Here is a 286,016-nt window from a genome sequence, read left to right on the forward strand (position 1 = left end):
TGAATGGTGAAGGGACAAGTTAATTGGAGTGTGAGATACAGGGTTTAAGATCCCTCTACAGGGGGGTCTAGAGAGGTAAGATGGAGGAATTGGGGCGTGCCCTTCTCCTTCTTCTTCTTCCTCTAGGCCTCCATCTTCTGTGGTGGAGTTGGCACTCCAGGATTGGACCTTACTAGGGGAACACTGGTTAATAAGGGTAGAGGGTATTGGAGAAAAATGATAAATATTGTATACGTAACTCCAAGTATAAAGATAGACGACCGCCCCAGGGGCTCTCAGTGTGTGCCCATGGCTGACTGCTGAGCAGAACTCTGTCAGGCCAAGAGAAAATCTTTTAGATAAGCATTTAATAAACACTGAGACCGAGGACAAATCTGAAGCTTCCTCTCGTCCTTTCGAACCCGGGGGCCCAAGGCCATCTTTGGGCTTTTCCCAGACCATCTAAACAGCACCCAAAATCCGACAGCACCTGACCTCCAATCAAGGTGTTAGACAGTGATCTCCACCACTGGAGAGTGAACAAGGAATCGATTCACAAGACTTTGGGAGGGGCTAGAGGTGTAAAAGACAGAATATCCATTTTGTAGATGAGCACACAGTGACTGAATTTTTGCTCCCAGCATTGTATCCTTTTCTTTATTCAGTTTCTGTTGTATTTTCATGAGGTCTCAATAAACAATTTAAATTTTTGAAAGTAAAAATAATTTCTCTCATGGGTTGGGGAATTTGGGGCAAGGTTGTCCACACTGGGTCAGCTCCTAGGTACAACTTCACTGACCTGGCCAGACCTCCTTAGGAGAGACCCTGGATCAACATCAATCACAGGATGATGCAATCACCTCTTTTATAGTAAGAACAGCAATAAAAGACACCCTTTAAGATAGGATTGCATATTTCTCAGAAGCTCCTTGAAATATTTCTCCATAACTGTAAAAGGAAAACTTCCTGATGAACTGCTCCAGACCAGAGAGAAATCAAGGCAGGGCCATGGTTTGTCAGGACTTGCTTGATCCTAATGAGCCCTGTGGTGCATTTGGAGCTGAGCCCTGGAATCCTGGGCCTGACGGGAGATCGCACAAACCTTTCCAGGAGTCAAAGTCAGTGGAAAATCCCAAAGTGTCTCAAGGCACCAATGGGTCTCACTGAGATCCATCCCAACACAGGCTCCTCATGGACTCCTTGGAGGAGAGAAGTGGAGACCAGGACGGCAAAAAAATTTCTGAGAGACTCAGTGTAGAAAGGAAATTCCAAAGTACCCTAAAAACCGTGAGTATCTCAAAGTATTAATGAGCACCACTGAGTGTCAGTACAGAGCTCTCAAGGGACTTGTTAAAGCAGATAATTGGGGCCATGATTGCAGAAAACTCTCAGAGAGTCTGTATCAAAAGGGAAACACCAAGTACCTTAAAATAACTGAAGTACTCTGAAGCATTAATGAGCCCCACTGAGTGTTGTTACTGACAAAGCCTCTCAAGGGACTTATTACAGCAGATAATTGGAGGCCATGATTGCACAAACCTCTCAGAGACTCCAAGGCAAAAGCCAAACTCAAAGTCCTTTGAAAAACCTGCAGTCCCTGCAGGGAGCATTCAGGAGCCCCCAGCGCCATTGCTGAGCAAGGCTCCCCAGGGACTCCTTCCAGCAGATCCCTGAGGCCACTGGGATGTGGGCTAGGGGGGGATGCTGAGGGCAGGACAAGGGGCTGACAGTGCCCAGCCTGGCTGGGGCTGTGCCAGGAGGCCCCAGGGCCTCAGGACAAGGTGTCTCCTCACAGCCCTTGGTGGCACAGACCCTGCTGTGCCCCAGGGCACCAAGACTTGGCTTCTCTTTTTCCCCACCTGTCATCACTGCCTCCAGTTCTCTGCTCTGCTTGGGGCCTGGGGACACTTTCTCAGTTGTGTCCCTCACTGGGACCCATTACAAGTCCAAGAAACTTTGGAGTTGGATTCTGACTTGGAGTTCTGGAGAGGTTTCTTCAGCTCCCTCTCAGGGACTGATGTTCAAGGCCTGAGCACAAAGCCCCAGAGGCTCATTACAGTCCTTGTGCTGTGTCTGTGCTGCTGAGCTGGGCTGGGCTCCTGGCACAGAGGCAGCTCCTGGTAACCAAGAAGAGCTTCAAAAGCACATTTCTCTTGATGAGCAGTTCTTCTGCCAGCCCAGCAGGGCTGGGGCACTGCCTGCAGCCAGCCCAGGCACAGCACAGAGGCACAGAGAGCTTCAATCAGTCAGGGCTGGAAAGATGCTGAGAAGTGCCTGGGGCAGAATCACTGCCAGCCCTTGGCACAGGAACCTCTGGCTGCAGGACAATGCAGCTGCAGCTGCTGGAGCCATGTCCTATAGCTGGAACATCCCAATGCCTACAGACCCTGTGAGTACATTCTCTGATTGTCTCTTGTGCAGAGCAGGCAGGGGTGCCCAGGGCTGTCCTGCAGAGCAGGGTCCTGCAGCCCAGGGCGCTGTGCTGGGGCAGGGACTCTGCTGCCTGCCAGGGACAGCTCTCAGCCAGCCCTGGCAGCTGCTTCCAGCACTGGGGGACAAGATCTGGGTGGGAGGAGACAGCTGGTAAGGCTTGGACGTGTTCTCCTTGTGTGGAGAGGATGCTGCATTGTTCAGGACTGCTTCAAGGATGGCATTTAAGGCCACAGCACTTCCAACTAGATTACACAGGGAGCATATTGAAACAGGGGCTGCATAAAAGGGAAAATCCTGCTTTTTTATCTACTGCTCTGAGTTAGAAATTGAACATACATATTCATCTCTCATTTCAGGTTGTGAAATATAAAAATAATCTCCCAATCTGAGTAAACCAGGCAGCAACAGCAATCAACACAGGACCCCCTAGAGGCTGCATCAGTGTCACTTTTTCTGCCTCCTCAGGGTCACTCTGACGTTACCATCAGAGCCTGCAGAGCCAGAGCTGCCCCTGGGCAGTGCCAGAGGTGGGAGGGGTCTGCAGGGCAGAGCTGAGCCCCCAGGCCTGGGCTGGGCCCTGGCAGCACTGGCAGGGCCCAGCCCTGGGTACAGGGAAGCAGCTGCTGGCAGGGACAGCTCCAGGCAGCAGAGCCCTGGGCAGGCAGAAGGGGGGAAAGTTCCCCCAAGGCTGTGCTGGGATATTTCAAGTCCTCTCCAAACCCACCTATTGTTGTCTTATATATTACAACAGTTCAATTATCATTATATGTTGTCTCAGAGATTAAGAGTTCTGTTGTCTTACATTGTCTTGTATATCAAGAGTTCTCTTATCATTATTGTGCAAGGATTTCATACCCTCAGAGTTTCATACCTCCTCTAAGCACTGACTGTTCTTGGTCCTTGCAGCAACCATCGGACTCCAGTCACTTCTCTTTTATACCACTAGTTCTTATTGGTTACAGGTGTTGCCTGTTATCATCCAGCCTGTTTCTCATCTTTAGTAGTAGGGTGCAGCTGCAACTTGTTGGGGGAAGAGATTACATTCTACATTACCCATACTGTGTCCTCCTACAACCTATTCCATGATTGCTTTTCTTACAGATCCCCATGCCAAGGCACAGCAAATGTCCAGCAGCAGCTCCATCAGGCACTTCCTCCTGCTGGCATTGGCAGACACACAGCAGCTGCAGCTCCTGCACTTCTGCCTCTTGCTGGGCATCTCCCTGGCTGCCCTCCTGGGCAACGGCCTCATCATCAGCGCCGTAGCCTGCGGCCACCACCTGCACACACCCATGTTCTTCTTCCTGCTCAACCTGGCCCTCACTGACCTGGGCTCCATCTGCACCACTGTCCCCAAAGCCATGCACAATTTCCTCTGGGACGCCAGGGATATCTCCTACTCAGGATGTGCTGCTCAGGTATTTTTCTTTATGTTTTTCATTTCAGCAGATTTTTACCTTCTGACCATCATGTGCTAAGACCGCTACGTGTCCATCTGCAAACCCCTGCACTACGGGACCCTCCTGGGCAGCAGAGCTTGTGCCCACATGGCAGCAGCTGCCTGGGCCAGTGCCTTTCTAACTGCTCTCATGCACACAGCCAATACATTTTCCCTGCCCCTGTGCCATGGCAATGCCCTGGGCCAGTTCTTCTGTGAAATCCCCCAGATCCTCAAGCTCTCCTGCTCACACTCCAACCTCAGGGAACTGGGGCTTCTTGCTGTTAGTGTGTGTTTAAATTTTGGTTGTTTTGTGTTTATTATTTTCTCCTATGTGGAGATCTTCAGGGCTGTGCTGAGGATCCCCTCTGAGCAGGGACGGCACAAAGCCTTTTCCACCTGCCTCCCTCACCTGGCTGTGGTCTCCCTGTTCATCAGCACTGGCTTTTTTGCCCACCTGAAGCCCCCCTCCATGTCCTCCGCATCCCTGGATCTGGCCCTGTCAGTCCTGTACTCGGTGGTGACTCCAGCCCTGAACCCCCTCATCTACAGCCTGAGGAACCAGGAGCTCAAGGCTGCTGTGAGGGGACTAATGGCTGGATGCTTTCAGAAACATTAAACTGCTGCCAAATTTCTGAAAATCACTTCTAATAAAAGTCATCTTTGATACTTCTTGTTTGTTTAATTGTGAAGGGAGGGGTTCCCTTTATTTTAATTTTTTTATCTTGTCCACATAGAAATGTCATTGTTTGTGCCATTTCTCATTTTGTTTCTCTCCGCCTTCCCTGTGGTCCAAGACTATGTCAATGAGTGGTTGCGCTCTCAGTGGCATTAAAGGAACTAAAGGATCTCCCAGCAAAGTTTTCTGCAGAGATGCACTTTGGCTGCCTTCTCTGGAGCTGCAGCAGCAATGTCTGTGTGCAGAGCAGGGGGCAGATCAGTGCTGGCACAGCAGCTCTGCTCCTGGAGGCCACACCATTCCTCATCCAGGACAGGAGCCATTGGCCTTCTTGGCCACCTGGGCACACTGCTGCCTCCTGTCCAACCTGCTGTCCATCAGTCCCTGCAGGTCCCTTTCTGCCTGGCTGCTGTCCAGCAACTCTGTCCCCAGCCTGTAGCGCTGCAGGGATTGTTGTGGTCAAAGTGCAGGACCCAGCACTTGGACTTGTTAAACCTCACCTTGATGGATTTGGACCCTGGATCCAGCCTGTTCCATGAGGCCCCAGAGCGTCCCAATGGTTTCCACATTTCTATGAGGTCTCCCAGTGTCACAATGTCCTTTTGTTTCCATGGGACCCCTTGGTGCCACCAAGTCCCTTGGGTCCTTGGGCCCCACAGTGTCACAATGGTGCCGTGGTTCCCCCAGGCCCTGCAGTGTCACAATCCGTGGTTCCATGAGGTCTGGCAGTGCAGCAATGCTCTCATTGCTTCCACAGTGTCACAATGGCCTCTTGGTCCCAACAGCCACCATGGTGTCAAGCATGTTTCCTTCATTCCAGGAGTCCCTGAGGAGCAGAACTGGCCCCTTGGTTCCATGGGACCCTGCAGTGTCACAATGGCCCCATCTGACACCAGGTCCTGCTCTGTCACAACGCTCTGCATGGTTCCACAAGGCCCTGTGGGGTCACAGTGGCCTCTTGGTTCCATGAGGCCTCAGAGTGCCACAAGGAATTCCTTGGCACTGCAGTGTCACAATGGAGTTCTGGTGACACATGATCCTGCACTGTCACCAGGGACCCTTGGTTCCATGGGGCACCATAGGGTCACAATTGTTCCCTCAGTTCCCAGAGTCCTTACAATGGAGCAATGGTCTCTTGATTCCATTGTCCCCAGGCTCTCCCCAGGGTCTCCTTGGTTCTGCAGTGGCACGATGGCCCCTTGGTTCCACAAGGCCCTGCAGAGTCACAGTGGCCTCTGTGGTTCCACCAGTACCCATACTTTCACAATGGACTACTTGCTTCCATTCAGCCCCACAGTGTCACTATGGCCCCTTGGCTCTGTGCTGCCATGTCGTACACAGTGTCACCATGGTCCTCTTAGTGCCATCAGGCCCCACAGTGTCACAATGGCCCCTTGCTTCCCCAGGGCCCTGCAGTGTCACAATCATCAGAGAATCAACCAGGCTGGAAAAGACCTTGGAGAGCATCAAGGCCAACCTGGGACCCAACACCACCTTGTCACCCAGACCATGGCACTCAGTGCCACATCCAGTCTTTCCTTAAACACTTCCAGGGATGGTGACTCATCCACCTCCCTGAGCAGCCCTTTCCAATGCCCAATCACCCTTAGTGTGAAGAATATTTCTTAATGTCCAGCCTAAATATCCCCTGGTGCAGCTGAAGGCTGTGTCCTGCTGTCCTGTCCCAGTTCCCTGGGAAAAGAGCTGGACCCCCACATGGCTGCACACTCCTGTCAGGGAGTTGTAGAGAGTGATGAGGTCTCCCCTGAGCCTCCTCTTCTCCAGGATAAACAATCCCAGCTCCCTCAGCCACTCCTCACAGGACTTGTGCTCTAGAGCCCGCCCCAGCCTTGTTGCCCTTCTCTGAAGATGCTGCAGCCTGTCCATGTCCTTCTGAAATTGGGGGGCCCAGAAGTGGACACAGCACTCGAGGTGCTGCCCAACCAGTGCCCAGCACAGGGGAAGAATCACAGCCCTGGTCCTGCTGGCGACACCATTCCTGATCCATAGGAGAGCCAGGGGTTGGATGAGGGAAATGGTGGGGAGGGAGTGGGGACAAAGTGTGATTGATTGTCAGCTGTGAAGGGTCTTGATTTTCATATCTGTTCAGACTGCATTAGAAGGAATTGGGGGTCAATATCAATTGGACATTGCTGATAACCTTCTATAACAGGAAAAGAAAACAGGACAAAACAGTTCTCTCTGCATTGTTTCCAATACAATATATTCACATTAAATAAACTACTGAAATCTCTTCAATTAACCAGCGAAGAATTGAACATTTAAATTATTCCCAGGGGGTTTTTTTGCTCAAGTATTGTGAACACATATATATGAGCCTTTTTCAGTGAATTCCTGAGCTGAATAGCTCCAGAAAGAATAGGCCTCTGGAATAGTAAAATTCATCAGCAACCTCCAAGAGGCTGAGGATTCAGCCCCATCAGAGCAGCAATGAACAGAAATGGGCACAGCTTTGTGACTGTCCAGCTTTGGCATGGGCCCTGGGCCTGGAGCAGGAGCAGCTCTTGAGGGCCCCAAGGCCACAGCTCTTGTGCTGCCCTGGGCAGATGGGATGGCACCAGGGGCTGCAGAGCTCTCAGCACCTCAGCCCGAGGGCAGCCAGGGAGCCTCCTTTGGCCTTGGCCAAGCGCCTTCCCCCATGGCAAGGGCTGAGTCCTGTGGCAGTTGCAGCTGCTGCTGTGCCCTTGTCAGGGGCTGAGGCCATGGGGCCAGTGGCCAGAGCAGCCTGGCCTGAGCAGAGCTGTGGAGCCAGAGCCGGCTGGGCTGGGGAAAGGCCCTTGGTACTGCCCAGAGCTCAGGCAGCTGGCAGAGCTTGCAGGGAGCTGGGCTCAGAGAGCCTGGCCAAGAAACCATCAGTGTCCATCTCAGCCTGGCTGAGCGTGCAGGGGCAGGACTCAGGCCAGGCCTTGTGGGGCAGAGCCACCACCTGTGCAAGGCATTGCAAACAGGCAAGTGGCCCAGAGAGGAGGCTGCTCTGTGCCCTTGGGGGCATGGACAGAGCAGGGAGGGGGCCGAGGACATTTGTCAGCGCCAGTCTCTGTGCCCAGGCCTTTGCAGCCCTAGCTGCTGAGCCCAGCTTCTGCCTGGGCTGAGTTTGGCTGTGGCCCAGCTCCATCCTCCTGTGGGGCTCAGGGCCTGTTCCCGGCCATGGCCAGCCCTGGCCGGCCTCTCTGCTGGCCCAGAGGCCGGCAGAGCCCAGGGCAGAGCTGTCTGTGCAGCCCCACAGGTGCCACAGGCTCTGCAGGAGCTGGCAGTGGCTTCCCAGCAGGGAGGCCATGGGGCACAGCGCCCCAAGGCTGCCGTGGGCACCACGGCACAGGAGCCGTTCCCAGCCGCAGTGCTCCTGGCCTGGGCTGGGCCTGCACAGGGGCTGGGCCACCATGGCTGGGCCGGCACAGGGCCACAAAGGGGCCACGCAGCCACTGCCGGGGCTGACAGCAAGGCCAGGCACACACAAGCAATTTCTGAGCATGGCCTGCACTGGCCAGACCTGACTGAGCCAAAGGCAGAGCTCAGCTGCCCTTGGGGGCTGCAGGAACAGTCCAGAGCCCAAAGAGCCTCCATGGCTGTGCTGGAGACTAAGGCTGCAGGAGGGAAATGCAGGGCTGCTGCGCGATGAGGAGGGCATTGAATTCCAGCACACACCTCAACTCTCTGATGATCCTGGCACCATGCTGGGCCCTGTTTCAGACTGGAGCAGAGCAGATGTTGATGGGACAGGAGCCCTGCACGGCTGGCTGGGACCTGCAGCTTGCAAGGTGCTCTGCTCTCCCTCAGGTGCTCTTGGAGAGATCCAATCCCAGCTGGGCACCTGAGGGCACAAGTGGCACTGCCTGTTCATGGGCACACAGCTGATGTCTGCCTGGACAGGGGCACAGGTTTTAGTGCCTGTTAGTTTCATAATATACAAGAAAATCTTTATTATATGGGTCATTTGAGTACTTTTAAGAAATTACAGAATTTTCTGACTAGGAATGGGGATATCCTGAAGATCTACTACATTCTTATGCTGATGGCAGAAGAAATAATGATCTTCCTTTCTGCCTTTGCCACCAACATTTAGTCTAATATTTCATTATCTTCTTCCTTTGGGTGTTTCCAGCTCTCCTGTTTAAATGGCCATGTCTAAGGATGTCTCTTCATTTAGAGCAGCTGGATCTATGTCCTTGCTGCTGCTCCCAGATTTCCTTCTGCAGCTGTTCTCTGATCATTCCAATGCATCTCCCTTAACAGGCTTCATGCTTTGAGCATCAGGGAGTTGCCCAATCTTTCAGAAGTTTAAATAACTCCTTAGTCAGCACCTTTGTTGTAGTTTTATTTTTTATATTACCTCTTTTTTCGTCTGTGCCAAAATCCTTCCTGTATGGCAATCACTTGTGGATGGTGGACATGTCAGATGTTGCTGACATGTTACAAGCAGCTCAGAGAAGTGTTTTGATGTTTATTAAAATTTATCATGTTCACATTTTTTATGTTGGCCATGAAGAGAATCCTTTCTGTGCCTCTGAGTCTCAGCAGTTGCTGGTCCCTCAAAGGACACAAACCAGATGAGTTGTGGTTCCCACTACAGTGGATGCACTTGGACTTCCCTCCATAGCCAGAGCAGTGCTCCCTTGTCCCACAAAGTCCCTGGCAAAGGAGGGATGAAGGAAAAAAGACAGGCTGTGGGGATCAGAGGCAGGGCAGAGCCAGGGAGAAGAATGACTTTTGCATTTGATGGAGCTGTGCCTCCCCTTGGGTTTGTTAGATGACAATGAATGAACATCCCTCTGTGTCTCGGGCAGCTCCTTCTCCAAGGAAAGCAGGTGGGAGTTGGAGCCAAGGAGCTGAAAGCTGCAGGTGCAGCCTGGGCTGGAGGCAGCTCAGATTTGCACAAGGCTGCTCTGAGTGCCAGGGCTTGGATGGGGGGAATGGTGGGGTGGGGGTAGGGAACGAGTCTGATTGATTGTCAGCCATGAAGAATCTTGATTTTCATATCTATTCAAACTGCATGAGGAGGTACTTGGATTCAGTGTCAATTGGAGATTGCACATAGCAATGAATTAACAGGAAAACAAAACTAAACAGGACCAAAAAAATCTTTTCTGGCTGTCTTTTTAAATATCATGTATTCACTTTGAATACACTACTGAGATCTAATTAAATGCAAAGGATTTGAAAATTAAAATCAAATTATTCCCAGAGGCTTGACTTGTTCAGTTGTTCTGAATGTTAATGAGCCCTGGGACACTGAATTCCTGCACTGAAGAGCTGAAGGCTGAACAAGCCTCTGGAGCAGGAAAATTCAGCAGCAGCCTCCAAGTTGCTGAGGATGTCAGCAGCCCCCACTGAGGCCATCCCTGCCCAGAGACCGTGGGGGAATGGGCAGACAAGGAGAGCGTCCCTGGGGCTGGGGCAGCACAACTCAGAGGCACCAGGGGCTCCAGCTGGGCAATGGAGTGTGGAATGTGGCTGGGAAAGCCCTGCCTGGGCTGTGCCAAGCAGGACATACAAGCCCTGACTCCCATCTCCCAGACAACTCTCACAAAGAGAGATTTAAAAGGAATTCCGATTGTTTGTGTACTCTGAGTTGGACTCCCTGGAAAATAACAACAAGAGATTCTCAGGCACTCAAAACAACCAAACAGCTTTTACTGGCAACTTTAGAAAATCAGAGAAACTTTGGCAAAATATTTATTACAATATTGTAGTGGTTTTGGTTTGTTAATTTAAGATTTTTCTAATCTTGAGATTTCTTAACTAATGTATTGATGAGTGTTGTGGGTTTTAGTGTCAATTAATTATTTCTGTATTTATTTTATTGTGAGACAGGATTACGAGAAAGGTAAAGTAGTCTTAAAATTTTAAAAGGGTATAAAGAAAATTTTATTAAAAATAAATTAAAAAAAGAAGAAAGTAGTAAGGAATTAAAATAAACTCTTTAGTACACTTTTTTTCTTCCAAATTTTTCTGACAATGTGAAGTAACTAAATTTAAAATTTCTAGTTAGTTTACTCTTTCCAGAATAGCCTTTTTTTTAGAATACTTTGAGAGAGAAGTTTTTCATGTTAAACTTATGGAGTATTTTTACAGGAGGAAAAAACAGTTTTTTTGTGGTTATTAATTTTGTCATGAATACAGTTGTCTGGGGAACTTGGGTATTGTGAAGTTCCTTTTATTGCTATAAGCCATTTTACTGCTTGTTGATGGGCCATGCTGACTTATGAGGTATTGTTTTAAAGATGAGTTTTTTAAAGGTAAAAGGTTTTATTATTTACTTTTAAAATTATTTTTATCTTCCAGAATAGAGTTCTTCTCTTGAAGGTATTGGATTATGGGTTTTTTTTTTTTACTTTTTAAACTTTTAATAAAATTACAGTAATTTTAACATTTGTTTATTTTAGTATGTAGGGTTTTTTTTAATAATTATTTGAATATTTTTTTATAATTTTATGTGCTATAAAAAAGAGGGTTTTTTCATACTTTATAGGAGGATTTAAGATTTAGGAATAAGGTATTTTTTCTTTTTTGTTTTTATTTGGGATTGCATTTCTTTTTTACTGACTTTGAGGAGTGTTTTTTAATATGTTTGCATTTTGTTTTTTCTTTTACTCAATGGAGGATTGATGTATTGAAAGGATTAACACCTGACCTGCCAGTAACTTGTGGTGGGAGTTGGTTTTGGGTTGTGTTAGGATTGGTTTTATGGTTGGGGTTTTGGGGGTATTTTTGTGTTTAATTTTAGTTGTAGGGTTATTTTTTATGCGTTACAGGTTTTAGGGGTTTTTGATTTGAGTTGTCTTGGGAGGGGGGGGACAACGACTTGATGATAAGATTTTAATAGCTGTGGCTGGCTTTGTTCTGTTTGGGGTTTTGTAGCCACTTTTGTTTTCCTGTTTGGTAGTTGTTGGGGTTTGGTTTGGTTAGAATGGATCTGATGGGGAGGGGCAGCCTGGGGAGGGGGGAGGGGCTCAGCCCATGCCAGGGCTGCTTGGTTTGGTTTGGTTTGGTCTGGTTTGGTTTGGTTTGGTTTGGTTTGGTTTGGTTGAGATGGGGCCTTGGGCAGGGGCCCACTGCTTCTTTGTTGACTGGAAAAGAAAGAGGAGGTTCCTGGGCTTTTTCATCTTTAACATTTGTGTTTCACAGAAATGTGTTCAGTCTCTTAGTGGTTTAACAGATTGTCAGTTACACAAAAAGTTTTGTATTACTTTTTAAAATTCTTCTCATGTCAAACGATGACAGATATTCAGTCAACAAAAAACACTTCTCAAAGCGTTGACTTGGCCCATTCAACCTCACAAACTCTAAGTCTGTTCAACTTTAAGTTAATCAAAATTTGCAGGAGCACAGAAACTGAAGAAAAAGACATAGAAAGCAAGAAAGACATAAAAGATACAGAGAAGAACACACAGCTACCAACTCCTGGATTCCAGCAGTGTTCAGATGGAAATTCCAAGAGGAGGCAGGGTCAAGATGTGTGCTTGCCTTGTGGTCAGCTTTAAATACCCCTTGGTCTCCCTGGGCCCTTCCCCCAGGTGGGACTTGGGCTCATTTGGTCCCTCAGGAGCTGGGCTGGGGGCTGCAGAGGTGGCTGTGGAGCATTGCCTGTGCTGTGCCAGGGACTGGCAGACACTGCTGGGCTGGGATAGAGGCTCTGGGGGGACTGGGGTTCCAGGGCAGGGCAAGGCTGGACCTGCCTTTTCATCCCCCACACATGAAATGTTTTCAGCCAACAGTCTCCTCCAGTCTCTCACAAAAGGCAATGTTGGAGGTCAAATCCCAATTCTGGCCATGGGCACCTGGAGGAGAAGACAGTTCTTTTCCATAGCAAGGAAATCACAGAGCCCCCGTGTTTCAATAGCAGATGAGAAGAGACCCTCAACATGCCATGGTCAGCTGGACCAGTGAGGGGGAAGAGGAGGTCAAACCAGCCAGACCTGTTCCACGTTCCCTTAGTTTTATGGTGCCCTATAGTGTCACAACGACACCTTGGTTCCATGAGGCCTTGCAGTGTCACAATGGTCTGTTGTTCCCCAGGCCCCACAATGTCATGCAGCTCCTCTGTTACATGAGGCCTGCAATGTCACAATGGACCTTTGGACCCTGGAGGTTTGCAGTGCTACAATGATCTCCTTTGGCTCCACAGTGTCACAATGGACCATTGATGACAGGAAGCCCCTCTCTGTCACAATAGACCTTTGGTTCCATGCAGCCCTGCAGTGTCACAAAGGCCTCTTGGTTTCACAAGGCCCCACAGTATCACAATGGTCCTCTTGGTTCTGTGGGGACCTCCAGGGTCACAGTGGTCTCACTGGTTCCATGAGGCCTCACAGTGTCACAATGCTTTGCTTGTTCCATGGGGCCTCATAGTGTCACAATGATCTCCATGATTCCATGAGGCCCAGCAATGTCACAGAGCTCTCCATGATTCCATGGTGCCCCACAGTGTGACAAAGGTCCCTTGGTTCCATGAGGCTGTGATGTATCTTAATAGTCTGTCCATGGTTCCATGAGGCCTTGCAATGTCACAATGGACCTTTGGCTCCATGGGGTCTCACAGTGTCACAATGGTCTCTTGGTTTCACGACACCCCAAAGTGTCACAATGGTCTCCACAGTCCTCTGCAGCTCATCACAAACATTGTCTGCTCCAGCCACTGCTGCTGCCCAACCAGCTCCTGGTTTCTGTAGGAGCAGCCCTGGGAACTGTTTTTGTTCCCTCAGTGGCACAACATCCCTGTTCTCACCCTGCCAAAGAAAGCTGTTGATGCCAAGTGCGGCCAGGATGAACCATTGCTGGGACTGAAGCCCCTCTCTTGGAGCCCTGCAAACAGCGCTCCAAAAGGAGCCCTTGGAGCTCTCCTGGGCCATGACTCCCTCTGAGTGGGGCCTCTCCCTGCCGGGAACTCTCCCGTTTGCTGCACTTGGGGATCCTGAACAACGACGGAGCCTGGGCCAATCCCCACACTCCTCCAGGTTCAATCCTTCACCCACTGGGGAGATGCCAAAGGATCCACAGGGAGCATTTTCTGCCCTCAGGGGAATTTCTCCCAGGTGCCTTGCACTGACTCTTTGTGTGCACACAGGAGTGCCTGTGCTGGGGAAATGTGGCAGAAATGCTGCTCTCTGAGGGGTTTGAGTGCCTTGGATAGCTGAGTCAGTCAGATATCCAGATAGCTGTAAGTAATGTAAAGTCATGAGGTCTAAGCTAACTTCAATTCTATTAAGAGTTGTTCTTTTGCAAAATTTTTATGTTTAATTTAAGTTGTTAGCTAAATTAAATATTGTTAGGTGTTATTCCTCTGTTGCTAAGTCATAGGCTATAAGTAAAGTTAAATACTGTTTAGTGCTGTTGTTTTGCTAAACTTTGATGTTTAAGGTATCGGTTACATTTAAGGTGTAAGTTAAGTCCTGTTAAGCGTGAGGCCTGTTAAGCTTTAGGCTATATTCCTTTTATCTCTGCCCTCACTGTGCATGTGTCATACACACACAGGGACAGTTCTCAGTTCATTTCTGGTTTGATTGCCTGGATTTTGTTTGGTGTTGTTGCTTTGTTTCCTTGGTGTGCCTCAAGTTTCCAGTCAGGAGCAGAGTGACTCTTGCCAAGGAACTTTGTGCTGCTGTCCCTTAATATTAAATCTGGTTTTTGCTGACCCCTTGCCATAGATTTTTTCAGCGCTCTCAAGGCCTCATTGGTAATAGGGTGAAGGAGCCCTGGCCCAGGCTCTGGCCCTGGGGGACACGGGGATGCTGCCAGGGGGTCCCTGTCCCCCTGTGCCACCCCCAGGGCCCTGTCCCCCCATCCCTGTGTCAGGTTCTGGGGTCGATCTCGTGGAACATCCTCTGGGGGAGGCTGCGGGGCCGGGGGCGGGGGGACCTGGGGGGACAGGGGACCCTGCTGTGCACGAGCAGGGTTGGACTGCTCTGGGGGGAGCTGTGAGGGGGGCCAGGGCAGAGTGACCTCCCCAGTGATGACCTCACACAGCCCCCGTGATGTCACACAGCCCCTGGGATGTCACACTGCCCTTTGAGGTCACAATGCCCCTGTGATGTCACACTGCCCCTTTGATATCACACAGCCATCTCTGTGATGTCACACTGCCCCTGTGATGTCACAGGGCCAACTCTATGTCACCCTGTGATTTCATACAGCAATGCTGTGACATCACAGAAGACTGATGTCACAAAGTCATCCTGTGATGTCACAATCTGTTCTGTGATGTCATAGCCTCCTCTATGATGTTACACAGTCACCAGGTAATGTCACAACCCACTCTCTGATGCCTCAGAGCCACCCTCTATGATGGCACACTCTGCTCTATAGCCTCACACTCTGGTCTGTGATGTCACAGCCAGCTCTGTGATGTCACAGAACCCTCAAGAACCCTCAAGAACTCAGTTCCATTGAAACACTGAAGTTTCTTGTACTTTGAAGAGATCCCTGTCAGGGACACGACTGAGAAAGTGTCCCCAGGCCCCAGGCACAGCAGAGAACTGGAGGAAGTGACAACAGGTGGGGACAAAGAGAAGCCAAGTCTTGGTGCCCTGGGGCACAGCAGGGTCTGTGCCACCAAGGGCTGTGAGGAGACACCTTGTCCTGAGGCCCTGGGGCCTCCTGGCACAGCCCCAGCCAGGCTGGGCACTGGCAGCCCCTTGTCCTGCCCTCAGCATCCTCCCCTAGCCCACATCCCAGGGGCCTCAATTAATGCTTTGAGACACTTCAATGTGTTGAAGGTACTTTGGATTTTCCTTCCCACACTGAGTGTCTGAGAGGTTTCTGTGCCATCCTGGCCACCAATTCTTTCCTCCAAGGAGTCCATGAGGAGCCTGTGTTGGAGAGGGACCTCAGTGGGAGCCATGAATGCCTGGAGACACTCTGGGTGTTTCCTCTGCCTTTGACCTCTGGCAAGGTTTGTGCAATCTCCTCCCAGGCCCTGATGTTCAAGGGCTCAGCTCCAAATGCACAGTGAGGCTCATGAGGATCAAGCAAGTCCTGACAAACCCTGGCTCTGCCTTGATTTCCCTCTGCTCCAGTGTAGTTCATTAGGAGGTTTTCCTTTGACAGTTATGGAGAAATAGTTCCAAGACCTTCCAGGAAATATGTAGTCCTATTTTAAAGGGTGTCTTTTATTGCTGTTCCTATTACACAAGAGATGATTGCAGCATTCAGTGACTGATATTGATGCAGGGACTCTCCTAAGGAGGTCTGGCCTGCTCACAGAAGCTGTGTCTTGAGCTCGGAGCCAGTGTAGACAAACTTGCTCCACATTCCTCAAGCCCATCGTGTCCCTCCTCACTCACCTGGGACCTGCTTTGCTTGAAGAACTGGCTGCACACAGCCAAAGAGGGATTTTTCTTCATTTCTTTTTGAAGCAATCTAAAACTCCTGAGTTTCCCCACTGCAAACAGACATCCTCCTCAAGTGTGTGCCAAGCCCAAGGTGCCACCCAGAGCACTCCAGACCTGTCCCGGGCCAGCTGTGAGGGTGCATCATCATCCCAACATGCAATGGTGCCATTGCAAGGGACTGTTCCACGGACACTTCAGGGACGCCAATGCCGTGTCTGGGTGCCATGGCAACCCCCATCAGTTCAGGTTTCCTTGGAAACCAGCTCAAGGAGCCATTTCTGCAGCCAGGTTCCATGGCCACTTGCCTGCAGAGCTGTTGCTGCCCTCGGTTGCCATGGCAACCCTGGGACAAAGCGGTGCCAGGGCTGTTCCAGGTACAATTGCAGTGACACTCGTTGGTGCCACCAGGTGCCATGGCAATGGCCATGAGGAACCATTCCTTGGTTTGGTGCCATGGCAACCAATGCCCGGCCCCCTTGTGATGGTTGGTGGCCATTGAAAGCTGTCCTGGGCCCTTGCTCAGGGCTGGTGTCACTGCCAAGAGCCAGAGGGGATCCCTTGCTGGGGGCTGTGCCATGGCCACCTGCCCTGTGCCGCGCTGGCCGCTCAGGCACCAGGAACCAGCAGCCAACAGCACTGCCAGGGCCAAAGGCCAGGTCAGCCAGACAGAAAGGGGCAGGGCTGGGCACTGTTTCCATGGCAACTGGCACTGGGGGGGACACCTGGGTCACCTGGCCTGGCAGTTGCCATGGAAACCCCTGGCAGGGACTGAGGGCACAGCCCCTGGCACTGAGACACTGCTGGGCCGGGTGCTGAGCACAGGGCTGAGCACGCAGAGATGGTTTTGTTCTTGCTGAGCTGCAGTACAGCCAAGGCCTGTCCTGCCCCTTGTCCAGCCACGCTGGGGAGGGGCTGGGGCTGCGGGGCAGCTGGGCAGGGGACACAGCCAGGACAGGGGACCCCAATTGACCCCGGGGTACCCCAGACCAGAGCACATCAGGCTCAGGGTATGAAGGGGGGAACAGGGAGGAAGGGGGGAATTTTGGAGGGAGGGTTTTTGCCTTCCCAGGGAACACTTAGGCAAGAGGGGGCCCTGTTTCACCAGTGGGCAGGGTCACTACCAAAGACACAGACACCAACTTAAGGAACTGTGTCATTTATATAGGGCACAGCTGCCAAGATTTACAAAAGGATAAGCTCAGCAAAGCACATCATCATTAGCAAAGAATTACAAAAGAAGCTCAGCAATCCATCATAACCCATCATCACATTTTGATGACCAATCCATTGGTGAAACACCAGAGGTGTTTGTGGCAGACAAAGATTCTGGCTGACTATCAAGGTACACCTTACAGACATCAGCTGTACTTTAGTGACACTGTTCTTCATTCTTTTTTCTCAATCTCATTCCAATTAGGAACAAGAATTCTGTTGTGCATGGAGCTGCCACCATGTTAATTCCAGAATAATGCCCCAGGGCCCTTTGCTGTTCAGCTTTACCAAGCTGTCTGTGGCTAACAAGGCTTGGGGGCCCCTTTCCCCTCTGGCTGGAAGGGGCCGGGTCCCAGTCCCTGAGGGGCACCCAGGCTCCTGAATGGAATTCCTGTGCAAGTCCCTCAGTGTAACGGCAAACAGGAAGGTCTGGTCTGGCAGGATGTGTAAAACAATATCCTGTCAGATCTACTTGTTCTCACACAGAATCCTTGGCTGCAGGGACACATTCCCATTGTTCCTGCCCAAGTTTCAGGACTCAGAGTTGTCTTTCCTAGGAGCTGCTCCTTCAGCTGCCTCGGGAGGGCCTTTTGGCCTCCGGACCCACACTCTGGCTCCATTATTAGGGCTACTGGATCCAAACCCTTTATCTCCACAAACGGTGGTGACTGGAGCTGGATCTCCTGTTTTCACAATTGTTCTTAAAACTGCAATATCGATAATTGTGCTACCCTGTCATGGGGTTGAATAATCCAATCTTGTTCATTATTGTTTAACAGAATTACTGTAATTTCTCCTGGATATTCTGCATCAATTCCTCCTGCCATGACAGGAACACTTTGCAAGGCCAAGCTCCAAGGGAGCAGTTACCAAAGCAAAGTGTCCTGAAGGAATCTGAATTCCTGTTTCAGTATTGACAGCTCTCATTTGCTTTGAATTTCTCCTAATGAATTCCAGTGCATGAAGGCCCAGCCCTGCAGCCTCTGGGCTGGCCCTGCCAGGGGCCATCACAGCCAGAACAATTTCCCAGGCAGCCCAATTCTCACTGCCAATGGTTGGATTTGCAAATTGGGGGCAGCCGTGCACAGCCAGGGGGTTTCATTTCCCCCGTGGGCCATTGTGAAGGGCATGGAGCACATCTGGGAGATGGGTTCTCCGTGGACAAAGGTTCCCATCTCCTCATCTTTCCAACTGCTCTTTTAACAACCCCTTCACCCTTCCAACCAATCCTGCAGCTTGTGCATAGTCTAGTACATGAAAAACCCTGCAGGAAAAATCACTGTATTTTTCACAGGAACAGACAAAACACTCTGCATCACAGTATCAGCACACCCTGTAGAAATAGCCAATTTCCTCCCTTCCTCCTTTTTCCATTGTATACAATCTCACAAAGTTGACCACTGACATTAGGGTCCTGGCCAATCCTGTTCTGTAGGGTATTTCGTGTTACATCCCTGAGTAGCCAAAGATACCAAATTAGTATTGTCAGCACTATTTCACATTATTATTATATGTACATATTTATATATAAATACAGATATAGACATGTAGATATAGACATATATACATAAAAATCTATAAATATAAACATGAAGGTCTTATTATACTATAAATATGTATATAGTTATTTATTATATTGATATTTCACTTGCACAAGGGCATCTGAGCTCAAGATGAAAACCTTCTTTTGTTGCTCCATGTGGGAGCATTCCAACAATGATTGTTCCTTCTGAAGGTGCTGTTTCCTATGTACTCTCAACAAATTCATCTTTGTCTGCCCAAATCCACAAGGTCTTTTCCTTTTCCATTTGCAACTTTTGGATGCATTTGAAGCCATCCAGGGGTGCAGCTCCTTTTACCCAACAGTCTCACTGCTCACACGGGGCTCCAACCTCAGCCCACTCCAGAGCCAGGGAACTCCAGGGAAGGGCTTCCCAGCTAGGAATTTCTGATGGGACTGATTCCTCACACTGACACTGAACAAGTGACATTTTGTTGGGATCTGGCCAGACTGTGCCAGTTTTGTTTTGCCAGTGGGCAGGGTCAGCACCAAAGACACAGACACCAACTGAAGGGATCAGGGTCATTTCCTGCAGTCCAGAGCAGCAAAGAATCACAAAAGGAGCAGCTCAGCAATGCACCCAACCATCCCCACCAAAGATTGCCTGCAGAGATTAACAAAGATCCAGCAGCATTTACCCTCAGCCTTTACCATCCCCCGGACCCACACAGCAGCTGGGGAAGCTGTCACAGCCAAGGGCTGCAGAGCCACTCCTGGGCACTGGGAATTCCTGCAGGTGCCTCCAGCCCCGGGAGAGGCTCCAACCCCGCTGGGAGAGGGCCCAGCTCTGACAGTGCTGAATGAACAAACTGACAGCACTGCTAGTGTGGCAACATCTGCTTTCATCCTCCTCTTGGGTCTCTCTCAAAGCCTGGCCAGGGCTCAAGGAGGAACCAAGGGAGCTGACTTTGACCATACAGCCCCAAACAAGGCCAGATGTCAGATTTCATGGCCTTGTCTGGTTTCTAAATACACAAAGGTCAATCCATGTCTCACTAAGGAGTGGCTACATCTATCACAGGGCTGATGACCATGCATATGTCATCAGGGAGCAGATACAAAGATAACGTTTGCTTGGAAGGTTCATCCAGAGGCCACCTTTGGCTCAGGGCCTGCTGTCCAGGTCCCACTCAGGGCTGGTGTCCAGGCCTTGGCACTTCAGGGACGTGGTTTAGTGCTGGGCTTGGCACTGCTGGGTGAGCGGCTGTACTGGGTGAGCTCAGAGGGATTTTCCAACAGAAAGGATTCTGTGATTCCATGATTATATCCACTGCATTCAGCTGGGGCTATTTTAGCAGCATTACTTTGCTCCAAAAGTTCCCTCTTGCCCAGCTCCTGTGGCCTGAGGCTTCAGCTCCTTCAGCTCCTGGTGCTGACCTGCTCATGCTGAACGAGACGAATCAGAGAGAAGAACACAGTCCATGCAATTCCTTCTGGGACATGGAGAGGGGAGGCTGTGCAAACAGGAGCATTGTTTGGTGTGGCCTCCTCTCTGCCCTTCACGCCTTTCAGCGCTTTGAACCAGCCAAGAGCTTTCTCCAAGAGTGCAATGGAGCAGCTGCTCCTGCTCCGAGGCCTGGCTCTCTCCAGTCTCTGCCCTTGCCTGGTTCTGTCCCTCTTGCTGTGCCCTCTGTTTCCCCAGGGCTCGCTGGCTGCTGCCCAGGACTGTGGCACTGGCACAGATCCAGTGCTCCAGAGCCTCCTTTCTGTGCCCTTGGAGCTGCCTGGGCACAGCAGCCTTTTCCATCTGGAAGCTCCCCATGGACAGGGAGTGCCCAGCTCCGTTCCCTGCACAGCCTCCAGGAGCCCAGGGCTGCCATCTCCAGTCCCTGCTGGCACTGGGGGCTCCAAGGTGCCTCAGGCTGCTGTGACACCGCTGCACATGGGAGGGAAGAGGGGCAGGGGCTGTGCTCAAAGTCAGCTCCATCTGCTGCTGCTGCTGCTGCTGCTGCTGCTGCTGCTGCTGCTGTGGGGTCATTTGTGCAGCCCTGTCTGCCCAGAGTCAGGGATCAGATCCTGCCAATCTCTTCCAGCCCTGGCTGCTCAGAGTTTGGGCCTTGGAGCCTCAGGTGGCCAAAGGCAGCTGCTGCTGCTCCCTCTGTGTGCCCGTGTTCAGAAGTGCTGCTCCATCAGTCTGTGCCCAGCAACGGGGAAAAGCCTCAGCCCTGCAGGGCCAGGAGCTGCCGGGCTCTGCCTGCGCAGCTCAGCCAGCAGGAAGGGAGCTGCTCCACACGGGAACCAGGAGCAAAGGACATTCCTTTGATAGGACATGTTTTCTATTTAAAGGAAAAAAAAGGAAAAAGGAAAAAAAATAGGTAAATTGTAAAAGATAGGAATAAAATCCAGGTGTTAGTGAAAAAACAAAACATAAAGGCAAAGTTAAATTCTTTGCATTAAGAGGTAAATGATCTTTTTAAAAAGAGAAATCAGGTATTTACATTGTAAATGTGCTGATGGCATGCATCCATTTTACTGACCTCAGCAGCCTTTTAAAAGATTTTGGGCTTTGTTTCCAAACATTCGAAATTTGTATTTTAAATTGTGCTCGAAGCAAGAAGAAATTGCTTTGTGCCCTTCCAGCTCCAAGCAGGACTGGGAATGGAAACTCTGTCAAACCCCAAATCCTTCAGAAGATGACCTTCCTTCTCAGCCTGAAAATGAGCTGCACATTCCCTTTGAAACTGTCAGGGATTTCTTAGAGACACAAAGTCCCACTTACGGCTTTTTGCTCTGGTTTGGAAGTGCAGAAGGGCAATTCTCCATCCACCAGCTCCAGACTGCACTGCCTCAGGAGCACGGCCCACTTGCCAGCTTTGGCCCACTTGTGGCACTTCTAGAGGAGGAAGAAAGTGCAATTGCACAATTCCAGCCAATCAAGAAGGAAGAATGGGACAGACAAAACACCCTGTGCAGATCCAGGCGTTCAGCTGGGACTGTGGAGAGTTTGGGTCCTTGCCAGTTGGATGTGTGTCCCCAGCTGCAATCTCTGGGCCTGCAGCAGAGTCTCACTCACCTGCCAAAGCAGAAAGCTCAGGCGCTGTGCTCGCAATGGGCTCGTCTGATGCAGAGCTGTGACAGCAATGTCAGGGCAGAGCCAGCCCAGCTGGGCCCAGGGCTGAGCCCAGCAGAGCCCTGGCAGAGCCCAGAGCAGCCTCAGCACCCGCAGAGCCCGGCTGCAAGGAGAGAAAGCAGAAACCACCCGTCAGCTGAGGGCTCCTGTGCCCTTGTGCCAAGGCATGCGGTGCCCAGGCCATGCTGGCTGTGCCCAGAGCTGTGCCCATCCCTGCTGCCTTTGGCAGCAGAGCAGGAGGGCAGCACATGTGCCCAGCCTGCAGCCAGCCACGGCACATCCAGCCCTCAGCAGCTGCCCAGAGCAGGATGCTCCTGTGCTCGCTGCCATCTCCCAAAAGCTCTGATCCCACCCTGCCAAGCACACAGGAACCCACCTCACACCAGCCACAGCTGGAAGAAAAGCTGCTCCCAAACCACGGCCTCAGCCTTCTCCAAGGGCATGGCCCATCCACGCCACAGCTGCTCCCAAGCACTTCCCCATCCACACTGGACCACCTTGAATGCTTCCTCTGGAAAAATAAACAACACATTATTGAAAAGAGATTAGATGCAAAAAGGGAAAACAAGAAAAACGGTAACACCTCTTATCTGTGTCAGGGCCTTGAGGAAGGCCCAACCCCCACATGCCAGGGAAAAACCCAGCCATGGGTGAGGGAAGCCCACACTTTCTCTCTTCCCCTCTGCACTGCCGCCAAAAATCACAGTGACCCCAAAGCAAACAAGGGCAGTGAAGCAGCCCAAGCCCTTCCTTGCCTGCACAGCAAAGCAGCTGTGCTCAGGTTCTGGAGTCCCACCTCTGCTCCCACCATAGGGGTTTGTTTGTGTTGGCCTGGCTGCCCCAGCCCCAGCCCCAGCCCGGGGCACGGTGGGTGCTGGGGGCTTTTGGGAGGGCCAGGAGCCCACTCCCATTTCGTACCCACCCCAGCCCATGCCCCAGCCCTGCCAAAAGCAGCTGGGCAGCCACTGAAGAATGAGTTGCATCTGCCCCAGCAAAGGGGGAACCTTTGGTTCCCAGCCAGGCTGGGCAATGCCCAAATCTGAGAGCATCCCCCTGCCTGTGGACTCATCTGCAAATTCACTGTGGAGCCTGGCTTTGAAGAAGGTGCCAGAATCAAAGTCCATCATCTTCAGCTGGCCAGGCTGAGGAAGAGCTTGTCATCCTTGGTGTCCTCCTCACTCTCTCCAGCAGCAGCAGCCCCACCCGGTACAGCTTCTCCAGGGGCTTCTTCTCCTTCCCTGGGGGCAGACCAGGCTCTCAGGGCTCTGCCCAGGGCCCCAGCTGTCAGGGAACCAGGACAAGCAAAACCAGCTTGGATGGCGGCCACCAGTGCTGGGAAAAGCAGCTCAGCTCCAGCCCAAGGGCTGCGTGTTCCCATCCCATGACCCCGGTGCAGTGACACTGGCAGCACAAAAAGGGCTGGGTTCCTTTGCTTCTCATTGCCAAGGCATGTGTGGAGCTGGAACTTACCAGGGCCCTGGATCAAAGTATGCCTGTGGCTCTCTCCCTTCTTCTAGGGCAGATGAATATCCTGTATCCAAGGATGACAGAACAGCTCTTCTAATGAGGGCCTTTCCAAGTCCAGCATGGATAAACACCGCCTGATCAGATCTTGGCACTCTGGGCAGAGAAACCAGAAACCACCACTTAGTTGGAGAAGGCTCCTATTGGCTTTGCCCCACCATTCCCATGCACAGGCCATGCTGGATGTGCTCAAAGCTGGGCCTAAACTTTCCCATCCATTCCCTGTTTTGGAGGAGAGCAGGACATTTGCCACCTCCTCAGCAGCTGCCAGTGCAGGATGCCCACGAGCCTGCTGCTGTCTCCCAGCACTGGGATTCCCCCCGTGCCCAGAGATGAGGATCCACCTTGAGAGAGCCGTTCTGGCAGCGAGAGCTGATGGTCCCAGCTGATGTTCTGGCACCTCCTGAAAGGGTGCTCCCCACAGACCATCTGGTGCAGCAGGATGCCCAGGGACCAGATGGTAGCTGGCTTGCCATAGTACCAGCCAAAGTGGGTCCATTCCGGGGGGCTGTATGACCGTGTTCCTATGGAATACAGATGGAGTTCATCAGGGGGATGAGGCTGTTCCCAGAGCCTGGCCCCAGCATCCCTAGGCATGTGGGGGCTGCCCCAGTGGCACACAGGGTGAGCATTGCCCTCTCACCAGCACCTGGGACTTGTGTACAGACTTGGGGTTGGAAAAGAAGCCACTGGTGTTTCAAGAGGGCAGTGGAAGCCCTGGCAAGGCCTGACCATAACAAGGAAGAACCTACCCAGTGCTGGGAAAAACCATGCTCTCATCCTCCCTGCCTGCATTGCCCCAAAAAACATTATGAACCCCAACAGACCAGGTGAGTGGAGCAGTCCAAGCCCTTTCTCACCTGCACACCAAACCGGCTGGGCACAGGTTCTGGTTCTCCCTCTCTGCTACCCCCACCCACGGGTATTTTTGTTGGGCTGGCTGCCCCAGCACCAGTTCTGGGCAGAGTGGGGGGCAAAGGCTGCCAGCAGGGCTGGAAGATGGCTACCCACTCAGCCCTGAGTTTCAAAAGAAACTCGCTGAAGACTCAGTGACATGAAGGGCCGCAAAAGAGAGAATCCCTGCTGCCACAGTCAGCTTGGGCTGGGAGATGTTGGGTCATGAGATGCTGGGCCCAGGAGCCCTGCGTGGGCTCACCTGCAAAGTGCGTGTAGACTGTGTCCTGCAGGTAGGTGCCACAGCCAAAGTCAATCAATTTGGCCTGCCCGGTGGCCAGATCAACCAGGATGTTCCCTGGTTTGATGTCACGGTGCAGGACCCCGCAGCTGGTGCAGTGCCGCACGGCCTCCAGCACCTGGCGGAACAGCTCCCGTGCCTCCTCCTCGGGCAGGAACCGCCGTGCCCGAATGAAACGATGCAGGTCCTGACACCGCTCTGGCCGCTCCAGCACCATCAAGATGTCCTTGGGGAGCTCAAGCCACTCCAGCAGCTGGACCACACCGGGGAAGCCAGTGGACACCTTGGCCAGCAGCACAATCTCCAGGGGTGCGCTGGTGCCATCGGGCTGCGGGAGGAGCACGATGCCGTCAGTGGAGCCGATGCCGTGCCGGGGCTCATGAAGCCCTCAGCCAGCCCGGGATGCTCTGCGCCCTGCGCTGGCCCCACGCCCGCTCTCCCTCGGGGCGTCCTGGCGGCTCCCACCGTGCCGGGCCTCGGCTCATTCCCGCCCGGCACGGTCTGGCTGCTGCCGCTGGCCCTGCTCACTCACCAGCTTGCCCCAGTGCAGGACGCGGTTCCGTGGCACCCTTTTGATGGCCACCTGCAAATCAAGGGGAGCAGAGGGCTCAGCTCACCGCCTTCCCTGCCCAGCCCCATTCTCTGCCCTCCTCCTCCTCCTCCTCCGCCCCCTCCCCTCGTCCGCCGCTCACCGGGGCGCCGTCCGAGAGCCGCGTGGCCGCGAAGACGCTGCCGAAGCCGCCGCGCCCCAGCAGCGAACCCAGCCTGTACTGCTCCTGCAGGCCCTGCTGAGTCTGCCCTGCGGGCGGGACACGGCGGTCAGCGCTCGGCCCGGGGCCAGCAACGGCCCCCGAGCGCCTCTCAAGCGCCCCGGGCCGGCCATGCCCAGGCGTTCGCTCCCGGGAACGCGGCACGGGAGGCTCGGGGCTGGCGGCCGCGCTGCCGAGAGGCGGAGCTCGGGCCGGGGAAGCCGCAGCGGAAGCGGCCGGAGCGGCCGCGCCGCGTGTGTCCTCCGCGGGTCCCGGGAGGAGCCGGGGCCGGGGCCGGGGCCGGGGCCGGGGTGGGGACTGGACCCTGCCTCGGGGCCGGGGCCGGGCTCGGGCCAGGCGGAGCCGAAGGGCGGCGATGCCGCCCCCGCACCAGGCACTGATGCCCGCCCAGCAGCGCCACCGCCAGTACGGCCAGAGCCGGGCGGAGGCGAGACCGCGGCGGGACGGCCGGGGCCGGGCACGGGGCAGCCCCGCCCGGGGCCGGGGGCGGGCCGGGGGCATGGCCCAGCCCGGCAGGGGAGAGGGAGGCGGGGAGAGGAGAGGGACGCCGGGCAAGGGACCCCGAGAGAAGGGCGCCCGACAGCGGGAGAGAGAGAGAAGAATGAGAATGAGAGTGAGAATGAGAATGAGAATGAGAATGAGAAGCAGTGTTTAGGGTCTGTGGTCTTTTTTCTGCCGACGCTGTTGCTGCTGCTGCCGCTGCTGCCGCCGCTGCCGCCGCTGCAACTGAGGCACCGGGGCCGTTCGTCCCCGTGTCCGTTCCCCGCTCGCCCCACGAGCCCCACGTTCGAGCCCCGCGCGCCCTGGGGACAGCCCCTCCGTCTGCCCAAACACGGGAACCTTCCAGCGCTGAGCCCAGATGCAGAGCCCTGACTCCTGCGCACTGGCACAGCGATCCCCTCGCTTGCTGCTGTGCATTGTCCTTGCTGAGGGTCAAACACTGTCGGGCCACCTTCCCTTGGGGTAGGATTCCTACCTGAGCCCAGCACTGCACTTACATGTCCAGTGTTGCTTTCCAGTAAAAAGAGGAGAAGGAAAACTGTGTGTGGCTCATGGTATTTTAGAACGCCTAAAAATCCCTAAGTCACTGATCTTAGAGGTGAGGTACATCTGGAATTACTGGGATGCAGCATGGAAAAGGGGAGCATAGAAATAAATAGAGGAAAACATCTTGGATTGTTTCTTCCATTTTCATTTCACTTTTGGAAAGCTGTTTCAGTTTTCCAGGAATCTTCTCCTGTCTGCTCTTCCCAAGAATTTCTCATGGAGAACAAGGTCAAGCTTCTGTCACAAGATTTGCCACCAGGAAATTATGCCACTGGTGAAGTTTTCATTGTGACTGTTTGTGCTGGCTTAGGGCAAATTTTGGGAGGAAATCTCCAAAAGGAATACATCTAGAAAGCAAGTTCAAGCAGCCCCTACCCCTACTAGTTCAGGAAAAGACTTCCCTCGAGAAAAGTGAAAAAAACCTCAGTTTATTAAACAAGTAAAGTATTCACAAGCATGAAAAATGAATAATATTAAATAAAACCTTGGACAGTGCTGAAGAGATGGAAAATTCAGAAAGTCCTTGTTGTGGGTTGTAGTTGGCTCACTCGGTCTCTTCTAAGTCCCTCTGGTGCTGGAATGCAGCGTCCCAGAGCTCGGGGGGCCACAGGTGTGAGCTGCAAGTGTTTGTCTGGGTTTTCAGTCCAGAGCAGGTTTAAACAGTTCCAAGGAAAAGGAAAGTCACAGTCCGAGGAACTTCTCTTCCTAAGCTAGCTAAAACCAAATTGCTAGACCTGGGCTGTGAAGGCATCGGGAAATTTCCAAATCTGTGCACTGGCAGTCTAGGCAAACAATAGATCTGGATGGTGCTGGAGTCAGAACCTTGAAATTTCCAAATTTTAGATTTCTGTGCCAGCAAATCACTGGACTTGGGCTGTGCGGGCACCAGGAAATTTCCAAATCTGGGTACTGGGGCAGCAAACACAAGATATGGGAGGTGCCAGACCCAGTAGCAGGAAGTTGCCGGGTTTTGGATTTCTGTGCCAGCAAATTGCTGCACTTGAGCTGTGCCAGAATAGGGAAATTTTCAGGTCAAGGCACTGGCAGTTCCAGCAAACCCCACATTTCAGGAAGGATTGGATCTGGACCCTTCCCTTCCCTTCCCTTCCCTTCCCTTCCCTTCCCTTCCCTTCCCTTCCCTTCCCTTCCCTTCCTCCACAAGGTGCCAGAGGGGCCAGACAGCAGCCAGGCAGAAAGGGACCTGCAGGGACTGATGGACAGCAGGCTGGGCATGAGGCAGCAGTGTGCCCAGCTGGCCAAGAAGGCCAATGGCTCCTGGCCTGGCTCAGGAATGGTGTGGCCAGCAGGAGCAGGGCAGGAATTCTTCCCCTGTGCTCAGCAATGCTTGGGCAGCACCTCAAGTGCTGTTTGCAGTTCTGGTGCCCCCAATTTAGGAAAGACATGGAGGGGCTGGAGCGTGTCCAGAGAAGGGCAACAAGGCTGGGGAGGGGTCAGGAGCACAAGTGCTGTAAGGAGTTGCTGAGGAAGCTGAGGTTGTTTATCCTGGAGAAGAGGAGGCTCAGGGGAGACAAGGCAGTGTCAGGGCACAGGCTGGACTTGATGATCTCCATGGCCTGTTCCAGCCTTGCTGATTCTGGGATTCTCTGGAACCACCCTTGGAGCAGTTGCAGGATGAGCCCTGGGCCCCCTCTTGAGAAGCTGCAGCAGCCCAGGTCCCTCAGCTTCTCCTGCCAGCCCCAAAGCCCATCCTGTCAGTCCTGCAGAGCCTCTGCACTCCTCCTCACTGCCCAGAACAGGGAGCCCCAGAGCCAGACACAGCAGCCCAGATGTGCCCCCCTGGCCTGGGGTGCCTCTGGCAAGGGAGCAGCACCAGGCACTGCAGGAGCCTGCAGACAATTCCTGCAGCACTTGTAGGATGATTCTGCTCCCCAAGGGATGTTCCCATGGGGCCAAGTCAGGAACTGCAATGGGGAGTGGAGCCAGAGAGGAAAGGGCAAACAGGGATGGGCTGTTTGCAGGGGAGGGAAGAGGGGTGGGCAATAGGAAGAAATTTGCAGCAGGAAGAGGAAAGAAAGCAAAGGTGAAGCCAAGGAAATGCTCATGGCAGTTTGGGGGTGGCTGCCAGGCAGCCCTGGCTCTGAGCAACAGCGTCTGCAGTGGGACAGGAAACTCCCACCTGATGGGAACAAACTTTCTGGCTGACTGCAGAGGCCAGGACAAAGCTGAGGTTTCCCTGGTGTCCCTCAACCCTTGCTGGCCCCAGGGGCTGATGGCATTTGTGCTCCCTCACGTTCATGTCCCCACACCAAGAGCATGGGGGTGCTCCTGCCTGTTGTGTGCAATGCAAACAGGGGCTGCTGAGCCAGTGCTGCCGTGTCTGTGCCTGCAAGGATGGGGCACCTGTGTGAGCTGGGGGAGAGGCCAGGGCTGCAGAGGGGGGATGTTGTTGGCAGCTCCATGTGGACGCTCTGGGACGCTGCCCTGGGCTGTGCAGCGCACTGGGGATGGATCAGCCTCTGCTCTGCTGCTCCTTCCCATCTCCCCCAGGGCCCTTGCAGGGCCCCAGCCATGCTGTTTGCTCCCAGCCTGCCCACGGCCAGCCTGGGGCTGCTCACGGGGTTTTCTGTGCTGACCATTGGCCTGGCTGTGTTCTTGAGAAAGCCTGGGCAAGGAGCCTGGAGCCCCCAGGGCCTGGCCTGAGGCGTCAGCACTGCCCCAGCAGTGCCCATGGCCTGTCCCTGCTGCAGCCGCGGCACTGCCACACCCAGGACTGTGCCCGGCCCCAAGAGCACTCAGGCCCTGCAGCAACATTAGGGCCACCAGGGCAGCCAAGGGAATCTAGATAGCCCTGGCAGCTTTTGTCTGGGAGGTACCATTGGAAAACTGTATAAGGAATTTTGGAGGCGGATTCTCAATTTTGGCCATGGATGTCTGGACTTGAAAGTGTTTTTTTCAATGGGAAGAAAAGAACGGGCCCCCAGTGTTTTGAAGGCAGATGAGGAGTGGCCCCCAAGAGGCCAAGGCCAGCCAGAGCAGTCTGTCCTGGCAGGTTTCATATGGGAATAATCCTTGGATATAATCAAATTCGGAGGTGGAATCCCAATTTCAGCGTTGAACCCCTGGAGAAGGACAGTTCTTTCCCACAGGAAGGAATGCACAGAACTCCGGGGTTTCAGGGGTTGATAAGAAGCAACTCTCAACATGCCAAGGCCAGCTGGACCAGTCAAGCAGCCCCCAGGAGGCGCAGCCACCCAGACCTGTTCCATGTTCTTGGATCCTTGGGGCCCTGCAGCATCAAAATTGCCCCTTGGTTCCATAAGGCCCTGTAGGATCACCACAGATCTTGCTTTCCATGAGGCCCAGTGATATAACAATGGTCTCCTTGGCTCTGCAGTGGCACAATGGCCCCTTGCTTTCCAAGTGGCCTTGCAGTGTCCAAATGGTTTCCTTCTTGCCATGGGACTGCACAATGCCACAATGGCCCCTTGCTTCCATGAGGTCACAGAGTCTCCAAATGGCCCCTTGGTTCTATTGGGTTCCCCAGGATCACAGTGGCCCCTTGGTTCCAGCAGGCCTGGATGTGTTACACTGGCCCCTTGCTTCCATGGGGACCCACAGTGTCCCAATGGCCCCCTGCTCCCATGAGGCCCTGGGATGTCACAATGGTCTCATCGCTTCCACAAGGCCTTGCTGTTCCACAATGCCCTTGAAGTGTCACAATAGTCCCAGTGGGTTCCCCTGCTGGTTCACAGTGGCCTCCTTTGTTCTGTAGTGTAACAACGGTATCCTTGGTTCCATGGTCAGAATGGCCCCGTGGTCTCATGGAGCCCCCACAGCCCCTTATGGAGCTCCACAGCCCCTTATGGAGCTCCAAAGCCCCTTATGGAGCCCCACAGTGTCACTTTGATCCCCTTGAGTCCATAAGGCCCTGCCATGCTACAAGGACCCCTTGGTTATACAAGGCCCTGCAGTGTCACAATGGCCCCTTGGTACCAGTGGTCCTGAAGTGTCCTAATGGTCTCCATGGTTCGATGACACCCCACAATGTCACAATGGACTTTTGGTTCCATGAGCTTTCCTACTGCCAACAACAGTCTCCTTGGTTCCACAGTGTCACAATGGACCCTTTGCTCCATGAGGTTCAGTAGTGTAACATGGATGCCTTGATTCCATGAGGTTGTGCAGTGTCACAATGATCTCCTTGGTTCTGGGGCCCTGCTGTGGCTGCTGTGTAACAATGGATCTGTAGTACCATGAGGTTCCATAGTGCCACCATGGTGCCTTTGGTTCCACAAGGCCTTGTTGGGCCACAAAGGCCCCTTGGTTCCATGAGGCTCTGTACTGTCAACAATGATTTCCTTGGTACTGCAGTCACAGAGGATTCTTGGTTCCATGAGGGGCCTGGCCTCCCACAGCCCCTCACAGACCCTTATGGCCCCTCATGCCCCCTCACAGCCCCTCATGGCTCCCTCACAGTTCCCCATGGCCCCTCACAGCTCCCCATGGCCCCTCATGGCCCTTCACAGCCTCCCATAGCTCATGGCCCCTCACAGTTCCCCAAGATCCCTCACAGCCTCTCACTGTGGATGCCCTGGAAGAGAGAGAGAGAAACAGCAAGTGTTTCTCACAGCAGCATGTGAGAATTTTTAGGGTATGGTAGGGATGTGATAACTTGTTAAGTATAAACAATCTGCAGGTGGTGTTGTTCTACTTCGTCTTTCTGTTTCTCTATAAAAACCGCACAGTTCTCTTGAATAAAACCTTCTTTCACTCTCTCTACACAACTGCCTCCTACCTGTTCCTGTGACATTCTCGACGAGTGACACCTCACAGCCCCTCATGGCCCCTCAAAACCCCTTCACAATTCCCCATGGCCCCTCACAGCCCCTCATGGCCCCTCACAACTCCTCACAGTTCCCCTTGGCCCCTCGCGGCCCCTCACGGCCCCTCACAGCCCCTCACAGTCCCTCATGGCCCCTCACAGCCCCAGACGCGGGGCTCCTCCCAAAGGAGAAGGTGTCGGGCCCTGATTGCTGTTCTTTCATTTCAATCCTTTCACAGCCATGAGTGCACAAAGGCTGAAATGGGGTTTCCCTTGGGGTTAATTGCGGGCTGAAGCTCTGTGCTGGCGCTGGCCCCAGCGCCACCATCCCTGCAGCCACCAGGCCTTTGCTGTCCCCCCGTGTCCGTTCCCTGTCCCCGAGTCCCACCCGGCTCTGGCAGCAGCAGCAGCCGCAGTGCAGGGGGCGCCGGCCCGGCCCAGCCGGGGCTCCCGGCCAGGAGCAGCAGCAGTGCTGGCCCCTTCCCGCCTGCTCCTTCCTCTGCTCCCAAGGGCTTTTTCCAGCTCAATTCTGGAGCAGAGCAGCAATCACCCACACACAGCCCTGACTGCTCAGGGCTCGCCTGTGCTGCCCTGAGCCAGCCCTCAGAGCAAGAAAGGATTGGGTTCCAGCACTGTTTCCAGCTCTGACTCACCCTGAGGTGACAGGAGGAGGCTGCTGGTGCCTCTGCCTTGGGAATTGCAGATCATGGCTGCTCTTGGCCCTCTTCTTCTTGCAACCTGAATTTTATCCATAAAAATGCAAGTGCCTCTTTCAGTTGGTGCTACCTACGGTGCTTTCATGACAGTGAAGTCAGTATTTTTGTCACAGACATAAAGATCAGCAGATACTGGAATGCTCACCAGCCCCTGAACACTAAGATGAGGGGAATTAAAGCTTCACAGGCCGCATTTGCAGGGCTCAAACAGAGCCCTGTTGCTGGCACTGTTGAAATAGAATAAGCTGACAGTGGCTGCCACAGAATTTGCCTCCGCAGTGTGGAGTTAAATTAAAAAATCAACCAGGAGAAGCAGAAACCAGAACTTCTAAACTCGCTTCATTGTTCCTTCCCAGCAGCAGGAAACACAGATGCCCAGAGGTGTTTTGCACTGCTGCTGCCCCCAGTTTGAGCCCAGGCTCTGCCCAGGCCCAGCGGGAACCTGAGCCCAGCCCAGGCAGCTCAGCGCACGCGGGGCCAGGCCCAGAGCCCTGGGCACAGCTGCCCATTGCGGGGCAGCGGTGCAGATGGAATGTCCTGTGGCCCAAACCTCCTGCTCCTGCCACACAGCTCCAGCGCTCTCCCCCTCCTCCTCCTCTCCCAACACGGCACAAATTCCAGCTCGGAGGAGGCTTCCCCAGACAGCGCTCCGGCTCCTGTTCCAGTTGAATGTCCCTGCAGAGAAACAGGGCATCTTTCAGCCACTTCCACAAGCTCAGGCTTCGCACTTCATGGGGAATCTGGGATGCAAATGGCCTTGTTAAGAAAGCCAAAGGCCAAGGGAATGGATTATAGATTGCTGAAAAAAAAGTCACCCATCTTCCAGGCAAAGTTTACCAAGGCATTTCCTGCATTTCTTCTTTTCAGATTCTTTCAGTTGGCTGATCTGGGAAGTCCAGCTTGTACTGGTGCTTATCATGAACTGTTATGAATTGTGCTCTTGATTTACGCACCAAGACACCAAATGTGGAATCATCTATATGGAACTGTTATGAATGATCAATCAAAAGCCAAATTATAAAAAATCTGAAAAGATTTCTTTATCTTTTTCCGCTACTAAAATATGGTCTTCAAAACCACCACAGCCAAAGAGACAGTGTCGAGCCGGGGTTGGTGCTGGGTGAACCTGGATCCCACCTCTATTGCATCGGACCCTCCACCATTCACGAGAGCCGCTTCTTGCAGGGATGCTTTATACAGTTTATTATGCCTGAGCAAAGAAGTCCCAGTTTCTTTTGTAACTCTGCATATTCATAGTTGGTTCTTTCACTGTGCAGAGCTGGACAATCGCCATTTCCTTGTTGATAGCCAGCACTGATCAGATTCAGGGAAGTCACGTATTCACACGTATCTTTCTGGCGACTTTGTCTATCTTAATCGATGTTATCAACAGGGCAATGATCACTCTTGGGTGTCTTCCAATGACATGACCACGATGTCTCGGGATAATGGTGATCATCACACTGGGTGTGTCTATTCTTGGGCTAAAGTGCCGATCGTTATCTGGCCACCTTCAGGAATTTTGGAATTTGAATAGACGCCTGCCTCTCAGGCTGCTTGTGGTCAGAGACTTGTTTGGATTTTGCAATCTTTATGAAATACACGCTTTTATAGCATGAATTATTTCCCAACATATATTACAACATCACTACAATCTCACAGAAGAAGGCAATCATACCGGTCAGTGTATAGTCAAATTGCCCCCTAATTCTCATAAAGTCCATCAACTCTGCACACCCTTACTTTGTATTTTTGTTTCTCAGTCTTCACAGAACTGAGAGCTGCAAGAAAAAGAGAAAGAAATATGAACAGGTATCCCTTAGGTAAGGGAAATACTGGACTGTCAGGAACTAAAAATAGTTGATAGCATCTGTATCAGGCAATTTTTTTTACCCTCTACCAGTGTCCATTTCAGGCATCCTGTTAACATGACCTAGGATTTTGCAGCTAAATGCAATGGGCTGCAATTTGAGAGGCCTACAAGAAAAAAAACTTATCAGACTTTTTTCCCCCCCGAGTGACAGGTGCAAATTACAAAATGAAAGGGCCTACAGAAATTTAAAATTTTCTAATTTTAGAAAAATACAGTATTAGCATCAGATTCCAAGGGCATAGAGATATAGGAGCAGCAAGAAAATGCTCCCAGAAATGTTTTCTAGCCTGAAGAGAAAAGCTAGCCACAGGAACAAGAGACAGCCACTTCTTTTAAAATGTGTGAATTACTGAATGCAAGAGCCATTGGCCCTTTCAGCTTCTGTTTTTAACAAAAAGTAAGCTATTAACTTGTGTTTATGAAGACTTTAGATGGACTTCAATGTTTTTGAGACAGCTTCTGAGCAAAATACAAAGAAACTACATTACATATTCGTAAATGCAGCATCTAGAATAACAACTACATAGTCCTATCTCATAGTTAAATGTTCAGTTTTTCATAAATTGTGATTAAGACCATGAAATGCAGCACCTAATCCAGTTAAATCCCACCTACACCTCAGATTTGCTTGTGTAACTAATATTTTCCACTCCACTCCCTATCCCTTCTCTCACCACAGTCGTCAAGCTCTCAGCCAGGCACAAGCCAACTTCTCAGCTCAACTGCTGTTAGCAATTACCAAGCACCTGTTGGTAATTGCCTGAGCACCTGCCCCACCCACAGCAGCTGTAGGTCCCTGGCTGCTGGGAGAACAGGTCTGAAGTGCAGACCTGAACACCACCACCCCCCACAAAAAAAAAATAAAAAATTAAAACTTTTCTAAATAATTTGAGACTAGTAAAAGATCAGGACATGGAGGGACTTGTTTATCCCCTTTAGGCCAATCAAGAAAAGGTTTATAGCCTTCTCTGGAAAGGGAAGACTGGGGGGTTTTTCTTGAAGCAGAAGCATGTTTTATCAGCCCAGTTTCCTTCCTCATTTGTTCCTGCTGCCCAGGAGGCCATTCACTAGGCATAGATATAAATATCTCTGTCTGAAAACACATCTACAGGAGTGCATGACTTACACTGGTGTGATTTAAAACATAGTTTTTATTGTACAAAAATGCAAAAATCTGTTCTAGGAGAGGCACATCTTGTGGAGCTGTAAGGACCCTGACAGCACATCTGCTACCAAAGCAACAACTCCTGCTCTGCAGTGGCTTAAGCGGGCTGAGATGGAAGTGTTTCTTCATAAATGCATAAACCACAACAAAGTAGTGGTGACAAGCCTTTTTTCCAAGTCTGACTGAAGGTTTGGGAAGCAGGTCTGCCGGCAGAGGGCATAAGAAGCAGGACAGGTTTGCCTACTGTGCGCCTACAATTTCTACACCATCATATCACTACTCGGTCACTGAGCAAGCTGACAGTGTATGACACGTTATCCATCCTGCATAGAAAGTCACAGAGAGAAGAAGAGAGGAAGAAAACACGGAAGATGACAATGCAAAAAAAGTTGAAGAAATGTGGCAAGGATTGAGCATTAAGGGACAGAAATAAGAAGAGACCATACCCTTGAACTGTAAAGTCCTGTCAGGAAACTGCAAGTACTTGCATATTTGAGTTCACCACCTGGACTTGCATGCTTCTCCACATTACCATTATTTCAAAAATTTTGCTTCCTGGACAAGCTGCCAGGTCTCCAGTACCAGTCCTAGCTCCCTTCCAGCAGTCTGCATCTGAGCAGGGAGTTGAAAATAGATCAGGGATTACCTTTTACACTGTAAGCATTCAAGACAGCCAAAGAACGTTGAGGAAAAAGGCCATACTGAGTGCCCAGGACAAAGAGATCTTTAGAAATTGGAAGAAGGAAGTATTGATTGAGGGTCACAGTTATGTTGAGGTTTAGCCTTTCAAAGGTTTGTTGCTTTTCTACTGAAAACTGCAGGTGAGAAAGCCTAGGCAGAAAAGGGAAGGAGAAGCTGTGTGAACAAACCCATAGCTGTACACAAGGACAGAAGCAGATTTCTTCTTCACCAGGCTGAAGAGAGTGGTTTTATTATTCGAAAAACAAAAGCCAAACTACCCCGAGTCAAATATATATTCTCCCACTACATTTAGATATTACAACAATAAAAATGCACTGTAAAACTACTGCAGTAAATTAGTCAGTTAGGAACAATAAACAGGGCACATGTTAATAGTATCCATATCTATCTTTGGAAAGATGAGCAATTACAATCTCATCCCAGCTCATGCTCAGTATTTACTACAATCTCAAGTAACAATAAAGTCAAACACAACAGATGACTGATGTTCCTACCTTCTGCTTTCCAAACAGAGTTTTAAAAGATAGTTTATTGCAAAATCAGTCTCAAGTATGTTCAAGGCCTTGGGAGCTCTCTAAGTTTAATTAATATCACACATATAGAACCCATTTTAATATTTGTGTAAAGCCAATATTATAATATTATAATTTGTATTTAACCATCTATCTGTAATATTGCTGAAAGAAGGCACACTTTTCTAAATATCTACTGGCTTTGGTAACTGCTAAAGGTAATGTAGATTGGGCTGTACTACTGTTTACTCATCTTTCTGTTGCACAGAAATCTTGGATACTTTAGTACATACATCTGTAATTCTGACATTTTCTGAAATTAAAGTGAGAGGAGAAATGGGCTAAATTCAGGTACCTTAAGTTACATATCAACATTTGCAGACATAAATCAAATACATAAGGAAAACTTTTCTATGGGAAGAATGCCAGAGCAAATTAAAATATGTATTGATAAGAATAATCAACACAGTAGAAATTAAGAGCATCTGCACCATAGGAGAGAGTGTATAAAATCACACTCTGCATCAAGAGAACATAATCGGTATTTCTTCACAGCCTTCTGCCTTTGCATGCCCCTCTGCAAAGTGCAAGGGGCCTCAAGGACTGAAGGAAACAAAGGGAGTCAAATGGAGACACTTGCACCTGTCTCACTGGGGCTCCTGGGGAAGCAGTTTCCTTGGGAATCAAGCCCCTCTCTGCCAAGGGCACTTCCCCAGATGTGTACATTTCATGGGGAAAACCAACACACCCTTAAGTGCATGGTGTGGAGGTTCAGGGGACATCACAACATAACCAATATGATCCAGTGAAGCTAAATTTATTATTCCTAAAAAGACTCTATTTATAATAAATCTTTACTGCCCATGTGTCTCTAGCTAATACATGAATAGTTAATCCTATCTGTTCACACATCTAAAATAGAATGCTGATTGGATCATCTAATTTTTTACGCATCTTGCTGGGGTTGTCTGGCCCACCCATGGCTCACTTTTCCAAGCCTGCTGACAAACTAGCTGAGTCCTGATGACTCTTCTTCTTGTGTCTTTTTCAGGGATGTACCAAGCTCATTTCTGAATATGTCCATAAATAATGCTTTGTGAAGGTGTTCATTGTCCATTATTACAAGCAGGCTGGATTGGGCATTGGCTGAATATGGCCATTGTCTAGCAAAAACTCGTCCATTCTGTCTCTGAGCCAGCATTTGAGCCAGTTAAACAAAATCCTCCCTCTCACGCTGTAAAGAATGTGGAATTAGAGTTGGAATGTGACCCTGAAATAGAAGCAGCTCAGAAACTCCAGTAAAAAAAGTTATTCCAGAAGCTATTGTAGAAGGGACTTTTCTCTCCAATGATGTAGAAGCTTTTCCTGTAGTAACTAATGCTGCAAGTAGAGTTTGAGAACCTTTCAATTGGAAGATTTTAGAAAAATTGAGAGCTGCAATTTCACAATTTAGTTGAAAATCCCAACTTGTACAGTCACTTCTGCAGTATATTTTTCCATCTAACACATTAATTCCAGCTGATATGCGTACCCTAAAAAGACTTATAAGACCAACCTATCAGCAGGAGATGTTTCATAAAAGCTGGGAGGAAAAGTGTGCTCAAGAAGCAGCAAGACCTAGAGTGCAAGGTGATCCTCTGTATGGTTTAACAGCACAACAGTTACTTGGCAAGGGGCCCTGGGCTACTGTCACTGCCCAGGCTAAGAGCATTGATCAAGTCTTACAGATGAGCCAACAACTAACATATAATGCTCTTCTTGCACTTCCAGATAAGTTACACACCATGTCTTTTACACAGATTTGTCAAAGAAGAATGAAGACTTTGATAAATTTGTAGACAAATTGCATGAAGCTATCTATAATCATTCTGATTTAAATTCCGACACAAAGATAGAATTAGACTTTGGGACCAATTTGGGACAATATGGACTTTGGGATCATTACTCCATTCCAAATGGCTTTCCCTTCAGTCACAAGAGGCTTCCATCTCTTCCAAAAACTGCCTGCTGAAACTGTTCTGCTCCCTTGCAAATCAGTTCACTACTCCAGCATAACCCTTGAAGCACAGACAGACGACTCTTCAACTAATTATAGTAGAAAAGAGGGTATTTATTGCAGCCCTGATCACATGTGAACTAGTTTCCAAAGACATGTGCAAGGAGTTGCAGACTCCTGCTCTCTCTTTCTACAGAAAAGGTTTTACAATAGGTTTCTAAGGACCCATAATACATAATTATTACCTGCCTGTTTCGCATTTTTATCAGCTGACTATCTACTACAGCTGTGCAATTGTACTCCCTTAACTGGGTCGGTGGGATTTTGAAATGAGGGAGTGGTTTTATGGGAGGAAGAAAGCTGTCTTCCTCATGGTGAACTCTTCTCCCATTGCCAGCTGGCAAGACCTTTGGACCTGCTGCTCACAGTCCAAGCCTCTCCTGACTGTTCAATTATTCTTAAGGCAAGGTATTTCTATGGTTTCTGCTTCTTCACAATTGCTTCCTCTATCCCTGTCACTCCTAGCTTTATGTTCCTAATATATTTGGTACTCTTTAACTACAGGACGTGATTTCTGCTAGCTGTATTACTAACTTAGCTTCTTGCCTCATTTGAAGATCTTAACTAAAATATGCAATCTTCTACTATCCCAATTCTATTCCCAGCTGGCCCCTCAACTCATCTGCACTTTTCAATTATCCTCATTACATTTTCAGCTAACCCCTTGACTCACCTCAGGCACATCCCCGACTGCCTCTCTCCCAGCAGCTCAGAGCTGCATTGCACAGCGCTTGCTGCGTGCCAGAGAGCACAAAGCAGGCTGGCCTGGTGGGCCTGAAAATTTCTGCCAAACATTGTGCATCTCACACCTTTGCTCAGGCTCAGTGCAGAACTGCAGGATTGCAGGTGCTTCCTCCCAGAGCTGCGTGAGGCGCTGGCTCCTGCAGATGTGCCCTGCCAAGCTGTCCCTGCCTCACGCTGGCCTCGCTTCCCTGGCGCAAGTGCCGAGCCTGAAGGAGCTGCCCTGTGCTCCAGCCTGCCGAGCAGCCCGGCTCCCTGCCCCGGTGCCCAGAGTGCTGCACACACTGCTGGCCTTTGCCAGGGGTTGCAGGGCAGCCGGCAGAAGAGGAGGAATCCTCAGCCAACCCAGCGGCCCACGGCTGCCCTTGGCCTTTCCCTGCTCCTGGGCACACTCCAGATGGCCAATGCCTCCAGGCCGGGCTGTGCCCAGCACGGATGCGCTTCCCCTCAGCAGCAGCCAGCTGCCACCTGGGCTCTGAGAGTGGAGGATTCGCCCGCTCCCAGCAAGAGGCACCCAGGGCCCGGCTGCTGCCTCTTGCTGGGAGCGGGCGAATCCTCCACTCTCAGAGCCGGCAGCTACAAGGGCCTCCTTCCAGCCTGCCTCTGCCGGGGCTCAGGCTGCTCCGGCCTCTGCCAGGGCTCTGCTGGGGCTCCAGCCCGGGCAAGGCCGGGCCCGCTCTCACCTCACAGGCGCTGACAGCTCTGCACCACAGGAGACCTTCCCGAGCACCCTCTCTGATCTTTCTGCTTTCTCACTTGAGCAAGGCTTTCCTCCAGCCAAAGAGATTATTGCATTTAGGGATACAAATCGAAGTGGCAGGAACCCCAATGCTCTCCAGTCACAGCTGAAGGCCTGCATCTGCACAAGATGTTTGGGCTGCCTCATTCTTCCTTTGGTTTTGCCTTCAAATGCCATTGCCCTTTCTGCCTCAACTAGAAATACCACAGCTGCGCCATAACCAGCCAGTGGGTCATATTCCAAAGGCAGTGTGGTCTGGAGAGGATGAATGAAGAAGAACCCTCCTCACTTACGAAAGCATACAAAAGAATCCATATGTGTGACTTAGCACCAATAAAAAACAATTGGTAATTCAGAAGGAAATGTTGAATTTTCTGAAGGGGTCAGAAGGAGGAGAATCTTCCAAATGAGTTGATGTTTCAGAAACTTTATTAATTACAACTCTAATCTATAATTCTATGCTACAAATCTGTTCAGCAACCCTACTCTACAATCCTACTCTAAATTGGTAACAGAGATAACATCTTGACATGATTGCTATGTTCTCGTCTCCTAGGGTTAGGGTTAGGCTAAGGCTTAGGCTTAGGCTTAGGTTTAGGTTTAGGTTTGGGTTTAGGCTTAGGTTTAGGCTTAGGCTTAGGTTTAGGCCGAGGCTTAGACTTAGGGTTGAGGTTAGGGTAAGTTTAGGGATAGGGTAAGGGTTACAGATAGGGACAGGGTTAGGGTTTGGGTTAGCATTTAAGGTTAGGGTTAGGGGTTAGGGTTAGGGTTTAGGGTTAGGGTTATTCGTCTTCTTCACTGAGTTGATGAGTTGTGCCAAGATGAATGTTGGCTTGGCTGAAGTTACAAATGGATGCTGTCCACCGGAAAAAAAAATACAACAAAGAACAGTGAACCATTACTTTCCAACCTCAGTGCTTCAGGGACTCAATCAGGATACATCAAGTTCCTGGAAAGACCCAGAAAGAGGAGCAATGGGACCATCTGCTCCCCAGTCATCTCCAGTGTGCAAGACCTTGCCATCACAGGCAAACCTGGCCCAGAATCCCACTCATCTGTTTATTGTGATTTCTTCATCATGCTGGGATTTTTGCCCTGCCAGTGCTCTAGAAATGGCGCTTTCTGTCCCTGGGTTTTCTTCCTTTCAGGAAACTCCAGTGACTCACACAGGCCCCTGCCTTTGAAAGACAGGCACTGTGCTGATTGCCACAGACACAGAAAGCAGTGTCTACTGTTCCATGCCCTGCCCCTCATGTGCTGGATGGCACCTTCCTTCCCAGCAGAGCCAGCCTAGAGGCACTGGGCCCTGCAGTTCCCTCTCTGCCACACAACCTGGCAGTAACCCCGGCGCGGTTCCCGTCTGCTTGAGCGTGCCAGGCAGCAGATGGGGCTGGGACAAGTCCCTCCCAGCTGTCCCTGTTTGCATGGCAGAAACCTCTGAGGGTGGGCTGGGGGGCACAAACCAGGGCCCCTCAGAGGCTCACAGTGAGCCCCCCACAGCCCCTCCTGCCCAAATCTCTGACTCCTAGGCTGGGACTGGCTTCCTTGGGTTCCTCCACCACCATTTCATGTCTCTGTACCCCGCATTGCTCTACTTCAATTCTTTTGCCTTTAGATAAAACTGAACACCCCACCAAATCACAAAAGAGGGCAAAGAAACAGTCAGAGGACAGAGCACCTCTCCTCACAGGAAATGCAGAGGGAGCTGGAGTTATTCAGTTTTGTGAAGGACAGGCCCCAGGGAGACTTTATTGCCACTTTCCAAGACTTCAGAGTGGCTTTGAAGAAAGTGGGGGACATCTTTTTTAACAGGACCAGTTACAATAGGATATGGACAAATATTTCTAAACACAAAGGGCATCTAATCAGAGTAGGTCTAAGGAAGAACGTGTTTACTCAGAGCATGGTGCAACCCTGGCACAGCTTGCCCCAAGAGCTTCTAGGAGCCCCATCCCTGCAACCATTCCAGCTCCGGTGGGAAAGGGCTCTGAGCAACCTGATCTCTTTAAAGATGTCTCTGCTCATTGCAGGACACTTGCACCACAGGACCTTTACAGGACCCTGCCAGCCCAGCCCAGTCGAGGATTCCTCACCATTTTCATTTGAAGAGCACCAAGAGTGGAGGTGAGGAGGAAGGGGGCTCATCTGCTGCCTTGGACTTGAGTGGAAGAGGAGCCCATCCCTCAGAGCCTGTTTCACCTGCAGCCCCTTCACAATTTACCTGCAGGAGCTCCTTGGCAGACCAGCGCCGCTCCTCTTCTGTCTGCAGGCAGCAGCTCAGGAAGTCACGCAGCAAAGCCGAGAGGAGCTTGGGCTGCCGCAGCTGTGGAGTCCCTACTGTGGCTATCAGGTGTGTAGCCTGGAGAAAAAGGAGACACCAGGCTCCACCTCCTGCTTTCACATCTCTAAGGCTCTCCCAGATCCCTTTGTTTAACCTCTGTTCTTCAGTTGCAGTTTCTGCCCTGGCAGAGACCCAGAGATGACTTTCCTTTACCAACCAAAAACCCAAACCCCGATGCAGCCACAGCTTTTCCACCATCCCTCAGATCTTGCCTTGGCAGCTGATTTCATTGCCTGACCTAGTTAGTGGGAACTACATCAGCAAAAGGACATTTGCTTCTCTGAGGATTCATGCCAGCTTGAGATGGCTTTTGGAAGAGGGACTTTGCTATACTAACTAATTTCAAGGGTTAGTACATGAAGGGCATCTCTGCAGTGCTTTTTGGTCCTTTAAGCACACGTGCCCTACAACAAAACTCATCAAGCTTTTTGTACTGTTCTTGAAAACAATGGTAATTGTAAGAAAAGAAAGGAAATCCATCAGTTAATACCCAGGTAGGGAAGCAAACATTTACAATCTCCTCTTCAACACAGACACATTAAGATGCCTGCACAAATGTATTGGGATGAAAATGCCTGCTTGGGCACACAGGAGCCACCTGCAGTTCTGTCTCTCAGCAGTCTGAAAATTTCAGCTTCCCATTTTTGCAGCAAAAGAAAAATTGTCTACGTCAGAAGAAGGAGAGGCTCCATCCCTATGGCCACCCTCTGCTCATTTGGCTACTCAAGTCAATGCAAAAATGGTTGGCCCATCCCAGAAAGTACCAGGAATCACTGGGAGGTTTTGGCAGGCTCTCCGCATCACCAGGCTCTGGCTTGGTGACGTGGAGAATGTGCCTTGGGCTAGGAGAGAAACACGGTCACTGAGTGTTTCAGCAGCACTGCACAAGAAGCAGAAGAGACTCTGTGGTCTTTACACCCTCATGCCCAGGTTTCCCAGTGAGAAGAAACTGCACACAGGGTTAGGTTCCTCTCTAAAGACCACGGTTTTAGAAACTTTGTTGGGTTTGGGTTTCCTTCCTTCATTTCTGGAAAGATAACAACACTCTTATGATGCTCTTTTCCTGTTATTAAGGCATCTACACAGACAAAAGAACTGGAACCACTAACCCAAATGAAAGTGTTGCCTGAGAACACTTTGTTTGTTTGGAGTTTGTTTGCATGTGGTAAGGCTTGAATTCCCCCATTGATGCAACCAAAAGTACAGCAGATGCTGATGTATTGCAGGGACATTTGTAGGAGGGGACCTTGGTGGAAGTAATTCCAGCAGATGGCAATGGGATTTTGTCCAGTGGCACACAGGACATGGGACAGGTGCGAAAGACAGTGGGATCAGTGAGTATTTGCTCCTTACCGTGCCAGAACTTTCACTCAAGTAAGGAGGTTCTTGTTCTATCATTTCAATTCCCACAATTCCCAAAGACCATATGTCCACTTTGGGGCCATATGGTTGACCTGTCACTACTTCTGGCGCCATCCACCAAGGAGTCCCAGTTACCGAGCACCGTCTGCTCTGCTCAGGGGTGAGCTGAGTAGCGAGGCCAAAATCAGCTAAGGAGAAAACAAAATACTGGTTTTATCTGAATTCTGTGCAATTAGGAAAGCAAGCAAAAGAATTCCCCAGTAGAAGTTTGAAATTGTGCTGTTGAATCTCCTGGCATTGGTGACTTTAAAAATCCCCCCATTTTTTTCACTGCCTCTAGCAGTGGCTTTTGTTCTTTGGAAACTTTGGACTTGTAACTCCCTCCCTCTGGAAGGGACACACACAGAGCAAGGCCACTCTTGACTGCTTGTGGCTCCTTATACCTCTGTGCACGTTCCAACTGTGCCTTCAGCTCGCAGCAGGGGTCCCTGCACTGCCACCAGCACCATTTTTGGGGAGATGGCAGTCACTCCAAGAAGCCCCACACCCACATCCCTGGAATGCTGCACCTGACCAAGAATATACTGACCCAGTTTGACAGAACCGTCGGTTTTGAGAAGGATGTTGTCACTCTTCACATCTCGATGGATCACATTGTTTGAATGAAGAAAATCCAGTCCTTGCAGGCACTGAGTGAGAAAACAGAAACAGAAGGGCAAAAATGAGTGATGTGATTTCATCACACAAGAAAGGAAACAAAGAATCTGAAAGATTCCCTCTCCAGGGGAATGGGGAGTAATGACAGAACAGTAATGGCCACTGAGAGGAAGAGCTTGCTGCTCCAACACCTGCAGAGCAGGACCTTTCTGAGGAAAGGCACGTCAGCTTTTGAAAGAGCAACAGCACCTGCTGTTGTAGGCTGTCCCCTGCCAACCAGCCAGGATGACTCCTGCTGCAGTGCATGTGCTCAGAAGCAAAGAGCATTCTGGCTGCACTCCTATCCTTTTCAGCTGAGGACTGAGAGAAACGAGTCTCTCTCTTTTTTCTTTGCTGTTTGTTTCAAATCCTGCCACCAGCACCTTTGCTTTTACAGGCAAGGAATGCAGTGAAGACAGACTCCAGGCAAACATTTAGAGAGGCAAAGTGGAGAACAGCAAATACAAATACAAGAGACAGAGTGAGAATACAACAGCAGGAGATAAGAGTACTGGCACTGAGTACAGGGAGTGCAGGGGCACTGGCAGGCCTTTCACTTGAGATGCTTTTACTTGCCCATAGCATACCAGCAACACAGAAACAAAGCTTGGCACAAGAAACCTCTCCTGTTCTGAGCCCCTGTTTCCCAGACAATCCTGCCCAAGCCCTTGGAAACACAGCTGGGATTGCTGACCTCCCGACTGATGGCTGCTGTCTCATCTTCAGACAGGCAGGTCTGGCTGACGATATCGCTCAGGACACCTCCATCCATGTACTCTATAACCAGCAAGAGTTCCTCGCCCAGAAGGTAGCTGAAAGAAGGAAACAAGGGCATGGAGATGAACATGCATGGCTACATTGATTTTTTGCTTCCAGGTTTCTTATTTCCAGATGCCTTTGTGACAAGGACAGAATCAAAGGAATAGATATTCCCTCTTGGCTGTGCATTGTTTGCAATCTGTGCAGTCTCAAAGAGAAAGACCCATCTGTGGAAAAGGAGATGTCTTAGATGGGCAGCAAATGAAAAGTGCAGTTTAGAAACAGCCCAGATAAAAAACCTGTCAGGCATGGTGTTTCTGGAAATAAGCACCTAGTCTTCCTGGCCTACATAGCAATGGCAGGGAGGGGCAACAATCCAAGCGAAATCAACTTTAGGATGGTTCATCTGCACTTAAGAAACTTTAAAAAATCAATCCCAAATAAATGTGGACGCAGTGAACTTTGAGGCTATTGAGTTAGGAAGATACAGCTGATCCAGGTATTGAATATTTTGGAGTAATTATCAAACTAGGTGTGCCAGGGAAGACTCATGCAGACAAGATGCACTCTCTTCTCATCCATTGGAGATGAGTAGAGAAATATGAATAAATAAAAATTAACAGCTTTACTTGCTGCCACGAACCAAAGTGGGTGTTTAACCTCTCATGTTTGCTTTATGTAAACACACATCCATGGGATAAGACCATGACCTCTCACCTGTCTAAATAATTCACAACATTGGGACTCCTATACCTCTTCATGATCAATATTTCATTAAAGGTTAGCTCCTTCCTCCTCACTCCTTGAAGATTTATTTTTTTTATTGCCACCTAAAATGACATTGAAAATCAGTAACTTGGGAGGTTGGTGGCACGAGACCACAAGGCACGTGGAGGGAGTGATTTTGCAATGACACGGCTGAGCTGTGCCAAACTGCCTTGTGATTAGGCACTGCAGTAATTAGGAACTGACATTCCAACAGCCCATTTCTCTGCTCCCTTGGGAGCCAGTTACAGGACACGTGGGGCCACTGACATTTTGCCTTGACCACTTGGTAACAGCAGTGTCTCAGTTATCACCCACAAACCTCTGACCGCACTCTCTGCTGCTTTGTTTGGCACTCAGAAGAAGTAATCCATGCCTTAATACTCTGTGGATACATCTTGGGATATGGGCAAGGCTTAGGGCTTTCAGGGACGCCTTGCAGATCTTTCCCTATGTGCAGTTTCCAAGTGCAGCACTGCAGGTGGCCAAGGAACTACCAGTAACTTTCAGACGGGTTTGCCAGCAGCCAGAAATGAGAATTCAGGACTCTGAAGCTGTAGCCCCAAAGAGCAGTGAGGTGCTTGAAGGCACCGCCTTTGTTTTAGCAATGGAGAGCGAGTGAGCGCGTCCTTCTCTGAAAGGAATCGCTGCCCTCCGTGCCTTCCTTCCGGCAGCTGAGGAGGACAAAGTCCCAAATGTGTTTTGTGGGCTGGCACCAGTCTGTGCTTCTTGTGCCTTTTCAGCACAGCTCTGCCCAAAGCTCCAGCCACAGCTCACACTAGAGGGGAAAGCCCTCGAGTGCAGCAGAGCCTGCAGGGGCTGTTGACATTTACCTCTCCTCCTGTGGAAGTGTCAAGTGCTCTGTAAACATCTCCATACCCCCTAGAAACAAAACAGAAGCAGAGAAAGGGGAAGCTGTTTAGACCTTGCAGTGAAAGCCAGCCCACACAGGAAATCTCTGCTGGAAGTGTCAAAACCTGCAGGATGCAGGAGGGCTCTGCCAGAAGGCAGATGATGCATTTTCCTCTCAAGTGCATGGGCACTGGGCCTGTTCCTGAAGCACTGGGGTTCAATTTCTAAAGGGAGGTTAGTATTTCCTCTTGGGTTTCACTGTCTAAACGGTGTGGTTCCTATCCTGACCACAGAGTGTTTCCTTCCTCAAACCAGGGGAAAGAATTGTTCCTGGGAACTGTTATCTCACAGCTTTGATAGGGCGTAGGTTGCTCTTTCAGGCAAGCAAGTTTCTTCTCTTTTCATTAGTGTGCCAGTATGATTTTGAGACATACAAAAAACGCTAAAGAAATTGACACAGAGCTGTTCCACACTTGAGAGACAAGGAGACCTTCCAGGTCCTGTTCCTTGATGCAGGCAAGACCTCGGTAGCAAGGCATCTCTGACAATGCCTTCTGAGCCCACTCACAAATTCTGAGCAGCATTGAGAGATGGGACAATCTATCCCCAGTGTGTGAACATTTTTGCAGCTGGCCTGACTTCACGCTGGATAGACATTCCACCAGAAAACCACCTGGCCCATGGTTGTACAGGAGTAACTGCTGTTGGACTCACCCGCTGCCAATATAATTCAGATGTGTGTATTTCATCAGGGGATTTTCAGTGGGGTTCACCGTTCTCCCTGAGGGAAACAAGATGCAAGATGCTGACTTTAAAGCAGAGATCCCAGCTTCCAGGAGATACAAAAGGTAGCCCCAGCGCCTGGAGCTCTGAGCCCTTTGTGGTTGGCTGGGTAAAAACAACCACAACCAGGCAGACAGCCATGCAGCACAGGTGGCCAGCACAGAGAGTGATTTGTACAGTCTTTTGAAGAGTTCTCTTGACAGGAAACAAAGCACAGGGACCTGCAATCCCAGGAGAGGAGGACATCTTCCCCACCTTTCAGCAATTTGCAAAAGGAACGCCTTCCCATTTGTAAACCAGAGCACCTCAAGCTGTAACTGATTCTGACGGGGCTTTCAGCATCAGGACCCTGACCTGTTTATGAGCAGGCTGAGCTCCAAGATGCCCCTCTCCCAGCTAAGGAAGGCTCCAGCCTCTGCAGTCCCTCCAGCCCTCAGGGACAGGGCAGCAACCACAACAAGGCTGGCAAAGCCCAAGCATGAGCACTGACAGGCACTGATGGGAAGAAGCCAGAGTGAGCCTGGGCCCCGGACAAGCTGTTGCCCCCATTCAGGACACACCAGGATGGGCTTTGAGATCAGCCACACCGAGGCGCAGATCAGTGCCCTTTTTGTCCCAGCAGGTGATGGCAGACACAGCATCCACTGGGCTCTGGTCTCAGCCCCACCAGGTCTTATCTGAGAGCACAGCACTGGCAGCTGTTACGGGCAAGAAGCAGATTCATTGGGTTGTGCTGCAGAATCACAAAGGGCTTGATGTGTTTTCCTAGAGCAGGGCCTGGGCCAATGGGTAGGATTCTAACAGTCATGGGAAAGAGTGGGAATCAGGTATGGAAAAGTGCCATGGATCTGAGGAATATACCATGGCTGAGCTGGAGGCTCTCTCCTGAGAAAGGCCTGCAGTACAGTTTTATCTGATCACGCCACTTGGATGTGTCTCCTGGACACATCTTGATAAGCATAAAACTAGAAGATTAAATAAACGTTGTTATCAAAGTCTCTGTTTTTTCTTTGGGGGCACATAGAAAATACCTCGTGCTCTCTATTTGTCCTGTAACCTGATGTTCTTTCAAAGTAGTTCTTATTGACAAAAAGATAGCATTCTCTTATTGACAAAAATATAGCATTCTCATGAAAATAAACTGCAGATGTAATAGTGGTAACAGTAACAGTCATAAAAATGACATCAGTAAGACATGGGGTAGAAGGGCTCCTTCAGGATAGAGAAAAACACAACAAAGAACCCCCACCAAAAATGAACAACACAAAAGCAATCCCACCCCCCCTCCCCCCAAAAAAGATTCCCCAACCAAAAAGACAAAACTCCAAAGCCAGTCCATTTCTCTGAAGTTTTTTTGCTCTGATGACTGGTTGGAAGTCAGGAGTCTAAGGAGAATTTAGGAAGCTAAAAATTCTATTCAGTTTGGCCACTAGCACATAGGACTTGCCTAGATCATTTGCTAGGTCACAGCCTTCTGCTGATCCAAGAACAATCCCTGCTTCAGCCTTTAGCAGAGAGGGAAGCTCAGGCAAACCCAAGCCAGTCCCAGGTGCCCTCAGAGGCAGCAGGAACACCCAGAGCTCTCTCGCTGCCTCGGAGCACAGCACTTCCCTGGGGAATCCTAAATGGCCCTGTGACACCAAACTCAGGAGGAGCATTTGGTACAGCTCTGCTGACACCCGCACACAATTCACTGTACCTCAGATAAGAAACACCCCAGACGTACGTACCCAGCAGCTCCAGGTACTCCTCCTCAATCTCCTGTTCCCAGGATCTGCCTGAGCTTGAGTTCCCAGGTTTCACAGAAGGGTTTCCTCGAGGTGATGCTGCTGCGGCAGCAGGTTCAGAGCCCAGGATGTGCTGAACCTGGAGCATTTCTGGTGGGCACTGTTCCTGTGCCTCACTCCTAACTTGGGGTCCTTCATTGCCACACATTCCCTGCAAGTCTTCGCAGGCTGCTCGGTGAGATGTCAACACTTGCACCTCAAGTCAAACAGAACAAAGCAGTCAAACACTACAGCTTGTTCCTGTCAGCCAGGAGTCATCGAGTGTGAGGAAAGGCAAAGAACAGATTGACAGGGGATACAATAGCTTGTTTCAATCCTCCATCTGGGTCACCAAGTTCCACTGTAAAAACACCTCAAGAAAAAAGGAGAGCAGGAACAGGCCAGCAGGAATCAATTTGAATGACTGCTGGCCAAAAGGCCAAAGGACAAGTTTCACTGTCCAGGGCAGCAGCTGAGATTCAGCACACCAGGAAATGTCCTTCAGAGTGACTGTGATACACACACTACAGCAGCATGGCACTCAGAGGCATGGCCCCACTCCCTGCTGCTCTGCACTGGAAAGGCAAGAAGGGCAGAAACCACCAGATTGGTGACTGCAGTGGCTGCATCCCTCTTTCACTCACTAGGTTTTGCAGAGACTGATGGAAGCGATTAAGTTTCTCTCTGATGATTTTCATTTCTTCCTCCAGCTGCTTGTGCCTTGCCTTGGTCATACTGTGAGCTATCTGAAGCTCTGCATCCAGCTGTTCCTTCATGTTCTCTAACAAACAAAAGAGAGGACATTTCATGAGTGGAGTGGCTGCCACTCTTTCATTCACCTGGTTTTGTTGATCGCCCCTCTGCTGATGGAGATTCTCCTGTTGAATTCTTCCCATGTCTTTCTTGTTCTTTCTCTTCACTGCCATGATGTCACTCTGAGCTTCGGGCAGCTCTGCTTGTCGCTCTGCATTGATGTTCTGTACACACAAAAGCAGAGCAATAACTGGGAGCTGCCGTAAGGCTCAGCTTTTTTCCTCTTTTAGCCTCAAAATCACATTTATTCAGCCATTTCTTTCTGCTTCCCTCCCCACATCACCCTCCATGGCAAACCTCCTGTCCCAGGGCTAATCTCTGCAGGTTGCAAGGCTCTGTCCTTCCAGTGCCTGTGGGACTCCTGGCCTCCTCAGTCCCAAGAGCTCTGGTTTATGCCCCTCTTCCTGCCCTTCCCTCTGTCCCCTGGCCAGTCAGGCTCACCTGGCCATTCTCCTGTGGCTCTTCCACCTGCTGCCTGAGCTGCTCTTCCTGCCCTCGGGCAGGGAACAGCTCTCCCTGAGTCTGGCATGGCATCTCAGATGAGGCAGTGTGCTCCTGCTCTTTCTCTAGAAGCACCTGCACAGAAAGCAAGAGAAGATGGGTTTCAACTTCCCATATGCCCTTTGTGGGCCAAGACTCACAGACTGCTGGGCTCACACGTTCCCAAAGCACTGTACTGCTGCTCTCCTGGGTCGTTCTCTGCCCGAGGGGAGGCACAGATTCCAAAGTGACCCTGGCCCTACAGTCAGGGGCCATCTGGGACTGAAGCTCCAACAACCTCTCAGCCAGCTGACAGGGAAGGGGTGGCATTTCTCAAGGGTCTGGTGAGGGCCTCCCTCTGCTTCTGCCATGTCCTGTTTGTCTTTCAGTAGTGACTGACACCCCGCCCTGTCCCACAGCTCCATCCTGGCTCTGCAGGGGCTTCCTGGGTGAGCTCCCTCCTTGTGAGAGACACTTCTGGAGTTCACCTTCTCTTCAGGCCTGCACCAGCTTTGTGACTTCCTGACATCCACATTCTTGTTAGAAAACTGGGTCATTCAGGAGATGAGGATGCGTGCAAAGATCTCTGATGGAAGTCAGAGAACCTCTATGGCCACCTCAGTATATGGAGGAGGACCAAGGTGTTTCTTCTCCCTCTTTTGTCAACTGAGAGTTCTGACCAGCAGCAACAGAGTTTCTCATAAGGCCCCATTAACGAATGTACTTACACAGCCCTGGGGATGCCAGTGAAGGAAACCATGTGTCATGTATGGCATGTATGAGCAAAGTCACCAGACCCCAGCTACAGCATGGGATAGTTCCACTCCCTTAGGACATGCAAAAATTTAAAGGATAAAAAGAAGGCTTCAGGGCACAAGAGGCTGGAGTAGAAAAACAGGAGGGGAAAAAACAACCATCTCTGGAGGGGGAAACATCTCTGCCTGCTCACGATCAGTCAATGGAACTTGTCTCTACCCCTCTCCTGAAGGGATGCCTTTAGGTGAGCTTTGCATCTTCCACTGCTTTGGAGCAGAACCAGGAAGATTCAAATAGATAGATAGATAGATAGATATCACTTTTATAATCTCTCTTTACTGTGCTGTGGTATTTACATTCTTTGAACACAGAGAGATATAATTCCCTCTCCTAGGTTTTTTTTAAGGGAAGGTAGTGACAAACTTAGAGAAGAAGAGAAAACAATTATTATCTCTACTGGCTGTTCTTGTTGTTTAGTACATGTAGAATGTGTTATAGTGATTGTTTACTGAAAGTGATTTGTTAATTGGATTTTAGCGATAGTTGTTTAGCTTGACTAGCTAATTAGATAAAAGCTGTGTCATGACTTTCTGGGGACAGTCACGAGTTTTTCTTTAGTAGCTTTATAGTATAATATCTCTTTAGTATAGTTTTAATACAGTACTAGTGTAATATAACATAGCTTAAAAAAGCATTTGTTTAACATTTTAAATCATAGAGTCAAAGCACATTATTCACCACGTGGGGGTCACCCTGAATCAACACTGTCCTTTCTGTCACTACACACATCAACACTCGGTAGCAGTGCCCCGATCAGCAGCCATCCTGAACTTGCTCTCCTGTTGCTTCAGTAACCCACACACTTGGGGAATCTGGAGCATATGGGTCCTTATGAAATGCAATCAGACCCAGAGCACTGCACTGGGAACTGCACTCTTTGTGCATCTGTGCTCGGGCAAGTTCTTCTCTTGCCCTTGGCCACAGTGATGGTGCTGAAGTGGCTGGAATCAGAAATACAGCCCAGCCCCTCCCAGCTCCTCTAATCCCTGAGCACCAGCTGGAATGCAAGGGCATTGATTTCCTGCTCAATTCCCAAACACAACACACACTGATTCCCTGGGCTGCCAAAAGACACAGGAGCCGTTACCGTGAAAGTGATGTGTTTCTGCCAGTGCTGGAAAAGGGCAGGAAAGATGGAGAAAAAGCTCCCTGGAGAAGGAGAAATTACAGGCTAGAAGGCTTCTCCTTCTAGCAAACAAACAAACAAATAAACAAACAAAATATGAAAGTGTTACCTACTCCAGTGTCTAAAGCACTTGGATACAGTGAAGGGATGTTTGGCAGGGAAGCAGCCCTTGTGCTGAGCATTGGCTCTATGGATCTAAGGCAGGGATCTATGGAAGTCTGCCTGAAGGTCCCTCAGGAGCCCCCATTCTCCAGGCTAAAGCTCCCTCAGCACCTCCTCACTGGCCTTGTGCTGCCCCCCCTTGCCCAGCTCCCCTGTCCTTCTGTGCACACGCTGCAGCCCCTCCATGACTTTCTGCTTCCCAGGGCCCACAGCTGCACACAGCACTCCAGCTGTGGCCGCAGCACAGCCCAGCACAGGCCACGCTCACTGCCCTGCTCCTGCTGCCCCACTGCTGCTGGCACAGCCACCGTGCCCTTGGCCTTCTTGGCCGCCTGGCCACACGCTGCCTCATCTGCAGCTGCTCACGGCCGCCAGCCCTGCGTCCTTTGGGCCCACGCAGTTCCCCAGCCACAAAGGTGCCCATGGCACTTCCGATACAGCAGGCACCATTGCAAAATGGCCTTCCTTTTCTACCACCTCATGTTCCAAGTAGATATCATAAAATTTGATAGGAATAGGATTCTAAGTCACTCTGTTTAAATTAAAATTATCTAATTCAACTGTACAGCAAAACGGTCTTAATTCAATTTTTCCTATCTGCTGTCTGCAAGCATTGTTCTCTTTTCAAAACTAGGTTTTAGTTCTTCAAACTCTGAGAAAGAAAATTTAAAAATATCTATAGCTGCCTTTGTTACTTTTGTTTCAGGCATGGAAATGGATTTCTTTCAGCCTTCCTTGCATGCTCTCTACACTCTACTGCTACTGGCCAAGCTCCCAGCTTGCTCTACAATTCCTAAACACCAGGAACATGAAATGTTCCTTTCTCACTCACCTCAGGATCTTTAGCACTGCTGAATACACGCTTCAGGTGACCTGTAGTGGGAAGGGAAAATGAACCAGCTGCTGTCAGAAAACTGCCTGGCCCTCTGAATCCAACAGAACAAGTCAACCCAAACAGGTACGATTTCCCGTTTCACAACATCCCTCCAGGAGACACATTCCATTCACACAGCCAGCAAGGGATCAGGACAATATTCTTGGCTGTTCCTACACTTCAGCCTGTTTAGCCAGTAAATGAATACAAAGATGATCAAGAAAATGCAAATTGTCCTTTAACACTCAATGCTCCTGTTCTACCAAAGACATAAAACAGCTTCTGAAATCCTCTCCTTCAGGTACTCTTTTTTTTTTTCCAATCAGATACATGCACTAATTCTCAATAACTTGCAGGAAACAGTTGCCCAGAAAAGCTTCCCAAAATTCCCCTGAGCTGTGGCAGTTCTGTTGTGGAAGAGCACAGCAGCACCTCTAGGGTTTAGGAGCAGACACTCACTGCTTTAGAGTTTGCACTTCCTTTCAAAGGAAATAACTATTTTTGCACTCAGTAAAAGGTTATTAAGTTAGACAGTCAAATCCTTTAATGACAAAATTTAAAAAGAAATAAGCTTTCTCTGAATTCTGGGAACAACTGCAGAGTTTTTAGAAGGCCTTCCCTGAAGCTCTGCCAGTCTGCATTTTCAAAGGTGTCTTGCTTGTCCCAGCAACCTGAGTAAATGACAGACTCTGCTGCCACAGACTCCCCTGTGGAGGGAACGGATGCCCTACAGGTTCCCCTGTAAATGCTGCTCCTGTGGCTACAGACACCCCCTTTTTAGCTGAACCTCTTGACGGGAGCTTTACCAAACCACTGGCACTCTAATGCTCTTTCTGTTTCAAAATCAGAAACTCAGCCACCAAGAAAGAGCAGGAAGACATCCAAAAGCCAGGTTAGGATACACCCTTATCGAAGTAGAATGGAAAACTCTACTTACGTGCAAAGTGTGCAACGTAATATGCGGAAAAACAAACACCATAGGCAGCAAAAGCTGCTGTGGCCAGATGGTGGATCATTGTCCCAGTGCTGCGCAACTTTTCTCCAACACTAGAAAAACAAGTGCCCTGTCAGAGTGCAACTGCCCACTGACCAATGCTCAAACCAGGAGGGTTCTCCTGATGCGAGCAAGGCCTTGGGCTGCTCTGACACTCAGGCCTTCCATGCACCAAGACAACCTTCTGATGCCACTATGACGATGTGGCAACCATGCCCTGACATCACAAAGCAAACGCTCCATGTTGGTCTGTGAATTTATGCAAAGCAATAACCAACCTTCCCTACAGCAAACACAAAAGAGCCTGGGAAGTTCTCATCTGTCACCAAGCAGCACAAAATCCCCTCATGGGCCAAACCCTGTTGTTCAGGGGATCCAAGAGGAACTCCAAGAGTGCCCCAAGCACCTACAGCCTGTAGCCCAGCTGAGCACTCAGATGGGCCTCAAGCAAAGGAAAACAGGCCAAGAAAATGGTCCACAGCATTGCACATGTGAGAAATGACTCTCACTTTTAAAGGTTTAGTAAACCTTAACAAAGGACTGACTAAGGAAAAATTGCAGCATTGGGAGTCTCTGTGACTAGCAGCCATATGCTCATCTACAAAAAGGATGCTCTGCCTTTTATACCCCTAGCTCCTCCAAAAGTTTTGTCAGTCAACTCTTTCTCTGCTGCCCATTGGTGGAGATTACTTTCTTGCATCCTGACTGGAGGTCAGGTGTTGTTACACCCTGCCTGCTGGTCACAAGCCAGCCCTCCTCAAATGCCCTGACTACCAAGGCTATTACAAGGGGGACGGGAAAGAGGACTATGGGAGGATATATTACAATACCATCATTACACATTTGAACATCCACATAACATCTGCTTCTTAATTGTCAGAGCCAACCATTATTGAAGTGAAGGGGAGAACGACCATCCTGGTAATGCATCGAACTCCAACTTTATTGATCAATCAATCACCTTAAATAACAGTGCTAACGAACGCCATGAATATTCTGTAATCCAATGTCATGATAGGCTAACAGAGAAACTTCTAGCCACTCCCTTTGTTTTAGAATACCTACAATTGTTTATCAAAAACAGAAACCAAAACAGAAACCAGAAACCAAAACTTCTGCATCTGTTCTCAGGATGGCAGGCCTTCCCAGAGACGGTGTTCTGCTTGTTATGGGAAGACAGCCTGAGAACTTTATTGTTTATAAAGAGAGTCTAATTGTTTATGCAAATCAGAAGGCTGAGAACTGTTAGAAACTGCTTTTACTTTTCCCCTATACTTTTCTCTCAATTGTATGTCTCATGGCCTTTTCTTTAAGTCATTCTCCGACAAACCATTGCATTACTCACCCAGAACACACAGAACCAGGAGAGAAGCCACTGTTGGCATCACAGTTGAAATGCTTCCTAACAAATCTCCCCACATATTTGCACCTTTATTGGACATACCCAGGGCTCCGGTGTGGGTACATCTCTGCCTTTCTTTCCCTTTGGCAGCAGTCGAACTGGCAGCATCTGCCCGCCAGCAGCAGCTGCTCCAAGCTGGGAACGCCACTGGCGGTGCTGATTTCCAGAGGCTTCTGTGTGCCAGGGGAAGCCAAGGCTGGAGCGGGTTGAACGGCGCTGGCGCTGCTGCTGCTGTGTGCCAGAGAGCCCCGGCTGGGCAGGGCACGCTGCCCACTGCGCTGCGGGCTCCTTCTCCTGCCACAGCTGGGCACACCTGGCAACAAGGCATGACAACTTGTGGGCAAGCCAAGGGGTTTCTGGGGCTGCACTGCTCTGCACACACCCAGCACACCTGCAGCACAGAATTTTAACCCTCAAACAGGTAAACAAAAGGGAAACAGGTGGAAAAGATTTCATTTCAACCATTCTTTATGCTTCAATAGGAATGACCAAAATGAAAGTTACCAAGAAGGGCCCGATCCACACTGCCAGCTCAGTGTGAGAAAAGAGGCATTACTTTATTTCAGTGCTGGTTGTGTGAGGAATCACTTCCCTGAAACATGCACACCCACGTGTTAGTATCCATGGAACTAAGACATTACTTTCATTACTTTTATTCATTACTTTGCTCAAACTCACATGCTAAACATTCTCCCAAAGTATTTGACATGTTAAAATCACTTCACCAAAATTACTGACATCTAGAGTAGGGGTCTCTTGAGGGTCTCTGGTGGTCATGTGGTGAACAACCCATTCCTCAAATTCTCCTCCCATGGTTAAGAGCCTTCTTCTCCTTGAATGCATTGCAGCTACCTCCTCAGTAGGCCCACTGTCTTTATTCTCAAGGCTGAGACATCCACTTGCACACATTAACCATTGGTGTGAGGGAAGGTACAACTAAGCACTGCGTGGTAAAGCTTAAAAAATTCACAATTTGTTGCACATCAACACTTCCCCAATATCTCTCATTCCTTCTCTGGGAACCAAACACAAGCATTTTGTGATCCCTGAGCCCAAGGCCACCTCCAGCCCTCCTGTCACCCAGCAGCCCTTCTCTCCTCACAAACAGCAGGCCCAGCAGTGCCTTCCCTCACTGGCTCAGTCACCAGCTGTGTCAGGAGTTCTCTGTCACACACTCCAGGAACATCCTGGACTGTTTGCTCTCCGCTGCACTCTGTTGCCAGCAGACATCCCCACCCTCTTCCATGCCCCTTGCAGAACCCTGCACCTGCTGTCCATGGGCACCTGGCAAGGGGAGGCACTCACGGCAGAGATGCACCAGCTGCACTGGGCAGGAACCAAAACCCTCTGGCGGCACAGCTGCTGGCCTGGGTCTGGCACAGCTCTGCACGCCCCACTCCTCATGGGCTCTGGGCTGGAAATGCAATTGCACTTTCTGCCTCATGGAGAAATACCAGGGCTGCACAAACCACGGCCAGCAGGCCACATCCCAAAGGCACTGCAGCATGGAGCTGAGAAGGGAGAACACCCTTCCCCAATTCCTAACCATACCAAAACCACCATCATTGGGACTTTTAATCTTCTGAATGTAGAGTTGATTCACTGGGTGACAAGGGAATCTTCCAATGGAGTTGAAGTTTGGTAGAGTTTTTATTCTGAGTCCTACTCAGACTGTTGATTTGAAAATTTTTTTTAAATATTTTTTAAAAGGCTGTGCAGTCATATGGTTTTGTTCTAATACCAAAATGGCTAAGTGAAATGTACTGGCATTTTAATTACATCCAAACTGATTAGTCTGTAAAAGCTTTCCTGCAGAATAGCCACTGAACAAGAAATGAAAATCTGTGGACTGTTGACTTTGCAAATTTCTGCTAAACTTATCAGAAAATGAGGAGTTTTTAGTTAGATCATAGAGTAAATAAATTCCTATGGATTACTTGATTTGGATAAACCTGTTGATTTCAAATTAAAACTGCCAGCACATACTAAGTGGAAATCTGAATACTCCCTTCTATGAACTCTGAATTATTAGATAGTCATTGTTTGCTATATTAACAAAAATTAATATTCTGGCTATTTTTTTTACTTACAGCCAGCTCTTCAACATTCTTTGTAACACTAGAAAGAGAGTTTGTAGCAATGTGAACCATGGGTTGGTGGGGCATTGCAGAAGGCTCCTATGCCAGCACTAAATGTTCACATTTACCATAGCATCACTTCTTGCCTTTAATTCCAAGCTACAGCTCAGTTCCTGCAGTATAGATTCACACTTGTAGTCTGTATTTGCAGCTGGTTCTTACTTTCCTCTCCAGAAAAAAATCATGCTTGGATCTCAAATCAAAATAAAACGAGGAGAGAGTCAGGTTCTGGATAGGTATAGCAAGAACTAAGAGAGTTTTTTGCAAATATGTTGAAAAGTTGTTTGTACATGCTGCAAAAATGGCAGATTAAAGACTTGCACTCTAACTTGCAAGCTGAGGTTTTCCTTTTCTTTCTGGAATCATTTCTTGAGGCCAGACACTGAACCCAATGAGTAAGAGAATCAAAATCACCGGAGTAGTTTGGAGAATATTGTAAATCATTCTGTCATGATGCTTTTTGCCTACAAGTTTTGGCCATCATCCGATTGGAGTAATTAGGGGAGATGGAAGCCATCACACTGTGCCTGTGCACACAATTCCTTCCCAGGAGTAATCCATGAAGCAATGCTGACACATCCACACCAGCAGCTGCTGCCACACAGTCATGAAGCAGAGAATATGTATTTCTGCTACACCTGGACAGCTGAAGATGCCTCTGCTGAGCTAATTTTAGTGACTGCCCACCACAGATGAGACCTTGTGGTCAGTCTCCAACAAGTCAGGGCAGTTAATATTCTGCCTAAATGAAGTAAGTCTAGCAATACATAGACCATGGAGCCTGAGGAAAGCCAGCAGCTGTGGGAGATTTAATTTGTTTCCGTATCTTTCTTTTTACTAATTTATTGCAGTCAATTATTTAAAGAATGGAAACTTTTGGCATACCATTGGCTGGAAGGTTGGTCAGTCTTCCATTCATGACTCCTCTGAAAGCATCACCCCAGTGTTTTTATCAGTAGCTCTTCCATCATCATGGCTCACACAGCATTTCCTGCAGCTCTTCCTGGAGTCAGGGAAAGGCACCAGGAGAAGGGGGAGAAAGCTGTGTGCAGAGACTGTGTCAGCTGAAGAGACATTTGTTTCCTCAGTGTCCTGGGGTGACGTTATGATGCTTGTATCCCCATTCATCTGTTCTGTGCCTTTAAGACTTGCTCTGAAGTGTGGAAGTTTTGTTTGGGTTTCTCTTATCAGGGACACAGAGACGGGCAGTACATAGGGCTGTTTTAGCTTCTTGCTTTCAGCTTGCTGCTTTGCTTGCTCTCTTTTCTGCTCTCGCTTCTGCTCTGCTTTGGCCTCTGCTTATAAGCTAGTTCTAGCTAAACAGTCCTCATTCCTTCCTGGACTGTTTCCCCTCTCCTGTTTCTGTGACCATCTTGAACCTGCTCCGGACTGGGACTCGGGAACATCGAAGGTTTGGCTGCAGCAGCTGCCCCAGCGCCGGAGGGACTGAGAACAGAGCAACCACCCCCGAAAGAGACTTTCTGATTTTGTCATCTTTCTCAGAGTAGTGTCATTGGGTATTGTTCATTTTGTGTGCTGGGGGGTGTTGTGCCTGAAATAAACAGGTTCTTTCCACCTCTCTCCAGGGAATTTTTTCCCGAACCGGTTGGGGGGAGGGGCCGTGTGGGTTTGCTTCCTGGAGGGGCCCTCCTTTGCAGATTCTTTAACAAATTTGCCCTAAACCAGGATAAAATATTGGTGCCCAAACGTGGGGCTTGAGAGAGAGTGGAAAAACCCTGTTTTGACTGCATTTTGGTTGCTATTACTCTGCATTCGTTTAAATCAGCTAATAGCCATGCTTTTTGAATTCATAATGTTTATTGGGGTGAAGGTTTGCATGCATTTCTGGTCCCTAGGGCTTTCTGAGATTTTAATACCCCTCTGGTCCCTAGGTTTATTTTCTTATCCAGAAATAGCTTTTATATTGCCCCTAATACGTAGTTTTTACATCAGAGGGGCAGTGACCAGAGTAGCTATCCTGCTGGGCTTGGTGGCAATGATGTGCAAGAAGTTTATAAACATGCCAGGGTCTGCTCCAGGTATGAATGGTTCATGGCTATGGTTATGCATCCAGTTTGTTGCAGGAGGAGCAGGAGGGAATGAGGTTTTTCAGCCTCTGCTTTCCTTCTTCTCCTATGAATCAGTTGCATCACTAGTGAAGGATGTTCAGTTTCCCCTCAATGTTACAGAAACCATCTTCCTGGTATTCAATCTGGTAACCTACCTCTATACAACCTGCTGCTTCTCTAGAATGAGGGCTGAGATTTCTAGACGGGCTGATGAGACCCCTGACTCAGGAGTAAACCCCAGTGTGGAAAACCCTAAGTGGTGTGGGAAATGGGAGGATATGGGCCAAATCCTGAAGGAATTCTCTGACCCTATAGTCTGGGATTTTCCCCATGAACAAATTCAGAACCCAGATGAGGTGGAGAAATATCTGAAAGAGAAGTACCAGGATGAGCCTAAGGAGAGGAAGGTAATTGCAGTGAGCTGGGCCCTGGCATATGCTTATCGCACACTGCTAGATACTGTCGGGCAGCAGACAGAGGCAGGGGGGCAGGGAGATAAATCAGCAACTGTCCCAGTGACTCAGGCTGCAGCTAACACTCCAGGCTCGAAGCCAGCAGCTAAACCCATGGCTGTTGCTACCAGCACTAGAAGTAGGAAATGCACGGACAAGACCAATCAACCAGTGGATGATGATGATGATGATGATGAAGGAGAAGGAACCTCAATGCCTTCTGACATAAAATCAGGAGTCAAAGCAGCAGGTGCAAGATCAGATGCGAGTATTGAGTCTTTTTCCCTGAAGGACCTTCGTGGCCTATGGAAGGACTACACTTGAAGGTCTGATGAATCCATAATTAGTTGGCTTGTCCGTCTCTGGGATGCTTCGGGCGAGGCTACAATTCTGGATGGCACTGAAGCCAGGCATTTGGGATCCCTGTCACAGGATCCTGTCATAGACCAAGGAATGATGAGGGGGGCTAACCCTCACAGCCTCTGGGAACGGGTCCTAAGAAGTGTAGCAGAAAGATACCTGTGTGCAGACGATCTCTATATGCAGCAAACTCAGTGGAAGACAATAGAGCAAGGGATCCAACACCTGAGAGAAATGGCAGTGGCAGAGATTATCTTCTCAGATGATGTAACAACTAGGAACCCAGACTTAGTACCATGCACGTCTGTGATGTGGCAGAAACTTGTACGACTTGGGCCACATGAATATGCTTCTGCCTTAGCCATCATGAAGAGGGATGAGAGGGGTGAGACGGTGCTTGACATGGCAAGGAAGCTCCGAGCATATGCAGATGCTGTACATGGCCCCACAAGCCAGAATCGCAGCGGTAGAAACACATCTGCAGAATTTAGAGGATAAGATAGAGGAGAACCATAAGAAGCTTAGAGAGAAGATTAAAGAAGACCTTCTCCAAATTTCAGCAGTACAGATCCGAGGTTCTGGTCTCCAAGGCAGACGTTTCCCAGATGGTGAGAGAAGGTACACCCCACGAGCTGAGCTGTGGTTTTACCTGCGTGATTGTGGGGAAAACATGAGAAGGTGGGATAGGAAACCTACTGCTGTTCTGGCATGACGGGTGCGTGAACTGAAGGAAGCCACCAGGAGGAAAGCAGCTCCAGTTGCCCGTAGCCGACCGGCCAGGTATGATGATGATGACATGTCTGATCCCCTCGAAGGAACATCCAAAACATACGCCCAGGGAAAGAAGGATAACCAGGCTTAGAGGGGCCCTGCCTCTAGCCAGGTAGAGGCCAGGGAAAATCGTGTTTTCTGGTCTGTGTGGATTTGTTGGCCTGGCACATCGGAACCACAAGAGTACAAAGCTTTGGTCGATACTGGTGCGCAATGCACATTAATCCCATCAAGACATGTGGGGACAGAGTCTGTTTCTATAGAGACAGAGGGCATTCAGCAATTGAACACCTTGCCTGGGTTGTCTGAGAAGCCATCTGCAGTAGGATGCCTGACAGGAGAAGAGCGACGAGTACCAATTGCCACCTCAACAGTTCATCAACGACAGTATAGAACCACTCGAGATCTGTGATCCCCCTCCATAAGATGATCCGAGAGCTGGAGAGCCAAGGGGTGGTCAGCAAGACCCACTCACCCTTCAACAGCCGCATTTGGCCTGTGCGAAAATCTGACGGGGAATGGAGATTGACTGTAGACTACCGTGCCTTGAATGAAGTGACTCCACCACTGAGTGCTGCCGTGCCAGACATATTAGAGCTCCAGTACGAGCTTGAGTCCAAGGCAGCAAGGTGGTATGCCACTATAGACATTGCCAATGCATTTTTCTCCATTCCTCTGGCAGCAGAATGCAGGCCTCAGTTTGCTTTCACATGGAGGGGCGTGCAGTACACCTGGAACCGACTGCCCCAGGGGTGGAAGCACAGCCCCACCATCTGCCATGGACTGATCCAGGCTGCACTAGAAAGGGGAGAGGAGCCAGAACATCTGCAGTATCTTGATGACATCATTGTGTGGGGGAACACAGTTGCGGAAGTGTTCGAGAAAGGGAAGGAAATCATCCAGATCCTCCTGGGAGCTGGTTTCGCCGTTAAAAAGAGCAAAGTAAAGGGACCAGCTCGTGAGATTCAGTTCCTGGGAGTGAAGTGGCAAGATGGACAGCATCAGATTCCCACAGATGTCATCAACAAGATCACAACAATGTCTCCACCCACCAATAAGAAAGAGACACAAGCTTTCTTGGATGCAATAGGTTTTTGGAGGATGCATATTCCTGAGTACAGTCAGATCATGAGCCCTCTTTACCTGGTCACCCGCAAGAAGAACAATTTCCAGTGGGGCCCTGAGCAGCAACAAGCCTTTGTCCAGATCAAACAGGAGATTGCTCATGCAGTAGCCCTTGGCCCAGTCAGGACAGGACCAGAGGCAAAGAACATGCTCTACTCTGCAGCCGGGAACCATGGCTTGTCCTGGAGTCTTTGGCAGAAGGTGCCTGAGGAGACTCAGGGTCGACCACTGGGATTTTGGAGTCGAAGCTACAGAGGGTCTGAAGCCAACTACACTCCAACAGAGAAGGAAATCTTGGCTGCCTATGAAGGAGTCCAGGCTGCCTCGGAGGTAATAGGCACTGAAGCACAACTCCTCCTGGCACCCCGACTACCAGTGCTGGGGTGGATGTTCAAAGGCAAGGTTCCTTCCACTCACCATGCCACCAGTGCTACATGGAGCAAGTGGATTGCTGTTATCACTCAACACGCCTGTATAGGTAAACTGAATCGCCCTGGGATTTTGGAGATAATTACAAATTGCCCCAAAGGTGAGAATTTTGGTGTCATACATGGAGAGGAACAAGAACCAGTGACACGGGCTGAAGAGGCTCCTCCCTATAACCAACTGTCCCCAGAGGAAACACGCTACGCTCTTTTCACTGACGGTTCCTGTCACATCGTAGGGATGAACCGGAAGTGGAGAGCAGCCGTATGGAGCCCCACACGATGGGTTGCACAAGCTACCAAAGGAGAAGGTGGATCAAGCCAACTTGCAGAACTCAAAGCTGTTCAACTGGCCCTAGACATTGCTGAGAGAGAGAAGTGGCCAAAGCTCTACCTCTACACTGATTCATGGATGGTAGCCAATGCTCTGTGGGGATGGCTGGAGAGGTGGAAAAAGGCTAACTGGCAACGTAGAGGGAAACCAATTTGGGCTGCTGATGAGTGGAAAGACATTGCTACCAGGGTAGGGAGGCTACCTGTGAAAGTCCGCCATGTAGATGCCCACGCACCCAAGAGTAGGGCCAATGAGGAGCACCAAAACAATGAGCAGGTAGACCAAGCTGCAAAGATAGGGGTGTCCAAAATAGACCTAGACTGGGAACATAAGGGAGAGTTATTCCCAGCTCAATGGGCCCATGATGCCTCAGGCCACCAGGGCAGAGATGCCACCTATAAGTGCGCATGAGACCAAGGGGTGGATCTAACCATGGACAGTATTTCTCAGGTTATCCATGACTGTGAGACGTGTGCTGCCATCAAGCAGGCCAAGCGAGTGAAGCCCCTGTGGTACGGTGGGCGGTGGTCCAAGTACAAGTATGGGGAGGCCTGGCAGATTGACTCCATCACACTGCCCCAGACACGCCAGGGCAAGCGCTATGTGCTGACCATGGTGGAAGCCACCACTGGATGGTTGGAAACCCACCCTGTGTCTCATGCTACAGCCTGGAACACCATCCTGGGCCTTGAAAAGCAAGTTCTGTGGAGACATGGCACCTCTGAGAGGATCGAGTCAGACAACGGGACTCATTTCAAGAACAGCCTTATCAACACCTGGGCCAGGGAACATGGCATTGAGTGGGTGTACCATATCCCCTACCATGCACCAGCTGCAGGAAAAGTGGAGAGGTACAATGGACTACTAAAAACCCAGTTGAAAGCTTTGGGTGGGGGATCTTTCAAAAATTGGGAGCAGCATTTAGCAAAGGCCACCTGGTTAGTTAACACCCGAGGTTCCACCAACCGAGCAGGTCCTGCCCAGTCTGAGTCCCTGAATGTAATAGAAGGAGACAAAGTCCCAGTGGTACATATCAGAGGTTTGTTAGGGAAGACTGTGTGGATCAATTCTGCCTCGAGTACAGACAAACCCATTTTTGAGGTTGTCTTTGCTCAGGGACCAGGTTGCACGTGGTGGATAATGCAAAGAGATGGAACAACACGATGTGCACCTCAGGGAGATCTGATCGTGGGGTAAGAATGATGTGCAGTATCACTGTTCATTGGATGTTACTGCCATTGTCTGTACATTAAACCATACAGACATGAGATTGAAGGAAATGTGTAAGTGTTGAAGGTCTGGGCAAGTGGAAGAAGGAGAAGGAAATGCGTAAGTGTCGAAGGTCTGAGCAAGTGAAAGATGGAGCTTTAAGTGACTAAAGTGAAAAGGGGGAATCCTGCAGCTCTGTAGTATAGGGCCTGGATTCAGTGGTCCAGTGTGGGGATGTGATGAAGTCATGATGGGTATTGTTTGTAAATTTTGGGGGAACAGATGGAAATTTTGTATGAATAATGCATGATGTGTGGTAGTATGTTGATGATATGGGGATAAGGGGTGGAATGTCCTGGGGTGACGTTATGATGCTTGTATCCCCATTCATCTGTTCTGTGCCTTTAAGACCGGCTTTGAAGAGTGGAAGTTTTGTTTGGGTTTCTCTTATCAGGGACACAGAGACGGACAGTACCTAGGGCTGTTTTAGCTTCTTGCTTTCAGCTTGCTGCTTTGCTTGCTCTCTTTTCTGCTCTCGCTTCTGCTCTGCTTTGGCCTCTGCTTATAAGCTAGTTCTAGCTAAAGAGTCCAAATTCCTTCCTGGACTGTTTCTCCTCTCCTGTTTCTGTGACCATCTCAAACCTGCTCCAGACTGGGACCTGGGAACACTGAGGGTTTGCACCGTTTGGCCTGCAGCAGCTGCCCAGTGCCGGAGGGACTGAGAACAGAGCAACCCCCCCCGAAAGAGACTTTCTGATTTTGTCATCTTTCTCAGAGCGGTGTCATCTGGTATTGTTCATTTTGTGTGCTGGGGGGTGCTGTGTCTGTCAAATAAACAGGTTCTTTCCACCTCTCTCCGAGGAATTCTTCCCGAACCAGTTGGGGAGGAGGGCCCGTGTGGGTTTGCTTCCTGGAGGGGCCCTCCTTTGCAGATTCTTTAACAAATTTGCCCTAAACCAGGACACCAGCACAGCCATTTGCCCAGGCAGCCCAGAGCAGTGGTCACAGCGCCAAGGCTGACAGAGCTCAAGAAGAGTTTGGACAATGATCTCAAGCACATGGGGTGACTCTAAGGGTTTCCTGCACATGGCCAGGAGCTGGACTCGATGACCCTGATGGGTCCCTTCCAACTCAGCATATTCCATGATTCTATGACCCTTATTCACACCGTGAGGTAATTTCATATTCCCTTTAGTTTCCACTCTTGTGTGGTTTCACCTTTACAGCCAGACACAAAACGGTTTTCCTGATTTGGGAGGTGAAATGAAGATCATTACCTTGTGTCCTTGTGGCAGTCCTGAGCAAGCTTCCCTGCCACGTGTGGCAGCCTCTCAGCCCTGGGTGTGCCTGCGAGCTGGGTGACTCCAATTCTCTCCATCAGGGACAGGAGGAGCTGGGCCGCACACTCGCGCACCGGGGCGGGGCGGCTGCTGGGGAGGAGAGAGCAAACCCTGGGCACAGGGACAAGGAGCAGCAGCAGCGCCGGCTTTGGCCAGAGCTGCTCCCTGCCCTTGCTGGGGGAAGGAGCCTGGGCTGTCCCTGCACCTTCAGACACCTGCAGAAGGTTCTGTCCTCAGCTAAACACAAAGGTAGCATTGTACACAAGGCCTGCCTGCACGGAAGAGGGAGAATTCAGTCTCCCTGCTCTGATACTCAGTTTCTTTCACAGTATTTACTCGGAGAAAGATTAAAGAAATAGATGACAAATGAATAATTTAGAAATTAAGGACAATTGATGCTGACCCATCAGAGGGCACCCAGTACACAGAGCTGCAGCAGGATTGAGGCTCTTTCCACCCATTTACCCCCAAATCTGCAGAACTTTGGAAAACAACAAATGCAGGGAAAACGCATTGTGGCTGGTGAAGTTGCAGAATATACAGCAATGCAGCCTGTTTCTTCTGTGGGGCTTGGCAACAGATCCATCTGAATCTTTTACCCTATTGCAAAGCTGAGGAAAGGGTGGCAGGCAGTTTAGGCAGGCTGTCCTGTTCTAGAGAGCGTCTCTTGGGAACTATCAGGCCCAGCACCAACATTTAAGGCAGCATTTGCTCCAACTGTCCCATGGCAGTCAGCCTGTGAAGGTGCCTGTAAAGTGATTCATCATCTCAAGGCTAACATGAAACATCAGTTGGAATAGAAAGTAGAGCTCTAAGGCCAGCACAGTCATACAAGACTCCTTTGGCAGGAGCTGCACCTGCTCACCCAGCAGATTGTCCCCCATGTGCTCCACGCCCCAGCAAGGACCCTCTTCATTTCTTAAGGTAATGGCATCATAAGGAGACATGGTTTTCCCAGGGCCTCTGTGGTTAGCGCTGTGAAATACCAAACACTGCTCACAGCTGCAATTGCAATTGACCCTCTGCCCACAAAAGCACAAGGCTCTATCCTTGGCCTTTGCAGGCACTTTCCCTTCCCCACTGATCACCACATCTAGGAAAATCTGACAGACTGGGAGAACTCCAGGAAGCAGCAGGAAGCTGAGTCAGAGGAGCTTTAGTTTGGACATCAGGAAAAAGGGTTTTTCACCCAGAGGGTGGTTGGGCACTGGAACAGGCTCCCCAGGGCAGTGGTCACAGCACCAAGCCTGACAGGGTTGAAGGAGCATTTGGACAACAATCTCAGGCACTTGGTGTGACCCTTGGGCTGTTCTGGGCAAGGCCAGGAGCTGGACTTGATGGTCCTGATGGGCCCCTTCCAACTCCCCATATTCTACACTTCTGTGATTCTGAGAACTAATGGGCTGAAATAGGTGACAAGAGGAGAGAAGTGAGGCTGGTCACAGAATCAAGTCACTGAGTTCACAGAAGATGCAGGATACAGGACCCTTCCCTCCCACCATTCCCATTCTCCGTCTCATCCCTTCTCCCTCCCACACACACGAAGGTGAAGAATATCACTAAAAGAAGAAGAACCTACTTGACTCCCATGTCCATGAGAGCAGTCATTGCTCGTGTAGGAGTCACATTCTTCACCAGGATCCCCAGGCTCTGACTGGCTGCTTTCTGAACAAATTCTGGGGAGCTGGACACCATCTGAAGGACCAGAGCAAGCAACCTCATCCACCTCAGAGTCCATGTCCTTCTTCAAGGTCACAAAGACCTCTCCCAGAGTGACAATGGCAGAGCAGGACACCTTGGAACGGAGGTTGGTCACCTGGGGAAACCATGAGGGGAAACATAAGAATCACCTTGGAAAGAAAACCAGTTGCCTTCAACAGAAGTCCCAGGAAATGACAACACATCCCACTGGGTCCAGAGGAACATACAAGTACAGGAAGAGCAGGAGAGCACAAGCACAGAAAGGCACTTACTCTGGCACCAATTTCTGGCCTCAGACCTGCTCACTGCAGGCCTAAAATAAAAATTTCATTAAGTGTTCGACTTAACCCTTCTAAAATGTCCACAGCTTTGATTTTAGGCCCTTTTACTAGAAAATTAAAGCAAGAGCAGCTTTCAAATCCTAAAGGCACAAGTCATAAAGATAAATGAGTCAGATGCTCCTGTTCAAAAAAGCAACACCAGCAGTTGAAGCACTCAGCCAGGAAACAGAAAACACAGGCTCAGGTCTACAGAATAATTTGCAGTGTTCAATTACAGCTTGGGCAGAGATTGGGACTCTGGCAAATAACGTCATTAGTGTCTCAGTTTCTGCATTTGCACATTGCATTATAAAGGCACCACACTCAAAGATGAGAGTCAGATGCCCGACCTGCCAGTAAATACAGCTGCATGTACCCACAGATCCTACAGATAGCTGACAGACATTAGAAATCTCAGGTCTAAAACCAGAAATGAAGGCTGACCCTGAGCACACATGGAGATGAGCAAGCACATACCTACTGTACACACTATGTATGAAGTATGGGGGACAATTCCAAACAATGTTCTCACCTCGCTGGTAACTGCCAAGCAAACCTCACCAAGTCTACAAAGCAGGAGCTCTGAATGGGACCCAGCCAGGTGTTGGATGGTGAAGAGTCCCTTCTCCTTTAGCTCCCTAAAAGGCAGACGATTGATTTTTCTCTCCACCAAGGCAGCACCCTCTGAAATGACCAGGCTGGCAGCTCAGTGAACAATGGGAGGTGCTTTTCAAGGAGTGCTTAATGAAATTGTGGAACGCGTTGCCCCAGGATGCTGTGGCTGTCAAAAGCATTCACAAACCCAAGAGGCAAAGAGAGGGGTTTCAGAGTGGCCTTTTGAGAAGACAGCCTTTCTGAAATCTCTGGCACATGAGGCCCCTCTGTCACTGCTTCCTAGGAGCTGTGAGACCGGGCCCTGCTGCTGTTTGTTGTCACCTCCCTGTACCTGTCCCTGAGACACAGTGCCACCGGGCTGTTATTGGGGCATTTTCCTTCTTTGCCAGCCCCAGCAGGCATTCAGCAGGGAGAGTCTGCACTGCCACTCTGGAGCTGAGTTTCCACTCTATGATCTCGGCCTCTCTGTCACCTCCTCCACTCCCCCTCACACATTCCCCAAAAAAGCAGCAGGATGTCTGCTGGGACCCTCTCAGCCTGCAGGAAGGCCAGGTGGGTCCTGGCCTCTCCTGACTCACAGCACAGCTTTCTTTCATCCCAGCATGGAAATATAAAAACTGTACTATCACATCACACAGAGGGCCAGGAGCTTTTTATTTTGGCTGCAAGTGTCCACAGGGCATTGGGGAAGAGGAGAAAAGGAGTGTTTTGCAGCAAGCAACCCGGCTACTCAGGCAGGATGGTAGGGAAAGTGTCTGGAAGCTGCTTTTTTGGACTTGGGTTGTTCTGCTGCAGCTTCTGACAGAGCTGATGGGCAGATCCCAGAGCTGTGGAGAGTTCCTGGGAAATTTGTCCTTGGATATATCTACGAATGCTCTCCCAGCCATGAGCTGCCATCTGTGTCCTGTCCATATGTTACTGCCTTGACTGTTGAGTGTCTGAGGTGCCTCTTGAGGCTGCTATGGACCTCCTTCACCAAGGAATGGGTTGTGACACCACATCCCTTTCTGCTTCTGTTTGGGCACTGACAGAGCCTGGAGCACTCTGGCTCGAGCTTGGGCTCTGGCCAAGCAAGATTGCAAATGAGAGCAGCTCATGGTCCTCAGCTCTTCCCTGCTGCTGCGACAGACAGACATGGCCATGGGGACAGAATGGAGCTGCCCCATCTGCCAGGGCACTAAGAAGGATGTGAATTTTTCTCTGCCCTGTCACCACCAGTTCTGCCTGGGCTGCATCCTGCAGTGGGCAAAGAGAAATCCATCGTGCCCACTCTGCAGAAGAATGATAGAAGCTGTCATGTTTTCTGAGTAGGATGAACAGGACTACACACAATGTGCCATCAGCTCCCCCAAACAATTGCTAGAGTCCAGCAGGGACAGAGCCTTGCTGAAAACAGCCCCCAAGACCCTGTGATGGCTGTTCCATCTTCCCCACAGGGAACACTGTCCCCAGCTGAGCAGGGGGCTGCAGGACCAGAGCCTGTGCATGGCCTCCTGCCCAAGGTGTGGGCCGAATTTTTCAAATAACAATGTCATCTGCTGGACCAAAGGTGGCCCTGGCTGCACCAGAAGCTGGAGGGAATATGCCAGCACCAGAGATGGCTGGTTAAGGAATTCATAGAGCAGCATCCTGCACGCCCTCTGTGCCTATGGTCAAGTTGCCAAAATCTTGGTGCCAGTACTGCAGCTTCTCCTCTGGAGCAGTCTGAATTGCTGCTAGCATAGCCCAGGGTAAAGAAGCAAAAAGGACCTTTGCTTAATCTCCACAGATGTTTTATTCAGCTGTGCAGGGAGATGTTCAGGTCCCAGCATCCACACACAGAGGGTCTCACTTTGTCTCCACAGGGGCCTGGGGGCTGACCCTGATCTCGGGGCAGTACAAAGATAAGGGGGCCGATCAGGAATAGGGAAGGTGTGGCTCAGGAACACAGGAACAGACACAGGAACAGGGGAAGTAGCCAATGGGGTCTAACAGCTTTTTGAGGGAAGTTTCTTGTGTCTCCATGGACCAGGCAATGCCCCCCCAGGGTTTCCCCGTGTTTTATATTATTAGGAAAGCTTCTCTGAAGGATCAACTGAATCAACACAAAATGACAAAAACAATCAAAAGCACTCATAAGACAATTGTTCAAAATGGAAACAATTCTGAGTTCCCAATGTGCCAACAGATTTCTTGGAGTGTCTTAGATCTGGCAGGAGGGATGCAGGGTTTTCTTAGCACAGTTTATCAGGAAGCTGAGTCACACATACTGAACCTCTGGTCCATGGTCTCCTCACTGCCATCGTGCAGCAAGGAGGCCCAGAGGCTGCTGTGCTGTGGTCCTGTCAGGGATGAACACAGCGGCTCTGTGGCCAGTGCCAGCTCCAGCTCCAGCAGCTCACAAGAGGAGACTCCTTCCAGAAGCTCTGCTGGCTCCAGTGTGGCAGACCAGCAGAGCCCACTGGAAGCCCCCCTCCATTGCAGCCACCCCCATCTGCGCCCATCATCACTGCAGAGCAGGAGCTGCCCCAGAGGAGCCGCAGCAGGAGCTCATGGCAGTGGCAGGTCCCTGTGCCCAGGGCAGAGCCACAGAACCTCTGCTCCTGCCTGGGACAGGGGCTGCTCACCCTGGTGTCCCACCAAGAGGAGGGATCCTGGGCCCCAAACTCTGCCCAGCCCTGCAAAAGGCCACCCCGCCAGCAGTGCCAGCAAGGTTCCTGCAGCCATTCAGCCAAATCAGAGGAAAGAAATGTCTCTTCAGCTGACACAGCCTCTGCACACAGCTTTCTCCCCCTTCTCCTGGTGCCTTTCCCTGACTCCAGCAAGAGCTGCAGGAAATGCTGTGTGAGCCATGATGATGGAAGAGCTACTGATAAAAACACTGGGGTGATGCTTTCAGAGGAGCCATGAATGGAAGACTGACCAACCTTCCAGCCAATGGTATGCCAAAAGTTTCCATTCTTTAACTAATTGACTGCAATAAATTAGTAAAAAGAAAGATACAGAAACAAATTAAATCTCCCACAGCTGCTGGCTTTCCTCAGGCCCCATGGCCTATGTATTGCTAGACTTACTTCATTTAGGCAGAATATTAACTGCCCTGACTTGCTGGAGACTGACCACAAGGTCTAGTCTGTGGTGGGCAGTCACTAAAATTCGCTCAGCAGAGGCATCTTCAGCTGTCCAAGTGTGGCAGAAATACAAATTATCTGCTTCATGACTGTGTGGCAGCAGCTGCTGGTGTGGATTTGTCAGCGTTGCTTCATGGATTACTCCTGGGAAGGAATTGTGTGCACAGGCACAGTGTGATGGCTTCCATCTCCTCTAATTACTCCAATCGGATGATGGCCAGAACTTGTAGGCAAAAAGCATCATGACAGAATGATTTACAATACTCTCCAAACTACTCCTGTGGTTTCGATTTTCTTACTGATTAGGTTCAGTGTCTGGCCTCAAGAAATCAGTCCAGAAAGAACAGGCAAAGCTCAGCTTGCAAGTTAGAGTGCAAGTCTTTAATCTGCCGTTTTTGCAGCATGTACAAACAACTTTACAACATATTTGCGAAAAAATGTCTTAGTTCTTGCTATACCTATCCAGAACCTGACTCTCTCCTTGTTTTATTTTGATTTGAGATCCAAGCATGATTTTTTTCTGGAGAGGAAAGTAAGAACCAGCTGCAAATACAGACTACAAGTGTGAATCTATACTGCAGGAACTGAGCTGTAGCTTGGAATTAAAGGCAAGAAGTGATGCCATGGTAAATGTGAACATTTAGTGCTGGCATAGGAGCCTTCTGCAATGCTCCACCAACCCATGGTTCACATTGCTACAAACTCTCTTTCCGATGTTACAAAGAGTGTTGAAGAGCTGGCTGTAAGTAAAAAAAATAGCCAGAATGATAATTTTTGTTAACAAGGCAAACAACGACTATCTAATAATTCAGAGCTCATAGAAGTGAGTATTCAGATTTCCACTTAGTATGTGCTGGCAGTTTTAATTTGAAATTAACAGGTTTATCCAAATCAAGTAATCCATAGGAATTTATTTGCTCTATGGTCTAACTAAAAATGCCTCATTGTCTGATAAGTTTAGTAGAAATTTGCAAAGTCAACAGCCCACAGATTTTCATTTCTTGTTCAGTGGCTATTCTGCAGGAAAGCTTTTACAGACTAATCAGTTTGGATGTAATTAAAATGCCAGTACATTTCATCTAGCCATTTTAGTATTAGAACAAAACCATATGACTGCACAGCCTTTTAAAAAAATATTTTGAAATAAATTTTCAAATCAACAGTCTGAGTAGGACTCAGAAAAAATACTCTACCAAACTTCAACTCTATTGGAAGCTTCCCTTGTCACCCTGTGAATCAACTCTACATTCAGAAGATTAAAAGTCCCAATGATGGTGGTTTTGGTATGGTTAGGAATTGGGGAAGGGTCTTCTTCCTTCTCAATCCATGCTGCAGTGCCTTTGGGATGTGGCCTGATGGCCGTTGTTTGTGCAGCCCTGGTATTTCTCCATGAGGCAGAAAGTGCAATTGCATTTCCAGCCCAGAGCCCGTGAGGAGTGGGGCGTGCAGAGCTGTGCCAGACCCAGGCCAGCAGCTGTGCCGCCAGAGGGTTTTGGTTCCTGCCCAGGGCAGCTGGTGCATCTCTGCCGTGAGTGCCTCCCCTTCCAGGTGCCCATGGACAGCAGGTGCAGGGTTCTGCAAGGGGCATGGAACAGGGTGGGGATGTCTGCTGGCAACAGAGTGCAGCGGAGAGCAAACAGTCCAGGATGTTCCTGGAGTGTGTGACAGAGAACTCCTGACACAGCTGGTGGCTGAGCCAGTGAGGGAAGGCACTGCTGGGCCTGCTGTTTGTGAGGCGAGAAGGGCTGCTGGGTGACAGGAGGGCTGGAGGTGGCCTTGGGCTCAGGGATCACAAAATGCTTGTGTTTGGTTCCCAGAGAAGGAACGAGAGATATTGGGGAAGTGTTGACGTGCAACAAATTGTGAATTTTTTAAGCTTTTACAGGCAGTGCTTAGTCGTACCTTCTCTCACAGCAGTGGTTAATGTGTGCAAGTGGATGTCTTAGCCTTGAGAATAAAGACAGTGGGCCTACTGAGGAGGTAGCTGCAATGCATTCAAGGAGAAGGCTCTTAACCATGGAAGTAGAATTTGAGCAATGGGATATTCACCATATGACACCCAGAGACCCTCAAGAGACCCCTACTCATAATGTAAGTAATTTTGGGGAAGGGATTTAAACATGTCAAATACTTTCTGAGAATGTTTAGCCTGTGAGTTTGAGCAAAGTAATGAATAAAAGTAATGAAAGTAATGTCTTAATTCCATGGATACTAACACGTGGGTGTGCATGTTTCAGGAAAGTGATTCCCACGCACCCAGCACTGAAATAAAGTAATGCCTCTTTTCTCACACTGAGCTGGCAGTGTGGATCGGGCCCTTCTTGGTAACTTTCATTTTGGTCATTCCTATTGAAGCATAAAGAATGGTTGAAATGAAATCTTTTCCACCTGTTTCCCTCTGGTTTACCTGTTTGAGGGTTAAGATTCTGTGCTGCAGGTGTGCTGGGTGTGTGCAGAGCAGTGCAGGCCCAGACACCCCTTGGCTTGCCCACAAGTTGTCATGCCTTGTTGCCAGGTGTGCCCAGCTGTGGCAGGAGAAGGAGTCCGCAGCGCAGTGGGCACCGTGCTCTGCCCAGCCGGGGCTCTCTGGCACAGAGCAGCAGCAGCGCCAGCACCGTTCATCCCGCTCCTGCCTTGGCTTCCCCTGGCACACAGAAGCCTCTGGAAATCAGCACCACCAGTGGCGTTCCCAGCTTGGAGCAGCTGCTGCTGGCGGGCAGATGCTGCCAGTTCGACTGCTGCCACAGGGGAAGAAAGGCAGAGATGTACCCGCACCGGAGCCCTGGGCATGTCCAATAAAGGTGTAAATTTGTGGGGAGATTTGTTAGGAAGGATTTCAGCTGTGATGCCAACAGTGGCTTCTCTCCTGGTTCTGTGTGTTCTGGACGAGTAATGCAATGGTTGGCTCTGACAATTAAGAAGTAGATGTTATGTGGATGTTCAAATGTGTAGTGATGGTATTGTAATATATCCTCCCATAGTCCTCTTTCCCATCCCCCTTGTAATAGCCTTGGTAGTCAGGGCATTTGGGGAGGGCTGGCTCGTGACCAGCAGGCAGGGTGTAACAACACCTGACCTCCAGTCAGGATGCAAGAAAGTAATCTCCACCAATGGACAGCAGAGAAAGAGTTGACTGACAAAACTTTTGGAGGATCTAAGGGTATAAAAGGCAGAGCATCCTTTTTGTAGATAAGCACATGGCTGCTAGTAACAGAGACTCCCAATGCTGCAATTTTCCTTATTCAGTCATTTGTTAAGGTTTACTAAACCTCTAAAATGTTAAAAGTGAGAGTCATTTCTCACATGTGCAATGCTGTGGGCCATTTTCTTAGTCTGGTTTCCTTTGCTTGTGTCCCATCTGAGTGCTCAGCTGGGGTACAGGCTGTAGGTGCTTGGGGCACTCCTGGAGTTCCTCTTGGATCCCCTGAACAACAAGGTTTGGCCCATGAGGGGATTTTGTGCTGCTTGGTGACAGATGAGAACTTCCCAGGCTCTTTTGTGTTTGCTGTAGGAAAGGTTGGTTATTGCTTTGCATAAATTCACAGACCAACATGGAGCGTTTGCTTTGTGATGTCAGGGCATGGTTGCCACATCGTCATAGTGGCATCAGAAGGTTGTCTTGGTGCACGGAAGGCCTGAGTGTCAGAGCAGCCCAAGGCCTTGCTCGCATCAGGAGAACCCTCCTGGTTTGAGCATTGGTCAGTGGGCAGCTGCACTCTGACAGGGCACTTGTTTTTCTAGTGTTGGAGAAAAGTTGCGCAGCACTGGGACAATGATCCACCATCTGGCCTATGGTGTTTGTTTTTCCGCATATTACGTTGCACACTTTGCACGTAAGTAGAGTTTTCCATTCTACTTCGATAAGGGTGTATCCTAACCTGGCTTTTGGATGTCTTCCTGCTCTTTCTTGGTGGCTGAGTTTCTGATTTTGAAACAGAAAGAGCATTAGAGTGCCAGTGGTTTGGTAAAGCTCCCGTCAAGAGGTTCAGCTAAAAAGGGGGTGTCTGTAGCCACAGGAGCAGCATTTACAGGGGAACCTGCAGGGCATCCGTTCCCTCCACAGGGGAGTCTGTGGCAGCAGAGTCTGTCATTTACTCAGGTTGCTGGGACAAGCAAGACACCTTTGAAAATGCAGACTGGCAGAGCTTCAGGGAAGGCCTTCTAAAAACTCTGCAGTTGTTCCCAGAATTCGGAGAAAGCTTATTTCTTTTTAAATTTTGTCATGAAAGGATTTGACTGTCTAACTTAATAACCTTTTACTGAGTGCAAAAATAGTTATTCCCTTTGAAAGGAAGTGCAAACTCTAAAGCAGTGAGTGTCTGCTCCTGAACCCTAGAGGTGCTGCTGTGCTCTTCCACAACAGAACTGCCACAGCTCAGGGGAATTTTGGGAAGCTTTTCTGGGCAACTGTTTCCTGCAAGTTATTGAGAATTAGTGCATGTATCTGATTGGAAAAAAAAAAGAGTACCTGAAGGAGAGGATTTCAGAAGCTGTTTTATGTCTTTGGTAGAACAGGAGCATTGAGTGTTAAAGGACAATTTGCATTTTCTTGATCATCTTTGTATTCATTTACTGGCTAAACAGGCTGAAGTGTAGGAACAGCCAAGAATATTGTCCTGATCCCTTGCTGGCTGTGTGAATGGAATGTGTCTCCTGGAGGGATGTTGTGAAACGGGAAATCGTACCTGTTTGGGTTGACTTGTTCTGTTGGATTCAGAGGGCCAGGCAGTTTTCTGACAGCAGCTGGTTCATTTTCCCTTCCCACTACAGGTCACCTGAAGCGTGTATTCAGCAGTGCTAAAGATCCTGAGGTGAGTGAGAAAGGAACATTTCATGTTCCTGGTGTTGAGGAATTGTAGAGCAAGCTGGGAGCTTGGCCAGTAGCAGTAGAGTGTAGAGGGCCAGCTAGGAAGGCTGAAAGAAATCCATTTCCATGCCTGAAACAAAAGTAACAAAGGCAGCTATAGATATTTTTAAATTTCCGTCTCAGAGTTTGAAGAACTAAAACCTAGTTTTGAAAAGAGAACAATGCTTGCAGACAGCAGATAGGAAAAATTGAATTAAGACCGTTTTGCTGTACAGTTGAATTAGATAATTTTAATTTAAACAGAGTGACTTAGAATCCTATTCCTATCAAATTTTATGATATCTACTTGGAACATGAGGTGGTAGAAAAGGAAGGCCATTTTGCAATGGTGCCTGCTGTATCTGAAGTGCAATGGGCACCTTTGTGGCTGGGGAGCTGCGTGGGCCAAAAGGACGCAGGGCTGGCGGCCGTGAGCAGCTGCAGATGAGGCAGCGTGGGGCCAGGGGGCCAAGAAGGCCAAGGGCACGGTGGCTGTGCCGGCAGCAGGGGGGCAGCAGGAGCAGGGCAGTGAGCGTGGCCTGTGCTGGGCAGCGCTGCGGCCACAGCTGGAGTGCTGTGTGCAGCTGTGGGCCCTGGGAAGCAGAAAGTCATGGAGGGGCTGCAGCGTGTGCACAGAAGGACAGGGGAGCTGGGCAAGGGGGTGCAGCACAAGGCCAGTGAGGAGGTGCTGAGGGAGCTTTAGCCTGGACAATGGGGGCTCCTGAGGGACCTTCAGGCAGACTTCCATAGATCCCTGCCTTAGATCCATAGAGCCAATGCTCAGCACAAGGGCTGCTTCCCTGCCAAACATCTCTTCACTGCATCCAAGTGCTTTAGACACTGGAGTAGGTAACACTTTCATATTTTGTTTGTTTATTTGTTTGTTTGTTTGCTAGAAGGAGAAGCCTTCTAGCCTGTAATTTCTCCTTCTCCAGGGAGCTTTTTCTCCATCTTTCCTGCCCTTTTCCAGCACTGGCAGAAACACATCACTTTCACGGTAACGGCTCCCGTGTCTTTTGGCAGCCCAGGGAATCAGTGTGTGTTGTGTTTGGGAATTGAGCAGGAAATCAATGCCCTTGCATTCCAGCTGGTGCTCAGGGATTAGAGGAGCTGGGAGGGGCTGGGCTGTATTTCTGATTCCAGCCACTTCAGCACCATCACTGTGGCCAAGGGCAAGAGAAGAACTTGCCCGAGCACAGATGCACGAAGAGTGCAGTTGACAGTGCAGTGCTCTGGGTCTGGTTGCATTTCATAAGGACCCATATGCTCCAGATTCCCCAAGTGTGTGGGTTACTGAAGCAACAGGACAGCAAGTTCAGGATGGCTGCTGATCGGGGCACTGCTACCGAGTGCTGATGTGTGTAGTGACAGAAATGACAGTGTTGATTCAGGGTGAACCCCACGTGGTGAATAATGTGCTTTGACTCTATGATTTAAAATGTTAAACAAATGCTTTTTTAAGCTATGTTATATTACACTAGTACTGTATTAAAACTATACTAAAGAGATACTACACTAAAAAGCTACTAAAGGAAAACTCGTGGCTGTCTCCAGACAGTCACAACACATCTTTTTTCTAATTAGCTAATCAAGCTAAACAACTATCACTAAAATCCAATTAACAAATCACTTTCAGTAAACAATCACTAGAACACATTCTACATGTACTAAACAACAAGAACAGCCAGTAGAGATAATAATTGCTTTCTCTTGTTCTTTAAGTTTCTCACTACCTTCTCTTAAAAAAAAAAACCTAGGAGAGAGAATTATATCTCTCTGTGTTCAAAGAATGTAAATACCACAGCACAGAAAAGAGAGATTATAAAAGTGATATCTCTCTATCTATCTATCTATTTGAATCTTCCTGGTTCTGCTCCAAAGCAGTGGAAGATGCAAAGCTCACCTAAAGGCATCCCTTCAGGAGAGGGGTAGAGACAAGTTCCATTGACTGATCCTGAGCAGGCAGAGATGTTTCCCCCTCCAGAGATGGTTATTTTTTCCCCTCCTGTTTTTCTACTCCAGCCTCTTGTGCCCTGAAGCCTTCTTTTTATCCTTTAAAGTTTTGCATGTCGTAAGGGAGTGGAACTATCCCATGCTGTAGCTGGGGTCTGGTGACTTTGCTCATACATGCATTACATGACACATGGTTTCCTTCACTGGCATCCCCAGGGCTGTGTAAGTGCATTCGTTAATGGGGCCTTATGAGAAACTCTGTTGCTGCTGGTCAGAATTCTCAGTTGACAAAAGAGGCAGAAGAAACACCTTGGTCCTCCTCCATATACTGAGATGGCCGTAGAGGTTCTCTGACTTCCATCAGAGATCTTTGCATGCATCCTCATCTCCTGAATGACCCGGTTTTCTAGCAAGAGTGTAGATGTCAGGAAGGAGGAATGCTGGTGCAGGCCTGAAGAGAAGGTGAACTCCAGAAGTGTCTCTCACAAGGAGTGAGCTCACCCAGGAAGCCCCTGCAGAGCCAGGATGGAGCTGTGGGACAGGGCGGGGTGTCAGTCACTACTGAAAGACAAACAGGACATGGCAGAAGCAGAGGGAGGCCCTCACCAGACCCTTGAGAAATGCCACCCCTTCCCTGTCAGCTGCCTGAGAGGCTGTTGGAGCTTCAGTCCCAGATGGCCCCTGACTGTATGGCCAGGGTCACTTTGGAATCTGTGCCTCCCCTTGGGCAGAGAACGACCCAGGAGAGCAGCAGCACAGTGCTTTGGGAACGTGTGAGCCCAGCAGCCTTTGAGGCTTGGCCCACAAAGGGCGTATGGGAAGTTGAAACCCATCTTGTCTTGCTTTCTGTGCAGGTGCTTCTAGAGAAAGAGCAGGAGCACACTGCCTTATCTGAGATGCCATGCCAGACTCAGGGAGAGCTGTTCCCTGCCCGAGAGCAGGAAGAGCAGCTCAGGCAGCAGGTGGAAGAGCCACAGGAGAATGGCCAGGTGAGCCTGACTGGCCAGGGGACAGAGGGAAGGGCAGGGAGAGGGGCATAAACCAGAGCTCCTGGGACTGAGGAGGCCAGGAGTCCCACAGGCACTGGAAGGACAGAGCCTTGCAATCTGCAGAGATCAGCACCAGGACAGGATGGTTACAGTGGAAGCAGAGCTGGATAGGGAAGCAGAAAGAAGGGGCTGAATAAATGTGATTTTGAGGCTAAAAGAGGGAAAAGCTGAGCTTGATGGCAGCTCTCAGTCACTGGCTCTGCTTTTGTGTGTACAGAACATCAAGGCAGAGCCACAAGCAGAGCTGCCTGAAGCTCAGAGTGCCATCATGGCAGCGAAGAGGAGGAATGAAGACATCCAAGAGGAGAAGAATCTCCCTATGCAGAGGGGCAATCAACAAAAACAGGTGAATGAAGGAATGGCAGCCACTCTACTCATGAAAGTGAGTCCTTTCCGTTGTTCTTTACAGAGAATTGATGAACAGATGCAGACAGAGCTGCAGGAAACTGAGGCTAGGACCAAGGCAAGGAAGAAGAGGCTAGACGAAAAAATTAAAATGATCAAAGAGAAAATTAATCACCTCCTTCAGGAGCAAAAGGCTCTAGAAAAGCAAGTGAGTGAAATAGCAATAGGCACTGCAGTCACCCAAGGGGTGGTTTCTGCCCTCCTTGCCTTTCCAGTGCAGAGCAGCAGCAGGGGGTGGGTGATGCCTCTGAGTGCCATCCTGATGAGGCCTCTGTCAGAGCTGCTCTCAAGGACACTTCCTGCTCTGCTGGATCTCAGCTGATGCTCTAGACAGTAGCATTACTCCTCTGGCCATTTAGCCAGCAGTCATCTGAATGAACTCCTGCTGGCTTCTTCCAGGTGGCCTTGTTTCTTGAGGTGTTTTTGCAGGTGAACATGGTCACTCACATAGATTTGGAATATGAGCTACAAGCTGTCTGTATCCCTTGTGAATGCTCCTGTCCTTTTCTTTACTTTCTTCCCAGTCGATGACTCCTGGCTGACGGGGACAAGCTGTAGTCTCTGACTGCTTTGTTCTGTTTGACTTGAGGTGGAAGTGTCGCCATCCTACCTGGCAGCCTGCAGAGAGTTCCAGCAAATGACGGGAAACCAAGAGCCCCGAGGCTGGCATGAGACCCAGGCACTGAGCCATCCAGAGATGCTGCAGGATAAGCACATCCCGAGGAAGGTGCAGAAAAAGAGAATTTCATGGCAGGAGGTAGAACATTAGAATGAGGAGCTGCAAATGTATCTGCAGACCTAGGAGGGGGAAAGGAGTCTTTGAGAGAAGTGGAGCGATCGTTGCTGCAGTCGTCCTTTAGAACAAGAAACTGGCTATGAACTAATGTAAAACCAGCCTTTGGTTTTGACCATTTGGTTTCACAAGTGGACATCCAAAGCAATCCAGTTGAAGAGCTCTGCATGTGGCTGACAGCAGCTTCCTAAGGGCTTGTATTTCAAATGGCAATCTCTCTTGCATTTCAGGGCAATCTCTGCCACACCTTCCTGACATCAACTCATTTCTTGTCTCAGATCTACACTGACTCTGACACTGAAGCTTCTGCAGAAGCAGCAGCGCCGTTCCAAGGAGCCTTTGCTCCCCAGCTGAAGAAGTGGAGCCTGAGCCCTTGGTTCACCTCCCGTGCTGACCCAGCTGCTGCTCAGCAACAGGAGATGGCGGGTGACTCCCTGGAGCAGCAGAGTACGTCTGGTATCTTTCTTATCTGAGGGACAGTGTGTTGTGTGCACGTGTCAGCATAGCTGTACCAAAGGATTCTGATCAGTTTAGTGTCACAGAAGTGCTGGCATTGCTCCGAGACAGCAAGAGAGAGCTCTGGGTGTTCCTGCTGCCTCTGAGGGCAGCTTAGACTGGCTGGAGTTTGCCTGGGCTTCCCTCTCTGCCAAAGGCAGAAGCAGGAATTGTTCCTGGATCAGCAGAAGGCTGTGACTGCTTGAGTCCTAGCCACTGGCAGAAGCCCTGCTGAGATCAGTCTCTAGGAGAACACATCAAGCCCTTTGTGATTCTGCAGCACAACCCAATGAATCTGCTTCTTGCCTGTAACAGCTGCCAGTGCTGTGCTCTCAGATAAGACCTGGTGTGGCTGATCTCAAAGCCCATCCTGTTGTGTCCTGAATGGGGGCAACAGCTTGTCCGGGGCTCAGGCTCACTCTGGCTTCTTCCCATCAGTGCCTGTCAGTGCTCATGCTTGGGCTTTGCCAGCCTTGTTGTGCTAACTGCCCTGTCCCTGAGGGCTGTGGGAATGCAGAGGCTGGAGCCTTCCTTAGCTGGGAGGGTCCCGCTGCTGCCCGGCTGCTGCAGCGCGGAGCTGCCTGAGGCCGCAGCCCCTTCTCTGGGCCGGCTTCTGCCTTGCATGGCCTGGACTCACAGGAGGGTCAGCATCTCCTCTGGGCAGCTCTCTGTGTCACAGGGGTGCCTGAGGAGCACTGCTGTCCTCTGTGCCCGTGCCCGCCGTGCCGAGTTGGGAAGATGGGGACGTGTGCGGTGCCAAGAGGGTGAGTGCAATGGGAGCGACTGATCCGCACGGTCAGGGTGAAGAGAAGCGGCGCGGTTCTTCACGCGGGGCACGGGCAAGGACGTCTTTGAGCTCAGTCTGCTCATAAAGGGTGAGGGTTCTGATGCTGAAAGCCCCATGGGGATTGGTTCTAGCATGAGCTGCTCTGCTTTACAAACACAACGGCATTCTTCTGGCAAACTGCTGCAAGGTGGAAAAGATGGGAACACTTGGCAATATTCCTCCTGTTCTGAACTTCACATCTGTTCAGAGGAATTGATTCTAGATGTCCAGGTGCATTTAATCTTAGCAAGTAGGAAACCTTTTATAAATCGCACAGTGTTTATTCCCAAGAAAACAAAGGCACTGTTAGTTCCAGCTCTCTTTAATGTTTCTAGATGACAAACTTACTTGCCTAGGTAGGTATTCTCTTCTGATCTCAGTCTCCTCTGAATGTATCTCCCTGTGCTTCCCTGTGTGCCTGCTGTCTAGAGGTCTCTCACTTCAAAGGATGCTGGAAATCAGTCTCTGTGCCAGCCACTTGTGCTGTGGGCCTGCTATTCTTTTCTTGTTGTTCCAGTTGCTGCTCCTGTTGTTGTTAGCCAGCTGTCCACCAAGGGAGGGCTCAGAGCTCCAGACAGTGGGGCTGCCTTTTGTATCTCCTAGAAGGTGGGATCTCTGCTTTAAAGTGAACATCTTGCATTTTGTTTCCCTCAGGGACAATGGTGAAGATGGAAAATCCTATTGTAAAATACATTGAACTGGAAAATCTTGGCAGTGGGTGAGTCCAAGCAATGTTAATTGTACAAAATTATGCATCAGGTGTTTTGCTGGCGCAATAGGTATCAAATGTAAAGTCAGACAAGCTGCAAATGTGTTCAGGCACTGGGCTTAGATTGTCAATGCTGATTAGAATTTCTAAGTGTGCTCAGAAGGCATTGTCAAAGACATCTCCACGCTTCCAGTGTCCTGCAGGTCTGCGGCATTTACAGCACAGATCTCCTGTGTGGGCTGACTTTCACTGCAAGATCTAAATGGCTTCTCCTTTCTCTGCTTCTGTTTTGTTTCTAGGACTTTTGGAGATGTTTGTAAAGCACTTGACACTGCCACAGGAGGAGAGGTAAATGTCAACAGCCTCTGCAGACTCTGCTGCACTCGAGGGCTTTCCCCTCTGGTGTGAGCTGTGGCTGGAGCTTTGGGCAGAGCTGTGCTGAAAAGGCACAAGAAGCACAGACTGGTGCCAGCCCACAGAACACATCTGGGACTTTGTCCTCCTCAGCTGCCGGAAGGAAGGCACGGAGGGCAGCGGTTCCTTTCAGAGAAGGACGCGCTCACTCGCTCTCCATTGCTAAAACAAAGGCGGTGCCTTAGAGCACATCACTGCTCTTTGGGGCTACAGCTTCAGAGTCCTGAATTCTCATTTCTGGCTGCCGGCAAATCCATCTGAAAGTTACTGGTAGTTCCTTGGCCACCTGCAGTGCTGCACTTGGAAACTGCACATAGGGAGAGATCTGCAGGGCGTCCCTGAAAGCCCTACGCCCTGCCCATATCCCAAGATGTATCCACAGAGCATTAAGGCATGGATTACTTCTTCTGAGTCCCAAACAAAGCAGCAGAGAGTGTGGTCAGAGGTTTGTGGGTGATAATTGAGACACCGCTGTTACCAAGTGGTCAAGGCAAAATGTCAGTGCCCCCACATGCTGAATCGGCATTCTAGAGGAAACTCCTTTTGGAGGGCTCCTTTTGGGAGCATTTCTGGTGGGCACTGTTCCTGTGCCTCACTCCTAACTTGGGGTCCTTCATTGCCACACATTCCCTGCAAGTCTTCGCAGGCTGCCCGGTGAGATGTCAACACTTGCACCTCAAGTCAAACAGAACAAAGCAGTCAGACACTACAGCTTGTCCCTGTCAGCCAGGAGTCATCGGCTGTGAGGAAAGGCAAAGAACAGATTGACAGGGGATACAACAGCTTGTTTAAATCCTCCATCTGGGTCACCAAGTTCCACTGTAAAAACACCTCAAGAAAAAAGGAGAGCAGGAACAGACCAGCAGGAATCAATTTGGATGACTGCTGGCCAAAAGGCCAAAGGACAAGTTTCACTGTCCAGGGCAGCAGCTGAGATTCAGCACACCAGGAAATGTCCTTCAGAGTGACTGTGATACACACACTACAGCAGGATGGCACTCAGAGGCATGGCCCCACTCCCTGCTGCTCTGCACTGGAAAGGCAAGAAGGGCAGAAACCACCAGATTGGTGACTGCAGTGGCTGCATCCTTCTTTCACTCACTAGGTTTTGCAGAGACTGATGGAAGCGATTAAATTACTCTCTGATGATTTTCATTTCTTCTTCCAGCTGCTTATGCCTTGCCTTGGTCATACTGTGAGCTATCTGAAGCTCTGCATCCAGCTGTTCCTTCATGTTCTCTAACAAACAAAAGAGAGGACATTTCATGAGTGGAGTGGCTGCCACTCTTTCATTCACCTGGTTTTGTTGATCGCCCCTCTGCTGATGGAGATTCTCCTCTTGAATTCTTCCCATGTCTTCCTTGTTCTTTCTCTTCACTGCCATGATGTCACTCTGAGCTTCGGGCAGCTCTGCTTGTCGCTCTGCATTGATGTTCTGTACACACAAAAGCAGAGCAAGTGACTGGGAGCTGCCATCAGGCTCAGCTTTTTTCCTCTTTTAGCCTCAAAATCACATTTATTCAGCCCCTTCTTTCTGCTTCCCTCTCCACATCAGCCTCCATTGCAAACCTCCTGTCCCAGGGCTGATCTTTGCAGATTGCAAGGCTCTGTCCTTCCAGTGCCTGTGGGACTCCTGGCCTCCTCAGTCCCAAGAGCTCTGGTTTATGCCCCTCTTCCTGCCCTTCCCTCTGTCCCCTGGCCAGTCAGGCGTACCTGGCCATTCTCCTGTGGCTCTTCCACCTGCTGCCTGTGCTGCTCTTCCTGCCCTCGGGCAGGGAACAGCTCTCCCTGAGTCTGGCATGGCATCTCAGATAAGGCAGTGTGCTCCTGCTCTTTCTCTAGAAGCACCTGCACAGAAAGCAAGACAAGATGGGTTTCAACTTCCCATACGCCCTTTGTGGGCCAAGCCTCAAAGGCTGCTGGGCTCACACGTTCCCAAAGCACTGTGCTGCTGCTCTCCTGGGTCGTTCTCTGCCCAAGGGGAGGCACAGATTCCAAAGTGACCCTGGCCATACAGTCAGGGGCCATCTGGGACTGAAGCTCCAACAGCCTCTCAGGCAGCTGACAGGGAAGGGGTGGCATTTCTCAAGGGTCTGGTGAGAGCCTCCCTCTGCTTCTGCCATGTCCTGTTTGTCTTTCAGTAGTGACTGACACCCCGCCCTGTCCCACAGCTCCATCCTGGCTCTGCAGGGGCTTCCTGGGTGAGCTCCCTCCTTGTGAGAGACACTTCTGGAGTTCACCTTCTCTTCAGGCCTGCACCAGCATTCCTCCTTCCTGACATCTACACTCTTGCTAGAAAACTGGGTCATTCAGGAGATGAGGATGCGTGCAAAGATCTCTGATGGAAGTCAGAGAACCTCTATGGCCACCTCAGTATATGGAGGAGGACCAAGGTGTTTCTTCTGCCTCTTTTGTCAACTGAGAATTCTGACCAGCAGCAACAGAGTTTCTCATAAGGCCCCATTAACGAATGCACTTACACAGCCCTGGGGATGCCAGTGAAGGAAACCATGTGTCATGTAATGCATGTATGAGCAAAGTCATCAGACCCCAGCTACAGCATGGGATAGTTCCACTCCCTTAGGACATGCAAAAATTTAAAGGATAAAAAGAAGGCTTCAGGGCACAAGAAGCTGGAGGAGGAAAACAGGAGGGGAAAAAACAACCATCTCTGGAGGGGGGAAACATCTCTGCCTGCTCAGGATCAGTCAATGGAACTTGTCTCTACGCCTCTCCTGAAGGGATGCCTTTAGGTGAGATTTGCATCTTCCACTGCTTTGGAGCAGAGCCAGGAAGATTCAAATAGATAGAGAGATAGATCTCACTTTTATAATCTCTCTTTACTGTACTGTGGTATTTACATTCTTTGTACACAAAGAGATATAGTTCTCTCTCCTAGGTTTTTTTTTTAAGAGAAGGTAGTGAGAAACTTAAAGAACAAGAGAAAGCAATTATTATCTCTACTTGCTGTTCTTGTTGTTTAGTACATGTAGAATGCGTTCTAGTGATTGTTTACTGAAAGTGATTTGTTAATTGGATTTTAGTGATAGTTGTTTAGCTTGATTAGCTAATTAGAAAAAAGATGTGTTGTGACTGTCTGGAGACAGCCACGAGTTTTCCTTTAGTAGCTTTTTAGTGTAGTATCTCTTTAGTATAGTTTTAATACAGTACTAGTGTAATATAACATAGCTTAAAAAAGCATTTGTTTAACATTCTAAATCATAGAGTCAAAGCACATTATTCACCACGTGGGGTTCACCCTGAATCAACACTGTCATTTCTGTCACTACACACATCAACACTCGGTAGCAGTGCCCCGATCAGCAGCCATCCTGAATTTGCTCTCCTGTTGCTTCAGTAACCCACACTCTTGGGAAATCTGGAGTGTGTGGGTCCTTATGGAATGCAACCAGACCCAGAGCATTGCACTGGGAACTGCACTCTTCGTGCATCTGTGCTCGGGCAAGTTCTTCTCTTGCCCTTGGCTACACTGATGGTGCTGAAGTGGCTGGAATCAGAAATACAGCCCAGCCCATCCCAGCTCCTCTAATCCCTGAGCACCAGCTGGAATGCAAGGGCATTGATTTCCTGCTCAATTCCCAAACACAGCACACACTGATTCCCTGGGCTGCCAAAAGACACGGGAGCTGTTACCCTGAAAGTGATGTGTTTCTGCCAGTGCTGGAAAAGGTCAGGAAAGATTGAGAAAAAGCTCCCTGGAGAAGGAGAAATTACAGGCTAGAAGGCTTCTCCTTCTAGCAAACAAACAAACAAATAAACAAACAAAATATGAAAGTGTTACCTACTCCAGTGTCTAAAGCACTTGGATGCAGTGAAGAGATGTTTGGCAGGGAAGCAGCCCTTGTGCTGAGCATTGGCTCTATGGATCTAAGGCAGGGATCTATGGAAGTCTGCCTGAAGGTCCCTCAGGAGCCCCCATTGTCCAGGCTAAAGCTCCCTCAGCACCTCCTCACTGGCCTTGTGCTGCACCCCCTTGCCCAGCTCCCCTGTCCTTCTGTGCACACGCTGCAGCCCCTCCATGACTTTCTGCTTCCCAGGGCCCACAGCTGCACACAGCACTCCAGCTGTGGCCGCAGCGCTGCCCAGCACAGGGCCACGCTCACTGCCCTGCTCCTGCTGCCCCACTGCTGCTGGCACAGCCACCGTGCCCTTGGCCTTCTTGGCCCCCTGGCCACACGCTGCCTCATCTTCAGCTGCTCACGGCCGCCAGCCCTGCGTCCTTTTGGCCCACGCAGCTCCCCAGCCACAAAGGTGCCCATTGCACTTCAGATACTGCAGGCACCATTGCAAGATGGCCTTCCTGTTCTACCACCTCATGTTCCAAGCAGATATCATAAAGTTTGATAAGAATAGGAGTCTAAGTCACTCTGTTTAAATTAAAATTATATAATTCAACTGTAGAGGAAATTGCTCTTAATTAAATTTTCCCTATCTGCTGTCAGCAAGCATCATTCTCGTTTCAATACTTGGTTTTTAATTCTTTAAACTCTGAGAAGGAAATTTAAAAATATCTATCACTGCCGTTATTATTTTTGTTACAGGCAGGAATATGGATTTTCAGCCTTCCTAGCTGGCCCTGTACAGTCTACTGCTACTGGCCAAGCTCACATCTTCCTCTACAATTCTTAAACACCAGGAACATGACATGTTCCTTTCTCACTCACCTCAGGATCTTCAGCACTGCTAAATGCATGCTTCAGTTGTCCTGTAGTGGGAAGGGAAAATGAACCAGATGCTGTCAGAAAACTGCCTGGGCTGCTGAATCCCACAGAACAAGTCAACCCAAACAGAGATGATTTCCTGTTTCACAACATCCCTCCCGGAGACACATTTCATTCACACAGCCAGCAAGAGATCAGGACAATATTCTTGGCTGTGCCCACACTGCAGCCAGTTTAGCCAGTAAATGAATTCAAATATGATCAAGAAAATGCAAAGTGTTTTTCTTTAACACTCAATGCTCCTGTTCTACCAAAAACATAAGACAGCTTCTGAAATTTTCTCCTTCAGGTACTCTTTTTTTTTATCACTCAGTGTCATGCACTCGTTCTGATTAACTTGCAGCAAACAGTTGCCCAGAAAAGCTTCCCCACAGTCCCCCTGCAGATGATGGAGTTCTATTGCTGAAGAGCACAGCAGCACTTCCATTCAAAGGGAACAACTATTTTAGCACTCAGTAAAAGGTCAAGTTAGTAAAATCCTTTCATGACAAAATTTAAAATGAAATAAGCTTTCTCTGAATTCTGGGGAAAACTGCAGAGTTTTTGGAAGGCTTTAAAGAAGGTCTGCCAGTCTACATTTTTAAAGGTGTCTTGCTTGTCCCAGCAACCTGAGTAAATGACAGACTCTGATGCCACAGACTCTCCTGTGGAGGGAACAGAAGCCCTGCAGGTTCCCCTGCAATTGCTGCCCCTGTGGCTACACACACCCCCTTTTTAGCTGAACCTCTTGACAGGAGCTTTACCAAACCACTGGCATCCTAATGCTCTTTCTCCTACAAAATCAGAAACGCAGCCACCAAGAAAGAGCAGGAAGAAATACAAAAGCCAGATTAGGGTACACCCTAACCTAATTAGAATGGAAAACTCTACTTACGTGCGAAATTTGTAAAATAATAAATGGAATAGCCAATGCCATATGCAGCAAAAGCTGCAGTGGCCAGATGATTAATTATTGGCATTTCTGCAATTTTTCGAGAAGCTCAAAAAAACAAGCCTCTTGTCAGTGGGCAGCTGCCTACTGACAGATGCTTTGACCAGGAAGGTTCTCCTGATCTGAGCAAGGCCTAGGGCTGCTCTGACACTTAGGCCTTCCGTGCACCAAGGCAACCTTCTGATGCCACTATGACGACATGGCAACCATGCCGTGACATCACAAAGGGACAGCTCTGTGTTGGTCTGTGAGTTTATGCACAGCAAAACCCACCTTCCCTACAGCAAACACAGAAGAGCCTGGGAAATTCTCATCTGTCACAAAGCAGCAAAAATTCCCCTCATGGGCCAAACCCTGTTGTTCAGGGGATCCAAGAGGAACTTCAGGAGTGCCCCAAGCACCTACAGCCTGTACCCCAGTTGAGCACTCAGATGGGACACAAACAAAGGAAACCAGACCAAGACAATGGCCCACAGCATTGCATATGTGAGAAATGACTCTCACTTTTAACATTTTAAAGGTTTAGTAAACCTTAACAAAGGACTGAATAAGGAAAAGTTGCAGCATTGGGACTCTCTGTGACTAGCAGCCACGTGCTCATCTACAAAAAGGATGCTCTGCCTTTTATACCCTTAGCTCCTCCAAAAGTTTTGTCAGTCAACTCTTTCTCTGCTGTCCATTGGTGGACATTACTTTCTTGCATCCTGACTGGAGGTCAGGTGTTGTTACACCCTGCCTGATGGTCACGAGCCAGCCCTCCCCAAATGCCCTGACTACCAAGGCTATTACAAGGGGGACGGGAAAGAGGACTATGGGAAGATATATTACAATACCATCACTACACATTTGAACATCCACATAACATCTACTTCTTAATTGTCAGAGCCAACCATTGCATTACTTGTCTAGAACACACAGAACCAGGAGAGAAGCCACTGTTGGCATCACAGCTGAAATCCTTCCTAACAAATCTCCCCACATATTTGCACCTTTATTGGACATGCCCAGGGCTCCGGTGTGGGTACATCTCTGCCTTTCTTCCCCTTTGGCAGCAGTTGAACTGGCAGCATCTGCCCACCAGCAGCAGCTGCTCCAAGCTGGGAACGCCACTGGCGGTGCTGATTTCCAGAGGCTTCTGTGTGCAGGGGAAGCCAAGGCAGGAGCGGGTTGAACGGTGCTGGCGCTGCTGCTGCTCTGTGCCAGAGAGCCCCGGCTGGGCAGGGCACGGTGCCCACTGCGCTGCGGGCTCCTTCTCCTGCCACAGCTGGGCACACCTGGCAACAAGGCATGACAACTTGTGGGCAAGCCAAGGGGTTTCTGGGGCTGCACTGCTCTGCACACACCCAGCACACCTGCAGCACAGAATTTTAACCCTCAAACAGGTGAACCAAAGGGAAACAGCTGGAAAGACTTCATTTTGACCATTCTTACCTGCTCAACAGAAGTCTTCAAAATGAACGTTACCAAGCAGGGCCCAATCCCTGCTGCCAGGTCAGGGTTAGAAAAGAGGCAATCCTTGATCTCAGCACTGGGTGTTTGGGGAGTCACTTCCCCAACACGTGCACACCCAGGAATCTCAGTTACTAGTTTGTATCCATGGATCTAAGACATATTCAATACTTTGCTGAAACTCACAGGCTAAATATTCCCCCAAATTATTTGATCTACTCATTGATACCTTTTGACTTATTGATACTTAAATCACTTCACCGAATTTACTGACATGAGAAGAGGAGTGTCCTTTAGTCCCTGCCAGTCTTTGACACAGGTTCAGGAGGAGACCCATGCACAAAATAACCCAGGACAAAACTGGGATTGCAAAGCAAATTCATTCTATTTGTTGCAGTAGCAAATCATACATACCAAGCCCTGGATTCCTAAAAATCTGCTGAGCAGGAGAAGGAGGTGGAGCGTGGTACTCGGCAGCAGGGACAGGTAGGCAGTGCACTTTCAGGACATCCCCTGGATCAAAACGCTGTGCATCTCATCCTTCTCACCCTTCCAGCTCAGAACCAGGCCTTGTATCTCCTGCTCAGGAGTGGAATTTCCCAGTTCCAGCATCGGCTCACACATGGCTGGTGTGTGAGATGAGGCCAATGAATCCAGGATTTAAAAGAACTGGAAGAGTTAAAATTTTAGCAAGATTTGGTTAGGCAGAAAGAGTATAGCAAGAAGAGTAGAAATAATAAGGGATAGTTAATTTCTAGCAGATAAGTTAGTTAAGGCTAGGGTAATATATCACTTGCCTGTCTTTACTATGTTTAACGAAGCAGGATGGGATGCGGATTTCTTTGTGACAAAGAAGAGGACCGTAGCCTGCACCTGGGCCCGAAATTTCAGCTTTAACCAAGGGGTGCGAAAGCCTGCCAACAGGTCATAAGGAAAGAGGTCAAATTGAGGAAGACGTCTTGGCTTCATCAGAAGGAGACCATTCCCTTCTTTAAAACCCACCAACCCACGTGATGTGAAAGAATCTGCAAATGTGAAGGAACTTTGGACTCAGTTATAATACATATTAATACAAAGGGGGTAGGTGGGGTTACGTAATGAATATGTATTAGTCGTTTTGGGAATTATATGAATATGTAGGACTTTTCTAGATAAGTAGAGTGGCAGTGATTCTTCACACGTCTTTAAGAGACAACTCCTCGTGTGCCTGGCGCTGTAATAAACACACCACCTTCTACCTTTAATTGTGGTGAGTTCTATTCCACACCTCATTTGGTGACCGCGGCAGGAACGCTTCTCTGCTCCAGCGAGAACAACCGGGCTCTGGACGTCTCTGGGCACTGCCAGGACATTCCTTTCCTGGAGGCACCTCCGCTCTCGGCTGTTCCTCGTGGGGAACAGACAAGACTGCTGGGACTGTGGAGAAAGGGAACGTTTAACTCTGTATAAAGCAACCCGTAAGGTGTATGCAGGGGAAGGGCTGTTCACAAGTCACACAGAGACGTCCTGTGCACCACTTACGCCTGTACAGTTTGGGTTTGGGTCTGGCTGCTGGCAGAAAGGATTTGCTGTGTCAATAAGGACCTGCTAGCAATTCTGGGGGTGAATTGAGCAAATCCTGTTTCATTGCTGCTATTTTTCCTGTGTGTTGTAATTGTGCTTCTGTTTTCAGTGTGTTAATGCTTGAGGAAGATGATGTGGGTGGATGCTGATGTGGTGGATGGTGTGTATTGTGTTGAGAAAAGTCAGCATTCTGTCCCCTCATAAAGACATGCTCCTTTCCCGTTGAGCCTGTGTGTGTGGACTTTCTAGTTTCAGGGGTCGGTGCTCCCTGTGACACCTGGTGCTTGGGTATACAGGGGGGTTGAGTGGTTTTTCTCCCACATTGTGGTCATTTGGGACTGCACGGTTGTGTTTGGGGAGATTTTAGGATTTTGTTTGCAACAAGTGCAGCAATTTATGCAGAAAACTTCAGTGTGGTGATTTATTATGTCAAACTAAGGTAGTTCCTTTCTACCGCCCCCCTCCCCCAGGGTTTAAAGTCTCCTGCCATGAAGTGGACGCTCTCTTTCCTCTTCTGGACATCCTCTTTCCTCTCTTGGACACTCCCTTTCTCTCCTGGAGTTGTTCTCCATTAAAGATGTGGGACTTTGGTCCCGGGAAGAGAGAGCACCTCTCGTCTTTTGCTTTTGTCCTTGTCAGTGTCACTGGGCCCAGAGCTCGCCAAACTGATCCCCCACGAGATGAAAACTGACAAATGGCCCCATATACACAGCTCAAAAATTGGCCACATTTTTGATGGACTGGGGTGCTTGCCACACTTTTGGAATTCCCTATTCCCACACAGGCCAGGCAATTGTTGAAAGGACGCACCACACTCTAAACATATTCTAGATCAACAAAAGGGGGAGTGGCCCAAGCAACAACCCAGATGAGGTTGAGCAAAGCTTTAGATGTCTTTATGTTTTTAATAGCTCATTTGCAGGAACTAATCCTCCAATTTTTAGGCACTTTTCAAACAGCACACAGGAAAAATTGAAAGAAAATCCTTCTGTTTTGATCAGAAACCTTGAGTTAGGACAAATTGAAGGAACATTTTCACTAATCACTTGGGGCAAAGGGTATGCTTGTATTTGCAAAGGTGTCGGACCTATGTGGGTCCCCGCGAAGGGCGTGAAACCATCTCAAACACAAGAGCGCAGCGACAATTCCACCAGCAGGGAAATGAGCACGCAGACGTGAGCCACACAGAGAAGCTACGGTGCATGCCTGACGTTCCCTGTTCAACCTGTGAAAGCTACAAATCTTAAGTTTGATGTTGATTTTTGGACTGTGAAAATGGTTTGTCTCATAGAGCTGTTTCAGGAAAAAGCGTGGTGTCCATTGTGTTAAAAGAATTCTAAGATATCCAAATTTGTAAAAATTGAAGGTTAGAGGGACAGTTTAGTGCCCTATAGTTGGCCAGTCCCTGAACAAGTGCTAAAAAATTTTCTTGACAACTGAAATAGATGGGCAAGCTTCATCCTCAAAACAGCTGAGCAGTAACATGGAGTTTGATCAAAGGATATACTGGCACTTGTTGGTTTTGCTTGCTTGCTTCTGCTGTGCATACATGCCTGTAGATCAACAAAAAAATGAATGTTTGCCTTGCTTTAGCCAAGTCAGCAGGCTCAGACACCATGTGTTTGACCAATTTGAGCCCAGACAAATCCTTTGCAACCTGTTTGGTCGGTGTGCCTGTGCCAGCCAAGGAGTAGCCAATACCCAATCATGACAAATATTGGTGTGAGGCTGCCAACGAGACCAATCCCATAACCAGCTGGCATCACTGGGCCCCTGATCTTCTTAAAGCACCATCTGAACCTCAAGAATTGGAATTCTTGGTTCATTGGTGATGGAATTTTGTGCTGAGTTTCAGTACCAGGGAGATCCACAGTTAAATGTTACTCCCCATCATCCTGAGGACAGATACTCAAGTTTGTGGTGCAATTGTACTACCCCAGTGCCCCCTAAGGGTGAAACTGCTGACAAGTAGATGACCTAGATGAGTCCCCATGACAATTAGCAACAAAATATTGGCTCATTTGTGGAGATAGAGCCTGGCAGGACATTCCCTCAAAAATTAAAGGTGGCCCATGTAGCATCAGGCAACTCACTGTGATAGCACCTATCGTTAAAAAAGCCATCAAGAGAAAACACAGAGAAAAAAGATTTGCCCATCATTATAAAGAAAACTGTAATAGCAATTTCAGACCCTAGGGCCCTGCAAAATGAGGTACATCGAATTTATTTCTACATCAACTTGCCTCAGGCGAGGCACTGAAACCAATATACCGATTGGGTTGTTGGCAGAAGAAAGAAGACAGTGCTACTTCCATTGCAATTAGTGACATGATGACTGATGTTAGTGCTGTCAGACATGCAACCTTACAGAACAGAGCAGCAATTGATTTCCTTAGCAGCCATTCCATGTGTTCAGTGTCACCTCCATGTTCTACACTGTCAATGTCAGCTTTGTCAGCTTTGGGACTGTGTTTGAGAAGTCAAATTTTTCTGACTGTTGAAGGGCTTTGGGGCCCAGAGTTCTTGTTAGGAACAAGGGATTAAGTGTGTGAGCCATGGAGATGTTGGACCAGGTGTTTTGTGTAAGTGGTGAGAATGGTTTCTTCCTTTCTGTTTCTCTTTCAAGAGGAATATTAATGTTGCCCCTGAGTCCTCAGGAGGGGAGCCTGTGGACTGAGCTGCAGCAGAGGGAGCTTTGCCTGGCACCGAGAGCTGTGGGAACAGTTCCCAGGAGCCCGAGGAGCTTGGTAAGGACAGAGCCCCCACTGGTTTAGAGAGGGGTGAGATGGCCGCTCTGAGCCTGCCTCTGGCAGTGAGGGAGATGAGAAGGGTTGAGTTCCTCTCTGCAGGCTTGGTGCTTCCTGGTGCCTTTAGTTCAAATCCTGCACTGGCACAACCTGCCTGAGCCCTGCCCTCCATGCTTCTCCAGAGGCTCTGGCACTGAGTCCTCTGAGGGAATCCACAAAATTAGAGGGTTTTGGGAAAGCTGCAAAAGGCAGGTCTCAGATACAGTAGAACTGTTATTAGAGCCAAGCAGCAGCCATGAGATAGGTCAGCAGAAAAATTATTTAAACTGCAGAAAAGCAAAGAAAAATAGAACAATGGTCTGTGCATTAATGCTGGTCTAGAATAACTCTCTAAGCTACAGAAAAGTTTATCTAGCAAGATATTAGGAAGGTTGAAGCTTAATAATGGAGCTCAGTGCGTTGTGTTTTAAGGCTTACACGTAGGTATTGTATTCGAAATAAGCAAGCATTGTTTTAACCAATGGAACATGTGCTTATGGTGATTGGATAGAACTACTGTCAATAAGCTTTTGCTTTGTGTGATTGGTCAAAAAATTTATAAAGTAAGTTGTAACATTAAGTTCTTTGTCTGCTGCCTGGGATGTGAGCTGCTGGCATCTTCCCATTGTCATAACCATGTAATGAGACTGATGCTGGAAAACAAACAGCTCGAGGCGCGTGCCTCAGCAGACCCGGCCCATTCGTGATTTCTACATAGCCCCCTGCCAGCGTCAAATGGCATGGCTTGATTTGCAGGGCAGACAGTCTTAAACATCTGCAATATCCTATCAGAGTCCTAGTTTGGCTTCATTCAAAGAAAGAGGAGAGTGCACCTAATACTGACCACTTGTTAGGCAGTATCTTCCACCTTGCCCTTGTACCCCTACAGAGAGGCTGTCTGCAAAATGCCCAGAACACCATCCAAATCTGCAGCAAGTACAGGAAAATCAGGCAGAGAATCTTTCTGTTTTCAAGGTCCCCCTTCCTAGGTGACTTGACCCTTTCTACCTGATTCTCACTTGAGATCTACCCATGATAGAGCACTGCAGGAAAACACTTTAAAGGGTCATTAACCAGGACCTGCTTGGAAAGCAAGGGTAGAAACTCTTTCCCTCCCTGATAGGATGCGGGCTGGCAACTGCTGCTCTGAAGATGTGCAGCTGCTCCTCTCTGGAGAGGCCATGGAAAGGCTGTGATGGTCTACGGGAACCAGAGGAACGATGAGCTCAGGTTGGCATTTAAGCTTCATGGGAACAAGCAGAATGAAGAGCTCACAGTGGAGATGAAATTTGCCTGTGCCTGGCTCCTCCGAGGAAACCCCAAGAAGTCCAGATGAAGCAAACACCTTCTCCCAAGAACCTAGGAAAACCTCAGAGTCCTGAGCACCTGCACTTAGCCTGGAAGGGCGTGGAGGCAGCTCTAAATGCTCAGGTGAGGCAGCACTGAGGTCCTGGTATGAGAGCGCTGTGTAGCAGTGAGGGAAGGAAAAGGGAAGCAAAGGGAAGGCTGGGTCACTATTGGTCTTTGGGTGTGTTTCCCTTGGCAGCAACTGTACTGTCAGGGAAAACAAAAGCTCCCTGAATGGTTAAAACTGAAAATCAGGGACAAAGTTGACTCTAACTTTGTAACTTTGACTCTAACTAGTCAAAGTTACAAAGTGGTGTGTTCATTACGCTGGCGGGGAGCACAGGGGGGGGTCATTCCTGAAATGCGTGACCACTGGCCGGGCTCGGCTCGGCACAGCACAGCACAGCAGGATCCCGCAGGACAGGGAAGGGCAAGGCAGGCACGGAAGGGCAGGGCAGGGCACTGGGGGCAGTGACAGGCTCTCTCCCCACGCTGCATCCCATGCCTGGGTAACCATCGGGGACAGAGAGGAAGGACATTGCTCTGTCTTGGCTGAGGAAAGGATGAAAAGGGTGAGTTAGAAAACATTAATTTGGACTCCTTTTCAGCAGACTAGCTGGTTTTATCTCACCATGTCTGCCTGTCTTTGGCAGAGTTGGCACATTGCTCATGAATTGGAGTCAGCTACGGCAGCAGGAATGGGAAGCAATTTTGTCAGCATTGATATCAAAGCCAAAGTGCTGCCCCATGGATGGATGGTGCTTTCTTCAGGGGATTTCGGGCCTAGAGTTGTAGCAAACTCACACTGGTGTCTTCCCAAGCAGCGTTGCCTTTTTCTTTCCTCAGGAATCACCTCTTCTTTTTCTTCCCCCCAATCTGGGGAGAGTTCCCATGCAAATGTCCCCTGCAGCCAACTCCTGTCACTGTAGACTGACAAAGGAGATCTTGCAGTGGGAGAGACTCCCTAGAGCTGCTGTGGAGAGCTGAAGGGGGAAGCTTTGTCCCTTAGTCTTGAAGTCTTGTTGGGGAGTTGCTTGTGCTCTGGGGGGCGGACACCAGTGGTGTTTATCCAAGCCTTGCAGGTTCATTCCTGAGCTTGCTGACACACCACAGAGACTTTGGGGTTGTCGTACTGGCAAACAAATTTCAGTCTGGGCACTTCTTGAAATGCTTCAATTATTCTTTTTTTGCTTTTCTGCAGAAATGTTGTCATCATCTATTCCTTCAAGAGAATCTTTTCCTACTTTTTGGGGAATTCCTTTTGCTGCCCTCCCAGACCAGGCCAATTCCCAGGGCTCCTTCCCAAAGTGAGGTGCAGCCCATGGCCTCCACTCTCCAGCTGGAACAGAAGGAAGCACAGAGTTTGTGGTTGTGGGAGAGGAGCTTCTCTTTCCTGCCTGCTTTCCCTTTGGGACAGGTTGGTGTGTGCTCATTTGATAAAGGCAGGTTTAAACTCTGAAGCAGTTTTGTTTCAAACTGCTCCCTTCTCCAGCTCTTCTGTGGGTATCCTTGGATAAAAGGCCTTTTGGTGGGAGCTCCCAATGGCAGGTTAAGAAAGGAGGTTGATATTTCAGGGTTGTGACTGCTGAAAGCAGCTGGTTTCTGGAGGTGTCCAGAGCTGGGAGTGGCTCCTTTTCTCACCTGCCTGCAGCAAAGGAAGTTGCAAAGTGGGAATTTCATTTGTGGAGATGGCCACCAGGGGTGTTTTCCCAGAGATGGGCTGGCAGAGAGGCAGGTCTTGTGCTAAACTGGCTGTGTGTTTGTTTTGATGGTGGGGAGGGTCAGAGATGCAGACACACCAGCTGAACGAACAGTGTGATTTACTGTAATGCCAAAGTGTAAAAAAGAGTCAGGAAAGGATAAGCTAAGCAATGCACCTCAGCATTATTACAAAAGGGTGCCTCTGGTGATTAAGGAAGATCCGTCACCAGGTAGCCCAATGGTTTCCCCTTCATCCAGAGCTGCACATCAGCTGGGGGAAGCTGTCCCAGCCCAGCCCTGCAGAGCCACGGCCGGGAACCGGGAAATCCTGCGGTGCCTCCACCTTTGGCGGCCACGAGGCTCCCGAGAGCGCTGTGAGAGTAGCCCGGCTCCGACAGTGCTGGACGAGCAATGTGCCAGAGCTTCTGCTGGGGGCACAGCTGGTGTCATTCTCCTCTTGGTTTTCTCCCCGAGCCTGCCCAGGGCTCAAGGAGGAACCAAGGCCATGTGTGGCCTTGTCCACTTTCCTCATGCCGAAAGGTGAAGACGTCTTTCACCAGTGAATGCATGCAACAATCCTTTTGATAGTAACACTTGGTTAAGGAGCAGATACGTAGAATATTGGGTTGGGAAGGTCACCTAGAGGGCAGCTTTGGCTCAGGTCCTGTTGTTGAGGCTTCAGTCAGGGTCTGTTGTTCAGGCCTTGGTCCTTCAGTATTTTGTGGTGCAAATCACACCTGTGCAGAGCCGCAAACAACCAGGTCTATCATTAGCACATGTGAGACAGGGAACAGGGTTAGCCCTGCAAGGCCAGGCTAGGGCCAAGAGCAGAAGGCCAGCACCCTGCTTTTGCCCCCAGGCAGCCCTGCAGAGCAAGCAGCCCCTCCTGCCCAGGGGCTGAGGTGCCCGAAGCTGCCTCCCCGCTGTGCAGCTCTGCAGAGCCCGCGGGGCGCAGGGTCCTGGGCAGCCAGGGCAGCCCGGCTGCCTTGGGGCACAAGGAGTGCCCCAGAGAGAAGCTGCTGCCCTTTGCTTTGGAACTGTTGCTCAGAGTCTTGTCAATAATCCACAGTGTCTGATGTGTTTTCCTTTCCTCTCCCAAGTTTAACACAGCTTTTTGAGAAAATTGACTGATGTAGCTGCTGCTGGTGGTGGTGATAGTACTTTTGTCTGCAGGTGAGGGCAGGTGATTTGAACCAAGGACGGAGTCCATTGTTAACACCCCAGCTTTGCCAAGTCAAGAAAACCATTCACAATTGGGCTACCAGTGCTGAGCAGTTTTCCTAGGTTTTGGAAAGCTACCACCTTAAGAAACCCAACAGATTTTCCTCCAGGAGGATACCAGCAGTACCATGATGCCAATGTTTTCCACCCCTTTTCTGTGTCATTTTTAGAGTTCCGCAGTGCCCAGCAGGAATGAAATGACCTGTGATAATGTGGTTTGAGAGCTCTGTGTTGTTCATTGCCACATGAGTGTTCATGACAAGCTGGACACCCCACTCGTGGCTCTGTGGAGTTAAATTCATCCCAGTTCTGTGCAAACAGCAGCCCCGAGATGCTGAGAAGGGCAGGCACAGTGGGTGGGTGTGCGTGCAGAGCTGAATGCTCTGTGGGCAGATGGTTTTGCACTGTTGTAAATCTTCACTTTCCCAAGCTGAAAGGCTATTTCAAATATGTATCTTAAATGAAAATATATATAAAAAAATAAAATTGTCCAAAAATACATGTGCAATAAATTTCATGCATATTATGTATTATATATTTTTATTAATATAATATAATGTAATGTAATATAATATAATATAATATAATATAATATAATATAATATGATGAATATATGAGATCATTTTTGAAGCCATTGCTTGTGGGGGATATTAGATTATCTCTTAGTGTATGTACATTTTTGCTTTCTGCTACTGCTGATCCTAGCAGCAACTCCCTGTCAGTTCTTCCATGTCACTTCACACAAAGGGATTCCATCATTTCAGTGCCTGTGAGAGCTTGGCACTGAAATGCCAAGTTGATTCCCAACTTTCCAGCCTCCTTCTGGATTTTGGGGCATCTCAGCACTTGTGTCCATGGCCCTTCCTTCATCCCCAGCCTGCAGCAGTCACAGTCACTGCTGCCTCCCCCTTGCTGCAGCTCATTTGCCAAAGTGCTGCCAAAGGCAGCAGAGCTGGCTCAGGATCCCTGCTGGCTTCTGCTCTCTGGGATGAGATTCAGGGGGACACTTGGAGCACTTTTCTAAAGAGCTGCCCATGGGATGAGGGATTTGTCCTCCTGGGTGGCTCCTGCTTGGATTCTGTGCTCATGGAGCCCCGGAGTTTTCTCAGCAGCCTCTGCAGTGAGTTCTGAGCCAACGTGGGGCTCTGCTGCCAGCCCAAATCTGCGCTTCCCCTGCCCAGCCTGAGTGCAGGTGGGGCATGTGCTGGGCATGGCCGGAGATCTGCATGGCCAAAATCCTCCAGCATTTACATCTGCCCATGGCTTTGTGTAGCACAAATCTACACTTACTTCAGTTGAAACATTGCATTTATTGCAGATAGTTACACCCGCACTACTAATGTACAAATACACAAACATTAACTTAAGTGTAAAAATGAAATTTATTTTAAATTGCAACACCTGTGCTACCGATATAGAAACACAGAAATATGAATTTATGAATAAAATTTATTCTTAGAATTGTGCTATATAAATATATACAGATATCAACTTCGTTAAAAAAAATTTTTTGCAACCCTCTGCAACAACTCACAAATATTGAAGTTACTGAATTGAAGTTTAACAATTAAATTCATTACTTATTACTACAAATGTACAGCCCATATACAAATACAGAAACAGCAATATCCCTCTGTAAAGGAACTCAGATCCAGAACTAAATAAATAGAATTTTAGAACTATACAACTCCATACATAATAAATAGAAGTAAATACATATATAGGCATTACAATATAGACATGGAAACATGTATCTTTGTCCCGTTCTCGGCTGTTTTTGATGGCCTGGAAAGGCTCGGGATGGCCTTGGGACAGCCTGCGCTCCAAAGGATGAAAAGAGTCTTCAGGTTTTTTCTCAGTCTTCAGTGTTTATTAGTTTTTATCTACAAGATTTTCTCCCGGCCCGACAGAGGTCCGCACAGCACGTCGGCCACGAGCACACTGAGTGCCCTCGGGGCGGTCAGTTATCTTTATACCCAAAACTACGTATAAGATATTTACCTATTTTCCCCAATACCTTTCACCCTTATTGACAAGTGCACTTTTAGTAAGAACCAATCCCAAAGTGCCACCACCACCACAGAAGATGGAGGCCAAGAAGAAGAAGAAGGACAGGACACGCCCTAATTCCTCCATCTTGTTTCTCTAGACCCCCCTGTACTGAAATTCTAAAACCTGTGTTTCACACTATAATTAACCCATCCCTTCACCATTTATCCCCGTGAGATCCTCCCATCCTCATACAGGTGTCGTCTCCTGTGCAGGATCAAAGTCCAGCCACCAGACACTTCTGGCAACATTCCAGGACCTCTGAGCCCCCCAAGGGTTATCTTGGTGACTCTGCACATCAGGACTGATGTGCTGAGATCCCACATATCTTGGTAGGTATTCTTGGTGTTATATCTTGCTAATTCTGCCCTTGGAGGAATTATTCAGTTCTGCAGTCCTTATTACACGCCCTTTTCTAAAAGACTTTTATACTGTTTTCCCTCTCTCTATGTGTTCAACAAGGTTTTCTTTCTAAGAATATTAATCACAATATCCCAAAGGATTAAAAAATGCTTAGGTATTTTTCCCTAAGTATTTACTAAAGAAAAATAATAATAATTTAAAAAAACTGTATGCATGCTGGATGTAAAATACAAACAGAAATAAACTTGAGAGTTCTCCCAAAAACCCTTAAGAAAAAAACCCATGTATTCTATAAAACCCAGAGTATTCATCTACAGTATACAAAAATGGGCATGTTCTAGAAGAGAAAATTTGTGCAATGGTTCTGCACATAATTATATGCTTTCAAGCTGTTTGCCCTTCAGGGGCAGTGCCATTCTTTGAACTGTAATGCTCTGAGCATGTTCTGCTCACCATGGCAGCTTTCTGCTCTGCCCTGGTACAGATCATCCTCCCAGCATAGGGGCAGTGCAGCCAGCACAACTCGCAGCACCTTCTCACACAGCAGGAACCTGAAGGAGACAGATGGCTTTCACCAGCTGCTGCGGGTTCTAATAGTGCCAGCTCTCAGCTGCTGAAAGCCTGAATTTCTGTGTTGCAGTGTGGTAGTTTATTGAGCCAAATGTTGTTATATAGTGGTATGTTCAAGTGTTCCCCGAGTTATTACAGTTAGTTTCTCCCCTGTGTTATCCCCTCCTACCCAAGTGTCTTTTAAGGAATTCCCTCCCTCCTCACCAGATTTTTCCCTGTCTGTCAAGACAACCCGGCCCCTTTGCCCCATCCATCAGCCCAAACCCTACCCTTTGTTCCAGAAAGTTCCCTGTCCCTCACCCTAAGATCCAATCGCTATCCCAACGCTCTCTCTTCCCCTTGTTCTGATTTGTTGTAGCCCTCAAAACCACACCCCAAGAGCCGCTTATTGGTTACTATATGGTGTCCACCCCGTGTTTTGAAAGATTTTAAAAACCCGTGCACAGGGGGGCTGGGGATTCTCTGAACGTTTGTTCCTTTTTGTAATTCTCTGCTGTGAACCTTCCCCCTGCCTGTCCTGATGAATTTGCTGCGCTTTACACCGCAGAAGAGCCTCCTCTGCTTCCTCCACTCGGTCCTCCAGGGGTCTCTACTGCTGGCATTTGGCCTAGAGGTTCTGGCTCAGGCAAAACCCTAACCTAGCCAGATCCCCACTCCTGCCGTTGTCCCTGGAGCATCACAGAGCTAGTCAGGGCTGCAGAGGGCATTGACAGTGACCCATGGCCTGGCATGTCACAGCCCCCAGAGCCACGCCTGCCAGGCCACAAGCCCAGCCCTGGTCCCCACTGCCGGCCTCAGGGGCTCCTGGGCATCCTCACCCTGAGTGCAAAGGCAGTCTCAGGAGCACCCCAGGGCGCTCTGGATCCAGGCTGCAGACACCCTAAAGCCAGCACTGAAAGGGACATGGATGGGGACTGCAGCTGGATCTTGCAGTGCTCACCAGCCCTGACTGCTCTCTAAGTGAACCCAAACCTCATTTGCAGCACCTTGAGCACATTGACCCTGCTTGCCCGTCCTGGAATGTGGTGTTCTCACATCATACACCAGCCCTTTGCAGGGAGTGACCAGCTCCCAGCTGCTCTGCTACCCTGGCCTTACTTTCTGTTTGCCAGCAATGAACTTAACGGATACACTCCTGAGAAACCTAGCACAACATTTGCTTCTCAGGAGCTCTTTGGCAAAAAAACTCCCTTAATCCCTAGTTTTGCACAGAGAAGGAGGTCCTGACAAAGCATAAGGCACAGGCAGGGCTCTGGCATATGAATTCCTGAGCCACAGGATTCCACCCATTGTTGTTCTTAGCTACTTTGCTGATATTTTAGAGCCAGTTCTGGACAAGCGCTACTGCTGACAGGATAGGAGGATAGGAAAATTTGGAGAAAAAAAGGTGCAGGAGACAACCAAAAAAAACCAAGGGGGAAAACCCTTAGAAATACAGAGCACAACAGAAGTCCTTGGAGATGGTTCAATAGAAAATGCCACCAGCAGTGAGCAGAGCCCGAGGTTGCTCACTGCCACCCCAGAGGCTCCTCAGTCCCCTGCTGGTTTGTGTCTGATGCAGCCCTGCCTGGAAAGGGCTCCAGGCTCTGGAGTTCCCAGCTTGCTCCAGGCTACATTCTTAGCAGCACTGAAAGAAGATGGGAAACAAAGAGCCATTTTCTGTGCTGCCTGCAAACTCTTCTCCTTCAGTGCCACTGCCAGAGATCATCCCTCTGTCAGCTTGGCACTGTGCCTGCTACATCATCGTCCCTGTCCCTTGCATCAGCTCCTGCACATCATCAGCACTCGCTGTCCCACATCATGAACAGAGAGAGCTGTGTCAGAAGAGCAAGGAGTGCATTTTCTTGGCCTTTCTAACAGACACAAGAAGCATGAGTCCAAATAACTTTGTTGTTTGTTCCTGCCCTCCTTTTCGATAACTCTTTTCTGCTTTAATGCAAAAGCCTCTTTTCACACATGGATGGAATGATCTGGAATTGGCAGTTGCTTCAGGCTGTCAGGCACCATGGGAGTTTTCTCTTGTCTCTGATAAGGATTTGGTGAATTTTCCATTGGTCACTTGGTGGTGTCACCATGGGCTGAGCTCAGCGGCCGACTCTGCTGTCCCCAGGGGATGCATTGGGACGCCAAGCCCCTCATGGCTGGGATTCGGGGGAGGGCGGGCTCGGAGCGCCCAGAGCCTGGGCCCGTGAGGAGGTGCTGCTGGCGCTGGCTGTGGTCAGCCCGCTGTGCCGAGCAGCCGCGGCCATGGAGACACAGGCGGGAGCTGTGGCCGAGGCCGGCAGGCGGCCCGGGCCGGCTCGCAGCTGCGAGGACGCCGGCAGCCTGTGCCCTGAGGCCGAGGACGTGGCGGGCGGTTTGCGGGCAGGGCTTTTCCGAGCCGGCCGCAATGTGCTGCCTCCCGTGTGGGCCCGGCTGCGGCAGAGGCAGGCGGGAGCGCGGCGGGGCCGGCAGCGGCGGGCAGAGGCCGCAGAGAGCAGCAGCCCGGCCGGGCCCGCTGCGGAGCGGCATGGAGCTGCCGGGCAGCCCTCGGCCGTGTCTGTGCGCACAGAGCAGGAGCAGAGGCCGGAGCAGAGGCAGGAGCCGCGGCAGGAGCCGGCCATAGCGGCAGCTCGCCGTGCCCGGGGCCGCAGCCGCAGCTCTCCCCTTCCGGCCACAGCAGCAGCCGCTCTCCTCCGAGGCTCCGGCGCTTCCCGAAGACGAGGGGCCCGGCCCCCAGCACGCCCTGGCGCCCCGCAGCCAGAGGAGCCACCGGCGCCGGAAAGGGCAGCGCAGAGGGCGCAGGGTGAGGAGGAGGACATGAGGCTCGTTCTGGGCCGGGCTGTGGCAGCAGTGCCCTGTCAGCCTTCACCTTGAGCCCTTTGCTTCTTTTCCATGAGCCTTGATCCCCGTCTATGGCCAAGGGCCCCCACAGCCCTTTGCAGGGCTGCAGGAAAAGCTGCCTCAGTCACAGAATCACAGAATCCCTGGCTTGGAAGACAGACACTTTCAAGATGATCGAGTCCAAACTATGGCCTAATACCTCAACTAAAGCACGGCACCGAGTGCCACATCCAGTCTTCTTTCAAAGGCTTGCAGGGATGGTGAGTCCACCAGCTCGCTGCAGGGGTCTGTCCCGGGAAGAACCAAGATAACACTGGGGCATTCTACCCCCCGGGGCTTGGAGCTCTGGAAGTTTGTCTTTCTGCTTAGGCAAAGGCCATGGAAAAGGACTGGGAAAAGTAGTCACAAATCTAGTAGCCTACAGAGCTCTAAATTGATGTGCAAGGAATACAGAAAAGACAGAAAAGAAAAAAGGCAAAACTCAAATGGCATCAGCAAAGTCTTGGGCATGAACACGTAGCTGCAAAGGGTCTTCTCAGCCCTATTTCTTTGTATTTCTGGGAACCAGAGGAATCCTGCTTGAGCCTCTGGGGAGATGGGTTTGGGAGGTAAAAGTTCATGTCTTTTTCTCCTTGGGGCAGCTCCTGTTCCTAGCGTCAGCTGAGCCTCTCTCCAGCCTGATGCCTGTTCTGATTGTTGCAGCAAAACAACTGATGGCAGACAGAAGGCACTGACACTTGCAGAGACGTGACTTTTTCCAGTGCCAGCTGGGAGTGGGAGTCAGAAGAAAAACTCCCGAAAGCACAACTCCATTGGAAGATTGCCTTCCTTTTTGTTGCGTAAAGAAGCTCTAGATCCACTTGTGAATTGTTAGTTGTTTGTTAAGGACGGGAAGTTTTCTTTCCTGATTTTTTTCATGTGGTTTGGAAGTGGATGAGGCTCTTGTTCATTCACAAACTCCAGACCAAAGTGCCTTTGGAAGATGGCCCACGTGGCAGTTTTTGCCCAGCCATGGTACTTGTGGATAGAAGAGAGCAAGGGCAATGGTATTTGCAGCCAAAACCCAGCAAAGCTTGGCTCAGCCAAAACATCCTGGCGAGATAGAGGCCTCCAGCTGTTCCTAGAAATCAGCAGAGTTCCAGCCAAATGGTTGTGTAGCACTAAGTGCAATCTCTTTGCCTGGCTCAGAGCCTTGCTCAGCTGAAGAACCAGAAAGATCAGCAAGGAGCTCCCAAAGGCCCCTCAAATAATTTTGATTTTGCTCATCTTGTGTAAGTTTGCAACTGAATGTGTGTTTGCAGTTGAGCTAATGAGAGAAAAAAAAGTAAATAGAGGCTTTACGGTGGGGCCCTGACATTGCACAAGAGGAATCACCGGTGTGCATTTCATTGGAGCTCTCTCAATCCTATAAAAGTATTGTAGCCCTGATTTAAAATAGGCCGATATGAACCAATTTGGAGAGACAGAGACTAAAATGGCTTATGGGGGTTTTTTTAAGAGTGAGAAAAACTACCCAAAAGGTGTTGTTTTGTGGCATTTTAAAATATACTACCACAAAATTACCAACTGCAATAAATCAAGAGTTTAAAATGAAGTGTTTAGGTATATGAATAATTAAAACCACAAAAATGTGCAGATATGAATGCATGTTTTCATAAAAATCATGAAAGTATAGACCAAAAAATACATGCCCTGAACTACAATGCAAAGGCAGGTAGAACTGTACTTGAATGATTTCTTTTTAGATTGCTGGAGTTTTTTCCTTGTGAGGAGGAGCTAGGGTATTGCTGAAGAAAAGTGGCACCAGCAGGATGGGGCAGCGTGCTGTGCTCCATGCAGAGGCTGCCAGGGGCTGCCCGAAGAGCGCCCTGCTGCAGCCAGAGCCCTCCTGGCCTGGGGCCCGGGAGCAAAGGGCCAGGGCAGGCGCCTCTTCCTCGTCCTGACCCTGCCACCGCTCCCTGCTGCTGCTGCTGCTGCTGCTGCTGCTGAGGTAAAGAGAAGATCCTCCTAAGGCCCCATGAACAAATGCACTTACGCAGCCCTGGGGATGCCAGTGAAGGAAACCGTGTGTCACATAAAGCATGTGTGACCAGAGTCACCAACACCACCTAAACATGGAATTGTTGCACCTCTCTAGGACAGGCAGAAATTTAAAGAATTAACTGGGGACTTGAAGGCAGAAGAGGCCGGAGGAGGAAAACAACTCTGATGGAAAAAAACGACCATATCTGAAGGGGGAAACATCTCTGCCCGCTCAGAATTGGTCGAGGGAGCATGCCTCTAATCCTCTCCTGAAAGGGATGCTTTAGGTGAGCTTTGCATCTCCAACTGCCTTGGACCAGAGCCAGGAAGATTCAATTATGTAAATGTTACATAGATAGATAGATAGATAGATAGATACATACATACATACATACATACATAGACAGACAGATCTCATTACTGAAATCTCTCTTTACTGTCCTCTCTATTGCTACACACATCAGAACTTGGTAGCCAGTGCCCCACTCAACTACAATCCTGAGATTGCTCTCCTGTTGCTTCAAAAAAGCACACTCTTGGAGAATCTGGAGCATGTAGGTCCTTATGGAATGCAATCAGACACTCAGAGCATTGCACTGGGAACTGCACTCTTTGTGCATCTGTGCTGAGGCAAGTTCTTCTCTTGGACTCGACCACACTGATGGTGCTAAAGTGGCTGGAATCAGAAATGCAGCCCAGCCCACCCCAGCTCCTCTGATCCCTGAGCGCCAGGTGGAATGCAAGGGCATTGATTTCCTGCTCAATTCCCAAACACAACACACACTGATTCCCTGGGCTGCCAAAAGACACGGGAGCCATTAACCTTGAAAGTGATGTGTTTCTGCCAGTGCTGGAAAAGGGCAGCAAAAACTGAGAAAAAGCTCCCAGGAGAAAGAGAAATTACACAAGGCTTCTCCTTCGAGCAAACAAACAATTAAACAAAATATGAAAGTGTTACCTACTCCAGTGTCTAAAGTACTTGGATGCAGTGAAGAGATGTTTGGCAGGGAAGCAGCCCTTGTGCTGAGCATTGGCTCTATGGATCTAAGGCAGGGATCTATGGAAGTCTGCCTGAAGGTCCCTCAGGAGCCCCCATTGTCCAGGTTAAAGCTCCCTCAGCCCCTCCTCACTGGCCCTGTGCTGCACCCCCTTGCCCAGCTCCCCTGTCCTTCTGTGCACACGCTGCAGCCCCTCCATGACTTTCTGCTTCCCAGGGCCCACAGCTGCACACAGCACTCCAGCTGTGGCCGCAGCGCTGCCCAGCACAGGCCACGCTCGCTGCCCTGCTCCTGCTGCCCCACTGCTGCTGGCACAGCCACCGTGCCCTTGGCCTTCTTGGCCCCCTGGCCCCACGCTGCCTCATCTTCAGCTGCTCACGGCCGCCAGCCCTGTGTCCTTTGGGCCCACACAGCTCCCCAGCCACAAAGGTGCCCATTTCACTTCAGGTACAGCAGGCACCATTGCAAGACGGTCTTCCTGTTCTACAACGACATCTTCTAAGTAGATATCATAAAGTGTGATAAGAATAGAATTGTAAGGCACTCTGACTAAATCAAAATGGTCTAATTCAACTGTACAGGAAATTGCTCTTAAGTAAATATTCCACCCTATCTGCCGTCAGCAAGCAAGGTTCTCTCTGCAAAACTGGATTTGTAGTTCTTTAAAGCTCTGAGATGGAAATTTTAAAATATCCACCTATGCCTTTGTTATTTTCATTGCATGCATGAAAACTGATTTTCTTTCAGCCTTCCTTGCTGGCCCTCTACACTCTATTGCTACTGACCAAGCTCTCAGCTTCCTCTACAATTCTTAAGCACCAGGAACATGAAATGTTCCTTTCTCACTCACCTCAGGGTCAGCACTGCTGAATGCACACTTCAGGTGACCTGTAGTGGGCAGGGAAAATCAACCAGATGGTGTGAGAAAACTGCTTGGGCTGCTGAATCCAACAGAAAAGTCAACCCAAACAGAGAAGATTTCCCATTTTGTAACATCCCTCCAGGAGACACCTTTCATTCACACAGCCAGCAAGGGGTCAGGACAATATTCTTGCTTGTGCCTACACTTCAACCTGTTTAGCCAGTAAATGAATACAAACATGACCAAGAAAATCCAAATTGTTCTTTAACACTCAATGCTCCTGTTCTAGAAAACACATAAAATGGCTTTTTAAATCCACTCCTTCAGGTCTTTTTTTTGGGTTTTTTTTGTTTGGTTTTTTTTTTTTTTTTTTAAATCAGTTGCATGCACTAATTCTCTTTAATTTGCTGGAAATGCTTGCCCAGAAATGCTTCCTCAAAATCCCCTCTGAGCTGTGGCGGACACTCACTGCTTTAGAGTTTACATTTCCTTGCAAAGAGAATCACTAGTTAAGCACTTGGTAAAGGGTCAAGTTAGAGAGTTAAATCCTTTCATGACAAAATTTAAAAAGAAATAAGCTTTCCCTGAGTTCTGGGAACAACTGCAGAGATTTTAAAAGGCATTCCAAGAAGGTCTGCCAGTCTGCATTTTCAAAGCTGTCTTGCTTGTCCCAGCAACCTGAGGAAATGACAGACTCTGTTGCCACAGACTCTCCCGTGGAGGGAACGGAAGCCCTGCAGGTTCCCCTGCAAATGCTGCCCCTGTGGCTACAGACACCCCCTTTTTAGCTGAACCTCTTGGCAGGAGCTTTACCAAACCACTGGCATCCTAATGCTCTTTCTCCTACAAAATCAGAAACTCAGCCACCAAGAAAGAGCAGGAAGACATAGAAAAGCCAGGTTAGGATATACCCTAACCTAAGTAGAATGGAAAACTCTACTTACGTGCAAAGTGGGTAACATAACACGCGGAAAAAGAAATGCCATAAGCAGCAAAAGCTGCCCTGGCCAGATAGTGAAACATTGTTATTTTTGAAAGTTAGGTAAATAGATGAAACAATGCTCTTGTCAGTGGGCAGCTACCCACTGACAAAGGTGCCAATCAGGAAAGTTCTCCTGAATCTGAGCCAGCACTAGGGCTGCTCTGACACTCAGGCCTTCTGTGCACCAAGGCAACCTTCTGATGCCACTATGACGATGTGGCAACCATGCCCTGACATCACAAAGCAAATGCTCCATGTTGGTCTGTGAATTTATGCCAAGCAATAACCAACCTTCCCTACAGCAAACACAGAAGAGCCTGGGAAGTTTTCCTCTGTCACAAAGCAGCACAAATTCCCCTCATGGGCCAAACCCTGTTGTTCAGGGGATCCAAGAGGAGCTCCAAGAGTGCCCCAAGCACCTACAGCCTGTACCCCAGCTGAGCACTCAGATGGGATACAAGCAAAGGAAACCAGACCAAGAAAATGGTCCACAGCCCAGGGCTCCTGTGGATGTACATCTCTGCCTTTCTTTCCCTTTGGAAGCAGTCAAACTGGCAACTTGAGGGGAAACCAAGGGCTTTGTGGGGGCTGCATTGCTCTGCACACACCCAGGCCACCCGTGGCACAGAGCTTTGGTGCCTAAAAGGATAAACCAGCTGGAAAATGTTTCATTTTGACCTTTCTTACCTGCTAACAGAAGTTGCCAAAATGAAAGTTTCCAAGCAGGGCCTGATCCCTGTTGCCAGCTCTGGGCTAGAAAGGAGGCATTACTTTGTTTCAGTGGTGGGTGCATAGGGAATCACTTCCCTAAGCCCTGCACACCCAGCAATCTCACCTACCCGTTTTGTATCCATGGAACTAAGACATATTCAATACTTTGCTGAAACTCATAGGCTAAACATTACCTCAAATTTATTGACATATTTCAATCACTTCTCAGAATTTACTGACATGAGAATAGGAGTGTCCTGTAGGTCCCTGCTGGTCGTTGCCACAGGTTCAGGAGGCGATCCATGCACAAAAGAACCTAAGACACAACTGGGCTTGCAAAGCAAATTTATTCCATTAGTTGCAGTAGCAAATAATACATACCAACCCCTGGATTCCCAAAAATCCGCTGAGCAGGAGAAGGAGATGGAGCGTGGTGCTCGGCAGCAGGGGCAGTTAGGCAGTGCACTTCCAGGACATCCTCTGGATCAAAACGCTGTGCATCATATCCTTCTCACCCTTCCAGCTCAGAACCAGGCCTTGTATCTCCTGCTAAGGATGTGGAATTTTCCCAGTTACAGCACCAGCTCACACATGGCTGGCGTGTGAGATGATGGCTCAGGATGACTCCATGACTCCCTGCCACCGACGGCTCCATTGTTCCCCTTTCACAGCTTGACTGCCCACCGATTGACCAATACATTGTTTCTCTTTCAAGGGTCAAGGTCCCCCATGTTAAACAAGACACTTTCCTTCACTGTCTTGTCAACCTGCTCAAACATGGATCAAATATGGCAGGGCTTCGGGCCCGTCTCTGGTTCCTGACACAGTTGTTTGGGAAATATTCCCATTCCTCAAATTCTCCTTTGGTGGTCAAGAGCCTCCTAAAAACACTTTCTTCCCTTTGAATGCATTCCAGCTATGTTCTTAGCAGGGGCACTCTCCTTATTCTCAAGGCCAAGATCGCCAGTTGCACACAGTAAGCACTGCAGTGGGGGAATACAGGCTTCAGCACTCCTGTTAAAGCTAAAAGAATTCAAAAGACTAAGCCCTGTTTGTTACACGCCTCTTCTTCCTATTCTGGGAATCAAACACAAGCGTTTCATCAATACACCCTGCAAGTGCTCTTGCTGAGTGAAGCCACATTGCTGTGTCAATAAAGCAGCTGGGACTCAGTTTCTTCATGCAGGGAAAGCCAATTCTTCATTCACATAACTCATTTTTACACGGTTTTCACAGATCTTGTGTTCAGTCCAGCTGGCTGGTAGTTTCCTTGCCACACAATTTATTGCTTAGAAGGTGTATTAGTGTGTACATGCAAAGACTCACTCTTTTTAAGACTCACTCTTACTCAGGTGATTACATTTTTTTTCGTGGATGCTCATGGGAGAGATTTCTTGTTTATTAGAGATGCAAACAGTTTTCTTAGCACAATAGCTTGTTGTGCTAACTGCACTCATGACTGTTCCCATGGGAAGTTTGCTGGCTGCACGTAGAAGATGTAACAGGCTATCTGGGAATTTACTATAGCAAGGCCTGATTTTATAAGGCCTTTCTTTTCTAATAACCCTACCTGTGTGGAACACATTATGACTTTCTTTCAGAAATTAATGAAGAAAACACAAATTGCCTGCTCAAACCCTTCTGCCCCCTTCCAAATCAGTTCACTCCTCAAGCACAAACCTCAGGCACATCCCCGACTGCCTCTCTCCCAGCAACTCAGAGCTGCATTGCACAGTGCATGCTGTGCGCCACAAAGCACAAAGCAGGCTGGCCTGGTGGGCCTGAATATTTCTGCCAATCACTCTGCATCTCACACCTTTGCTCTGGCTCAGTGCAGAACTGCAGGATTGCAGGCGCTTCCTCCCAGAGCTGCGTGAGGCGCTGGCTCCTGCAGATGTGCCCTGCCAAGCTGTCCCTGCCTCACGCTGGCCTCACTTCCCTGGCACAAGTGCCGGCCCTGAAGGAGCTGCCCTGTGCTCCAGCCTGCCGAGCAGCCCAGCTCCCTGCCCCGGTGCCCAGAGTGCTGCACACACTGCTGGCCTTTGCCAGGAGTTGCAGGGCAGCCAGCAGAAGAGGAGGAATCCTCAGCCAACTCAGCGGCCCGCAGCTGCCCTTGGCCTTTCCCTGCTCCTGGGCACACTCCAGACGGCCAATGCCTCCAGGCCGGGCTGTGCCCAGCACGGATGCGCTTCCCCTCAGCAGCAGCCAGCTGCCACCTGGGCTCTGAGAGCGGAGGATTTGCCCGCTCCCAGCAAGAGGCACCCAGGGCCTGGCTGCTGCCTCTTGCAGCTCCAAGGGCCTCCTTCCAGCCTGCCTCTGCCAGGGCTCAGGCTGCTCCGGCCTCTGCCGGGGCTCTGCTGGGGCTCCAGCCCGGGCAAGGCCGGGCCCGCTCTCGCCTGACAGGCGCTGACAGCTCCGCACCACAGGAGACCTTCCCGAGCATCCTCTCTGATCTTTCTGCTTTCTCACTTGAGCAAGGCTTTCCTCCAGCCAAAGAGATTATTGCATTTAGGGATACAAATCCAAGTGGCAGGAACCCCAATGCTCTGCAGTCACAGCTGAAGGCCTGAACCTGCACAAGATGTTTGGGCTGCCTCATTCTTCCTTTGGTTTTGCCTTCAAATGCCATTGCCCTTACTGCCTCAACTAGAAATATCACAGCTGTGCCATAACCAGCCAGTGGGTCATATTCCAAAGGCAGTGTGGTCTGGAGAGGATGAATGAAGAGGAGCCCTCCTCACTTATGAAACCATACAAAAGAAGCCATATGTGTGACTTAGCACCCATAAAAAACAATTGGTAATTCAGAAGGAAATGTTGAATTTTCTGAAGGGGTCAGAAGGAGGAGAATCTTCCAATTGAGTTGATGTTTCAGAAACTTTATTAATTTCAACTCTAATCTATAATTCTATGCTACAAATCTGTTCAGCAACCCTACTCTACAATCCTACTCTAAATTGGTAACAGAGATAACATCTTGACATGATTGCTATGTTCTCGTCTCCTAGGGTTAGGCTTAGGCTTAGGCTTAGGCTTAGGCTTAGGCTTAGCTTTAGGTTTAGGCCTAGGCTTAGACTTAGGGTTGGGGTTAGGGTAAGGGTTACAGATAGGGACAGGGTTAGGGCTTTGGGTTTGGGTTAGCATTTAAGGTTAGGGTTAGGGTTTAGGGTTAGGGTTTAGAGTTAGGGTTATTCGTCTTCTTCACTGAGTTGATGAGTTGTGCCAGGATGAATGGTGGCTTGGCTGAAGTTACAAATGGATGCTGTCCACCGGAAAAAAAAATGCAACAAAGAACAGTGAACCATTACTTTCCAAGCTCATTGCTTCAGGGACTCAATCAGGATACATCAAGTTCCTGGAAAGACCCAGAAAGAGGAGCAATGGGACCATCTGCTCCCCAGTCATCTCCAGTGTGCAAGACCTTGCCATCACAGGCAATCCTGGCCCAGAATCCCACTCATCTGTTTATTGTGATTTCTTCATCATGCTGGGGTTTTTGCCCTGCCAGTGCTCTAGAAATGGCACTTTCTGTCCCTAGGTTTTCTTCCTTTCAGGAAACTCCAATGACTCACACAGGCCCCTGCCTTTGAAAGACAGGCACTGTGCTGATTCCCACAGGGACAGAAAGCAGTGTCTACCTTTCTATGCCCTGGCCCTCGTGTGCTGGATGGCACCTTCCTTCCCAGCAGGGCCAGCCCAGTGGCACTGGGCCCTGCAGTTCCCTCTCTGCCACACAACCTGGCAGTAACCCTGGCGCATTTCCCGTCTGCTTGAGTGTGCCAGGCAGCAGATGGGGCTGGGACAAGTCCCTCCCAGCTGTCACTGTTTGCGTGGCAGAAACGTCTAAGGGTGGGCTGGGGGGCACAAACCAGGGCCCCTCAGAGGCTCACAGTGAGCCCCCCACAGCCCCTCCTGCCCACAGCCAAATCTCTGACCCCTAGGCTGGGACTGGCTTCCTTGGGTTCCTCCACCACCATTTCATGTCTCTGTACCCCGCATTGCTCTACTTCAATTCTTTTGCCATTAGATAAAACTGAACACCCCACCAAATCACAAAAGAGGGCAACAGAAACAGACAGAGGACTGTCGCAGACATTTTTTCACAGAAATCCTTTCTTTCAGATTTCTGCATTTTCTGGGAGGCCAGAGGCCTCAGAAGACAAGGTAAACAATTATTATCAGATGCTGTAGAATGTAACAGGGGTTTCTTGATTGACTCATTTTCTATGTTTATAATTAAGGGCCAATCACCAGTGCAAGCTAGGGGACTGAGTCCCTGGACACAACTTTGTTTTAGATTCTTTCTTTTCTGTTCTTAGCTTAGCAGCATCTGCAAACTTCTCTCTTTATTCTATTTAGTATAGTCATAATGTATTTTATATCATATATCAATAAATCCAACCTTCTGATCAAGAAACAAGATTCATCGTCTCTCTCACCAGCAGTGACCCCCCCCAGGGCGCAGTAACAGAGGACAGAGCATCTCTCCTCTCAAGAAATGCACAGGGAGCTGGAGTTATTCAGTTTTGTGAAGAACAGGCCCCGGGTAGACTTTATTGCCACTTTCCAAGACTTCAGAGTGGCTTTGAAGAAAGTGGGGGACATCTTTTTTAACAGGGCCAGTTACAATAGGATATGGACAAATATTTTTAAACACAAAGGGCATCTAATCAGAGTAGATCTAAGGAATAAGTTGTTTCTCGGAGTATGGTGCAACCCTGGCACAGCTTGCCCCAAGAGCTTGTAGGAGCCCCATCCCTGCAACCATTCTGGCTCTGGTGGCAAAGGGCTCTGAGCAACCTGATCTCTTTAAAGAGGTCCCTGCTCATTGCAGGACACTTGCACCGCAGGACCTTTATAGGGCCTGCCAGCCCAGCCCAGTCGAGGATTCCTCACCATTTTCATTTGAAGAGCACCAAGAGTGGAGGTGAGGAGGAAGGGGGCTCATCTGCTGCCTTGGACTTGAGTGGAAGAGGAGCCCATCCCTCAGAGCCTGTTTCACCTGCAGCCCCTTCACATTTTACCTGCAGGAGCTCCTTGGCAGACCAGCGCTGCTCCTCGTCTGTCTGCAGGCAGCAGCTCAGGAAGTCACGCAGCAAAGCTGAGAGGAGCTTGGGCTGCCGCAGCTGTGGAGTCCCTACTGTGGCTATCAGGTGTGTAGCCTGGAGAAAAAGGAGACACCAGGCTCCACCTCCTGCTTTCACATCTCTAAGGCTCTCCCAGATCCCTTTGTTTAACCTCTGTTCTGCAGTGGCAGTTTCTGCCCTGGCAGAGACCCAGAGATAACTTTCCTTTACCAACCAAAAACCCAAACCCCGATGCAGCCACAGCTTTTCCACCATCCCTCAGATCTTGCCTTGGCAGCTGATTTCATTGCCTGACCGAGTTAGTGGGAACTACATCAGCAAAAGGACATTTGCATCTCTGAGGATTCATGCCAGCTTCAGAGGCTTTTTGGAAGAGGGACTTTGCTATACTAACTAATTTCAAGGGTTAGTACATGAAGGGCATCTCTGCAGTGCTTTTTGGTCCTTTAAGTGCACGTGCCCTAGAACAAAACTCATCAGGCTTTTTGTGCTGTTCTTGAAAACAATGGTAATTGGAAGAAAAGAAAGGAAATCCATCAGTTAATACCCAGGTAGGGAAGCAAACATTTACAATCTCCTCTTCAACACAGACACATTAAGATGCCTGCACAAATGTATTGGGATGAAAATGCCTGCTTGGGCACACAGGAGCCACCTGCAGCTCTGTCTCTCAGCAGTCTGAAAATTTCAGCTTCCCATTTTTGCAGCAAAAGAAAAATTGTCTAGGTCAGAAGGAGGAGAGGCTCCATCCCTATGGCCACCCTCTAGTCATTTGGGTACTCAAGTCAATGCATGAATGGTAGGCCCATCCCAGAAAGTGCCAGGAATCACTGGGAGGTTTTGGCAGGCTCTCTACATCACCAGGCTCTGGCTTGGTGATGTGCAGAATGTTGCTTGGGCTAGGAGAGAAACACGGTCACTGAGTGTTTCAACAGCACTGCACAAGAAGCAGAAGAGACTCTGTGGCCTTTACACCCTCATGCCTATGTTTCCCAATAAGAAGAAACTGCACACAGGGTTAGGTTCCTCTCTAAAGACCACGGTTTTAGAAACTTTGTTGGGTTTGGGTTTGGGTTTCCTTCCTTCATTTCTGGAAAGATAACAACACTCTTAAGATGCTCTTTTCCTGTTATTAAGGCCATCTACACAGACAAAAGAACTGGAACCACTAACCCAAATGAAAGTGTTGCCTGAGAACATTTTGTTTGTTTGGAGTTTGTTTGCATGTGGTAAGGCTTGAATTCCCCCATTGATGCAACCAAAAGTCCAGCAGATGCTGATGTGTTGCAGGGACATTTGTAGGAGGGGACCTTGGTGGAAGTAGTTCCAGCAGATGGCAATGGGATTTTGTCCAGTGGCACACAGGACATGGGACAGGTGAGAAAGACAGTGGGATCAGTGAGTATTTGCTCCTTACCGTGCCAGAACTTTCACTCAAGTAAGGAGGTTCTTGTTCTATCATTTCAATTCCCACAATTCCAAAAGACCATATGTCCACTTTGGGGCCATATGGTTGACCTGTCACCACTTCAGGCGCCATCCACCAAGGAGTCCCGGTTAGCGAGCACCGTCTGCTCTGCTCAGGGGTGAGCTGAGTAGCGAGGCCAAAATCAGCTGAGGAGAAAACAAAATACTGGTTTTATCTGAATTCTGTGCAATTAGGAAAGCAAGCAAAAGAATTCCCCAGTGGAAGTTTGAAATTGTGCTGTTGAATCTCCTGGCATTGGTGACTTTAAAAATCCCCCCATTTTTTACACTGCCTCTAGCAGTGGCTTTTGTTCTTTGGAAACTTTGGACTTGTAACTCCCTCCCTCTGGAAGGGACACACACAGAGCAAGGCCACTCTTGACTGCTTGTGGCTCCTTATACCTCTGTGCACGTTCCAACTGTGCCCTCAGCTCGCAGCAGGGGTCCTTGCACTGCCACCAGCACCATTTTTGGGGAGCTGGCAGTCACTCCAAGCAGCCCCACACCCACATCCCTGGAACGCTGCACCTGACCAAGAATATACTGACCCAGTTTGACAGAACCGTCGGTTTTGAGAAGGATGTTGTCACTCTTCACGTCTTGATGGATCACATTGTTTGAATGAAGAAAATCCAGTCCTTGCAGGCACTGAGCGAGAAAACAGAAACAGAAGGGCAAAAATGAGTGATGTGATTTCATCACACAAGAAAGGAAACAAAGAATCTGAAAGATTCCCTCTCCAGGGGAATGGGGAGTAATGGCAGAACAGTAATGGCCACTGAGAGGAAGAGCTTGCTGCTCCAACACCTGCAGAGCAGGACCTTTCTGAGGAAAGGCACGTCAGCTTTTGAAAGGGCAACAGCACCTGCTGTTGTAGGCTGTCCCCTGCCAACCAGCCAGGATGACTCCTGCTGCAGTGCATGTGCTCAGAAGCAAAGAGCATTCTGGCTGCACTCCTATCCTTTTTAGCTGAGGACTGAGAGAAACGAGTCTCTCTCTTTTTTCTTTGCTGTTTGTTTCAAATCCTGCCACCAGCACCTTTGCTTTTACAGGCAAGGAATGCAGTGAAGACAGACTCCAGGCAAACATTTAGAGAGGCAAAGTGGAGGACAGCAAATACAAATACAAGAGACAGAGCGAGAATACAACAGCAGGAGATAAAAGTACTGGCACTGAGTACAGGGAGTGCAGGGGCACTGGCAGGCCTTTCACTTGAGATGCTTTTACTTGCCCATAGCATACCAGCAACACAGAAACAAAGCTTGGCACAGGAAACCTCTCCTGTTCTGAGCCCCTGTTTCCCAGACAATGCTGCCCAAGCCCTTGGAAACACAGATGGGATTGCTGACCTCCCGACTGATGGCTGCTGTCTCATCTTCAGACAGGCAGGTCTGGCTGACGATATCGCTCAGGACACCTCCATCCATGTACTCTATAACCAGCAAGAGTTCCTCGCCCAGAAGGTAGCTGAAAGAAGGAAACAAGGGGGTAGAGATGAACATGCATGGCTACATTGATTTTTGCTTCCAGGTTTCTTATTTCCAGATGCCTTTGTGACAAGGACAGAATCAAAGGAATAGATATTCCCTCTTGGCTGTGCATTGTTTGCAATCTGTGCAGTCTCAGAGAGAAAGACACATCTTTCTCTCTGAGAAAGGAGATGTCTTAGATGGGCAGCAAATGAAAAGTGCAGTTTAGAAACAGCCCAGATAAAAAACCTGTCAGGCATGGTGTTTCTGGAAATAAGCACCTAGTCTTCCTGGCATGCATAGCAATGGCAGGGAGGGGCAACAATCCAAGGGTAATCCACTTTAGGATGGTTCATCTGCACTTAAGAAACTTTAAAAAATCAATCCCAAATAAATGTGGAGGCAGTGAACTTTGAGGCTATTGAGTTAGGAAGATACAGCTGATCCTGGTATTAAATAATTTTGGAGTAATTATCAAACTAGGTGTGCCAGGGAAGACTCATGCAGACAAGATGCACTCTCTTCTCATCCATTGGAGATGAGTAGAGAAATATGAATAAATAAAAATTAACAGCTTTACTTGCTGCCACTGACCAAAGTGGGTTTTTAACCTCTCATGTTTGCTTTATGTAAACACACATCCATGGGATAAGACCATGGCCTCTCACCTGTCTAAATAATTCACAACCTTGGGACTCCTATACCTCTTCATGATCATTATTTCATTAAAGGTTAGCTCCTTCCTCCTCACTCCTTGAAGATTTATGTTTTTAATTGCCACCTAAAATGACATTGAAAATCAGTAACTTGGGAGGTTGGTGGCACGAGACCACAAGGCACGTGGAGCGAGTGATTTTGCAATGACACCGCTGAGCTGTGCCAAACTGCCTTGAGATTAGGCACTGCAGTAATTAGGAACTGACATTCCAAAAGCCCATTTCTCTGCTCCCTTGGGAGCCAGTTACAGGACACGTGGGGCCACTGACATTTTGCCTTGACCACTTGGTAACAGCAGTGTCTCAGTTATCGCCCACAAACCTCTGACCACACTCTCTGCTGCTTTGTTTGGGACTCAGAAGAAGTAATCCATGCCTTAATACTCTATGGATACATCTTGGGATATGGGCAGGGCTTTGGGCTTTCAGGGACGCCTTGCGGATCTCTCCCTACGTGCAGTTCCCAAGTGCAGCACTGCAGGTGGCTAAGGAACTATCAGTAACTTTCAGATGGATTTGCTGGCAGCCAGAAATGAGAATTCAGGACTCTGAAGCTGTAGCCCCAAAGAGCAGTGAGGTGCTCAAAGGCACCACCATTGTTTTAGCAATGGAGAGCGAGTGAGCGCGTACTTCTCTGAAAGTAACCGCTGCCCTCCGTGCCTTCCTTCTGGCAGCTGAGGAGGACAAAGTCCCAAATGTGTTCTGTGGGCTGGCACCAGTCTGTGCTTCTTGTGCCTTTTCAGCACAGCTCTGCCCAAAGCTCCAGCCACAGCTCACACCAGAGGGGAAAGCCCTCGAGTGCAGCAGAGCCTGCAGGGGCTGTTGACATTTATCTCTCCTCCTGTGGCAGTGTCGAGTGCTCTGTAAACATCTCCATACCCCCTAGAAACAAAACAGAAGCAGAGAAAGGAGAAGCCATTTAGACCTTGCAGTGAAAGCCAGCCCACACAGGAAATCTCTGCTGGAAGTGTCAAAACCTGCAGGATGCAGGAGGGCTCTGCCAGAAGGCAGATGATGCATTTTCCTCTCAAGTGCGTGGGCACTGGGCCTGTTCCTGAAGCACTGGGGTTCAACTTCTAAAGGGAGGTTAGTCTTTCCTCTTGGGTTTCACTGTCTAAACGGTGTGATTCCTATCCTGACCACAGAGTGTTTCCTTCCTCAAACCAGGGGAAAGAATTGCTCCTGGGAACTGTTATCTCACAGCTTTGATAGGGCATAGGTTGCTCTTTCAGGCAAGCAAGTTTCTTCTCTTTTCATTAGTGTGCCAGTATGATTTTGAGACATACAAAAAATGCTAAAGAAATTAAGACAGAGCTGTCCCACACTTGAGAGACAAGGAGACCTTCCAGGTCCCGTTCCTTGATGCAGGCAAGACCTCGGTAGCAAGGCATCTCTGACAATGCCTTCTGAGCCCACTCACAAATTCTGAGCAGCATTGAGAGATGGGACAATCTAGCCCCAGTGTGTGAACATCTTTGCAGCTGGCCTGACTTCACACTGGATAGACATTCCACCCCAAAACCACCTGGCCCATGGTTGTACAGGAGTAACTGCTGTTGGACTCACCCGCTGCCAATATAATTCAGATGCGTGTATTTCTGTCGTGGTTTGACCGGAAATGGGACATCTGGGATATGTTGTTTTGCTGTGATTACCAATGGGTAATTGGAATTTAAGATGGGCACTTAGTTTGACCAGTGGGACATTTGGATCCACCTCTTGAGACTACGAACTCAAGGGGTTAAAAGCAGGGCTCTTGGCCTTCGGAGCCCTCTTGGGATTTCCGGCGTGAAGAAGTCTCTCCCCCGGCCCAGTTGCTGGCTGGGCTGGGGGAGGGGAAAGCCACGTGGCCCATCTACGGTAGGCCCGGGTTCGGAGGAAGGGTGGCAGACCCTTGAGCGACCAGTTTATTCCCCCCCCCCCCAGAGAATGCAGCCCGTGCTCGAACTGTATATCTTGAAACTTGATATCATGTGCCGGTAGGCAGCACGGCTGGGAGGAGAAAGGGGGGGGCAGCGGGCAGTCCGGCCGCCTGGGAGAGCTTTTAACCCTTTGGGGAATGTAGGCTTCGCAGAACATTACCTTTCCTGGTAAAGGGACAGGAGTGGAAGATGAAGGAAGAAAATCAGGCCAGTAAGGAGGGTCTGGCAAAGGGAGAAGAGAGATGTTGAAGGAATGGAGGAAGATGGAGTGGCAGTTTTTGCTGGACTCTTTTTTGTTGTATTTCCATGGACTGTTTCCTGGTGATGCAGAGGCTGTATCGCAGGGGGAAGCGGAGGCTCGGCGTCAAGAGAGTTTGGTTTTGAGACCCCTCGGCCCCAGGGGGTATAGAAGACATGGGGGGGGGACAGAGGTCCCAGGGATGTGACTGTACTCTACTTGGAACGAGACGAGGCATTCTTAAAAGGCCCTGAAGGCAGGCCCCTGCCCCATCCCATGCCAGGTGGTGAGAGCACCTCGGCATGGAAAGGAGATGTCACGAGATAGCAAGATACCGGGCGGATTGCTGATTGTGACAAGAAGTCCGTGGCACAAGGAAGGACTCCGTCTATCCCTTATGAGCTGAAGATTTGATTTTTTTTTCCAAAGGGTGGTGCCAGACCGAGTGTGGATAATTTTTGGGAAATGTAAATGTGTTTGGGAATTTGGTGGGAGGAGGATAAGGAAGTGTTTCTGTGTAGTTTTCATTCTCCTTGTTTTTTTCCTCTGTGTGTGTGTGTAGTTTAGTAATATTGTGTGTAGTTTAGTTAAAAAACTTCCCTTTATGTATAAGTTGGAGCCTGCTTTGCTTATTTCCTGGCCACATCTCACAGCAGATATCAGGTAAAGGGTATATTTATGGGGGCTCTGGCTTTGCCAGGCCTAAACCATAACATTTCTTGGTTCCCTGACCGGGAATCGAATTTTAAGAGAGTGATGGGATGAAGCTGTGAGATGGGACCAAAGAGGAATAAGAACAAAGCATGTATTAAGTGGTTTTTTTTTTTTCTGTGTAGAAATGTTTTGTAATTTATTTAATAGTTTTAGTGTTTGTAGTCTCAAGAGGCGAAGGGTGGAATGTCGTGGTTTGACCGGAAATGGGACATCTGGGATATGTTGTTTTGCTGTGATTACCAATGGGTAATTGGAATTTAAGATGGGCACTTAGTTTGACCAGTGGGACATTTGGATCCACCTCTTGAGACTACGAACTCAAGGGGTTAAAAGCAGGGCTCTTGGCCTTCGGAGCCCTCTTGGGATTTCCGGCGTGAAGAAGTCTCTCCCCCGGCCCAGTTGCTGGCTGGGCTGGGGGAGGGGAAAGCCACGTGGCCCATCTACGGTAGGCCCGGGTTCAGAGGAAGGGTGGCAGACCCTTGAGCGACCAGTTTATTCCCCCCCCCCCCAGAGAATGCAGCCCGTGCTCGAACTGTATATCTTGAAACTTGATATCATGTGCCGGTAGGCAGCACGGCTGGGAGGAGAAAGGGGGGGGCAGCGGGCAGTCCGGCCGCCTGGGAGAGCTTTTAACCCTTTGGGGAATGTAGGCTTCGCAGAACATTACCTTTCCTGGGAAAGGGACAGGAGTGGAAGATGAAGGAAGAAAATCAGGCCAGTAAGGAGGGTCTGGCAAAGGGAGAAGAGAGATGTTGAAGGAATGGAGGAAGATGGAGTGGCAGTTTTTGCTGGACTCTTTTTTGTTGTATTTCCATGGACTGTTTCCTGGTGATGCAGAGGCTGTATCGCAGGGGGAAGCGGAGGCTCGGCGTCAAGAGAGTTTGGTTTTGAGACCCCTCGGCCCCAGGGGGTATAGAAGACATGGGGGGGGGACAGAGGTCCCAGGGATGTGACTGTACTCTACTTGGAACGAGACGAGGCATTCTTAAAAGGCCCTGAAGGCAGGCCCCTGCCCCATCCCATGCCAGGTGGTGAGAGCACCTCGGCATGGAAAGGAGATGTCACGAGATAGCAAGATACCGGGCGGATTGCTGATTGTGACAAGAAGTCCGTGGCACAAGGAAGGACTCCGTCTATCCCTTATGAGCTGAAGATTTGATTTTTTTTTCCAAAGGGTGGTGCCAGACTGAGTGTGGATAATTTTTGGGAAATGTAAATGTGTTTGGGAATTTGGTGGGAGGAGGATAAGGAAGTGTTTCTGTGTAGTTTTCATTCTCCTTGTTTTTTTCCTGTGTGTGTGTGTGTAGTTTAGTAATATTGTGTGTAGTTTAGTTAATAAACTTCCCTTTATGTTTAAGTTGGAGCCTGCTTTGCTTATTTCCTGGCCACATCTCACAGCAGATATCAGGTAAAGGGTATATTTATGGGGGCTCTGGCTTTGCCAGGCCTAAACCATAACAATTTCATATGGGGATTTTCAGTAGGGTTCACCATTCTCCCTGAGGGAAACAAAATGCAAGATGCTGACTTTAAAGCAGAGATCCCAGCTTCCAGGAGATACAAAAGGTAGTCCCAGCACCTGGAGCTCTGAGCCCTTTGTGGTCGGCGGGGTAACAACGACCACAACCAGGCAGGCAGACAGCTCTGCAGCAAAAGTGGCCAGCACAGAGACTGATTTGTACAGTCTTTTGAAGAGTTCTCTTGACAGGAAACAAAGCAGAGGGACCTGCAATCCCAGGAGAGGAGGACATCTTCCCCACCTTTCAGCAGTTTGCCAAAGGAATGCCTTCCCATTTGTAAACCAGAGCACCTCAAGCTGTAACTGATTCTGATGGGGCTTTCAGCATCAGGACCCTGACCTGTTTATGAGCAGGCTGAGCTCCAAGATGCCCCTCTCCCAGCTAAGGAAGGCTCCAGCCTCTGCAGTGCCTCCAGCCCTCAGGGACAGGGCAGCTAGCACAACAAGGCTGGCAAAGCCCAAGCATGAGCACTGACAGGCACTGATGGGAAGAAGCCAGAGTGAGCCTGGGCCCTGGACAAGCTGTTGCCCCCACTCAGGACACAACAGGATGGGCTTTGAGATCAGCCACACCGAGGCGCAGATCAGTGCCCTTTTTGTCCCAGCAGGTGATGGCAGACACAGAATTCACTGGGCTCTGGTCTCAGCCCCACCAGGTCTTATCTGAGAGCACAGCACTGGCAGCTGTTACGGGCAAGAAGCAGATTCATTGGGTTGTGCTGCAGAATCACAAAGGGCTTGATGTGTTTTCCTAGAGCAGGGCCTGGGCCAATGGGTAGCATTCTAACAGTCATGGGAAAGAGTGGGAATCAGGTATGGAAAAGTGCCATGGATCTGAGGGATATACCATGGCTGAGCTGGAGGCTCTCTCCTGAGAAATGCCTGCAGTACAGTTTTATCTGATCATGCCACTTGGATGTGTCTCCTGGACACATCTTGACAAGCATAAAACTAGAAGATTAAATAAAGGTTGTTATCAAAGTCTCTGTTTTTTCTTTGGGGCACATGGAAAATACCTCGTGCTCTCTATTTGTCCTGTAACCTGATGTTCTTTCAAAGTAGTTCTTATTGACAAAAGATAGCATTCTCTTATTGACAAAAACATAGCATTCTCATGCAAATAAACTGCAGATGTAGTAGTGGTAACAGTAACAGTCATAAAAATGACATCAGTAAGATGTGGGGTAGAAGGGCTCCCTCAGGATGGAGAAAAACACAACAAAAAATCCCCACCAAAAATGAACAACACAAAAGCAATCCCACCCCCCCTCCCCCCAAAAAAGAATCCCCAACCAAAAAGACAAAACTCCAAAGCCAGTCCATTTCTGTGAAGTTTTTTTGCTCTGATGACTGGTTGGAAGTCAGGAGTCTAAGGAGAATTTAGGAAGCTAAAAATTCTGTTCAGTTTGGCCACTAGCACACAGGACTTGCCTAGATCATTTGCTAGGTCACAGCCTTCTGCTGATCCAAGAACAATCCCTGCTTCAGCCTTTAGCAGAGAGAGAAGCTCAGGCAAACCCAAGCCAGTCCCATGTGCCCTCAGAGGCAGCAGGAACACCCAGAGCTCTCTCACTGCCTCGTAGCACAGCACTTCCCTGGGGAGTCCTAAATGGCCCTGTGACACCAAGCTCAGGAGGAGCATTTGGTACAGCTCTGCTGACACCCGCACACAATTCACTCTCCCTCAGATAAGAAACACACCAGACCTACCCAGCAGCTCCAGGTACTCCTCCTCAATCTCCTGTTCCCAGGATCTGCCCGAGCTTGAGTTCCCAGGTTTCACAGAAGGGTTTCCTCGAGGTGATGCTGCTGCAGCAGCAGGTTCAGAGCCCAGGATGTGCTGGTCCTGGAGCATTTCTGGTGGGCGCTGTTCCTATGCCTCACTCCTAGCTTGGGGTCCTTCATTGCCACACATTCCCTGCAAGTCTTTGCAGGCTGCCCGGTGAGACATCAACACTTGCACCTCAAGTCAAAAAGAACAAAGCAGTCAGACACTACAGCTTGTCCCTGTCAGCCAGGAGTCATCGGCTGTGAGGAAAGGCAAAGAACAGATTGACAGGGGATACAACAGCTTGTTTAAATCCTCCATCTGGGTCACCAAGTTCCACTGTAAAAACACCTCAAGAAAAAAGGAGAGCAGGAACAGGCCAGCAGGAATCAATTTGGATGACTGCTGGCCAAAAGGCCAAAGGACAAGTTTCACTGTCCAGGGCAGCAGCTGAGATTCAGCACACCAGGAAATGTCCTTCAGAGTGACTGTGATACACACACTACGGCAGCATGGCACTCAGAGGCATGGCCCCACTCCCTGCTGCTCTGCACTGGAAAGGCAAGAAGGGCAGAAACCACCAGATTAGTGACTGCAGTGGCTGCATCCCTCTTTCACTCACTTGGTTTTGCAGAGACTGATGGAAGCGATTAAATTACTCTCTGATGATTTTCATTTCTTCTTCCAGCTGCTTATGCCTTGCCTTGGTCATACTGTGAGCTATCTGAAGCTCTGCATCCAGCTGTTCCTTCATGTTCTCTAACAAACAAAAGAGAGGACATTTCATGAGTGGAGTGGCTGCCACTCTTTCATTCACCTGGTTTTGTTGATCGCCCCTCTGCTGATGGAGATTCTCCTCTTGAATTCTTCCCATGTCTTCCTTGTTCTTTCTCTTCACTGCCATGATGTCACTCTGAGCTTCGGGCAGCTCTGCTTGTGGCTCTGCCTTGATGTTCTGTACACACAAAAGCAGAGCAAGTGACTGGGAGCTGCCATCAGGCTCAGCTTTTTTCCTCTTTTAGCCTCAAAATCACATTTATTCAGCCCCTTCTTTCTGCTTCCCTCTCCACATCAGCCTCCATTGCAAACCTCCTGTCCCAGGGCTGATCTTTGCAGATTGCAAGGCTCTGTTCTTTCAGTGCCTGTGGGACTCCTGGCCTCCTCAGTCCCAGGAGCTCTGGTTTATGACCCTCTTCCTGCCCTTCCCTCTGTCCCCTGGCCAGTCAGGCGTACCTGGCCATTCTCCTGTGACTCTTCCACCTGCTGCCTGAGCTGCTCTTCCTGCCCTCGGGCAGGGAACAGCTCTCCCTGAGTCTGGCATGGCATCTCAGATAAGGCAGTGTGCTCCTGCTCTTTCTCTAGAAGCACCTGCACAGAAAGCAAGACAAGATGGGTTTCAACTTCCCATACGCCCTTTGTGGGCCAAGCCTCAAAGGCTGCTGGGCTCACACGTTCCCAAAGCACTGTGCTGCTGCTCTCCTGGGTCGTTCTCTGCCCAAGGGGAGGCACAGATTCCAAAGTGACCCTGGCCCTACAGTCAGGGGCCATCTGGGACTGAAGCTCCAACAGCCTCTCAGGCAGCTGACAGGGAAGGTGTGGCATTTCTCAAGGGTCTGGTGAGAGCCTCCCTCTGCTTCTGCCATGTCCTGTTTGTCTTTCAGTAGTGACTGACACCCCGCCCTGTCCCACAGCTCCATCCTGGCTCTGCAGGGGCTTCCTGGGTGAGCTCACTCCTTGTGAGAGACACTTCTGGAGTTCACCTTCTCTTCAGGCCTGCACCAGCTTTGTGACTTTCTGACATCCACATTCTTGTTAGAAAACTGGGTCATTCAGGAGATGAGGATGCGTGCAAAGATCTCTGATGGAAGTCAGAGAACCTCTATGGCCACCTCAGTATATGGAGGAGGACCAAGGTGTTTCTTCTGCCTCTTTTGTCAACTGAGAATTCTGACCAGCAGCAACAGAGTTTCTCATAAGGCCCCATTAACGAATGCACTTACACAGCCCTGGGGATGCCAGTGAAGGAAACCATGTGTCATGTAATGCATGTATGAGCAAAGTCACCAGACCCCAGCTACAGCATGGGATAGTTCCACTCCCTTACGACATGCAAAAATTTAAAGGATAAAAAGAAGGCTTCAGGGCACAAGAGGCTGGAGTAGGAAAACAGGAGGGGAAAAAACAACCATCTCTGGAGGGGGAAACATCTCTCTCTGCCTGCTCAGGATCAGTCAATGGAACTTGTCTCTACCCCTCTCCTGAAGGGATGCCTTTAGGTGAGCTTTGCATCTTCTACTGCTTTAGAGCAGAGCCAGGAAGATTCAAATAGATAGAGAGATAGATCTCACTTTTATAATCTCTCTTTACTGTACTGTGGTATTTACATTCTTTGTACACAAAGAGATATAGTTCTCTCTCCTAGGCTTTTTTTTTTTTAAGAGAAGGTAGGGAGAAAGTTAAAGAACAAGAGAAAGCAATTATTATCTCTACTGGCTGTTCTTGTTGTTTAGTACATGTAGAATGCGTTCTAGTGATTGTTTACTGAAAGTGATTTGTTAATTGGATTTTAGTGATAGTTGTTTAGCTTGATTAGCTAATTAGATAAAAGATGTGTTGTGACTGTCTGGAGACAGCGACGAGTTTTTCTTTAGTAGCTTTATAGTATAGTATCTCTTTAGTATAGTTTTAATACAGTACTAGTGTAATATAACATAGCTTAAAAAAGCATTTGTTTAACATTCTAGATCATAGAGTCAAAGCACATTATTCACCACGTGGGGTTCACCCTGAATCAACACTGTCATTTCTGTCACTACACACATCAGCACTCGGTAGCAGTGCCCCGATCAGCAGCCATCCTGAACTTGCTGTCCTGTTGCTTCAGTAACCCACACTCTTGGGGAATCTGCAGCGTGTGAGTCCTTATGGAATGCAACCAGACCCAGAGCATTGCACTGGGAACTGCACTCTTCGTGCATCTGTGCTCGGGCAAGTTCTTCTCTTGCCCTTGGCTACACTGATGGTGCTGAAGTGGCTGGAATCAGAAATACAGCCCAGCCCATCCCAGCTCCTCTAATCCCTGAGCACCAGCTGGAATGCAAGGGCATTGATTTCCTGCTCAATTCCCAAACACAACACACACTGATTCCCTGGGCTGCCAAAAGACACGGGAGCCGTTACCCTGAAAGTGATGTGTTTCTGCCAGTGCTGGAAAAGGGCAGGAAAGATGGAGGAAAAGCTCCCTGGAGAAGGAGAAATTACAGGCTAGAAGGCTTCTCCTTCTAGCAAACAAACAAACAAATAAACAAACAAAATATGAAAGTGTTACCTACTCCAGTGTCTAAAGCACTTGGATGCAGTGAAGAGATGTTTGGCAGGGAAGCAGCCCTTGTGCTGAGCATTGGCTCTATGGATCTAAGGCAGGGATCTATGGAAGTCTGCCTGAAGGTCCCTCAGGAGCCCCCATTGTCCAGGCTAAAGCTCCCTCAGCACCTCCTCCCTGGCCCTGTGCTGCACCCCCTTGCCCAGCTCCCCTGTCCTTCTGTGCACACGCTGCAGCCCCTCCATGACTTTCTGCTTCCCAGGGCCCACAGCTGCACACAGCACTCCAGCTGTGGCCGCAGCGCTGCCCAGCACAGGCCACGCTCACTGCCCTGCTCCTGCTGCCCCGCTGCTGCCGGCACAGCCACCGTGCCCTTGGCCTTCTTGGCCCCCTGGCCCCACGCTGCCTCATCTTCAGCTGCTCACGGCCCCCAGCCCTGCGTCCTTTTGGCCCACGCAGCTCCCCAGCCACAAAGGTGCCCATTGCACTTCAGATAATGCAGGCACCATTGCAAGATGGCCTTCCTGTTCTACCACCTCATGTTCCAAGTAGATATCATAAAATTTGATAGGAATAGGATTCTAAGTCACTCTGTTTAAATTAAAATTATCTAATTCAACTGTAAAGCAAAACGGTCTTAATTAAATTTTTCCTATCTGCTGTCTGCAAGCATTGTTCTCTTTTCAAAACTAGGTTTTAGTTCTTCAAACTCTGAGAAGGAAATTTAAATATATCTATAGCTGCCTTTGTTACTTTTGTTTCAGGCATGGAAATGGATTTCTTTCAGCCTTCCTAGCTGGCCCTCTACACTCTACTGCTACTGGCCAAGCTCCCAGCTTGCTCTACATTTCCTCAACACCAAGAACACGAAATGTTCCTTTCTCACTCACCTCAGGATCTTTAGCACTGCTGAATACATGCTTCAGGTGACCTGTAGTGGGAAGGGAAAATGAACCAGCTGCTGTCAGAAAACTGCCTGGCCCTCTGAATCCAACAGAACAAGTCAACCCAAACAGGTACGATTTCCCGTTTCACAACATCCCTCCAGGAGACACATTTTATTCACACAGCCAGCAAGGGATCAGGACAATATTCTTGGCTGTTCCTAAGCTTCAGCCTGTTTAGCCAGTAAATGAATACAAAGATGATCAAGAAAATGCAAATTGTTCTTTAACACTCAATGCTCCTGTTCTACCAAACACATAAAACAGCTTCTGAAATCCTCTCCTTCAGGTACTCTTTTTTTTTTTCCAATCAGATACATGCAGTAATTCTCATTAACTTGCAGGAAACAGTTGCCCAGAAAAGCTTCCCAAAATTCCCCTGAGCTGTGGCAGTTCTGTTGTGGAAGAGCACAGCAGCACCTCTAGGGTTCAGGAGCAGACACTCACTGCTTTAGAGTTTGCACTTGCTTTCAAAGGGAATAACTATTTTTGCACTCAGTAAGTTAGACAGTCAAATCCTTTCATGACAAAATTTAAAAAGAAAGAAGCTTTCTCTGAATTCTGGGAACAACTGCAGAGTTTTTAGAAGGCCTTCCCTGAAGCTCTGCCAGTCTACATTTTCAAAGCTGTCTTGCTTGTCCCAGCAACCTGAGTAAATGACAGACTCTGCTGCCACACACTCCCCTGCGGAGGGAACGGATGCCCTGCAGGTTCCCCTGTAAATGCTGCTCCTGTGGCTACAGACACCCCCTTTTTAGCGGAACCTCTTGACAGGAGCTTTACCAAACCACTGGCACTCTAATGCTCTTTCTGTTTCAAAATCAGAAACTCAGCCACCAAGAAAGAGCAGGAAGACATACAAAAGCCAGGTTAGGATACACCCTTACCGAAGTAGAATGGAAAACTCCACTTACAAACAAAGTGTGCAACGTAATATGCGGAAAAACAAACACCATAGGCAGCAAAAGCTGCTGTGGCCAGATGGTGGATCATTGTCCCAGTGCTGTGCAAGTTTTCTCCAACACTAGAAAAACAAGTGCCCTGTCAGAGTGCAGCTGCCCACTGACCAATGCTCAAACCAGGAGGGTTCTCCTGATGCGAGCAAGGCCTAGGGCTGCTCTGACACTCAGGCCTTCCGTGCACCAAGACAACCTTCTGATGCCACTATGACGATGTGGCAACCATGCCCTGACATCACAAAGCAAATGCTCCATGTTGGTCTGTGAATTTATGCAAAGCAATAACCAACCTTCCCTAGAGCAAACACAAAAGAGCCTGGGAAGTTCTTCTTTGTCACAAAGCAGCAAAAAATCCCCTCATGGGCCAAACCCTGTTGTTCAGGGATCCAAGAGGAACTCCAAGAGTGCCCCAAGGACCTACAGCCTGTACCCCAGCTGAGCACTCAGATGGGACACAAGCAAAGGAAGCCAGACTAAGAAAATGGCCCACAGCATTGCACATGTGAGAAATGACTCTCACTTTTACCATTTTAAAGGTTTAGTAAACCTTAACAAAGGACTGACTAAGGAAAACTTGTAGCATTGGGAGTCTCTGTGACTAGCAGCCATGTGCTTATCTACAAAAAGGACGCTCTGCCTTTTATACCCTTAGCTCCTCCAAAAGTTTTGTCAGTCAACTCTTTCTCTGCTGTCCATTGGTGGACATTACTTTCTTGCATCCTGACTGGAGGTCAGGTATTGCTACACCCTGCCTGATGGTCACGAGCCAGCCCTCCCCAAACGCCCTGACTACCAAGGCTATTACAAGGGGGACAGGAAAGAGGACTATGGGAAGATATATTACAATACCATCACTACACATTTGAACATCCACATAACATCTACTTCTTAATTGTCAGAGCCAACCATTGCATTACTTGTCTAGAACAAACAGAACCAGGAGAGAAGCCACTGTTGGCATCACAGCTGAAATGCTTACTAACAAATCTCCCCACATATTTGCACCTTTATTGGACATGCCCAGGGCTCCGGTGTGGGTACATCTCTGCCTTTCTTCCCCTTTGGCAGCAGTTGAACTGGCAGCATCTGCCCACCAGCAGCAGCTGCTCCAAGCTGGGAACGCCACTGGCGGTGCTGATTTCCAGAGGCTTCTGTGTGCAGGGGAAGCCAAGGCAGGAGCGGGTTGAACGGTGCTGGCGCTGCTGCTGCTCTGTGCCAGAGAGCCCCGGCTGGGCAGGGCACGGTGCCCACTGCGCTGCGGGCTCCTTCTCCTGCCACAGCTGGGCACACCTGGCAACAAGGCATGACAACTTGTGGGCAAGCCAAGGGGTTTCTGGGGCTGCACTGCTCTGCACACACCCAGCACACCTGCAGCACAGAATTTTAACCCTCAAACAGGTAAACCAAAGGGAAACAGCTAGAAAAGATTTCATTTCAACCATTCTTACCTGCTCAACAGAAGTCTTCAAAATGAACGTTACCAAGCAGGGCCCAATCCCTGCTGCCAGCTCAGGGTTAGAAGAGAGGCAATACTTGATCTCAGCACTGGGTGTGTGGGGAATCACTTCCCTAACATGTGCACACCCAGCAATCTCACTTACTAGTCTGTATCCATGGATCTAAGACATATTCAATACTTTGCTGAAACTCACAGGCTAAATATTCCCCCAAATTATTTGATTTACTGATTGATACCTTTTGACTTATTGATACTTAAATCACTTCTCTGAATTTACTGACATGAGAATAGGAGTGTCCTTTAGTCCCTGCCAATCTTTGACACAGGTTCAGGAGGAGACCCATGCACAAAATAACCCAGGACAAAACCGAGATTGCAAAGCAAATTCATTCTATTTGTTGCAGTAGCAAATCATACATACCAAGCCCTGGATTCCTAAAAATCTGCTGAGCAGGAGAAGGAGGTGGAGCGTGGTGCTCAGCAGCAGGGGCAGGTAGGTAGTGCACTTTCAGGACATCCCCTGGATCAAAACGCTGTGCATCTCATCCTTCTCACCCTTCCAGCTCAGAACCAGGCCTTGTATCTCCTGCTCAGGAGTGGAATTTCCCAGTTACAGCATCGGCTCACACATGGCTGGTGTGTGAGATGAGGCCAATGAATCCAGGATTTAAAAGAACTGGAAGAGTTAAAATTTTAGCAAGGTTTAGTTAGGCAGAAAGAGTATAGCAAGAAGAGTAGAATAAATAAGGGATAGTTAATTTTTAGCAGATAAGATAGTCAAGGCTAGGGCTATATATTACTTGCCTGTCTTTACTATGTTTAAAGAAGCGGGATGGGATGCGGATTTCTTTGTGACAAAGAAGAGGACCGTAGCCTGCACTTGGGCCCCGAAATTTCAGCTACAGCCAAGGGGTGCGAAAGCCTGCCAACAGGTCATAAGGAAAGAGGTCAAATTGAGGAAGACATCTTGGCTTCATCAGAAGGAGACCATTCCCTGCTTTAAAACCCACCAACCCACGTGATGTGAAAGAATCCGCAAATATGAAGGAACTTTGGACTCAATTATAATACATATTAATACAAAGGGGGTAGGTGGGGTTACGTAATGAATATGTATTAGTCGTTTTGGGAATTATATGAATATGTAGGACTTTTTTTAGATACGTAGAGCGGCAGTGATTCTTCACACATGTCTTTAAGAGACATCTCCTCGTGTGCCTGGCGCTGTAATAAACACACCACCTTCTACCTTTAACTGTGGTGAGTTCTATTCCACACCTCATTTGGTGACCGCGGCAGGAACGCTTCTCTGCTCCAGCGAGAACAACCGGGCTCTGGACGTCTCTGGGCACTGCCAGGACATTCCTTTCCTGGAGGCACCTCCGCTCTCGGCTGTTCCTCGTGGGGAACAGACAAGACTGCTGGGACTGTGGAGAAAGGGAACGTTTAACTCTGTATAAAGTAACCCGTAAGGTGTATGCAGGGGAAGGGCTGTTCACAAGTCACACAGAGACGTCCTGTGCACCACTTACGCCTGTACAGTTTGGGTTTGGGTCTGGCTGCTGGCAGAAAGGATTTGCTGTGTCAATAAGGACCTGCTAGCAATTCTGGGGGTGAATTGAGCAAATCCTGTTTCATTGCTGCTATTTTTCCTGTGTGTTGTAATTGTGCTTCTGTTTTCAGTGTGTTAATGCTTGAGGAAGATGATGTGGGTGGATGCTGATGTGATGGATGGTGTGTTGTGTTGAGAAAAGTCAGCATTCTGTCCCCTCATAAAGATATACTCCTTTCCCGGTGAGCCTGTGTGTGTGGACTTTCTAGTTTCAGGGGTTGGTGCTCCCTGTGACACCTGGTGCTTGGGTATACAGGGGGGTTGAGTGGTTTTTCTCCCACATTGTGGTCATTTGGGACTGCACGGTTGTGTTTGGGGAGATTTTAGGATTTTGTTTGCAACAAGTGCAGCAATTTATGCAGAAAACTTCAGTGTGGTGATTTATTATGTTGAATTATGGTAGTTCCTTTCTACCCACCCTCCTCCCCCAGGGTTTCAAATCCCCTGCCATGAGGTGGACACTCTCTATCCTCCTCTGGACATCTTCTTTCCTCTCCTGGACACTCCCTCTCTCTCCTGGAGTTGTTCTCCATTAAAGATGTGGGACTTTGGTCCTGGGAAGAGAGAGCACCTCTCGTCTTTTGCTTTTGTCCTTGTCAGTGTCACTGGGCCCAGAGCTCGCCAAACTGATCCCCCACAAGATGAAAACTGACAAATGGCCCCATATACACAGCTCAAAATTTGGCCACATTTTTGATGGACTGGGGTGTCCGCCACATTTTGGAATTCCCTATTCCCACACAGGTCAGGCAATTGTTGAAAGGACACACCACACTCTAAACTCATTCTAGATCAACAAAAGGGGGAGTGTCTCAAGCAACAACCCAGATGAGGTTGAGCAAAGCTTAATATGTTTTTATGTTTTTAATAGCTCATTTGCAGGACCTAATCCTCCAATTTTTAGGCACTTTTCAAACAGCACACAGGAAAAATTGAAAGAAAATCCTTCGATTTTGATCAGAAACCTTGAGTAAGGACAAATTGAAGGACCATTTCCGTTAATCACTTGGGGCAAAGGGTATGTTGCATTTGCACAGGTGCCGGACCTAAGATGGTCCCTGTCAAGGACGTGAAACCGTCTCATACACAAGAGCGCAGCAACAATTCCACCAGCAGGGAAATGAGCACGCAGACGTGAGCCGCATGGAAAAGCTACGGTGCATGCCACCTGTTCCCTGTTCAACCTGTGAAAGCTACAAATCTTGAGTTTGGTGTTGATTTTTGGACTGTGAAAATGGTTTGTATCATAGAGCTCCTCAGCAAAAGCGTGGTGTCCATTGTGTTCAAAAGAATTCTAAGATATCCAAATTTGTAAAAATTGAAGGTTAGAGGGACAGTTTAGTGCCCTATAGTTGGCCAGTCCCTGAATAAGTGCTAAAAAATTTTCTTGAGAACTGAAATAGATGGGGAAGCTTTTGCCAAAAAATAGCGGAGCCAGAACATGGAGCTTGATCAAATGATATACAGGCGCTTGTTGGTTTTGCTTGCTTGCTTTTGCATGCATACATGCCTGTAGATCAACCAAAAATGAATGTTTGCCTTGCTTTAGCCAAGTCAGCAGGCTCAGACACCATGTGTTTGACCAATTTGAGCCCAGACAAATCCTTTGCAACCCTTTTGGTCGGTGTGCCTGTGCCAGCCAAGGAGTAGCCAATACCCAATCGTGACAAATATTGGTGTGAGGCTGCCAACGAGACCAATCCCATAACCAGCTGGCATCACTGGGCCCCTGATCTTCTTAAAGCACCTTGTGAACCTCAAGAATTGGAATTCTTGGTTCATTGGTGATGGAATTTTGTGCTGAGTTTCAGTACCAGGGAGATCCACAGTTAAATGTTACTCCCCATCATCCTGAGGACAGATACTCAAGTTTGTGGTGCAATTGTACTACCCCAGTGCCCCCTAAGGGTGAAACTGCTGACAAGTAGATGACCTAGATGAGTCCCCATGACAATTAGCAACAAAATATTGGCTCATTTGTGGAGATAGAGCCTGGCAGGACATTCCCTCAAAAATTAAAGGTGGCCCATGTAGCATCAGGCAACTCACTGTGATAGCACCTATCGTTAAAAAAGCCATCAAGAGAAAACACAGAGAAAAAAGATTTGCCCATCATTATAAAAAAAACCCCCTGTAATAGCAATTTCAGACCCTAGGGCCCTGCAAAATGAGGTACATCAACTTTATTTCTACATCAACTTGCCTCGGGCGAGGCATTGAAACCATTATACCGACTGGGTTGTTGGCAGAAGAAAGAAGACAGTGCTACTTCCATTGCAATTAGTGACATGATGACTGATGTTAGTGCTGTCAGACATGCAACCTTACAGAACAGAGCAGCAATTGATTTTCTTTCACAGGCACATGGGCTTGGTTTTGAGGAATTTGAAGGATTGCATTGCATGAACCTGTCTGATCACTCTGAATCCATCCACAAAAGCATACAAAAGCTGAAAGATTTGACAGTCCAATTAAAGAAGATGGTGGGTCATGGTTAGATCATTTGTTCCAAGGATGGAGCTTTGCACCTTTGCTAAGGGAACTTTGTAGAATAGGTCTCTATATGTATTGGGTGTTTTGGTAGTGATAGTAATAGTAATGCCTTGCATATGTCGGTGTGTGTGACAAATGATGGACAAAACTATCAAAGAAGTTTTTATCACACAAGACAGAGAGGTAGGAAATGGATTCACAGAGAGTTCTTGAAATGGATGATGGTATAGACATGGAGGAAGGTTTTGAATTAAAACTTCGGAACAGGCGAGACTTTTTTTGGACAACGACTTGTAATTGCTATCAGACATGACTTATGCCCTTTGAACTGACTTGACTTCCACAGCATTAAAATTGCTGTGTTGCAATACAGCAAGGCTTAATGTGAGCAAAAAGGATGCTTTAAGCAAGAAATAAGCAGGTATACTATAGTAAAGCTATGAAATGCAAGGTAGTTAATAAACAACATGGTTACAAAGTCTTTTTAGTTGTACCCAGAGGGGGAATTGTGGGAATCCTTCAAATCAGAGGGTTTTGGGACAGCTGCAAAAGGCAGGCCTCAGAGACAACAGAACTGCAGTTAAGCTACGCAGCAGCCATAAGATTTGTCAGCAGAAAACTTATATAAGAAGTAGAAAAGTAAGGACAAATAGAACAATGGTCTGTGTATTAATACTTGGCTAGAATGACTCCCTAAGCTTCAAAAAAATATCTCTAGCAAGATATTAGGAACTTCTAAGCTTAATAATGGAGCTCGGTGCATTGTGTTTTAAGGTTTACAAGCAGGTTTTGTATTCAAAATAAGCAAGCAGTGTTTTAACCAAAGGTACGTGTGCTTATAGTGGTTGGGTAGAACTACTGTCAATATGCTTCTGCTTTGTGTGATTGGTCAAAAAACTTTTCAAGTAAGTTGTATCATTAAGTCCATTGCCCACTGCCAGAGATGTGAGCTGCTGGCATCTTCCCATTGTCATAACCATGGAATGAGACTGATGCTGGAAAACAAACAGCTCGAGGCGCGTTCCTCAGCAGCCCCGTCATGATCATGATTTTTACAGAGACCCCCTGCCAGCAATAGTATATAGGTGTTAAATTACAGATATGATAAATTAATATGTATTATTTCATTCATTTTGATATCTTTTCATTCCATATAGATTTATATCTTTTCATATAGATTTGTTTTCTTCCTCCAGCTTGGGAGTGTGATGATTTACAACAGTTCAATACCTTCTGCCCACAGAGCAGTCAGCCTCTGGGTGTGTGCATGCACACCCACCCACTGTGCCTGCTCTTCTCAGCATCTCGGGGCTGCTGTTTGCACAGAATTGGGATAAATTTAACTTGACAGAGCCACGAGTGGGCTGTCCAGCTTGTCATGAACACTCATGTGGCAACGAACAACACAAAGCTCTCAAATCACATTATCACAGGTCGTTTCATTCCTGCTGGGTACTGAGGAACTCTTAAAAGACACAGAAAAGGGGTGGAAAACATTGGAATCATGCTACAGCTGGTATCCTCCTGGAGGAAAATCTGTTGGGTTTCTTAAGGTGGTAGCTTTCCAAAACCTAGGAAAACAGCTCAGTTGTGGTAGCCCAATTGTGAATGGCTTTCTTGACTTGGCAAAGCTGGGGTGTTAACAATGGACTCTGTCCTTGGTCCAAATCACCTGCCCTCACCTGCAGACAAAAGCACCACCAGCAGCAGCTACATCAGTCAGTTTTCTCAAAAAGCTGTGTTAAACTTGGGAGAGGAAAGGAAAACACATCAGACACTGTGGATTATTGACAAGACTCTGAGCAACAGTTCCAAAGCAAAGGGCAGCAGCTTCTCTCTGGGCCACTCCTTGTGCCCCAAGGCAGCTGGGCTGCCCTGGCTGCCCAGGACCCTGCGCCCCGCAGGCTCTGCAGAGCTGCACAGCGGGGAGGCAGCTTCGGGCACCTCAGCCCCTGGGCAGGAGGGGCTGCTTGCTCTGCAGGGCTGCCTGTGGGCAAAAGCAGGGTGCTGGCCTTCTGCTCTTGGCCCCAGCCTGGCCTTGCAGGGCTAATCCTGTTCCCTGTCTCAAATGTGCTAATGATAGACCTGGTTGTTTGCAGCTCTGCACAGGTGTGATTTGCACCACAAAATACTGAAGGGCTAAGGCCTGAACCACAGACCCTGACTGAAGCCTCAACAACAGGACCTGAGCCAAAGCTGCCCTCTAGGTGACCTTCCCAACCCAATATTCTACGTATCTGCTCCTTAACCAAGTGTTACTATCAAAAGGATTGTTGCATGCATTCACTGGTGAAAGACGTCTTCACCTTTCTGCATGAGGAAAATGGACAAGGCCACACCTGGCCTTGGTTCCTCCTTGAGCCCTGGGCAGGCTCGGGGAGAAAACCAAGAGGAGAATGACACCAGCTGTGCCCCCAGCAGAAGCTCTGGCACATTGCTCGTCCAGCACTGTCGGAGCCGGGCTACTCTCACAGCGCACTCAGGAGCCTTGTGGCCACCAAAGGTGGAGGCACCGCAGGATTTCCCGGTTCCCGACCGTGGATCTGCAGGGCTGGGCTGGGACAGCTTCCCCCCGGTGATGTGCAGCTCTGGATGAAGGGGAAACCATTGGGCTACCTGGTGACGGATCTTCCTTAATCACCAGAGGCACCCTTTTGTAATAATGCTGAGGTGCATTGCTTAGCTTATCCTTTCCTGACTCTTTTTTACATTTTGGCATTACAGTAAATCACACTGTTCGTTCAGCTGGTGTGTCTGCATCTCTGACCCTCTCCACCATCAAAACAAACACACAGCCATTTTAGCAAGAGACCTGCCTCTCTGCCAGCCCATCTCTTGGCAAACACCCCTGGTGGCCATCTCCACAAATGAAATTCCTACTTTGCAACTTCCTTTTCTGCAGGCAGGAGACAAAATGAGCCATTCCCAGTTCTGGACAGCTCCAGAAACCAGCTGCTTTCAGCAGTCACAACCCTGAAATATCAACCTCCTTCCTTAACCTGCCATTGGGAGCTCCCACCAAGAGGCCTTTTGTCCAAGGATACCCACAGAAGAGCTGGAGAAGGGAGCAGTTTGAAACAAAACTGCTTCAGAGTTTAAACCTGCCTTTATCAAATGAGCACACACCAACCTGTCCCAAAGGGAAAGCAGGCAGGAAAGAGAAGCTCCTCTCCCACAACCGCAAACTCCGTGCTTCCTTCTGTTCCAGCTGGAGAGTGGAGGCCATGGGCTGCACCTCACTTTGGGAAGGAGCCCTGGGAATTGGCCTGGTCTGGGAGGGCAGCAAAAGGAATTCCCCAAAAAGTAGGAAAAGATTCTCTTGAAGGAATAGATGATGACAACATTTCTGCAGAAAAGCAAAAAAAGAATAATTGAAGCATTTCAAGAAGTGCCCAGACTGAAATTTGTTTGCCAGTACGACAACCCCAAAGTCTCTGTGGTGTGTCAGCAAGCTCAGGAATGAACCTGCAAGGCTTGGATAAACACCACTGGTGTCCGCCCCCCAGAGCACAAGCAACTCCCCAACAAGACTTCAAGACTAAGGGACAAAGCTTCCCCCTTCAGCTCTCCACAGCAGCTCTAGGGAGTCTCTCCCACTGCAAGATCTCCTTTGTCAGTCTACAGTGACAGGAGTTGGCTGCAGGGGACATTTGCATGGGAACTCTCCCCAGATTGGGGGGAAGAAAAAGAAGAGGTGATTCCTGAGGAAAGAAAAAGGCAACGCTGCTTGGGAAGACACCAGTGTGAGTTTGCTACAACTCTAGGCCCGAAATCCCCTGAAGAAAGCACCATCCATCCATGGGGCAGCACTTTGGCTTTGATATCAATGCTGACAAAATTGCTTCCCATTCCTGCTGCCGTAGCTGACTCCAATTCATGAGCAATGTGCCAACTCTGCCAAAGACAGGCAGACATGGTGAGATAAAACCAGCTAGTCTGCTGAAAAGGAGTCCAAATTAATGTTTTCTAACTCACCCTTTTCATCCTTTCCTCAGCCAAGACAGAGCAATGTCCTTCCTCTCTGTCCCCGATGGTTACCCAGGCATGGGATGCAGCGTGGGGAGAGAGCCTGTCACTGCCCCCAGTGCCCTGCCCTGCCCTTCCGTGCCTGCCTTGCCCTTCCCTGTCCTGCGGGATCCTGCTGTGCTGTGCTGTGCCGAGCCGAGCCCGGCCAGTGGTCACGCATTTCAGGAATGACCCCCCCCTGTGCTCCCCGCCAGCGTAATGAACACACCACTTTGTAACTTTGACTAGTTAGAGAGTCTTTGTCCCTGATTTTCAGTTTTAACCATTCAGGGAGCTTTTGTTTCCCCTGACAGTACAGTTGCTGCCAAGGGAAACACACCCAAAGACCAATAGTGACCCAGCCTTCCCTTTGCTTCCCTTTTCCTTCCCTCACTGCTACACAGCGCTCTCATACCAGGACCTCAGTGCTGCCTCACCTGAGCATTTAGAGCTGCCTCCACGCCCTTCCAGGCTAAGTGCAGGTGCTCAGGACTCTGAGGTTTTCCTAGGTTCTTGGGAGAAGGTGTTTGCTTCATCTGGACTTCTTGGGGTTTCCTCGGAGGAGCCAGGCACAGGCAAATTTCATCTCCACTGTGAGCTCTTCATTCTGCTTGTTCCCATGAAGCTTAAATGCCAACCTGAGCTCATCGTTCCTCTGGTTCCCGTAGACCATCACAGCCTTTCCATGGCCTCTCCAGAGAGGAGCAGCTGCACATCTTCAGAGCAGCAGTTGCCAGCCCGCATCCTATCAGGGAGGGAAAGAGTTTCTACCCTTGCTTTCCAAGCAGGTCCTGGTTAATGACCCTTTAAAGTGTTTTCCTGCAGTGCTCTATCATGGGTAGATCTCAAGTGAGAATCAGGTAGAAAGGGTCAAGTCACCTAGGAAGGGGGACCTTGAAAACAGAAAGATTCTCTGCCTGATTTTCCTGTACTTGCTGCAGATTTGGATGGTGTTCTGGGCATTTTGCAGACAGCCTCTCTGTAGGGGTACAAGGGCAAGGTGGAAGATACTGCCTAACAAGTGGTCAGTATTAGGTGCACTCTCCTCTTTCTTTGAATGAAGCCAAACTAGGACTCTGATAGGATATTGCAGATGTTTAAGACTGTCTGCCCTGCAAATCAAGCCATGCCATTTGACGCTGGCAGGGGGCTATGTAGAAATCACGAATGGGCCGGGTCTGCTGAGGCACGCGCCTCGAGCTGTTTGTTTTCCAGCATCAGTCTCATTACATGGTTATGACAATGGGAAGATGCCAGCAGCTCACATCCCAGGCAGCAGACAAAGAACTTAATGTTACAACTTACTTTATAAATTTTTTGACCAATCACACAAAGCAAAAGCTTATTGACAGTAGTTCTATCCAATCACCATAAGCACATGTTCCATTGGTTAAAACAATGCTTGCTTATTTCGAATACAATACCTACGTGTAAGCCTTAAAACACAACGCACTGAGCTCCATTATTAAGCTTCAACCTTCCTAATATCTTGCTAGATAAACTTTTCTGTAGCTTAGAGAGTTATTCTAGACCAGCATTAATGCACAGACCATTGTTCTATTTTTCTTTGCTTTTCTGCAGTTTAAATAATTTTTCTGCTGACCTATCTCATGGCTGCTGCTTGGCTCTAATAACAGTTCTACTGTATCTGAGACCTGCCTTTTGCAACTTTCCCAAAACCCTCTAATTTTGTGGATTCCCTCAGAGGACTCAGTGCCAGAGCCTCTGGAGAAGCATGGAGGGCAGGGCTCAGGCAGGTTGTGCCAGTGCAGGATTTGAACTAAAGGCACCAGGAAGCACCAAGCCTGCAGAGAGGAACTCAACCCTTCTCATCTCCCTCACTGCCAGAGGCAGGCTCAGAGCGGCCATCTCACCCCTCTCTAAACCAGTGGGGGCTCTGTCCTTACCAAGCTCCTCGGGCTCCTGGGAACTGTTCCCACAGCTCTCGGTGCCAGGCAAAGCTCCCTCTGCTGCAGCTCAGTCCACAGGCTCCCCTCCTGAGGACTCAGGGGCAACATTAATATTCCTCTTGAAAGAGAAACAGAAAGGAAGAAACCATTCTCACCACTTACACAAAACACCTGGTCCAACATCTCCATGGCTCACACACTTAATCCCTTGTTCCTAACAAGAACTCTGGGCCCCAAAGCCCTTCAACAGTCAGAAAAATTTGACTTCTTAAACACAGTCCAAAGACTGTCAAGTTGACAGTGAGTGTTGAACATGGGGATGACACTGAACACATGGAATGGCTGCTAAGGAAATCAATTGCTGCTCTGTTCTGTAAGGTTGCATGTCTGACAGCACTAACATCAGTCATCATGTCACTAATTGCAATGGAAGTAGCACTGTCTTCTTTCTTCTGCCAACAACCCAATCGGTATATTGGTTTCAGTGCCTCGCCTGAGGCAAGTTGATGTAGAAATAAATTCGATGTACCTCATTTTGCAGGGCCCTAGGGTCTGAAATTGCTATTACAGTTTTCTTTATAATGATGGGCAAATCTTTTTTCTCTGTGTTTTCTCTTGATGGCTTTTTAACGATAGGTGCTATCACAGTGAATTGAATGATGCTACATGGGCCACCTTTAATTTTTGAGGGAATGTCCTGCCAGGCTCTATCTCCACAAATGAGCCAATATTTTGTTGCTAATTGTCATGGGGACTCATCTAGGTCATCTACTCGTCAGCAGTTTCACCCTTAGGGGGCACTGGGGTAGTACAATTGCACCACAAACTTGAGTATCTGTCCTCAGGATGATGGGGAGTAACATTTAACTGTGGATCTCTCTGGTACTGAAACTCAGCACAAAATTCCATCACCAATGAACCAAGAATTCCAATTCTTGAGGTTCACAAGGTGCTTTAAGAAGATCAGGGGCCCAGTGATGTCAGCTGGTTATGGGATTGGTCTCGTTGGCAGCCTCACACCAATATTTGTCATGATTGGGTATTGGCTACTCCTTGGCTGGCACAGGCACACCGACCAAAAGGGTTGCAAAGGATTTATCTGGGCTCAAATTGGTCAAACACATGGTGTCTGAGCCTGCTGACTTGGCTAAAGCAAGGCAAACATTCATTTTTGGTTGATCTACAGGCATGTATGCATGCAAAAGCAAGCAAGCAAAACCAACAAGCGCCTGTATATCATTTGATCAAGCTCCATGTTCCTGCTCAGCTGTTTTTTGGCAAAAGCTTCCACATCTATTTCAGTTCTCAAGCAAATCTTTTAGCATTTGTTCAGGGACTGGCCAACTATAGGGCACTAAACTGTCCCTCTAACCTTCAATTTTTACAAATTTGGATATCTTAGAATTCTTTTGAACATAATGGACACCACGCTTTTGCTGAAAGAGCTCTATGACACAAACCATTTTCACAGTCCAAAAATCAACATCAAACTCAAGATTTGTAGCTTTCACAGGCTGAACTGGGAACAGGTGGCATGCACCGTAGCTTCTCCATGCAGCTCACGTCTGCATGCTCATTTCCCTGCTGGTGGAATTGTCATTTCACTCTTGTGTATGAGACGGTTTCACGTCCTTCACAGGGACCATCTTAGGTCCGGCACCTGTGCAAATGCAACATACCCTTTGCCCCAAGTGATTAGCAGAAATGGTCCTTCAATTTGTCCTAACTCAAGGTTTCTGATCAAAATCGAAGGATTTTCTTTCAATTTTGCCTGTGTGCTGTTTGAAAAGTGCCTAAAAATTGGAGGATTAGGTCCTGCAAATGAGCTATTCAAAACATAAAAACATATAAAGCTTTGCTCAGCCTCATCTGGGTTGTTGCTTGAGCCACTCCCCCTTTTGTTGATCTAGAATGAGTTTAGAGTGTGGTGCGTCCTTTCAACAATTGCCTGACCTGTGTGGGAATAGGGAATTCCAAAATGTGGCGGACACCCCAGTCCATCAAAAATGTGGCCAATTTTTGAGCTGTGTATATGGGGCCATTTGACAGTTTTCATCTCATGGGGGATCAGTTTGGTGGGCTCTGGGACCAGTGACACTGACAAGGACAAAAGCAAAAGACGAGAGGCGCTCTCTCTTCCTGGGACCAAAGTCCCACAGCTTTAATGGAGAACAACTCCAGGAGAGAAAGGGAGTGTCCAGGAGAGGAAAGAAGATGTCCAGAGGAGGATAGAGAGTGTCCACCTCATGGCAGGGGATTTGAAACCCTGGGGGAGGAGGGTGGGTAGAAAGGAACTACCATAATTCAACATAATAAATCACCACACTGAAGTTTTCTGCATAAATTGCTGCACTTGTTGCAAACAAAATCCTAAAATCTCCCCAAACACAACCGTGCAGTTCCAAATGACCACAATGTGGGAGAAAAATCACTCAACCCCCCTGTATACCCAAGCACTAGGTGTCACAGGGAGCACCAACCCCTGCAACTAGAAAGTCCACACACACAGGCTCACTGGGAAAGGAGTATACCTTTATGAGGGGACAGAGTGCTCACTTTTCTCAACACAACACACACCATCCACCACATCAGCATCCACCCACATCATCTTCCTCAAACATTCACACACTGAAAACACAACCACAATTAGAACACACAGGAAAAATAGCAGCAATGAAACAGGATTTGCTCAATTCACCCCCAGAATTGCTAGCAGGTCCTTATTGACACAGCAAATCCTTTCTGCCAGCAGCCAGACCCAAACCCAAACTGTACAGGCGTACGTTGTGCACAGAACATCTCTGTGTGACTTGTGAACAGGCCTTCCCCTGCGCACGCCTTACGGGTTACTTTACACAGAGTTAAATGTTCCCTTTCTCCACAGTCCCAGCAGTCTTGTCTGTTCCCCACGAGGAACAGCCAAGAGCGGAGGTGCCTCCAGGAAAGGAATGTCCTGGCAGCACCCAGAGACGTCCAGAGCCCGGTTGTTCTTGCTGGAGCAGAGAAGCGTCCCTGCCGCGGTCACCAAATGAGGTGTGGAATAGAACTCACCACAGTTAAAGGTAGAAGGTGGTATGTTTATTACAGCGCAAGGCACACGAGGAGTTGTCTCCTAAAGACATGTGTGAAGAATCACTGCCGCTCTACTTATCTAAAAAAGTGCTACATATTCATATAATTCCCAAAATGACTAATACATATTAATTAGGTAACCCCACCTCCCCCCTTTGTATTAAAATGTATTATAATTGAGTCCAAAGTTCCCTCATATTTGCAGATTCTTTCACATCACATGGGTTGGTGGGTTTTAAAGCAGGGAATGGTCTCCTTCTCATGAAGCCAAGATGTCTTCCTCAATTTGGTCACATTCATTTTGAAGACTTCTGTTGAGCAGGTAAAAATGGTCAAAATGAAATCTTTCCCAGCTGTTTCCCTTTGGTTTACCTGTTTGAGGGCTAAAATTCTGTGCTGCAGGTGTGCTGGGTGTGTGCAGAGCAGTGCAGCCCCAGAAACCCCTTGGCTTGCCCACAAGTTGTCATGCCTTGTTGCCAGGTGTGCCCAGCTGTGGCAGGAGAAGGAGCCCGCAGCACAGTGGGCACCATGCCCTGCCCAGCCGGGGCTCTCTGGCACAGAGCAGCAGCAGCGCCAGCACCGTTCAACCCGCTCCTGCCTTGGCTTCCCCTGGCGCACAGAAGCCTCTGGAAATCAGCACCGCCAGTGGCGTTCCCAGCTTGGAGCAGCTGCTGCTGGTGGGCAGATGCTGCCAGTTCAACTGCTGCCAAAGGGAAAGAAAGGCAGAGATGTACCCGCACCGGAGCCCTGGGCATGTCCAATAAAGGTGCAAATATGTGGGGAGATTTGTTAGTAAGCATTTCAGCTGTGATGCCAACAGTGGCTTCTCTCCTGGTTCTGTGTGTTCTAGACGAGTAATGCAATGGTTGGCTCTGACAATTAAGAAGTAGATGTTATGTGGATGTTCAAATATGTAGTGATGGTATTGTAATATATCCTCCCATAGTCCTCTTTCCCGTCCCCCTTGTAATAGCCTTGGTAGTCAGGGCATTTGGGGAGGGCTGGCTCGTGACCAGCAGGCAGGGTGTAACAACACCTGACCTCCAGTCAGGATGCAAGAAAGTAATCTCCACCAATGGACAGCAGAGAAAGAGTTGACTGACAAAACTTTTGGAGGAGCTAAGGGTATAAAAGGCAGAGCATCCTTTTTGTAGATGAGCACGTGGCTGCTAGTCACAGAGAGTCCCAATGCTGCAACTTTTCCTTATTCAGTCCTTTGTTAAGGTTTACTAAACCTTTAAAATTTTAAAAGTGAGAGTCATTTCTCATATGTGCAATGCTGTGGGCCATTGTCTTGGTCTGGTTTCCTTTGTTTGTGTCCCATCTGAGTGCTTAACTGGGGTACAGGCTGTAGGTGCTTGGGGCACTCCTGAAGTTCCTCTTGGATCCCCTGAACAACAGGGTTTGGCCCATGAGGGGAATTTTTGCTGCTTTGTGACAGATGAGAATTTCCCAGGCTCTTTTGTGTTTGCTGTAGGGAAGGTGGGTTTTGCTGTGCATAAACTCATAGACCAACACAGAACTGTCCCTTTGTGATGTCAGGGCATGGTTGCCACGTCGTCATAGTGGCGTCAGAAGGTTGCCTTGGTGCACGGAAGGCCTGAGTGTCAGAGCAGCCCTAGGCCTTGCTCAGATCAGGAGAACCTTCCTGGTCAAAGCATCTGTCAGTAGGCAGCTGCCCACTGATAAGAGGCTTGTTTTTTAAGCTTTTAGAAAAATTGCAGAAATGCTAATTATTAACCATCTGGCCACTGCAGCTTTTGCTGCATATGGCATCGCCTATTCCATTTATTATTTTACAAATTTCACGTAAGTAGAGTTTTCCATTCTAATTAGGTTAGGGTGTACCCTAACCTGGCTTTTGTATGTCTTCCTGCTCTTTCTTGGTGGCTGAGTTTCTGATTTTGTAGGAGAAAGAGCATTAGGATGCCAGTGGTTTGGTAAAGCTCCTGTCAAGAGGTTCAGCTAAAAAGGGGGTGTGTGTAGCCACAGGGGCAGCAATTGCAGGGGAACCTGCAGGGCTTCTGTTCCCTCCACAGGAGAGTCTGTGGCAGCAGAGTCTGTCATTTACTCAGGTTGCTGGGACAAGCAAGACACCTTTAAAAATGTAGACTGGCAGACCTTCTTTAAAGCCTTGCAAAAGCTCTGCAGTTTTTCCCAGAATTCAGAGAAAGCTTATTTCATTTTAAATTTTGTCATGAAAGGATTTTACTAACTTGACCTTTTACTGAGTGCTAAAATAGTTGTTCCCTTTGAATGGAAGTGCTGCTGTGCTCTTCAGCAATAGAACTCCATCATCTGCAGGGGGACTGTGGGGAAGCTTTTCTGGGCAACTGTTTGCTGCAAGTTAATCAGAACGAGTGCATGACACTGAGTGATAAAAAAAAAGAGTACCTGAAGGAGAAAATTTCAGAAACTGTCTTATGTGTTTGGTAGAACAGGAGCATTGAGTGTTAAAGAAAAACACTTTGCATTTTCTTGATCATATTTGAATTCATTTACTGGCTAAACTGGCTGCAGTGTGGGCACAGCCAAGAATATTGTCCAGATCTCTTGCTGGCTGTGTGAATGAAATGTGTCTCCGGGAGGGATGTTGTGAAACAGGAAATCATCTCTGTTTGGGTTGACTTGTTCTGTGGGATTCAGCAGCCCAGGCAGTTTTCTGACAGCGTCTGGTTAATTTTCCCTTCCCACTACAGGACAACTGAAGCATGTATTCAGCAGTGCTGAAGATCCTGAGGTGAGTGAGAAAGGAACATTTCATGTTCCTGGTGTTTAAGAATTGTAGAGGAAGATGTGAGCTTGCCCAGTAGCAGTAGAGTGTAGAGGGCCAGCTAGGAAGGCTGAAAGAAAATCCATATTCCTGCCTGTAACAAAAATAATAACGGCAGCGATAGATATTTTTAAATTTCCTTCTCAGAGTTTAAAGAATTAAAAACCTAATTTTGAAAAGAGAATGATGCTTGCTGACAGCAGATAGGGAAAATTTAATTAAGAGCAATTTCCTCTACAGTTGAATTATATAATTTTAATTTAAACAGAGTGACTTAGACTCCTATTCTTATCAAACTTTATGATATCTGCTTGGAACATGAGGTGGTAGAACAGGAAGGCCATCTTGCAATGGTGCCTGCAGTATCTGAAGTGCAATGGGCACCTTTGTGGCTGGGGAGCTGCGTGGGCCAAAAGGACGCAGGGCTGGCGGCCGTGAGCAGCTGAAGATGAGGCAGCTTTGTCTCCCTGGCCGCGGCTGCTCAGGACAGCTCCTCACGGGCCCAGGCTCTGGGCGCTCCGAGCCCGCCCTCCCCCGAATCCCAGCCATGAGGGGTTTGGCGTCCCAATGCATCCCCTGCGGACAGCAGAGTCGGCCGCTGAGCTCAGCCCATGGTGACACCACCTAGTGACCAATGGAAAATTCACCAAATCCTCATCAGAGACAAGAGAAAACTCCCATGGTGCCTGACTGTCGGATTTGGGGCTGTTTAGATGGTCTGGAAAAGCCCAAAGATGGCCTTGGGCCCCCGGGTTCGAAAGGACGAGAGGAAACTTCTGATCTGTTCTCAGTCTCGGTGTTTATTAATTGCTTATCTAAAAGATTTTCTCTTGGCCTGACAGAGTTCTGCTCAGCAGTCAGCCATGGGCACACACTCCAATTAACTTATCCCTTCACCATTCACCCCAGTTCTGAGAGGCTGAGATCCCACATCTCCCCCTTCTGTTTGCACCAAAAGACCTTTTTCGCTTTTATGTGAAAACCCCCCAAAGTCCTTAGTTTCTTTTTATTTCTCTTCCGGGTTGTTTTTCGCAGCCCAAGTCTCGACTTCTGTCTGAGTACTCGTCTCTTTGTTTCTCGGATCAGCGTTCTCGTGCTCTTGCGTTCGGAATGGCTTCACATGCCGCGCCGACACCCACTTAAGACCTCGATCTGTGGAAATACAAGCGAAACCCTTGCCCCAAGTGATTAGTTTGAAAGGACCCTCTATTTGTCCTGTCTCTGGGTTTCTGATCAAAACTAAAGGATTTTCCCTTAGCTTTGCCTGTGTGTTGTTTAGAAAATGTCTCACGATCAGTGGATCAGGTTCCGAGGATGGATAATCCCTTTGTCGTGTTAACATTGTCTTCTTTGAAGTGCTTTTCTCTTTATATATTGTTGGAAAAAATTGCTGCATTGTTGCAGTCTCGCCACAAGATGGCGCTGTGGCTCCGCCGAGCCGACCCGGCATGTCATGCACTTCTGCCCTCCTGCCACTAGGTGGCGCTGTCACCGGCCTCCCTGGCTCGGTTGACGGAGCAAGCTCGACTGCCCCACTTCCTCTTCCTGCTCGGCGTCTCCCGTGAAGGGAAGGGACTGGGACTCCGAGGGTTTGAACCAAAGGCACCAGGTCTGGAGACGGTGTGGAGCCCCGGGACGTAGAATCCCTAACACGGCCCCTCCTCACCCGCGACGTCACAGGGGACCGGGCTCGGTGCCCCCGCGCCCTACTTTCTGCGCATGCATGCTCTCCGAGCCGCTCCCTGTGTCCCCCAAGCTGACGTCATCGTCTCCCCCCTCTCCCACCTCCGAGGTCCCCGCCCCTCGGTCTGTCCCTGAGTCCACCTCCTCCTCCTCTGATGTTGTGTTCACCTTTCCCTCCGGCTCTCCAGCTCGCGTCGCTATCCGAGCCGATCTCTGCACCAGGTCTGACGTCACAACCGCGCGCCTCCTGCGTCTCACCACGGTGGCCCTCTGAGGCTGTACATTTTCCCTCAGTCCGCCTCCCGCGTTCGCCGCCCCCGCGCTGGTATGTGGGTCTACACCCCGGTTTTTGCGAGTTTCGCCCTCCGCGCGCGTCTCCTCATCTTCATCCGCGCTGCCCGCGTTTGCCGCCGCCGCCGCTTCGCCGCTTTGCCCGCCGCGAACAGGCGCCCCCCCCGATCCCTTATCTTCCTGCTCCCCCCCTTCCGCTCCTGACTCCTCCACACTCTCTGGAGTTTCAGGACGCCCTTGGGGTTTGTTTCATTTTTTGATCAGTGGGTTTAATATTTTTTCCTGCTCTCTTTTTTCGAGAGCCCTTTCCCCCTGGCTTTTTAAAGCCAGAGCTAATTTTTTCCCGGAGCTCTGCCGCTCCGCCCCCTCCTCTGAGGGTACCGCAGCTTCTCGCTGCTTTTCCAGTCTTTTAGACTGCACTGAGATACCTTGTAACATGATTCTTGCCGGTGAGAGTAGCTTTAACGCTGTCTCATCTTTTTCGTTGCTAAAATATATAAATGCCTATTAATTTCTTGCCAAAACCCCACTTCGAACAACAAACATGTCTCTGCAAGTGGATAATTAAGCCTTGCCCATAGTAACAGCTGTTTTAATTCTTTCTTTGGGATCCCTTCTGTATATAATTCTGCCACACTTTGTAAGGTGGATAAGATTTCCCGTTGTTCTTGGGAGAGTGTGGCCCCCATGATCTTATTTTGGCCTTCTTACCGAATCTGTCGTCAGAGTGGTCTGAAGGCTCCTGTTCTCCGTCCAGCAGATCACAAGAGATGGGTCCAGAGGCGCCTTTCTGGTCCCAGTCCAGGCCGCTCTGCTACGAACTGTCTTCGGCAGAAGCTGAGAGATGGGATTCTCAGTGACTGCTGATTTTTGCAGTTCCTCCTGGCCGGTTTTTTCTTTTTCTTCTTTCTTTCTTCAGGCTTCTCTCCTCAGGAGTTATCAGTGCTGTCCTCTTGGCTCTTCAGCTCTTCAGGGCTTTTCCCCCCCCGAAAGGTTTGGTGGGAGATAGCCCACCCAGGGACGCCAGTTGTCGGATTTGGGGCTGTTTAGATGGTCTGGAAAAGCCCAAAGATGGCCTTGGGCCCCCGGGTTCGAAAGGACGAGAGGAAACTTCCGATCTGTTCTCAGTCTCGGTGTTTATTAATTGCTTATCTAAAAGATTTTCTCTTGGCCTGACAGAGTTCTGCTCAGCAGTCAGCCATGGGCACACACTCCAATTAACTTATCCCTTCACCATTCACCCCAGTTCTGAGAGGCTGAGATCCCACACCTGACAGCCTGAAGCAACTGCCAATTCCAGATCATTCCATCCATGTAGGAAAAGAGGCTTTTGCATTAAAGCAGAAAAGAGTTATCAAAAAGGAGGGCAGGAACAAACAACAAAGTTATTTGGACTCATGCTTCTTGTGTCTGTTAGAAAGGCCAAGAAAATGCACTCCTTGCTCTTCTGACACAGCTCTCTCTGTTCATGATGTGGGACAGCGAGTGCTGATCATGTCCAGGAGCTGATGCAAGGGACAGGGACAAGGATGCAGCAGGCACAGTGCCAAGCTGACAGAGGGATGATCTCTGGCAGTGGCACTGAAAAAGAGTTTGCAGGCAGCACAGAAAATGGCTCTTTGTTTCCCCTCTTCTTTCAGTGCTGCTAAGAATGTAGCCTGGAGCAAGCTGGGAACACCAGAGCATGGAGCCCTTTCCAGGCAGGGCTGCATCAGACACAAACCAGCAGGGGACTGAGGAGCCCCTGGGGTGGCAGTGAGCAACCTCGGGCTCTGCTCACTGCTGGTGGCATTTTCTATTGAACCATCTCCAAGGACTTCTGTTGTGCTCTGTATTTCTAAGGGTTTTTCCCCTTGGTTTTTTTTTTTTTTTTTTTTTGTTGTTGTCTCTTGCACCTTTTTTTCTCCAAATTTTCCTATCCTGTCAGCAGCAGCCCTTGTCCAGAACTGGCTCTAAAATATCAGCAAACTACCTAGGAACAACAATGGGTGGAATCCTGCAGCTCAGGAATTCATATGCCAGAGCCCTGCCTGTGCCTCATGCTTTGTCAGGACCTCCTTCCCTGTGCAAAACAAGGGACTGTTGGAGTTTTTTTGCCGAAGAGCTCCTGAGAAGCAAATGTGCTAGGTTTCTCAGGAGTGTATCCGTTAAGTTCATTGCTGGCAAACAGAAAGTAAGGCCAGGGTAGCAGAGCAGCTGGGAGCTGGTCACTCCCTGCAAAGGGCTGGTGTAGGATGTGGGAACACCACGTTCCAGGAGGGGCGAGCAGGGTCAATGTGCTCAAGGTGCTGCCAATGAGGTTTGGGTTCACTTAGAGAGTAGTAAGGAGTGGTGAGCACTGCAAGATCCAGCTGCAGTCCCCATCCATGTCCCTTTCAGTGCTGGCTTTAGGGTGTCTGCAGCCTGGATCCAGAGCACCCTGGGGGGCTCCTGAGGCTGCCTTTGCACTCAGGGTGAGGATGTCCAGGAGCCCCTGAGGCCGGCAGTGGGGACCAGGGCTGGGGCTTGTGGCCTGGCAGGTGTGGCTCTGGGGGCTGTGACATGCCAGGGCATGGGTCACTGTCACTGCCCTCCGCAGCCCTGGCTAGCTCTGTGATGCTCCAGGGACAACGGCAGGAGTGGGGATCTGGCTAGGTTAGGGTTTTGCCTGAGCCAGAACCTCTAGGCCAAATGCCGAGCAGAGACCCTTGGAGGACCGAGTGGAGGAAGCACAGGAGGCTCTTCTGCGGTGTAAAGTGCAGCAAGTTCGTCAGGAGAGGCAGGGGGAAGGTTCTACAAGTCAGAATTCCCAAAGGGAACACATGTTCAGAGAAGCCCCAGCACCCCTGTGCACTGGTTTTTAAAATCTTTCAAAACAGGGCGTGGTCACCATATAGTAACCAATAAGCGACTCTTGGGGTGTGGTTTTGAGGGCTACAACAAATCAGAACAAGGGGAGGAGAGAGCGTTGGGATAGGGATTGGATCTTAGGGTGAGGGACAGGGAACTTTCTGGAACAAAGGGTAGGGTTTGGGCTGATGGGTGGGGCAAAGGGGCCGGGTTATCTTGACAGACAGGGAAAAATCTGGTGAAGAGGGAGGAAATTCCTTGAGAGACACTTGGGTAGGAGGGCATAACACAGGGGAGAAACTAACTGTAATAACTCGGGGAACACTTGAACATACCACTATATAACAGAACATTTGACTCAATAAACTACCACACTGCAACACAGAAATTCAGGCTTTCAGCAGCTGAGAGGTGGCACTATTAGAACCCGCAGCAGCTGGTGAAAGCCATCTCTCTCCTTCAGGTTTTCTTGCTGTGTGGGAAGGTGCTGCGAGTTGTGGTGGCTGCACTCCCCCTTTGCTGGGAGGATGATCTGTACCAGGGCAGAGCAGAAAGCTGCCATGGTGAGCAGAACATGCTCAGAGCATTACAGTTCAGAGAATGGCACTGCCCCTGAAGGGCAAAAAGCTTGAAAGCATAGAATTCTGTGCAGAACCATTGCACAAATTTTCTCTTCTAGAACATGCCCATTTTTGTATACTGTAGATGAATACTTCAGGTTTTATAGAATGCATGGGGTTTTTTCTTAAGGTTTTTGGGAGAACTCTCAAGTTTATTTCTGTTTGTATTTTACATCCAGCACGCATACAGGTTTTTTTTTAATTATTATTATTTTTCTTCAGTAAATACTTAGGGAAAAATACCTAAGCATTTTTTAATCCTTTGGGATATTGAGATTAATATTCTTAGAAAGAAAACCTTGTTGAACAAGTGTGAAAACACAGACAGAGGGAAAACAATATAAAAGTCTTTTAGAACAGGGCGTGTAATAAGGACTGCAGAACTGAGTAATTCCTCCAAGGGCAGAATTAGCAAGATATATTACCAAGAGTAACTGCCAAGATACTTCCTTAAGCCAAAGGAAATGTGACCTGCAGCCGTACAAAGTACAGCCAAAGCAAATGAAAACCTTTGGAAAAGAGGGAATTTTGCCAGTGACATCAGTCTGTGATAAATAGGTATGATTTGTGCTGATAAATATTGAAACAGGAATCAATATTGATACAGTAATTAATATTTGAGAATAATAAAATAGTTTAAAGTTTTAATGCCAAAGAAGAGAGGGAGAGGAGGGGCTCCACCCGCCCTTCCCAGCAGATGTTCTCAAGGACCACAGGAAAGAAGCTGAAGATACAGTTGCTAAAAATGACCAAGAACCGGGTTGGATCCCAGAAAATGCTAATTATAAGGGATTTATTGCCTTGATATGTAGATGCAGTGATACGTTAGTCTTGGCTTACATTGTACTGGCTTGGTGCGCATGTGTAACCCAAAGGTGAATTAAAGGACAATGAAGAAGACTACAGAGCCTTCATCAGTGACGACCTCCAAAGACTTGTGCGACCACCAAACCGAGTGGTGGCACATGCATGGTAAAGGTGGTAATGAAGGCGGAGATAGAGATATGACGAACCAAAAATGGGAGGAGATGGAATTGACACATAGCATATAAGGGGTGACTTTCACTTGGCAAGCTTGTACGTGAAGTGGCAAGGGTCATTGAACCCCGCACTCTGTACCCCACAGTTGTTTTTGCTTATGTGCTATTATTTGAACCAAATTATCCCTTATTTTAATCAAACTATATTGTATCCAATTTTATATATTTTTTTATTTTAACTATTCAAATATCAACTACTTTTAATATTGTTTGGGGTTTTTTTATGATGGGATAATTGGGCAAACATAACAGCTTCACAGTTAGAGCTGTACATATGTTCTGATCTTTAGATACAGTTTTGAATTAACGTGTTTTGATTCTGTCTTTAAGTTTTGATGACATATTTTTAATTCTATTTTTTTTTTTTTGATGATGAAAAAAAGTAAATAAATAAACAAAATTGAAAAAAACAAAAGGAGAATGTGAGACCAGGACCTGCTAGCCTAGAGATTATGGGAGTGCAGCTCACTCAATGTGCCAGCGTCTCACCACATCCTTTCCGCATTGGGCCTCTCCTCCTCCTCTTTGGCCATGTTTTCTTTGTGTCATTTGTGCTGCTCTTTGTTACTTGGCATTACAACAGAGTCACCTGTTGACCTGTTTGAGAGACAATGGATCCAAAAGTTCCTGTATAGTCAAAGGTGTGTTCTGTGCTCACCAAAGGCCTGAGCAAAGCAACCAAGAGAAGTGTGCCCAAATCCCAAAGCTTTGCTCCTTTGCAATCTCCCACAGATCTGGCTCACAGGTGTCTTCAATCACAATTCCATAGGTAAGAAGAGGTCATGTATTTCACTGGGAAAAGATGCACTGCTTTGGAAAAGCCACCTGTATGTATATTACTGGGGACAGCAGTGCAGCTGTGTTGTTTGCACCTTGTTTGCAGAAGGATGAGTGCACTGGGAGGCCAATAACAAGTGACAAGGGTTCCTCCAATCTGCACTGCAGCCTGGGTGCCATTCAGCCCAGAGCTAGGGGATCATTTGTTCCCACGGACCAGTGCTTGCCAGTGGAATGAATTCCTGCACAGCTGGAAGAAGCAATTCTGGATTCAGCTCCAGCTATTGGTGGGCTGCATGATCATTGACAATGATGCACTTCCAGAAATTATTCTGCAGTTTCCTTTCATAGTCATTTGAAACTTTTAAACTTCACATTTCAATTTGCTTTGCCTTAGGGAAAAACACTTCTGGGCCCAGTGCAAACTGTAACCTTTTGAGAGCCAAGTCCTCATGGTTGCCAGCTTCTGTTGTCACACAATGTCACCTGGCTGCATGTGTCTGCTTAGCTCTGGGCCTAGTCCCGGCCTAGTAAAGCCCAGGCAGGGTGGCACATTGCAAGGAAAACTGGTCCGTGAGCTTATGGGGTTGTCATCAGCAGCAGAGTGAATGTGCCCTCTGGGGATTCCTCTGGAGACAAATTTAGTGACCTACTCCATGCCACAATATTACCTTAGATCTTTCTGCAATATTCTAGAAAAGGCTGTGAAACATCACATCTCCTTGCACAGCCACTGTTTGAAGAGGGGCATTTTTGTCCCTCCTCAAAGTCATTGCTCTTGCACACCAGAAGCATGAACATCCACCAACAGGAATGATGCATGGTCCTGCTGCTGCTGCTGCTTCAGAGGACTGGGCAGTGCAGACCTGGGTGTTACCAATATGAGCACATAATTAGCATTTCATGCTCCTTCAAGCTGTCCAGATCCCAGGGCTTTTTTGTTTCAAAGCAGCCACTGCACCATCTCTAGGGAAGAACAGGAAATGGGAAACAGCCACTGCCAGCCTTGCAAGGGTGTAGGGGAAAATCTAAAGTGCCTGCATAAAAAGATGAATGGGAAGAGTGTAATTGCCAAAGCAAATGCTTTGTTAGGATAGCAGGAGCAGTTCTTTACTGCATGCTTGCATGAAGATCATTTGGGATCTCCTTTTGGTGTCTCATGCAGAAAAGGAGCTCTTAATAATACCACACTACTTAAACCAGATTGGGATGCAGCTCTGTAGTGGTTCACAATGAAGCAGACTGCCTGCTGTGCCACTGCCAGGCCTGGTGAGCCTGCGAGGGACTGTAGTGTATCCCATGCCTGTTTTGCCTCCAAGCAAAGCTTGATTTTCCTTATTAGTGTGGAGTAAATACAAGAGTAATAAAATGGGCAATTTAACTGGCCACTTTGGAGGATATGCTCATGCTTTCACACATCAGTCTTGCACCTCATACTCTCAAGGCTTCATACTCATCATGAAATATTTTAACAAAAAAACCTCAGCTCCCATGTTACATCTGAATAAAATTGCACAAGATCATAAAGAATTCTGCTGTCAGGAACAAGACAAGAGCCTTCCAACACTCACTTGCAGCTGTCCTGGATTGCTGCAGCCCTTTGTGAAAAGCTGCAGCAGACAGAGTGTTTGGAGTTGGTTTGGGCCTTTATGAAAGATCTGTGGAGCAGTGTGCAGGGCTCTCCTGGCAGGAAACTGTTTGTCCAAGCCCAGGGACACGGTGCCGGCAGGAGCGGAGCGGCCCCGCTCCCAGCCCGAGAGTCTGTGAGCTGAGCCACGCCGGGGAGAAAAGGCAGCGAGGGGCTCCAGCCCAGCTGCTTCACTGCCCTGCCTGCTCCATGGAGCTCTGCCATGGGAGAAAGCCGACGCTGGACGAGCCCCCGAGCTTCCATCAGCTGCTGGAACTGCTCCGTGACAGCTCCTGTTCTTCCCAAGAGAGCCCGGCACTTTCTTGTAACGCGTGTCATTGGGGGATTCTGTTTGGTAATAAACTGTTGGGGGTTTTCTACTGTCATCTATTAGTAATAATTTCCTATTGCTGGAAAGGGATTGTTGGAACACTTTAGAGGAGATGACTTATTGCACAATATCCTCTTTGAAGTTGTCTCAAACTGTGGGAGACAGATGGCTTCACACAGGAGCATCCCCAAGGCTGCTGAGGGGAAGGCACAGAGGAAGACAAACCCAGTATTTCTGAGGGAACTCCTTGACACCAAACCAACCTGAGTTGTCAAACAGCAGACCTGATGTTTCGAGACATGGGCCACAGGGGAAACCTTTCAGTGTGTTTGGTCCAGGCTGGGTTATGCTCAGGCCAAAGGTGTGTCAGTGTGTTGGATAATACTCTTTTCTTGACCTAGAGATGGGGCAACTGAGAGGTGTTTTAATAACTTTTCTTCCATTTTCAGTCTCATGAGAAGGGTGAGACAATACAGATGTTATAATTCACGCCATCAAAGTTAAGAAGCCAACTATTTCCTAATTACAGTATTTCTTGGTCTATGAGCTTTTTGCCATGCCATGTTGTAGATGCCTTAAAGCCAATTATTTAAAACTACCTCTTGTGTGTCCCACTACAATGCATCTTTCATAGCTCTGTTTTTCCAAAGTCTTATTTGCAAGGCCATATTTTGAAACTTTTTTCCAGCTCCATTTCTCTCTCAACAATATCTGTCCTATTCCATGGCATTTTTAAGTTAGCGTTTCCTGTCTCAAGGGTTATATACAGATGCATACTTTGTGGGCCTTCTATTAGGCCCTAAAAGCTTTCTACAAATCCATTTCCTACATCAGTGCACTTGGCTCCTTCTCTCCTCATTGTGCCTGGCAAGCACAGGAGCCCAGAGCTCCTGCAGAACCCATCACAGCACTCAGTAGGAGCAAACTTGTGTCCAGTCCTCACCTGGAGCTGTGGTGCCCAGCATTCCACCACACTCAAATGAGGAACTGTTCCTGCTCTTTCAGAAGGAGCTAAGGAGCTTTGACCTTCAGATCAATTGTCTGCAGGCTCCTGCAGTGCCTGGTGGTGCTCCCTTGCCAGAGGCACCCCAGGCCAGGGGGGCACATCTGGGCTGCTGTGTCTGCCTCTGGGGCTCCCTGTTCTGGGCAGTGAGGAGGAGCTGCAGAGGCTCTGCAGGACTGACAGGATGGGCTTTGGGGCTGGCAGGAGAAGCTGAGGGACCTGGGCTGCTGAAGCTTCTGAAGAGGAGGCCCAGGGCTCATCCTGCGACTGCTCCAAGGGTGCTTTCATGGAATCCCAGAATCAGCAAGGGTGGAACAGGCCATGGAGATCATCAAGTCCAACCTGTGCCCTGACACCGCCTTGTCTCCCCTGAGCCTCCTCTCCTCCAGGATAAACAACCCCAGCTCCCTCAGCTGCTCCTCACAGGACTTGTGCTCCTGACCCATCCCCAGCCTTGTTGCCTTTCTCTGGACACGCTCCAGCCCCTCCATGTCCTCCTTAATTGGGGGCACCAGAACTGCAAACAGCACTCAAGGTGCTGCCCAAGCAGTGCTGAGCACAGGGGAAGAATCCCTGCCCTGCTCCTGCTGGCCACACCATTCCTGAGCCAGGCCAGGAGCCATTGGCCTTCTTGCCCACCTGGGCACACTGCTGGCTCATGTCCAGCCTGCTGTCCATCAGTCCCTGCAGGTCCCTTTCTGCCTGGCTGCTCTCCAGCCCCTCTGGCACCTTGTTGAGGGTGGGAGGCAGGGAGGGAATGGGTCCAGATCCAATCCTTCCTGAAATGTGGTGTTTGCTGGCACTGCCAATTCCCAAATCTTGATATTTCCCTATTCTGGTACAGTCCAAGTGCAGCAATTTGCTGGCAAAGAAAGTCAAAACCAAGCAAAGACCTGGTACCTACTGCAACTCAATCTCAGGTTTGCTGACACCGCCAGTACCCAGATCAGGACTGTTTCAGATGCCTGCACAGCCTAATTCCAGCAGTTTGCTGGCACAGAAAATTAGCATCTGGAAATTTCTCAGTGCCGGCACATTCCTCACCCAGATCTGGTGTGTGCTGGCACTGTCAGTGCCCACATCTGGCAATTTCCCTCTTCTGGCACCACCCATGTCCAGCAATTTGCTGGCAAAGAAAGCTAAAACCTGGCAATTTCCCCTTGCCAGTACCGCCCAATCTGGAGTTTGCTGGCAGCAGGACCCTAGGAAAGAAGGAAGGAAAGAAGGAAAGAAAAGAGGAAGGCATCCAGATCCAGTCCTTCCTGGAGCCTGGAGCCTGAAATGGGCTGTTTGCTGGCACTGCCAGTGCCCAGATCTGGAAATTTCCCTATTCTGGCACAGCCCAAGGGCAGCAATTTGCTGGCACAGAAATCCAAAACCTGTGGCAGCTTCCTGCTACTGGGTCTGGCTCCACCCACATCTTGTTTTTCATGTAACCAGAACCCAGATTTGGAAATTTCCCTGTGTCAGCAGAGCCCAAATCCAGCAGATTTCTGTCGCTGGCAACGACACCACCCAGATCTGGTGTTTGCTGGCAGCGCCAGGGCCCAGATCTGAAAACTTCCTGGTGCTGGCACAGCCCAAGTCCAGTGATTTGCTGGCACAGAAAGCCAAAGTTTGGAAATGTGCAGGTTCTGGCTCCAGCACCATCCAGCTCTGGTGTTTGCTGGGACCGCCAGTGCCCAGATTTGGAAATTTCCCGATGCCTTCACAGCCCAGGTCTAGCAATTTGGTTTTAGCTAGCTTAGGAAGAGAAGTTTCTTTGGACTGTGACTTTCCTTTTTCTTGGAACTGTTTAAACCTGCTCTGGACTCAAAACCCAGAAAAACACCGGCAGCTCACACCTGTGGCCCACCGAGTTCTGGGACGCTGCATTCCAGAACCAGAGGGACTTAGAAGAGACCGAGTGAGCCAACTGCAACCCACAAAAAGGACTTCCTGAATTTGCCATCTCTTCAGCACTGTCAGAGGTTTTATTTAATATTATTCATTTTTCATGCTTGTGAATACTTTACTTGTTAAAAAAACTGGTTTTTTTTCACTTTTCTCCAGGGAAGTATTTTCCTGAACTAGTAGGGGGAGGGGCTGCTTGAACTTGCTTTCTAGACAGACCCCTTTAGGAGGTTTCCTCTCCAAATTTGCCCTAAGCCAGCACTAACAGTCATCATGAAAACTGCACCAGTGGCCTAATTTCCTGGTGGCAAATCTTGTGACAGAAGCTTGACCTCGTTCTCCATGAGAGATTCTTGGGAAGAGCAGACAGGAGAAGATTCCTGGAAAACTGAAACAGCTTTACAGAAGTGAAATGAAAAATGAAAGAAACAATCCAAGATATTTCCCTCTATTTGTTTCTATGCTCTCCTTTTCCATGTTGCATCCCAGTAATTCCAGATGCACCTCACCTCTAGGATCGATGACTTAGTGATTTTTAGACACTCTAAAATACCATGAGCCACACACAATGTTTTCCTTCCCCTGTTTTTACAGGAAAGCAACACTGGAGATGTAAGTGCAGTGCTTGGGTCAGGTAGGAATCCTACCCCAAGGGAAGGTGGCCCGACAGTGTTTGACCCTCAGCAAGGACAATGCACAGCAGCAGGCGAGGGGATCGCTGTGCCAGTGCGCAGGAGTCAGGGCTCTGCATCCGGGCTCAAGGCTGCAAAGTTCCCGTGTTTGGGCAGACGGAGGGGCTGTCCCCGGGGCGTGCGGGGCTCGAACGTGGGGCTCGTGGGGCGAGCGGGGAACGGACACGGGGACGAACGGCCCCGGTGCTTCAGTTGCAGCGGCGACAGCAGCAGCGGCAGCAGCAGCGGCGACAGCAGCAGCAAAGAGATAGTTTTAAGCACTCTTTCTATTTCTCTTTTTCTTTCTCTTTCTCTCCTTTTCCCGCTGTCGGGCACCCTTCTCTCGGGGTCCCTTGCCCGGCGTCCCTCTCCTCTCCCCGCCTCCCTCTCCCCTGCCGGGCCGGGCCATGCTCCCGGCCCGCCCCCGGCCCCGGGCGGGGCTGCCCCGTGCCCGGCCCCGACCGTCCCGCCGCGGTCTCGCCTCCGCTTGGCTCTGGCCGTACTGGCGGTGGCGCTGCTGGGCGGGAATCAGTGGCTGGTGCGGGGGCGGCATCGCCGCCCTTCGGCTCCGCCTGGCCCGAGCCCGGCCCCGGCCCCGACCCAGGGTCCAGTCCCGACCCAGGGTCCAGTCCCGGCCCCGGCCCCGGCCCCGGCCCCGGCTCCGGCTCCTCCCGGGGCCCGCAGAGGACACACGCGGCGCGGCCGCTCCCGCCGCCTCCGCTGCGGCTTCCCTGGCCCGAGCTCCGCCTCTCGGCAGCGCGGCCGCCAGCCTCGAGCCTCCCGTGCCGCGTTCCCGGAAGCGAACGCCTGGGCATGGCCGGCCCAGGGCGGGTGAGGGGCGCTCGGGGGCCGTTGCTGGCCCCGGGCCGAGCGCTGACCGCCGCGTCCCGCCCGCAGGTGAGGCGCAGGAGGCCCTGCAGGAGCGGCACCGGCTGCGTTCGGTGCTGGGGCGCCAGAGAGCCTCGAGAGTGCCCAAGCTGGCCACTGTGGAGGAGGAGGAGGAGGAGGAAGAAGGCCCTGGAGCTGCTCCAGCACAGGAGAATGAAGAGGCGGTGCCGTTCCATCCACCGCAGGAAGGTGAGTGGCAGAGCTGGGCTGCAGGACTGGAGCCTGCAGCCAACTTGGCTCCATCCCATCCCATCCCCTGGGGAAATGCCCAAGGACAGGACGGAAGAGGGGCCGGGCAGACATCCCGCAGGGGCCGTGCTCCATCCCCTGGGCCATCCCGGGGCTCTCTCTGCCTGGGGAGCGCAGGGCTGGGCTGTGTTCTCCGGCCTCTCCCGCAGCCCCTCAGCTCTGGCTGCGCTCGCTCTTTGCCAGATGCAGCCCTGGAGCACACAGAGCAGCAGGAGCGCAGACGTGGCCGCTTCCGCAGCACAGCACAGGTACCTGCAGCCATCCCCACCTGGGCTGGGCCTACTGTCCCTGCTCAGCCCAGCCCCCTGTGTGCAGCATTCCGTGCAACATCCCCGGCTTCTTGCCCTTCTGCTACAGCTTGTTTGCGACTTCATCAGGAGCATTTGGCAGGAAGAGACCAGCACCATGGGCACTGGGCTCAGAGCACACTCAAAGCTCCTCAATCATGAGACCAGTGCCGCCCTGCTGGATTTGCTCCTGAAGAAGGGTGTTGCCAGGCCAGAACAAGTAAGCAGCCTGGGGCCAGGCTTCAATTCCGCCATGAGTCCCGTGCCTTCCCCAGCCACGCCTGGTGGTCCCTGGGAGCCTTTGAGGCCCTGGCAGTGCGCTGGGAAGGGAAGGACTTCCCTGGGGACATTGTTCCCTCTGGCAGCTTTCCAAGTCTCCCCGTGCCTTCTCCAGGTGCCCGCCATGGTGAGGTACATTCACCGCTGGCTCATGGCCAATGATTCTGCCGAGCACAGGCTGGACAAGGCCCTGCTGAATCTCACCGCAGCACACCCGGGTGACGCAGTCGTGACGCTCCTGCGTGTGGCCCCGTCCTGTGACAGGTATGGGGCCCACCTGCCGAGAAGGCTCAGGCCTTCCCAGCCCATCAGCCTGTACCACCTGTCCCAGGTGTCTGAGCAACAGAGAGTTCCAGGGCCCTCTGGCTGCTCCTTTTCCCAGCCCTGGCACGTCAGCCCCCGAGCCTGCTGCCATGCTGCCTTGCTGCCCCTAAGGGCCCTGTCTCCACAGGGCTGGGCTGCCTGGCTGCTGCTGGCCAGGGCCAGTGGACAGAGGCAGAGCCCGTGGTCAGCCGTGCCCCTAGGGATGCCCAGGCCATGGTGCCGTGTCTGAGACCCCCCCTGAGACAGAGCTCTAACCCTACAGAGCTGCTTTGACCATGTGGAAGACCATCATGTGCTCGCTCAGGACTGCAGAGCCAGTGCAGCTGATACTCCTGGATGTGCTGGGGAGCTGGCCAGAGCACAGCATGTGCACCTCTGACAGGGACAAAACGGGTGTCTTTGTCCTGGCTGTGAGTTTCTGACACTGGCCTTTGCTGGCCCCAAGGCTCCCTCTCCAGCAGCTCTCCTTCCTCCTTCCCCCACTGCATCTCCCTGCCTCAGGCGCTGATCTGAAACCGTGCCCAGGGGCAGCTTCAGGCCCACCAGGCTCCGTGCTCCCCCTGCCAAGGTCTCTCGGGGCCTCTCCCTGCTAAGCTTGGGCCCTGCCACACGGACCCCTCGGCACTGAGTGCTGTCTCGGGGGGCTTTGTCCCTTGCAGGCAACCGTGGTGATGTGGAAGATCCTTCAGGAGGCCCCTGTCCCACGTATAGTGGCGCCGCATTTCCCCCACCTGTTTGTGCATCTGCTCTTCCAAGTGTTCTTCAGCACAGAAGAGATGCCAGAGGAGGTTGATACCTTCTGGAAGCAATGCCAGGAAGAGCACGGCCTTGTCACCAGCCCCAACAGGTGCTCCATCCCACTCCTCCTGTCCCTGCCACGTGGCCTGCGAAGGAGCCAGTGCTCCCAGTGTGACCTGGGCTTTGCTGTGCACACAGGTTTGCAGTGCAGACCCTGAAGTCCCTGCTCTGCCTTCTCCAGTGTGAGCAGGTGGTGGTGTCAATGGAAGGCAAGCGTGGCTGGGACACGCTGCTCTGCGTTGATACCCATCACTCTGCCGTGGCTCTGCTAGCCAGGTGAGACACCCCCTTCTCCCCATTGCTCCTGGCATTTGTGCCCTGTGCCCGGGCTGTCCCACACAGTCCTCATGGCTGTGGGTCAAAGGGACGAGCGACAGCCAAGCAGACTGGAAAAGGCTGGAAAAGGGGGAGCCAGATGTGGCCCAGGAGCGGCCACATCTCAAAGGGCCCAGGTCCCCTGGCAGTGGGTGGTGGGGAAGGACAAGAACCATGTGAGTCAGTGCTGGGAGAGGCTTCCCCCCCCGGCTCAAGGTCTTAGTGACACTTTCCACCTTCCAGGGAGATGTGCCATGCATCCAGGCCCTTGTGTAAAAGGATCTTATGCTGCCTCCTTGAGATGCTCAGCATAGAGATGCCATACTGGGATTTCCCTGCCCTGGCATTCCTTGTGGAGGTGAGCCTGATGGCCAGCGCTGCCTGGCTGAGCTGCCTCCCAGCTCTCTGCCCTCTCGTCGCCGCAGCCGCCTGGGACGGTGCCCGTGCCCTGCGCTGCTGCCTGGGCCCAGCCCCGTGCGGCTCCAGGCTCCTGCCGGCCGGCTCCCCCGTCACTGCCCTGTGCCTTGCAGGTCCTCGAGTGCCTGGACTTGAGGGAATGCAGGGACAGCATCATGGATCTTGTCTTGTCATGGCACCTGCAGAGGGACCGCGCAGACATTGGCAGCCAGCTGCTCAGGGCCCTCCTCCCGCTCAGGGACCATTCCCCACTGGTGAGAAGGGGGCAGTGGCTGAAGCCGTGCAGGCGGTGTGGGGCTGGGCAACGCAGTCGCTTGGCCTTGCCTGGCCTTCGGGCGCTGTGGCAGCTGCTCCCAGCTCTCCTGCCTCCCGCTTCAGCTGCCCCAGTGCTTCAGGACAGGCCTTTGGCCTCTGGGCCCTGCGGCAGCAGGGTGGCCTTTCACAAAGTCGTGTTCCACACAGGCCGAAAGAATGTGGAGCCTGACCGAAAGGCTCGTGGAGCTCCTGCGGGTCAGGATGACCACCATGCTACTGGGTTATCTGTTCCTGGATAATGGTGCCCGCATACCCAGTCCCATTGCCCTGCATTTGGCTAAGGTGTTCCTGCCACTCATTGACCACGTAAGGCTCTGTGCCCCCAGCCACAGCCACTGGCTGCTGCCTGGACACTTGGGGCCCTGTGCAGATGCAGACCTGTGCCAATGTGGGCCAGAACCAGCTGATGCTGAGCTCTTGCTGCCTTCCTGTTCTACAGGGTGATAGCCAGGTGCAGCAGCTCTCCATGATTGTCTTTCACACCTTGATTTCTGCTGTAGAAGAAGAAGGAAAAAAGCCCCTGATGACACAAGTGTGGCAGAGCCTGCTCCCACTGCTCTTCCACTGCCATGATGAGAATCTGCGTGTGGCACAGGTGAGGACTCGTGGGCTGCTGCTGTCCCCCTGGCAGGGGGCTCGGCTGCTTCCTGCCCTGCACCTGCTGGACCGCAGCCTCCTCCAGGCTGCGGCTCCTGTGCCCTGGGCTGTGGGGCCATGTCCGCATCTCTGCTGCTCTCCAGACTTCTCGGGAGACGCTGCTTTGTGCAGTCAAGTTCCTGAAAAGGAAAGATCTTGAAAAAACTGTGAAGAAACAGAAACTCTTGAAGTTCACTGAGCTCCTGGTAAGGAGGGCCTGCATGCCCCAGCCTCAGGCTGGAGAAGGCCCCTGAGGGTGGTGCTCAGTGTGCAGGGCTGGCAACTGTGCCCCTGCCCGCTGCTGCAGCCAGAGGCCCCGCGGGCTCTTCTCCAGGCTCCCATGGGCCCGAGCCAGGTGCCCATGGAGCCCCGGCCCGGCGGGGCTGCGGGGCGGGCCGGCACCAGGGCTCCCCGGCAGCAGCCGGCCCTCCGCCCCCTCCCCTCGGGAGCCCTTGGCCAGCGGCTGCTGGCCACGCCTCAGGGCTGTGCAGGCAGGGGAGGCCGGCGCTGGGCGCAGGCAGCGCCCGGCCTAGGGGCTGAGCCCGCACCAACCCTTCCTTCCTGCCGCTCTCTGCAGCTGGCAGAGGACAGGAGCCGAGTGGCCAAGCACCTGCGCCGGGCCCTGCGCTACGTGGAGAGCCAACAGGAGCCCCTGCGAGAGGCGGCCGTCGGGTTCATGGGTGAGTCCCGAGGCCGGGCTGCCCCTCCCCTCCCCGGCCCGCCGCAGCTTGGCCCCAGCCCCACCTGCTGCCCCGGCAGCGCCAGCCGTGCCCTGGGGCGCCGTGGAGCCCCGCCTGGGCTGGGCATTACTGCTGCTGCCCTCTGGCAGCCGTGCCCTGGGGCGGCAGCGTGCGGCAAGGGCCCAGGCTGAGCCCTGCCCGGCCAGCAGCCCGTGTGGCCACAGCGCCGGCAGCGCCGCTGGCAGGGAGCTGTGCCGCTGGCGCCGTGACAGGCTCTGTGTTCACAGGCATGGCCGGGCGGCGCCTGAGGGGGCAGCAGCAAGAGCTGCAGCTGATCTGCAGTGGTGAGTGAGGGCAGCGGGCTGACAGCGGGGGCTGCCGAGGGGAGCTGCAAGCCCTGCTCCAGCTGTGGAAGGCTCTGCTCCCGTGGGCAGAGCACACGGAGCTTTCAGGGCCCCGTGGGCCATTCGTGGCCAGCAGCTTCGGGCTGATCCCCTTGCTCCCTGCTCCCTCCTGGCCATGGCAAGAGCCGGCTGGGGTGGCCCTTGCAGGGGGCTCTCCTCGGCTCCCCACAGATCCGGCTCTGACCGTGCCTCTGTTCCTCTCTCTTGCAGCCCTGGAACGCCTGACGGAGGACAGGAGCAGTGCCGTGTCGCACCTGGCACTTGAAACACTGCATGTCCTGGGGGAAATACAGCGTGGGCGATATTCCACCATCCAGAGGATGCAAGATCAGCTGCACAGGGCATGGAGGACTCGGCCTCGTCTGTCGGGGCTTGGCTGGCTGTGCTGCCGGAAGACTTAGGAGAAGAGCTGATCCTGGAGGCTGGGGCAACCTGAGCCAGGGGTAATTTTCCTTTTCTTTAATATTTTTCTGTTCTTCTTTTCATTGTTTTATCTATATTGAAAATAAATAAATTATAGGTTATATATAATTATATATATTATTATAGATTATAGATTACTGTAAATAATTATAGAATGTATTATGATACACAGACTGCCAGGAGCTTTTCTTTGCTGCCCAGGGTCTGCAGGACAAGAGGCAGGAAAGGGTGAAAAGGGAGCTTGTGCTCAGCAGCACAGCAGGCTGAGGGGTCCTGAGGTGCTGCAGGGGGAAAAGGGTGCTTGTGCTCAGCCAGCTGCCCAGGTGTGCAGTGTTGCAGGGAAAATGGCCAGAAGCCCCTTGGCCTTTGGTGGTTCTGCTGAAGCCTTTGTGCTGCCCACAGAGCAGCTGGGCAGGGGCCGGGGCTGCGGGGATCCCTGCCAGAGCGGTGCCTGGAGATGGCCTCAAGCCTTGTGCCAGGCAGGAAGCGCCATCCGTGTCCTCCTGGCCACATGCTGCTGGCTGCATTGCTGAGGACTCCCAGGCGCCTCTGGATGGGGCTGCTCCGGAGCTGCTGTGGGGCTGCGGCGCTGCTGCCGGGCAGCTTGGCCAGGCTGGGGGAGACCCTGAGGGGCTGGGGCGCTGGCAAGCCCTGGGCAATGGGCTGTCAGAGGCCATAAGCAGCCCCCCAGCAGCTGCCTTGATCCTGACAGAGTTGACTTGCAAGAGGGATCCCGGGCACTGTGTAACTAACATCACTGGTGCTGTGGGAAACCCAAATGCAGGGAAATCTCAGACCTTTGGTCTTGTCAGCAAAGCTTAGAATTAAGCACAGGATTTGATCTGAGACCTTGGAAAAGGCTTCCAAACTTAGGTGCTAGAAGTGAGAATGCAGATTTCTAGTTTATAGCAGAGACACGGGGAGGAATGTTGAAGTGGAGGAAAGTTTAGAGTTTTAGAGTCCAAGATCTAGAAAAAATAAAAGTAGTTACAATGGAAAACAAGAAGCTTAGGATGCAGTGCTGTAGGTTTGTGTGTCATAACATGATTGGCTAAGGAAGCTTACACTGTAGCATGAGTCCCTAAGACGAAATATTGAAGGGTTGGCTCCAAACCACAAATATCTTTGTTGGCCGTGTCTTCTTGGCCAAGAAATCCTTCAAAGCTCTTGTAACTACAAGTCTTGCGGCCCTGTGAACCATGCGGTGGAGATGTGAGCCAAACTCACCCTTCCTGTCTGTGTAGAAGTGAAGAAAATGCAATGGCATCATGTAAAATACTCAGAGGTCCGCTCTCTAGCTCGTTCCAAACTCCTTCAACTCCTGCAGAGTGGGATTTAGCTACAAAGAGATGACAAGGACCCTTAGTGCTGCCTCTTTGACTCCAGAGCAGTTGCTTTAGAATCTTTCACATAAGCCTGTGTAGTCATGTGCCAGAAATGGATCATTTGAAGAAACTTTCCCAAGTGACTTGCATGGAGGTTTGTTTGAAGGGTATTTGAGGAGAAAGGCTCCCAGCAGAGGTCTGGCTTTGGCCTAGCTGTGTCCCCTGCTGATTATGAAGTGTGCCATCAGCTGCAGGGCTTTCTGGGCTAAAAATGTCATCAAGTCACTTGGACTTGCTCGTTATGGCCTCTAAAAGCTGGACCCAATTTTGGGGCAAATTTGGAGACCGCATCTATGGGTGGATGGAGCACCTAGGATTTTCCCAATTGCTGGGAATGGCTCTCCAGGTCCCTGGAGTATCCATCCCATCTGGTTTTGTTTGTCCTGGTTCCCTGACAGCTGGGGCCCTGGGCAGAGCCCTGAGAGCCTGGTCTGCCCCCAGGGAAGGAGAAGGAGCCCCTGGAGAAGCTGTACCAGGTGGGGATGCTGCTGCTGCTGCTGCTGCTGCTGCTGCTGCTGCTGCTGGAGACAGCGAGGATGACATCAAGGAAGACAAGCTCTTCCTCAGCCTGGCCACGGGAGGCTGAAGGTGATGGACTTTGATTCTGGCACCTTCTTCAAAGCCAAAGTCCACAGAGAATTTGCAGATGAGTCCCCAGCCAGGGAAATTCTGCTAGATTTGGGCATGGCCCAGCCTGGTGGGGAACCAAAGGCTCCCCCTTTGCTGGGGCAGATGCAACTCATTCTTCAGTGGCTGCCCAGCTGCTTTTGGCAGGGCTGGGGCATGGGCTGGGGTGGGTACGAAATGGGAGTGGACTCCTGGCCCTGCCAAAAGCCCCCAGCACCCACCGTGCCCCGGGCTGGGGCTGGGGCAGCCAGCCTGACACAAACAAAGCCCCATGGTGGGAGCAGAGGTGGGACTCCAGAACCCGTGCTGGGGCTGCTTTGCTGTGCAGGCAAGGAAAGGCTTGGGCTGCTCCACTGCCCTTGTTTGCTTTGGGGTCACCATGATTTTGGGGGGCAGTGCAGGGGGGAAGAGAGAAAGTGTGGGCTTCCCACAGCCATGGCTGGGTTTTTCCCTGGCGTGCAGGGGTTTGGCCTTCCTCAAGGCCCTGACAGAGATAAGAGCTTTTACCCTTTTTCTTGTTTTCCCTTTTTGCATCTAATCTCTTTTCAATAATGTGTTGTTGGTTTTAGCAGAGGAAATGTTCCAGGTGATCCAGTCTGGATGGGGAAGTGCTGGGGAGCAGTTGTGGCATGGATGGGCCATGCCCTTGGAGAAGGCTGAGGCCATGGTTTGGGAGCAGCTTTTCTTGCAGCCGTGGCTGGCGTGAGGTGGGTCCCTGTGTACTTGGCAGGGTGGGATCAGAGCTTTTGGGAGCTGGCAGCGAGCACAGGAGCATCCTGCTCTGGGCAGCTGCTGAGGGCTGGATGTGCCATGGCTGGCTGCAGGCTGGGCACATGTGCTGCCCTCCTGCTCTGCTGCCAAAGGCAGCAGGAATGGGCAGCTCTGGGCACAGCCAGCATGGCCTGGGCACCGCAGGCCTTGGCACAAGGGCACAGGAGCCCTCAGCTGACGGGTGGTTTCTGCTTTCTCTCCTTGCAGCCGGGCTCTGCGGGTGCTGAGGCTGCTCTGGGCTCTGCCAGGGCTCTGCTGGGCTCAGCCCTGGGCCCAGCTGGGCTGGCTCTGCCCTCACATTGCTCTGACAGCTCTGCATCAGACGAGCTCGTTGCGAGCGCAGCGCCTGAGCTTTCTGCTTTGGCCGGTGAGTGAGACTCTGCTGCAGGCCCAGAGATTGCAGCTGGGGACACACATCCAACTGGCAAGGACCCAAACTCTCCACAGTCCCAGCTGAATGCCTGGATCTGTACAGGGTGTTTTGTGTGTCCCGTTCTTCCTTCTTGATTGGCTGGAATTGTGCAATTGCACTTTCTTCCTCCTCTAGAAGTGCCACGAGTGGGCCAAAGCTGGCGAGTGGGCGATGTTCCTGAGGCAGTGCAGTCTGGAGCTGGTGGATGGAGAATTGCCCTTCTGCACTTCCAAACCCGAGCAAAAAGCCGTAAGTGAGACTTTATGTCTCTAAGAAATCCCTGACAGTTTCAAAAGGAATGTGCAGCTCATTCCCAGGCTGAGAAGGAAGGTGATCTTCTAAAGGATTTGGGCTTTGACAGAGTTTCCATTCCCAGTCCTGCTTGGAGCTGGAAGGGCACAAAGCAATTTCCTCTTGCTTCGACCACAATTTCAAATACCAATATTGGAAACAAAGCCCAAAATCTTTTAAGAGGCTTTTGAGGTCACAAAGATGGATCCCCGCCATCAGCACATTTACAATGTAAATAACTGAGTTGTCTTTTTAAAAAGATCATTTACCTCTTAATGCAAAGAATGTAATTTGGCATTTATGTTTTGTTTTTTTCATTCACTGTATGGGTTTTTTTTCACTAACACTTGGATTTTATTCTTATCTTTTACAATTTTTTTTTCTTTTTTCCTTTTTTTTCCTTTAAATAGAAAACATGTCCTATCAAAGGAATGTCCTTTGCTCCTGGTTCCCGTGTGGAGCAGCTCCCTTCCTGCTGGCTGAGCTACTCAGGCAGAGCCCGGCAGCTCCTGGCCCTGCAGGGCTGAGGCTTTTCCCCATTGCTGGGCACAGACTGATGGAGCAGCACTGCTGAACACGGGCACACAGAGGGACCAGCAGCAGCTGCCTTTGGCCACCTGAGGCTCCAAGGCCCAAACTCTGAGCAGCCAGGGCTGGAAGAGACTGGCAGTATCTGATCCCTGACTCTGGGCCAGGGCTGCACAAATGACCCCACAGCAGCAGCAGCAGCAGCCGCAGCAGCACATGGAGCTGACTTTGAGCACAGCCCCTGCCCCTCTTCCCTCCCGTGTGCAGCGGTGTCACAGCAGCCTGAGGCACCTGGGAGCCCCCAGTGCCAGCAGGGACTGGAGATGGCAGCCTTGGGCTCCTGGAGGCTGTGCAAGGAACGGAGCTGGGCACTCCCTGTCCATGGGGAGCTTCCAGATGGAAAAGGCTGCTGTGCCCAGGCAGCTCCAAGGGCACAGAAAGGAGGCTCTGGAGCACTGGATCTGTGCCAGTGCCACAGTCCTGGGCAGCAGCCAGCGAGCCCTGGGGGAACAGAGGGCACAGCACGAGGGACAGAACCAGGCAAGGGCAGAGACTGGAGAGAGCCCGGCCCGGGAGCAGGAACAGCTGCTCCATTGCACTCTTGGAGAAAGCTCTTGGCTGGTTCAAAGCGCTGAAAGGCGTGAAGGGCAGAGGAGGAGGCCACAGCAAACAATGCTCCTGTTTGCACAGCCTTCCCTCTCCGTGTCCCAGAAGGAATTGCATGGACTGTGTTCTTCTCTCTGATTCGTCTCATTCAGCATGAGCAGGTCAGCACCAGGAGCTGAAGGAGCTGAAGCCTCAGGCCACAGGAGCTGGGCAAGAGGGAACTTTTGGAGCAAAGTAATGCTGCTAAAATAGCCCCAGCTGAATGCAGTGGATAGAATCATGGAATCACAGAATCGTTTCTGTTGGAAAAGCCCTCTGAGCTCACCCAGTGCAGCCGCTCACCCAGCAGTGCCAAGCCCAGCACTAAACCACGTCCCTGAAGTGCCAAGGCCTGGACACCAGCCCTGAGTGAGGCCTGGACAGCAGGCCCTGAGCCAAAGGTGGCCTCTGGATGAACCTTCCAAGCAAGCGTTATCTTTGTATCTGCTCCCTGATGAAATATGCATGGTCATTAGCACTGAGATAGATGTAGCCACTCATTAGTGAGACATGGATTGACCTTTGTGTATTTAGAAGCCAGACAAGGCCATGAAATCTGACATCTGGCCTTGTTTGGGGCTGTATGGTCAAAGTCAGCTCCCTTGGTTCCTCCTTGATCCCTTGCCAGGCTTTGGGAGGGACCCAAGAGGAGGATGAAAGCAGATGTTGCCACACTAGCAGTGCTGTCAGTTTGTTCCTTCAGCACTGTCAGAGCTGGGCCCTCTCCCAGCGGGGTTGGAGCCTCACCTGGGGCTGGAGGCACCTGCAGGAATTCCCAGTGCCCAGGAGTGGCTCTGCAGCCCTTGGCTGTGACAGCTTCCCCAGCTGCTGTGTGGGTCTGGGGGATGGTAAAGGCTGAGGGTAAATGCTGCTGGATCTTTGTTAATCACTGCAGGCAATCTTTGGTGGGGATGGTTGGGTGCATTGCTGAGCTGCTCCTTTTGTGATTCTTTGCTGCTCTGAACTGCAGTGAATGATACTGATTCCTTCAGTTGGAGTCTGTGTCTCTGGTGCTGACTTTGGCCACTGGTAAAACAAAACTGGCACAGTCTGGCCAGATCCCAACAAAATGTCACTTGTTCAGTGTCAGTGTGAGGAATCAGTCCCATCAGAAATTCCTAGCTGGGAAGCCCTTCCCTGGAGTTCCCTTGCTCTGGAGTGGGCTGAGGTTGGAGCCCCGTGTGAGCAGTGAGACTGTTGGGTAAAAGAAGCTGCACCCCTGGATGGCTTCAAATGCATCCAAAAATTGTATATGGAAAAGGAAAAGACCTTGTGGATTTGGGCAGACAAAGATGAATTTGTTGAGAGTACATAGGAAACAGCACCTTCAGAAGGAACAATCATTGTTGGAATGCTCCCACATGGAGCAACAAAAGAAGGTTTTCATCTTGAGCTCAGATGCCCTTGTGCAAGTGAAATATCAATATAACAAATAACTATATACATATTTATAGTATAATAAGACCTTCCTGTTTATATTTATAGATTTTTATGTATATATGTCTATATCTACATGTCTATATCTGTATTTATATATAAATATGTACATATAATAATAATGTGAAATAGTGCTGACAATACTAATTTGGTATCTTTGGCTGCTCAGGGATGTAACACTAAATACCCTACTGAACAGGATTGGCCAGGACCCTAATGTCACTGGTCAACTTTGTGAGATTGTATACAATGGAAAAAGGAGGAAGGGAGGAAATTGGTGATTTTTACAGGGTGTGCTGATACTGTGATGCAGAGTGCTTTGCCTGTTCCTGTGAAAAATACAGTGATTTTTCCTGCAGGGTTTTTCATGTACCAGACTATGCACAAGCTGCAGGATTGGTTGAAAGGGTGAAGGGGTTCTTAAAAGAGCAGTTGGAAAGATGAGGAAATGGGAACCTTTGCCCAAGGACAACCCATCTCCCAGATGTGCTCCATGCCCTTCACAATGGCCCATGGGGGAAATGAAACTCCCTGGCTGTGCACGGCTGCCCCCAGTTTGCAAATCCAGCCATGGGCAGTGAGACTTGGGCTGCTTGGGAAATTGTTCTGGCTGTGATGGCCCCTGGCAGGGCCAGCCCAGAGGCTGCAGGGCTGGGCCTTCATGCATTGGAATTAATTAGGATAAATTCAAAGCAAATGAGAGCTATCAATTCTGAAACAGGAATTCAGATTCCTTCAGGACACTTTGCTTTGGTAACTGCTCCCTTGGAGCTTGGCCTTGCAAAGTGGTCCTGTCATGGCAGGAGGAAATGATGCAGAATATCAAGGAGAAATTACAGTAATTCTGTAAACAATAATGAACAAGATTGGATTATTCAACCCTGTGACAGGGTAGCACAATTATTGATCTTGCAATTTTAAGAACGATTGTGAAAAAGGGAGATCCAGCTCCAGTCACCACCGTTTGTGGAGATAAAGGGTTTGGATCCAGCAGCCCTAATAATGGAGCCAGAGTGTGGGTCCAGAGGCCAAATGGCCCTCCCGAGGCAGCTGAAGGAACAGCTCCTAGGAAAGACAACTCTGAGTCCTGAAACCTGGGCAGGAACAATGGGAATGTGCCCCTGCAGCCAAGGATTCTGTGTGAGAACAAGGAGATTTGCCAGGATATTGTTTTACACATCCTGCCAATCCAGATCTTCTCTGTTTGCCCCAAGGGCACCTGTGGAAAATGCTCTGATCCACTGGGCTCCATGTGAAGGCTGCTATGACACTGAGGGACTTGCACAGGAATTCCATCCAGGAGCCTGGGTGCCCCTCAGGGACTGGGACCCGGCCCCTTCCAGCCAGAGGGGAAAGGGTCCCCCAAGCCTTGTTAGACACAGACAGCATGGTAAAGCTGAACAGCAAAGGGCCCTGGGGCATTATTCTGGAATTAAAAAGGTGCCAGCTCCATGCACAACAGAATTCTTGTTCCTAATTCGAATGATTGAGAAAAAAGAATGAAGAACGGTGTCACTAAATTACTACTGATGTCTGTAAGGTGTACCTTGATAGTCAGCCAGAATCTTTGTCTGCCACAAACACCTCTAGTGTTTCACCAAGGGATTGGTCATCAAAATGTAATGATGGGTTTTGATGGATTGCTGAGCTTCTTTTGTAATTCTCTGCTAATGATAATGTGCTTTGCTGAGCTTATCCTTTTGTAAATCTTTGCAGCTGTGCATGATATAAATGACACAATTCCTTCAGTTGGTGTCTGTGTCTTTGGTAGTGACCCTGCCCACTGGTGAAACAGGGCCCCCTCTTGCCTAGGTATTCCCTGGAAAAGCAAAAACCCTCACTCCAAAATTCCCCCCTCCCTCCCTTTTTTCCCCCCTTCATACACTGTGCATGATGTGCTCTGGTCTGGGCTATGCCCGGGGTCAGTTGGGGTCCCCTGTCCTGGCTGTGTCCCCTGCCCAGCTCCCCGCAGCCCCAGCCCCTCCCCAGCGTGGCTGACGAGGGGCAGGACAGGCCTTGGCTGTGCTGCAGCTCAGCAAGAACAAAACCATCTCTGCGTGCTCAGCGCTGTGCTCAGCACCCGGCCCAGCAGTGTCTCAGTGCCAGGGGCTGTGCCCTCAGTGCCTGCCAGGGGTTTCCATGGCAACTGCCAGGCCAGGTGACCCAGGTGTCCTCCCAGTGCTGGTTGCCATGGAAACAGTGCCCAGCCCTGCCCCTTTCTGTCTGGCTGACCTGGCCTTTGGCCCTGGCAGTGCCGTTGGCTGCTGGTTCCTGGTGCCTGAGCGGCCAGCATGGCACAGGGCAGGTGGCCATGGCACAGCCCCCAGCAAGGGATCCCCTCTGGCTCTGCGCACTGACACCAGCCCTGAGCAAGGGGCTAGGGCAGCTTTCCATGGCCACCAACCATCACAAGGGCTCCGGGCATTGGTTGCCATGGCACCAAACCAAGGAACGGGTCCCCGTGGCCGTTGCCATGGCACCTGGTGGCACCAACGAGTGTCACTGCAATTGTACCTGGAACAGCCCTGGCACCGCTTTGTCCTGAGGGTTGCTATGGCAGCTGAGGGCAGCAACAGCTGGGGCTCTGCAAGGGCCCTGGGGGAGACAGAAAGGAGCAGCAGAGCAGGGGCTGATCCATCCCCAGAGCACTGGACAGCCCAGGGCAGCGTCCCAGAGCGTCCACATGGAGCTGGCAACAACATCCCCTCTCTGCAGCCCTGGCCTCTCCCCCAGCTCACACAGATGCCCCATCCTTGCAGGCACAGACACGGCAGCACTGGCTCAGCAGCCCCTGTTTGCATTGCACAGAGCAGGGGGAGCACCCCCATGCTGTTGCTGTGGGGACATGAACCTGAGGGAGCACAAATGCCATCAGCCCCTGGGGCCAGCAAGGGCTGGGGAACACCAGGGAAACCACTCAGCTTTGTCCTGGCCTCTGCAGTCAGCCAGAAAGTTTGTTCCCATCAGCTGGGAGTTTCCTGTGCCACTGCAGATGCTGTTGCTCAGAGCCAGGGCTGCCTGACAGCCACCCCCAAACTGCCCTGAGCATTTTCTAGGCTTCACCTTTGCTTTCTTTCCTCTACCTGATACAAATTTCTTCCCATTGCCCACCCCTGTTCCCTCCCCTGCCGACAGCCCATCCGTGTTTGCCCTTTCCTTTCTGACCCAACTCCCCACTGCAGTTCCTGACTTGGCACCACGGGAACGTCCCTTGGGGAGCAGGATCATCCTACAAGTGCTGCAGGAATTGTCTGCAGGCTCCTGCAGTGCCTCATGCTGCTCCCTTGCAGGGGGGCACATCTGGGCTGCTGTGTCTGCCTCTGGGGCTCCCTGTTCTGGGCAGTGAGGAGGAGCTGCAGAGGCTCTGCAGGACTGACAGGATGGGCTTTGGGGCTGGCAGGAGAAGCTGAGGGACCTGGGCTGCTGAAGCTTCTGAAGAGGAGGCCCAGGGCTCATCCTGCGACTGCTCCAAGGGTGCTTTCATGGAATCCCAGAATCAGCAAGGGTAGAACAGGCCATGGAGATCATCAAGTCCAACCTGTGCCCTGACACCGCCTTGTCTCCCCTGAGCCTCCTCTCCTCCAGGATAAACAACCCCAGCTCCCTCAGCTGCTCCTCACAGGACTTGTGCTCCTGACCCATCCCCAGCCTTGTTGCCTTTCTCTGGACACGCTCCAGCCCCTCCATGTCCTCCTTAATTGGGGGCACCAGAACTGCAAACAGCACTCAAGGTGCTGCCCAAGCAGTGCTGAGCACAGGGGAAGAATCCCTGCCCTGCTCCTGCTGGCCACACCATTCCTGAGCCAGGCCAGGAGCCATTGGCCTTCTTGCCCACCTGGGCACACTGCTGGCTCATGTCCAGCCTGCTGTCCATCAGTCCCTGCAGGTCCCTTTCTGCCTGGCTGCTTTCCCAGCCTGGAGAGCTGCAGGGTTTGTTGTGGGCAAAGTGCAGGACCTGGCATTTGGACTTGTTAAACCTCAGCTTGCTGGATTTGGCCCCTGGATCCAGCCTATCCAGGGCCCTCTGCAGAGCCCTCCTACCTCCAGCAGATCCACACTCACACCTAGCTTGGTGTCATCTGCAAATTTAGTGATTATCTATTCTTTTTCACATATGTGATAATCATTTCCTCAAAATCATTAACATATTTCCCCTCCCCTCATGCATGTGTTCTTCTCTCCTGGAGGTCTCTCTGGTGGTCCCTGGTGCTCGTGGATCCCAATGTTCCCATGGGCCTGGCTGAGCTGGCAGGACACTGAGGCTGGTGAGCTTCCAGTTCCCCTTCCAACACAATGGGCATTGTGTGGTTTTCATAGGCCTGGGGCTGTGGAGAACAAGCTCCAGGTGTGAGCTCAGCTGGTGGAGACAATTTATCATCTGGTAACATGAGGTCACAGAGTGGGCTGTGACATCACAGAGTGGGTTATGTGAGGTCCTTGAGCAGCTATGGCATTATAGACTGCCTCTGTGACATCAGAGAGCCAGGTGAGTGACATTAGAGAATGGGCTGTGACATCACAGAGCAGGCTGTGACATCACAGAGGGGCTGTGTGACATCTCAGCAGGGCTCTGTCAGGTCACTGGGTTGGTCACTCTGCCCCAGATCCCCCTCACAGTTTCTCCCAACAAGTCCAATGCTGTTCATGCCCAGCAGGGTCCCTGTCCCCCGGGATCCCCCCGGCCCACCTGGAGCCACAGCCTCCACCAAAGGATGTTCCACAGGATCCACCCCAGATCCTGACATGGGGACAAGGGGCCAGGCATGTGTGACCAGGACATCAAGCACGGGGATTATCCAGGTCACTGTGGCCTGGGTTGGATTGCCCAGGGCAGGAAAGATGTCTGGCAGCTGGAGCAGGGTCTGGGAAGGGCCTCCAAGGTGGGGCTGGAGCGCTTGGGCTGTGAGCAGAGGCTGAGGGAGCTGGGCTGGTCCAGCCTGGAGCAGGGAAGGCTGAGGGGCTCCTCATCCCAGCCTGGCAGTGCCAGCGAGGAGGGGATGGAGAACACAGAGCCAGGCTCTTCACCGGGGGGCTGGTGGGAGACAAAAGCCAATGGGTGGAAGGGGAAAGAGGGGAGATCAGCCAGGGCATGAGGAGATGAAATGAGTCAGGCTGATTTTAGCATTTCCTCACCACCAAGAGCAGCCTGATCCCCTTCTCCATCCACCACTGACAGCTTTTCAAAACAGGAATTGTTCAAGCTGTTTTTCCCCCACTCCAGGACGAGCATCCTGATACAAAAACTTAATTGTGTTTATATCTATCACAGAACGATGTTTGTCTGAAATTACTTTTGCTATGGAAATCACTTTTGGATGTTGGACTCATCAGATGCTGTGGGGACCATGCACATAGCTCAGGGAAGAGTGTGATTTTTATTAAATTGTGTCCTGTTCAACTATGGTCTGTTGGCCATGAAGAGAAACTTTCTGTGCCTCTGAGTGTCACAAGCTCCTGACCCTCAAAGGACACAAACCTGATGAGTTGTGGTTCCCACTCCATTCATGGCACTTGGACCTCCCTCCATCCCCAGAGCAGAGCTCCCTTGTCCCAAAAGTCCCTGGCAATGCAGGGATGAAAGAAACAGGACAGGCTGTGGGAATCAGGGGCAGGGCAGAGCCAGGGAAATGAATGAGTTTTGTGTTTGACAAAGCTGTGCCTTCCCTTGGCTTTGTTGGCTGACAAGAAATGAACATCCCTCTGTGTCTCGGGCAGCTCCTTCTCCAAGGAAAGCAGGTGGGAGTTGGAGCCAAGGAGCTGAAAGCTGCAGGTGCAGCCTGGGCTGGAGGCAGCTCACATTTGCACAAGGCTGCTCTGAGTGCCAGGGCTTGGATAGGGGAAATGGTGGGGTGGGGGTAGGAACAGAGTCTGATTGATGGTCACCCATGAAGGGTCTTGATTTTCATGTCTATTCAAATTGCATGAGGAGGTACTTGGATTCAGTGTCAATTGGAGATTGCGCATAATAGTTTATTAATGGGAAAAAACCTACACAGCGCCCAAAAAAATGGTTTTTTCACTGTTTTTTATATAGAATATATTCAGTTTGAATGCACTACTAAAATTTGCAAATTATTTGAAAACTTAAACAATTCCCAGAGGATTGGCTTTTTCAGGTGTTCTGAATGTTAATGAGCCCTGGGACACTGAATTCCTGCACTGAAGAGCTGAAGGCTGAACAAGCCTCTGGAGCAGGAAAATTCAGCAGCAGCCTCCAAGGTGCTGAGGATGTCAGCAGCCCCCACTGAGGCCATCCCTGCCCAGAGACCGTGGGGGAATGGGCAGACAAGGAGAGCGTCCCTGGGGCTGGGGCAGCACAACTCAGAGGCACCAGCGGCTCCAGCTGGGAAATGGAGTGTGGAATGTGGCTGGGAAAGCCCTGCCTGGGCTGTGCCAAGCAGGACAGACAAGCCCTGACTGCCATCCCCCAAACAATTCTTTCAAGGAGACATTTAAAGGAATTACAATTGTTTGTGTACTCTGAGTTGGACTCCCTGGAAAATACCAACAAGAGGTCCTCAGGTGCTCAAATCAACCAAACAGCCTCTACTGGCAACTTTAGAAATTCAGTGAAACTTCGGCAAAATGTTTATTATGACATTGTAGTGGTTTTGGTTTGTTAATTTATGATTTTTCTAATTGTGAGATTTCCTAATTAATGTATTGATGAGTGTGGTGGGTTTTATAGTCAGATAATTATTTATGTATTAATTTTATTGTGAGATTGGATTATGAGAAAGGTAAAGTATTCAAAAAAATTTAAAAGGGTATAAAGGAAAATTTTATTAAAAATAAATTTAAAAGAGAAAGGACTAATACCTCACCTGCCACTAACTTGTGGTGGAAGTTGTGGTTGGGTTGTGTTAGGATTGGTTTTATGGTTTGTTTTTGGGTTTTTCTGTGTTTAATTTTAGTTGTAGGGTTATTTTGGATGGGTTACAGGTTGTATAGGTTTGAATGGTGTTGGGGGAAGGGGACTTGATGGTAAGTTTTAATAGGTGTGGCTAACTTTGTTCTGGTTAGGGTTCTGTAGACAGTTTTGTTTTCCTGTTTAGTAGTTGTTGGGGTTTGGTTTGGTAAGAATGGGGCCAATGCTGGGGCGGGGGGCAGCCTGGGGGGGGTGGGGGGAAGGGGCTCAGCCCACGGCAGGGTGGTTTGGTTTGGTTTGGTTTGGTTTGGTTTGGTTTGGTTTGGTTGAGATGGGGGCCAGGGCCAGGGCCTGCTGCTTCATTGTTGACTGGAAAAGAAAGAGGAGGTTCCTGAGTTTTTTGTCTTTAACATATGTGTTTCACAGAAATGTGTTCAGTATCTTAGTGGTTTAACAGATTGTCAGTTACACAAAAAGTTTTGTATGACCTTTTAAAATTCTTCTAATGTCAAACTACAACAGACATTCAATCAACAAAAAACACTTCTCAGAGCATTGACTTGGCCCATTCGACTTCACAAACTCTAAGCCTGTTCAATTTAATGCAAATCAAAATTTGCAGGAGCACAGAAACAGAAGACACAGAAAGAGAGAAAGACAAAAAAGATACAGAGAGGCACACACACAGCTACCAACTCCTGGATTCCAGCACTGTTCACATGGGAATTCCAAGAGGAGGTACGGCCAAGATGTGTGCTTGCCTTGTGGTCAGCCTTAAATACCCCTTCTCCCAGCTGGGCCTTGGGCTCATTTGGTCCCTCAGGAGCTGGGCTGGGGGCTGCAGAGGTGGCTGTGGAGCATTGCCTGTGCTGTGCCAGGGACAACAGCCTGCAGGGACAGAGGCACAGGGCAGGGACACCGTGGGACAGCCTGGGCTGCACAGGGTACAGGCATGTGCAGCAGCTGCAAGACAGCCCTGACAGAGCCAACTGGGGCAGCACTGTGGCCATGGCTGCTGGGCCTGGGCCTGAGGCCACGAGGTGACAAGGGACCCTTGCAGGGCTGGGGCCTCATTGCCTCCTTGTCCCTGCTCAGCAGCCTGGCAGGGGCCGCCCCATGCTCCTGCCCTTGCCATTGCACATCCCCACATGCCAGTGCCCATCCCGGCAAGAGCCCTGAGCAAGGAGGGAGGGACAGGATCTGCTGGGCCAGGGGCTGGGGCTCAGGCCTTGGTCCTTTGCATTCCTGACACACATCTGGTGTGCTCAGCACAGAGACACCTTTGCCTTGGTTGTCCCCAGCTCTCATCACTGCCTCCAGTGTTCTGCATTCCCTGGAACCTGAGGACAATTTCTCAGTTGTGGCCCTGAGCGTGATCTCTTCAAAGTGCAATAAACTTCAGCATTTTGATGAAACTGAGTTCTTGAGTGTTTTGTGACATCACTGAGGGAGTTGCGACATTGCAGAGCTGGCTGTGACATCACAGAGTAGGATGTGAGGCCATAGAGCAGACTCTGCCATAATAAAGCGTGAATCTGTGGCATCAGAGATTGGTTTGTGACATAATCAGGTGGCTGTGTAACATCATAGAGCAGGCTGTGACCTCACAGAACAGACTGTGACATCACAGAAAAGACAGTGACATCACATGGTGACTTTATGACATCACAGTGTCTTCTGTGATATCACAGAGATGGCTGTATCACATCACAGGGTGACATCTCAGATGACTGTGTGTGCAGAAATGGCAACATGACAGGGGTCACACAGACATTCCCTTGTTAGCTGACCAGGGGCTGGGAAAATACCGAACACAGCTAGTTTGAGCTTTTGCACCTGCAAGATAGTGTGTCCTTGGGCCTGGCTGAGTGTGATAACAAGGAGACAGAGAGATGTGGGAAAAGGGAATGTAGGTCTAAAAGAATGAGGAAGAGTTGGTGGTATAGCTTAACCAATGGGTTGCTTGGCTTGCAGAATACTCATGAGGCTTATTACTTGTGTATATAAAAGTTTGATGCTTTTGCTAAAGAAACGGAGCTTCCTGATCTCATATTGAGTGTCCAAGTCTTCCCGCACCTGACAGTTTCCATGGCAACCATCACCAGCCCCCTGTTGCTATGGTCAGTTTCCATGGCAACCATCACCAGCCCCCTGTTGCTATGGTCAGTCCCTTGGCAGCTCCATGGAGACCCCATGCCAGGGGTGGTTGCCATGGACACCAGCTCAGGCCTGCAGCCACAGCCTGTTGCCATGGCAACCATTGGCAGCCCCATCCCCAGGCTCATGGGATCCCAGAACCACAGAATTGGCTGAGCTGGGAGGGACCCATCAGGATCCTCCAGTCCAGCTGCTGGCCCTGCACAGGACACCCCAACAATGCCAGCCTGGGCCCGGCAGCGCTGTCCAAACGCTACTGCAGCTCAGAGAGCCCTGGAGCTGGGACCCTTCCCTGGGGAGCCTGGGCAGGGCCCCAGCAGCCTCTGGGCAAAAACCTTTTCCTGACATCCAACCTGAGCCTGCCCCGACTCAGCTGCAGCCGTTCCCTCCACTCCCGTCCCTGGGCACCAGAGGGAAGAGGTTCCCACAGCCCCAGCCAGGGACTCGCTCCCAAGGCTGTTGCCATGGCCACCAGGGCTGGGACCAGCTGGGATGCTCGGTTTCCATGGGCCGGGGTTCAGGAATGGGATACCCCAATTTCCTGCTCTTGCTAAAACCATGCTGCCCTTGCTGCCCTCCTGCCTCCCATTGAAAGCACAAAAGGCAAAGATCCTAAGCTGGGATAAGAACCATTTATTGGGAACAGCAATGAGATAAGGAACAAACAGGAACAAAAACAATATTGATAACAGAAGGGATAAGTAAAACTATTTGCAGAGAAAACTAAAACATCAACAATTGGCTCTTCACGGCAATGTATTTCTTCCTGTCTGCAAAGGACACCCTTCTCCCTGGGGTGAGAAAGAGTCCCTTTCCTGCCCTTGGCAATGACCTGAGGTAGGAGTGAATGTCATGACAGGGCCATGGCCAGACCCTCATGTTCTTCCATCCCACATCATGTCATTGGCAGGGGCAGGAAAAGGTACAGGTGTCTTCCTAGCATGGATCACAGGGAACATGGATCACCAGGGCTCTTTCCAATATGGGTCCTCCAATGAGGGATGATGCCGGAGCTGGGCATGAAGCTCTTCTGCTGTTGGGGCACTGATAGAACGTCTCTTACCAGTGCTTCCATTGGTGACTGGTCAAGGCAGAGCTCTGGGTGAAACTCATCCCACACTGGGGACACTCAGAGGGCCTCTTCCCTGTGTGGATGCGCTGGTGCCTGATGAGGGTGAACTTATGCTTGAATCCCTTCCCACAGTCCGGGCAGCGGAAGGGCCTCCCCTCTGTGTGAATCCGCTCATGCAGACGGCGATTTGAGCTGGTCTGAAACCTCTTCCCACACGTGGGGCACTCGTAGGGCCTCTCCCCAGTGTGGATGCGTTGGTGCCTGATGAGGTGGGACTTGCGCATGAAGCCCTTCCCACACTCAGGGCAGCAGAAAGGCCTCTCCCCATTGTGAATAAGCTGGTGCCTGAGGAGATCGGAGCTGGTCCGAAAGCTCTTCTGGCACTCGGGACACTCGTAGGGCCTCTCCCCGGTGTGGATGCGTTGGTGGGTCACAAGGGTGGACCTGTAACTGAAGCCCTTCCCACATTCCCCACACTCGTAGGCCCATTCCCTGGTGTGGATCATCTGGTGGCTGATCAGGGTGCTGCTCTGCCTGAAGCTCTTCCCACACTCTGAGCGCTTGTGGGGCTTCTCCCGATCATGAAGCTGCTCACGAACCACCAGCTCTGTGCTCTGGCTGAAGCTCTGTTCACCTTCCTGACTCAGGGTGGGTCTTTCCTCCTCAGCGCACCCTGGGCTGGGTTTTGAGCCTCTCTTCCTGTGGAATCTCCGGAGATTATCCTCCCCATTGAATTCCTGTGTCATGGAGCTGCTCAAAACGGCCTCTTCCACGAGGTTCTTCTGTGGGGATTTGTCCTTGCTGGTCTCCATCCTCAGCTCCTTCTCTGGGGGAGGAAGCACAAGGAGAGGATGGGATTTGCCCCCATGCCAGAGGGAAAGGGAAGGAGATCCCCTCAGTGCATCCCCGGAAGGACGGCTTTGGCAGCAGGATTGTCCTGTAGCTGGGGGCCGTGCTGGGCTGGGAGATGGAGCAGGAGAGAGGGGGAAAGGGGCACTGACTTCCTCCTCACCTCCCTGGGTGTCCTGGGGCATCTTCCTTGTCCTTGCAGTCTCTCCCTCCATCTGGCTAAGTTTTAGGAATGGGAAATTCTGTTTTGGGAAGAAAACAAGAAATAAGCACACTAAATTTTGTACCGGATTGAAGGCAAACCAGGGGGAGAGTCTAAGTCAGAATTCCAATTAAAAAAAAAAATTTAGATCAAGGCAATGATACAGAAACACTGCCTTAAACTGACAGAGTCAGGATATAACCTGACACCCTGTTGGTCAGCATGGTGGCAGCAGTCCCATTAAATGGTGGCTGCAGTCCTGTTGGAGTGATCAACGTGATTCTGTCCAAGAATTGATGCTGTAGAAGGGTCTGGTCTTCCTCTGAAGGTCCACTGGTGGTTATGGAGCTCTTGTCCTCTGGGAACCCAGTAGGCAAGGTGCTGCTGGTGTTGCCAGCCTCATCTTATATCCAGGTAGGAATTCTTGGATCCTCCCCCTGGGCGGAGCACCCCACAATGGGATGATGGAATTTTATCAGTCCTGCAGTGACACTCAATGGCCCATCAGCAGAAGATGTCTCCCCTGGAGGGCGTTATCAGTGCTGAGTCATGGAAGAGATAAAGAACACTGCCCCACCTGCTTATAGCAGTTGATGAAGGTGGGGATTGAAAACATGCATTTGGTTACATCTTGCATGGCAACCTGAAGCAGTGGGGTAATCCCTGCTCGGGGGGTGAACACCACCCCCCTTATCCAAACTGGCTCAGGTGTAAAACCCCCACCCCGGGAAGGGCACACACACAGGGGACAATGTCACACTTGGCCCTGCTCCATGTGAGGTCTCTGTCCCTTGTCACTCCCTTACTCTCCCCCCTTTTCTCATTCTTTCCAACTCTCTCTCTACCTCACATTTACTGTTCAATAAAATCCACCTTGGATTTGGTCTTGTTAGTATCTTAATTGGGGCAGAGGAATTTCTCCAACAATTTTCTTAAGCAGATTGCAACATTATTTTGCCATAGTGTGTTCAGGGCACCGTTGTCTGACCCCAAGTGCCTTTGACAACAGCATGGCTCCCTCCTCTGAGGAGGTTATGGTTCTTTCTGGAGGAACTCTTGGAAACTTGGACACAGCTTCCTCTGAGCACCTTATGGGAGAACTGATGAGGAAAATGGCTGTTAGAGGTGGCCAGTGAAAAAGAAAATATTTTGTTGTCCTTCCTTGAAAAGTTTGTTAAAATCACTGGAGGAAAGGGAGGAAATGCTACCAGCCAGACTGACAAGGTTCATTCACCCCACGATGAGGAACACAAGGCTGCGAAAGTCCCACAAGAACCCCCACTCAAGTAGCTAAATTCCAGGATAACTTCTGAATTCACAGGCTTGGGTGGGGGCTTTGCCAAATGTGAGAATCATTTTTCTCTTCATCCCTGTCAGCTTTGTGACAGCTACACAGAGCTTTCCCTTCCTTTTCATAATCTGTATTGGGCAGAATTTCTACTTTGCTCTTATTGGAACCTACCAGCAGCTGAGCTGGAGCTGTGCAGGAACTGATCAAACTTGGAATTGCCACAAAATTGCTTCTATTTTTGGTTTATTCATGTTTGCAATTTATTTGTGTTTTCATCACATATGACTTGTGGGAAAAACAAGTATTCATCAAAGCGATTTATGCAGAGTCAGGTTTGATTTCTGCCAAGTTTATTTTGTCCAGTGCCCAGAGGAATCTCCCATCCTGTCTGCAGCTGCTCCCACAGGGATGTGAGGGCTGATCGCAGAGCCCCAGAGGTTACAGTCAGGGCTGCCCTCAGGGAATGCTCACCTGGTATTGAGGGGCAGCGTGGGAGCACCTGGATCTTGGAGCACCCAGCCGTCCCTCATGTTTGGATGTGCCTGAGGAGGGCTGGGATGATGCCAAGGACATTCTGCAGTGACATCCCCTCTGTCCCGCTCTGGGTGAGCTCAGTCCCAAACCTGACCCTGATCCTGGTCTCAATCTCACTCCATGTTTAGACACACTCACAGTTCTGTATTTAATTTCATCCCAGTGCCAGACTTGTCTAGCCCCAGACCCAATCCCAACCCCAGCCCTAAAGCCAATCCCATGCGTAGTCTTAACCCCAATCCCAGCTCTAATCCAAATCTCGGCCCCAACTCCAACCCCAGCCCCAATTCTAGCCCCTTCCTAAATCCTCAACCCCAAACCAAATCCCAGGTTCAGCCCTTCTGGGGCTTTGGGGGTGTCTCTGTCCCTCTGACCCCGATGATGTTTGGGTGGGGTCACACCAGTGCTGAGAGGGACAGAGACTGCCCTGACTTCCCCAGGTGTGAGAAGGTGGGAGAGCCCCCCCAGCCCTGAGCACCCTCAGCGGTGAGAGAGACACAGAGCCCCTGGTCCCCAGCCCTGCACAGGCATTGCCTGGGGCCAGAGGGATGGAGACCCCCCAAGTATCCCCCAGGGTGAAGGGACAGAGAGCTCCAAGCATTCCCTGGGCTGAGAGAGACAGAGACTGCCCCGAGAACCCTTTTCAAGGAAGGACAACAAAATATTTTCTTTTTCACTGGTCAGTCAGAACAGCCATTTTCTTCATCATTTCTCCCATAAGTTCCCCAGGAGGAAGGAGGGACTGTTTCCAAGTCCTTCCAAGTTTCCAAGAGTTCTTCCAGAAAGAACCATAACCTCCTCAGAGAAGGGAACCATGCTGTGGTCAAAGGCACTTGGAGTCAGAGAACAGTGCCTAAACTCACTGTGCCAAAACAATGTCACAATCTGGTTAAGAAAATTGTTACAGAGATTCCTCTGCCCCAATTAAGGTGCTAACGAGACCAAATCCAAAATGGATTTTATTGAACAGTAAATGTGAGGTAGAGAGAAAGATGGAAAGAAAGACAGAAGGGGGAGAGAGCAAGGGACAGAGACCTCCTCTGGATGGAGCCAAGTGTGGCATTGTCCCCTGTGTGTGTGCCCTTCCCGGGGTGGGGGTTTTACACCTGAGCCTGTTTGGGTAAGGGGAGGGTTATTCACCCCCCGAGCAGGGGTTACCCCACTGTTTCAGGTTGCCATGCAAGATGTAACCAAATGCATGTTTTCAATCCCCATCTTCATCAACTGCTATAAAAAGGCAGGGCAGTGTTCTTTATCTCTTCCATGACTCACCCCTGATAACGCCCTCCAGGGGAGACATCTTCTGCTAATGGGCCATTGAGTGTCACTGCAGGACTGATAAAATTCCATCATCCCATTGTGGGGTGCTCCGCCCAGGGGGAGGATCCAAGAATTCCTACCTGGATATAAGATGAGGCTGGCAACACCAGCAGCACCTTGCCTACTGGGTTCCCAGAGGACAAGAGCTCCATAACCACCAGTGGACCTTCAGAGGAAGACCAGACCCTTCTACAGCATCAATTCTTGGACAGAATCACGTTGATCACTCCAACAGGACTGCAGCCACCATTTAATGGGACTGCTGCCACCATGCTGACCAACAGGGTGTCAGGTTATATCCTGACTCTGTCAGTTTAAGGCAGTGTTTCTGTATCATTGCCCTGATGTAAATTTTCTTCTTAAATTGTAACTCTGACTTAGACTCTCCCCCTGGTTTGCCTTCAAACCAGAACAAAAGACAATGTGCGCACCCTTTGTTTTCTTCCCAGAACAGGATTTCCCATTCCCAAATCTTGATTGGATGGAGGAGGAGGCTTTGAGGAAAAGGAAGGAGCCTTGGGATACCCAGGCAGGTGAGGAGGAAGTCAGTGCCCCTTTCCCCCTCTCTCCTGCTCCATCTCCCAGCCCAGCACAGATCCCGGAACAAAAGACAATGTGCGCACCCTTTGTTTTCTTCCCAGAACAGGATTTCCCATTCCCAAACATTGATTGGATGGAGGAGGAGGCTGAGAGGAAGAGGAAGGAGCCTTGGGATACCCAGGCAGGTGAGGAGGAAGTCAGTGCCCCTTTCTCCCTCTCTCCTGCTCCATCTCCCAGCCCAGCGCAGCCCGCGGCTGCAGGACAACCTTGGTGCCAAGACCGTCCTGCCGGGGATGCACTGGGGGAATCTCCTTCCCCTTCCTTCTGGAATGGAGGCAAATCCCATCTTCTCCTTGCCCTTCCTTCCCCAAACAAAAAGCTGATGATGGAGACCAGGGAGGAAAAATCTCCTTGGCAGAACCTCATGGAAGAGGCTGTTTTGAGTGACTCCATAGTGCAGAATTCTAATGGGGAGGAAAATCCCCAGAGATCTTGCAGGAAGAGGGGCTCCAAACCCTGCCCAGGCTGCTCTGAGGAGGAAAGACTTACCCAGAGCCACGAAGGTGGACAGAGCTTCAGCAAGTTCTTGGAGCTGATGGCCCAGGAGCAGCTTCATGATGGGGAGAAGCCTCACAAGTGCTTGGAGTGTGGGAAGAGCTTCAGGCAGAGCAGCAGCCTGATCTGCCACCAGATGATCCACACCGGGGAATGGCCCTACGAGTGTGGAGAATGTGGGAAGGGCTTCAGCTACAGATCCAACCTTGTGACCCACCAACGCATCCACACTGGGGAGAGGCCCTACGAGTGTCCTGAGTGTGGGAAGAGGTTTTGGACCAGCTACCATCTCCTCCTGCACCAGCGGATTCACACCAAGGAGAGGCCTTTCCTCTGCCCTTACTGTGGGAAGGGCTTCATGCAAAAGTCCAACCTCATCAGACACCGGCGCATCCACACTGGGGAGAGGCCCTACAAGTGTCCCCAGTGTGGGAAGAGCTTCGCCCGGAGCTCTCACTTGACCAGTCACCAAAGGAGGCACTAGTAAAGTAATCTCTGCCAATGCCCCAAGTGCAGGATGAGCTTCGTGCACTGCTCCAGCTTCAACCCCCATGGAGGACCCATGTTAAGCAGAGCCCTGGTGATCCATATTCCCCATGATCCAGTCTGGGAAAACACTTGTACCTTTTCCTGCCCCTGCCAATGGACATGATGTGGCTCTGAAAAAAACACATGAGGGTCATGGCATGACCATGTCATTATATTCTCTCCCACCTCAGGAAATTGCCTGGGGCAGGAAAGGGACTCTCTCTCTCTCTCTGTCTCTCTCTCTCTCCTGAGAAGAAGGGTGTCCTTTCCAGGCAGTGGAAAATTGTGTCCAGGAATAGACAGTCTGTTATGTTGTAGTTTTCCCTTTATTTAATCCCTTCTGTTACCAGTATTATTTCTGTTCTTCTTTGTTCCTTATCTTGCTGCTGTTCCAAATAAATTGTTCTTATCCCAGCCTGGGATCTTTGCCTTTTGTGCTTTCCATTGGGGGTGGGAGGGCAGCGAGGGCAGCGTGGTTTTAGCAGGAGCAGGAAATTGGGGAATCCCATTCCTGAACCTCAGCCCATGGAAACCGAACATCCCAGCTGGTCCCAGCCCTGGTGGCCATGGCAACAGCCTTGGGAGCGGGTCCCTGCCTGGGGCTGTGGGAACCTCTTCCCTTGGGTGCCCAGGGACAGGAGTGGAGGGAACGGCTGCAGCTGAATTGGGGCAGGCTCAGGTTGGATGTCAGGAAAAGGTTTTTGCCCAGAGGCTGCTGAGGCCCTGCCCAGGCTCCCCAGGGAAGGGTCCCAGCTCCAGGGCTCTCGGAGCTGCAGCAGCGTTTGGACAGCGCTGCCAGGCCCAGCCTGGCATTGTTGGGGTGTCCTGTGCAGGGCCAGCAGTTGGACTGGAGGATCCTGATGGGTCCTTCCCAGCTCAGCCAATTCTGTGGTTCTGGGATCCCATGAGCCTGGGGATGGGGCTGCCAATGGTTGCCATGCAACAGCTCTGGCTGCAGGGCTGAGCTGGTGTCCATGGCAACCACCCCTGGCATGGGGTCTCTATGGAGCTGCCAAGGGACTGACCATAGCAACACGGGGCTGGTGATGGTTGCCTGCTAAGGATCAGATTTTTCACAGGCCCTCAGAGGGGTTCCATGGGGACTTTCCAAGAGTCTCCAGGCTGTTCCAGAGCTGGAATGTCACAGGCACAGACAGGGGTTCCATGGAGACCTCCCAGGGCTTTTTGGAGATGGTAAAGAGCCGTGGGGTCAGAGGCAGTCAAAGCCATTCCATAGTGACATCCCAGGGCACCTTAGGCGGCAAAGGCACTGGTCTGTCACAGGCACTCACAGCGTCTCCACGGTGACATCCCAGGAGTCCCCAGGCTGCCAAAGAGCCGGGATGCCCCAGACACTCACAGGGGTTCCTGTCATGGGCACAGTGGGAGCTTCAGGCAAAAGCTTTATTTCTTTATTGGAGAAACTCCTGCTGAGTCATGAGGTGAAGAAATGACACCCAGTAGCCATCATGGTTCCTCAAACCCCTGAAGAGCCCCTAGACTTCTGAAATTCCTTTTAAGAGAGGAGACTGGGAGTGGCTGGATCCAATCCCAGCCCCAGAATTTGTCAAAGGTATAAAAGATTGAACAGGTGGAATTCAAATTTTACACAATTTGTCCTGCAGAATCAATGATAGAATACCCGAATAATTTATATAAATATGTCTCTAGCTTATTCTCATCATGATCAGATGGAAAGATCACTAGCACAGTTATTTATTCCACAGATCAGGAGCTATAACAATTATTAGAATATCGTGCCGTGGGCAATTTTGAAGTCAACAGGGCCTTGCTGGAATTGCTGCAGCCCATTGCAGGCAGAGCCTCCTGCTCCAGCAGGAACTGCCTTTCCTGTGCCATGAGCAGGGCAGGTCCCGCTGCAGGAAAAGCCCCAGGCCAGCCCCAGCACAGGGAAGGGCTCGGACACAAGGGCAGAGTGCTATGCTGGGAGCTGGGCCAGGGAGAGCCTGAGGCACCAAAGGCACATTGGCAGTAGCAGCTGCTTGCAGGCCATGGCTGGAAGCCTCCCTTGGCAGCCCGGCCTGGTGGCCACCACTGCAGAGCTGCTGCCTCAGGGCTCATTCCTGGCTGGGCTCTGAAAAGCCACTTCTGCTCCAGGAGCCTGACTGGAAAGCCATTGGCCCCAGCACCTTGGGGACAAGATATTAATGACAAAACTCTTCATGCCAGCAGAGACAAGGCAGGGGCAGAGGAAAGGGCAGAGCCAGGCCCAGGGGACAGGGCTGCCATGGTGATGGCTATGAGGTCACTGCCCCTGCAGCAGCCTGGCTGCCCTCAGCAGACATTCTGGCCAGAAGCGTTGTGGGGGCACCCAGGACATCAGAGAACCACAAAACAGGAATTCTGTCCAAGGGGATGAGAGGGTTCCCTTGGGTCAGGCTGCACAAAGCTCCTGCTCTTGGACAATTCCTGTGATGGGGCTTCCAATTCTCTGGAAAAACGGTTGCCATTTTGTGCCACTCTCATAATTGTAAAATATTTCTTCTTTCTAGCAAATGTAAATCCACCCTCATTCAATTTAGAGATATTGAGCCTGTCACTGCAAGATTTGCGAGTAAATGCCTTTGACTACATTTTTCCATTTTCACAGACTTTGGAGAGGAACCAAAAATCTCCCAAGATGGGATTTGGAGGCCTCATCACATAACCAGCAGGGATGGGCTGATGGCTCTGGGGTTGTTCCAGATTGAAGGCAAGATGTATTCTATTACCATCTGTATGGCAGTTGTCTTGTCAAGTGGGCAGTTTTCCTTATCTCTCTCTCTGACTGATCACAATCACTTCTCCCTTGGGAGGGGCATCTGCTGATAATGGGCTATTGAATGTCACTGCATGACTGATAAGAACTCTAATATCTGACTGTGAGATGCTCCGCCCAGAGGGAGGAGCCAAGCATTGCTACCCAGATATAATCTGGAGATTCTGGAATACCAGAACAGCTTTCTCCACTGGATTCCCCAGAGGAACAGCAGCTGCCTTTTCTCCCACTGGATCTTCAGAGGAAGAATACATCCTTTTCTACAGGACCTCCTGCTCCAACAGAACCACACCTGACACTCCAGGAGGACTGCAGCCACATTTCTAATTGGACTGCTACCAACATCCTGACCCACAGGGTGTCAGGTTGAGTTGTGACTCTGTCAATGTTGTTCTAGTGTACTGCATTGTTTATTTGTTTAATTTTCTTCCCTAGTAAAGAACTGTTATTTCCTGCTCCCATATCTGTGCCTGAGAGCTCCCTCAATTTCAAAATTATAACAATTTGGAGGGAGGGGGTTTACATTTTCCATTTCAGGGGTAGCTCCTGCCTTGATTAGCTGACACCTGTCTTTTCAAACATTAACAAGGGGAAAGTTTCAAAGCCTCAGTTATAAAGCAAACAAAGTTTGGAGGAACAAATAAAATATGAATTGGGGATGTTCTATTAGTTCCAGAAGCAGGGTGAAATTTATTAGGAAAGGATTTACAGGTGCATTTTGACATTCTCTGGAGTGCTCCCAGAGAAAGGGAAAATGGTAGTTAAGCTTCTCCAATTAACGGAAGAAAATGAGGAGAAAACTCAAGAGATGGTTTGGGCAAAACCAAAAAACTGAGGTAAATTGAACATGAAACCTATAGTAATAAAAATAACTAATGAGCATCATCCAGTTCAGCTATGACAATATCTACTCTCCCTGGAGGGGAGACGAGGACTACAGCCGCTGATCCAGGACCTACTTGAGGACAGGACCTTAGAACCATGTATGTCCCCCCATAATACACCCATATTACCAGTAAAGAAGTCAAATGGGACTTACAGGTTTGTCTAAGATTTGAGAGAAGTGAACAAAAAACCAGTGAATTGATACCCAGTAGTGCCTAATCCCTATACACACCTAAGTAACATGCCAGTGGTTTAGCATGATAGACCTAAAAGATGCTTTTTGGGCATACCCACTGGCAGAGAAAAGTGGGTAGTCTTTGCTTTTGAATGGGAGGACCCTGATTCTGGGAGGAAGCAACAGCTTCGGTGGACTGGGTTACCCCAAGGGTTTTCTGAATCCCCAAACCTCTTTGGTCAAGCGCTAGGAGAAGTAACGCAACTCTTCTCCATTAAACCTGAGATAAAGTTCATCCAATATGTAAATTATTTGCTTTTCTCAGGACAGGAAGAAAAAGAAGTTTGGGAATCCACCATAATGTTGTTAAATTTTCTGGGGGGCCAAGGACTTCAGGTATCAAAAGGGAAACTCGAATTTGTAGAAAGAGAAGTAATATACCCAGGATTTGTGATATACCCAGCTCCAAGGGAGCTGGCGGCTGAACCCTGAGAGAATTACAGGGATAGTCTCACTCCCACCAAAAACTAAGAGAGAAGTCAGAAGGTTTTTAGGCCTGTTGGGATATTGTAGGCTATGGATTGGAGGATACACGCAGGCCATCTGGTTCTTGTATGAAAAGTTAATTGAAGAGATTAGGTGGGAAAAAGACGATGAACAAAAGTTTGAAGCTTTGAAGCAAAAATTAGTTAGTGCACCAGCCCTGAGTCTTCTTGCCTTAGACAAACCCTTCTATCTGTCTGTGGATATAGAAAAAGAGGTAACACATGGAGTGTTAGCCCAGGACTGAGGAGGATCCAGGAAGCCACTGGCCTATGTATCATAATTACTAGAGCCTGTCAGCCAGGGGTGGCCAACCTGCATTCAGGTGTGGCAGTGACTGCCCTACTCATAGCAGAAAGCAAAAAATTAACCTTTTGGGGGAAAATTGAAGATATATGTCCCAGACTCAGTAACAAGTATCCTGAGCCAAAAGGCTGACAAATGGCTCACTGATTCCCAAATGCTAAAGTATGAAGCCATCTTAATAGATAATGGTTTAGAGCTAATTGTGAGTAACCAACTCAACCCTGCCCCGTTTTTGTATGGAGAACCAGATGAGGCACTAATACATAATTGCCTAGAGGTTATAAACTATCAAACTAGAGTAAGAGAGGACGTAACAGATCAACCACTCCAAGGTGGAAAACGATTGTACATCAATGGATCTTCACAGGTAATAAAGGGGCACAGGTTATCAGGGTACGCTATAGTGCATGAAGGGTTGGTAGCCATAGAAAAGATAAAGTTACTTTCCAACTGGTCAGCCCAGGCATTGAGTTGTATGCCCTAAAACAAGCTCTGGATATATTAGCATAGAAAAGGGGAACAATATATACAGACTGAAAATGCACTTTTGGAATAGTGCATATATTTGGAAAAATTTGGGAAGGGAGGGGGCTATTAAATTCAAAGGGAAAGGGACTGATTCACAAAAAATTTGTCTGAGAAGAGTTAGAAACCGTCCAATTGCCAGAGAAGTAGTGGGGGTATATGTTGAAGGACATCAAAAAGGGGAGCAAGGGAACAATTTAGCCAATTTAGAAGCTAAAAATGCCACTGAATCAGCGACAGAAAAACTAATAATAGTGTTAACACCCATGAGAGAAATGCAAAAAGTCCCTGTATTCAGTGGGACAGAAGAGGAAGAATTTCTCAAAATAGAAGCAAAGAAAGATAAAGGGAAGTGGAGATTAGCAGATGGGAAGCAAATATTGAATAAACCCTTTTCCAGGAAAATGCTAGAAGGCATACATGGAACAACACACTGGAGTACCCAAGTGCTAAGTGATCAATTTTTAAGGGATTTGGGATGCAAAGGAATTTTCAGAATAGCTAAGCAAGTAACTGAACAGTGTGTGATATGTCAACAAGTTAATAAAAAATAATGAGGGAAACACCCAGAGGAGAGCAAGAATTAGCCTTATGGCCCTTCCAAAACATCCAAGTAGCCTTTACTGAGCTTCCCCAGGTACAACAGTGGAAGTTTTTGCCAGCGATAGTAGATCACGTGACTCATTGGGTAGAGGTGGTACCCACTATGAAATTCAATGCCAATGTTGTGAGTAAAACACTTCTAGAATCAATCATTCCCTGATATGGGATGGCAAACAAGATTGATTCAGACTGAGGAACTCATTTCACATCAAAGATATTGCAGAAAGTTGTTCAGTCCCTAGGAGTAAAATGGGAATTACACACTCCATGGCATCCACAGAGTTCCAGTCAGGTTGAGAAAATGAATCAAACTCTTAAAAGAGCTCTAGCTAAGCTAATAATTTAAACCCAAATGTCAAGGATAAAATGTCTCCCTTTGGCCTTATTAAGAATTAGAACTCAACCCCAGTCAGATCTGAGGGTGTCACCCTATGAAATGATGTTTGGGTTACCCTTCCTGACCTCACCCCAGAAGGCTGCCACCTATGAGGAAGGGGAAGCCAATGCCAAGAAATAAGTGATGTCTATAGCACAAACCTTATAAAGGCTAAGATATAGAGGGGCAATTCCTCAAACTACCACCCTGGATTTCAGAATCCATAATCTTAATCCTGGGAATTGGGTGATGATTAAGCCATGGAGAGATCAGCCTCTAACTCCTCAGTGGGAAGGTCCCTTTCAGGTACTGCTCACCACTGAATCAGCCGTGCAAACTGCAGAGCGGGGATGGACTCATGCCAACAGAGTCAAAGGCCCAGGAGAGGAACCCAAAGAGTGGACTATAACATCCAGGCTGGGTGAAACAAGATTGACTCTCAAGCAGAGATTTACCAGCATCTGTTGAGGAGAAGTACACAAGGGACTGTCAAAGGCAGTGGGACAGCTTCCTTAAGAAAATAAGACAAAGGAAGGAGGGCATGACCAAGTTGGCCCCTTTGCTTGCTACCAAGAAGGCTCCATAGACCTGCTGTGGGTAGGAACCCCATAGGCATGGTAAGGTAGGGACAAAAGGCCATACCAGACCTCTATCATTCCTCAGTTGTCTTTTAATTCAACAGAAATTGGAAGGCAAGACTGAGTTGGCCTCTGTACTCACCCCTAAGAAACACCAACTATGGGTATCAGGCACATATGCATTGTAGATGGGAGTCAAAGCCATACTGGACCTCTGTGATGCCCTTTTGTTCATTCCAAATAAGTGTGTCTAAGGAAAACCTGAGGTTTTTTCTGCTGTTCCCACTGTCCTTGCCCACATCAACAGATGCTGGTATGACTCATTCAAGAGAGACAGAAAATTTTTTACCTAACTGTTCGCACAAAATGACTTATAGAAAAAGAAAATGGGGGCTTGTTATAGATGTGTAATTCCATGGTTGATTTTCACAGTTAAGGGGTGAATATTAAATATATATGTTAAGAGAAGTTTTGTAGATGTATAGTTATCCTTCCCCTCCCCCTTGCATTGTTATCACAGGATGGCCTCAGTAGTTGGGGCATTTAGGAGGGTCAGCTTCTTACTGTTGCAGCACCTGACCTCCAATCAAGGTGTTAGACAGTGATCTCCACCACTGGAGAGTGAACAAGGAATCGATTCACAAGACTTTGGGAGGGGCTAGAGGTGTAAAAGACAGAATATCCATTTTGTAGATGAGCACACAGTGACTGAATTTTTGCTCCCAGCATTGTATCCTTTTCTTTATTCAGTTTTTGTTGTATTTTCATGAGGTCTCAATAAACAATTTAAATTTTTGAAAGTAAAAATAATTTCTCTCATGGGTTGGGGAATTTGGGGCAAGGTTGTCCACACTGGGTCAGCTCCTAGGTACAACTTCACTGACCTGGCCAGACCTCCTTAGGAGAGACCCTGGATCAACATCAATCAAAGGATGATGCAATCACCTCTTTTATAGTAAGAACAGCAATAAAAGACACCCTTTAAGATAGGATTGCATATTTCTCAGAAGCTCCTTGAAATATTTCTCCATAACTGTAAAAGGAAATCTTCCTGATGAACTGCTCCAGACCAGAGAGAAATCAAGGCAGAGCCATGGTTTGTCAGGACTTGCTTGATCCTAATGAGCCCTGTGGTGCATTTGGAGCTGAGCCCTGGAACCCTGGGCCTGACGGGAGATCGCACAAACCTTTCCAGGAGTCAAAGTCAGTGGAAAACCCCAAAGTGTCTCAAGGCACCAATGGGTCTCACTGAGATCCATCCTAACACAGGCTCCTCATGGACTCCTTGGAGGAGAGAATTGGAGACCAGGATGGCAAAAAAATTTCTGAGAGACTCAGTGTAGAAAGGAAATTCCAAAGTACCCTAAAAACCGTGAGTACCTCAAAGTATTAATGAGCACCACTGAGTGTCAGTACAGAGCTCTCAAGGGACTCGTTAAAGCAGATAATTGGGGCCATGGTTGCACAAAAATCTAATGGAGTCTTTATCAAAATGGAAACACCAAGTACCAAAAATAACTGAAGTACTCTGAAGCATTAATGAGCCCCACTGAGTGTTGTTACTGACAAAGCCTCTCAAGGGACTTATTACAGCAGATAATTGGAGGCCATGATTGCACAAACCTCTCAGAGACTCCAAGGCAAAAGCCAAACTCAAAGTCCTTTGAAAAACCTGCAGTCCCTGCAGGGAGCATTAAGGAGCCCCCGGAGCCATTCCTGAGCAAGGCTCCCCAGGGACTCCTTCCAGCAGATCCTTGAGGCCACTGGGATGTGGGCTAAGGGGGGGATGCTGAGGGCAGGACAAGGGGCTGCCAGTGCCCAGCCTGGCTGGGGCTGTGCCAGGAGGCCCCAGGGCCTCAGGACAAGGTGTCTCCTCACAGCCCTTGGTGGCACAGACCCTGCTGTGCCCCAGGGCACCAAGACTTGGCTTCTCTTTTTCCCCACCTGTCATCACTGCCTCCAGTTCTCTGCTCTGCTTGGGACCTGGGGACACTTTTTCAGTTGTGTCCCTCACTGGGACCCATTACAAGTCCAAGAAACTTTGGAGTTGGGTTCTGACTTGGAGTTCTGGAGAGGTTTCTTCAGCTCCCTCTCAGGGACTGATGTTCAGGGCCTGAGCACAAAGCCCCACAGGCTCATTACAGTCCTTGTGCTGTGTCTGTGCTGCTGAGCTGGGCTGGGCTCCTGGCACAGAGGCAGCTCCCGGTAACCAAGAAGAGCTTCAAAAGCACATTTCTCTTGATGAGCAGCTCTTCTGCCAGCCCAGCAGGGCTGGGGCACTGCCTGCAGCCACCCCAGGCACAGCACAGAGGCAGAGAGAGCTTCAATCAGTCAGGGCTGGGAAGGTGCTGAGAAGTGCCTGGGGCAGAATCGCTGCCAGCCCCTGGCACAGGAACCTCTGGCTGCAGGACAATGCAGCTGCAGCACCTGGAGCCATGTCCTAAAGCTGGAACATCCCAATGCCTACAGACCCTGTGAGTACATTCTCTGATTGTCTCTTGTGCAGAGCAGCCAGGGGTGCCCAGGGCTGTCCTGCAGAGCAGGGTCCTGCAGCCCAGGGTGCTGTGCTGGGACAGAGATTCTGCTGCCTGCCAGGGACTGCTCTCAGCCAGCCCTGGCAGCTGCTCCTGGCACTGGGGGACAAGATCTGGGTGGGAGGAGACAGCTGGTAAGGCTTGGACGTGTTCTCCTTGTGTGGTGAGGATGCTGCATTGTTCAGGACTGCTTCAAGGATGGCATTTAAGGCCACAGCACTTCCAACTAGATTACACAGGGAGCATATTGAAACAGGGGCTGCATAAAAGGGAAAATCCTGCTTTTTTATCTACTGCTCTGAGTTAGAAATTGAACATACATATTCATCTCTCATTTCAGGTTGTGAAATATAAAAATAATCTCCCAATCTGAGTAAACCAGGCAGCAACAGCAATCAACACAGGACCCCCTAGAGGCTGCATCAGTGTCACTTTTTCTGCCTCCTCAGGGTCACTCTGACATTACCATCGGAGCCTGCAGAGCCAGAGCTGCTCCTGGGCAGTGCCAGAGGTGGGAGGGGTCTGCAGGGCAGAGCTGAGCCCCCAGGGCTGGGCTGGGCCCTGGCAGCACTGGCAGGGCCCAGCTCTGGGCACAGGGAAGCAGCTGCTGGCATGGACAGCTCCAGGCAGCAGAGCCCTGGGCAGGCAGAAGGGGGGAAAGTTCCCCCAAGGCTGTGCTGGGATATTTCAAGTCCTCTCCAAACCCACCTATTGTTGTCTTATATATTACAACAGTTCAATTATCATTATATGTTGTCTCAGAGATTAAGAGTTCTGTTGTCTTACATTGTCTTGTATATCAAGAGTTCTCTTATCATTATTGTGCAAGGATTTCATACCCTCAGAGTTTCATACCTCCTCTAAGCACTGACTGTTCTTGGTCCTTGCAGCAACCATCGGACTCCAGTCACTTCTCTTTTATACCACTAGTTCTTATTGGTTACAGGTGTTGCCTGTTATCATCCAGCCTGTTTCTCATCTTTAGTAGTAGGGTGCAGCTGCAACTTGTTGGGGGAAGAGATTACATTCTACATTACCCATACTGTGTCCTCCTACAACCTATTCCATGATTGCTTTTCTTACAGATCCCCATGCCAAGGCACAGCAAATGTCCAACAGCAGCTCCATCAGCCACTTCCTCCTGCTGGCATTGGCAGACACGCGGCAGCTGCAGCTCCTGCACTTCTGCCTCTTGCTTGGCATCTCCCTGGCTGCCCTCCTGGGCAACGGCCTCATCATCAGCGCCATAGCCTGCGGCCACCACCTGCACACGCCCATGTTCTTCTTCCTGCTCAACCTGGCCCTCACTGACCTGGGCTCCATCTGCACCACTGTCCCCAAAGCCATGCACAATTTCCTCTGGGACGCCAGGGATATCTCCTACTCAGGATGTGCTGCTCAGGTATTTTTCTTTATGTTTTTCATTTCAGCAGATTTTTACCTTCTGACCATCATGTGCTACGACCGCTACGTGTCCATCTGCAAACCCCTGCACTACGGGACCCTCCTGGGCAGCAGAGCTTGTGCCCACATGGCAGCAGCTGCCTGGGCCAGTGCCTTTCTAACTGCTCTCATGCACACAGCCAATACATTTTCCCTGCCCCTGTGCCATGGCAATGCCCTGGGCCAGTTCTTCTGTGAAATCCCACAGATCCTCAAGCTCTCCTGCTCACACTCCAACCTCAGGGAACTGGGGCTTCTTGCTGTTAGTGTGTGTTTAAATTTTGGTTGTTTTGTGTTTATTATTTTCTCCTATGTGGAGATCTTCAGGGCTGTGCTGAGGATCCCCTCTGAGCAGGGACGGCACAAAGCCTTTTCCACCTGCCTCCCTCACCTGGCTGTGGTCTCCCTGTTCATCAGCACTGGCTTTTTTGCCTACCTGAAGCCCCCCTCCATGTCCTCCCCATCCCCGGATCTGGCCCTGTCAGTTCTGTACTCGGTGGTGACTCCAGCCCTGAACCCCCTCATCTACAGCCTGAGGAATCAGGAGCTCAAGGCTGCTGTGAGGACACTAATGGCTGGATGCTTTCAGAAACATTAAACTGCTGCCAAATTTCTGAAAATCACTTGTAATAAAAGTCATCTTTGATACTTCTTGTTTGTTTAATTGTGGAGGGAGGGGTTCCCTTTATTTTAATTTTTTTATCTTGTCCACATAGAAATGTCATTGTTTGTGCCATTTCTCATTTTGTTTCTCTCCGCCTTCCCTGTGGTCCAAGACTATGTCAATGAGTGGTTGCGCTCTCAGTGGCATTAAAGGAACTAAAGGATCTCCCAGCAAAGTTTTCTGCAGAGATGCACTTTGGCTGCCTTCTCTGGAGCTGCAGCAGCAATGTCTGTGTGCAGAGCAGGGGGCAGATCAGTGCTGGCACAGCAGCTCTGCTCCTGGAGGCCACACCATTCCTCATCCAGGACAGGAGCCATTGGCCTTCTTGGCCACCTGGGCACACTGCTGCCTCCTGTCCAACCTGCTGTCCATCAGTCCCTGCAGGTCTCTTTCTGCCTGGCTGCTGTCCAGCAACTCTGTCCTCAGCCTGTAGCGCTGCAGGGATTGTTGTGGTCAAAGTGCAGGACCCAGCACTTGGACTTGTTAAACCTCACCTTGATGGATTTGGACCCTGGATCCAGCCTGTTCCATGAGGCCTCAGAGCGTCCCAATGGTTTACACATTTCTATGAGGTCTCCCAGTGTCACAATGTCCCTTTGTTTCCATGGGACCCCTTGGTGCCACCAAGTCCCTTGGGTCCTTGGGCCCCACAGTGTCACAATGGTGCCGTGGTTCCCCCAGGCCCTGCAGTGTCACAATCTGTGGTTCCATGAGGTCTGGCAGTGCAGCAATGCTCTCATTGCTTCCACAGTGTCACAATGGCCTCTTGGTCCCAACAGCCACCATGGTGTCAAGCATGTTTCCTTCATTCCAGGAGTCCCTGAGGAGCAGAACTGGCCCCTTGGTTCCATGGGACCCTGCAGTGTCACAATGGCCCCATCTGACACCAGGTCCTGCTCTGTCACAACGCTCTGCATGGTTCCACAAGGCCCTGTGGGGTCACAGTGGCCCCTTGGTTCCATGAGGCCTCAGAGTGCCACAAGGAATTCCTTGGCACTGCAGTGTCACAATGGAGTTCTGGTGACACATGATCCTGCACTGTCACCAGGGACCCTTGGTTCCATGGGGCACCATAGGGTCACAATTGTTCCCTCAGTTCCCAGAGTCCTTACAATGGAGCAATGGTCTCTTGATTCCATTGTCCCCAGGCTCTCCCCAGGGTCTCCTTGGTTCTGCAATGGCACAATGGCCCCTTGGTTACACAAGGCCCTGCAGAGTCACAGTGGCCTCTGTGGTTCCACCAGTACCCATACTGTCACAATGGACTCCTTGCTTCCATTCAGCCCCACAGTGTCACTATGGCCCCTTGGCTCTGTGCTGCCATGTCGTACACAGTGTCACCATGGTCCTCTTAGTGCCATCAGGCCCCACAGTGTCACAATGGCCCCTTGCTTCCCCAGGGCCCTGCAGTGTCACAATCATCAGAGAATCAACCAGGCTGGAAAAGACCTTGGAGAGCATCAAGGCCAACCTGGGACCCAACACCACCTTGTCACCCAGACCATGGCACTCAGTGCCACATCCAGTCTTTCCTTAAACACTTCCAGGGATGGTGACTCATCCACCTCCCTGAGCAGCCCTTTCCAATGCCCAATCACCCTTAGTGTGAAGAATATTTCTTGATGTCCAGCCTAAATATCCCCTGGTGCAGTTGAAGGCTGTGTCCTGCTGTCCTGTCCCAGTTCCCTGGGAAAAGAGCTGGACCCTCACATGGCTGCACACTCCTGTCAGGGAGTTGTAGAGAGTGATGAGGTCTCCCCTGAGCCTCCTCTTCTCCAGGATAAACAATCCCAGCTCCCTCAGCCACTCCTCACAGGATTGTGCTCTAGAGCCCGCCCCAGCCTTGTTGCCCTTCTCTGAAGATGCTGCAGCCTCTCCATGTCCTTCCGAAATTGGGGGGCCCAGAAGTGGACACAGCACTCGAGGTGCTGCCCAACCAGTGCCCAGCACAGGGGAAGAATCACAGCCCTGGTCCTGCTGGCGACACCATTCCTGATCCATAGGAGAGCCAGGGATTGGATGAGGGAAATGGTGGGGAGGGAGTGGGGACAAAGTGTGATTGATTGTCAGCTGTGAAGGGTCTTGATTTTCATATCTGTTCAGACTGCATTAGAAGGAATTGGGGGTCAATATCAATTGGACATTGCTGATAACCTTCTATAACAGGAAAAGAAAACAGGACAAAACAGTTCTCTCTGCATTGTTTTCAATACAATATATGCACATTAAATAAACTACTGAAATCTCTTCAATTAACCAGCGAAGAATTGAACATTTAAATTATTCCCAAGGTTTTTTTTTTGCTCAGGTATTGTGAACACATATATATGAGCATTTTTCAGTGAATTCCTGAGCTGAATAGCTCCAGAAAGAATAGGCCTCTGGAATAGTAAAATTCATCAGCAGCCTCCAAGAGGCTGAGGATTTAGCCCCATCAGAGCAGCAATGAACAGAAATGGGCACAGCTTTGTGACTGTCCAGCTTTGGCATGGGCCCTGGGCCTGGAGCAGGAGCAGCTCTTGAGGGCCCCAAGGCCACGGCTCCTGTGCTGCCCTGGGCAGATGGGATGGCACCAGGGGCTGCAGAGCTCTCAGAACCTCAGGCAGAGGGCAGCTAGGGAGCCTCCTTTGGCCTTGGTCAAGCGCCTTCCCCCATGGCTAGGGCTGAGTCCTGTGGCAGCTGCAGCTGCTGCTGTGCCCTTGTCAGGGGCTGAGGCCATGGGGCCAGTGCCCAGAGCAGCCTGGCCTGAGCAGAGCTGTGGAGCCAGAGCCGGCTGGGCTGGGGAAAGGCCCTTGGTACTGCCCAGAGCTCAGGCAGCTGGCAGAGCTTGCAGGGAGCTGAGCTGGGCTCAGAGAGCCTGGCCAAGAAACCATCAGTGTTCATCTCAGCCTGGCTGAGCGTGCAGGGGCAGGACTCAGGCCAGGCCTTGTGAGGCAGGGCCAGCACCTGTGCAAGGCATTGAAAACAGGCAAGTGGCCCAGAGAGGAGGCTGCTCGGTGCCCTTGGGGGCATGGACAGAGCAGGGAGGGGGCCGAGGACATTTGTCAGCGCCAGTCTCTGTGCCCAGGCCTTTGCAGCCCTGGCTGCTGAGCCCAGCTTCTGCCTGGGCTGAGTTTGGCTGTGGCCCAGCTCCATCCTCCTGTGGGGCTCAGGGCCTGTTCCCGGCCATGGCCAGCCCTGGCCGGCCTCTCTGCTGGCCCAGAGGCCGGCAGAGCCCAGGGCAGAGCTGTCTGTGCAGCCCCACAGGTGCCACAGGCTCTGCAGGAGCTGGCAGAGGCTGCCCAGCAGGGAGGCCATGGGGCACAGCGCCCCAAGGCTGCCGTGGGCACCACGGCACAGGAGCCATTCCCATCCGCAATGCTCCTGGCCTGGGCTGGGCCTGCACAGGGGCTGGGCCACCATGGCTGGGCCAGCACAGGGCCACAAAGGGGCCACGTAGCCGCTGCTGGGGCTGACAGCAAGGCCAGGCACACACAAGCAATTGCTGAGCATGGCCTGCGCTGGCCAGACCTGACTGAGCCAAAGGCAGAGCTCAGCTGCCCCTGGGGGCTGCAGGAACAGTGCAGAGCCCAAAGAGCTTCCATGGCTGTGCTGGAGACTAAGGCTGCAGGAGGGAAATGCAGGGCTGCTGCGCAATGAGGAGGGCATTGAATTCCAGCACACACCTCAACTCTCTGATGATCCTGGCACCATGCTGGGCCCTGTTTCAGACTGGAGCAGAGCAGATGTTTATGGGACAGGAGCCCTGCATGGCTGGCTAGGACCTGCAGCTTGCAAGGTGCTCTGCTCTCCCTCAGGTGCTCTTGGAGAGATCCAATCCCAGCTGGGCACCTGAGGGCACAAGTGGCACTGCCTGTTCATGGGCACACAACTGATGTCTGCCTGGACAGGGGCACAGGTTTTAGTGCCTATTAGTTTCATAATATACAAGAAAATCTTTATTATATGGGTCATTTGAGTACTTTTAAGAAATTACAGAATTTTCTGACTAGGAATGGGGATATCCTGAAGATCTACTACATTCTTATGCTGATGGCAGAAGAAATAATGATCTTCCTTTCTGCCTTTGCCACCAACATTTAGTCTAATATTTCATTATCTTCTTCCTTTGGGTGTTTCCAGCTCTCCTGTTTAAATGGCCATGTCTAAGGATGTCTCTTCATTTAGAGCAGCTGGATCTATGTCCTTGCTGCTGCTCCCAGATTTCCTTCTGCAGCTGTTCTCTGATCATTCCAATGCATCTCCCTTAACAGGCTTCATGCTTTGAGCATCAGGGAGTTGCCCAATCTTTCAGAAGTTTAAATAACTCCTTAGTCAGCACCTTTGTTGTAGTTTTATTTTTTATATTACCTCTTTTTTCGTCTGTGCCAAAATCCTTCCTGTATGGCAATCACTTGTGGATGGTGGACATGTCAGATGTTGCTGACATGTTACAAGCAGCTCAGAGAAGTGTTTTGATGTTTATTAAAATTTATCATGTTCGCATTTTTTATGTTGGCCATGAAGAGAATCCTTTCTGTGCCTCTGAGTCTCAGCAGTTCCTGGTCCCTCAAAGGACACAAACCAGATGAGTTGTGGTTCCCACTACAGTGGATGCACTTGGACTTCCCTCCATAGCCAGAGCAGTGCTCCCTTGTCCCACAAAGTCCCTGGCAAAGGAGGGATGAAGGAAACAAGACAGGCTGTGGGGATCAGAGGCAGGGCAGAGCCAGGGAGAAGAATGACTTTTGCATTTGATGGAGCTGTGCCTCCCCTTGGGTTTGTTAGATGACAATGAATGAACATCCCTCTGTGTCTCGGGCAGCTCCTTCTCCAAGGAAAGCAGGTGGGAGTTGGAGCCAAGGAGCTGAAAGCTGCAGGTGCAGCCTGGGCTGGAGGCAGCTCAGATTTGCACAAGGCTGCTCTGAGTGCCAGGGCTTGGATGGGGGGAATGGTGGGGTGGGGGTAGGGACAGAGTCTGATTGATTGTCAGCCATGAAGAATCTTGATTTTCATATCTATTCAAACTGCATGAGGAGGTACTTGGATTCAGTATCAATTGGAGATTGCACATAGCAATGAATTAACAGGAAAACAAAACTAAACAGGACCAAAAAAATGTTTTCTGGCTGTCTTTATAATATCATGTATTCACTTTGAATACACTACTGAGATCTAATTAAATGCAAAGGATTTGAAAATTAAAATCAAATTGTTCCCAGAGGCTTGGCTTGTTCAGGTGTTCTGAATGTTAATGAGCCCTGGGACACTGAATTCCTGCACGGAAGAGCTGAAGGCTGAACAAGCCTCTGGAGCAGGAAAATTCAGCAGCAGCCTCCAAGTTGCTGAGGATGTCAGCAGCCCCCACTGAGGCCACACCTGCCCAGAGACCGTGGGGGAATGGGCAGACAAGGAGAGCGTCCCTGGGGCTGGGGCAGCACAACTCAGAGGCACCAGGGGCTCCAGCTGGGAAATGGAGTGTGGAATGTGGCTGGGAAAGCCCTGCCTGGGCTGTGCCAAGCAGGACATACAAGCCCTGACTCCCATCTCCCAGACAACTCTCTCGAAGAGAGATTTAAAAGGAATTACAATTGTTTGTGTCCTCTGAGTTGGACTCCCTGGAAAATAACAACAAGAGATTCTCAGGCACTCAAAACAACCAAACAGCTTTTACTGGCAACTTTAGAAAACCAGAGAAACTTTGGCAAAATATTTATTACAATATTGTAGTGGTTTTGGTTTGTTAATTTAAGATTTTTCTAATCTTGAGATTTCTTAACTAATGTATTGATGAGTATTGTGGGTTTTAGTGTCAATTAATTATTTCTGTATTTATTTTATTGTGAGACAGGATTACGAGAAAGGTAAAGTAGTCTTAAAATTTTAAAAGGGTATAAAGAAAATTTTATTAAAAATAAATTAAAAAAGAAGAAAGTAGTAAGGAATTAAAATAAACTCTTTAGTACACTTTTTTTCTTCCAAATTTTTCTGACAATGTGAAGTAACTAAATTTAAAATTTCTAGTTAGTTTACTCTTTCCAGAATTGTCTTTTTTTTAGAACACTTTGGGAGAGAAGTTTTTCATGTTAAACTTATGGAGTTTTTTTACAGGAGGAAAAAATAGTTTTTTTGTGGTTCTTAATTTTGTCATGAATACAGTTGTCTGGGGAACTTGGGTATTGTGAAGTTCCTTTTATTGCTATAAGCCATTTTACTGCTTGTTGATGGGCCATGCTGACTTATGAGGTATTGTTTTGAAGATGAGTTTTTTAAAGGTAAAAGGTTTTATTATTTACTTTTAAAATTATTTTTATCTTCCGGAATAGGAGTTCTTCTCTTGAAGGTATTGGATTATGGGTTTTTTTCTTTTACTTTTTAAACTTTTAATAAAATTACAGTAATTTTAACATTTGTTTATTTTAGTATGTAGGTTTTTGTTTGATAATTATTTGAATATTTTTTTATAATTTTCTGTGCTATAAAAAAGAGGGTTTTTTCATACTTTATAGGAGGATTTAAGATTTAAGAATAAGGTATTTTTTCTTTTTTGTTTTTATTTGGGATTGCATTTCTTTTTTACTGACTTTGAGGAGTGTTTTTTAATATGTTTGCATTTTTTTTTTTCTTTTACTCAATGGAGGATTGATGTATTGAAAGGATTGACACCTGACCTGCCAGTAACTTGTGGTGGGAGTTGGTTTTGGGTTGTGTTAGGATTGGTTTTATGGTTGGGGTTTTGGGGTTTTTTTTGTGTTTAATTTTAGTTGTAGGGTTATTTTTTATGCGTTACAGGTTTTAGGGGTTTTTGGTTTGAGTTGTGTTGGGAGGGGGGAGACAACGACTTGATGATAAGATTTTAATAGCTGTGGCTGGCTTTGTTCTGTTTGGGGTTTTGTAGCCACTTTTGTTTTCCTGTTTGGTAGTTGTTGGGGTTTGGTTTGGTTAGAATGGATCTGATGGGGAGGGGCAGCCTGGGGAGGGGGCAGGGGCTCAGCCCATGCCAGGGCTGCTTGGTTTGGTTTGGTTTGGTTTGGTTTGGTTTGGTTTGGTTTGGTTTGGTTGAGATGGGGCCTTGGGCAGGGGCCCACTGCTTCTTTGTTGACTGGAAAAGAAAGAGGAGGTTCCTGGGCTTTTTCATCTTTAACATTTGTGTTTCACAGAAATGTGTTCAGTCTCTTAGTGGTTTAACAGATTGTCAGTTACACAAAAAGTTTTGTATTACTTTTTAAAATTCTTCTCATGTCAAACGATGACAGATATTCAGTCAACAAAAAACACTTCTCAAAGTGTTGACTTGGCCCATTCAACCTCACAAACTCTAAGTCTGTTCAATTTTAAGTTAATCAAAATTTGCAGGAGCACAGAAACTGAAGAAAAAGACATAGAAAGCAAGAAAGACATAAAAGATACAGAGAAGAACACACAGCTACCAACTCCTGGATTCCAGCAGTGTTCAGATGGAAATTCCAAGAGGAGGCAGGGTCAAGATGTGTGCTTGCCTTGTGGTCAGCCTTAAATACCCCTTGGTCTCCCTGGGCCCTTCCCCCAGGTGGGACTTGGGCTCATTTGGTCCCTCAGGAGCTGGGCTGGGGGCTGCAGAGGTGGCTGTGGAGCATTGCCTGTGCTGTGCCAGAGACTGGCAGACACTGCTGGGCTGGGATAGAGGCTCTGGGGGGATTGGGGTTCCAGGGCAGGACAAGGCTGGACCTGCCTTTTCATCCCCCACACACGAAATGTTTTCAGCCAACAGTCTCCTCCAGTCTCTCACAAAAGGCAATGTTGGAGGTCAAATCCCAATTCTGGCCATGGGCACCTGGAGGAGAAGACAGTTCTTTTCCATAGCAAGGAAATCACAGAGCCCCCATGTTTCAATAGCAGATGAGAAGAGACCCTCAACATGCCATGGTCAGCTGGACCAGTGAGGGGGAAGAGGAGGTCAAACCAGCCAGACCTGTTCCACGTTCCCTTAGTTTTATGGTGCCCTATAGTGTCACAACGACACCTTGGTTCATTGAGGCCTTGCAGTGTCACAATGGTCTGTTGTTCCCCAGGCCCCACAATGTCATGCAGCTCCTCTGTTACATGAGGCCTGCAATGTCACAATGGACCTTTGGACCCTGGAGGTTTGCAGTGCTACAATGATCTCCTTTGGCTCCACAGTGTCACAATGGACCATTGATGACAGGAAGCCCCTCTCTGTCACAATAGACCTTTGGTTCCATGCAGCCCTGCAGTGTCACAAAGGCCTCTTGGTTTCACAAGGCCCCACAGTATCACAATGGTCCTCTTGCTTCTGTGGGGACCTCCAGGGTCACAGTGGTTTCACTGGTTCCATGAGGCCTCACAGTGTCACAATGCTTTGCTTGTTCCATGGGGCCTCATAGTGTCACAATGATCTCCATGATTCCATGAGTTCCCTCAGTGTCAAATTGGTCACCATGATTCCATGGTGCCCCACAGTGTGACAAAGGCCCCTTGGTTCCATGAGGCTGTGATGTATCTTAATAGTCTGTCCATGGTTCCATGAGGCCTTGCAATGTCACAATGGACCTTTGGCTCCATGGGGTCTCACAGTGTCACAATGGTCCCTTGGTTCCATGACACCCCAAAGTGTCACAATGGTCTCCACAGTCCTCTGCAGCTCATCACAAACACTGTCTGCTCCAGGCACTGCTGCTGCCCAACCAGCTCCTGGTTTCTGTAGGAGCAGCCCTGGGAACTGTTTTTGTTCCCTCACTGGCACAACATCCCTGTTCTCACCCTGCCAAAGAAAGCTGTTGATGCCAAGTGCGGCCAGGATGAACCATTGCTGGGACTGAAGCCCCTCTCTTGGGGCCCTGCAAACAGCGCTCCAAAAGGAGCCCTTGGAGCTCTCCTGGTCCAGCGACTCCCTCTGAGTGGGGCCTCTCCCATCCGGGAACTCTCCCGTTTGCTGCACTTGGGGATCCCCGAACAACAACAGAGCCTGGGCCAATCCCCCCACTCCTCCAGGCTCAATCCTTTGCCCTTTGCTGGGGAGATGCCAAAGGATCCACAGGGAGCATTCCCTGCCCTCAGGGGAATTTCTCACAGGTGCCTTGCACTGACTCTTTGTGTGCACACAGGAGTGCCTGTGCTGGGGAAATGTGGCAGAAATGCTGCTCTCTGAGGGGTTTGAGTGCCTTGGATAGCTGAGTCAGTCAGATATCCAGATAGCTGTAAGTAATGTAAAGTCATGAGGTCTAAGCTAACTTCAATTCTATTAAGAGTTGTTCTTTTGCAAAATTTTTATGTTTAATTTAAGTTGTTAGCTAAATTAAATATTGTTAGGTGTTATTCCTCTGTTAAATTGCTAAGTCATAGGCTATAAGTAAAGTTAAATACTGTTTAGTGCTGTTGTTTTGCTAAACTTTGATGTTTAAGGTATCGGTACGTTTAAGGTGTAAGTTAAGTCCTGTTAAGCGTGAGGCCTGTTAAGCTTTAGGCTATATTCCTTTTATCCTTGCCCTCACTGTGCATGTGTCATACACACACACAGGGACAGTTCTCAGTTCATTTCTGGTTTGATTGCCTGGATTTTGTTTGGTGTTGTTGCTTTGTTTCCTTGGTGTGCCTCAAGTTTCCAGTCAGGAGCAGAGTGACTCTTGCCAAGGAACTTTGTGCTGCTGTCCCTTAATATTAAATCTGGTTTTTGCTGATCCCTTGCCATAGATTTTTTCAGCGCTCTCAAGGCCTCATTGGTAATAGGGTGAAGGAGCCCTGGCCCAGGCTCTGGCCCTGGGGGACATGGGGACGCTGCCAGGGGGTCCCTGTCCCCCTGTGCCACCCCCAGGGCCCTGTCCCCCCATCCCCGTGTCAGGCTCTGGGGTCGATCTCGTGGAACATCCTCTGGGGGAGGCTGCAGGGCCGGGGGCGGGGGGACCTGGGGGGACAGGGGACCCTGCTGTACACAAGCAGGGTTGGAATGCTCTGGGGAGAACTGTGAGGGGGGCCGGGGTAGAGTGACCTTCCCAGTGACCTCACACAGCCCCTGTGATGTCACACAGCTGCCTCTGTGATGTCACAATGCCCCTGTGATGTCACACTGCCCCTTTGATATCACACAGCCATCTCTGTGATGTCACACTGCCCCTGTGATGTCACACTGATCCTGTGATGTCACAGGGCCAACTCTATGTCACCCTGTGATTTCATACAGCAATGCTGTGACATCACAGAAGACTGATGTCACAAAGTCACCCTGTGATGTCACAATCTGTTCTGTGATGTCATAGCCTCCTCTATGATGTTACACAGTCACCAGGTGATGTCACAACCCACTCTCTGATGCCTCACAGCCACCCTCTATGATGGCACACTCTGCTCTATGGCCTCACACTCTGGTCTGTGATGTCACAGCCAGCTCTGTGATGTCACAGACAGCTCTGTGATGTCACCACCAGCTCTGTGATGTCACAGAACCCTCAAGAACCCTCAAGAACTCAATTCCATTGAAACACTGAAGTTTCTTGTACTTTGAAGACATCCCTGTCAGGGACACGACTGAGAAAGTGTCCCCAGGCCCCAGGCACAGCAGAGAACTGGAGGAAGTGACAACAGCTGGGGACAAAGAGAAGCCAAGTCTTGGTGCCCTGGGGCACAGCAGGGTCTGTGCCACCAAGGGCTGTGAGGAGACACCTTGTCCTGAGGCCCTGGGGCCTCCTGGCACAGCCCCAGCCAGGCTGGGCACTGGCAGCCCCTTGTCCTGCCCTCAGCATCCTCCCCTAGCCCACATCCCAGGGGCCTCAATTAATGCTTTGAGACACTTCAATGTGTTGAAGGTACTTTGGATTTTCCTTCCCACTCTGAGTGTCTGAGAGGTTTCTGTGCCATCCTGGCCACCAATTCTTTCCTCCAAGGAGTCCATGAGGAGCCTGTGTTGGAGAGGGACCTCAGTGGGAGCCATGAATGCCTGGAGACACTCTGGGTGTTTCCTCTGCCTTTGACTCCTGGCAAGGTTTGTGCAATCTCCTGCCAGGCCCTGATGTTCAAGGGCTCAGCTCCAAATGCACAGTGAGGCTCATGAGGATCAAGCAAGTCCTGACAAACCCTGGCTCTGCCTTGATTTCCCTCTGCTCCAGTGTAGTTCATTAGGAGGTTTTCCTTTGACAGTTATGGAGAAATAGTTCCAAGACCTTCCAGGAAATATGTAGTCCGATTTTAAAGGGTGTCTTTTATTGCTGTTCCTATTACACAAGAGATGATTGCAGCATTCAGTGACTGATATTGATGCAGGGACTCTCCTAAGGAGGTCTGGCCTCCTCACAGAAGCTGTGTCTTGAGCTCTGAGCCAGTGTAGACAAACTTGCTCCACATTCCTCAAGCCCATCGTGTCCCTCCTCACTCACCTGGGACCTGGTTTGCTTGAAGAACTGGCTGCACACAGCCAAAGAGGGATTTTTCTTCATTTCTTTTTGAAGCAATCTAAAACTCCTGAGTTTCCCCACTGCAAACAGACATCCTCCTAAAGTGTGTGCCAAGCCCAAGGTGCCACCCAGAGCACTCCAGACCTGTCCCAGGCCAGCTGTGAGGGTGCATCATCATCCCAACATGCAATGGTGCCATTGCAAGGGACTGTTCCACGGACACTTCAGGGACCCCAATGCCGTGTCTGGGTGCCATGGCAACCCCCATCAGTTCAGGTTTCCTTGGAAACCAGCTCAAGGAGCCATTTCTGCAGCCAGGTTCCATGGCCACTTGCCTGCAGAGCTGTTGCTGCCCTCGGTTGCCATGGCAACCCTGGGACAAAGCAGTGCCAGGGCTGTTCCAGGTACAATTGCAGTGACACTCGTTGGTGCCACCAGGTGCCATGGCAATGGCCACGGGGACCCGTTCCTTGGTTTGGTGCCATGGCAACCAATGCCTGGCCCCCTTGTGATGGTTGGTGGCCATGGAAAGCTGTCCTGGCCCCTTGCTCAGGGCTGGTGTCAGTGCCAAGAGCCAGAGGGGATCCCTTGCTGGGGGCTGTGCCATGGCCACCTGCCCTGTGCCACGCTGGCCGCTCAGGCATCAGGAACCAGCAGCCAACGGCACTGCCAGGGCCAAAGGCCAGGTCAGCCAGACAGAAAGGGGCAGGACTGGGCACTGTTTCCATGGCAACTGGCACTGGGGGGGACACCTGGGTCACCTGGCCTGGCAGTTGCCATGGAAACCCCTGGCAGGGACTGAGGGCACAGCCCTGGCACTGAGACACTGCTGGGCCAGGTGCTGAGCACACGGCTGAGCACGCAGAGATGGTTTTGTTCTTGCTGAGCTGCAGCACAGCCGAGGCCTGTCCTGCCCCTCGTCCAGCCACGCTGGGGAGGGGCTGGGGCTGCGGGGGAGCTGGGCAGGGACACAGCCAGGACAGGGGACCCCAACTGACCCCGGGGTACCCCAGACCAGAGCACATCATGCTCAGGGTGTGAAGCAGGGGAACAGGGAGGAAGGGGGGAATTTGGGAGGGAGGGCTTTTGCCTTCCCAGGGAACACTTAGGCAAGAGGGGGCCCTGTTTCACCAGTGGGCAGGGTCACTACCAAAAACACAAACACCAACTTAAGGAATTGTGTCATTTATATAGAGCACAGCTGCAAAGATTTACAAAAGGATAAGCTCAGCAAAGCACATCATCATTAGCAATGAATTACAAAAGAAGCTCAGCAATCCATCATAACCCATCATTACATTTTGATGACCAATCCCTTGGTGAAACACCAGAGGTGTTTGTGGCAGACAAAGATTCTGGCTGACTATCAAGGTACACCTTACAGACATCAGCTGTACTTTAGTGACACTGTTCTTCATTCTTTTTTCTCAATCTCATTCAAATTAGGAACAAGAATTCTATTGTCCATGGAGCTGCCACCATGTTAATTCCAGAATAATGCCCCGAGGCTCTTTGCTGTTCAGCTTTACCATGCTGTCTGTGGCTAACAAGGCTTGGGGGGCCCCTTTCCCCTGTGGCTGGAAAGGGGCCCAGTCCCAGTGCCTGAGGGGCACCCAGGCTCATGGATGGAATTCCTGTGCAAGTCCCTCAGTGTCACAGCAGCCTTCACATGGAGCCCCGTGGATCAGAGCATTTTCCAAAGGGGTCCTTGGGGCAAACAGGGAGATCTGGTCTGGCAGGATGTGTAAAACAATATCCTGTCAGATCTACTTGTTCTCACACAGAATCCTTGGCTGCAGGGACACATTCCCATTGTTCCTGCCCAGGTTTCAGGACTCAGAGTTGTCTTTCCCAGGAGCTGCTCATTCAGCTGCCTCGGGAGGGCCATTTGGCCTCTGGACCAACACTGGCTCCATTATTAGGGCTGCTGGATCCAAACCCTTTATCTCCACAAACGGTGGTGATTGGAGCTGGATCTCTTGTTTTCAAAATCATTCTTAAAATTGCAAGATCAATAATTGTGCTACCCTGTCATGGGGTTGAATAATCCAATCTTGTTCATTATTGTTTAACAGAATTACTGTAATTTCTCCTGGATATTCTGCATCAATTCCTCCTGCCATGACAGGAACACTTTGCAAGGCCAAGCTCCAAGGCAGCAGTTACCAAAGCAAAGTGTCCTGAAGGAATCTGAATTCCTGTTTCAGAATTGATAGCTCTTATTTGCTTTGAATTTATCCTAATTAATTCCAATGCATGAAGGCCCAGCCCTGCAGCCTCTGGGCTGGCCCTGCCAGGGGCCATCACAGCCAGAACAATTTCCCAGGCAGCCCAATTCTCACTGCCAATGGTTGGATTTGCAAATTGGGGGCAGCCGTGCACAGCCAGGGGGTTTCATTTCCCCCATGGGCCATTGTGAAGGGCATGGAGCACATCTGGGAGATGGGTTCTCCATGGGCAACGGTTCCCATCTCCTCATCTTTCCAACTGCTCTTTTAAGAACCCCTTCACCCTTTCAACCAATCCTGCAGCTTGTGCATAGTCTGGTACATGAAAAACCCTGCAGGAAAAATCACTGTATTTTTCACAAGAACAGGCAAAGCACTCTGCATCACAGTATCAGCACACCCTGTAAAAATCACCAATTTCCTCCCTTCCTCCTTTTTCCATTGTATACAATCTCACAAAGTTGACCAGTGACATTAGGGTCCTGGCCAATCCTGTTCTGTAGGGTATTTAGTGTTACATCCCTGAGCAGCCAAAGATACCAAATTAGTATTGTCAGCACTATTTCACATTATTATTATATGTACATATTTATATATAAATACAGATACAGACATGTAGATACAGACATATATACATAAAAATCCATAAATATAAACATGAAGGTCTTATTATACTATAAATATGTATATAGTTATTTGTTATATTGATATTTCACTTGCACAAGGGCATCTGAGCTCAAGATGAAAACCTTCTTTTGTTGCCCCATGTGGGAGCATTCCAACAATGATTGTTCCTTCTGAAGGTGCTGTTTCCTATGTACTCTCAACAAATTCATCTTTGTCTGCTCAAATCCACAAAGTCTTTTCCTTTTCCATTTGCAATTTTTGGATGCATTTGAAGCCATCCAGGGGTGCAGCTTCTTTTACCCAACGGTCTCACTGCTCACACAGGACTCCAACCTCAGCCCACTCCAGAGCAAGGGAACTCCAGGGAAGGGCTTCCCAGTTGGGAATTTCTGATGGGACTGATTCCTCACACTGACACTGAACAAGTGACATTTTGTTGGGATCTGGCCAGACTGTGCCAGTTTTGTTTTACCAGTGGCCAAAGTCAGCACCAGAGACACAGACTCCAACTGAAGGAATCAGTGTCATTCACTGCAGTTCAGAGCAGCAAAGAATCACAAAAGGAGCAGCTCAGCAATGCACCCAACCATCCCCACCAAAGATTGCCTGCAGAGATTAACAAAGACCCAGCAGCATTTACCCTCAGCCTTTACCATCCCCCAGACCCACACAGCAGCTGGGGAAGCTGTCACAGCCAAGGGCTGCAGAGCCACTCCTGGGCACTGGGAATTCCTGCAGGTGCCTCCAGCCCCAGGTGAGGCTCCAACCCCGCTGGGAGAGGGCCCAGCTCTGACAGTGCTGAATGAACAAACTGACAGCACTGCTAGTGTGGCAACATCTGCTTTCATCCTCCTCTTGGGTCCCTCCCAAAGCCTGGCCAGGGATCAAGGAGGAACCAAGGGAGGTGACTTTGATCATACAGCCCCAAACAAGGCCAGATGTCAGATTTCATGGCCTTGTCTGGCTTCTAAATACACAAAGGTCAATCCATGTCTCACTAAGGAGTGGCTACATCTATCTCACTGCTAATGACCATGCATATTTCATCAGGGAGCAGATACAAAGATAACCTTTGCTTGGAAGGTTCATCCAGAGGCCACCTTTGGCTCAGGGCCTGCTGTCCAGGCCTCACTCAGGGCTGGTGTCCAGGCCTTGGCACTTCAGGGACGTGTTTTAGTGCTGGGCTTGGCACTGCTGGGTGAGCGGCTGCACTGGGTGAGCTCAGAGGGCTTTTCCAACAGAAAGGATTCTGTGATTCCATGATTCTATCCACTGCATTCAGCTGGGTCTATTTTAGCAGCATTACTTTGCTCCAAAAGTTCCCTCTTGCCCAGCTCCTGTGGCCTGAGGCTTCAGCTCCTTCAGCTCCTGGTGCTGACCTGCTCCTGCTGAACGAGACGACTCAGAGAGAAGAACACAGTCCATGCAATTCCTTCTGGGACACGGAGAGGGGAGGCTGTGCAAACAGGAGCATTGTTTGCTGTGGCCTCCTCCTCTGCCCTTCACGCCTTTCAGCGCTTTGAACCAGCCAAGAGCTTTCTCCAAGAGTGCAATGGAGCAGCTGCTCCTGCTCCCGGGCCTGGATCTCTCCAGTCTCTGCCCTTGCCTGGTTCTGTCCCTCGTGCTGTGCCCTCTGTTTCCCCAGGGCTCGCTGGCTTCTGCCCAGGACTGTGGCACTGGCACAGATCCAGTGCTCCAGAGCCTCCTTTCTGTGCCCTTGGAGCTGCCTGGGCACAGCAGCCTTTTCCATCTGGAAGCTCCCCATGGACAGGGAATGCCCAGCTCTGTTCCCTGCACAGCCTCCAGGAGCCCAGGGCTGCCATCTCCAGTCCCTGCTGGCACTGGGGGCTCCCAGGTGCCTCAGGCTGCTGTGACACCGCTGCACACGGGAGGGAAGAGGGGCAGGGGCTGTGATCAAAGTCAGCTCCATCTGCTGCTGCTGCTGCTGCTGCTGTGGGGTCATTTGTGCAGCCCTGGCCCAGAGTCAGGGATCAGATCCTGCCAGTCTCTTCCAGCCCTGGCTGCTCAGAGTTTGGGCCTTGGAGCCTCAGGTGGCCAAAGGCAGCTGCTGCTGGTCCCTCTGTGTGCCCGTGTTCAGCAGTGCTGCTCCATCACTCTGTGCCCAGCAACGGGGAAAAGCCTCAGCCCTGCAGGGCCAGGAGCTGCCGGGCTCTGCCTGAGCAGCTCAGCCAGCAGGAAGGGAGCTGCTCCACACGGGAATCAGGAGCAAAGGACATTCCTTTGATAGGACATGTTTTCTATTTAAAGGAAAAAAAAGGAAAAAAGAAAAAAAAATTGTAAAAGATAAGAATAAAATCCAAGTGTTAGTGAAAAAAAAACCATACAGTTAATGAAAAAAACAAAACATAAATGCCAAATTACATTCTTTGCATTAAGAGGTAAATGATCTTTTTAAAAAGACAACTCAGTTATTTACATTGTAAATGTGCTGATGGCGGGGATCCATCTTTGTGACCTCAAAAGCCTCTTAAAAGATTTTGGGCTTTGTTTCCAATATTGGTATTTGAAATTGTGGTCGAAGCAAGAGGAAATTGCTTTGTGCCCTTCCAGCTCCAAGCAGGACTGGGAATGGAAACTTTGTCAAAGCCCAAATCCTTTAGAAGATGACCTTCCTTCTCAGCCTGGGAATGAGCTGCACATTCCTTTTGAAACTGTCAGGGATTTCTTAGAGACATAAAGTCTCACTTACGGCTTTTTGCTCAGGTTTGGAAGTGCAGAAGGGCAATTCTCCATCCACCAGCTCCAGACTGCACTGCCTCAGGAACATCGCCCACTCGCCAGCTGTGGCCCACTCGTGGCACTTCTAGAGGAGGAAGAAAGTGCAATTGCACAATTCCAGCCAATCAAGAAGGAAGAATGGGACAGACAAAACACCCTGTACAGATCCAGGCATTCAGCTGGGACTGTGGAGAGTTTGGGTCCTTGCCAGTTGGATGTGTGTCCCCAGCTGCAATCTCTGGGCCTGCAGCAGAGTCTCACTCACCGGCCAAAGCAGAAAGCTCGGGCGCTGTGCTCGCAATGGGCTCGTCTGATGCAGAGCTGTGACAGCAATGTGAGGGCAGAGCCAGCCCAGCTGGGCCCAGGGCTGAGCCCAGCAGAGCCCTGGCAGAGCCCAGAGCAGCCTCAGCACCCGCAGAGCCCGGCTGCAAGGAGAGAAAGCAGAAACCACCCGTCAGCTGAGGGCTCCTGTGCCCTTGTGCCAAGGCCTGCGGTGCCCAGGCCATGCTGGCTGTGCTCAGAGCTGTGCCCAGAGCTGCCCATCCCTGCTGCCTTTGGCAGCAGAGCAGGAGGGCAGCACATGTGCCCAGCCTGCAGCCAGCCACGGCACATCCAGCCCTCAGCAGCTGCTCAGAGCAGGATGCTCCTGTGCTCGCTGCCAGCTCCCAAAAGCTCTGATCCCACCCTGCCAAGCACACAGGGACCCACCTCATGCCACCCATGGCTGGAAGAAAAGCTGCTCCCAAACCACGGCCTCAGCCTTCTCCAAGGGCATGGCCCATCCACACCACAGCTGCTCCCAAGCACTTCCCCATCCACGCTGGACCACCTTGAATGCTTCCTCTGGAAAAATAAACAACACATTATTGAAAAGAGATTAGATGCAAAAAGGGAAAACAAGAAAAACGGTAAAAACTCTTATCTGTGTCAGGGCCTTGAGGAAGGCCAAACCCCTGCATGCAAGGGAAAAACCCAGCCATGGGTGAGGGAAGCCCACACTTTCTCTCTTCCCCTCTGCACTGCCCCCCAAAATCACAGTGACCCCAAAGCAAACAAGGGCAGTGGAGCAGCCCAAGCCTTTCCTTGCCTGCACAGCAAAGCAGCTGTGCACAGGTTCTGGAGTCCCACCTCTGCTCCCACCATGGGGCTTTGTTTGTGTCGGGCTGGCTGCCCCACCCCCAGCCCGGGGCACGGTGGGTGCTGGGGGCTGTTGGCAGGGCCAGGAGCCCGCTCCCATTTCGTACCCACCCCAGCCCATGCCCCAGCCCTGCCAAAAGCAGCTGGGCAGTGACTGAAGAATGAGTTGCATCTCCCCCCAGCAAGGGGGGAGCCTTTGGTTCCCTACCAGGCTGGGCCATGCCCAAATCTGGCAGAATTTGCCCGGGTGGGACTCACCCGCAAATTCCCTGTGGAGTTTGGCTTTGAAGAAGGTGCCAGAATCAAAGTCCATCACCTTCAGCCTCCCGTGGCCAGGCTGAGGAAGAGCTTGTCATCCTTGATGTCATCCTCGCTGTCTCCAGCAGCAGCAGCAGCAGCAGCAGCAGCATCCCCACCCGGTACAGCTTCTCCAGGGGCTCCTTCTCCTTCACTGGGGGCAGACCAGGCTCTCAGGGCTCTGCCCAGGGCCCCAGCTGTCAGGGAACCAGGACAAGCAAAACCAGCTGGGATGGCGGCCACCAGTGCTGGGCAGAGCAGCTCAGATCCAGCCCAAGGGCTGCGTGTTCCCATCCCATGAGCCCGGTGCAGTGACATAGGCAACACAAAAAGGGCTGGGTTCCTTTGCTTCTGATTGCCAAGGCATGTGTGCACCTGGAACTTACCAGGGCCATGGATATTCCAGGGACCTGGAGAACCATTCCCAGCAACTGGGAAAATCCTACGTGCTCCATCCACCCATAGATGAGGTCTCCAAATTTGCCCCGAAATTGGATCCAGATTTTAGAGGCCAAAAAGAGCAAGTCCAAGTGACTTGATGATATTTTTAGCCCAGAAAGCCCTGCAGCTGATGGCACACTTCACAATCAGCAGGGGACACAGCTAGGCCAAAGCCCAGACCCTAGCTGGGAAATGAAGAAAAGAAAAATCTTAAAGAAAAGGAAAATTACCCCTCGCACAGGTTGCCCCAGCAAAGAAAGCCTCCGGGATCAGCTCTCTTCCTAAGTCATGCGGCAGAGCAGGCAGTCGAGCCCCGACAGGCGAGGCCGAGCCCTCCATGCCCTGCGCAGCTGATCTTGCAGCCTCTGGATGGTGGAATATCGCCCATGCTGTATTGCCAGGACGACATGCAGTGTTTCAAGTGCCAGCTGTGACACGGCACTGCTCCTGTCCTCCATCAGGCATTCCAGGGCTGCAAGAGAGAGGAACAGAGGCAAGGTCAGAGCTGGATCTGCGGGGAGCCAAGAAGAGCCCCTGCAAGGGCCATCCCAGCCGGCTCTTGCCATGGCCAGGAGGGAGCAGGGAGCAAGGGAATCAGCCCGAAGCTGCTGGCCACGAATGGCCCACGTCGCCCTGAAAGCTCCGTGTGCTCTGCCCACGGGAGCTGAGCCCTCCGCAGCTGGAGCAGGGCTTGCAGCTCCCCCCAGCAGCCCCCGCTGTCAGCACGCTGCCCTCACTCACTCACCAGTGCAGATCAGCTGCAGCTCTTGCTGCTGCCCCCTCAGGTGCCGCCCGGCCATGCCTGTCAACACAGAGCCTGTCACGGCCCCAGCGGCACAGCTCCCTGCCAGCGGCGCTGCCGGCGCTGTGGCCACACGGGCTGCTGGCCGGGCAGGGCTCAGCCCGGCCCTTGCCGCTCGCTGCCGCCCCAGGGCACGGCTGCCAGAGGGCGGCAGCAGCAATGCCCGGGCCAGGCGGGGCTCCACGGCGCCGGGCCCGGCTGGCACTGCCGGGGCAGCAGGCGAGGCCGGGGCCGAGATGCGGCGGGCCGGGGAGGGGAAGGGCAGCCCGGGCTCGGGACTCACCCATGAACCTGACGGCCGCCTCTCGCAGGGGCTCCTGTGGGCTCTCCACGTAGCACAGGGCCCGGCGCAGGTGCTCGGCCACTCGGCTCCTGTCCTGTGCCAGCTGCAGAGAGCGGCAGGAGGGAAGGGTTGGTGCGGGCTCAGCCCCTGGGCCGGGCGCTGCCTGTGCCCAGCCCCGGCCTCCCCTGGCCGCAGAGTCCTGAGGCACTGCCAGCAGCCGCTGGCCAAGGGCTCCCGAGGGGAGGGGGCAGCGGGCCGGCTGCTGCCCGGGGAGCCGCAGTGCCGGCCCGCAGCCCCCCCGGGCCGGGGCTCCATGGGCACCTGGCTCTGGCCCACGGGAGCCGGGAGCAGAGCCCGCGTGGCTCAGGGAAGGCAGCGGCGTGTGGGGCGCAGGCTGGCGGCCGTGGCTGCAGCACTGGGCAGGGGCTCAGCTGCCGGCCGCACTCACTGAGCAGTGCGGTCAGGGGGCTTCTCCAGCCTGAGGCTGGGGCTTGCAGGCCGTCCTTACCAGGGCCTCGCCGAACCTCCAGGTCTGACCCAGCTGCAGCATGTGTTGGAGATCCTTTCTGTGCAGGAATGTGGCTGAACAATGCAGCGTTTCCCGGGAGTCCTGGAGAGCAGCAGAGACCTGGCGATGGCACCAGAGCCCAGGGTCCAGGACCCGCACAGGTCCCTGCACCAAGGCCAGGAGGAGGCTGCAGCCCACGAGGCCACAGAGCAGGAGGCAGCCAAGCCCCCCTGCCAGGGGGCCGGCAGCAGCCGCTGAGTCCTCACCTCTGCCACAAGCTGGTTCTTGTCATGGCAGTGGAAGAACAGTGGGAGCAGGCTCTGGCGCACATGTGACTTCAGGGCCTTTTTTTCCTCTTCTGGCCAAAAATACAGCATCTCTCTGAAAATGAACATGGAGCACACCTGCACCTGGTTATCATCCTGTATGAAAGAAAGAAGAGACCTCAGCATCGGCTGCTTCACACCCATCTGGGCACAGGCCTGAAAATGCACAGGGCACAAAGTTTGCAGGCAGCAGCCAGTGGCCATGGCTGGAGGCGCAGAGCCTTACGTTGTCAAAGAGCGGCAGGAGCGCCCCAGCCAGCTGCAGGGCGAGGGGGCTGGCTAGCGGGGCACCATTGCACAGGAACAAATGGCTGAGGAGAACCACGGTCATCCTAAGCATGTTGCTGTCATTTTCCTGCAGCAGCTCCACGAGCCTTTCACGCAAACTCCACATTCTTATTGCGGCCTGCGTGGAACATGAGTGTGTGAAAGGCCATCCTGCTGCCACAGGGCCCAGAGGCCAAAGGCCTGTGCCAAAGCACTGGAGCAGCTGAAGCGGGAGGCAGGAGAGCTGGGAGCAGCTGCCTCAGCACCCCAAGGCCAGGCAAGGGCAAGCAACTGCCTTGCTCAGCCCCACGCTGGCAGCATGGCTTCAGCCACTGCCCTCTTCTCACCGAGACACTGGTGCCGAGCACCAGGAGGCCTCTGAGTGCCAAGCGACGCATCTCCCTGCACTCGCTCTGCAGCTTCTTGGACATGACCTCCAGGATGCTGTCACGGCATTCACTCAAGTCCAGGCAGTCCAGGGTCTGAAAGGCACAAGGCTGGTGATGGGGGAGCCGCACAGGGCCAGGCCCAGGCAGCAGCACAGGGCGCGGGCACCGTCCCGGGCAGCTGCGGCCACGAGAGGGCACAGAGCCGGGAGGCAGCTCAGCCAGGCAGTGCTGGCCTTCAGCCTCACCTCCACAAGGAACACCATGGCAGCCAAATCCCGGCATGGCGTGTCTTTGCAGAGCAGCCCAAGCAGGTGGAATGCAATTGTGGAACACAAGGCTTCAGATGCATGGTGCATTTCTCTGGTAGGAGGAAACAGGAAGCAAAACCCTGAGGTAGCAGGGCTAAAGCTCTCCCAGGACTGACTCACAGAGGTCTGGCCTTTCTCCAGCACCCAGCAAGGGGGAGCCGAGCCCCTCTCCCGGCCTTCTGCAGTCTCCTTGGCTGTCCCTTGGTGACAAGGCCTTGTGGCCCACGACCAAGGGGCCCCACTGTGTGGGGCACCCCGGGAACAGGGCACAAATGCCAGGGGCAGCTGGGGAGCAGGGCGTCTCACCTGGCCAGCATGCCCACAGCACAGTGGTGGGTGTCAGCACAGAGCAGTGTGTCCCAGCCATGCTTGTCTTCCATTGCCACCACCACATCCTCATAGTGCAGTCGGCAGAGCAGGGCCTTCAGGGTCTGCTCTGCAAAGCTGTGTGCAGAGAAAAGCCCAGGTCACGCTGGGAGCACTGGCTCCTGCCCTGGGCACGTGACAGGGACACGAGGACTGGGATGGAGCACCTGTTGGGGCTGGTGGCAAGGCCGTGTTGCTGCTGGCATCCCTTCCAGAAGGTATCGGCTGCCTCTGGCATATCCAAGGTGCTGAAGAGCACTTGGAAGAGCAGATACACAAAGAGGCGAGGGAAATGAATGGTCACCACATGTGGGACACAGGGCATCTGGAGGATCTTCCACATCACCACAGTTGCCTGCAAAGGACAGAGCAGCCCGAGCTCAGCGCCGAGGTGTCCGTGTGGCAGGGAGAGGCCAGTGGAGACACAGGGGAAGCACGGGGCCTGGTGGCTCTGAAGCTGCCCCTGGGCCAGGTTTCAGCCCAGCAGGGAGAGGCAGCAAGACACCATGGTGGAGGGAAGATGGAGACCTGATGGAGAGGTGAGCTTGGGCTGAGCAAAGGCCAGTTGCAGAAACTCACAGCCAGGGCAAGGACAGCCGTGTGGTCCCCATCGGAGGTGCACGTGCTGTGCTCTGGCCAGTAGGCCAGAACGTCAAGGAGTACGAGCATGGCCGTCTCTGCAGTCCTGCACGAGCACATGATGGTCTTCCACATGGTCAAAGCAGCTCTGTGGGGTTAGAGCTCTGTCTCAGGGGGTTTGGGACACAGCACTGTGGCCTGGGCCACAGTGGGGAGCTGAGCTGGCTGCCAGCTCTGCCTCTGCCCACTGGCCCTCAGCACGCAGGCAGCCCAGCCCCATGGGGACTGGCCCCTGAGGAGCAGGGAAGGAGCATGGCAGAACACTGGGGACTGGCAAAGGGAGGAGCCAGAGGGCCCTGGAATTCTCTGTGTGTCAGACCACTGGGACAGGCTCTACAGGGTGATGAGCTGCTGAGCCCTGAGCCTTGTGGGCCCATGAGCCCTGTACCTGTCACATGATGGGGCCAAACGCAGGAGAGCCATCACCACATCAGTGGGCTGTGCCTCTGTCAGATCCAGAAGGGGCCTGTACAGGTTGTACTCAGGAAACTCATTTGCCACGAACCACTGGTGGATGTACCTGATCATGGCGGGCACCTGGAGAGGCAGGGGAGACTTGGAAAGCTGCCAGAGGGAGTCATGTGCCCAGCTGCCCCAGAGAAGTGCTTCCCTTGCCAGCACACCGCCATGGCCTCAAGGCTTACAGTGAGCAGCAGGCGTGGCTTGGGAGGCCAAGCAATTGCTGTGAGGATGGATGCCAGGCCACAGGCTGCTTACTTGCTTTGGACTGGAAGGACCCTCCTCCACAAGCATATCCAGCAGGGCAGCACTGGTGTTGGTTTTGAAGATGGGAGGGTACACTCTGACCACAGTGCCCATGACGCTGGTCTCTTCCTCCCGAATCCTCTTCATGAATTTGCACACCATCTGTAGCAGATGGGCAAGAAGCCGGGGATGTTGCACGGAATGCTGCACACAGGGGGCTGGGCTGAGCAGGGACAGCAGGCCCAGCCCAGGTGGGGGTGGCTGCAGGTACCTGCGCTGTTCTTCGGAAGCGGCCACGTCTGCGCTCCTGCTGCTGTGTGTGCTCCAGGGCTGCATCTGGCAAAGAGTGAGCGCAGCCAGAGCTGAGGGGCTGCGGGAGAGGCCGGAGAACACAGCCCAGCCCTGCGCTCCCCAGGCAGGGAGAGCCCCGGGATGCTCCAGGGGGATGGAGCACGGCTCATACGGGGTGTCTGCCCGGCCCCTCTTCCGTCCTGTCCATGGGCATTTCCCCAGGGGATGGGATGGGATGGCATGGCATGGCATGGCATAGGGCCAAGTTAGCTGCAGGCTCCAGCCCTGCAGCCCAGCTCTGCTACTCACCCTCCTGCGGTGGTTGGAACGGCCCCACCTCTTCGGTCTCCTGTACTGGGGCAGCACCAGGGCCTTCTTCCTCGTCCTCCACGCCGACCAGCTTGGGCACTCTCGGGGCTCTCTGCTCCATGGCTGTTGTTGGAGCACGCCCCAGCAGCGAGCCCAGCCGCTGCCGCTCCTGCAGGGCCTCCTGCGCCTCACCTGCGGGCGGGACGCGGCGGTCAGCGCTCGGCCTGGGGCCAGCAACGGCCCCCGAGCGCCCCTCACCCGCCCCGGGCCGGCCATGCCCAGGCGTTCGCTTCCGGGAACGCGGCACGGGAGGCTCGGGGCTGGCGGCCGCGCTGCCGAGCGGCGGAGCTCGGGCCGGGGAAGCCGCAGCGGAGGCGGCGGGAGCGGCTGCGCCGGGTGTGTCCTCCGCGGGCCCCGGGAGGAGCCGGGGCCGGGACCGGGGCCGGGACTGGAGCCTTCCTCGGGGCCGGAGCCGGGCTCGGGCCAGGCGGAGCCGAAGGGCGGCGATGCCGCCCCGGCCCCCGGCACCGATGCCCGCCCAGCAGCGCAACCGCCACCACGGCCAGAGCCAGGCGGAGGCGAGACCGCGGCGGGACGGCCGGGGCCGGGCTCGGGGCAGCCCCGCCCGGGGCCGGGGGCGGGCCGGGGGCATGGCCCGGCCCATCACGGGGAGAGGGAGGCGGGGAGGGGGGAGGGACGCCGGGCAAGGGACCCCGAGACAAGGGTGCCCGATAGCGGGAAAGGGAAAGAGAGAGAAAGAAAGAGAATAAAAGAAAGAAAGAGAGAAAACGAATCTGTTTTTTGCTGCTTCTTCCGCTGCTGCTGCCGCCGCTGCCGCCGCTGCTGCCGCTGCCGCCGCTGCAACTGAAGCACCGGGGCCGTTCGTCCCCGTGTCCGTTCCCCGCTCGCCCCACGAGCCCCACGTTCGAGCCCCGCGCGCCCCGGGGACAGCCCCTCTGTCTGCCCAAACACGGGAACTTTGCAGCCTTGAGCCCGGATGCAGAGCCCTGACTCCTGCGCACTGGCACAGCGATCCCCTCGCCTGCTGCTGTGCATTGTCCTTGCTGAGGGTCAAACACTGTCGGGGCACCTTCCCTTGGGGTAGGATTCCTACCTGACCCAAGCACTGCACTTACATCTCCAGTGTTGCTTTCCAGTAAAAACAGGGGAAGGAAAACTGTGTGTGGCTCATGGTATTTTAGACCACCTAAAAATCAATAAGTCACTGATCTGAGAGGTGAGGTGCAGCTGGAATTACTGGGATGGAGAAGTAGTGCAACATGGAAAAGGAGAGCATAGAAATTAACAGAGGAAAACATCTTGGATTGTTTCCTTCTTTTTCATTTCCCTTCTGGAAAGCTGTTTCAGTTTTCCAGGAATCTTCTCCTGTCTGCTCTTCCCAAGAATCTCTCATGGAGAGCAAGGTCGAGCTTCGGTCACAAGACTTTCCACCAGGAAATTACACCACTGGTGAAATTTTCATTGTGACTGTTTGTGCTGGTTTAGGGCAAATTTTGGGAGGAAACCTCCAGAAGGGGTCCGTCTAGAAAGCAAGTTCAAGCGGCCTCTCCCCCTACTAGTTCAGGAAAAGTTTTGCCTTGAGAAAAGTGAAAAAAACCCCAGTTTATTTCACAAGTAAAGTATTCACAAGCATGAAAAATGAACAATATTAACTCAAACCTCTGACAGTGCTGAAGAGATGGCAAATTCAAAAAGTCCTTTTTGTGGGTTGTAGTTGGCTCACTCGGTCTCTCCTGAGTCCTTCTGGTGCTGGAATGCAGCGTCCCAGAGCTCAGGGGGCCACAGGTGTGAGCTGCTGCCGGTGTTTTTCTGGGTTTTGAGTCCAGAGCAGGTTTAAACAATTCCAAGAAAAAGGAAAGTCACAGTCCAAAGGAACTTCTCTGCCTAAGCTAGCTAAAACCAAATTGCTAGACCTGGGCTGTGAAGGCATCGGGAAATTTCCAAATCTGGGCACTGGCGGTCCCAGCAAACACCAGAGCTGGATGATGCTGGAGCCAGAACCTGCAAAGTTCAAAATTATGGCTTTCTGTGCCAGCAAATTACTGGACTTGGGCTGTGCTGGCACCAGGTATTTTCCAAATCTGGGTACTGGGGCAGCAAACACAAGATGTGGTCGGTGCCAGACCCAGTAGCAGAAAGTTGCCGGGTTTTGGCTTTCTGTGCCAGCAAATTGCTGCACTTGGGCAATTTCCCAGCACTGGGAAATTTCCAGATCTGGGCACTTGCGCAGCAAACACCAGACCTGGGTGGTGCTGGTGGCAGCACTGGGAAGCTGCTGGGTTCTGGCTTTCTTTGCCAGAAAATTGCTGCATTTGGGTTGTGCTGGCACTGAGAAATTGCCAAATATTAACTTTCTGTGCCCGGAAATTGCTAGAATTATGCTGTACAGGCATCTGAAAAATTCCGGATCTGGGCACTGATGGTGTCAGCAAACACAAGATCAGAGTAGTGTGGGCACCAGGTATTTGCCTGGTTTTGCTTTCTTTGCCAGCAAATTGCTGCACTTGGGCTGTGGCGGCACAGGGAAATGTCCAGATCTGGGCATGGGCGGTGCCATCAAACACCAGGTCTGGGTGGTGACAGTCTTGGCACCAGGAAATTGCTGCCTTTTGTCTTCTTTTTCCAAAGAATTGCTGCACTTGGGCTGTGTTGGAATAAGAAATGTCCAGATCGGGGTACGGGCAGTGGCAGCAAACACCAGATCTTGGCATTGCCCGTGCCGGCAGCAGAAATTGCCAGATTTTGGCTTTCTTTACCAGAAAATTGCTGGATTTGGCTCTGCCAGAACAAGGGAATTTCCAGATCTGGGCACTGGTGGTGGCAGCAAACACCAGACTGGGCGGTGCCAGACCCAGCAAAGTTGGAAATGAATTTGTAAAGAATTTTTAAGGTTTGATAGAAGGTTTCTATAGTATGTATACAAGTGTCACGATCCATCCTTACGAACGGATTTTGTGGTAGTTTGTGGGTTGATCTCAGAGTGCAAAAAAAACCGACACGGTACAGAGAGTTGCTGCTATAACCAAAACAAATGTACCTTTATTGAATAACCACAGCAAAATGCATTGAGGAGGAACTGGGGGAAAAGGGAAAAATAAGGAAAAAGAGGGAGGAAGAGAAAGGAAGGTATAGAGCTACCAACTGTTTTACTAGGCCGGGACTAGACTCAGAGCTAAGCAAACTCATGCAGCCAGGTGACATTCTGTAACATCAGAAGCTGGCAATCATGAGCACTTTGCTGTCAGAAGGTTACAGTTTGCACTGGGCCCAGAAGTGTTTTTCCCTAAGGCAAAGCAAATTGAAATGTGAAGTTTCAAAGCTTCAAATGACTATGAAAGGAAACTGCAGAATAATTTCTGGAAGGGCAGCATTGTCAATGATCATGCAGCCCACCAAGAGCTGGAGCTGAATCCAGAATTGCTTCTTCCAACTGTGCAGGAATTCATTCCACTGGCAAGCACTGGTCCATGGGAACAAATGATCCCCTAGCTCGGGGCTGAATGGCACCCAGGCTGCAGTGCAGATTGGAGGAACCCTTGTAACTTGTTATTGGCCTCCCAGTGCACTCATCCTTCTGCAAACAAGGTGCAAACAACACAGCTGCACTGCTGTCCCGGGCAAATATACATACAGGTGATGTTGCCAAAGCAGTGCATCGTTTCCCAGTGAAATACATGACCTCTTCTTACGTATGGAATTGTGACTGAAGACACCTGTGAGCCAGATCTGTGGGAGATTGCAAAGGAGCAAAGCTTTGGGATTTGGGCACACTTCTCTTGGTTTCTTTGCTCAGGCCTTTGGTGAGCACAGAACACACCTAGGTAGAAAACCTTTGACTAGATAGGATCTTTTGGCTCCATTGTCCCCCAAACAGGTCAACAGGTGACTCTGTTGTAATGCCAAGTAACAAAGAGCAGCACAAATGACACAAAGAAACCATGGCCAAAGAGGAGGAGGAGAGGCCCAATGAGGAAAGGATGTGGTGAGACACTGGCACACTGAATGAGCTGCACTCCCATAATCTCTAGGCTAGCAGGTCCTGGTCTCACATTCTCCTCTTGGTTTATTTAAATTTTTTTTTTTTAATTTATTTTTTTCATCATCAAAATAAAATATATCCAATTAAAAATATGTCACCAAATTTTAAAGATACAATCAAAACACGATAATTCAAAACTACATCTAAAGATCAGAACATATGTACAGCTGTAACTATCAAGCCTAACGCATCAGTCCTATTCTTCAAACACTCTTCACACAGGCGGCAGCTTCTTCCTGAGCTTGGAGGAAAGAGAGCTCTTCTGGACGGGAGGCGAGGACTTTGTGGGTGAGGGAACTTGGGAAGTGTCCGGAGAAAACTTCTCGGTAGGACTGTAACCAGCCAGATCTGCAAAACTGAGACACAAAGTTTAACAGAGAGGCAAAGTTTAACAGAGGCCACCATGTAAACCTAAAGCATCTGAAGCTCCATAATTCCTGGGACACATTTCCTGGAAATGTCTAAACAGCTGCACAGGGAAACATGCTCCTGCTGGCAGACACTGATGCAGGCCAGGGCAAAACCCTGAGCCACTTGCCCAGAGCTGGCACAGGCACAGCCTGGCCTCTGGGCTGCCCTGGGACAGCAGGGAGCCCAGAGCCCTGTGCTCCCCAGGAATGGCTCAGCTGCACACGCACCCTCCTGCTCCTCTGCCTGCCCCACAGCTCAGCAGCCCTGCAGCTCCAGGGGCACTGGCACAGCACAGCTCAGTGCAGGGGCACATGCAGGGCACAGCTGTTCCCTGGCAATGTGCACAGCCTCTCTGGGCTGCCACAAGACCCTTCCTCCCAGCAGGGATTGGCCCAGCTCCCCCCTCACCTCTGTGTGAGGCTGAGCCATGACTGCCCTTCATCTTGTCCTCCATCTGGAGCTGCTTCAGGCCCCCCATGCCATGACTAGGAAGGGCAATGGAGAGAGCAGGGGCAGATGCACACCCTTCCTTAGGATTTTATCATTTTTGGCACAGCACAAAAGGCAAATCCAGAGGTGTCCAACTCAGCGCTTCCTCAGCCTTCTGGAGAACATCTTGCCTTCACCAGCCCAACATTTTGGAGAGGTTTTCCCGCACATGTGGAGGCTTTCTGGCAGCACATTTCTTCAGCTGGGTGCCCATCACCTTGCAGAGGGCAGAGGCCAGCTTGGTGGCCACGGTGCAGACGTTGGTGCTCCGCACAGGCAGCGCCTTGTTCCCCAGGCAGGACCAGAGCACGGGCAGGGCGTCGCGCTGGGCGACTTCAGGGCTCCTGGCATGAACCCCCTGCACAAGCACTGCCGGGACAGAGACACAGCTCCTTACCCACCAGCCTCACTGCAAACAGGGATCTGCCTCTGCTGCTTCTGCTTCTTGCCAGCCTCTCTGGCCAAGAGCAGCAAAATAGCACCCAGAGCCCCTTGATCCAGAAACGGGCAAAGCAGCTGATCATCCTGGAAACAGAACCACCCACCCCTCAGCACTAATTGCTCCAACCAGAGCCTTGGCCCTGTGGCAGACTTCCTACCTTTCCTAAATTACTTCACAATCTCCGCATGAACAATGAATGAAATGTCCAATTGCCTTGGATTTCCATTAAGAAGTTGCCTAAACCCACACTGAAGATTTGGAAATGTACCATAGAGAGGAAATGGAGAGATTTCTAATAAAAGGGATGATTCCATTTTTGTAACTTTGATGTCAAGTGCCAGATGCCTAATCTGGCTCTTCCCTGTGCTCAGTGGTACACAGCAAAGGGCAGGATTAGAACTCACCTCAAAACTCCAGCCCACCAGAGATGGCTGCTGCCTGACAGCTGGATGAGAAACATCAGTGACCAGCTGGTGTCTTTGGCAGAATGCTTTTGGGGCTTCCAACAAAGAGCTGTTTCAAACCTCAGGGCATCTCTAGAGAATTACCCATACCCCATTGCCTTGGCATTTGGGCATCTCTACATTTTATTGCCGTTTCCCCTCCCAATGTTAATGGCATTTTTTCTTATATGTCCACTGAAATAGGGGCATAGAGAAAGAAAAATGCTACACAGGGGACTGAAATGTAACCAAAACACAAGTGTTTTCTCATATTGTCTCTGAAATCTCTCTGCCCATTTTCTGAACTGAACTGTATCAAACACGGACAAAGGTTTAGTAGCAACAGGCTCCTTGCAACAGGCACATTTGGCTAAGAGATGAAAACCTGAAATGCTCTGGAGACCATTCTTATTTTCTGATCGGACAAAATGTTATTTAGCAGCAATTTAATATTCTGTGGCGGAAGAGACTTCATTTTCTCTATGCTGTTAATCCACCAGCAGACATCAACATTGAAAGAGCTCCTGCAAGTACCCAAAACCAATTCTGCTAAGCAGGAAAGGGTTATGGTACCCATTTTAAAATGGGAATTCATTTGAATTTAAATGCAATTAAAGACATCAGTGACTACTGAATGTGAGGAACAGCTGTCTGGTCCTGCTAAATCTCAGAGAGAACATCTGCTTTTTCTAAAGTAGTCCTAATTTATGGGTAATTCCTTTATTTGAAAAAGAGATCAAAAGAAGTGCTAAACTAAATGCCCTATTGCTGGAGATCTATATTTTTCAAATGCTCTTTAAAGGGCCTTTGACATTCCCAATCGCTGAACATGCCCTTTTCAGATTCCTAATGAAGACACAAAGTGTATTAAACCTTGCATTTAAAGATGTTGGCATAATTAGCAGTGGATTTAGCCCCAGTTAAAACAAGGCTATCAATCATCTTCTCTGCTATATATTGAGATTATCCTTTTTCCATTCCTTGGCTATTGCTGACACAGCAAGCTCCTCTGAGGAATCAATTATCAGCTGCATTTGTAGCATTTTGGACAGCGCTGACACAGGCAGACACTGTTTGCACACCCTGAAAGGCTCAGTCCAAGGCCACTCTGACAGCACAGGCAGGGAGCCTCAGCACTCTGCTTCTGTCCCTGTGCCCCAGAGGTGCCTTGCACTAAACCTGTGCCTCTGATACCTCTGTTGAGTTCTGACCTAAGCTGTGACCCCCAGGCTCTGCACGGTTCAGCCTCAAAACTTTCCAAGAGAAAAACAAGAAATCTGTGAGGACAAAACAAACTGATGCCCTGAAACAGCATTTGCCACCATTTCCCCTCAAAGATCACAGATGTCCCTGAGCTCCCCAGAGAGGAGCCAGCTGGGGCATTTTTAGCCCTCCCTTTGCTGGAGGTGGTTCTGAGATGCCCCAGTGAGAGCCCAGCCCCAGGCCGAGCGCTGCCCCCATCTCAGATGCTGCCCAGCTCTGCAGCAGCCAGGGAAAACCTGCCCAACCCACCTGCCTTGGCTATGGGGCAGCAGGGACAAGCTCAGCACCTCCTGGTTTGGAGGAGCTGCTCTGCTGTCTGCTCACAGGCATTCCCTGTAAATGCTCCCTGGGAAGAGCTCTTGGCTCAGAAGGGGAGGCCGTACCTGTGATACGCTCGGTGACATCCAGCAGGGCTTGGCCACTCAGGTGATTCCATTGGTGGCTGGACTCTTTCAGCAGTGACACTTTTATCTACAAGGGAAACACATGTTTCTGCTCACTTTCCTCAGGTCATAGGAGAAAGGGCAGGGCCAACCCCATTTAATAAAATCAAGCACATTTCTGCAGATGTTTGAATCCTATTCTTCTTTCCTTCCAGCATACTTGGCAGGGTTTTAAATTCCAAAAGAAAAGCTCTCCTTTCACATTTGTAAATCCAAACTTGTCTGCTGTAGCAGGAGCTGTGTTAAAACATTTCACATCAGGGACCTCGAGAGTTCAGTCACATGGAAGCAGTGGAAAGGTTTTGCATCCCAGAGCAAAAAGGAAGAGCCCCATACTTGGGTCACAGAAAGGCACTGAGTCAGGCAGTTCCTGAGATCACAAAGCAGCTGGGGAGGAGAAAGTGGAAACTCCTCTTGAAGACCTGCCTCTTCAACACTCCTTTGTTCAGGCATATTCCACCAGTACGGAATTTTCAGAGCTGACATAAATGTGTGTGGCAAAGGAATTTGGACCAGCCCTTGCCTATGCAGTTAATTGCTGTGGCCACCTTGCCCCATGCAAAACAACAGGTGGAACAAGGCATCCTTGACAGCTGGGTTTATACCTCTTTGTTCTAAAGAAATGAACTTGGTGAATCACAAGTTCCCCTTTGAAAATAGAAGAAAAGAAGAAAAGTGGAAAATAGGCAGCTAATGCCTCTAATGTAGAGCCTCCCAGGTGGCTGCTCTGCAGAAGCTCTGGTGGGTCAGTGTCTCTTCATGCCAACAGCAAAGCTGTTCATTTCGGAAGTCAGACGGGGCCCAAGCAAACTCCAAACCCCCTTTGCCTCTGAACTGTAGCAGAGCTGTAGCCCAGGACTTGCTCTTCAGACAAGCAGCACAGAGCCAAGGGCTCCTGGGACTGTTGGGAAATGCTGATCCCATTCCAGCCTGTTGGGGATGGTGCATAAGGACTACACCTGCACAGCCTCTGGTGGGTGTCAGCTGCAGTGTTCCACAGACAAGAGCAGCTGTCAAGGCACTCAGCGCTCTCTTGCGCAGGAGAGACAGAGACGAAGCTGAGGAGAGTCCCTGCCAGGGCTCAGCCTTACCCAAATGAGCAATGGATTCTTCCAGTGCTTTCACAGCTGCCCCACGAACCCTGGGATCCTTTGAGTTCAGGTTCTTTGTTATTCCCTCCACCAAACCAATGATCACCGGGTTCAAGGCATCTTTCAGGGCTCCTGTGATTTCAGCCAGCACGTCCAGCGCCCTCTGCTTCACTTTCTTGTGGCTGTCAGATATTCTCAGGACAAAATATTCAAAAATCTGTGAAGAGAACAAGCAACGTGAAAGCTGGATTCAAATGTCCTTGTTTGAAGAGTGGCTGTAGCAGTCAGCAATGTCAAAGATGAAAGTGATTCTTTCTGTCAGGTCAGCACTCACTTGCACAATTTCACTGTTTTCCTGGGGGCAACTCACTGGAATGGTGGCACAACCTCATGCTGGTTGAAAGATTTTCTTCTGTTTTTAGGAGGTTTGGCTGGGGACAGGATAGTTCCTATGGTATTTCTCTCCATCTATAAATCATTGAATCAATTCCATTGATTAATGCTAAAGAGTACCTTTGCTTTGAATGGAAGCAGATATTTACAATGCCCGGTTTTCTATACAGTTGCCTCAAGTACTGAGGGCAATTATGATTTTGCCAAAACTATGACTGGAGGAGATCTAAGTTTTCTTTTGTTTGTCTCAGAGCCAGTGTCTGGAGCAGTGCAGGGCTATGATCAACTCTTCCAGGATCCGGACCATTTCTCTAAGTAACAAGTAGACTTCTGAAATGTCATGTGCTGTACAGCTCTCATTAGAGCAGGTTCAGTCCCTTGACAGCCTCATTATCAGGCACCTTTTCCTGGAAAAAGGGAAAAAGCAGCTACTGGGAGGAGAAGGCAGAGATGAGTCCTTAGCTGTTTTCCTCCTTTTCCAAAGAGAAAAACAGACCCCCAAGAAGGGAGAGCACTGTCTTTACCAAGAGGAATAGGAACAAGGAGGGAAATGAGTAGCCAGAGCTGTGCCTGTGTAAGACAAGACGGAGTATATAGAAGTGTTCTTAAAAAAAGCAACTGGGTTTAAACCAACCCAGCCTGATACTTCTCTTCCCTATGCAAACCCATTTTTGGTCTAGAGAACAATTGCCATGCTTTCAGGGGCTGGTTTCCTTTCACTTCACCCAGCTGGGAGTAGGAGAGAGCAGCAGTTACACCAGCAGAAAATTCTGCCATCATCTGATGAACAGCATCAATAGGCACCCGCCAGACAAATACAGCGGGACTGAAACAACTTGTCCTGAAGCCTGGACCTGAATTAAATTTTTTCTGGGTAAGAGGGACCAGAGTGTCCCAAACAGCCCGGACAGAGTGCCAAGACACACTGAATTAACTTTGCTGCTACAGGCTCAGGAAAGGAGCTAAAGGAAAGGAGCAGTGAAGATACCCTACATACTTGGGCAATGTTAGTGGAGATGAGCTGGGGGCTGGTTTTGCACAGGTCTAGGAGGAGTTCCACTCCTTCCATCCTTGTCTGAAACCCCTTGGCTTCCAGGAGATGGTAAAGCTTCTGGAGCAGCTCCGTTTCTTCCATAGCTGGAGGTGACGTGACCTGGGCTTTTGCACAGTGTAGGAGGTGTCCATCAGAGGGAGATTTCACCCTGGAAAATAAAACCAAATGAGGACCTGGTGGTGTTAATTATCGCAGCATGGCATCCCTGTCGAGGAAATAATTAGCATTGACTCCGTGATTCCAGAAGGCTGATCAATCACTTTATTATACTATACTATACTATACTATACTATACTATACTATACTATACTATACTGAAACTCATCACCCTTACAGACAGTCTGATACACACAGACCAGATTGGTCAATTGAATCCAAAACACCATCACCAGTGGCCAATTAAGAAATTACCCTTTTGTAAACAAATCTCCATACCACATTCCACATGTTCACAACAACAGGTGCAGCAAGTGAAGATAAGAATTGTTTCTCATTATTTTCTCTGATCTTCTAACATCCTTCCCCAGCACAATGCCTGGCAAAGTTGTGCCTGCTGCTCTCTATGGAGAGAGCTGCAGCCACAGACAATACCTTCAGTTAATTGTGATCAAAACATCTTGAGCAGCTTCCCTAATCATGTGATTTCAAGCTGGAAAATCATGAGGCTCTGAAGAACAACGTGGACTTCATGTTAATCGTTATGGCAGACAATCTGCAAGTGACATTCTCACCAGTGCTCACTCAGGAGAACCAAGGATGAGATGCATCTGATCTATCTTCAGATGGCTGCCAGGGCACACAGGTCACAATGGGTGTCTTTTTGTCTCTCCATTTTTGTGGAAACCCCTCCAGAGAAGTTGTGTTCAGCACAATGCAGAAGTAGATATTTTTTATCCTAGAGCATATCTAGAGTGGGGAAAGGAAACAATCTGTGGCACTGGTCATCTCTGCCAGAAAGTTTTTCCTGAGGAAGAGACATGTAAAGCTTGCCATGTGCTTTGTCACATCTAAGAAAAGTGCTCAGTACCGTTTGCTAGCAGAGAATGTGGCCTGGGGCTTCTTTGAGCCATCGTTCCTCTCCTTCACCGGCTCCTTGACAGATGGGCCTTCACCCTTCTGGTTTTCCATCCCCTACAAAGACATAGAGAAACCTCATCAATCTTTAGAATATAAAACAGGAAATTCCCTGTTTAAAGCACAAGTTAGAACCAGGATCACTGCTACCAAGGCTTAGGAAAACATTTCCTAACTTACAGATGGAAACAGACCAGAGATTCAGTGATGCCAACTCTTTGTTTTCAATAGCCCAAGGCAGGTTATGGGTGCTACCACACTGAGCAGCAGTCTAAAATCCCAAATTCCTTAGTCTTGAGCATAAATGGGAATAATGCAAACTGGTAGGCAACAAGTGTTTGTAAAGGAATCAACAGAAAAAATTGGACTCTTTTGGGGGTTGGCCCGTTGTGTTGGAAGTCGATTTGGTTCAACACTCACTCTCCCTGTGCCTGCACAAAGGCAGGCTCCCTTCTTTAATGTCGATTTAAAAAAATATAAAATCCTACCCCAAACAAACAAAGGATTTTTCACTCGATGCTGCTGAATTCACCAAGCTTCTTCCAACTCCACAGGGCTGGACAGCAGGGCAGTATTCCCAAAAGACAGACAGTCAGTCATTGTAGTAACTAGGATTGACCTGGACATCTTTTGTAAATTTGGGAATTTTCTTGGCACTACTACTTCCAGTGTCCTTTGCAAAGACTCTGTTGTCTTCAGAAGCACAATTCTCACTTAATTGCTTTACAGGGGGCAGAGTAGGGAGAGCATGGTGGGGGCTTACACTTAAATGTAAACCCATTTTCTCCTCTTTCCCTTTCCTCTTTGTGACCGATATTGAAAATATTCAAAACCCCACTTTTCCCTAATAATATCAGTTCCTTTGTGGTCTGCAGATGAACAGGCTGAGGATTAACAGCTCATTCCCAGGAGCAAAATGATTCAGCAGAACAGGATAGAGCTAAAGACAGATTGGGTATCTTTGATTTCATACTAGCAGAGGCAATACTTGCACAAAGGAGACATTTCTCCTGCCAAGCACTTACTTTCTTCTGAGTTCTTGTCAGAATATCTTCCAGGTCATGGGGGAAAAGAGATTGTTCCAAAAGCATTTTAAATTGTTGATGATTGAGCAACATCTTCACCATCTCCTGTCCATAATGCCTAAGGAAGGAAGGCAGGAAGGAAGGAAAGAAGCAAAAGAAAAGTGAACAAACAAAGGAAGAGTGTTAACAGAAGAGGCTGATGCCTTAAACTCATCAGGTGCAATCCTTGCACGAGAAGGCATTACCTACTCAGCAAAGAGGGAGATTTACCTCACTTGACACTGCACAGTGCTGTCAGCTGAACACAAGAGGCAAGAGGAGAATATGGGGCAACAGAAAAATAGCATTTCACTCTGAAACTGGGGGTGTGCTTCTGTGGCATCAAAGGATCCCAGGGAACAAGCAAAACACATCTGCTTTGTTGTCAGAGCCTATTAGCAGTGTCTTGCTGCCATTGCACAGTAATTTGCCTTTCTTTAACTGGCAGGGAAGCCAGGACAAAGCACCTCATGCATCCTCTTGATAATTCTATACTATGGGTATGCACAGGGACAGCTAGTTGCTCTGCTAGTTGCTCTTGGCAGCGATTCATGGGAATTTCATCACCAAAGGAAGGGGATTTTGGTGGTTGGGGTGGATTTTGCTACAAGGAAACCACAGTTTTCTTCAAGAAGAAACGTGGAGCTCACTGAGCCACAGATAACAGCATTCTAGAAATCTGCAGAACAGATTTAGAAAGACTGAATATGTTGGCTAAAGACGCCTGAAATATTTCTAGGATAGTCTGAAGCTAATGAGAAATGGATGTTTGGGATGCTTCAGTGATGAACATTAGCCAACATTTTGGCTTTGTGTTGTGCACCTGAGGCCAAACAAAAGTGTTGGACTGGCTGATCTGAGCTCTTTTGATCTCAGTAAAGAATCCTTCAAGCCACAGCAAAAAGGTGGCAATGCTCCTTTTTGCTGGCCAACCTCAGGTTTCCCAGTACAGCCATTTGCCCAGGCAACCCAGAGCAGTGGTCACAGTGCCAAGGCTGACAGAGCTCAAGAAGAGTTTGGACAATGCTCTCAAGCACATGGAGTGACTCTTGGAGTCACTGCCCATGGCCAGGAGATGGACTCGATGACCCTGATGGGCCCCTTCCAACTCAGCATATTCCATGATTCTATGACCCTTATTCACACCGTGAGGTAACTTCATATTCTCTTTAGTTTCCACTCTTGTATGGTTTCACCTTTATAGCCAGACACAAAGCAGTTTTCCTGTTTTGGGAGGTGAAATGAAGATCATTACCTTGTGTCCTTGCGGCAGTCCTGAGCAAGCTTCCCTGCCACGTGTGGCAGCCTCTCAGCCCTGGGTGTGCCTGCGAGCTGGGTGACTCCAATTCTCTCCATCAGGGACAGGAGGAGTTGGGCCGCGCACTCGCGCACCGGGGCGGGGCGGCTGCTGGGGAGGAGAGAGCAAACCCTGGGCACAGGGACAAGGAGCAGCAGCAGCGCCGGCTTTGGCCAGAGCTGCTCCCTGCCCTTGCTGGGGGAAGGAGCCTGGGCTCTCCCTGCACCTTCAGACACCTGCACAAGGTTCTGGCCTCAGGGAAACACAAAGGTAGCATTGTACACAAGGCCTGCCTGCACGGAAGAGGGAGAATTCAGTCTCCCTGCACTGTCGGATACTCAATTTCTTTCACAGTATTTACTCTGAGAAAGATTAAAGAAATAGATGACACATGAATAATTTAGAAATTAAGAACAATTGATGCTGACCCATCAGAGGGCACTCACTTTACAGAGCTGCAGCAGGATTGAGGCTCTTTCCAGCCATTTATCCCCAAATCTGCAGAACTTTGGAAAACAACAAATGCAGGGAAAACACGTTGTGGGCCATGAAGTTGCAGAATATCCCGCAATGCAGCCTGTTTCTTCTGTGAGGCTTGGCAATGGATCCATCTGAATGTTTTACCCTATTGCAAAGCTGAGGAAAGGGTGGCAGGCAGTTTAGCCAGGCTGTCCTGCTCTAGAGAGTGTCTCTTGGGAACTAGCAGGCCCAGCACCAACATTTAAGGCAGCATTTGCTTCAACTGTCCCATGGCAGTCAGCCTGTGAAGGTGCCTGTAAAGTGATTCATCATCTCAAGGCTAACATGAAACATCACTTTGAATAGAAAGTAGAGCTCTGAGGCCAGGACAGTCATACAAGACTCCTTTGGCAGGAGCTGCACCTGCAGTGCAGGCTGTGCCACACCCAGCAGATTGTCCCCCATTTGCTCCACGCCCCAGCAAGGACCCTCCTCATTTCTCAAGTTAATGGCATCACGAGGAGACATGGTTTTCTCAGGGCCTCTCTGGTTAGCACTGTGAAATACCAAACACTGGTCACAGTTGCAATTGCAATTGTCCCTCTGCCCACAAAAGCACAAGGCTCTATCCTTGGCCTTTGCAGGCACTTTCCCTTCCCCATCAGTCACCACATCTAGGAAAATCTGACAGACTGGGAGAACTCCAGGAAGCAGCAGGAAGCTGAGTCAGAGGAGCTTTAGTTTGGACATCAGGAAAAAGGGGTTTTCACCCAGAGGGTGGCTGGGCACTGGAACAGGCTCCCCAGGGCAGTGGTCACAGCACCAAGCCTGACAGGGTTGAAGGAGCATTTGGACAACAATCTCAGGCACTTGGTGTGACCCTTGGGCTGTTCTGGGCAAGGCCAGGAGCTGGACTCGATGGTCCTGATGGGCCCATCCAACTCCCCATATTCTACACTTCTGTGATTCTGAGAACTAATAGGCTGCAGGAGGGCAGAAATAGGTGACAAGAGGAAAGAAGTGAGGTTGGTTGGAGAATCAAGTCACTGAGTTCACAGGAGATGCAGGATACAGGACCCTTCCCTCCCACCATTCCCATTCTCTGTCTCATCCCTTCTCCCTCCCACACACACAAAGGTGAAGAATATCACTAAAAGAAAAGGAACCTACTTGACTCCCATGTCCATGAAGGCAGTCACTGCTCGTGCAGGAGTCACATTCTCCACCATGATCCCCAGGGTCTGACTGGCTGCTTTCTGAACAAATTCTGGGGAGCTGGACACCATCTGGAGAGGGACCCGAGCAACCTCATCCCCCTCAGAGTCCATGTCCTTCTTCAAGGTCACAGAGAGCTCTCCCAGAGTGACAATGGCAGAGCAGGACACCTTGGAACGGAGGTTGGTCACCTGGGGAAGCCATGAGGGGAAACATAGGAATCACCTTGAAAAGAAAACCAGTTGCCTTCAACAGAAGTCCCAGGAAATGACAACACGTCCTACTGTGTCCAGAGGGACATAAAATTACAGGAAGAGCAGGAGAGCACAAGCACAGAAAGGCACTTACTCTGGCACCAATTTCTGGCCTCAGACCTGCTCACTGCAGGCCTAAAATAAAAATTTTCATTCAGTGTTCTACTTAACGCTTCTAAAATATCCACAGCTTTGATTTTAGGCCCTTTTACTAAAAAATAAATCAAGGGCTGCTTTCAAATCATAAATGCACAGGTGATAAAGATAAAAGAGTCAGGTGCTCCTGTTCAAAAAACCCACACCAGCAGCTGAAGCACTCAGCCAGGAAACAGAAAACACAGGCTCAGGTCTACAGAATAATTTGCAGTGTTGAATTACAGCTTGGGGAGAGACTGGGACTCTGGCAAATAATGTCATTAGTGTCTCATTTTCTGCATTTGCACATTGCATTATAAAGGCACCACACTCAAAGATGAGTGTCAGATACCCAACCTGCCAGTAGTTACAGCTGCATGGACCCACAGATCCTACAGACAGCTGACAGACATTGGAAATCCCAGGTCTAAAACCAGAAATGAAGGCAGACCCTGAGCACACATGGAGATGAGCAAGCACATACCTACTCTACACACTGTGTATGAAGTATGGGGGACAATTCAGAACAATGTTCTCTCCTCGCTGGTAACTGCCAAGCAAACCTCACCAAGTCTACAAAGCAGGAGCTCTGAATGGGACCCAGCCAGGTGTTTGATGCTGAAGAGTCCCTTCTCCTTCAGCTCCCTGAAAGGCAGAAGATTGATTTTTCTCTCCACCAAGGCAGCACCCTCTGAAATGACCAGGCTGGCAGCTCAGTTGAACAATGGGAGGTGCTTTTCAAGGAGCGCTTAATGAAATCGTGGAACGCGTTGCCCCAGGATGCTGTGGCTGTCAAAAGCATTCAGAAACCCAAGAGGCAAAGAGAGGGGTTTCAGAGTGGCCATTTGAGACGACAGCCTTTCTGAAATCTCTGGCACATGAGGCCCCTCTGTCACTGCTTCCTAGGAGCTGTGAGACCGGGCCATGCTGCTGTTTGTTGTCACCTCCCTGTACCTGTCCCTGAGGCACAGTGCCACCGGGCTGTTATTGGGGCATTTTCCTTCTTTGCCAGCCCCAGCAGGCATTCAGCAGGGAGAGTCTGCACTGGCTCTCTGGAGCTGAGTTTCCACTCTATGATCTCGGCCTCTCTGTCACCCCCTCCACTCCCCCTCACACATTCCCCAAAAAAGCAGCAGGATGTCTGCTGGGACCCCCTCAGGCTGCAGGAAGGCCAAGTGGGTCCTGGCCTCTCCTGACCCACAGCACAGCTTTCTTTCATCCCAGCATGGAAATATAAAAACTGTATTATCACATCACACAGAGGGCCAGGAGCTTTTTATTTTGGCTGCAAGTGTCCACAGGGCATTGGGGAAGAGGAGAGAAAGAGTGTTTTGCAGCAAGCAACCTGGCTGCTCAGGCAGGATGGTAGGAAAAGTGTCTGGAAGCTGCTTTTTAGGACTTTGGTTGTTCTGCTGAAGCTTCTGACAGAGCTGATGGGCAGATCCCAGAGCTGTGGAGAGTTCCTGGGAAATTTGTCCTTGGATCTGTCTACGAATGCTCTCCCAGCCATGAACTGCCATCTGTGTCCTGTCCATATGTTACTGCCTTGACTGTTGAGTGTCTGAGGTGTCTCTTGAGGCTGCTATGGACCTCCTTCACCAAGGAATGGATTGTGATACAACATCCCTTCCTGCTTCTATTTGGGCACTGACAGAGCCTGGACCACTGTGGCTCGAGCTTGGGCTCTGGCCAAGCAAGATTGCAAATGAGAGCAGCTCATGGTCCTCAGCTCTTCCCTGCTGCTGGGACAGACAGACATGGCCATGGGGACAGAATGGAGCTGCCCCATCTGCCAGGGCACTAAGAAGGATGTGAGTTTTTCTCTGCCCTGTCACCACTAGTTCTGCCTGGGCTGCATCCTGCAGTGGGCAAAGAGAAATCCAGCATGCCCACTCTGCAGAAGAATGATAGAAGCTGTCAGGTTTTCTGAGTAGGATGAACAGGACTACATACAATGTGCCATCAGCTCCCCTAAACAATTGCTGGAGTCCAGCAGGGAGAGAGCCTGGCCACCTTGCAGAAACCAGCCCCCCAGACCCTGTGATGGCTGCTCCATCTTCCCCACAGGGAACACTGTCCCCAGCTGAGCAGGGGCTGCAGGACCAGAGCCTGTGGATGGCCTCCTGCCCAAGGTGTGGGCCGAATTTTTCAAATAACAATGTCATCTGCTGGACCAAAGGTGGCCCTGGCTGCAGCAGAAGCTGGAGGGAATATGCCAGCACCAGAGATGGCTGGTTAAGGAATTCATAGAGCAGCATCCTGCACGCCCTCTGTGCCTATGGTCAAGTTGCCAAAATCTTGGTGCCAGTGCTGCAGCTTCTCCTCTGTAGCAGTCTGAATTGCTGCTAGCACAGTCCAGGGTAAAGAAGCTAAAAGGACCTTTGCATAATCTCCACAGATGTTTTATTCAGCTCTGCAGGGAGATGTTCAGGTCCCAGCACCCACACACAGAGGGTCTCACTTTGTCTCCACAGGGGCCCGGGGGCTGACCCTGATCTCGGGGCAGTACAAAGATAAGGGAGGCAATCAGGGAATAGGGAAGGTGTGGCTCAGGAGCACAGGAACAGACACAGGAACAGGGGAAGGAGCCAATGGGGTCTAACAGCTTTTTGAGGGAAGCTTCTTGTGTCTCCTTAGACCAGGGAATTCCCCCCAGGGTCTCCACAATTCCCTGTGTTTTATATTATTAGGAAAGCTTCTCTGAAGGATCAACTGAATCAACAAAAAATGACAAAAACAATCAAAAGCACTCATAAGACAATTGTTCAAAATGCAAACAATTCTGAGTTCCCACTGTGCCAACAGATTTCTTGGAGTGTCTTAGATCTGTCAGGAGGGATGCAGGGTTTTCTCAGCACAGTTTATGAGGAAACTGAGTCACACATACTGAACCTCTGGTCCATGGCCTCCTCACTGCCCTCGTGCAGCAAGGAGGCCCAGAGGCTGCTGTGCTCTGGTCCTGTCAGGGATGAACACAGCGGCTCTGTGGCCAGTGCCAGCTCCAGCTCCAGCAGCTCACAAGAGGAGACTCCTTCCAGAAGCTCTGCTGGCTCCAGTGTGGCAGACCAGCAGAGCCCACTGGAAGCCCCCCTCCATTGCAGCCACCCCCAGCTGCGCCCATCATCACTGCAGAGCAGGAGCTGCCCCAGAGGAGCCGCGGCAGGAGCTCATGGCAGTGGCAGGTCCCTGTGCCCAGGGCAGAGCCACAGAACCTCTGCTCCTGCCTGGGACAGGGGCTGCTCACCCTGGTGTCCCACTGAGAGGAGGGATCCTGGGCCCCAGACTCTGCCCAGCCCTGCAAAAGGCCACCCTGCCAGCAGTGCCAGCAAGGTTCCTGCAGCCATTCAGCCAAATCAGAGGAAACAAATGTCTCTTTAGCTGACACAGTCTCTGCACACAGCTTCCTCCCCCTTCTCCTGGTGCCTTTCCCTGACTCCAGGAAGGGCTGCAGGAAATGCTGTGTGAGCCATGATGATGGAAGAGCTACTGATAAAAACACTGGGGTGATGCTTTCAGAGGAGTCATGAATGGAAGACTGACCAACCTTCCAGCCAATGGTGTGCCAAAAGTTTCCATTCTTTAAATAATAGACTGCAATAAATTAGTAAAAAGAAAGATACAGAAACAAATTAAATCTCCCACAGCTGCTGGCTTTCCTCAGGCCCCATGGTCTATGTATTGCTAGACTTACTTCATTTAGGCAGAATATTACCTGCCCTGACTTGTTGGAGACTGACCACAAGGTCTCATCTGTGGTGAGCAGTCACTAAAATTAGCTCAGCAGAGGCATCTTCAGCTGTTGAAGTGTAGCAGAAATACATATTCTCTGCTTCATGACTGTGTGGCAGCAGCTGCTGGTGTGGATGTGTCAGCATTGCTTCATGGATTACTCCTGGGAAGGAATTGTGTGCACAGGCACAGTATGATGGCTTCGATCTCCTCTAATTACTCCAATCGGATGATGGCCAGAACTTTTAGGCAAAAAGCATCATGATAGAATAATTTACAATATTCTCCAAACTACTCCTGTTGTTTTGATTTTCTTACTGATTAGGTTCAGTGTCTGGCCTCAAGAAATCAGTCCAGAAAGAACAGGCAAACCGCAGCTTGCAAGTTAGAGTGCAAGTCTTTAATCTGCCATTTTTGCAGCATTTATAAACTGCTTTTCAACATATTTGCAAAAAAATCTCTTAGTTCTTGCTATACCTGTCCAGAACCTGACTCTCTCCTTGTTTTATTTTGATTTGAGATCTCAGCATGATTTTTGTCTGGACAGGGAAGTAAGAACCAGCTGCAAATACAGACTACAAGTGTGAATCTATACTGCAGGAACTGAGCTGTAGCTTGGAATTAAAGGCAGGAAGTGATGCCATGGTAAATGTGAACGTTTAGTGCTGGCATAGGAGCCTTCTGCAATGCCCCACCAACCCATGGTTCACATTGCTACAAACTCTCTTTCTGATGTTACAAAGAGTGTTGAAGAGCTGACTGTAAGTAAACAAAATAGCCAGAGTGTCAATTTTTTTTAATATGGCGAACAATGACCATCTAATAATTCAGAGCTCATAGAAGTGAGTATTCAGATTTCCACTTAGTACGTGCTGGCAGTTTTAATTTGAAATCAACATGTTTATCCAAATCAAGTTATCCATAGGAATTAATTTGCTCTATGATCTGACTAAAAATGCCTCATTGTCTTATAAGTTTAGTAGAAATTCGCAAAGTCAACAGTCCACAGATTTTCATTTCTTGTTTAGTGGCTATTCTGCAGGAAAGCTTTTACAGACGAATCAGTTTGGATGCAATTAAAATGCCATTACATTTCATCTAGCCATTTTGGTATTAGAACAAAACCATATGACTGCACGGCCTTTAAAAAAATATTTTAAAATCAATTTTCAAATCAAGAGTCTGAGTAGGACTCAGAATAAAAACACTACCAAGCTTCAACTCCATTGGAAGATTCCCTTGTCACCCTGTGAATCAACTCTACATTCAGAAGATTAAAAGTCCCCATTATGGTGGTTTTAGTATGGTTAGGAATTGGGGAAGGGTCTTCTTCCTTCTCAGCTCCATGCTGCAGTGCCTTTGGGATGTGGCCTGCTGGCCGTTGTTTGTGCAGCCCTGGTATTTCTCCATGAGGCAGAAAGTGCAATTGCATTTCCAGCCCAGAGCCCATGAGGAGTGGGGCGTGCAGAGCTGTGCCAGACACAGGCCAGCAGCTGTGCCACCAGAGGGTTTTGGTTCCTGCCCAGTGCAGCTGGTGCATCTCTGCCGTGAGTGCCTCCCCTTGCCAGGTGCCCATGGACAGCAGGTGCAGGGTTCTGCAAGGGGCATGGAACAGGGTGGGGATGTCTGCTGGCAACAGAGTGCAGCGGAGAGCAAACAGTCCAGGATGGTCCTGGAGTGTGTGACAGAGAACTCCTGACACAGCTGATGACTGAGCCAGTGAGGGAAGGCACTGCTGGGCCTGCTGTTTGTGAGGAGAGAAGGGCTGCTGGGTGACAGGAGGGCTGGAGGTGGCCTTGGGCTCAGTGATCACAAAATGCTTGTGTTTGGTTCCCAGAGAAGGAATGAGAGACATTGGGGAAGAGTTGACCTGCAACAAATTGTGAATTTGTTAAGCTTTACCAGGCAGTGCTTAGTCGTACCTTCCCTCACAGCAGTGGGTAATGTGTGCAAGTGGATGTCTTAGCCTTGAGAATAAAGACAGTGGGCCTACTGAGGAGGTAGCTGCAATGAATTCAAGGAGGAGAAGGCTCCTAACCATTAAAGGAGAATTTGAGGAATGGGATGTTCACCACATGACCAGCAGAGACCCGCAAGAGACCCCTACTCTAAATGTCAGTAATTTTGGGGAAGTGATTTAAACATGTCAAATACTTTGTGAGAATGTTTAGCCTGCGAGTTTGAGCAAAGTAATGAATAAAAGTAATGAAAGTAATGTCTTATTTCTATGGACACTAACACGTGGGTGTGCATGTTTCAGGGCAGGGATTCCTCACACACCCAGCACTGAAATAAAGTAATGCCTCTTTTCTCACACTGAGCTGGCAGTGTGGATCGGCCCTGCTCGGCAACTTTCATTTTGGCCATTTCTATTGAAGCATAAAGAATGGTTGAAATGAAATCTTTTCCAGCTGTTTCCCTTTGGTTTATCTGTTTGAGGGTTAAGATTCTGTGCTGCAGGTGTGCTGGGTGTGTGCAGAGCAGTGCAGCCCCAGAAACCCCTTGGCTTGCCCACAAGTTGTCATGCCTTGTTGCCAGGTGTGCCCAGCTGTGGCAGGAGAAGGAGCCCGCAGCGCAGTGGGCACCGTGCCCTGCCCAGCCGGGGCTCTCTGGCACAGAGCAGCAGCAGCGCCAGCACCGTTCAACCCGCTCCTGCCTTGGCTTCCCCTGGCACACAGAAGCCTCTGGAAATCAGCACCGCCAGTGGCGTTCCCAGCTTGGAGCAGCTGCTCCTGGCGGGCAGATGCTGCCAGTTCGACTGCTGCTAAAGGGGAAGAAAGGCAGAGCAGAGGAAGAGATGTACATACACAGCAGCCCTAGGAACATCCTATAAACATGCAGATATATGGGGTGATTTGTTAGGAATTTCTTCAGCTGCTATGCCAATAGTGCTTTCTCTCCTGGTTCTGTACAATGCTTTGGGCCATTTTCTTGGTCTGGTTTCCTTTGCTTGTGTCGCATCTGAGGGCTCAGCTGGGGTACAGGCTGTAGGTGCTTCGGGCACTCCTGGAGTTCCTCTTGGATCCCTGAACAACAGGGTTTGGCCCATGGGGGGAGTTTGTGCTGCTTTGTGTCAGAGGAGAACTTCCAAGGCCATTTTGTGTTTGCTGTAGGAAAGGCTGGTTATTGCTTTGCATAAATTCACAGACTAATATGCTTTGTGATGCTTTGCTTTGTCATACTTTGCTTTGTGATATCAGGGCATGGTTGCCACATTGTCGTGGTGACATCAGAAGGTTGCCTTGGTGCACGGAAGGCCTCAGTGCCAGAGCAGTCCTAGGGGTTGCTCAGATCAGGAGCGTCCTCCTGATTGTGGCCTTTGTCAACGTGTAGCTGCACACTGACAGGAGTCTTGGTTGGAGTAAACTTGAAGCACAGTGCTACAATGATTGAGCAACTCGCTGCTGCAGTTTGCACCATGTATGGCACTGTTTATTCCGCCTATTTCATTACCAGCCTGGCAAGTAAGTAGAGGTTTCAACTCTATTTAGGCTAGGGTATAACCTAACCTAACCTGGCTTTTGCATGTCTTCTCGCTCTTTCTTAGTGGCTGAGTTGATTTTGAAAGAGAAAGAGCATTAGGATGCCTCTGGTTTGGTAAAGCTCCTGTCAAGAGGTTCAGCTAAAAGGGGGTGTCTGTAGCCACAGGGGCAGCATTTGCAGGGGAACCTGCAGGGCTTCCGTTCCCTCCACGGGAGAGTCTGTGGCAGCAGAGTCTGTCATTTCCTCAGGTTGCTGGGACAAGCAGGACAACTTCCAAAATGCAGACTGGGAGGCCCTCTCAGAAGGCCTTCTAAAGACTTTGTAATTCTCCCCAGAACTCAGGGAAAGCTTCTTTTATTCTAAATTTTGTAATGAAAGGTTTTGACTGTCTGTTTTGACCCTTGCCTGAGTGCTAAAAGAGTGATTCCCTTTGCAGTGAAGTGCAAATGCCAAAGCAGTGAGTGTCTGCTCCTGAGCCCTGGAGCTGCTGCTGTGCTGTTTCACAATAGAACTGCCACAGCTCAGGGGGGTTTGGGGCAAGCTTTTCTGGGTGACTGTTTTCAGCAACTTAATGGGAATTAGTGCATGCAACTTCTTTTTTGAAAAAAGTACCTGAAAGACAAGAGAACAAAAGCTGCTTTATCTGTTGGACAGAACAGAAGCATTGAGTGTTGAAGAACAATTTGCATTTTCTTGATCATGTTTGTATTCATTTACTGACTAGACAGGCCAAAGTGTAGGCACAGCCAAGATTATTGTCCTGATCTCTTGCTGGCTGTGTGAAAGAACTATGTCATGTGGAGGGATGTTGATAAAGAAAAATACTCTCTGTTTGGGTTGACCTCTTCTGTTGGATTCAGCAGCCCAGGCAGTTTTCTCACAGCACTTGTTCATTTTCCCTTGCCCACTCCAGGTCACCTGAAGCGTGTATTCAGAGGTGCTGATCCTGAGGTGAGTGAGAAAGGAACATTTCATGTTCCTGGTGCTTAGGAATTGTAGAGCAAGCTGTGAGCTTGGTCTGTGGCACTAGAGTGTAGAGGGCCAGCTGGGTAGGCTGAAAGAAAATCCATTATTTCCATGTCTGCAGCAGCAATAACAAAGGCATCGCTGGCTATTTCCTAATTTTCCATTTCAGAACTTTCAAGGAATGAAAAGCTCATTTTGCAGGGAGAATCTTGCTTCTTGATAGTAGCCAGGGCATAATGTCTAAATCAGAACTATTAGCAATTCTGTTGAATTAGCCCATTTAAATTTAGTTGCAGTGACTTAGAATCCCATTGTTATCAAAGTTTCTGATTTGTCCTTAGCAGAGCTGGTTGTAGAAATAGAGCTGAATAGAATAAAGTGCGGAATGGAAATAAGGTTATAAATGATAGGTAACTTTCTGTCCCTCACACTGCTGTCTGTCCACAGATCCCAGAACCAACAGCAGTCTCTCCTCTGGCTCCCTCTGCTCATGGAGAGGAGGCCGAAGAGGAGGCAAATGAGGTGGATGAGCGCCAGCCTCCAGCTGTGCTCACACCACAGCCTGAACATTCTGAGCCAGTAAGTGCCAGCTGTGTGTGCTGCTGTCTTTAGTGCAGGGCAGAGCTGCAAGTTTCTGACCAGCCAGCACTTGCTGCTGCTGGCTGAGGATGCTGAGTGCTGGAGTCCTGCCAGGGCCTGGTGATTGCCCCCAGCCTGTGACAGCTGGACAATGGGCTTTGGTCTGTCACGTTTAGGCACCAGCTTCCTGGCATTTTGATAGGGGCCAGCCTAAAGCACGAAGGCTCCCTGTTCCCAGAGCAGGGAGCATGTCACAGACACTGTGCTCAGCCTTGTTGGATACACAGGGGACACTGTGGCGTGGAGAGACCTGTCCCCCTGCACAGACTGGCCAAGTTGCTGCAGGCACTAAAAAATGTTGATCTGACCAGAAAAGCTCTTGGTGGTGCTTTGTCCCCACAAACTTCTTGGGTGTGCTTCCTTGGGAGTATTTCAGAGACACACTGGGGATGTAGAGTTGCTGCTTGAAGTCAGGGATTTTGGTGCCTTTGTTGCCAGGTTGCTCTTTTGCCCCTTCAGGCAGAGCAGCCAGTAGCAGAGCAGATAGGTGCTCTGAGTCTGCCTGTTTCTTGGTCTTTGATAAGCTGCAAGGAGATGACTGTGTTGTCCATGAAGCTGTGGGGGAACATCCTTGTCTAGTGTGGCAAAAGAAACAAAGGGAGTAGTTCTGAACCCTTCTTCTGAGGCAAAAACCAGACACTGCATGTGTCTGTTGATACCTTCTATTGTGCAGTTTGCTTTGAAAATTGCATTGGAGCCTAGAATGGGAGCCAAGCTGCAAGTCCTTGACTGCTGTCTTGTAATGCTAAAACCAGGGTGTACACCTTGCAATGGAGCCTGCAGTATCTGAAGTGCAATGGGCACCTTTGTGGCTGGGGAGCTGCGTGGGCCAAAAGGACTCAGGGCTGGCGGCCCTGAGCAGCTGCAGATGAGGCAGCGTGTGGCCAGGGGGCCCAGAAGGCCAAGGGCACGGTGGCTGTGCCAGCAGCAGTGGGGCAGCAGGAGCAGGGCAGGGAGCGTGGCCTGTGCTGGGCAGCGCTGCGGCCACAGCTGGAGTGCTGTGTGCAGCTGTGGGCCCTGGGAAGCAGAAAGTCATGGAGGGGCTGCAGCGTGTGCACAGAAGGACAGGGGAGCTGGGCAAGGGGGGGCAGCACAAGGCCAGGGAGGAGGGGCTGAGGGAGCTTTAGCCTGGACAATGGGGGCTCCTGAGGGACCTTCAGGCAGACTTCCATAGATCCCTGCCTTAGATCCATAGAGCCAATGCTCAGCACAAGGGCTGTTTCCCTGCCAAACATCCCTTCACTGCACCCAAGTGCTTTAGACACCGGAGTGGGTAACACTTTCATATTTTGTTTGTTTATTTGTTTGTTTGTTTTCTAGAAGGAGAAGCCTTGTGTAATTTCTCCTTCTCCAGGGAGCAAGGGAGCTTTTTCTCCATCTTTCCTGCCCTTTCCCAGCACTGGCAGAAACACATCACTTTCAGGTTAACAGCTCCTGTGTCTTTTGGCAGTCCAGGGAATCAGTGTGTGTTGTGTTTGGGAATTGAGCAGGAAATCAATGCCCTTGCATTCCAGCTGGTGCTCAGAGATTAGAGGAGCTGGAGGGGCTGGGCTGCATTTCTGACTTCAGCCACTTTAGCCCCATCAGTGTGGTTGAGTCCAAGAGAAGAACTTGCCCGAGCACAGATGCACAAAGAGAGCAGTTCCCAGGGCAATGCTCTGGGTCTGGTTGCATTCCATAAGGACCCACACGCTCCAGATTCCCCAAGAGTGTGGCTTACTGAAGCAACAGGAGAGCAAGTTCAGGACGGCTGCTGATCAGGGCACTGCTACCGAGTGCTGATGTGTGTAGCGACAGAAAGGACAGAATTGATTCAGGGTGACCCCCCCATAGGGAATAATGTGCTTTGGCTCTATGATTTAGAATGTTAAACAAATGCTTTCTTAAGCTGTGGTATATTACACTAGCAGTATATTAAAACTATACTAAAGAGATACTATACTATAAAGCTACTAAAGAAAAACTCGTGACAGTCTCCAGACAGTCATGACACAGCTTTTATGTAATTAGCTGATCAAGCTAAACAACTATCACTAAAATCCAATTAACAAATCACTTTCAGTAAACAATCACTATAACACATTCTACATGTATTAAACAACAAGAAGAGCAAGTAGAGATAACAATTGTTTTCTCTTCTTCTCTGAGTTTCTCACTACCTTCCCTTAAAAAAAACCTAGGAGAGAGAATTATATCTCTCTCTGTTCAAAGAATGTAAATACCACAGCACAGTAAAGAGAGATTATAAAAGTGAGATCTGTCTATCTGTCTATTTGAATCTTCCTGGCTCTGCTCCAAAGCAGTGGAAGATGCCAAGCTCACCTAAAGGCATCCCTTCAGGAGAGGAGTAGAGACAAGTTCCACTGACTAATCGCGAGCAGGCAGAGATGTTTCCCCCTCCAGAGATGGTTGTTTTTTTCCCCTCATGTTTTCCTGCTCCAGCCTTTTCTGACCTGAAGCCTTCATTTGTCCTTTAAATTTTTGCATGTCCTAAGGGAGTGGAACTATCCCATGCTGTAGCTGGGGTCTGGTGACTTTGCTCATACACGCATTACATGACACATGGTTTCCTTCACTGGCATCCCCAGGGCTGTGTCAGTGCATTCGTTAATGGGGCCTTATGAGAAACTCTGTTACTGCTGGTCAGAATTCTCAGTTGACAAAAGAGGGAGAAGAAACACCTTGGTCCTCCTCCATATACTGAGATGGCCATAGAGGTTCTCTGACTTCCATCAGAGATCTTTGCATGCATCCTCATCTCCTGAATGACCCGGTTTTCTAACAAGAATGTGGATGTCAGGAAGGAGGAATGCTGGTGCAGGCCTGAAGAGAAGGTGAACTCCAGAAGTGTCTCTGACAAGGAGTGAGCTCACCCAGGAAGCCCCTGCAGAGCCAGGATGGAGCTGTGGGACAGGGCAAGGTGTCAGTCACTAGTGAAAGACAAATAGGACATGGCAGAAGCAGAGGGAGGCCCTCACCAGACCCTTGAGAAATGCCACCCCTTCCCTGTCAGCTGCCTGAGAGGCTGTTGGAGCTTCAGTCCCAGTGGCCCCTGATTGTAGGGCCAGGGTCACTTTGGAATCTGTGCCTCCCCTTGGGCAGAGAACGACCCAGGAGAGCAGCAGCACAGTGCTTTGGGAACGTGTGAGCCCAGCAGTCTGTGAGTCTTGGCCCACAAAGGGCGTATGGGAAGTTGAAACCCATCTTGTCTTGCTTTCTGTGCAGGTGCTTCTAGAGAAAGAGCAGGAGCACGCTGCCTTATCTGAGATGCCATGCCAGACTCAGGGAGAGCTGTTCCCTGCCCGAGGGCAGGAAGAGCAGCTCAGGCAGCAGGTGGAAGAGCCACAGGAGAATGGCCAGGTGAGCCTGACTGGCCAGGGGACAGAGGGAAGGGCAGGAAGAGGGGCATAAACCAGAGCTCCTGGGACTGAGGAGGCCAGGAGTCCCACAGGCACTGGAAGCACAGAGCCTTGCAATCTGCAGAGATCAGCACCAGGACAGGATGGTTACAGTGGAAACAGAGCTGGGTAGGGAAGCAGAAAGAAAGGGCTGAATAAATGTGATTTTGAGGCTAAAAGAGGGAAAAGCTGAGCCTGATGGCAGCTCTCAGTCACTGGCTCTGCTTTTGTGTGTACATCAAGGCAGAGCCACAAGCAGAGCTGCCTGAAGCTCAGAGTGCCATCATGGCAGCGAAGAGGAGGAATGAAGACATCCAAGAGGAGAAGAATCTCCCTATGCAGAGGGGCAATCAACAAAAACAGGTGAATGAAGGAATGGCAGCCACTCATGAAAGAGAGTCCTTTCCGTTGTTGTTTACAGAAAATTGACAAACAGCTGGAGGCACAGCTGCAGGAAACTGAGGCTAGGATCAAGGTAAGGAAGAAGAGGCTAGACGAAAAGATTAAAATTATCAAAGAGAAAATGAATTGCCTCCTTCAGGAGCAAAAGGCTCTAGAAAAGCATGTAAGTGAAATAGCAATAGGCACTGCAGTCACCCAAGGGGTGGTTTCTGCCCTCCTTGCCTTTCCAGTGCAGAGCAGCAGGGGGGTGGGTGATGCCTCTGAGTGCCATCCTGATGAGGCCTCTGTCAGAGCTGCTCTCAAGGACACTGCCTGCTCTGCTGGATCTCAGCTGATGCTCTAGACAGTGGCATTACTCCTTTGGCCATTTAGCCAGCAGTCATCTGAATGAACTCCTGCTGGCTTCTTCCAGGTGGCCTTGTTTCTTGAGGTGTTTTTGCAGTTCACTCACATAGATTTGGAATACGAGCTACAAGCTGTCTGTATCTCTTGTGAATGCTCCTGTCCTTTTCTTTACTTTCTTCACAGTCGATGATTCCTGGCTGACAGGGACAAGCTGTAGTCTCTGACTGCTTTGTTCTGTTTGACTTGAGGTGGAAGTGTCGCCATCCTTCCTGGCAGCCTGCAGAGAATTCCAGCAAATGACGGGCAACCAAGAGCCCCGAGGCTGGCATAAGGCCCAGGCACTGAACCATCCAGAGATGCTGCAGGATAAGGTCGTCCCGAGGAAGGTGCAGAAAAAGAGAATTTCATGGCAGGAGGTAGAACATTAGAATGAGGAGCTGTAAATGTATCTGCAGACCTAGGAGGGGGAAAGGAGTCTTTGGGAGGAAGTGGAGCAGTCTTTGCTGCAGTCATCCTTTAGAACAAGAAACTGGCTATGAACTCGAGTAAAACCAGCCTTTGGTTTTGACCATTTGGTTTCACAAGTGGACATCCAAAGCAATCCAGTTGTGGAGCTCTGCATGTGGCTGACAGCAGCTTCCTAAGGGCTTGTATTTCAAATGGCAATCTCTCTGGCATTTCAGGGCAATCTCTGCCACACCTTCCTGACATCAACTCATTTCTTGTCTCAGATCTACACCAACTCTGACACTGAAGCTGCTGCAGAAGCAGCAGTGCCGTTCCAAGGAGCCTTTGCTCCCCAGCTGAAGAAGTGGAGCCTGAGCCCTTGGTTCACCTCCCGTGCTGACCCAGCTGCTGCTCAGCAACAGGAGATGGCGGGTGACTCCCTGGAGCAGCAGAGTACGTCTGGTATCTTTCTTATCTGAGGGACAGTGTGTTGTGTGCACGTGTCAGCATAGCTGTACCAAAGGGTTCTGCTCCGTTTCGTGTCACAGAAGTGCTGGCAGTGCTCCGAGGCAGCAAGAGAGAGCTCTGGGTGTTCCTGCTGCCTCTGAAGGCAGCTTAGACTGGCTGGAGTTTGCCTGGGCTTCTCTCTCTGCCAAAGGCAGAAGCAGGGATTGTTCCTGGATCAGCAGAAGGCTGTGACTGCTTGAGTCCTAGCCATTGGCAGAAGCCCTGCTGAGATCAGTCTCTAGGAGAACACATCAAGCCCCTTGTGATTCTGCAGCACAACCCAATGAATCTGCTTCTTGCCCATAACAGCTGCCAGTGCTGTGCTCTCAGATAAGATCTGGTAGGGTTGAGAAGAGAGCCCAGTGGATTCTGTGTCTACAATCACCTGTTGGGACAAAAAGGGCACTGATCTGCGCCTCGGTGTGGCTGATCTCAAAGCCCATCCTGTTGTGTCCTGAATGGGGGCAACAGCTTGTCCGGGGCTCAGGCTGACTCTGGGTTCTTCCCATCAGTGCCTGTCAGTGCTCATGCTTGGGCTTTGCCAGCCTTGTTGTGGTGGCTGCCCTGCCCCTGAGGGCTGTGGGAATGCAGATGCTGGAGCCTTCCTTAGCTGGGAGGGTCCCGCTGCTGCCCGGCTGCTGCAGCGCGGAGCTGCCTGAGGCCGCAGCCCCTTCTCTGGGCCGGCTTCTGCCTCGCACGGCCTGGACTCACAGGAGGGTCAGCATCTGCTCTGGGCAGCTCTCTGTGTCACGGGGGCGCCTGAGGAGCACTGCTGTCCTCTGTGCCCATGCCCGCCATGCCGAGTTGGGAAGATGGGGACGTGTGCGGTGCCGAGAGGGCGAGTGCAATGGGAGCGACTGATCCGTGCAGTCAGGGTGAAGAGAAGCTGCGCGGTTCTTCACGTGGGGCACGGGCAAGGGCGTCTTTGGGCTCAGCCTGCTCATAAAGGGTGAGGGTCCTGATGCTGAAAGCCCCGTGGGGATTGGTTCTAGCATGAGCTGCTCTGGTTTACAAATGCAGAGGCATTCTTCTGGCAAACTGCTGCAAGGTGGAAAAGATGGGAACACTTGGCAATATTCTGAACTTGACATCTGTTCAGAGGAATTTGTTGCGGTGTGTCTTAAGCTTCTGGGTCCCTTTCCCAGGTGTGCCTATATGCCTCTCCCTTCCCCCTCGCCCCCTTGCTTAGTGTGTTGTGTCAATCAGGCTTAACATTCCAGCAAGGCATCCTGTGATTGGTCAAGTTCAAAAGATGCCCCTATGCCCAGGGGTCATTGGCCTATGTCTAGGTGTCCCTCGTCCCTTGAGACCCCGCCCCTTTCACCTGGTTGGTGCTCACCTGTCCCCCCCCTCCCCCTGCCCCGGGAGCTTAAAAGGTGATCAGGCCATGTGCTTTTTTTTCTGCTGGAGCAGCTGCTCCCGTCCAGACCTCTGTAACCATGGAATAAACTTCTGGACATTAAACCCTGCAGCGGAATCCTCTCCTTTTTCTCTTCACCATCGCCAGAAGCTCTCTCTCCTGAGGTAAATGGAGTTCCTGACAAGCCTGGACTTGCTCAGTGCCCAGCTGCAATCTCCAGCAGCCAAGGTATCTCTGGGGTGATTTACACCACAGTTGCTGCCTTTGGCCCAGCAGCGAGGGTCAGACTGGCCCAGGCACCATCTAACTGATAATATTGGGATTCATATTCCAATAACAGGAATTGATTCTAGATGTTCAGGTGCATTTAATCTTAGCAAGTAGGAAACCTTTTCTAAATCTCACAGTGTTTATTCCCAAGAAAACAAAGGCACTGTTAGTTCCAGCTCTCCTTAATGTTTCTAGATGACAAACTTAATTGCCTTGGTAGGTATTCTCTTCTGCTCTCAGTCTCCTCTGAATGTATCTCCCGGTGCTTCCCTGTGTGTCTGCTGTCAAGCGGTCTCTCCCTTCAAAGGATGCTAGAAATCAGTCTCTGTGCCAGCCACTTGTGCTGTGGGCCTGCTGTTCTTTTCTTGTTGTTCCAGTTGCTGTTCCTGTTGTTGTTAGCCAGCTGTCCACCAAGGGAGGGCTCAGAGCCCCAGACAGTGGGGCTGCCTTTTGTATCTCCTAGAAGGTGGGATCTCTGCTTTAAAGTGAACATCTTGCATTTTGTTTCCCTCAGGGAGAATGGTGAAGATGGAAAATCCTATTCTAAAATACATTGAACTGGAAAATACTGGCAGTGGGTGAGTCCAAGCAATGTTAATTGTACAAAACTATGCATCACGGTGTTTTGCTGGTGGAATAGGTATCAAGTGTGAAGTCAGACAATCTGCAAATGTGTTCAGGCACTGGGCTTAGATTGTCAGTGCTGATCAGAATTTCTAAGTGTGCTCAGAAGCCATTGTCAAAGACACCTCCATGCTTCCAGTGTCCTGCAGGTCTTAGGCATTGACAGCACAGATCTCCTGTGTGGGCTGGCTTTCACTGCAAGATCTAAATGGCTTCTCCTTTCTCTGCTTCTGTTTTGTTTCTAGGACTTTTGGAGATGTTTTTAAAGCACTCAACACTGCCACTGGAGGAGAGGTAAATGTGAACAGCCCCTGCAGACTCTGCTGCACTCGAGGGCTTTCCCCTCTGGTGTGAGCTGTGGCTGGAGCTTTGGGCAGAGCTGTGCTGAAAAGGCACAAGAAGCACAGACTGGTGCCAGCCCACAAAACACATTTGGGACTTTGTCCTCCTCAGCTGCCAGAAGGAAGGCACGGAGGGCAGCGGTTCCTTTCAGAGAAGGACGCGCTCACTCGCTCTCCATTGCTAAAACAAAGGTGGTGCCTTCGAGCACCTCACTGCTCTTTGGGGCTACAGCTTCAGAGTCCTGAGTTCTCATTTCTGGCTGCCAGCAAATCCATCTCAAAGTTACTGGTAGTTCCTTAGCCACCTGTAGTTCTGCACTTGGGAACTGCACATAGGGAGAGATCAGCAAAGAATCCCTGAAAGCCCTAAGCCCTGCCCATAGCCCAGGACGTATCCACAGAGTATTAAGGCAAGGATTCTTTCTTCTGAATCCCAAATGACGCAGCAGAGAGTGTGGTCAGAGGTTTGTGGGTGATAACTGAGACACCGCTGTTACCAAGTGGTCAAGGCAAAATGTCAGTGGCCCCACGTGTCCTGTAACTGGCTCCCGAGGGAGCAGAGAAATGGGCTGTTGGAATGTCAGTTCCTAATGACTGCAGTGCCTAATCACAAGGCAGTTTGGCACAGCTCAGCTGTGTCATTGCAAAATAACTTGCTCCACATGCCTTGTGGTTTCGTGCCACCAACCTCTCAAGTTACTGATTATCAATGTCATTTTAGGTGGCCATCAAGAAAATATGTCTTCAAGGACTGAGGAAGAAGGAACTAAAAGTCAGTGAACTCATGGTCATGAATGTGAACAGGAATCCCAACCTGGTCAACTGTTTAGGCAGGTGAGTTGTGCTTTTGTCCTATGAATGTTTGTTCACATATTGCAAACATGCAAGGTAAAATCCCACTTTGGTCACTGGCAGAAAATAGAGCTGTAATTATTGGCTAATTATTATTGCACTTTTCATCTCCAGTGGATGGGAAGAGATTGCATTTTGTCTGCACGAGTCTTCACTGGCACATGGTATTTGAAAATTGTTCAAAAACCCGGATGAGTGGTGTCTTACTAAATCAATGATCTCTATGTTCACAGCCACCACTTTGTTTTGGAGCTTGATTTTTTTCAAGTGTCTTCTTACGTCCAGGTAAACTAACAAGGATTTCCCTTGGATTGTTGCCACTGTTTTCCACTGCTATGCATGCCAGGAAGACTAGGTGCTTTTTTCCAGAAACACCATGCATGACAGGCTTTTTATCTGGGCTGTTACTAAACTGCACATTTTGCTTGCTGCCCATCTAAGACCTCTCCTTTTTCGCAGCTGTGCCTTTCTCCTTGAGACTGCACAGATGGCAAACAATGCACAGCCAAGAGGGAATGTCTATTCCTTTATTTTGTCTTTGTCTCAAAGGGATCTGAAAAGAAGAGTCAACCCGTCTTTTCCAAACAGCAACCTAGCCATGTACATTCATCTCCACGCCCTTGTTTCCTTCTTTCAGCTCCCTTGTGGGTGAGGAACTGTCCCTGGTTATGGAGTACATGGATGGAGGCACTCTGAGCAATGTCATCAGGCAGACCTACCTGTCAGAGGATGAGATGGCAGCCATCAGTCGGGAGGTCAGCAATCCCATCTGTGTTTCCGAGGGCTTGGGCAGCATTGTCTGGGAAACAGGGCCTCAGAGCTGGAGTGATTTCCTGTGCCAAGCTTTGTTTCTGTGTTGCTGCTATTCTATGGGCAAGAAAAAGCATCTCAAGTGAAAGGCCTGCCAGTGCCCCTGCACTCCCTGTACTCAGTGCCAGTACTCTTATCTCCTGCTGTTGTATTCTCGCTCTGTCTCTTGTATTTGTATTTGCTGTTCTCCACCTTGCCTCTCTAAATGTTTGCCTGGAGTCTGTCTTCACTGCATTTTTGCCTGTAAAAGCAAAGGTGGTGGTGGCAGGATTTGAAATGATTAGCAAAGAAAAACGACTCATTTCTCACAGTCCTCCGCTGAAAAGGATAGTAGTGCAGCCAAAATGCTCTTGGCTTCTGGAAGGTGACTGGTGTGATACATCCAAGCCTGTGCTGAGGCCTGTCGCCTTCTGATACAAGGCGAGGCGACCTGGCTCTGAGGAAACGGCACGGCAACCCAAACTCTCCAGGGTCACTCGGGCCAAGAACACACGCTAGCACCAGTATGGTGGACGGTTCAAGACCTTTATTGTCCCGTCTCGTCGGGTTTTATACTCTGCAAGTTTTTTCTCTACGTCAGGGGGTCTTACCTTACTGTAATTGGTTAGCAAGGAGTAAAAGTTACTAGTGTTAGGGGGGAACTACATTCTTGGGTGATCCCTTATCACTAGAAGTTAGGGGGAGAGGAACCCTGCTGCTTTCCGTGACATCGCGAGATTTTCCGAGCGCCTCTCCCTGTCCACTACATCTCCCCCCCCTTTTTCACAAATGAACGAGGTAGCCATATACATAGGTACCGAGACGAGGTATGAGGTTGTTGACAAAGAAAGAGGTTTGGTAAACTTGGGTAGAAAATCTTGTGACTGGCAGTGTTCTCTGGTTGAATTCACAGGAGTTGTTGTCGGCCTATGAACAGGATGTTGGCCCGTTCCAGGCGGGTCTGAATGAACGAGACCAGCTTGTTCAGCAGGCACGGTCTGAAGGTGACTGCCAAAAGCAGTAATGCCAATGGACCTATTAGGGTAGAAATCAGAGTGGTTAGCCATGGTGATCGGTTGAACCAGGATTCAAACCAACCCTGTTGGGCTTCCCTGTCTTTCTGTCTCTGAGCCAGTCTGTTTCGGAGTTCCGCCATGGAGTCTCTCACTACTCCCATGTGGTCTGCGTAGAAGCAGCACTCCTCCTTCAAAGCGGCACACAAACCCCCTTGCTGCATGAACAGGAGGTCTAGACCTCGCCTGTTCTGCAAGACCACTTCTGAGAGTGAGGAGACTGACTTCTCTAGAAAGGAGATGGATTTCTCGATCCTTTGCAGGTCCTCGTCAATCGTTGCTTGCAGCTGGGACAGTCCTTGGTGCTGGGTCGCCAAGGCTGAGACTCCCGTGGCCGTTCCGGCTGCTCCTAGGCCCAGCAGCATTGCGATGGTTATACCTGTTACTATTTCTCTTTTGCAAAGCCGGGTGGGTTCCTCAAAAAGGGGGTATACTTCTCCATCTGTGCGGTACAGGATTCTAGGAACAATCAGAACTTGGACACAAAAGTCGTTAGAGTCATCGAATTTGGCAAGGAACACACAAGGACTCACTCCTGATCGCTGGCAAACCCACATCCCAGATGTGGATGGGACTACCCACTTATTGTTTTTCCCATCGGGTTTGACGACTTCGGTGCAGACGTTGCCTTTCCGCCTAGCTAGGGTTGCATTGCCAAAGCATCTGCCCTGGCCTGTGACTTGACTCAAGGTGATTCCTCTGCGGGGGGTGTCCCATCTACATTGGTTGGGTGCATCTGCTGTGGAGTAACTGAAGGGAGTGTTTAGAGCAACTCCTTCGTAAAAGGGGGGTTCGACATCGTAACAAAGCCAGCAGGATTCGGTTAGGTTAGGGTTAGATTCGTTCAGGGATAGGAAGGTAGCTTCTAACATACGAAGGATTGGGTCTAAATCTGACTTGGCTAAACGGTTTACCTGAAAGGCTTCCACATGGCCGGTCGGGATATCAGCGGCCCTTGTGGGTAAGGCTTTGGGGCGGGTCGCGTTGCTCCCTTTCGGCACACTTTTAATCACTTTGTTGGGTCCAACCGCTCGGGGTGTCGACGGTTGGAGTCTAATAATTCGCACGTTCACCTTTTCTTTTGACCCTTGAAGGACTACTGTCCATGTTTTGCCTGTTGTCCAGCTAGGGTGATGAGGCTGTAAAACTGTCATGTTGTAATCTGTGCATTTCCGAAATCTGGGGATTTTATGGCGATATCGATGGAAGTTTCCAGGTATGAGGATGGGTGTTTTGCAACCAGTGGGTGCCCAAGTGAACTGTAAGAATTTGTCGGGCTCTTGTGGATCCCACCCAGGCCCCGACGGTCTGGCATCTGTGACAATGGTTTCGCAGCCCCAGTGTCCACAGTGTCCCCACCCTGGGTGGTTGCAGTAGCTTTTCCCAGGGTTAGAAGCTGGGCACCAGTAGGATAGGTACATGTGTGTGGCGTGTGGGGAATTGGGGTCTACCTTTGGTCGTCCTGGAAACAGGTCGGTGATGTGGAGCACGAAGGATGGAGTGTTTGGTGTGGTGATTTCTCTGAGCACCTTGTCACTACTAAGGTGTTGCATGACCCACCTGAATGGCCGATGGGGGTAGTGATCCGGGCTGGCTTGCCCTCTGGCAACAAGCCCCAACAGCAAAATCACACAAAAACACCGTTGATGCTTGGGTCTCACCCGCGCGGGTCTCTCGGGCGCTGCCTGACAGCTTGGTGGTCTGTCGCTTACCTCTGGAATGGGGATGTACGCGTCACGAGGACGTCCCACGAGCATGTCCTGTAAACAGAAACTCGCAACTCTCATCAGTCTCATTCTGCTCGCTATGGAGGTCCGGCTTAATTGACTTAAGTGGACACCACCTAGTTTTGCCGTCCTTTTTGACAGCTGCGTACCCTCGCCCCGTGAGCATCAACCTCCAGCCCCGTTCCCATTCGCCTAGCTCGTTTCTGATTACAACCTGCGGGCCCTCCTCTAGCGTTCGAGTGACCCAGTGTTTTTGAACGGGACTGTTTGTTTCATCTCCCCTGGGGAATTGGTTCAATGCCAGCAGAGCGGTTGCCAGTATACGTGCCTGATCTCCTGGGGGAATGGCATTGGCAAAGCCCTCTGCTTCCACCAACACTTCTATCTTGGTTTTCAGGGTCTGATTTGCTCTCTCGACTATGGCCTGTCCGGTACTGTTATACGGGATACCTCGCACTAATGTGATGCCCCATTTCGAAGCGAACTCTTGTACCGGTTTAGAAATGAAACTGGAACCGTTGTCAGTTTTGATCTGTTTGGGGATACCAAGCCAGATCATGGCTGTCAGCCAGTGCTGAATGGTGGCCTTGGAGTTTGTTTTGGCGTGCTGTGTGGCTATGATCATTCCGCTATAAGTGTCTACTGTCACTGCAAGCCATGCTCGGGGCCTCAGCAGTTCGCACCAAGTGAAGTCCGACTGCCAGATTTCTGAGGGCTTGAGGCCTCTCGGGTTGACCCCGTAGGTCCACAGGGGTGACTTCCGGCAATGAGGGCAGGTGGCTACCACATGTTTCGCGTCCGCTGTCGGGATTCCGCATCTCTTTGCCAGTGCTTTGGCTCCGATGTGGAGCGACTCGTGCAGTTGACGAGCTTCCTGCAACGTCCAGACGCCTTTCGCTGCGGCGTCCGCTTTGTCGTTGCCGATCTGGAAGTAACCTTTGATTGGGTCGTGGCTGTTGATGTGGATGACTGACACGGTGCCCTGTCGCGAGGAGAGTGCTTCTTCCAGCATTAGGGCTGCTGCAGATGTTGACACACCTGGTCCTGCCATGGCTAGGCAAAGCCTCGCCACGAATATAGAGTCTGTTACAATGTTGAGGGGTTCTTCTTGGAAGAGTCCGCACGCCAAGACCACTGCTGCTGCCTCCAGCTGTTGCACCGACAGTGTGGGGTCACACGCTTTGACGCAATGCCATTGCTCTCCTGTCTGCCACACTGCTGCTGCGGTTGAGGTCATGGAGGAAGCGTCTGTGAAGACCGTTGGTCCTGGCTGCGGTCGACCCATGACCTTTGGCGGCGTGTCCATGTCGACTATGGTCAGTAGCTTAGTCCTGGGTGGCTTGGAGGAGTAGGAGATTTCCCCTCCGAAGCCGGTGAGAGCAAGGGCTAGGTGCTCCGATATTATGGCTGACTCCAAGGTCGGTTGCTTACGGAAAGGGAGGTGGATGCTTGTCGGCTCTGTTCCCAGGTGTCTCAAAGCGAGTTTCCTGCCCTTCATGATGAGGTTAGCAATGCATTCTATTCCCGGGGAAAACGCACGGGCAGGTCTTCCAAGCACCACCCATTGGATGGGTCGGGCCTTTTCGGAAAGTCCTTGAGCCAGTGCTCCCACTCCCCCCTTCGGTGTAAAGTGGACGTATAAGTCCAGGGGCATGGCTGGGTTCCACCTGGCAAGTGTGCCAGTGGCCATCTGGCTTTCGATGAAGTCGAGGGAGCTCCTTGCCTGTGGTGTCAGCTTCTTGGGATCCCAAGGGTTCTTTCCTTTCAGGAGGTCATATAGAGGGTCCATGACCTCGGGGGGAACTAGGAGGATGTTGCGAACCCACTGCAGCGATCCCACCAGGCGTTGCACGTCGTGGAGCGTCTCGATGTCTCGACGGACTTTCGCTTTGGGGGGTGTCACGTAGGAGCTTGTGATTCCCACTCCCAGGAAGGTCACGCAGGGTCCTCTCTTGATCTTTGCGCTCGCGATCTCGAAGCCGTTGGCCTGAAGGGTTTCCGTGATTGTGGACACCAGGTGATCCACTTTGCTTGCTGATGGTGCTGCGACCAAGATGTCATCCATGTACTGGATGATGGTTGCATCGGGATGGGAGTGTCGGACTGGCATCAGTGCTTTGTCCACGGTGATTTGGCATATGACAGGGCTGTCAACAAGACCTTGTGGAAGTACTCTCCATTGGAAGCGAAGGTTGGGCCGCTCGCCGTTCCGAAACACCACGGAAAAGGCGAATCGCTCTCGGTCCTCAGGGTGCAGGGGTATCGAAAAGAAACAGTCTTTGATGTCCAGCACTGCGCACGGCTGCCCTTCGGGGATGGCTGAGTTCGCGGGGAGCAGTGTCTGGACTGGACCCATGGGTCGGATCGTCTTGTTTACTTCTCTCAGGTCGTGGACGAGGCGATAACCTTCTCCGGACCTTTTGGGGATCACGAATACAGGGGTGTTCCATGGGCTGATGGAGGGTTCTATGTGACCCTTTTGCAATTCGCGGTTGACCAGTTCCAGCAAGGCTGCCATTCGAGGCTCTGTCAGGGGCCACTGCTCAACCCATACGGGGTCTGATGATTTCCAAGTTAATTTGATTGGCAGCGGGGGGTGCACAGCAGTGGCCCTTAGGATAAATTTGTGATCCGGAATCCTAGCAAGGAAAGAACATCCCTTCCCAACAGGGGTGGAGAATTTTGCAAAATGTAGGGGTAAATTGCTACTGTCTGTTCTGGTCCCTCTTTTGTATGAAGTGTTAAAGCCACCAGCTGGGTGCTTTTCCATGCCCGGGACTGCCCTCCCACTCCGTTCACCGGAGGGACTTCTTTGAATTGCCAATGCCCGGGCCAATGCGCTTGGGGAATAATTGTGCAGTCTGATCCCGTGTCGGCCCAGAACTGAAACCCTATGATGTGGGGATCCCGACCGCCGTAAAGGCGACATGTCCCCCACACCATCAAGGGTTCCTTCCCTATTCTCATGGCCAGGGCCACCCAGGGATCCCGCGCTGAGGTGTCCCCTGTTGGTCCTGTGACACCGGCGTGGTTTGTGGTGGTGGGGGGTGTGAAAGCATTACTGGTGGTGTTGTGCAATTCTGCCATTGCGTTGTAGGTGGGGATGTAAAATTGATTGCTCCCTGCGGGGGCATGGGACATGAGGGTCCCCACTGGGGGTTGCTGTGGCTGGGCCGCTGCATATTCCAGGCGGGAGGGGGCTGAGCACGGCCCGGCCACCCCCTCCCTCTGCCGTTTCCCTGAAGCCTGGATCTGCATTCCTTAGCTAAATGCCCCTTCTTCCCACATGCCCAGCACGGTCCCCTAAGTTCTCCCTGGCGTGGTGGAGCAGCTGCTGATCGGCGCCTTGGCTGGGGGCAGTTTACTGCCATGTGGCCTGCCTGGCCACACTTAAGGCACGCCATCACACTGGTTATTGCAGTGTGGACTGCTGCTTGGATGGGAGCAAGGTGTTCCTCCTTTGCGACGTGTCTGATCATGTCTGCTATGGTGGCCCCAGGTGGCAGTGATCTTAGAATGTCCTTAGTGGCTGAGTTGCATTGCTGGCGTAGGCAGTCTGCCAGCACGGGACCCTTAGCCTCTGGGGGCAATGAGGAGGAGTCTAACGCCGCCTGAAGTCTGTCCACAAACTGAGTGAAGCTCTCACTTTCACTCTGTCTTATGGTAGACCATTGTGAGGGTTTGGCTACTACTTTGGCAGTAGCACGGATGGCTTCCCGGGCAGCACGAGTGGTTGTCATAACTTCATGGGCCCTTAATCCCTCAGCCTGAGCCTGGGGGGTGATCATCGTGGGGTCTCTCCCCACCAATCTCTGTATACTGGAGCCGTGCAGTGGATGGTCAGGCCCCGTTATCTGGGCTAGCTCCTTTGCGCATTGATCCTCCCACTCTTGTTTAAAAACAATCATCCCCGCGCCATCGAAAATCATCCTACATGTCTGTTTGATGTCAAAGGGAAGCATGTCATCCCCCCCAAAAACGCCATCAATGAGTGTGGTAACCATGGCAGAATTAATTCCCTTGTCTGCAATCGCTTTAATAATTGCCTGTACCTCTTTTGGATTCACTGGAGAATAGGTCCTTCTTTGGTTTTCGCCTGCCCCCCCCACACGGACAGGGAACACTAGCTTGGCTGAAGGGGTGTACTCGGCGCAGGCTATCTTTATTTTTCGCCAATCTGTAAGAGGGGTCCGGTCTTTCTCTGATAACCCCTTCACCCATGCGGGAGCGCTGTGACTAGAGACTTTGTATGCTGCTGCTCTCCCTCTGTTAGGGCTAGTATCCGAACCGGAGCTCCCCGACTCCCTCTCGGACTCGTCCCGGCTCGAGTCTGAGTCGGAGTCGGAAGTCGACTGATCGAGCACTTCCGGGCTGCTCTGCCTTTTTCTCGGGCTCCGACCCCGCCCCCTCCTGCGGGGGGCGGACCATTCCCTCCCCCTGGGGTCTCCCCGCCTCCTGCTGGGGGAGGTCCTTGCCTTATACGGGCTTAATTTGAATAGAGCGCTCTGATTGGTCTCACCCCTCACCGCAGGGACCGTCCCCCCTCCCCGCTCTCCCGCGCATGCGATGTTAAGCGGGCTGATCCCACTTCCGCCCTTTGTCCCCTCTTCTCTTCCGCCCTGACCATGCGGCCGGCCGCCATCTTCGAGCCCATACGGCGGCGGAGAGATGTTATCGATCCGGGCGGTTCCTGGCCGTCCCGCCGCTTCCCGCGCCTCCTCCGTCAGCCCCCCCCAAAAACGCCGCGCACGTTGCTCTGCCTCTTCCGTCTGGTCGGCTATTGGCGGTGGGGGGACGGGTAGAGGGGCCGCGGTTTTGTCGAGAGGCTCCGAGGGGGGGCTGGGATCTGGCGGGCTCCGCGGGGGGGCTGGGGGGTCTCCCGGGGGTTTTGGGCTCGGGCTCGAGGGGAGGTGGGACGCGCCTAGCCCCCGCACATCCCCATCTGCAATCTGATCGCTTTCCGAGGTGGTCTGTGTCGCTGCCCCCACCCCTAACTGCGGAGTGGCTATTAAACAGCTTCTGGCAGCTTTCCAGGTTTCTTGCTCTTGTCGAGCCTTTTGCAGAGCCCGGATGACTCTGCCCCACGATTTTAGGGCTTTCCCCGAGCCAGAACACATGGTATCCTCGGCCAGGGTTTTCGTACAATTATCCCACACCTCCGGGTGTAAAATATCCACGGGGCTCTCTATAGCCCCCAGCTTAATCAATCTCGGCAATGCGAGAGTCATATCCTTGAGCTTACAATCGATTCCCCATTGTGCATGCATTTCACTTACTACCTTTGCGATCGCTTCCATGATTCGAGGGCGTCCCCTCCGCTGCACAAGGCCAGCTGTGCAGCCGCCGTCCTCTCTCCAGGTGATCCCCGTTCCCCGGGCACTGGTTCGATCCCGGGTTTCCGGCACCACTTGTCGCCTTCTGATACAAGGCGAGGCGACCTGGCTCTGAGGAAACGGCACGGCAACCCAAACTCTCCAGGGTCACTCGGGCCAAGAACACACGCTAGCACCAGTATGGTGGACGGTTCAAGACCTTTATTGTCCCGTCTCGTCGGGTTTTATACTCTGCAAGTTTTTTCTCTACGTCAGGGGGTCTTACCTTACTGTAATTGGTTAGCAAGGAGTAAAAGTTACTAGTGTTAGGGGGGAACTACATTCTTGGGTGATCCCTTATCACTAGAAGTTAGGGGGAGAGGAACCCTGCTGCTTTCCATGACATCGCGAGATTTTCCGAGCGCCTCTCCCTGTCCACTACAGAGGCCAGCAAGAAAATCTTTGTCATGCAGCCTCCCACCCAAAAGTGATCCGCTTCACACCAAAGGGAGGGACTTTTCCTTTCCAAACCCCTCCTTTGTCCTCTGCATGGAAAAAGCACGTCCACTGCAGCAAGAGTCATCCTGGCTGGTTGGCAGGGGACAGCCTACAACAGCAGGTGCTGTTGCTCTTTCAAAAGCTGACATGCCTTTCCTCAGAAAGGTCCTGCTCTGCAGGTGTTGGAGCAGCAAGCTCTTCCTCTCAGTGGCCATTACTGTTCTGCCATTACTCCCGATTCCCCTGGAGAGGGAATCTTTTAGGTTCTTTGTTTCCTTTCTTGTGGGATGAAATCACATCACTCATTTTTGACCTCCTCTTTCTGTTTTCTCTCTCAGTGCCTGCAAGGACTGCAATTTCTTCATTCAAACCACATCATCCACCAAGATTTGAAGAGCAGAAACATCCTTCTCAGAACTGACGGTTCTGTCAAGCTGGGTCAGTATATTCTTGGTCAGGTGCAGCATTCCAGGGATGTGGGTGTGGGGCTGCTTGGAGTGACAGCCAGCTCCCCAAAAATGGTGCTGGTGGCAGTGCAGGGACCCCTGCTGCGAGCTGAGGGCACAGTTGGAACGTGCACAGAGGTATAAGGAACCACAAGCAGTCAAGAGTGGCCTTGCTCTGTGTGTGTCCCTTCCAGACAGAGGGAGCGACAATCTAAAGCTTCAGGGGAATAAAGTCCACTGCTGTGAGCAGTGTTAAGAAACCTGGGTTTTTTGGAAGTGGCACATTCCATACTCCCTTGGCTAAGGCTCCAAGGATATCACGCATGGACAGTTCTCCAGGAGATTCAACAGCACATTCTTAGTCCGAGAGTGGGGAATTCTTTTGCTTGGTTTCCTAATTGGAGCTGACTTTCATGGTTTGTTGTTTTCTCCACAGCTGACCTTGGCCTCTTTGCTCAGCTCAGCCCTGAGCAGGGCAGACGGAGCTCCGTGGCCGGCGCTGCTGGGTGGCTGGCGCCTGAAGTGGTGACAGGTCAACTATGTGGCCTCAAAGTGGACATATGGTCTTTGGGAATCGTGGGCATTGAAATGGTGGAATGAGAAGTTCCTTCCTGGAATGCAACTCCTGTCTTGGTAAGGTGCAAATATTCACTGATCCCACTGTCTTTCTCACCTGTCCCATGTTCTGTGTGCCATTGGACAAAATCCCATTGCCATCTGCTGGCACCACTTCCACCAAGGTCCCCTTCTAAAAATGCCCCTGCAACACATCAGCCTCTGCTGTAGCTTTGGTTGTATCAGAAAGGGAAGTGGCAGTTCAGAAACCTAACCAGTTCAGAAACCTGCCATTTTGGCCTCCAGCCATGCCTGACATTTCTCACTTGTTTTTTGAACAATGTTGGAACTCTGTTTCTGAAGGACAAGAATTTTTCAGTGGAGAGGGTAGACATGTGATAAACATCCTCAGCAATGGAGGTTAGACCTTCCCAGTTTCAATTTTATAGAAAACATAAGAAAAAAAGGAAAAAGAAAAGTAAACAAAAAAGAAAGAGAGAAAAAACCTACTATGAAACCAATGCCCAAGCAGTTCTGCTTGCTTTTTCATTTTTTAAACACAGCTCTTCTCTTCCATTCGATAGCATATTTTCCAAATCCTTTTCGAAACTTTCAGGCTTTCAAGTCATCTGCACATTGTTCAGTCACGTATGTCGGTGGCCTGGATAAGTTTCGGATGTGTTTTTCTCCGACTGCGATTAGAATTGTTTGCCAAACCCTTGGCTGTTTCTTGCTACTTTAACAAGTTGATGAGCTTGCAGGCAGGTGCCTGGGCTGGGATCCAGTGTGGGCAGTTGACAGCGGTGATGTGTTTCTTTACCACAGGAGCAGGGCCATCCCTGGCCTGCACAGTTCTAATGACAGGGAGGACTCCAGCTCCCCACCATGGCCAGTGGCTGAGCTCAGCTGAGACTCAGGATAAAACCCTCTTTGTCACCTCTGGTGATGTGGGAAAAGGACAGAAAGCCACATAAATTATTTGTACACAAGGGGAGTGCATTGCCATTTCCGGCTTTGAAATTCTCCTTTGGCTTAAAGAGGATAATAGCAAAGTCTCTTTGGTCACCATCTACTTCAGTGCCACGAGCACAGAGTAATCATGACAGTGGTGGGCATTTTTATGGAGACTCCAAGGCCTTTGCCATTGTTATTTTTGCCTATTTGAGATGGATTCTGCAAGTTGAGGTTTGAATAGTTCCAAGTTGGTGTCTTATGTTTCTAAATACCATCTTGCAAAAGCAGAATGAGCTCTCTCCCTCTTACTTGTCAGCGTGTGAGAGTTTGGTTCCACATGAACCACACCGGATAATGATCAGCCGATGTCTTGCCAATCTACACTGTAATCCCTTGGCCTGAGGAGTATCAGAAAGACCTGCTGAGCTCCGTGGACACTGTCAGCTGCATGGAAGTGAGCATCCTTGGCCTTGCTGAAGAAACTGGAGCTCAGCTTAGGTTAGATGTTCTTGAGCAGGAGAAAGGCTGGAATCCTCAGGGGTTTCCAGAGGCCTGTGTGCCCAGAGGGACTGAGTTCTGGGGAGCAGCTGGATGTTTCTGCACATCATGGAAAGGGATTGCCAGACAGCTCAAGCCTCACCACAGGCAAACACTCCCCAGCTCTTCTCAGGCAACATTTGCTTTGGCTTTCAAGTTGTTCCCACTTGTGTGTCTGTGAAGATGCGCCTAAAACCACAAGGCAAGCCTCTCAGAACTGGTGTTACATTTCCAGAAATGAAGAAAGGAAGCCCAAACACAAGAAAGTTGCTAAGGCACTGATTTTTAGACAGGAACTTAACCCCCTGTGCAGTTTCTTCTCACTGGGAAACATGCCTGAAACCTGGGCATGAGGGTCTAAAGGCCACAGAGTCTCTTCTGCTTCTTGTGCAGTGCTGCTGAAACACTCAGTGACCGTGTTTCTCTCCCAGCCCAAGCCACATTCTGCCCGTCACCAAGCCAGAGCCTGGTGATGTGGAGAGCCTGCCAAAACCTCCCATTTGTTTCCTGGCACTTTCTGGGATGGGCCTACCATTCATGCACTGACTTGTGTAGCCAAATGAGTAGAGGGTGACCGTAGGGATGGAACCTCTCCTTCTGATTTGACCATGAAAAGTTTTTCTTTTCCATGTAAGGAAAGCAGAATTTTTCAGGCTGCTGAGAGACAGAGCTGCAGGTGGCTCCTGTGTCCCAGCAGACGTTTTCCTTGCAGTACATTTGTGCATGCATCTTATTGTGTCTGTGTTGAAGATGAGATTCCAAATGTTTGTTTCCTTACCTGAGGAATACCTGGTGGATTTCCTTTCTTTCCCTCCAATTCCCATTGTTTTCAAGAACAAAACAAAAAGCTTGATTGGTTTTGTTTTATGGCAGCTGTGCTTAAGGGACCAAGAAGCACTGCAGAGATACTTTTCAAATTCTAACCCTTGGATACAGTAGAGTTAGTATAGCAAAGTCCTTCTTCCAAAAAGTCTCTCAAGCTGATATGAATCGTCAGGGAAGGAAATGTGCTTGTGCTGATGTAGTTCCCACTAACTAGGTCAGGCAATGAAATCAGCTGCCAAGGCAAGATCTGCAGGACAGTGGGAAAGCTGTGGCTGCATCGGAGTTTGGGTTTTTGGTTGGCAAAGCAAAGTCATCTCTGGGTCTCTGCCAGGGCAGAAAGTGCCACTGCAGAGTGGAGCCTAATCAATGGGATCTGGGAGAGCAATGACAGATGGGAAAGAAGCAGGTGGAGCCTGGTGTCTCCTTTTTCCCCAGCCTCAACTCATGATAGCCACAGGAGGAAGACAAAAGCTGCAGCAGCCCAACCTATTTTCATCTTGCCTGCGTGACTTCCTGAGCTGCTGCCTGCAGACAGACGAGGCGTGGCGCTGGTCTGCCAAGGAGCTCCTGCAGGTAAAATGTGAAGGGGCTGCAGGTGAAACAGGCTCTGAGCGATGGGCTCCTCTTCCACTCAAGTCCAAGGCAGCAGATGAGCCCCCTTCCTCCTCACCTCCATTCTTGGTGCTCTTAAAATGAAAACAGTGAGGAATCCTAGACTGGGCTGGGTGGCAGGGCCCTGTAAAGGTCCTGTGGTGCAAGTGTCCTGCAATGAGCAGGGACCTCTTTAAAGAGATCAGGTTGCTCAGGGCCCTTTGCCGCCAGAGCCAGAATGGTTGGAGGGATGGGGCACCTACAAGCTCTTGGGGCAAGCTGTGCCAGGGTTGCACCATGCTCCAAGAAAACAAGTTCTTCCTTAGACCTACTCTGATTAGATGCCCTGTGTGTTTAAAAATATTTGTCCATATCCTATTGTAACTGACCCTGTTAAAAAAGATGTCCCCCACTTTCTTCAAAGCCACTCTGAAATCTTGGAAAGTGGCAATAAAGTCTCCCTGGAGCCTGTTCTTCACAAAACTGAATAACTCCAGCTCCCTCTGCATTTCCTGAGAGGAGAGGCGCTCTGTCCTCTGACTGTTTCTGTCACCCTCTTTTGTAATTCGTTGGAGTATTCAGGTTTATCTAATGGCAAAAGAATTGAAGTAGAGCAATGCAGGGTACAGAGACATGAAATGGTGGTGGAGGAGCCCAAGGAAGCCAGTCCCAGCCTAGGAGTCAGAGATTTGGCTGTGGGCAGGAGGGGCTGTGGGGGGCTCACTGTGAGCCTCTGAGGGGCCATGGTTTGTGCCCCCCAGCCCACCCTTAGAGGTTTCTGCCACACAAACAGGGACAGCTGGGAGGGACTTGTCCCAGCCCCATCTGCTGCCTGGCATGCTCAAGCAGACGGGAACTGTGCCAGGGTTACTGCCAGGCTGTGTGGCAGAGAGGGAACTGCAGGGCCCAGTGCCACTGGGCTGGCCCTGCTGGGAAGGAAGGTGCCATCCAGCACACGAGGGGCAGGGCATGGAAAGGTAGACACTGCTTTCTGTGTCTGTGGCAATCAGCACAGTGCCTGTCTTTCAAAGAGAGGGACCCATGTGAGCCATTGGAGTTTCCTGAAAGGAAGAAAACCCGGGGACAGAAAGCACCATTTCTAGAGCACTGGCAGGGCAAAAATCCCAACAAGATAAAGAAACCTGAATAAATGGATGAGTGGGATTCTTGGCCAGGTTTGCCTGTGATGGCAGGGTCCTGCACATGACTGCTGGGTAGCAGATGGTCCCACTGCTCCTCTTTCTGGGTCTTTTTAGGACCCAGAGCAATCCCAACTGAGCCTGTGAAGCACTGAGCTTGGAAAGTAAAGGTTTACTGTTCACTGTTCTTTGTCTTTTTGTTGTTTGGTTTGTTGTTTGTTTTTGGTTTATTTGTTTTGTTTTGTTTTGTTTTGGGTTTTTTCTTTGTGTTTTGTTTTCTTTTTTGTTTTTGTTTTTCTATTCGTTTTTTGGTTTTGTGGGTTTTTTTTGTGAACAGCATCCATTTGTAACATCAGCCGAGGCTGCATCCACCCTGGCACCACTCATCATCTCAGTGAAGAGGAGGATGGAGAAGCAAACAGTGCTATAATCATATCAGGACCATTTTCTCCATAGCCATCTTAGAGTAGGATTGTAGAGTAGGATTGTAGAGTAGGACTGTAGAGTAGGATTTAGAGTAGGACTATGTGGAGAAAAGAAAAAAGACTCCGCACAATTTAATGTGAATCAAGGAGAAGCCATTTATTGTGCTTCTAAACATAGTTTATAATTAGTTCCTATCCTATAGCTTTCAGTAGTCATGCATTGTTTGGTTGCATCTTTTTCTTAATCTAATTGGTAGATGCTGTAAGGGTCATTTTATTTGGGTTGCTACCCCTTTGTCTGTCAGCAACTCTTCTGCTTCTTCTTTCTGCTCGCAACATCACCTTTTTATCCACAGAGTTGAGTGCAGCTTTATTAAAAACCTGACTTAGTCCTAGAAGGTGAGTTAGTTTAGTTAGCTCCAGAAGGTTAGGCTGGTTCATTTAGTGCCTGTCCATTGTTCTGTAAATACCACCCTACAGGATTATAGAGTAGGATTGTAAATAAATAAAGTTTCTGAAACTTTAACTCATCTGGAAGAATCCTTTCTTTCTCACCCTGTGAGCAAGCTGAGCATTTCCTTCTGAGTTGTCAGCTGTCTCTTAAAGGTGCAATGGCTTCTTTGGTGTTGTGAAAAGTACATATTACAGGATAGGCTCTTCACAGATATTAAAATGAATATATATATATATATATATATACACACACACATATATATATATATATATATATATATAAAAAAATTAATAGACTATATGTGTTATGTTGTCTTAGTTAGTTTTACTGTATTTTTTTTTTAAGTAGTGTGGTATTTTGCAGTGTGATGTCATGGTTTGCCTCAGATACTCCAGGTTCCTCCCTGATAATTCCCTGCCAGGTGTGTCAATCATCCCTCCTTTCCACACCCTGACCCCTGCTGAGCGCTCTGTCAATCCTGGCATTCCAGAAGGGCATCCAGTGATTGGCAGATTTCAAAAGATGCCCTCCCCTCCTGGAAGGACATTGGGCCATCCAGGTGTCCTCTGTCCCTTGACACTTCCCCGCCCCGTACCTGGTTGGTGGTCCCCCGTGTTCCTTCCCTGCCCCTCTGCCCCGGGTAAAAGGGCAAGCAAACCATGTGGTTGGGAGTTCTCCTGGAGCCCTTGCTGGATCCAGAGGCCTGTGGGCCAGGAATAAAGCTCTGTATAGAAACCCTCCATCAGAACCGACTCCTTTCCTTCACCTCGCCTTAAAGCTTCTCCACCAAAGGTAAACCTGAGCTCCTGCATGCCTGGACTTGCCTCCAAGCGCCCAGCTGCAGCATCCAGCTAGCCAAAAGTTTCTCTGGGGTAAAATTCCACAGTTGCCGCTATTTGGTCAAGCAGCAAAGTCCAGACAAGCTCATGTACGTCCCGTCCAGCTATATTGGTAATTATTTCAGTGGTAAATATAGTTTTAGGTTATAACATTATGTAAAACAGGAGCTATGCGATGTAAGATACTTTTTTAACTAGCTCAAGAAAGGGATGGGGCAATCAAGAAATTCTTTGCCCAGAGATGACAGCAACAGGACACCAAAAGCCCCAAGGGAAGAATTCTTGCATCCTTATTGGAAAAGACCAGCTTTCTTCCACCTCCTTCCTGACTTTGAGGAGCCAACAGGATTAAGGGGGAGAACTTGACAATAAGCAGAGAACACCCTTTGTTTGAAAAGAATTTATGCATCATATATGAGATATATGAATATGCAACAGGCTATTGCTTTTAAGGGCTAATCCTTTGTTAGCGTGTGTGCTTTTGGGGCATAATTGCCCAGGAGGCACCGGGACTATCCGTATGTCTTTGTTTTTATTGTCCTTTACTGTTCTAACTCTGATTGTCCAAATTCTTATTATTCTAACTTTTATTACTATCTTTATAACCATTTTATTGCTACTAAACGGTTCAAATTTAAAAAGAAGGGATTGTTGTTTTTCGCAATGTGCTTTGAAAGCTGGGAAGACTCTTCATTCATCTCCAGAGCACACTGCCTTTGGCCAGCACACTGGCCCGTTTTGGTACATCTGTGACACTTCTAGTTGAGGCAGAAAGGGCAATGGCATTTGAAGGCAAAACCAAAGGAAGAACGGAGCAGCCCAAACATCTTGCGCAGATGCAGGCCTTCAGCTGTGACTGGAGAGCATTGGGGTTGCTGCCACTTGGATTTGTATCCCTAGGTGCAATGTCTTTGGCTGGAGGAGAACCTTGCTCAAGTGAGAAAGCAGAAAGATCAGAGAGGGTGCTGGGGAAGGTCTCCTGTGGTGCAGAGCTCTCAGCGCCTGTGAGGTGAGAGCGGGCCCGGCCTTGCCCAGGCTGGAGCCCCAGCAGAGCCCTGGCAGAGGCCGGAGCAGCCTGAGCCCCGGCAGAGGCAGGCTGGAAGGAGGCCCTTGGAGCTGCAAGAGGCAGCAGCCGGGCCGTGGGTGCCTCTGCCTGGGAGCAGGCGAATCCTCCGCTCTCAGAGCCCAGGTGGCAGCTGGCTGCTACCGAGGGGAAGCGCAGCCGTGCTGGGCAGAGCCCAGCCTGGAGGCATTGGCCGTCTGGAGTGTGCCCAGGAGCAAGGAAAGGCCAAGGGCAGCCACGGGCCGCTGGGCTGGCTGAGGATTCCTCCTCTTCTGCCGGCTGCCCTGCAACCCCTGGCAAAGGCCAGCAGTGGGTGCAGCACTCTGGGCACCGGGACAGGGAGCCGCGCTGCTTGGCAGGCTGGAGCACAGGGCAGCTCCTTCAGGCCGGCACTTGTGCCAGGGCAAGCGAGGCCAGCGTGAGGCAGGGACAGCTTGGCAGGGCACATCTGCAGCAGCCAGCGCCTCACGCAGCTCTGGGAGGAAGCGCCTGCAATCCTGCAGTTCTGCACTGAGCCAGAGCAAAGGTGTGAGATGCAGAGTGTTTGGCAGAAATATTCTGGCCCACCAGGCCAGTCTGCTTTGTGCTCTGTGGCGCAAAGCAAGCGCTGTGCAATGCAGCTCTGAGCTGGTGGGAGAGAGGCAGTCGGGGATGTGCCTGAGGTGAGTCAAGGGGTTAGCTGAAAATGTAATTAGGATAATTGAAAAGTGCAGATGAAAAGCTTTCCTTGTGTATTTGATTTACGTCTGCAAATCTTGATACATAACTTTAGGTACCTGAATTTAGCCCATTTCTCCTCTCGCTTTAATTTCAGAAAATGTCAGAATTACAGATGTACGCACCAAAGTATCCAAGATTTCTGTGCAACAGAAAGATGAGTAAACAGTAGTACAGCTCAATCTACATTACCTTTAGCAGTTACCAAAGCCAGTAGGGATTTAGAAAAGTGTGCCTTCTTTTGGCAATATTACAAATAGATTGGTATATGCAAATTATAATATTATAATACTGGCTTTACAGAAATATTAAAATGGATTCTATATGTGTGATGTTAAAGTTGTGATCTTTATAACTTTGTTATAAAGATATAGTTTTTATTTCTGTTGTTAATTAAGCTTAGAGAGCTCCCAAGGCCTTGAACATACTTGAGAGTGATTTTACAATAAACTATCTTTTAAAACTCTGTTTGGAAAGCAGAAGGTAGGAACATCAGTCATCTGTTGTGTTTGACTTTATTGTTATTTGAGATTGTAATAAATACTGAGCATGAGCTGGGATGCAGATTGTAATTGCTCATCTTTCCAAAGACAGATATGGATACTAGTAACATGTGCCCTGTTTATTGTTCCTAACTGACTAATTTACTGCAGTAGTTTTATAGTGCATTTTCATTGTTGTAATGTCTAAATGTAGTGGGACAATATATATTTGACTTGGGGTAGTTTGGCTTTTGTTTTTCGAATAATAAAACCACTCTCTTCAGCCTGGTGAAGAAGAAATCTGCTTCTGTCCTTGTGTACAGCTATGGGTTTGTTTACATATGTTATGTTTGCCCAATTATCCCATCAAAAAAAACCAAACAATGTGTAAGGTAGCAGAAATTTTAATTAAATATTTTAGAAAATATATAAATAAGGGATAATTTGGTTCAAATAATAGTGCATAAGCAAGAGATAACGCGGGGTACGGAGGGCAGGGTTCAATGACCCTTGCCACTTCACGTACATGCTTGCCAAGTGAAGATCACCCCTTATATGCCAAGTGTCAATACCATCTCCTCCCATTTTCGGTTCGTCATATCTCTATCTCCGCCCTCATTACCACCCCAGTCACGCATGCGCCACCACTCGGTTTGGTGGTCGCACAAGTCTTTGGGGGTCGTCACTGATGAAGGCCCTGTAGTCTTCTTCGTTGTCCTTTAATTTACCTTTGTGTTACACATGCGCATCAAGCCAGTACAATGTAAGCCAAGACTAACTGTGGTGGTTTGACCAGGAAGAAGTGGGAATTCTGGGATGCTGTGGTCAAACCAATGGGTGCTCGGATTTTGATATTGGCACCTGGTGTGGCCAGTTGGGTTTGGACACACCTCCGAGAACACACAGGGGTTAAAACCAGAGCTTCGGCCCTGGGAGGCTCTCTTGGGACTTGGAGGCAAAGAGGACAGATCGCCCTCCCTCGTTCAGCCACTGCTGCTGGGCAGGGGAGGGACAGCCATGTGGTAGGCCTGGGCCTGGACAGAGATGGGGGGTGAAGAGGCCCTTGAGGATGGAAGGGTGGAGGAGCCCCAAGAGACAGCCATCGGGCAGCCATCTCCCCCCCCAGGAGAGAGAGAGAGAGGAGAGCCGGCGTCTGAATTTGATAGCGGCCGGCCCAGGAGGAAATGGGGGGGAGAAAGCGGCGAGGAGGTGCCGGCCGGAGCAGCAGCGAGTGTGGGAGTGCCAGAGCTCTGGGACAGGCAGAGACTGAATTTTAAACCCCTTTCTTTCATGACTGGGACCTTGCAAAAATGCTGATCCTCCTCGGAGCTGAATAAGAAGAGAAATAAGAGATGAGATAACCAAGGACCTGGCCCGAAGGACGTTGAGAAGGCTTGCTGAGTGGAGAGAGAGATGATTGGAGTGGCCTTTTGGCTGGACTTTTCTTGTGTAGCCATAGACTGAACCAGTTTTATTCCTGTGACACAGAGACTGTATTTAGGGGGAGGCAGTGCCTCAGAACCAGGAGGGATCATTGTGGGGACCCCTCGGCCCCAGGGGTTTGGAAAAAAATGGGGGGGACAGATGTCCCAAAGCAGAGACTGTGCCTTTTTGGAGTGAGACAAGGCATCCTTAAAAGACAACCTTAAAAGCAGCTCTGGTCCATGCACAGTGGTGAGAGCACTGGGCATGGAAGATGTCACAAGCGGCAAAAGGACTTTCCGGGTGGTGCCGAGTGACATGGAAGCACACAAGGTTTCAGCGTGTTTCCAGGGGAAGCCTATGGTGCAAGAAAGACTCTTCTCCTCTTCATGGACTGAAGTTTGAATATCCTAAAGGGTGGTGCCAGACTGGGCAGTTGGTGATTTGGGGGAATGTATTGGATTGGGAAATTGTTTGGGTGGTGGGGAGGAGGAAAGTGCTTTTTTGTAAGGTTTTCAAATTGTTTTTCCTTATAGGTTTTTTTTTTTCCCCCTTCTTTTCTTGTAGTTTAGGTAATAAAGTTTTCTTTGTGTTTAAGCTAGAGCCTCCTTTGCTTATTCCTGGTCACATCTCACAGCAGACACCAGGGAGAAGGTATTCTCATGGGAGCACTGGCTCTGTGCCAGGCCCAAACCATGACACTAACATATCACTGCATCTACATATAAAGGTAATAAATCCCTTATAATTAGCATTTTCTGGGACCGAAGCAGGTTCTTGGACATTTTTAGCAACTATATCTTCAGCTTCTTTCCTGTGGTCCTTGAAAAAAACATCTTCTGGGAAAGTGGGAAAGGGGGGGAGTGTCCTGGTTTAGGGCAAATTTGTTAAAGAATCAGCAAAGGAGGGCCCCTCCAGAAAGCAAACCCACACGGCCCCTCCCCCCAACCGGTTCAGGAAGAATTCCTTGAAAAGAAGTGGAAAGAACCTGTTTATTTGACTGGCAGAGAACCCCCCAGCACACAAAACGAACAATACCAGATGACACTGCTCTGAGAAAGATGACAAAATCAGAAAGTCTCTTTCGGGGGTGGTTGCTCTGTTCTCAATCCCTCCGGCGCTGGGGCAGCTGCTGCAGGCCAAAACGGTGCAAACCCTCGGTGTTCCCAGGTCCCAGCCTGGAGCAGGTTCAAGATGGTCACAGAAACAGGAAAGGAGAAACAGTCCAGGAAAGAATTTGGACTGTTTAGTTAGAACTAGCTAATAAGCAGAGGCCAAAGCAGAGCAGAAGTGAGAACAGAAAAGAGAGCAAGCAAAGCAGCAAGCCGAAAGCAAGAAGCAAAAACAGCCCTATGTACTGCCCGTCTGTGTGTCCCTGATAAGAGAAACCCAAACAAAACTTCCACTCTTCAGAGCCGGTCTTAAAGGCACAGAACAGATGAATGGGGATAGAAGCATCATAACGTCACCCCAGGACATTCCACCCCTTATCCCCATATCATCAACATACTACAACACATCATGCATTATTCATACAAAATTTCCATCTGTCCCCCCAAAATTTACAAGCAATACCCATCATGCCGTCATCACATCCCCACACTGGACCACTGAATCCAGACCATATATTACAGAGCTGTAGGATTCCCCCTTTTCACTTTAGTCACTTAAAGCTCCATCTTTCACTTGCTCAGACCTTCGACACTTACGCATTTCCTTCTCCATCTTCCACTTGCCCAGACCTTCAACACTTACACATTTCCTTCAATCTCATGTCTGTATAGTTTAATGTACAGACAATGGCAGTAACATCCAATGAACAGTGATACTGCACATCATTCTTACCCCACGATCAGATCTCCCTGAGGTGCACATCGTGTTGTTCCATCTCTTTGCATTATCCACCACGTGCAACCTGGTCCCTGAGCAAAGACAACCTCAAAAATGGGTTTGTACTCGAGGCAGAATTGATCCACACAGTCTTCCCTAACAAACCTCTGATATGTACCACTGGGACTTTGTCTCCTTCTATTACATTCAGGGACTCAGACTGGGCAGCACCTGCTCGGTTGGTGGAACCTCGGGTGTTAACTAAGCAGGTGGCCTTTGCTAAATGTTGCTCCCAATTCTTGAAAGATCCCCCACCCAAAGCTTTCAACTGGGTTTTTAGTAGTCCATTGTACCTCTCCACTTTTCCTGCAGCTGGTGCATGGTAGGGGATATGATACACCCACTCAATGCCATGTTCCCTAGCCCAGGTGTTGATAAGGCTGTTCTTGAAATGAGTCCCGTTGTCTGACTCGATCCTCTCAGGGGTACCATGTCTCCACAGAACTTGCTTTTCCAGGCCCAGGATGGTGTTCCGGGCTGTAGCATGAGACACAGGGTAGGTTTCCAGCCATCCAGTGGTGGCTTCCACCATGGTCAGCACATAGCGCTTGCCCTGGCGTGTCTGGGGCAGTGTGATGGAGTCAATCTGCCAGGCCTCCCCATACTTGTACTTGGACCACCGCCCACCCTACCAGAGGGGCTTCACTCGCTTGGCCTGCTTGATGGCAGCACACGTCTCACAGTCATGGATAACCTGAGAAATACTGTCCATGGTTAGATCCACCCCTCGGTCTCGTGCCCACTTATAGGTGGCATCTCTGCCCTGGTGGCCTGAGGCATCATGGGCCCATCGAGCTAGGAATAACTCTCCCTTATGTTCCAAATCTAGGTCTATTTTGGACACCCCTATCTTTGCAGCTTGGTCTACCTGCTCATTGTTTTGGTGCTCCTCATTGGCCCTGTTCTTGGGTACATGGGCATCTACATGGCGGACTTTCACAGGTAGCCTCCCTACCCTGGTAGCAATGTCTTTCCACTCATCAGCAGCCCAAATTGGTTTCCCTCTACGTTTACAGTTAGCCTTTTTCCACCTCTCCAACCATCCCCACAGAGCATTGGCTACCATCCATGAATCAGTGTAGAGGTAGAGCTTTGGCCACTCCTCTCTCTCAGCAATGTCTAGGGCCAGTTGAACAGCTTTGAGTTCAGCAAGTTGGCTTGATCCACCTTCTCCTTCAGTAGCTTGTGCAACCTGTCATGTGGGGCTCCATACAGCTGCTTTCCACTTCCGGTTCATCCCTACGATGCGACAGGAACTGTCAGTGAAAAGAGCGTAGCGTGTTTCCTCTGGTGGCAGTTGGTTATAGGGAGGAGCCTCTTCAGCACATGTCACTGGTTCTTGTTCCTCTTCATCTGTGACACCAAAATTCTCACCTTCGGGCCAATTTGTAGCTACCTCCAAAATCCCAGGGCGATTCAGTTTACCTATACGGGCACGCTGAGTGACAAGAGCAATCCACTTGCTCCATGTAGCACTGGTGGCATGGTGAGTGGAAGGAACCTTGCCTTTGAACATCCACCCCAGCACTGGTAGTCGGGGTGCCAGGAGGAGTTGTGCTTCAGTGCCTATTACCTCCAAGGCAGCCTGGACTCCTTCATAGGCAGCCAAGATTTCTTTCTCTGTTGGAGTGTAGTTGGCTTCAGACCCTCTGTAGCTTCGACTCCAAAATCCCAGTGGTCGACCCTGAGTCTCCCCAGGCACCTTCTGCCAAAGGCTCCAGGACAAGCCATGGTTCCTGGCTGCTGAGTAGAGCATGTTCTTTACCTCTGGTCCTGTCCTGACTGGGCCAAGGGCTACTGCATGGGCAATCTCCTGCTTGATCTGGACAAAGGCTTGTTGCTGCTCAGGGCCCCACTGGAAATTGTTCTTCTTGCGGGTGACCAGGTAAAGAGGGCTCACAATCTGACTGTACTCAGGAATATGCATCCTCCAAAAACCTATTGCACCCAAGAAAGCTTGTGTCTCTTTCTTATTGGTGAGTGGAGACATTGCTGTGATCTTGTTGATGACATCTGTAGGAATCTGACACCGTCCATCTTGCCACTTTACTCCCAGGAACTGAATCTCATGAGCTGGTCCCTTTACTTTGCTCTTTTTAATGGCGAAACCAGCTCCCAGGAGGATCTGGATGATTTCCTTCCCTTTCTCAAACACTTCCGCAGCTGTGTTCCCCCACACAATGATGTCATCAATATACTGCAGATGTTCTGGAGCCTCTCCCCTTTCTAGTGCAGTCTGAATCAGTCCATGGCAGATGGTGGGGCTGTGCTTCCACCCCTGAGGCAGTCGGTTCCAGGTGTACTGCACTCCCCTCCATGTGAAGGGAAATTGAGGCCTGCATTCTGCTGCCAGAGGAATGGAGAAAAATGCATTGGCAATGTCTATAGTGGCATACCACTTTGCTGCCTTGGACTCGAGCTCATACTGGAGCTCTAATATGTCTGGCACGGCAGCACTCAGTGGTGGAGTCACTTCATTCAGTGCACGGTAGTCCACAGTCAATCTCCATTCTCCTTCAGATTTTCGCACAGGCCAAATGGGGCGGTTGAAGGGTGAGTGGGTCTTGCTGACCACCCCTTGGCTCTCCAGCTCTCGGATCATCTTATGGATGGGGATCACAGCATCTCGAGTGGTCCTATACTGTCGTCGATGCACTATGGAAGTGGCAATTGGCACTCGTTGCTCGTCTCCCGTCAGGCATCCTACTGCAGATGGATTCTCAAAAAACCCAGGCAAGGTGTTCAATTGCTGGATGCCCTCTGTCTCTACAGCAGCTATTCCAAATGCCCATCTGAGTCCTTCTGGGTCTTTGAAGTACCCACTTTGAAGGTAGTCGATGCCCAAAATACATGGGGCCTCTGGGCCAGTCACAATAGGATGCTTCTTCCACTCATTTCCCGTTAGGCTCACATCAGCTTCCACCAAAGTGAAATCCTGGGATCCCCCTGTCACACCAGCAATAGAAACAGACTCTGTCTCCACATGTCTTGATGGGATTAATGTGCATTGCGCACCAGTATCGACCAAAGCTTTGTACTCTTGTGGTTCCGATGTGCCAGGCCAACGAATCCACAGAGACCAGAAAACACGATTTTCCCTGGCCTCTACCTGGCTAGAGGCAGGGCCCCTCTAAGCCTGGTTATCCTTCTTTCCCTGGGCGTATATTTTGGATGTTCCTTCGAGGGGATCAGACATGTCATCATCATCATACCTCGCCATTCGGCTACGGGCAACTGGAGCTGCTTTCCTTCTGGTGGCTTCCTTCAGTTCACGCACCCGTTGTGCCAGAACAACAGTAGGTTTCCTATCCCACCTTCTCACGTTTTCCCCACAATCACGCAGGTAAAACCACAGCTCAGCATATGGGGTGTACCTTCTCTCAACATCTGGGAAACATCTGCCTTGGATACCGGAACCTCGGATCTGTGCTGCTGAAATTTCAAGAAGGTCTTCTTTAATCTCCTCTCTAAGCTTCTTATGGTTCTCCTCTATCTTATCCTCTAAGTTCTGCAGACATGTTTCTACCGCTGTGATTCTGGCATGTGTCGGGCCATGTACACCATTTGCATATGCTCGGAGCTTCCTTGCCATGTCAAGCACAGTCTCACCCCTCTCATCCCGCTTCATTATGGCTAAGGCAGAAGCATATTCATGTGGCCCAAGTCGTACGAATTTTCGCCACATCACAGACGTGCATGGTACTAAGTCTGGGTTCCTAGTTGTTACATCATCTGAGAAGATAATCTCTGCCACTTTCTCTCAGGCGTTGGATCCCCTGCTCTATTGTCTTCCACTGAGTTTGCTGCATATAGAGATCGTCTGCACACAGGTATCTTTCTGCTACACTTCTTAGGACCCGTTCCCAGAGGCTGTGAGAGTTAGCCCCCCTCATCATTCCTTGGTCGATGACAGGATCCTGTGACAGGGATCCCAAATGCCTGGCTTCAGTGCCATCCAGAATTGTAGCCTCGCCTGAAGCATCCCAGAGACGAACCAGCCAACTAATTACGGATTCATCAGACCTTCGAGTGTAGTCCTTCCGTAGGCCACGAAGGTCCTTCAGGGAAAAGGACTCAATACTCGCATCTGATCTTGCACCTGCTGCTTTGACTCCTGATTTTATGTCAGGAGGCATTGAGGTTCCTTCTCCTTCATCATCATCATCATCATCATCATCCACTGGTTGATTGGTCTTGTCCGTGCATTTCCCACTTCTAGTGCTGGTAGCAACAGCCATGGGTTTAGATGCTGGCTTTGAGCCTGGAGTGTTAGCTGCAGCCTGAGTCACTGGGACAGTTGCTGATTGATCTCCCTGCCCCCCTGCCTCTGTCTGCTGCCCGACAGTATCTAGTAGCGTGCGATAAGCATACTCCAGGGCCCAGCTCACTGCAATGACCTTCCTCTCCTTAGGCTCATCCTGGTACTTCTCTTTCAGATATTTCCCCACCTCATCTGGGTTCTGAATTTGTTCATGGGGAAAATCCCAGACTATAGGATCAGAGAATTCCTTCAGGATTTGGCCCATATCCTCCCATTTCCCACACCACTGAGGATTTTCCACACCGGGGTCTACTCCTGAGTCAGGGGTCTCATCAGCCCGTCTAGAAATCTCAGCCCTCATTCTAGAAAAGCAGCAGGCTGTATAGAGGAAGGTTACCAGATTGAATACCAGGAAGATGGTTTCTTTAACATTGAGGGGAAACTGAACATCCTTCACTAGTGATGCAACTGATTCATAGGAGAAGGAGGAAAGCAGAGGCTGAAAAACCTCATTCCCTCCTGCTCCTCCTGCAACAAACTGGATGCATAACCATAGCCATGAACCATTCATACCTGGAGCAGACCCTAGCATGTTTATAAACTTCTTGCACATTATTGCCACCAAGCCCAGCAGGATAGCTACTCTGGTCACTGCCCCTCTGATGTAAAAACTACGTATTAGGGGCAATACTAAAGCTATTTCTGGATAAGTAAATAAATCTAGGGACCAGAGAGGTAGTAAAACCTCAAAAAACCCTAGGGACCAGAAATGCATGCAAACCTTCACCCCAATAGACATTATGAATTCAAAAAGCATGACTATTAGCTGATTTAAACGAACGCAGAGTAATAGCAACATAAATGCAGTCAAAACAGGGTTTTTCCACTCTCTCTCTTGCCCCACGTTTGGGCGCCAATATTTTGTACTGATTTAGGGCAAATTTGTTAAAGAATCTGCAAAGGAGGGCCCCTCCAGAAAGCAAAACCCACACGGCCCCTCCCCCCAACTGGTTCGGGAAAAAATTCCTTGGAGAGAGGTGGAAAAAACCGGTTTATTTCAGGCACAGCACCCCCCAGCACAAAAATGAACAATACCCGATGACACCGCTCTGAGAAAGATGACAAAATCAGAAAGTCTCTTTTGGGGGTGGTTGCTCTGTTCTCAGTCCCTCCGGCGCTGGGGCAGCTGCTGCAGCCGAACGGTGTTCCCAGGTCCCAGTTCGGAGCAGGTTCGAGATGGTCACAGAAACAGGAGAGGAGAAACAGTCCGGGAAGGAATGTGGACTGTTTAGCTAGAACTAGCTAATAAGCAGAGGCCAAAGCAGCGCAGAAGCAAGAGCAGAAAAAAGGGCAAGCAAAGCAGCAAGCTGAAAGCAAGACGTGAAAAACAGCCCTATGTACTGCTCGTCTCTATGTCCCTGATAAGAGAAATGTTGCCTTCTGATGCAAGGCAAGGCGACCTGGTTCTGAGGAAACGGCACGGCGACCCAAACTCTCCAGGGTCGCTCGGGCCAAGAACACACGCAGACATTAACGTGGTGGACGGTCCAAAGGCCTTTATTGTCCCATCTCGTCGGGTTTTATACTCGGGGAGGTTTTTTCTCTACGTCAGGGTGTCTTACCTTACTGTAATTGGTTAATAAGGAGTAGAAAGTTACTAGTGTTAGGGGGGTCTACATTCCTGGGTGATCCCCTATCACTAGGCGTTAGGGGGAGAGGAATCCTGCCGCTTTCCGTGACATCGCGAGATTTTCCGAACGCTTGTCCCTATCTAACACAAGAAACCAAAACAAAACTGCGAATCTTCAGAGCAGGTCCCAAAGGCACAGAACAGATGAATGGGGATACAAGCATCATAACGTCACCCCAGGACACATGGAACGAGTGTCCAAGGGCCCTTTGTGACACGGTGTGACATAGGAGCTGGAGGTGACAAGAGCACGCCACAGTGCTCAGAGCACGCAACGGGACAGGACGGGACAGAGCGGTGCCGTGAGGAGCCCCCGCAGAGCGCGCTCGTTCGCTTCCCACCCGGAGCTTTTCTGAAGCCTTGCTCCTGCAGCTGAGCTCGAGGCCAGACCACAGGACTTGCTGACCCTTGGTCTCCCTGAGGCTTCTCGTCTGCAGGTGCCCTTGAGGCCATATCATAGTCCTTGTCAGGAGTCCCCTGTCCTCGGGGCAGGAGCCCTTGAGACCGAGTGCAGGACTTGCTGTCCTGTAGCCTTCCTGAGGCTTCTTACTTGAAGGTGCCTTCCAGGCACCACTGCAGGACTTGGTGACTTGGAGCTTTTCCAAGGCAACTGTCCTGCAAATAGCCACAAATCCAGGCAGAGACATGGAGCAGAGAAACCCGGCAGTGCCTGAGCTGGCCTGGGTGGAGGAGGAGGAAGGTGGCCCTGGAGCTGCCCCGGCACAGCAGACTGAAGAGGTGGTGCCATTCCAACCACCGCAGGAGGGTGAGTGGCAAAGCTGGGCCACAGGACTGGTGCCTGCTGCCAGCTTGGACCCCACGCCGTGCCGTGCCATGCCATGCTATGCCCTGGGGACATGCCCACGGACAGGACGGAAGAGGGCCCGGGCAGACAGCCCGCAGTGGCCGTGCTCCATCCCCTGGGGCATCCCGGGGCTCTCTCTGCCTGGGGATCGCAGGGCTGGGCTGTGTTGTCCGGCCTCTCCCGCAGCCCCTCATCTCTGGCTGCGCTCGCTCTTTGCCAGATGCAGCCCCGGAGCGCACAGAAGAGCAGGAGTCCAGCCGTGGCCGCTTCCGCAGAACAGCGCAGGTACCTGCAGCCACCCCCACCTGGGCTGGGCCTGCTGTCCCTGCTCAGCCCAGCACCGTGTGTGCAGCACTCCATGCAACATCCTCGGCTTCTTGCCCTTCTCCTACAGTTTGTTTGCAACTTCCTCAAGAGAATTAAAGAGGAAGAGACCATCGCCACGGGCGTAGGCCTCAGACCATACTCGCCCATCTTCCTCAGCAAGACGAGTGCCGCCCTGCTGCATATGCTTGTAGAGGAAGATTTTTACACTCCAAAGCAAGTAAGCAGCTTGTGGCCAGGCTTTGAATCTCACAGCAATGGCTTGTCCTCCCAATCCACGCATGCTGCTTGCTGTGAGCCTTTCAGGCCACATGGCAGTGGGGTGGGAAGGGAAGCACTCCTCTGGGGAAGCTGGGAACATTGCTCCCTCTGGCAGCTTTCCAAGTCTCCCCGTGCCTTCTCCAGGTGCCTGCCATGGTCAGCTACATCCACTAGTGGCTCCTGGCCAATGATTCTG

General features: G+C 50.2%; 3 protein-coding genes across 3 annotated transcripts; 2 read left to right on the plus strand and 1 right to left on the minus strand.

The window, feature by feature from the left end:
• Positions 1-3,917: 3,917 nt before the first annotated feature.
• LOC128943449 (olfactory receptor 14A16-like) lies at positions 3,918-4,685 on the plus strand (the record flags this gene model as incomplete). The annotated part of the gene is made up of 2 exons (XM_054286392.1): positions 3,918-4,379; positions 4,677-4,685. Coding segments are annotated over 2 exons (471 nt in total), but the record flags the coding sequence as incomplete, so codon positions are not given.
• An 18,970-nt stretch (positions 4,686-23,655) lies between these two features.
• LOC128943450 (serine/threonine-protein kinase pim-1-like) lies at positions 23,656-195,330 on the minus strand (the record flags this gene model as incomplete). The annotated part of the gene is made up of 5 exons (XM_054286393.1): positions 195,268-195,330; positions 25,132-25,233; positions 24,972-25,022; positions 24,401-24,767; positions 23,656-23,768 (listed from the first exon to the last, which is right to left on the minus strand). Coding segments are annotated over exons 1-5 (696 nt in total), but the record flags the coding sequence as incomplete, so codon positions are not given.
• A 3,818-nt stretch (positions 195,331-199,148) lies between these two features.
• LOC128943451 (olfactory receptor 14J1-like) lies at positions 199,149-199,916 on the plus strand (the record flags this gene model as incomplete). Its single annotated transcript, XM_054286394.1, has 2 exons — positions 199,149-199,610; positions 199,908-199,916. Coding segments are annotated over 2 exons (471 nt in total), but the record flags the coding sequence as incomplete, so codon positions are not given.
• Positions 199,917-286,016: the final 86,100 nt, after the last annotated feature.

This window comes from Melozone crissalis, unplaced genomic scaffold, assembly GCF_028551555.1.
Source record: "Melozone crissalis strain CALT ecotype California unplaced genomic scaffold, PUWL_Pcris_2 ptg000046l_1, whole genome shotgun sequence".
In the NCBI taxonomy this organism is placed as follows: Eukaryota; Metazoa; Chordata; class Aves; order Passeriformes; family Passerellidae; genus Melozone; species Melozone crissalis.